This window comes from Oncorhynchus clarkii, chromosome 19, assembly GCF_045791955.1.
Source record: "Oncorhynchus clarkii lewisi isolate Uvic-CL-2024 chromosome 19, UVic_Ocla_1.0, whole genome shotgun sequence".
NCBI classification, from domain to species: Eukaryota; Metazoa; Chordata; class Actinopteri; order Salmoniformes; family Salmonidae; genus Oncorhynchus; species Oncorhynchus clarkii.
The window spans coordinates 44,598,758-44,841,481 of record NC_092165.1 but is presented as its reverse complement, the minus strand read 5'-3'; the positions used below and the strand labels follow the sequence as shown (position 1 = coordinate 44,841,481).

Here is a 242,724-nt window from a genome sequence, read left to right as displayed (position 1 = left end):
TATTAGAGATATTTATTATTCTTTACCTTCACAACCTTAATTTGCGGTATGCATTTCTGTCCACTACAGGGCAGAAGAGTACTATTTCAGAGAGCTTTATGGTAGCACAACACTACTTGGTGATTGATTGGCCCCATCAAAATAAAGGTAATGTATCATTGTGAGGCTTTGCTTAAGAATATTCCACTCTGTCAACTCTTAAACAGAGGAAGAGGTGGTGTACTGTGCTGCCCAATTATTGTCTTGTCTCTCCCAGAGCTCAACAGTCTTTCATTCATTCATATTCTGGAAATTAGCCTCTCTGACCATTAGAGATAAGGAGAATCCTGCTAATCAAAGTCCTGCTCTGCTTCACAATAACACATAGACAGTACACTAGGTGCATGGAGAATCAATTAGGCCTGTACATAGGTCTAGCCAGTTACATGTGGAGGAAGTAGATTGAAACGAGCACACCAAAATGGCATTGTCCTTGCACATCACTGTACTGATGATGTGCTGCTATTTGACTGTACCATTTACATACTGTAGGATCCTCTGACATCCTACTCTGTGGAGAGGAATGGATATACAAAAACAAAGATAAACGAGTCCAAGATAAACTGACTGAATTTTTACAGCGCCCATTCTAATGAAACTCAAAATAGCACAAAGAACTTCTCTTCCCTGTAAATATTTTCCATGACATGTTCGGTCTTGATTGCACTGTTATTACTGTAGTCAGGCTGATATCAATGATGAATCAAAGAACAAAATGAGTGTTTGTTCTTCTTCCCCTTTTTTACACAAGTCAGTCTCGGAATGCTCTGTTCTCTGAGATGAACAATATGACTGTTTAGTGAGCATCGAGACATTTTGTTTTGTTTAGTCCTTAAAGGTTAGAGCTAGAGCTGTGATATTGATTGAGCTTCTATTCCCCATTTCAATGTGAATGCTCCCTCCCCCTGAGATTCAAGATCTTCCCATAATCTGGAAGATGCAGATGCCTCCCAGTGTGTGTCTCTGTGTGTATGTGTGCATGTGCATGTGAAAGAGAGAGAAACGTAGATACTTTGCTGAATCAAGGGTGCAGTCACTTTACCGTCAAATAAAAAATTGTTACCTTGTACATTGCTGCATTATACAGTAATGCAAAACATTGATTATAGCATTGATTATACCGACTATTCCATTAGCCTCTTGTGCCATTAATTATGTATAGCTCAATTATTTATATGCCAATGATATCCCAAGCATTGATGTCAATTCCTCAACAGATAATGCACTGCAATCAATATTTACATTGCATTACCTCAAAACGTAACTTATGTGTGCATCTTTTTTTCCCAGGGCCTTGTATTTAAACCCTTTAAAATTCCCTAACATAGGCATGCACTCTAAAAGGGCATTAGTCAAATCAATATGGAGACCAGAGGAGCTTGTTCCTGCCTGTAGTAGTGGAAGAGGGAGCAGAGCACAGTGTGACAGGAAGCTTTTAATCGCCCTCTCGGTCCCGTGTGGGCCGGCGGGTTTTTGTTCATTCAAATCAAGTGACAAGATCTTTTAATAATAATAGATTTTTTTTTTTAAATTCACCCAGCTTTTAACCAAAATCTAATGACATGGTTAACATTTCTTGATTTCATGTTGAATTCATGTTAGTTGACAACTCAATCAAATCAAAATCAAAATCGTTGCACTGACGTCTGCGCCCTGTGAGGTGTGTAATACAATACTGCAAATTTCCTTAATATTTATATACATATTGTGTCACTCCCCCTCCCCCACTCTGGCGCTCAACGTTGCCAGTCTACTAACTACCTATCCTGGCAACCCATCATTATGCACACCTGGCAACCATCATTATGCACACCTGCGCCCCATTATTAGACACACCTGGACTTCACCACTACCCTGATTACTCCCCCTTTATTTAGCCTTCCGTTGTGATCAGTTCTTGGGTGTTATTGGTTTTCTTGCACATGGTCCATGTTTGTGTATCTATTCCATATTAAACACATCTTCTGCACCTGCTTTCTGACTCCCGGCGTATACATTACGTGTTGGATGCTGGTTCTGTGTTTCTTTTAGTGTCGTCTCAATACACTCCACCTTTGTGCTTCCAGCTCCCACACAGCCTATTTAATTAAGTGTATTTAGGCATTTGTCTTGTCTGCTGTTCACTTTAGATGAACATGCCAGAGCCTGGGAATAAAGTTATAATCTCAAACTGGTATCAGACTCTATAAATAGTTAATTTAATATCTACTGTAACAACTGGCAGAGATCATTGCTGAATATAATACTGAAACAGTGGAAACATTCTAGAGTACATTTTCTCACCATTAGGCTTCTCCTTTCAGATCAACAGCACAAATCCCTCTGATCCTCTAGTTCCCAAATCTGTTTGCGTGCCATCAATAGTGTAATTTGTTGGTTCTCTGTGACACGATTAAATCAGTCTGTCCTCAGGGCTGATCTTAAGGGCTAAAACTGTAACCCTAATGGGAAGGTCCATCCATCCATAGACACCATTATGTCTCACAGGGCTGAGCTGTGGTGAGATATCACTGTTTAGCCAACCTTAGGGAGACCAGACACTGTTCCCTTGGCATTGCTTGGTGAGAGCCACAAAAGCTCACCACCACTGGCACAGTCTGTCCAAAGCACAACAATTTGAGGTCAAGTTACGGCCTCTTTGTTGATACTCCGAGCAGGCATCCATCAATGTGCCATTTTCGAGAACGAAAATTATACTGCTCAGTGTAAAAGATGTGTAAAGTAAAGGAGATTATATTTCTCCACATCTAGTCTAAAGACTGCTTACTCGTCTGTTTCCATCTCTATTTTACTCTGACCATTGTTGGCCTTTATGTGCTGTTTTGGTTGAGTTTGGCTTTTGAGAAATCCATCCAGCTAAAGAGGCATGCCAGGTTATTACCAGACCTGCTGTTGAGAACACTGCTATTTTCCCATTCACTTGGCAAAGTCAGAAACAAATAATTGGTTTCAGGTTCCTTTGTATAAATTGATTAGTCATCTCCAACATGATCCATTGTGTGTAATTCTTCCAGGGACAGACTATATTAGTACTGCCGGGAGGATAATGTGAGAATGCATCCTAATAACTTACCTGAGCTGCTGCTGCAGTGATCTGAATTATCATGGGATATTTTTAGCACTCTTGCTCGCTACAGTAAGTTTGCTCTTTACTGGATATGGACTTTCTTTTGGGGATTCAACCAGGACTATTAAAACCAGTTGAGCTGATAGCCATCTTTTTTACATGTATTTTTATTTAGCCTTTATTTAACTAGGCAAGTCAGTTAAGAACAAATTCTTATTTACAATGACGGCCTACCAAAAGGCCTCCTGCGGGGACGACAACATAACAAGGCAGCAAAACATGACAATGCAGCATGGTAGCAGCACAAAAGCATGGTACAAACATTATTGGACAAAGGTCAAGAAGGTAGAGACAACAATACATAGTACAAAGCAGCCACAACTGTCAGTAAGAGTGTCCATGATTGAGTCTGAATGAAAAGATGGAGATAAAACTGTCCAGTTTGAGAGTTTTTTGCAGCACGTTCCAGTCGCTAGCTGCAGCGAACTGAAAAGAGGAGCGACCCAGGGATGTGTGTGCTTTGGGGACCTTTAACAGAATGTGACTGGCAGAACGGGTGTTGTATGCAGTAGATATCTCAGATAGCGGGAGTGAGGCCTAAGAGGGTTTTATAAATAAGCATCAACCAGTGGGTCTTGCGATGGGAATACAGAGATGACCAGTTTACAGAGGAGTACAGAGTGCAGTGATATGTCCTATAAGGAGCATTGGTGGCATATCTGATGGCTGTATGGTAAAGCACATGTAGCCTCTCGAGAGCACCCTTACCTGCCGATCTATAAATTATTTCTCCATAATCTAGCATGCGTAGGCTGGTCATCTTAATCAGGGTTCGTTTGGCAGCTGGGGTGAAAGAGGAGCGATTACGAGAGAGGAAACTAAATCTAGATTTAACTTTAGCCTGCAGCTTTGATATGTGCTGAGAGCAGTGTTGCCAACTAATTTTCGGGGGAAGTTGCTAGAGGCAGATCGATTTGTTGCTAAAAAGTATCTAAATTCCATTGTAATGTTATTGCGTGATGGCGTCATTACGTTATAATGTAAAACTGTGTCATTACGTAGAATACACAATAACGTTACTCAAATTGACTGGCCGTCTCTGCGAAAAATATGATTTGACATTTGTTAGTTTAGATTTGTTTGTTTATTATCACATTTGTATTTGTAAAAGTAATATAAACACAACACGTTTTATATGATCAGATATTTTAATTTTTAAACACAACACATTGAATTATTGAACATTTACACATTACACATTATCGAACAATTCCATTTTATTTATTTGCTTTTTAACTAATAAGCCTACACATTCTGAACAATTATAGTTTGAAGCAGTGTATTGGTAATTAGTTAACATGTTACCTAACTGATCAACAATTATAGGTACAAGTTAATAACAACATATGCTATCTTATTGAACAAGCAACTTAACTCAAAAAATGAGGCATCTCTCTCCAGCTTTCTCAAGGTTGTTGTGCTGCTTTCCTGGCTAGCTTCTCAATGGTATCCTCCAGATATTGCCACTGTTCTCACTGACACTGCAGTGCACACTGCCACCATCAGCTGTGTGTCTCCGCAAGTTCCAGAAAGTCCACTCCTTGCATACGTACTGTAAATATGATGAATCTTAGATTGGCAAGGAAATGCTCTTCATCTTCACTGTCCAACTGCATTGTCACGGAGCTGGAACCAGCAGAAGAGGATGGAGTGGCCTTAAAGCTGCTGTGGTGCCAAACTGCTGCAGAACATCATTTGGTAGATTATGCTGGTGACAAGCATCACCGGCGAGCTTCAGTCCATACCGCACCAGGAGTATGGAGTTGAAATTGTGCAGTGACATTCTATTTCTTAACTTTGACTTGACCACACTCATTTGGCTGAACAGCCGTTCAACCTCCGCATTTGAGTGTGGCAAGGAGAGGGCAGCGAGTGCAGCTTTGCACAGTTCTTCAAATGGATTTGACCCGGAAGTCCATGTAGTCATTCACTTCACTCCAAAACTCGACTGTATTTTCAGTTGAGTCCCACCTAAACAGATGGATGTTTCTCCATTGGGAAACAATTTTATCAATTGTTTGGGGCTGGTATCTCAGTAGCTCAGCTACTTTAATCATTTCAGTGGTGCCTTTATTGTGCTTTAGCGTTTCCTTAACACCTGAACAAGGCCATGTTTCACAAGGCTTCTAGGTTGTCTGGTAGCCTTGCTTGCAGCTCCTTGCTTAAAGCAACAATGTAGTTGATACACTGTCTATGAATGACCTTTTAGTCCTCTGGCGCAAGACTGAGTTGGTACACCGTGCTCTCTAAAAGATACCCAAGGTATGGTGATGGACTAAAATGTCCATCAATGGTATCCTTCAGGACATCAATTTTTGCCATAGGGTTGACTACTCTGCTGCAAATCGATGTTAAGAGGTGTACCAGATTGTCCAAAAGCTTGACAAGATCTGTTTGCTCTCCCTCAAATGACTTCACTGCAACTTGTACGTCGGACAGGGTTGATTTCAAGAATGTCAGGTAGACATAGTTGGTCTTGTCCATGTACGTGGCGTGGAGCACATCCGCCATGTATCAATGCTCACTGTCCTTTGTCAACTCAAAGTGGAGCTTCAGTTCTTCCCACTGGCTCAATATACGAGTTACTGAAGGCTCAATTGATAGCCAACGTGTGGCACACACTTTGGTGATCTGCCGGAGTTTCTGGCCACAATTAATGGTGGAATACACTGCTTTGTACGCCTCGTGCCATTTTGGGGAAATCGAAAACCAGTTGTAGGTTTCCTTGATTAAGTACTCAACACTCATAGGGATGTTTTTTTTGGATGCTGCACTGTCAGCCAATTGTAAAGAATGGCACACACAGCAAATGAGTACCAAATTGGGCAATGCACATTCTTGCTTTAAAATCTTGTGCACCCCATGCATTATCAGTGCCAATACCCTGAATATTATCTTTTTAAGGTTACACTTCTCAAGACACTCAACTACCGCCTTTGCTATTGATCTGGCATTGCCCCCCTCCAATTCAACCAGCCAGAGAAATGTGGACACAACAGTAATTGTTCTAGCACTGAAATACCGAATCAACACACCCAGGTATTTTGAGACACTGACATCAGTGGACTCATCCAAAAGGAGACTGAACTTCTCTTCCCCCACATCTGATGTTACCCTTTTGAGAAAAAAAGGAGCCAGTATTCCCCTAATAATTTCTGTGCACTTTGTGTGGTGCATTTGGAAGTTTGTTGCCACAGAATCTGAAAAGGCAGCTTTGCAAGCCATACTTTAAATGGTTGCATGCTAGCAGCGAACAATGGTCCGCAATGGCCGTTGCCATTAACCAACTGTGGTAATGTAGACTGTGTTGCAGGGTTGTACGGTTTTGATTTATTTATTTTCTTTGCTGTAGCACGTTTTTTGATGTCATTCATTTTTGCAAGCATATATGATTTGCAGTACACACAGTATTTTCGACAATCATCCCCAATTGCTGGCTTCAGCCACAATTTAAATTCAAGTACAGACTCCCACTCTCTTCTGTACTTCTGACTGTACAATTTTGATTGCGACATGTTAATTGATGTTGTAAGTTCTGTTCAAGATCAAACATTCGGGACCAACTATATTCATTGGGTTTGTCACGTCAAACGCATACTACTGCTGCTGCAGTCAGCCAACAATGATTTGCAATTTGCTGAAATTGCTGCTGGCCTGCTGATGCCTGCAGTGTTGCCAACTCCTCAGTAAGGAAAGTAGCTATTGGCTGTCCTAAAAGTCGCTAAATGACGTCATCGCCTAATTTGCATAATTGACCATGCCGCATGTAATTGTGATGGACGTAGTAGGAGAGAGGAATAACGTTGTGGGAGAGACAAAAAGTGAGTAAAAAACACTCTAAATATGTTTAGAACTACAAATGAGCAAGCTGCAGAGAGTGGCACACACAGCGAATAAGAACCAGATATTTTAGGCCATACTCCTCCTTCAGCACTTTATTGACCCCATTGTTAATCCCCGTCATAACAGAGGCATTGTCAATCCCTAACCCCAGGAGATTCTCTTTTTTAAGACAACACTTCTCGAGGAAAGCCACAAGAGCACGGGCTATAGATTTGACATCTCCTCCCTCCAACTCAACAAGCCCCAGAAATGCTGATAAAATTGTCTGCTTGATGTCACCACAGTACCTTATCACAACCCCCAGGTACTTAAAAACACTTACATCCGTGGACTCATCGGGGAGGAGGCTGAAATGCTGGTCAACCACATCTGCGACTAACTTTTTCAGAAAGTATGGTGCTAGAACAGCATTAATCATTTCTGTGCACTCTGTTCTGTGCATTTTGAAGTGGGTAGCAGCAGTGGAGTATGAGAAAGCAGCTCTGCATGCTTCTCCAATGTGATCACATGGCAGCATAGAACAGTGTTCAGCGATAGCTAATGCCATGGTGGCCTCAGCCTTTTTTGCAGAGTCAATTTTTTTTACCATAAATGGCAGCTTGTTTTGGGTGGAACTGTTATGAGGCTTTGCCTTTTGAGTATGTTTTTGAGTTGTCATGTGTTTTTTTACATCACTAAGTTTGGCGTAGAAATCAGCCTCACAATACAGGCAGCATGCCCGTGTATCATCTCCAATAAACGGCTTCAACCAGCCTTGGAATTCAGGGTTCGATTCCCACTCCTTTCTGTATTTTTAAGTGTACAGTTTAGACTGAGACATGATGAGCTAGCCAGCTAGATGTTTAGCTTATGTCACAGAGAGGCACACACACAGTGGGCTAGTTGTCTGAGGCTGTTAGAGTCAAATGCAGTGAATTATTTTGTATTTTTTTCTATTTAAAGTTTGATTAAGTTTTCTTGTTTTTCAATCAACCAACAAAACACATTCCACATTCACAGATGTGACAGGCTTAACAAAAAAAAGAAGAAAAAAAAGAAGTTAAAATATATAATAATAATGAGAAGAAAAAAATACAATTAAAATAAAAGATTAAGAAAAATAATTTAAAAAAAATTGTTTGTTGGTGTATATATATACATATATACACACACATACGTACATATATATATATACATACATACACACACACACACACACACACACACACACACACACATACAGACATACATACATACGTACACATACCTATACATATATGCACATACAGTGGGGTAAAAAAGTATTTAGTCAGCCACCAATTGTGCAAGTTCTCCCACTTAAAAAGACGAGAGAGGCTTGTAATTTTCATCATCCAAACATTCAGAAAATCACATTGTAGGATTTTTAATGAATTTATTTGCAAATTATGGTGGAAAATAAGTATTTGGTCACCTACAAACAAGCAATATTTCTGGCTCTGACAGACCTGTAACTTCTTCTTTAAGAGGCTCCTCTGTCCTCCACTCGTTACCTGTATTAATGGCACCTGTTTGAACTTGTTATCAGTATAAAAGACACCTGTCCACAACCTCAAACAGTCACACTCCAAACTCCACTATGGCCAAGACCAAAGAGCTGTCAAAGGACACCAGAAACAAAATTGTAAACCTGCACCAGGCTGGGAAGACTGAATCTGCAATAGGTAAGCAGCTTGGTTTGAAGAAATCAACTGTGGGAGCAATTATTAGGAAATGGAAGACATACAAGACCACTGATAATCTCCCTCGATCTGGGGCTCCACGCAAGATCTCACCCCGTGGGGTCAAAATGATCACAAGAACGGTGAGCAAAAATCCCAGAACCACACGGGGGGACCTAGTGAATGACATGCAGAGAGCTGGGACCAAAGTAACAAAGCCTACCATCAGTAACACACTACGCCACCAGGGACTCAAATCCTGCAGTGCCAGACGTGTCCCCCTGCTTAAGCCAGTACATGTCCAGGCCCGTCTGAAGTTTGCTAGAGAGCATTTGGATGATCCAGAAGAAGATTGGGAGAATGTCATATGGTCAGATGAAACCAAAATAGAGCTTTTTGGTAAAAACTCAACTCGTTGTGTTTGGAGGACAAAGAATGCTGAGTTGCATCCAAAGAACACCATACCTACTCTGAAGCATGGGGGTGGAAACATCATGCTTTGGGCCTGTTTTTCTGCAAAGGGACCAGGACGACTGATCCGTGTAAAGGAAAGAATGAATGGGGCCATGTATCGTGAGATTTTGAGTGAAAACCTCCTTCCATCAGCAAGGGCATTGAAGATGAAACGTGGCTGGGTCTTTCAGCATGACAATGATCCCAAACACACCGCCCGGGCAACGAAGGAGTGGCTTCGTAAGAAGCATTTCAAGGTTCTGTAGTGGCCTTGCCAGTCTCCAGATCTCAACCCCATAGAAAATCTTTGGAGGGAGTTGAAAGTCAGTGTTGCCCAGCAACAGCCCCAAAACATCACTGCTCTAGAGGAGATTGGGGCGGCAGGGTAGCCTAGTGGTTAGAGCGTTGGACTAGTAACCGGAAGGTTGCGAGTTCAAACCCCCGAGCTGACAAGGTACAAATCTGTCGTTCTGCCCCTGAACAGGCAGTTAACCCACTGTTCCCAGGCCGTCATTGAAAATAAGAATTTGTTCTTAACTGACTTGCCTGGCTAAATAAAGGTAAAAAAAAAAAAAAAAAAAAAAAAAAAAAAAAAATCTGCATGGAGGAATGGGCCAAAATACCAGCAACAGTGTGTGAAGACTTACAGAAAATGTTTGACCTCTGTCATTGCCAACAAAGGGTATATAACAAAGTATTGAGATAAACTTTTGTTATTGACCAAATACTTATTTTCCACCATAATTTGCAAATAAATTCATTAAAAATCCTACAATGTGATTTTCTGGATTTATGGATTTATCCCTCATCTTGTCTGTCATAGTTGAAGTGTACCTATGATGAAAATTACAGGCCTCTCTCATCTTTTTAAGTGGGAGAACTTGCACAATTGGTGGCTGACTAAATACTTTTTTGCCCCACTGTACATACATACATACACACACATACGTACACATATACATACATACATACATTCACACCCATACACACCCACATATCCTACATACCTACACGTACTCACAAAGATCTTTTTTAAAACACACAAAAAACATCTATAAAACTTGCAGCAGCACTATCAAGGTTCTTATCAGCTATTTCTAGCCTTCGCTGAGACGACGAGCCAATACATTTCCCAGATTGAATAGAACACAATTATTCCTTCACCCCCTGTTTTCCAGGTCCTCTGTTTTCTCTTCCAGATGCTCTATGTTCTTTTTTCGCATATGCTATTGTTTCCATGGCATCTGTCAATAAGTTTTCCATGGATAGGATTCGCCCCTCTGCCTCGTCCAGGCGTCCCGGGTTTATGGTTATCTTGTTGTTGATGTCAGGCAAAGCGTTTTCCAGGATTGTCACCTTGCCCCCTATCGCACTGAGCTGAGAATTAATGGCATCTAATTTAGTGTTTAGTTCTGTACGACAGAGTGCGAGGTTGGCATTCGTTGGGCCTCGGGGGGGAGCGGGTCCTCTTGCTCTTGGCTAATGGCGCTAGCTTTTTCTGAAGCTAGCTTCTTCATGGAGGCCTTTTCCGTCGCTAATGCTCGAGTCCGGGTAAAAATGTCACCTGTAGTGTCGCCTTTTGTAGCCGCCATGACTTTTTTTACTAAAGCTAAATGAGTTTGAACTTGGACTGGAGGTAAGATTAGGAATTGTAAACTACTTGTGCGGAGCTCTTAGTTCATGCGGCCATCTCGTTCAAGGGTCACGTGATCCCCCAGTGATTTATTTTTGTGCAGTGATTTATTTTAGACAAAGAACATTTTACATTTACTGCGGCTTCCCGCATGCTCGATTCATTTGCAGTCTGGACACGCGAAGGGGTGAACATCTCCTGATCTGACTGCAGCTGGGAGGGACTGCTGCGTGAGGACTGGGCCGCCTGTGAGTGCTTTGGGACGGGGATGGGGGCCCATGGCAGCACCCGCTGCTCGTTGAGAAGAGTAAGAACGATACCGTCAGAGACTCCGAAAGTCTCCAATAACACCAGAAAAAGTTGCTAGATTTGTCGCTAGTCGATTTGTTTGAAAATGTGTCGCTAAATGGGTATGAATACTCGCTAAATATAGCAACAAAGTCGCTAAGTTGGCAACACTGGCTGCCTGTGCACGAGCTGAGCGCCTGGTGCTGAAGTCACTCACAATGCACTTTTGCTGCCAGGCACGTGTGTTGTGACTGAGTGTGTGACAGAGAAAATATTTTTTTTGTGTCATTTAGAGGGAAAATGCGTGCATTTTAGCGTTTGAGTCACCTTTCAAAAGTTGCTAAAATCTCCAAATACATTTTGAAAAAGAAGTTGCCAGGGTAGTCTAAAAAGTTGCTAAATCTAGCAACAAAATTGCTGAGTTGGCATCACTGGCTGAGAGAAGGACAGTGCACAGTCTAGCCATACCCCCAAGTACTTGTATGAGGTGACTACCTCAAGCTCTAAACCCTCAGTCTTGCACTGTTTCGCTGTGGTTTTAGTCATCAATCTAGCAAGAGAGCAATATAGAAAAATGTGAATGAATAAGCCTTTTCATATTTTATAGTATGTCCATATATAGTTATAATCTGTTTTAGGCCATTTAAACAGCTTGCATCCTACCCATATACAAGGGGAGAAGGGCTATGTAAAGGGTTTTGATTTTGACATTCTGACCATATGCAATGTGTCTGCCTCCGAAATAAAACGAATGTTTGACTTCCACTCAAAATTGCTTATTTAATTATTTTAGATTGAGAGAAGAGAGCTCTCTCTCTTTATCTTAGAGCTATGAAAGTAGTGTATCTATTTCCGCCTGCTCAATATCTATTCAGCAAGTTGCTTTGACATGTCTTGTGCAGTGAAGAATTCGAGCTGGATAAATAAAAATAAATAAAAAAACTCCCGTAGACGTAACGTTGCAGTGACGCGATATAAAGGGAATTGATGATTCAGCCGACCACCAGAGGGAGGCAAATACCCGTTCATTCGACGGAGGACGCTGACAGAGTCATAGGAAAGTCTGGATGGTTGTCTTCTGAATTATAAAACGGTGGGAAATCTATAAAACAAGTAATGTAAACATATACATATATGTTTAAGTAATTCTAGTGCCTGATTTCGGGGACTGTCAGTTTGAGGTTAACTAACTAATATTCTGCCTAAGAAGATCTGTGATTTTTTTTTAAACTAACAAGGATGCACTTAGCCTTCTGCAAAGAGTTGTTCAGTTAGGTATCAGCTAATAAACCGTTTTTTTTTCCCTGTACAGGCCAACTACAAATTAGGGCACAAACAACAAAATAAGTAGCTTCTATTCTTGCTTTCTTGACATAAATCTTCGGCAACATTTTAACTTTGCCGACTCACTGGCCATCAACTCAAAAACACTGCCTCTTTAAATCCACTAGGCAGCCTCGTTTCCGATTTATAAAACATGTGACGTATTTTTTTTTTGTTGCACAAGAAGAACATCGTCTGTTCTACCAACCTCTTTTGTTCACAGCCCGCTCTCGGTTACCGCTAAAATACGGACAACGTGTATCTAGCTAGTTACCGGGGAATAACATAAAGCTAGTAAACGTCATACAGTGTGTTGTTTTGGGGTACTGCCGACTGATTTGAAACTAAGTGAATGAAAGCTTTGCAGAACGTGAGCGACATGAGTTCCGACGCTAAGCCCGAGCCTAAGAAAGGCAAAATGGAGAATGAAAGCAAATATCTCCCCGAGCTTCTGGCAGAAAAAGACAGCCTGGATTCGTCATTTACTCACGCAATGAAACTGATATCTGCAGGTAATATATCACAAATATTTTGGTTGAAATGCACATTCGCAGTGACTCCTGAATTTGTTTGTTAGTTATAGTAGGCTATCTCTGGGGTAACGTTAGTTGAAAGAATGACGATGGCTAGCTAACGTACTGTAGCTACGTTAGCTAGTAGTCAAACCGTTCTGGTTTGTAACGTTAACCCATTGATTACTGCACAAATTATTTGTTAAACGTTGACATCTCGTTCATATTTGTCTTAAATGAAACGGCTTTGGTTAAACATACACCGCTCTGTACTGTATAGTATATATTTTTTTTAAGTATTCCCTTGGACAATGGTTGATATGGAAAGAGGCATGTCGGCACGAGGTTCTAAGGTAGAGGCATGGCACCAAGTGGGGGGTGTAGTGATGTAACTAACGTTAACGGGATAATCCACCCAAAACCACTGATTCCTGTGATTTACTGTGTAAAGTAACAATTGAACGATATTGTTTTTATATAAGCTTGGTAGCGGCATGTGAACATCTCTATGGCAGGGCTGGGCCATAATTTTGTCTAGAGGACCACATGGGGATTAAATAATATCCAGAGGGCTGCACCGATGTTCTCATTCTTCCGGAACAATGTGCACTTCTTTTTTTTTTACTCAAATCTGCCGGCCAGATTGAATGTTGCTGAGGCAACATATAGTTGGCGCTAGATCTGCACATCTAGGATTGTGCATTCCCGGTAACACGCGTGTAGACCGGCTCAGACATAAAGCATCCTTCATTCAGACTGCAAGGCATACTTTCCCTCGGCCATCTAATGGGGAACCACAGGGGAAAAACGGGAAACGTGTATCACCGTCAATATCCTAAATTGTCTGAAAATAGTGGGGAAATTGTTTTAAGACAGTACACATCCCTGTCAGACCAGGTTATAAACGGTTTCATTCTGCGTTATAGCAGCTTGCCTCACCCCTGGCACCAATTTCTACCAGACAGTTCCCCATTACCTGTCTGTCTCAAACTAAACACAACTGTGCATTACAAGTTTGGATTCTACAGTCTGATCAGCCATTTTTTGTTAATTATGTCAAATTAATGGTGTTAATGGAGACTCACCTTAACAGCCCCACTGCACCCCATTGTAACAATTACAGCATCAGGGTTGAAGACTAAAGGCCAACTTGTCATTTTCAGTAGGATTTTGAGGCCTGTTTGTCAGTTCTGAGGCTTTCATAATTATACGGGTGTTTATCTAGTGAGCGGAACTGTTTCCCCATAATGTTTTGGGATGTTGGCGGTTGTGCAATGTCTAATGCCTGCAGCATTTCACTGTTGGGGCATCTGTGTTGTAGAGGATTAGAGACCAATTGTCACAACTTTCCTATGCCAGTTGTCTTTGAGGAAATGCAGGTGTTAAAATGTCTAGATCAGTTGGCTTTTGTCTTGACTCCAGGATGTTCTCTAGTAGGGCAATGCTCAGATGTCGCTACTTTCGTTATTTATACTTGGATTTGACCAAGCTCTGCTAATTGCTTGTGAATTATGAACATTTCATGAAGCACTTGCAATACGTTCAATCATTATCAATGGTACAGTAATGATTTACTCAAACTAAAAACCCATGTTTTCCTGTCTGTAGAGATTGAAAGGATTCAGAAAGGAGAGTCAAAGAAAGAGGCAGAAAGAGAAACATACTTGGACCTGTTTACCACAAAGAACATCAAGGTCAAAGAACGTGTGCTAATACCCGTCAAGCAGTACCCAAGGGTGAGTAAAGTTTTCTTGGTCTCCATCGAAAGTCGGTAATTTTATTTTTTTCCTCAATCTTTAGCCTAACATCTGAAAGATTTATGATAGAATCATGCAGTTTGGGACATTGTGTTTAAAATGTGATTACTTGGGGGGGGGCATAATTACACATTTGTAGACTACAGGAAGCCCAAATGGATATAATATTGTACTAGAACATAATCTCAAACCTTGTTTGTATATGGTTACATACACTCAGTGACCAGTTCACTAGGTACACCCATCTAGTACCGGGTCGGATCACACTTTGCCTCCTGAACAGCTGGAATTCTTCAGGGCATGGATACGTTACTCAGTTCTCAAGGGACCTAACGTGTGCCAGGAAAACATTTCTTACACCATTGCCACCAGCCTGTACTGTTGACACCAGGCAGGATGGGGCCATAGACTCATGCTCGATTGTCCACTGTTGGTGATTGCGTGCCCACTGGAGCCGCTTCTTGCTTTTAGCTGATAGAAGTGGAACCCAGTGTGGTCGTCTGCTGCAATAGCCCATCTGAGACAAGGACCGATGAGTTGTGCGTTCTGAGATGCCATTCTGCGCACCACTTTTGTACTGCGCTCTTTGTGGCCCTTCTGTTAGCTTGCGGATTCTTGCCATTCTCCTTCAACCTCCCATCAACAAGCTGTCTTTGCCCACAGGACTGTTTTTCAGTCAGCCGCATGGTGAGAAAGCGTGCTTTGCTTTGCTCAGAACTTGAAAAGCCAAATAAAATTGTCCGCCAGTGGGGCAACCCTGCTCTACTTCGTCTGGCTCTCCTTTACTGTCAAGGGACTCGTCACTGACATGGAATGAAAACAACTTCCACCCCTCCGGGTTTTCAGTGATCAACTTTAATGGATATGACTGCATGTAGTGGAATGATGCTTTTTAATTTCAGGGGAGTGAAGTTGAAATGGTATGTCACAGTGCTCATTCAGACATGCAGAATAAAGACATCCGCATCATTCCATTCTGGAACTTTGTGCATATATTATGACTATGACGTGTCTTTGTTGGTGATTGGTCAACAACGGGGATTGTTCAATGAAGTGTTGTCATTTGTGCAAATTTTCACTTTTAGAGAAATACCAAACATCTTAGTTGGATGTACAATTTGAAGATCTCTTCTAAGATCTCTTCTGCAAAAATGTCAATAAATGACAGATTTTGAGTTATGGTGAATTAATCTATTTCGAGGATGTTTACTGGCTATTGCGTTTCAAGATGGACAAGTGGTACTATTGTCGTTTTGCAAGCTCGCTTGTTCACCTAGCAGAATTTGGCTGACACGTGCAAGGCTTAAGGCGTCTAGATATGAATTAATACAAAATGGCCCACATAAATGGGCAATTGCAGAAAGAGCGGTGTTGGTTTGACCATCTGATAATTGAAATTCATTCATCTTAATTTCGATGTGCCGAAACAGCTCTCATATCTGCCGCCATTAAACATGGACCGATCTCAGTCTCCTGGGCAGGCTCTCGCCCTCTTTTTCATTTGAGTAAGGAAAAGGGGTTAGGAGAAACCAAATGGCCCTAGCTATCACGTTAGAGTGCCTGAGTGACAAATTAATCTATTAATGTTAATGACTGTCTCGGGCAGCAGACTGACTGTCCCTGATCTCCCTTAGCCAGGGTGGGAAAGGAGTGCATCACACTATAGGTTGGATAGGCTGTGCTACGATATCTTCCTCAGCCTAGCAACATGATATGTGACTGAATTAAACAATCTGCATCAAGAGGCTATTTGTGTCATCTCTTTTCAAATTCTTTTTTTCAGTTCAACTTTGTTGGTAAGATTCTGGGACCCCAGGGGAATACGATCAAGCGACTCCAGGAGGAAACAGGAGCAAAGATCTCTGTTTTGGGCAAAGGTTCCATGAGAGACAAGGCGAAGGTAAGAATGTCGGGAGGAGCTGACCAGGTACATGCGTGGAGTCCCTTTGAAACAAACATATGGCAATCAAATGTGTATTTGGGAAATTTACTGAGTAGCATTGGACTTAATTTAAGCAATAAGGCCCGATGGGTTGTGAATGAAATATGACCAATATGCTAAGGGCTGTTCTTAGGCATGACGCAACGCGGTGCACTTTGACACAGTCCTTAGCTGTGGTATATTGGCCATACATCACAAACCCCTGAGGTCTTATTGCTATTATAAACTGATTACCAATGTGATTAAAGCATTAAAAAGTTTTTGTCATACCCGTGGTATACGGCTTTCAGGGCTCGAACCACCTAGTTTATGTAATTTTGAACGTTAATTTCAGGAGGAAGAGCTGAGAAAGGGCGGTGAGCCCAAATATGCTCATCTGGGCATGGAACTGCATGTCTTCATAGAGGTGTTTGCCCCCATACCTGAGGCATACCTGCGCATGGCTCATGCAATGGACGAGGTCAAGAAGTTCCTCATCCCTGTAAGTATCCCAGAGAGCATCCTGCTTCAGCCACAGACATTTTAAAGTTGTGATCTGTGGGTTGATTTATGATGGCTTAGCAATGGCCCAAGATTTTTCATTCTGCTGCCATGTTCTAATTATGGACCTGCCATGTTAATGTAGCTACTACTTTCTTTACTTATAAGCAGGACACCATGGATGGTATCTGCCAGGATCAGTTCATGGAGATTGGCTACCTAAATGGAGGTCAGGACTCACAATCCAGGGGAAGAGGGGGCCCCCCAGGCAGGGGCAGGGGAGCACCCCCACCCAACTCTGCAGGAGCCAGGTAGGATTCAGTGCCTTTGGCAACCCCTTATTTTACAAGACCACAATCTTTCCAACTTTAAATGTACAAATATATTTTGTTTTTCTTCAGGGGGCGAGGAATGCCACCTCGTGGAGGAGCCCCTCGTGGTGGAGCTTCCCGAGGAGGGCCACCCAGGGGTGGGTCCACCAGAGGGGCTCCAGCTGGTCGGGGTGGACCCCCCTCCACACCCGCTAGAGGAGGCACAGCTCAACGTTCCAGACCCCCCGCACAAGGGACGCAAAGGATGCTCCCATCCCCAGCCCACTCCCACCAGCAGCACCATCAGCAGCACCAACATGCGCAACCACCCAAGGCTGAGGCCTATGATGAATATGTACGTCAAACCACTCAATTGTTAAGTCATTGTGTTGTGTACCAAGTCTCTTTCAGAACTAAAGAGGAGCTGTCAGTTTAAGGTCGTATTTATTATAGGTCTATTTATCACGGCGGACATGTCACCTCTTCATTCATGGTTATCTACCATTTGATTTTTTTTCTACACTAGATCACTGAATCAACTGTGCCTCCATCTTGGCATTCCTAACATTGTAAAATATTTTGGGAGCAATAAATTTAATTATTGATGTCTACATTTGTTTTTGCCACACTTGTTCTTTTGTACCACCTTGGTGCATATGTGAGCTTACATAAACAATTTTTCCTTACATTTTAATTTTCGATTAGTAATATTACAGACCCCACAAACTTAAATACAACTGCTTGTGTCCTTGAGAAATTATTGAACTACTGTAAAATCCCATTTATTAAGGAGGATTGCTCCTACTGGGGAGTGCCGCTGACCGTTTGCTTCAGTCTCAATGCCCAATGTATAGCATCAGCAATCCAGGGTTTATATAAATCATTGGTATCAGCCTAATGGAACCTTTCTAGTACACTTGAGGTGTTTGTTCTGACATTACTCTAGCGTTGTACATGTGCCGTGTCATTCTGTGGTTAATTGCTTATGTTGTCTTTTCCCCAGCCTGCCTATGAAGAAAGCTATGCTGAGCCTGCATATGAAGGTTATGACAGTTATTACAGTCAACAACCTCCACAAGCGTAAGTTTCTATTTCATAGTATAATGGTTCATTGTGAGTTTAAACAATGAAGTGGCCAATCCTCGGGACAGTGTAGGGGCGCAGACATGTCCTCTCACAATATTCAATGTAGTGTCAAAATGGTGGAAGACTGTTTGACCTTCTCTTCTCAGGGATACAGAGTACTATGACTATGGACATGGAGAGGCTCAGGAGGCCTTTGAACCCTATGGTAAGATGATAGTAAATTAATGGTGGTGAAAGTTGGTATAACCTATGTTCTTATTGTCACATACATTCTCAGATATTGAAATGACATAATTGGGCCAAACCGGTCATCTGTCAATGTTTTGTACTGAATGAATTGACCATCGCTCTTTATTGCCACACTGCGTGTATCCAAACATTGACCTTTGTTTGGGACTTTTGTGTGCATTTTCTCTCGTAGCCCAGGACGATTGGGAGGGTTCGTGGCCCACCACTGGAGGCAAAGCCCCTCCTGCAAGGCAGGATAAGCGGGGGTCCTACAGAGAGCATCCATACGGAAGATACTGAACGGCTCTGGTAGAGGGTTGCCCTGGCAACTGTCTCCCGTTGTAAATCACTTTTAACTCTGAAGTAATTTCCCTCTTTCTTTAATTTTTTTTAAATGGTTTGAGAGCAGGGTAATTGGATGTATCGCATCGAGTAGGCGTAGCAAGCAAATGCAAGGATTTTGATAAAACGTTTCATTCAATGTTTGTTTCCACTGCATCTTTGAGTTAAGATCTAATTTAATGGTTGCTTGAAGATTAAAAAAAAAAAAAAAAAAAAAAAACTTGATACCTTGTGTAGTTTAATGTTCAAAAATGTTATTTCAGTTTGTCTGTCATGAGAGGATTCAGTGGCAGTTGCAGACTCATTTAGGCTGCACTTCAAAAGTATTTTTAGCTAATAAACTTGATCAATGACATCAATGTAACATCGGCAACTTAGAATGAATGGGGAAGAACCTAAATACATTTCTGGACAATTTTTTTTGTATAATCTAAAATTCCATAGGTTCAATTTTTTTATTTTTCTTATTGAGTTTTGAAATCTATCCTTATTAGACACTTGAGATGGTCTGTCCTAAAATATCTTGAGTCATTTCAATTTGACTTGATTGTGTAGTACATTCTACTATAGATATCTTTTGCGATTGGCTTTAGTCTACATCTTATTGGGCTGACTGTAATTCTGGTGAATTACTCTATTTTGTGTCCTACCAAGATTTGGACATGGTCTTTATGTAAGAACTGCAGCCAACTCAATATTATGTACATAAACTAAGGACAATTGTATTGCTATCTAAAGTTGTGCAGTCTCCAAAATGCATAGTGCTATATGTGTACTCTTGCCTAAATAGGATACTAAATATATCCACAAATGTTTTGCTGCAGTGCGTTGTATCAATAAAGCCTAATTTGTTTTTGTTTTTTATCCAACTAAACCTGGTATTTTGCTTTTGTTGTATAGTAATGCCTTCCACTAATAAAACTGATCCTCATTTTGAGGTTCTTCACAAAACTCGAAAACAATCACCAGATTATTGCATGTACATAGAAGACAAAAGCAACCAAAAATAACATTGCTCTATTTTGATAAAGAGCACATCCTCTTCATCTCTCTCTTTAATAGAGGATCTAGAAGAGACCCATTATGTCACGTAAAATAACGATGGTTCCTTAAGGTAATGTATTTCCAAATACTTCGCCTGACAATGATAGTGCCTGGACTTGTATTATTTGAAGTCAATTGTTACGACAGACCACTTCCTCAAGCTTCCCAATGATCCATGTATTTTTAGTCATTTGAAATAACTGATTTTCAACAGTATTTCAAGTCAAGCTTGCAGGATTCTTACTTGACTTTAATAAAACCAGCCAGCATGACTTTGCATCAAAGAAAAATATCGCAGGGGAGAGGATGCTAAAAGCCTAAAGATCACGTCAAGAAGGTAAAACGAACCCCAACTGTCATTTGTTAGATATTTTTTTGTCTTATGCACAAAATGCTAGAACCTGCTAGTCATCCAAAACCAGTTGTCCAAAAATACATACCTGCATAATATGCTATGATGACCTGTTTCAAACAAAATAGCTGTACAAAATTATTAGAAATTATTGTAATGCAACTCTTGCTAAAATTGAAAACAGTTAATGGTCCAATCATTTCAACTGCCCTCCCTGGCTTTTTTGTTTGGTATTTTTTGAATAATGTTAAAATAATAAGTCTAAGTCATGGTTATAAAGACTTACAACCTCCGCTTGAGTTGCATGACATTTGCAGTGAAATATTTAGTCTTGCATGAATGATCGTTTTCAAGTACATGTTGTCAACAGCACTTGCACAGGGGTCTCATTGTATTTCTGTCCCCAGGTATTCCGAGTAAGTCCCTCTCTGGGTTTGAGAAAGGCATCGGACTTGAGCTGAATAAAGTCCTCTGGGTAAGTCGTCCATTACTCTTCAGCAATGTCATGGAATTTGACTGGCTAAAGCTGCTATAGTATTTTAGGTTTTACTATTACTTAAATTGAGGAAAACTGATGAAACGATGAGTGAACAAAGTCTGCCATCCACATGAGTATTCCTCATTTTGCGTGTGCTTGTTGAAGTTGGCCAGAAAGCTTCTAGTCCTATTCACAACTAACTGCAATGTTTTTGTAATGGACCCTCAAGCTGAATTTTGTCAGGGTCTTTACCAGCTGTAGTAGATCAAACCAGTGTTGTGACAAAGTACTTACTGCTAGACTGGATGAAGGCGGGTGGAAATGTTGGTGATCTCCAATTTTGTTCTCAATCAGGTTTTGGGAAGTTCTCCGTTTTTAGTTGCTCAACAGGGTGACTTGTGAATTTATCGTTTCAACAGGTATAATCCAGTGAAAGGCCTTGAAGACTGCACAGGTAACTTAAGCCTGGCAGCCCCATGTTTTGTTTGGGGTTTAACTGTCAGGATTGCCACAAGGCTTTTCTTACACAAGATATGCCCATCAGTTTGCTATAAATGAGGATGTGTTCGCTCCAGCACTTATGGATAATGGCACTCCCTGGAATATGGCTGCTTAATGTCTGCAAGTCTCCAGAGAAAGAACATGAGGCTTACAGTGCATTCAACTTGAGAGGATGAAGTAAATGCACTGGTTCCTGACAAAGCAGCTTGGAATAAGAGGAACTGAACTGAGTTGTATTCTGGGAAGTGATGCAGACAATTACATTGATAGAAGGCACAATCTGCAATATCAAAACGTATCTACCCCCTAAAATTATAATTGCTACATTTCCTTGACTTTATTTTTACCTCGTTTTACTTGTTTTTTGTGATTGTAAAATTGTAGTTGCCTCAGGAAGGTCTTGAATCATTTCTGTGCAGAATAACTTTCCTTTCTTAAATAAATCTCAATATTCTGATTAAGCTATCTTTTTGTCAAATTATGTTTTACATTTGAGTCATTTAGCAGATACTTATCCAGAGCAATTTACATGAGCAATTGGGGTTCAGTGCTCTGTTCAATGGCACATTGACAGACTTTTCAGTCTGCTCAGATTCAAACCAGGAAACTAGGTCACTGGCCCAATGGGCTCAACCTGCTGCTTTGAGGCTTGTATATAAGGTCAACCCTTCAACTGCCTCCCTTATTTATACTGATAGAAAATATAAACGCAACCCTTTTACTGACTTACAGGAAATCAGTCAATTGAAATATTCATTAGGCCCTAATCTATGGATTTCACATGACGGGGTAGAGGCGCAGCCATGGGAGTGCATTGTCCCACCCACTTGGGAGCCAGGGCTGGATGTGGAGGTCCTGGGCTGCCGTGGTTACATGTGTTCTGGGGTTGAGGCCGGTTGGACATACTGCCAAATTCTTTAAAAATAATTTGAGGCTTATGGTAGAGAAATTAACAGCTGGCAACAGCTCTGTTGGACATTCCTGCATTCATCATGCCAATTGCACACTCCCTCAACTTGAGACACGTGGCATTGTGTTGTGACAACTGCACATTTTAGTGGCCCGATGCCTTTTATTGTCCCCAGTGCAAGGTGTACCGGTGTAATGATCATGCTGTTAATCAGTTTCTTGATATTCCACACCTGTCAGGTGACTGGATTATTCTGTGATCTTGTATTTCAGCTCATGAAACCAACACTTTACACATTGTTTTATTTTTGTTCAGTATAAATATAAACTTGGTTACTCAACATTGACAACACATCTCTTGTATCATGCGCCCTTGTCCCATCTATTTTCTCACGCTAAATAAATAAACAGCATCTTTCTGTGGACCAGGTATCTAATGGCAGTATTGTGTGAGAGCAGCTGCTCTGGTCTGGTTTCTCTTTCAAGCTCTCACTTCCCTCCACTGTCTTATGCTGGGAGATGTCTGGTCCCATTCTGTCAGGAGGATGGGAAGGCTGAATATTGACAAAGGCAAAGCAGTTGGTGCTATATTTTTTCACAATTTGTGCACTGGGCATTTATTAGTATTATCGGAACAATATAAACGTCTAGAGCAGGCAATTTTTTTCCAGCACCTCCACTTTGGCAAGAAAGGTAGTTGTATAATTAAGAACAGTATCTTGCAGGATCCAATACTTTGAATTGTAAGAGTTGTTGCCCTCTGCGGTTGTCATTCAAATAGAGTCAAGAACGAACACAGTCCTGTGCCAAGTTATGGGCAAAGACGCAACTTCCATATAAAATGTAATATTTTTCTTGACGATATAACATGGAAAACAAGACTAATTTGTACAGTATTAATGTATCCTTACAAACCACTTAATGTACATTTATTACTGTATTGTACGTAGGCTGGTCATTAGGTTTGTACCTGTATAATTTATCACCAAAAAGAGGAAACGATGTACAATACAGTAATTGAGTTCTTTGAACAAGTGGTTTGTGATATCTGGCGCAGTTGGTAGCGCATGGCGCTTACAATGTTAGGGTGATGGGTTCGATTCCCACGGCAGACCAGTATGAAAATGTATACACTCCCTTTTAGTATGCGCAACACGGGAAAAAAATGAGCGTATTCCTTTATCTTTGGCTTTTCTAAAGTAATCGACTTGGAATGCATTGAAGATCGACCGGTTGGTGACCACTGAGGATATACGCTGTAGTTTACCGTAGGATTCAAAAATCGAGCGGGCACGAAATGGCGCTTGAGTCGAGAGAAGAAATGTGGTCGAGCGAGCAGATGACGGGTGCCGCGAGCGCTGGCCAGCGTTGTGCGCGAAAATTAAACTTGAGTTTGTGATCGAGCAGAGCTGCATTTCTGCACGCAGTAGCCTGACATTAATTCGAGAGTAGAAGTGTGTTTGCCTGAAGAAGTTCTTACTACATGTTAAGACTCAAATTATTGCACTCACAAATAAGGAGCATCCCCACACGAATGCATTTTCACCTCACCAATTTTTCAGTTTGCTCTCAAATCTATTTTGCGCTCTCAACTCCTTACTAGATAATTTTATATCAGGGAAAATGCTAGCCAATGAACGTAGCAGTCTACTGAAACGCGATTGGTCCGTTTTCTTGTTGTACCAATCACGACTTGAGTGCTCTCATCGGATTTTGGACAGTGGAGATGAAAGGGGACGGTGAAAGATGGCTGAGTTATTCCTACAAAGTGGTGCCTTTTATGTCCCCAGGAAATATAACTTATTTAGTGTAAAATGTGGATTCCAAAAGGCCTTAGTAATTACATATTTAAAATCTTTCATTGTTTTATAGTGTTATATAAATATTCATACACTCTTCCTTGTAGAAACACACATCTCATCTCCCTCTACTGGCCGGTCCCAAGAGCAAAGGACTTTTGCTGTGCACCAATGGGGCCCGCTCTGGCTAGAGCAAGGCCCGCCTCCAACCCTCCGACCAGTCAAGAAGAGCGAAACGACAAGACTCCACCTACTTTATTCTATGTATAAAAATGAATGTAACCGTAGTATAAGGCCTCTTTTTCACCTGGCTCCTTGCCGAGTTATGTGAACTAGGTCCGTGCACGTAAAACTGCGGGACAAGATATCTCTGACTCATTAAAACTGTCTTTTGTTACAACTGAAATCCACTCTGTCCAGCGTCCGTGATTTGGTCTCAACTCTCCAGTATTTAAACACTAACAATAGTCCTAGTTAAATTCTCTCTGCAAATATTGTATTTATTTAATTTAAGATTTTCAGTGTGTCCCTATTCACTTTCCACACTGTTAGTTTGCAGAGTCTGTGGATGAATAGTGCAGAATGCAAAGTCCATGGAGGAGAGGATGGTTGGTGAGGGCCATAGCACAAGAAACTGTTCAGGTGACGGTAGGTTTTGGTCGTGATTGACCTGAACCGTTTGCCAAGGAAGGGGAGGTGAACGGGGTCGGCGGTGATCTTTCCTGCATGCTTCCTTGCCCTGCAGTCGTGCAGAACCTTGATGGAGGGCAGGTGGCAGGCAATGACCCTCAGCAGACCGGACAATCCGTTGCAGTGATGGAAGAGATAAGGATGGACTTGATGGTAATTTAGAACTGAATCAGTACACTGCATTCAAGAGGGCTGAGGACAAAACAACACCATACATTCACCAAACATTGCACTGAGGAACAGATTTTTAATAGTAATTGTCTGACTGGGAACTACCGTTGTCTATAAATGACAGAATCCAGAATTATTTGTTTGGCATTGGACGTTTTATTTAATACAGTCAGTAATCACATAGGGATTATGTGATGACTTGGCGGGCTGTATATTCTTTAAATTAGGTTTTTGTGTTCACTCCAGTGTATTGGTAAGGTCACAGATGACAGACAGGTAAGATTCCAGTTGAGGTGGTTTGATAACATTGAAAATGCACAGGCACTGTGTATGTAGTCTGGATGGGCTAAGGCACTTAGTGGTCTGGCATCTTCCTTCAACCAAAGTAAGTGTGTGTGGTCTGCAAGTAAAGAGAGATATAAAGATACAATAGTGAATGACAGAATACAATCTCCAATTCACATCTCTTATAAACAATGTGCATGGCTTTAACATGAATATGATGACAATGCTATACTGGACCATACAGCGCAATAAAACGTGACTGACTGAGATCAAAGGGGTGCCGCAGCACGTGTACTACAAAGAATAGTACCATCTTCAGTAAAGGGCTACAATTGCACAATGAACTTAAACCTCTAAACAGTGAAATACGATGTAAAACAGTGGCGATTTTAGCATGCAAATCGTGGAGGGGCAAAAAAAAAATAAGTGGGATGCATGCCAGCAGAGCCACTAAACAATACATTAATTGCACTATAACAGTGACAAACAGTGCCCACAAACTGTTAGGGCCTACATAAAGCTGTCCCAACATCTTACCACTGCTGCACCTCGTTACCAGCGGAGCCTTGTCTGGCAGCGGAACAGTTCATTGTCTCATTTACTACCTTTAAAAAAAAGCTGATATGGCTGACTTGCTTAAACAAATGTGGTTTCTAATGACAATTGAGATGTACAAACTATAGCATGAGGGGACAACAAGCGAATAAGAGGCAATCCGTAATTTCGATTAAGACTAATGAGTGACCATTTGGTGTGCCCATCTGGTGTGCCCATCTCCATCCGGAGTGGCTCCTGGAATGACCTCCGCAGGTAGTTGTGGAGAACACATATGGCCTTCACGCAGGCATTGACATTTGAGGGGCTGAGACCAAGCACTCTCCGATACATTCTCCACCGGGCTGCCAGAATCCCAAAGGCACATTCAATAACTACCTTTGTCCTGGACAGTCATTTGTTAAAGATCCTTACAGGCTTTGGCAATGGCAGCTGGCATCCAGCGTAGAGCCTTATGAGGTTGGGTCTCAAAAGGGAAGGTCTGGTCGCCGACGAAGACGTGGGGAACGGGTCCCAGGTCTTCAACCCCAGGGAGTGATGCAGGCGGTGGAATCTCCAGGGTGCCATCCTGAAGTGCCCGGCCGAATGCAGATTCCCGGAGGGACCCGCCATCACTTCCCTTGCCGTAAGCACCAACATCGACAACACGGAAACAGTAGATGGCATTACTACAGCCAGGAGTACAACTGAATATGTACCCTTGTAGATTTAGAATTGCAAACTCGAGCATGGTGGAGCCTGGATTACTACATGTTTCCCGTCAATGGAGCCAAGACAGTTGGGAAAGTTCTACCTTTCCAGGAACTCGGCAGCAATGGCCCTCCAGTCTTCCTCCTTGGGACAGGCATGTATTCACCAACCAGACAGTCCCAAATGGTTTGTGCCACAGAGGGGACAGTGTGTCACGATTTCCGCTGAAGTCGGTCCCTCTCCTTGTTCGGACGGCGTTCTGCGGTTGACATCACCGGTCTTCTAGCCATCGCCGATCCACCTTTCATTTTCAATTTGTTTTGTCTTGTTTTCCCACACACCTGGTATTCATTCCCTCATTACATGTCGTGTATTTAACCCTCTGTTCCCCCCATGTCTGTGTGTGTAATTGTTTGTCAGGTTGGCACTCTTCCGGCTGGTTTGCGCGGGTTCTATTTTACACCCATGCTTTTTGACAGCCTGTACTTTGTACCTTGTTATTTTGTACTTCGTGCTGCCTCACCTGTTCTAAGGGCATTTGTTTTTGTGACGCGGTTGCGTTCTATTCATATATTGCCTCAGTAAAGTGCCTTGTCCACTCATCTCTGCTCTCCTGCGCCTGACTTCCAATGCACCAGCTACACCCACACCTTGACACAATGCCTGCCACCGTGGACCGTCCAACTCGGAAGCTGAATCTGATGGTCCTGTAGAAGTCCCCTGTTGCCAAGAATCTGAAATATAATTATCAATATTGTGTGTAACTTGAATTCCACCCACATATTATATATACTCATATAGCTACCTCATTACTGTTGATTATGCTCTACTAATTCTATTGTAACCATCATTAACAATGCCTTGAAACAGTACAATTCAGTCTATGACTATATCATTAAACTGTAGCACAGGTCAACTCTACTCTTAGAAAGAATGGTACTATCTACTTAAAGGTTCTCCGGTTGTCCCAGGTAGTACCCTTTTTGGTTTCAGGTAGAACCCTTTTGGTTCCAAGTAGAACCCTAATGGGTTCCATGTATAACCTTTTCCCCAAAGGGTTATACCTGGAACCAGAAAGGGTTATCCTATGGGGAAAGCAGAAGGACAATTTTGGAACCTTTTTCTCTAAGAGTGTATGTGAGTCCAATAAGAATGTAATGAATGACTGTAACTGTCTTGACCAACAATGGGTCCTGGAGAAGACTAGCCTACCTTCACCAGGGCAGAAGGCACCTTTCTTTTAATTTGGTAACATTGCATAATTAAAAAAGGATTATAAACCAACTTTGGGAAAAGTTATTGGCCTAATGAACATTCTGTAAAAGTACATCTGATCAAATAGAGACTATTAACTAGAGAGCCCTCTAGGTTGCACATAAAAACAATTTAAAATATTAATCAATTATGGTATCAAAGGCTTTAAAAATGTACTAGAACGTAGCTTACCGGAGACAAATCGCCAGGCGTTCAACTGGGCTGATGGACTCCCGGTAGTTGGTATCCATCCGGGCGATCCTGGCTCCAACCATCTGGAGCAGGTGATCAAACTGGCTTCGGTCCAGACGAAAGTAACTTCGGAATTCCTCTCTAAACATTCGAAGCTCTTGAATGAGACGGTGGAACTCCCCTGTCTGCTTTCGGGACTTTAACCATCTCTTGAACCACACAGACCTGCGCTTTCGGCCCGGCTGGTCCCGGCCCAACAGCGCGATCAAGACCTCCTTCCTCAACGTTGGTCTCATTGTTGAAAGAGCCTACTCTGCTATCTTGACTATTTATTTCATTTCGCACCAAAACTGCATTTTGGAGGGAAATTATATTATAGGCTCTCACAATGAATATGTGGATGTCATCGAATAAATAATATACTTGGCAAATAAATGAATAAAACATGTAAAGAAATTCTACAGTCAAACTTTTTTTATTATGTTATCCAACATTTTTTTACTGGATATGTGTGCAACACAAGTTCAACATTCACATTTTGCTACTTTCTGTCAAGTCTACGATACAATTTGATGCGTACATTCGATAAATTCACCATATGCACCACACAGAACGTCCAGCAACTGCCTCTGCAACGCAACGATGAAAGGCAAACGCAGCGTTCCATGGAAATGAATGTACTCCTTGTGTAACAAAACGCAGAACACAATCGGTGTGTTCGAAGCGTAAGACTTTGAAAGCTACAGCAGGACGCGGTAATGAAATAAAAAAAAAAAAAAAGAGATCACTGACGCCCAAACCATTTGCTATGAAAGTAGGTCTGTTTAAATTCTTTCACAAGATTAAACTTAAGCACACGTTTTCTCAAAACATTGTTTCAGGCCTAGAAACCCAACAAAGAACTGGTACCCATTTTAAGCCCAAAAGCTAATTCTGCTTTATAGTTAACAACTCTTCGATTAGGTTAGTCGAACAAGAAGCCATGTAGGAGAAAAACAAACCACATTCAGAAGAACCCCACTAGGACAGAAGAACAGCCACTTAATGAACTAATGAAAGAGTCAGCTTTGGTTATCAAACCTGCAGATAAGGGGGGTGCTGTGGTCGTTTTAGACTATGAAAAATACAAAGAAGAGATTGAGAGACAACTCAGTAATGAACGTTTCTATAGAAAATTGAGTTTTGATCCCACACAGGTGTTCCAAATGGATATATGCTCTAATCTGGAGCAAACCCTATTAAATAACCTTATCTCAAAACCTGAATATGAATACATTTGCTGCAAATGTCCCATAAATCCATGCCTGTACATTCTGACGAAATTACACAAACCTAAAAGACAAGGAAATTATCCAGACAGACCAGTGGTTGCAGGAATAGGCCCAGTGCTAGAGCCATTGTCGACCTTCGTAGACTCCTTTATTAAATCTCATGGGCAAGAATTATCATCATATGTGAGAGACTCTATAAACTTCATAAACAAGATCTCAAATATAACGGGATTAACAGGAGACTGCAATTTGGTCACATTAGATGTCGAGAGTCTATATACCAGCATTCCCCATACGGGGGTTGGCATCCCTAGCTCGCTATTTGAGAGACAGAGATACTAACGAATACCCACCAACAAATGTTATACTAGAGCTGGCTGAATATGATTTGACGTATAACTATTTAAGGTGTGATGATGATTCGCTCCGAGCTATGCTGACCTTTATGTGGGTCTTTTTTAACAACGTTTCGTTAACAATGAAAGCGAAAATCTATTTTTTAATAAAATCCTGAAGTGGTATCGATACATTGAGGACTTTGAAGGAGCCAGTTTTCAGTGAGTCGTATATGCCACTCCACAGAGGACTATCTAGAAAAGCAACGGAGATACGCAATAGAGACTATTCTCCACAATGTGTGGATGAAGCTCATAATTTGGCATTGGGGAAAACACGAGATGAACTGCTAAAAAAGACCCATTAGAGCTAAAGAACACTGTAATGTTCGCCACCACATATACTTCGAACTCGCGAAAAGTGATGCTGTCAAGAAACACTGGCATGTCTTAACATCGGACCCAGCTTTGCCAGCAGAATTTAAGAATCCACCACGTGTATATAGGAGAGGTCGCAATTTACGCGATAAATTGGTCGAAGCGAACTGCCAGGCACAAAAGAAAATCAGCCAGGCTCTTTTACGCCCTCTTCCGAATGGTAGATATAAATGCAGAGATTTCGCACAGTGCAATGTGATGAAGTGTGAATATTTCTGCCACCCATATACAGGAAAACGGTTCCAAATAAATTGCATTATTACGTGCTCCACCGCCCATGTTATCTACATGATTAAATGTCCACGTGGGCTGTGTTATGTAGATAAAACATCTAGTTCTCTCAAACAGAGAATGTGTTAACATAAAAGTTCAATCAGGAGAAACAACCGGGATTATCGTCGCAGTACATTTTAATGAGTTAAACATTACGTTTTTACCTTTAGATTTTGTGGCATAGAGAAAGTTAAGATATCAGACAGGAGAGGTGATATAAAAATACTCTGAGCAAAAGATAATGTTTTGGGATTTTCACACTCCAGACATTATTTCCTTAATGATGAAATGCCTATGTATGTTATGTTGTAAATGTGAACATGAATTATGCCCCCATTTCACGTTTTTCTTGCGCTGTACCCAATGTTTTATGAAAACCTATTTGGTAGGTCGATGTACTCATTGGGGTTTTACATGCGTTTTATGTACACACTTTATTCGAATATTTATGAAATGCACATTGTTATATTTGGTCGCACTTGTTTTCCCTCGACTCCAACCCCATTCGATGGGTGGAACGGATGTGGGTGGGGTTATGTCTCCATAAGGGTGCTCATTTTAAAAAAAAACTCACAAAGCTCTGACGAAGGCCTGTGGCCGATAGTATCATTGTTCTTGAATGATCTTTATTATTAAGAGCAGTGTGCGGTTTTCTTTTTTCTCATGTTATTCAACTGTTACCATGCACCTGCAAAAAAGATAGCTCAGATGTGCGAGTGGCTTTTGAATTTTGAAAGTATGATCTTGACATGATCAGTCCAATCAAAGCTACTGTAGATATAAAGTGATATGACATCATTTTATCTGTGGCCAATGACCTTGAGCCTTATTGGATAGGCACTTCTAATGTAACTCTATAGCAGCACCCAAGGGGCTTGAATTTTCGAGGTCTACCCTTAGACTTGGCAGTGACTTACTGTCGCCAGGAGTGACAGAACACTGAGCTAATCATGGCGCAACTAGAGAACATTACCAACACCTACGCTCTGTATTTTCCGCTGGCTGTCCCACCGCCACAGAAAGCACTGAGCTAGGCTGAAACACCTGCCTTTTGGAGCTGCTTTGCTCAAGAAATCAAAAAATAGACCACGTTTGTATGCGGCTTTATTACCTACATATTATTATTATTATTTTATTTTTATTTAACCTTTATTTAACCAGGTAAGCTAGTGGAGAACAAGTTCTCATTTACAACTGCGACCTGGCCAAGATAACACAAAGCAGTGCGACACAAACAACAACACAGTTACACATGGAATAAACAAACATACAGTCAATAATACAATTGAAAAAGTCTATATACAGTATGTGCAAATGAGGTAGGATGAGGGTGGTAAGGAAATAAATAGGCCATTAGTGGCGAAATAATTACAATATAGCAATTAAACACTGGAGTGATAGATGTGCAGACGATGAGTGTGCAAGTAGAGATACTGGGGTGCAAAGGAGCAAAATAAATAACAGTATGTGGGATGAGGTAGTTGGATGGGCTATTTACAGATGGGCTATGTACAGGAGCAGTGACAACTGGCAACTGGTGCTTAAAGTTAGTGAGGGAGATATGAGTCTCCAACTTCAGTGATTTTTGCAGATCGTTTCAATGATAAATGCCAACGTATTAATGCCAAAATAACATGTGAAACAGATAAACCCTGTTGTTGTTTTTTACCTAAAAATGTGGGTCTCAAAACAGGTGTGGCTCGGTCCCACCTGCCCTGAAGGACAGGTTGCCACTGATGTAATACTCATATAATGATGTACCATATACAGTGGGGCAAAAAAGTATTTAGTCAGCCACCAATTGTGCAATTTCTTCCACTTAAAAAGCTGAGAGAAGCCTGTAATTTTCATCATAGGTACACTTCAACTGTGACAGACAAAATGAGAAAAAAAATCCAGAAAATCACATTGTAGGATTTTTAATGAATTTATTTGCAAATTATGGTGGAAAATAAGTATTTGGTCACCTACAAACAAGTAAGATTTCTGGCTTTCACATACCTGTAACTTCTTCTTTAAGAGGCTCCTCTGTCCTCCACTCGTTACCTGTATTAATGGCACCTGTTTGAACTTGTTATCAGTATAAAAGACACCTGTCCACAACCTCAAACAGTCACACTCCAAACTCCACTATGGCCAAGACCAAAGAGCTGTCAAAGGACACCAGAAACAAAATTGTAGACCTGCACCAGGCTGGGAAGATTGAATCTGCAATAGGTAAGCAGCTTGGTTTGAAGAAATCAACTGTGGGAGCAATTATTAGGAAATGGAAGACATACAAGACCACTGATAATCTCCCTCGATCTGGGGCTCCACGCAAGATCTCACCCCGTGGGGTCAAAATGATCACAAGAACGGTGAGCAAAAATCCCAGAACCACACGGGGGGACCTAGTGAATGACCTGCAGAGAGCTGGGACCAAAGTAACAAAGCCTACCATCAGTAACACACTACGCCGCCAGGGACTCAAATCCTGCAGTGCCAGACGTGTCCCCCTGCTTAAGCCAGTACATGTCCAGGCCCGTCTGAAGATTTCTAGAGAGCATTTGGATGATCCAGAAGAAGATTGGGAGAATGTCATATGGTCAGATGAAACCAAAATATAACTTTTTGGTAAAAACTCAACTCGTTGTGTTTGGAGGACAAAGAATGCTGAGTTGCATCCAAAGAACCATACCTACTGTGAAGCATGGGGGTGGAAACATCATGCTTTGGGGCTGTTTTTCTGCAAAGGGACCAGGATGACTGATCCGTGTAAAGGAAAGAATGAATGGGGCCATGTATCGTGAGATTTTGAGTGAAAACCTCCTTCCATCAGCAAGGGCATTGAAGATGAAACGTGGCTGGGTCTTTCAGCGTGACAATGATCCCAAACACAACGCCCGGGCAATGAAGGAGTGGCTTCGTAACAAGCATTTCAAGGTCCTGGAGTGGCCTAGCCAGTCTCCAGATCTCAACCCCATAGAAAATCTTTGGAGGGAGTTGAAAGTCCGTGTTGCCCAGCAACAGCCCCAAAACATCACTGCTCAAGAGGAGATCTGCATGGAGGAATGGGCCAAAATACCGCCAACAGTGTGTGAAAACCTTGTGAAGACTTACAGAAAACGTTTGACCTCTGTCATTGCCAACAAAGGGTATATAACAAAGTATTGAGATAAACTTTTGTTATTGACCAAATACTTATTTTCCACCATAATTTACAAATAAATTCATTAAAAATCCTACAATGTGATTTTCTGGATTTTTTTTTCTCAATTTGTCTGAGAACTTGCACAATTGGTGGCTGACTAAATACTTTTTTGCCCCACTTTACTTTTACAATTACAGGGCATATAAACAAAGCACTGGGGGACATTATCCTATACAAATACAGGGTTAAATGTACGAAATTATATGACAACCAAAACAGAGCTGGCCAAGTTACAATAGCTAGCTCGCAGTAGAAACTACTAAGTAGTATTATCATAAATATGTAATTATTGTCGCAGAGTGCATCTTCAGACATAAACACCTGAAAGATATTAAATATGTATTTACATATCAACAAGGACGCACACTGGCCTTGGCTAACACAATGAACGCTAACTGATATAAAAACAAGGATGGCTGGAACTTTCTCTCACTTGACTCCTCTTGATCTTCTTCTCTTGAGTTTGAGATCGCCCAGCATGTTCTGCTCCACTTGACCGGTGGGTGGAGCTACAGCTCTGATATGATAAGCTAACATTACTGATATGATTAACTACAAATACTTCACAGCCTTTTGTACATAGTAGAAGTCGCATGTAAGTGAGACTCCCTATCAGAATACAAAGATCACTTTATGGTCTGATTGTGTTCAGATCTGGCTGACCACTTCAGGAGGTGGTCTGGGATGTATAATTTGTGTGCAGATTTCTCCTCAGTCTGAACAGTGTCACTCTACCGAAAGCGCATACAGTGAGCGACCTCATCAGTACTCCTCCCACAAGTCTCCAGAAAACATGTGTTTTGGAACCGAGAGGCACCTTTTCATTATAATGTTGGAGGAAATATGTTAGTTACCTCATACAAGTACTTGGGAGTATGGCTAGATGGTACACTGTCCTTCTCTCAGCACGTATCAAAGCTGCAGCCTAAGGTTAAATCTATGCTTGGTTTCCTCTATAGTAATCGCTCCTTTTTCCCCCCAGCTGCCAAACTAACCCTGATTCAGATCACCATCCTAGCCATGCTAGATTACGGAGACGTAATTTATAGATCGGCAAGTAACAGTGCTCTCGAGCGGCTAAATGTTCATTACCATTCAGCCATCAGATTTGTCACCAATACTTCATATAGGACATATCACTGCACTCTATACTCCTCTGTAAACTGGTCATCTCTATATACTCGTCGCAAGAACCACTGGTTGATGCTTATTTATAAAACCCTCTTAGGCCTCACTCCACCTTATCTGAGATACCTACTGCAGCCCTCATCCTCCACATACAACACCCAGTCACATAGGTCCCCAAAGCACACACATCCCTGGGTCGCTCCTCTTTTCAGTTTGCTGCAGCAGACTGGAACGAGCTGCAAAAAACACTCAAACTAGACAGTTTTATCTCCATCTTTTCATTCAAAGATTCAATCATGGACACTCTTACTGACAGTTGTGGCTGCTTCACGTGATGCATTGTTCTCTCTACCTTTTGTGCTGTTGTCTGTGCCCAATAATGTTTGTACCATGTTTTGTGTTTCTACCATGTTTTGCTGCTGCTATGTTGTGTTGTTACCATGTTGTTGTCATGTTGTGTTGCTACCATGCTGTGTCGTCAAGTGTTGCTGCCATGTTATATTGTTGTCTTAGGTCTCTCTTTATGTAGTGTTGTGGTGTCTCTCTTGTCATGATGTGTATTTTTAATCCCAGCCCCCGTCCCGCAGGAGGCCTTTTGCCTTTCGGTAGGCCGTCATTGTAAATAAGACTTTTTTTTAACTGACTTTCCTTGTTAAATAAAGGTTTAATAAAAAACGTTTTATAAAGCTCCTGTTGTCTGGGGCTAAGCAGTTCCTCAGATGCCTGAACAGTCGTCACTAGTTACCACAGCCACAAAATCATAAACCCCGTCTATTTCTACAATGCATCTTCTTAAAATGTGATTTTGAACCTAACCTTAACCACACTGCTAACCCTCACCTTAAATTAAGACCAAAAAGCACATTTTTCTTTGTGGCTGTGGTAACTAATGGAAAACTTCCTCAACTGGAGGGCACTTCAGCTGGATGGAAATAAATCAGAGAGGAAGTGAGAGGATTTACTCTGCCCAAATTCTGTCCCCGTGAGATGTATGGTTTGTGAGAGTCCCGAATTACTTAATGTTTTTTTTATCTAATACAAGTTTCGTAATGTGTAGTCTGTTACAAATGTACTGACATAAATGAATGCATGTGGTATTCTGGAAACTTTCAGAAAAACGACTCACGCGACTATCTTGTAAATATAATAGATCATTTTTGAATAAATATAGTGGGGAATCATCTGTGACCTTTGAAAGGAATGAAAATATGTACATATATTTTCCTCTGAGCCCAACCTGCCTCCAAATGCATATCAACAATAATGCTATATCTCTCAAAGGTTCTTATCATTTCTCACACCTTGTACCCTTTCCCCCTGTGACATGATCAGCCATCAAAAAAACTGCAAGCATGCACGATATCTGTCTCAGAATGGATGAAGGCATTATCAGCCATTTGATCTTCTGAGGCTCATTGTCAGAAACAATATGCTGCTTTTTCCACAGTGATGACACATACCTTTTTTCTCACCAATATGTGCCCTATTAGAAAACTGCAGGCAGTTAACTCATTACCATACTTATTACCTGCAAATAATTGCACATGCATGGTAAAATGCTGATTATTTAAGTTAATCAATTTGACAACCTAAAATGTGAGGTAGAAGTGGAAGGGTTCAGTAAAAGTACAAATGGCTCTAGGGACATGCTGCTGATTAGGTTAGATCTTTCAAGATTACATTTGAGGATTAGTTTATTATGCTTTGGATCAAAAGCATATGTATCTGGAGATTCATAAAATACATAATTCAAATTTTAAAAATGATGCCTTTCCCATTACCAAAGAAATTCCCGTTTTTCAGACATGTTCCTATATATAACTTTTTCCTAGAACACAGCTAACTAAATGCTGACATCTAGTGGTAAGAAAATAATTACAATAACATAGCTTTTCACATAGTGGGTTCTTGTCCAATCATATTGATAGATGTCAAAGAGTTTGACAGGCGAAAACAAATTTCAAGGAGCCATCCACCCCATTGCATTCACCTGTCCTGTCCTACCATAAATAAATGAAAGGGGATGCAGGAACGCAATGAAGAATTTTTAGATTGATGAGAATGGGATTTACAGTAAGGTCTTTGCAAAAGTACGAATTCATGCATTGAACAATATAGACTACATATTATGTTGATCTAATCATGAAAGCAAAGCAGTGTTCATACTGCACTGTAAAATGTATGGATTCAATTAATTTACTCTGGTACCACTTGCAAAAACACAATAAGTTCTATAGTTATATAAAACATATTTTGATTAAAATATAAAAGCTTTTATATCATAGCATTGTGGTAAAATTGTTAACTCCTGCATCTCCAGATGTAAATTATCAGGATGTATTACGTAAATGCAGAATTATCACCGATAGAACAATGAGCTATACAAATCTTTGGTATTACATGATCTCTTTAAAGTAAAGAAACACTCCCCTCCCTCGTGATGTCCTCAATCACGTCCGCGTCCCATCTCTATCACACAGCGGTAGTATCACGTCAACACAATGATCAACCTCGTTTATTATAATGGAAAACGCGCATTTTTTTCAACAAAGGCTCAGAAAATCTGTGTTGTGTAACTTGCTACTTCATATATTGCAACCGCATCTAAGATAAAATCGCTGTCCAAACTCCGGTAAGCCTAAATGTTGTATGATTTGGGTTGCTAGCTAGCTACCAGCTAGCCTGTTTATGTGGTTACGTTAGGCCGCAGTCTTTTGTATTTCGTCGAGCATGCATTTGCCGTCTTGGCGGAAAATACACGTTTTATCGGGTACACGCAACGATAAAATGCATTACATTTTTAAATATATTTATGACCTGTCACTTCATAATGATGCAACTATCTGTTTTGTATGTCAGCTTCCGCAAAAGGTGTTGGTCTTTCCTCAGTAAATTGTGTTTAGTTAGTTGATGCCAATACAATTCAGCAAACTTGTTTAACTAGTTAGTTAGCTGCATTGGGAAGGAGCACATGGAATCAACTAGCTGTTTACATACAAAACCCAAAACATGCATCGCAATAGCTACCAACTACAAAAATATTTGTTTAACTAGCTGTAGCTTGTCTTATAGGAGATGCATGGGTTAGCAGATATTTCAAGATTTGTGTAGTGTTTTGGTCACATTGTACTCAGGCCACGTTATTATCAGGTCAGGTTGGAATGAATAAATTGCTAATCTACATTTCAAATGGAGATATTGTTTCTGTCACTGACATTCATTCATGATCTGTCACTGTACATGTTTTGCTTAATAGTGTCATATATAAACATGATCTGTTATTTGAGCATTATAAATGCATAATAACCTTTTATGATTGAAATGTAAAGCCCCAATCTGGATTGACTACTGTTCATGTCATCACCAGTTTGCAGTATATCATACATTTAGCTGACTTAGCATAACTTTTGAGCAGTGGTGCCTATAGAACTAAGAAAATAAACCAACTTTTCAAATCATCAGGGTGGTTTCCTTCACTGTGATCAGAGAAAGAGGAGCGCTCAGACAAACTTAAACTCACAAGACAAAGAAACGTTGGGAGTCTCTGCGATGGCAGGCGGACGAAGAGGGGCGAACCGCACTGCTTACTGCAGGTCTCCACTGAGCAGTGAGCCAGGCTCGGTCGGCAATGGTAACCACTCTACCAGCTCCCCAGTCACAGGGGTGCGGTCTCGGACAAGGTGAGAGGACAAGGGCATAGTATGGGGTGTCTGGGTTCTGTGTAGAGCACTGTGATATGTGGTTGTAATGATATGTTGTTGTGAGAGTGATTTGTTTATGTTGCATAAGGAAAGGATAAGGGGGATACCTAGTTGTACAACTGATTGCATTTAACTAAAATGTGTTTTCCGCGTTTAACCCAACCCCACTGAATCAGATTGATGTGGAGGGCTGCCTTAATCGGCATCCACGTTTTCGGCACCTGGGGAACCGTGGGTTAACTGCCCTGCTCTGGGGCAGAACGACAGATTTTTACCTTGTCAGCTCAGGAATTCGATCCAGCAACCTTTCGGTTACTGGCCCAATGCTCCTACCTGCCAGGCTACCTACTGCCCCAGTGTGTAGGCCTATACCACAGTCATGTTGTTATGGAGGGTGATAATAGCTAAAGGCTATTAAGTCTTTAGATATGAACATGTAGTAACACAAAGTATTTCTGTAAGCCCCTGATCATGTGTGTGTTCTAGGAACGGCTCAGGAACGGGCATCTCTAGCCCCCCCTTGGCAGCCCATACGGTGGTTCCTCTGAAGCACTGTAAGATCCCAGAGTTATCCATGGACAGGAATGTGCTGTTTGAGCTGCACTTGTTCTTCTGCCACCTCATCGCCCTTTTTGTGCACTATGTCAACATCTACAAGACTGTCTGGTGGTACCCCCCCTCACACCCCCCCTCACACACCTCACTGGTGAGTCCCCCCACTCAGACTGTCACTGACTGATGATGTTATCTGACTGTGTTGCTGTCTGTCTGTTAGGGTTTGTTTGTGGCTCACTTCGGGAGGTTATTGGATTTTGTGTGAGTTTGTTTGTTTGGTTGTGTGGTGACTTCATTGCCATTGTGTGAGGGTTTGATTGTATTTGACCACATTGGTCTCCAGAGTGGCGCAGCGGTCTAAGGCACTACATCTCAGTGCTAGAGGCGTCACTACAGATCCTGGTTCGATTCCAGACTGTATCACAACCGGCTGTGATTGGGAGTCCTATAGGGTGGCGCACAATTGGCCCAGCGTCTTCCGGGTTAGGGTTTGGCCGAGTAAGACAGTCATTGTAAATAAGAATTTGTTCTTAACTGACGTGCCTAGTTAAATAAAAACATAATGGAGATAGTATCAGGTTTGATAATGTTCCTGCAGATTTTATAAATGTCCCGTTTAGGAGAAGGTCCAGGTGTGCATATTTGCCGTCTCCATTCTTTGTACTTCGACATCTTACAAATTACATCTGAAAAGGGATTCCTTTCCAAATGTTGTCACTATACTGTTATAAATGATTTCACTTCTCATGGCATGCTAACTTCATTTCCAGTAAGTAATACAACATCATTATAAAATATTTTGTTTTGTCTAATGCAGAACTTCCACCTCATCGACTATAACATGCTGGTGTTCACAGTCATCATACTGGCTCGCAGGCTGATTGCAGCGATTGTAAAAGAGGTAGGAATTCACACCGCTTGGCAAGTTTGATATTATAGATTTGTTGTAAACAATTCCACCAATGTGCATCTCTTTAATAATGCAAGTGTTATTGTGTGATATTTGTCAATGTAGGATTTTTTCCGGCACCTCTATCTCTTTCTGTTTTTCTCAAACCGCTCAGGTCTGTTTCTGTCTCTCGGGTGAATAGTACCTTATTGGCATAACAAACATCATGTCTGTCTGACTCTGCCTCTCTCTCTCTGCCTCTTCAGGCATCCCAGAGTGGGAAGCTCTCGTTCCCTCACTCCATCTTCCTAGTGATGGCACGGTTCGCTGTGCTCACACTGACAGGCTGGAGTCTGTGTCGCTCCCTCATATACCTATTCAGGACCTACTCTGTCCTCAGCCTGCTTTTTCTCTGTTACCCGTGAGTATGGTCAGCCGTCAGACCTCAGTATCACAACCATTCAAGCCAGACTTCACAATGACACAGAGAGAGTCATACATAGCGTACTACTTGCCAAACAACCACATCACTAGTATCAACCTTCACTAGAGCTCAGAGCATTTGTCAAGCTCCACAATGTTTCAGAGCCACAGTATGTCATGTTCCCTATACAGTTCAAAGTTAGTCATCACAGTACCGACTAACTCCAGATTAGATTCCTATGATCTGAATAGACTATTATATACCCCTGTCAGTTTGGAATAGATTGGGACCTGAAAATTCTGAAATCCCCTGTTTCCATAGGTTCGGTATGTACATTCCCTTTTTCCGGTTGAACTGCGACTTCCGCCGGGTGGGGCCGCTCTCACCCATCACCAGCATCGGGTCGAAGGAGGTGGGCAGTGTGGGGCGCGGGCGGGACTACCTGACGGTGCTGAAGGAGACGTGGAAGCAGCACACCAGCCAGCTGTACGGGGTCCAGGCCATGCCCACACACGCCTGCTGCCTCTCCCCAGACCTCATCCGCAAGGAGGTGGAGTACCTGAAGATGGACTTCAACTGGAGGATGAAGGAGGTGCTGGTCAGCTCCATGCTCAGTGCCTACTATGTGGCCTTCGTACCTGTATGGTTTGTTAAGGTGAGTACCTATAACTGACTTCCACTGTTATAACTGAGAAGCCTCATGTTATGTATGTTGCAGGATGTGCTAGTCCAATTCCCTATGAAGTTGTGTGTTGCGCTGACTGAGATTTGAGAAATTATGGTCTGTCGTCAGAGCTGTTTGTTTTGCACCATAGGGCAGCATTGTTATATATTGCCAACGAGTTATGTCAACATCATTAGATGGAATACTTGCATTTCTTAATGCCTGCCGTTGTAATGGGCGGCGCACAATTGGCTCAGCGTCGTCCGGGTTAGGGGAGGGTTTGGCTGGGGTGGGTCGTCATTGTAAATAAGAATTTGTTCTTAACTGACTTTCCTAGGTTAATAAAGGTTAAACAAATAATAATGTAATGTATGTCTGAGGTGCTGTGTTTTTCTGTCTTCGGATTCTGGTTGTGTGCTGGTCCTCTGAAGAGCACACAGTACGTGGACAAACGCTGGTCCTGTGAGCTCTTCATCCTGGTGTCTGTCAGTACCTCAGTCATCCTCATGAGACACCTGCTGCCCCCACGCTACTGTGACCTGCTCCACAAGGCCGCAGCCCACCTGGGCTGCTGGCACAAAGTAGACCCTTCTCTCTGCTCCAACGTCCTGCAGCACATGTAAGTACCACTAGTGAGGTGGCATCACGGCCCGAGGAGCACTAATGATAGGTGTTCCTCAGTGTTTTGGGAGGGATTATAACACTAATTACTCTAGTAATAACATGTTAGTAATTGTTGTATATTACTACAGTTATTACAATGCTATGACAACTGAATATAAATCATTAATCTGGTATTTGAACCCTTTCTCTTCTACAGATGGACGGAAGAGTACATGTGGCCCCAGGGTGTCCTGGTCAAACACAATAAGAATGTTTACAAGGCCATGGGGCACTACAATGTGGCTGTCCCCTCAGACGTCTCCCACTATCGCTTCTATGTAAGTAACACCAACTGCAAGACGGTTCTTGTTTGAGCCTCAGGCAGCTAAAGGACTGGTTGCACTTCCAGACATTGTTTGTTCAATAACAACATGCCTCCTTTTTTCTTCTATTTTTATCCTTTAGTTTTTCTTCAACAAGCCCTTACGAATATTGAACATCCTCATCATCTTGGAAGGTGCTATGATATTCTACCAGCTCTACTCGTTGATATGCTCAGAAAAGTGGCATCAGACGATATCCTTGGCTTTAATTCTCTTCAGCAACTACTACGCCTTCTTCAAGCTTCTCAGAGACAGAATAGTCTTAGGCAAGGCATACTCATACTCAAACAGCTCATCTGACCAGAAGATAAGTTAAAGATAAGCTATTGTTGATCATTTATTATGGAACAAGAAAAACACGCATGAAAGCTTTGTATTTTTTCTACAACTGCATTTTGTGTCACTGTTGTTTTTGTTCTGATCTGCCATAATAAAAATAAACATATTTTTGTATTCCTTTCAAGGTTGTGCCTGTGATTATTTTATAGTTGAACTCTTGAGTTAACTGTGCTCTCTGGTGTCTCCATGATCTGTTTCCCACTAGAGGGCTCTTTACAGTACCACTCCCTACAACTCTATACTTCTTTTCACAAACAGATGTCAATATAATTATTTTCTCAATTTAGATATGCAGCATTTCAATATATTCAAAGAGTGAACAATTGATAAAGAAAGTGTGGCCCCAGGGCCCCTATATATAGTATATATAGCTAGGCTGTGTTTCTTTTTTTTCTTTAAAATTAGTTTTTGCCTATTCACAGAAGACAGGGCTCCCTGAAGCTGCTAATAACTTAAGCGAACAATTCAAACATTTTACAATTTCTTCAGGGGCCTCAACTCTCTACTACAGGCTGGTGAAATGTTTCTCAAAAGAGTTTTGGTATTTTCCCAAGGGTATCTTGCAAAATAATCTTCAATTCACCCCTTTTTCTTGGCAAGCAGGTCTACCTGACTGAGCCACATTGAATGCACTTGAGCATCTTCCAACAACCATCCCATGGGACCTCAATTACCTGGCTTGCACTCCATCCAGGGCTTGACCACTCAGACTTGTGAGACCCTTAGAATAATATGACAATGGGTGGATTTGATTATGCTGAGCCGCAGGGCACCAGTCTATGGCCCACGACATGAATGGGCAAAAGTGGTGAGGGAGAAGCACCCTTTTCAAACCGAACAGTAATATTCGTTGCCGGCCATGTCAACAAGGCATTATGTTACATTGTCCAGAAACATTCAATATCTCTTTTCCATAAAATTAATGTTTTTACATTTTCAAATTAGTTTTAATTAGGAAGCCAGATAAAGCGTTTTTATCAAAAGCAATCAGTTTTGCATGTGAAAACACAGAATCCTACTCATTAGTCCATGTGCTTAATTACATCACTTTTGTTTTGAGACAACTTCACCATGGGCTTTGAAAGGGGCATCTGGCTCATGCCGGGAGGCAGCCTGGTTCCAAATGTAATCAACTTTCAACCGTTGCAAAACACGCCTACCTGGGCACCTGGATCAAAACAATCAGAATCCCCTCAATTATAGTGAATGTTCCCGCTCATTGGATCCCATTCCAATTGGGGAAAATGTAGTATCTGGCCCTTTAAAAGCTGCAATATGTACCTTTTTGGGTGACCCCCCCAAATTCACATAAAAATGTGTATTATAGATATATTATCATCAAGTCTAAGAAGTGGTAGATCTATTCTATGTGTACTATTTCTATGCTTCCCGTCTGTTACTTTCAGTTTTGTATGCCAGCTTCAAACAACTGAAAATACAAAATGTTTGGTTATTGAACATATATTTCACCATGGTTTAAATGGTACAATGATTCTCTACACTTGTTGCTTGTTTTGTCACATAACCTGATATTAGGCGAACTATGAGAATTTTAGCAACCAGGAAATGGTAGAGTGATTTCTGTATATTTCGCCTTTTAACGGTACCATCTAGACAGCTGTGAAATATATTTTTTAATAACCCAAAATATTGTATTATCAGCTGTTTGAAGCTGGTGTACAAAACGGAAAGTAAACTAAACTTATGAACGGGAAGCATAGAAATAGCACAAATAGAACAGTTCTACCGCTTCTTAGTCTTGCATTCAATGAGAATGGCAGATCTATAAATTAACTTTCTATGTGAATTGGTCGGGTCGCCCAAAAAGTTACATATTGCAACTTTAAATGCAAGATAAAGATGTCTCAGTGCGCTCCAAGTACCCCGCTTGGGATTCTATACTGAACAAAAATATAATCGCAACATGTAACGTGTTGGTCCGATGTTTCATGAGCTGAAATAAAAGATCCCAGAAATGTTCCATACATTGCTTGTTTTTCTCAAATTGTGTGCTCAAATTGGTTTACATCCCTGTTAGTGAGCTTTTCTCCTTTGCAAAGACAATCCTTCCACCTGACAGGTGTGGCATATCAAGAAGCTGATTAAACAGCATGATCATTACACAGGTGCACCTTGTGCTGGGGACAATAAAAATCAACTCTAAAATGTGCAGTTTTGTCACAACACAATGCAACAGTTGTCTCAGTTTTGAGGGAGTGTGCAATTGGCATGCTGACTGAAGAATTGTCCACCAGAGTTGTTGCCAGAAAATGTAATGTTAATTTCTCTACCATAAGCCATCTCCAATGTCATTTTAGAGAATTTGACAGTATGTCCAACCAGCCACACAACCGCAAACCTTGTGTAACCACGCCAGCCCAGGACCTCCACATTCGACCTCTTCACCTCTGTGACTGACCACCCGGACAGCAGAAATGTGTATGAACTGTAAGTCAGTAAAGTCGTTGAAATTGTTGAATGTTGCGTTTATATTTGTGTTCAGTATATTTAAGGTGTTCTATGGGGCTCTTGTACACTAGTCTACTGTCGTTTTTTCCCAATTAGACAACCTCAATGAGAAACATTTTATTGTGAAAACTGACTAGGCGTTCATTCAACCGATTATTTTGTGCGCTATACATTCGGTAAGTGATCCATTGTCTTCCGATAGACGCATTAATTTGTTCATGTCATTGACATGGTTTACTGCAAATGCGCCATTGAGATTTATATTTATTTATATTATGCACTTATTTTTCTTACTTCTAGTTTACAATATTGCGAGTGAGTTAATGTATTTTACAGCGTGGTGGTGAACAAGTTGACAGTGTGGTTAGTGGCCATCTTTGGAACATAGTAGTCCACTGATTCAAGTTCAGTTGGAGGATGGCTATATAGTCCATTCTGTATCCGTAATAACTAGTGTATGAAAGATAAAATGAATTAACCATTGTAATACAAAAAAACAAATATAATAGTGTCTAGTATCTGGGCTAGAGTAGACTATAATAAAACGAAGAACGGTGCGAATCAACATCCTAGAATAAACCCGTCAAGTAATTGGACATCCACTTTGATGTCTGATCCAATCCACTGTCATTATCTCTGACTCCGCTTACCCACGCAGCCATCTGTCAGAAAGTGTTAGCCCTTTTAATAAATGTAAAGCAATGTGTTCGTGGGATCGATCTATATCTATTTGATTTCTTGAAATTATAAAGAACCTAGGCCTTGTAGGCCTACAAGATGTCACACATCACTTACAGGTAATATAAACTATTCAGACCCCTTGATTTTTCCCACATCATGTTGTTACAGCCATATTCTAAAATGTATTAAATTCAATCAACACACAATACCCCATAATGACAAAGTGAAAACAGGTTTTTAGAAATGTTAGCCAATGTATTAAAAAAACAAAACAGAAATAGCTTGTTTACATAAGTATTCAGCATTGAAGGTCCCCAAGAACACAGTGGCCTCATTCATTTTAAAATGTAAGAAGGTTGGAACCACCAAGATTCTTCCTAGAGTTGGCTGCCCGGCCAAACTGAGCAATCGGGGTAGAAGGGAATTGGTCAGGGAGGTCACCAAGAACCTGATGGTCACTCTGACGATCTCTCCAGCACTCCACCAATCAGGTCTCTATGGTAGAGTGGCCAGCGGAAGCCACTTCTCAGTGAAAGGCACCAGACAGCCCGCTTGTAGTTTGCCATAGACACCTAAAGGACTCTCAGACCATGATAAACAATATTATCTGGTCTGATGAAACCAAGATTGAACTCTTTGGCCTGAATGCCAAGCATCACGTCTGGCTGAAATCTGACACCATCCATGTAAGAAGGTTGGAACCACCAAGATTCTTCCTAGAGTTGGCTGCCCGGCCAAACTGAGCAATCGGGGTAGAAGGGAATTGGTCAGGGAGGTCACCAAGAACCTGATGGTCACTCTGACGATCTCTCCAGCACTCCACCAATCAGGTCTCTATGGTAGAGTGGTTAGCGGAAGCCACTTCTCAGTGAAAGGCACCAGACAGCCCGCTTGGAGTTTGCCATAGACACCTAAAGGACTCTCAGACCATGATAAACAATATTATCTGGTCTGATGAAACCAAGATTGAACTCTTTGGCCTGAATGCCAAGCATCACGTCTGGCTGAAATCTGACACCATCCATACAGTGAAGCATGGCGATGGCAGCATCATGCTGTGGAGACTTTTCAGTGGCAGGGACTGGGAGACTAGTCAGTATCGAGGGAAAGATGAACGGAGCAAGTACAGAGATATCCTTGATGAAAATCTGCTCCAGAGCGCTCAGGACTTCAGACTGGGGTGAAGGTTCACTTTCCAACAGGACAACGACCCTAAGCACACAGCCAAGATAATCAAATCAAATCAAATTTATTTATATAGCCCTTCGTACATCAGCTGATATCTCAAAGTGCTGTACAGAAACCCAGGCTGAAACCCCAAACAGCAAGCAATGCAGGTGTAGAAGCACGGTGGCTAGGAAAAACTCCTAATGCAGGAGTGGCTTCGGGACAAGTCTCTAAATGTCCTTGAGTGGCCCAGTCAGAGCCCGGACTTGAAAAAAATCTCTGGAGAGACCTGAAAATAGCTGTGCAGCGACGCTCCCCATCCAACCTGACAGAGCTTGAGAGGATCTATAAAGAAGAATGGGATAAACTCCCCAAATACAGGTGTGCCAAGCTTGTAGTGTCATACCCAAGAATATTGTAATCACTGCTTCAACAAAGACTGGGTAAAGAAGCTGAATACTTATTTAAATGTGATATTTCATTTTATTTTTGTATTTTTATAAATGTGCAAAAATGTATAAAAACCTGTTTTTGCATTGTCATAATGTGTGTAGATTGATGAGGGGAAAAAATGGTTTAATCAAATTTAGAATAAGGCTGTAAAGTAACAAAATGTGGAAAAAGTCAAGGGGTCTGAATACTTTCTGAATGCACTGTATGTAAAAGCATTACACATGCCTGATTGTCCACAGGTTTTCAGCTACAGAAGTTGAAAGACTTGTTTGCAATGTGTTGTCAGACCAATTACAAGGAAATGATGCATTCTAAAAATACCTCTCAGTGGAACTGTTTGCACAAGCCTGTTGTACAGGGACAGGCATTCTAAAATGAATCCTCCCCATTGGACGTTTTCCACACAAGCATATATTATTACCTGGATGCGTGAGCTTGTTCACCTTGAAAATGTACAAAGCTAGTCAAAATGCTGAATATTTGAGAATATAGCTAAAGCTCAGGTGGGGGTATTAGGTCATGTACTTTCACCCTGGCAGCCATCCAGCCATGAACCTCCTGCAGTTAACCCCTGTGTTGTTTTCCAGAGGATTGTGTGTCAGTGATACAAGAGGCTACTTTAATGTAGCAGCCTACATTGAATGGCAGAATTCAAGATACAGCAAGTATTACCTTTTAAAATGAGATAATTACATCGAGTTGACATTCAGCAGGTCTACCAAGTCAAATGTCTGTTGGCTGGTGGTTCACTCATTACTTTTGGCCTCTTAGGTCTGATTTTCCGTTTTCCTAGCTTAAAATCCATAGAGAAACTGTTATGATTGTACTTTAAATGCATTTCCTTAGCTCACAGCATGTTCATCCTCCAATCCCTCTCCAGTTTTGTCAGGGATGGGAAGCGCTAGATCCTGACTTCCTACCTTTGTTGTTGTTACAGGACGTCCTGAAGCTTAGGCAGGGGCCACTCATCTTACCCAGAGGGCTTCACACTGATATGCCATGGAGGACAATCGCAATAAGTGGAGCCCCAAAGTGTTTCTCCTCCAGTCCCCTCCTCCCCCGGTAAACCCCCACAAGCTCTGTCCTCCCCTCCAGCCACATTTTCCCTTAGCCTCCCCCAACCCCCTCTCCCCAAAAAACAGAGGCAAGCTCAAGAGGTCCATCGGAGTAGCAGGACTGTCAAATATGTGGTCATAGCAGCTACATAGCAGCTACACCAAACACGTTTTGGAACAGTCACAATGTCTAATTTTACAGGTCAGTCAAATGGAGGTTGTATAAATGTTGTATTAGGGTACAGGTTTGACCAGCTTAATGTTTGCTATACTCCTGTTTTCTGTTGATTCCAGTTGTCTAGCTTATTTTCACCAGGCCCAATAAGGAGAAGGCCATGACTCCCCAGCCAGCAGGGCCCACCAGTAAGTTGGCCCAGTACTCTACACTGCAGCACTCCTTCCTTACGGACAACTCTGATGTGAGAGAGATGGAGGGAGGCCTCCTCAACCTGCTCAATGACTTCCACTCCATAAAATTGCAGGCTTTTGGTAAGATCACCATGGACATCCCTGTGAATACTGAGACCCAGTTATTCAGTGGAAATGTGGCCATTTGTTTTACATTATACCATAGTGCAATGGTTACATAGAAAGTTCTGTATTTTATACAGGTATGTAAAGGTGTGAATAACCTTTGCTGTGTCGTCTCAGGGAAGGTGTGCTCCTTTGAGCAACTGGAGCACATGCGTGAGATACAAGAGAAGCTTGCATGGCTACATTTCAGTCTGGACAGTCATGTGGAGGAGATGTTAGAGGACCAGCGGAAGTGTACCTCCGACCACAACCTGGAGCACCTGCTCTGCAACATAAGCACCACTGCAGTACACAGCTCACCACATTTCTGTCCTTACCCAGATCATAGTCATGTTGAACCACACTGTAGTTAAGGGGACTGCTAAAAGAGAGAGAGAGTGAATAGACACAGAGAGCATGGACTCCTGAGTTATTTTTCCAAAATATAGAATTAGAGTTGAACAAATGTAGATAAACTTGATTTTTTTTGCAAGGACTTATACAGGAAACTAACCTCAATATAAAAACCTTCATTCCAATGCACATTTCCGTATCTAAAACCTTGATTTGGGATAAAATTACCTGAATAGATTATTACTACCAAGAACTATCAAGAAAAAACACTTCTAACAAGCCAAAATTTGCAGAAACACAGCGGAACCTGGAAATACCATCCAACACAAAATTGAGTGAGTAATGCTCAGTCTGAACCTACTTACAGAAGCCCAAAAGAAAAAGACAATAATCTCTATAATTTTGTTATATAAAGCTTAATAAATAATACTACTAAACTATCAAGCTGCTCGGAAAGAATCTGACTGAAATTAGCACTGAAGTGTGAAGTGAGAGGTGTGAAAACTCTTGAGCCTAACAATGGCAGGAGAGTTTCACAGCCTCCTCCATCTGTGCAGAGAATATATCCTCCACAGAATCCCCAAAATACAACAGCCACAGGACAACTTTGTTTGGAGACTGAAAATATATAGCTAGCTAATGACCTCCCTTTCCACGTGGAAAAGGCAGACAGAGACTTACTAGCTACGTTAAATAGCTAACTGGGATTTTCTACAAGGAATCTGCCTCCTGAAAAAAGCTTCTCCCAAGTGGGTGTGACACCTATACCCGTTGCCTGCTGCACAGCTGCTTGGATGCCACCTGGCTATCTGTTCACCATCTACCCTGGCCTGTCTCCACTGTCTGGTATAGGTACCCCCGTCACTCTCCCCCATCTCTTCTGAGATTTTGCTCGCCTCCAGCACACACGCACTGTTGAAGCGAGTGACTCTGAACTTACAATGGCTAGCCCCAAGTTCTTATATTTTTCGCTTGTGCCTTATGCTATTTGCCTCATGACTCCTGCATGCTTTGTTGACTAACTTGCTTGTTTACCCAACCGTGGGACAGTCTATGTTTTGTTCCCACACTCGAGACTCTGACTCTCTATTGGTTACACAGACTCTTGGCCTCCCATCCTATTCTAACCACCTATCGCCGGCTTTGTATTCATATTACCTGATGAAATTGCTGTACAATATGATCTTGTTGCCATCTAATGCACATTCAAATGTTATAAATCAACACTGCAGAGCTCTCCCTGTCCTCTGTCGTGCCCTAATTGTATTACTGCTGATTATATCTGGAAATGTGCATATACACCCTGGCCCGTCTACTGTTGCTCACCCCAATTCTGATTTGTGCTCTGATATCTGCTTCACTGACTTCTGCTCTCGTAAAAGCCTGGGTTTTCTGCACGTTGACACTAGAAGCTTATTACCTAAAATGGATCAATGGACAGTGTGGGTTCACAGCTCCAATCCAGATGTGTTGGTCATTACTGAGATGTGGTTAAGAAAGAGTGTTTTGAACACTGATGTTAACCTTTCTAGTTATAACCTTTTTCGGCAAGACAGGTCTTCCAAAGGCGGTGGAGTGGCAATCTTTACCAAGGAACACCTTCAGTGCTTGGTTATCTCCACCAAGTCTGTCCCCAAACAATTTAATTTTCTGGTTTTACGCATTAAACTTTCAAATAACTCTTTGTTGACTGTTGCTGGGTGTTATCGGCCACCATCAGCACCGGCCAGTACCCTAAGCTCTCTCCTGGCCCCTTACACTAAGTCTGAATGTGTCCTGCTAGGTGACCTAAACTGGGACATGCTTAAAACACCTGACCAAGTCCTAAAGCAATGGGACTCCCTAAATATTTCTCAGATTATTACCAATCCCGAAAGTTATGACTCCAAACACCCAGAAAAGGTGTTCCCCTGGTTCGACCGTGATCGTTACTCCACCTCGAGAATTCCATTTGGCAAATCGCTCGGCACACGCATACTCAGGCTGACTGGCTCTCGTTCAGGCAAATTATAAATAAGTGCACTCAGGCTATCCGGAAGGCCAAAGTTACTTAAGGAGCAGTTCTCTCTGTGGGTCTAACCCCAAGAAGTTCTAGGAAACGGTTAAAGACCTGGAGAATAAACCCTCCTCCTCACAGCTGCCTATGTCCCTTAATGTTGATGATGTGGTTGTTACTGACAAGGAGCTCTTTAACCATCACTTCATTAAGTCAGGATTCCTATTTGACTCTGACATGCCTTTTTGTCCATCCAACATTTCCTCGTCTCCCACCCCTTCTAATGCGACTATCCCCGATGCTCCTCCCTCTTTTCCCCCTGCCCGCTACGAAGTTTGTCCCTGCAGGCAGTCACTGAGTCCAAGGTGCTAAAGGAGCTCCTTAAACTTGACCCCCAAATATTATTTGGTTCAGAAGGTTTAGACCCTTTCTTCTTTAAGATTGCGGCCCCTATCATCGCCAATGTCACGTTCTGACCTTAGTTCTTTTGTTTTGTCTTTGTTTATATGGTTACGGCGTGAGTTGGGGTGGGCAGTCTATGTTTGTTTTTCTTTGTTTGGTTTCTGTGTTCGGCCTAGTATGGTTCTCAATCAGAGGCAGGTGTCGTTAGTTCTCTCTGATTGAGAATCATACTTAGGTAGCCTTTTTCCACCTGTGTTTTCGTGGGTGTTTGTCTTCCTTGTCAGTGTTTGTCGCCACACAGAACTGTTTCGTTGATGCACGTTATTTTGTTTTTGTTCCAGTGTTCTGTTGTTTTTTTGTATTAAACATAATGGACACTTACCACGCTGCGTTTTGGTCCGATCCTTACTCCTCCTCAGAAGAAGAAGAGGACGCTATCCGTTACAGTCAAGCCTATCTCTAACCCTTTTAACCTGTCTCTCCTCTTTGGGGAGGTTCCCATTGCTTGGAAGGCAGCCACGGTGTGTCCTTTATTTAAATGGAGAGATCAAGCTGATCCTAACTGTTTATGGCCAATTTCTATTTTGCCCTGTTTATCAAAAGTGTTGAAAAAACTTGTCAATAATCATCTGACTAGCTTTCTTGATGTCTATAGTATTCTCCCAGGTATGCAATCTGGTTTCCGCTCAGGTTATGGATGTGTAACTGCAACCTTAAAGGTCCTAAATTATGTCACCATTGCCCTTGATTCTAAGCAATATTGTGCTGCTATTTTATCAAACCTTTTGATACGGTAGACCATTCCATTCCTGTAGGCCAGCTAAGGAGTATTGGTGTCTTGGAGGGGTCTTTGGCCTGGTTTGCTAACTACCTCTCTCAGTGTATAAAGTCAGAACATCTGCTGTCTTAGCCACTGCTTGTCATCAAGGGAGTACCCCAAGGTTCGATCTTAGGCCCCACTCTCTTCTCAATCAACATCATAGCTGAAAGCAGTAGGAAGCTCTCTCATACATTTGTATGCAGATGATACAGTCTTATACTCAGCTGGCCCCTCTCCAGATTTTGTGCTAAATGCTCTACAACAAAGCTTTCTTAGTGTCCAACAAGCTCTCTCTGCCCTTAACCTTGTTCTGTACAGCTTCGAAACATAGGTCATGTGGTTTGGTAAGAAGAATGCCCCTCTCCCCAACGGTGTGATTACTACCTCTGAGGGTTTAGAGATTGAGGTATTCCCCTCATACAAGTACTTGGGAGTATGGCTAGATGGTACACTGTCCTTCTTTCAGCACATATCAAAGCTACAGGCTAAAGTTAAAATCAAACCAAATGAAATCAAATGTATTTATGTATCCCTTCGTACATCAGCTGATATCTCAAAGTGCTGTACAGAAACCCAGCATAAAACCCCAAACAGCAATCAATGCAGGTGTAGAAGCACGGTGGCTAAGAAAAAGGCCAAAACCTAGGAAGAAACCTAGAGAGGAACCAGGCTATGTGGGGTGGCCAGTCTTCTTCTGGCTGTGCCGGGTGGAGATTATAACAGAACATGGCCAAGATGTTCAAATGTTGATAAATGACCAGCATGATCAAATAATAATAATCACAGGCAGAACAGTTGAAACTGGAGCAGCAGCACGGCCAGGTGGACTGGGGACAGCAAGGAGTCATCATGTCAGGTAGTCCTGAGGCATGGTCTTAGGGCTCAGGTCCTCCGAGAGAGAGAAAGAAAGAGAGAAAGAGAGAATTAGAGAGAGCATACTTAAATTCACACAGGACACTGGATAGGACAGGAGAAGTACTCCAGATATAACAAACTGACCATAGCCCCCCGACACATAAACTACTGCAGCATAAATACTGGAGGCTGAGACAGGAGGGGTCAGGAGACACTGTGGCCCCATCCGATGACACCCCCGGACAGGGCCAAACAGGAAGGATATAACCCCACCCACTTTGCCAAAGCACAGCCCCCACACCACTAGAGGGATATCTTCAACCACCAACTTACCATCCTGAGACAAGGCCGAGTATAGCCCACAAAGATCTCCGCCAAGGCACAACCCAAGGGGGTGGTTCCCAAACTTTTTAGAATCCTGTACCCCTTCAAACATTCAACCTCCAGCTGCATACCCCCTCTAGCACCAGGGTCAGCGTACTCTCAAATGTTGTTTTTTGTAAGCTTGCCATACACACACTATACAATACATTTATTCAACATAAGAATGAGTGGGAGTTTTTGTCACAACCCAGGTCGTGGGAAGTGACAAAGAGCTCTGATAGGACCAGGGCACAAATAATAATATTATAATAATCAATCATTTTGCTCTTTATTTAACCATCTTACATATAAAACCTTATTTGTTAATTGAAAATAATTGTGAATAACTCAATAATGAGAAGGGTGTGCTTGAAGGGATGCACATAACTCTGCAATGGTGTGTTGTATTGGAGAGAGTCTCAGTCTTAAATCATTTTCCACACATAGTCTGTGCCTCTATTTAATTTTCATGCTAGTGAGGGCCGAGAATCCACTCTCACATAGGTACCTGGTTGCAAAGGGCATCAGTGTCTTAACAGCATGATTTGCCAAGGCAGGATACTCCAGAAATCTGGCAGTGGCTTCTGATTAAATTACATTTTCACAGAACCGCTTGTTGCAATTTGATGAGGCTCTCTTGTTCAGATATTGGTAAGTAGACTGGAGGCAGGGCATGAAAGGGATAACGAATCCAGTTGTTTGTGTCATCCATTTCAGGAAAGTACCTGCGTAATTGCACACCCAACTCACTCAGGTGCTTCCTTATATCACATTTGACATTGTCCGTACGCTTGAGTTCATTTGCACACAAAAAAATCATACAATGATGGAAAGACCTGTGTGTTGTCCCTGTTAATGCAGACAGAGAAGAGCACCAAACTTCTTCTCCTTGATAACCAGCGCACTTCTGTATGTAGTAAAAGCGTTACATGTTCATTGCTCATATCATTGCATATTGCAGAAAATATATGAGAGTTCAGGGGCCTTGCTTTAACAAAGTTAACAATTTTCACTGTTGTGTCCAAAACGTCTTTCAAGCTGTCAAGCATTCCCTTGGAAGCAAAAGCCTGTTGGTGGATGCTGCAATGTACCCAAGTGAAGTCGGGAGCAACTGCTTGCATGCTTGTTACCACTCCACTATGTCTCCCTGTCATGGCTTTTGCGCCATCAGTACAGATACTAACATGAGCAGCAGCTACATTTTGCAACAGTGGAATTCCTGCCAGAAAGTAACGGTTAATGTGATTGGATGTTCATTATTTTGACTAGGCTACCTGTATTTGACATTGTGTTGTTATTTCACTGAACACTAGATAGTTTCATTTTATTTTTGGCTGTGAAACGAGCCTACTCAGGCAAGAAAAAAATCTCACCCAAATGTATAGCCCAGTTGGAAAATATAAATGGACTGTTTGAAAATGTGAAAAAATTAAATATATATACAGTGAGGGAAAAAAGCATTCGTTCCCCTGCTGATTTTGTACGTTTGCCCACTGACAAAGAAATGATCAGTCTATAATTGTAATGGTAGGTTTATTTGAACAGTGAGAGATAGAATAACAACAAAAAAATCCAGAGAAACACATGTCAAAAATGTTATCAATTGATTTGCATTTTAATGAGGGAAATAAGTATTTGACCCCTCTGCAAAACATGACTTAGTACTTGGTGGCAAAACCCTTGTTGGCAATCACTGAGGTCAGACGTTTCTTGTAGTTGGCCACCAGGTTTGCACACATCTCAGGAGGGATTTTGTCCCACTCCTCTTTGAAGATCTTCTCCAAGTCATTAAGGTTTCGAGGCTGACGTTTGGCAACTCGAACCTTCAGCTCCCTCCACAGATTTTCTATGGGATTAAGGTCTGGAGACTGGCTAAGGCCACTCCAGGACCTTAATGTGCTTCTTCTTGAGCCACACCTTTGTTGCCTTGGCCGTGTGTTTTGGGTCATTGTCATGCTGGAATACCCATCCACAATGCATTTTCAATGCCCTGGCTGAGGGAAGGAGATTCTCACCGAAGATTTGACGGTACATGGCCCCGTCCATCGTCCCTTTGATGCGGTGAAGTTGTCCTGTCCCCTTAGCAGAAAAACACCCCCAAAGCATAATGTTTTCACCTCCATGTTTGACGGTGGGGATGGTGTCCTTGGGGTCATAGGCAGCATTCCTCCTCCTCCAAACACAGCGAGTTGAGTTGATGCCAAAGAGCTCCACTTTGGTCTCTTCTGACCAAAACACTTTCACCCAGTTGTCCTCTGAATCATTCAGATGTTCATTGGCAAACTTCAGACTGGCATGTATATGTGCTTTCTTGAGCAGGGGGACCTTGCGGGCACTGCAGGATTTCAGTCCTTCACGGCATGGTGTGTTACCAATTGTTTTCTTGGTGACTATGGTCCCAGCTGCCTTGAGATCATTGACAAGATCCTCCCGTGTAGTTCTGGGCTGATTCCTCACCGTTCTCATGATCATTGCAACTCCACGAGGTGAGATCTTGCATGGAGCCCCAGGCCGAGGGAGTTTGACAGTTCTTTTGTGTTTCTTCCATTTGCGAATAATCGCACCAACTGTTATCACCTTCTCACCAAGCTGCTTGGCAATGGTCTTGTAGCCCATTCCAGCCTTGTGTAGGTCTCCAATCTTGTCCCTGACATCCTTGGAGAGCTCTTTGGTCTTGGCCATGGTGGAGAGTTTGGAATCTGATTGATTGATTGCTTCTGTGGACAGGTGTCTTTTATACAGGTAACAAACTGAGATTAGGAGCACTTTAAGAGTGTGCTCCTAATCTCAGCTCGTTACCTGTATAAAAGACACCTGGGAGCCAGAAATCTTTCTGATTGAGAGGGGGTCAAATACTTATTTCCCTCATTAAAATGCAAATCAATTTATAACATGTTTGACATGCGTTTTTCTGGATTGTTTTGTTGTTATTCTGTCTCTCACTGTTCAAATAAACCTACCATTAAAAGTATAGACTGATCATTTATTTGTCAGTGGGCAAACATACAAAATCAGCAGGGGATCAAATACTTTTTTCCCTCACTGTATATATAAAAAAAGAAATGTGAATCACATTTTTATTTGTCGTACCCCAGTTTGGGAATACCTGCTCTATCGTAATCGCTCCTCTTTCACCCCAGCTGCCAAACGAACCCTGATTCAGTTGACCATCTTACCCATGCTAGATTTCAGAGAAGTAATTTATAGATCGGCAGGTAAGGGTGCTCTCGAGAGGCTACATGTGCTTTACCATACGGCCATCAGATTTGCCACCAATGCTCCTTATAGGACACATCACTGTACGCTATACTCCTCTGTAAACTGGTCATCTCTGTATACATGTAATCCCACTGGTTGATGCTTATTTATAAAACCCTCTTAGGCCTCACTCAGCCCTCATCTTCCACATACAACACCTGTTCTGCCAATCACATTCTGTTAAAGGTTCCCAAAGCACACACATCCCTGTGTCGCTCCTCTTTTCAGTTCGCTGAAACTAGACAGTTTTATCTACATCTTTTCATTCAAAGATTTAATCATGGACACTCTTACTGACAGTTGTGGCTGCTTCGCGCCTTTTGCCTTCTGGTAGGTCATCATTGTAATTAAGAATTTGTTCTTAACTGACTTGCCTAGTTAAATAAAGGTTCCATAAAAACATATTTTAAAAAGGGCAATGGTTATTTACATGCTGTCTGTAAATAAGCAGAGTGTGGTTGTTCCCACACATTCATGTTTACATCCTTAGCAGATGCTCTTGAATAAAAAAAATATCTATCACACTGACATCTTTTGGACAACATCCAGTCCACAAATGTGATAATGCATGCTTTTCACATCCTATCCAGGCACGCAGTAGTTGGCTGTGGAGAGGCAGCATACACTGACAGACCAGACAGTTTGACCTCAGGCCCGAAATGTGTCCATTGTTAGTTTGATTTCTAGCATCCACTGCTGTGGTGTGGTATGTGTGAGTGTACAGTATGTGTGAGTGTGGTGCGAAAGCCCTTCAGCTCATTAGAGATATGGGTGCCAAGAATACTCTGTAGCCATAGCAGCAAGCAATAATGTAGCAGCAAAACAGATGGGCTGTGAAATGAATTTTCTACTGTTTATGTTAGCTAGTAGAATTTACTAATTTGGGCTGATCTAGGGTTTACGAACAGTGATACAGTGATTGATGTGGTGAGATGTCATGTATTGAGCTAGCATTCTGTAGGCTATTGCTCTGTTAGCCTATACTTCCATCTAATTGTTTTACTCTGATTACCCCAACATGGCACTATAAACATGAAAATGTTGCAACAAGTTCCTAATAACACCTGTATAATGTAAAAAAAAAAGCACTGCAACGTTATTTTCCTGTTTGTGGTCCGCCTGTTATTTTGCACGATTCTTGCCATTCTCCTTTGACCTCTATCATCAACTAGCTGTTTTCGCCCACAGGACTGCCGCTGATTGGATGTTTTTTGTTTGTCGCACCATTGACGGTAAACCCTAGACCAGTGGTTACCAACCTTTTCTGAGTCAAGATCACCTTCTGAGTCCAAAAGCAAGCCGAGATCTACCGCACAGATTTGTTTTCAAATGACTTCAAAAACCTATGCAAATAAGCCTATGCAGAATTAACCTATTAAAAACAGTTCTGTAGCAATGTTTGTGCAGTAGGCTTTAGGCCCAATACATTATCATTGCATATCGGCAACGCCTGAATTGCCCTGACAATGTTCTTTTCAGACCATTACTTACACTGGTAATATATATTTTGTTGTATTACTTGTGAGGCACAGCTGAGTGAGCATAATCATTACCTTTTCTTTTTTTACTGAACTGATGGCCTGCATCTGATGGTCAGATAGGGGATGGCGGGAGGGTGATAGCACTGGTGAGGCTGCCTCTCACCTGACTCACCTTCCCTCCTCTCTCCCTCCCTCCGCTGAGAAAAGAGGACACAGTCTTCCAGCTGATGGCGATTCATGTTATCACTCCGATGACCGATCAGAGACAGTGAAATATTCCTCGATATTAAAAAGGACAAGCCGCTAATAATAACAACGCAAGCTTTGGAAACACTTTGCTGTACTCATTCATTACAGCTGCAGTGCTGGTTGTAGTGTGAGTGGAAGTAGTGGGAATGCTAGCTTTGGGACACAAAATCAGGAACACGCTTATAGGCCTAAAAGTGTTGAACAAAATGTTGACCGTGTTGAATAACAATTTAACATGAACGTACTTAGAAGCTCTTTGCTGTATTATAAGCTCTTTGCTGTATTAGAAGCTCTTTGCTGTATTCATTGAGTCTCAAGTCATCAACTTTGCTGTGCGCTCAAGGCTTCTTTTTCCAGCCTATGGTTTGAGGAAACTGTGCAGACACAGTGATCTAAGCAATAAGCAGACACATTAAATAGTTCAAAATGCTGACACTTTGCCTTCCCGCTGCTATGGCTGCTGAATCAAGTGCACCTAACACCAACAGCACAAAACACAAGGCTTTATCGTAGTTTTTACAGAAATGTTTGGTGATCATCTACAAATGCCTTGGTGATCACCTCCGTGAAAAGCCCAGGAGGCTGGCTATTACTGGCGCATAATGGAACCTGCACACCTGACTCACTGTCTGTAGGAGCGAACCATTTTTGTGAATTGGGTAGTGTACCTAAAACTGGCCACTGGGTGTATACAGTACCAGTCAAAAGTTCGGACACACCTACTCATTCAAGGGTTTTTCTTTTGTGAAGACATGAAAACTATAAAATAACACATATGGAATCATGTAGTAAACAAAAGTGTTAAACAAAACAAATCAAAATACACTACCGGTCAAAGGTTTTAGAACACCTCATTCAAGGGGTTTTTCTTTATTTTACTATTTTCTACATTGTATAATAAAAGTGAAGACATCAAACCTATGAAAAAAAACACATATGGAATCATATAGTAACCAAAAAAGTGTTAAACAAATTGGGTTGATGTCGGGTAATTGTGGAGGCCAGATCATCTGATGCAGCACTCCATCACTCTACTTCCTGGTCAAATAGCCCTTACACAGCCTGGAGGTGTGTTGGGTCATTGTCCTGTTGAAAAACAAATGATAGTCCCACTAAGCGCAAACCAGATGGGTGGCATATCGCTGCAGAACGCTGTGGTAGCCATGCTGGTTAAGTGTGCCTTGAATTCGAAATAAATCACAGTGTTACCAGCAAAGCACCCCCACACCTCCTCCTCCATACTTCACGGTGGGAACTACACATGCAGAGATCATCCGTTCACCTACTATGCGTCTCACAAAGACACGGAGGTTGGAACCAAAAATCTTACATTTGGACTCATCAGACCAAAGGGTAGATGTCCAATGGTCAAATGTCCATTGCTAGAGTTTCTTGGCACAAGCAAGTCTCTTCTTGTTGTTGTTGTACTTTAGTACTGGTTTCTTTGCAGCAATTCGACCACGAAGGCCTGATTCACGCAGTCTCCTCTGAACAGTTGATGATGAGATGTGTCTGTTACTTTAACTCTGTGAAACAATTATTTGGGCTGCAATTTCTGATGCTGGTAACTCTAATGAACTTCTCCTCTGCAGCAGAGGTAACTCTGGGTCTTCCTTTCTTGTGGCGGTCCTCATGAGAGCCAGTTACATCAAAGCGCTTGATTGTTTTTGCGATTGCACTTGAAGAAACTTTCAAAGTTTTTGAAATTTTCCTCATTGACTGACGTTCTTGTCATAATATGGACTTTTACTAAATAGGGATATCTTCTGTATACCAGCTGGTTGAGAGAATGCAAGTGTGCAGAGCTGTCATCAAGGCAACGGGTGGCTACTTTGAAGAATCTCAAATATAACATTTATTTTGATTTGTTTAACACTTTTTTGGTTTCCAAATGATTCAATGTGTTATTTCTGTTTTGATGTCTTCACAAAATGGTAACATTTATGAAAAACTCTGGAATGAGTAGGTGTCCAAACATTTGACTGGAGCTGTATGTCAATGAGAACTAGCTTCTCAAGGAACTTGACATTTTCTACAATCTTTTGCTTTGCTATTATTTGTCATGTAACTAAACTAATTTTTGTATTTATTTACATGTAAATAAAAGCAAATCGTGTAAATCAGTGACAGTTGTCTTGTTTAATAACCGCTCAATCTTGCATGTCTAATCCAACTAATTGGAAATAGATCCTTACCTTACAGCCCCCTCTTCCTCAAGACATTAAAGACCAGGAGCACACATCTTTTCCCCCTTTAGGCGATACCAGGCAACAAGGCCAACCACACTGAGCTGAGGCATTACAATGATAGCATAGGAAAGTTATCTTTACAACAAAGATGTGAAGCAATAAAGTACATAAATAAAAAAACAAAGCATATAGTTTATAGAAATAAACACTTTAAATATCAGTCGGTCTTTCATCTCGTTAACAAACAATTTCAATATAATTTAAACATAGAATAGTGAAAGGTTACGTTAAGACTGGCACTATACTGAAACAGAATCACAGACCTGGGCTTCACCGTCTCTGTAATAGTCGTTAGTTTAAAGATAAATTGTTTCAATGTTACACTCAGACAGTATAATTGGTTTACACCCAAAGTTGAGCTAGGCATCAGTGTACACACATACATATACACACAGTGGGGCAAAAAAGTATTTAGTCAGTCACCAATTGTGCAAGTTCTCCCACTTAAAAAGATGAAAGAGGCCTGTAATTTTCATCATAGGTACACTTCAACCATGACAGACAAAATAAGAAAGAAAATCCAGAAAATCACATTGTAGGATTTTTTAATTAATTTATTTGCAAATTATGGTGGAAAATAAGTATTTGGTCACCTACAAACAAGCAAGATTTCTGGCTCTCACAGACCTGTAACTTCTTCTTTAAGAGGCTCCTCTGTCCTCCACTCGTTACCTGTATTAATGGCACCTGTTTGAACTTGTTATCAGTATAAAAGACACCTGTCCACAACCTCAAACAGTCACACTCCAAACTCCACTATGGCCAAGACCAAAGAGCTGTCAAAGGACACCAGAAACAAAATTGTAGACCTGCACCAGGCTGGGAAGATTGAATCTGCAATAGGTAAGCAGCTTTGTTTGAAGAAATCAACTGTTGGAGCAATTATTAGGAAATGGAAGACATACAAGACCACTGATAATCTCCCTCGATCTGGGGCTCCACGCAAGATCTCACCCCGTGGGGTCAAAATGATCACAACGGTGAGCAAAAATCACAGAACCACACGGGGGGACCTAGTGAATGACCTGCAGAGAGCTGAGACCAAAGTAACAAAGCCTACCATCAGTAACACACTACGCTGCCAGGGACTCAAATCCTGCAGTACCAGACATGTCCCCCTGCTTAAGCCAGTACATGTCCAGGCCCGTCTGAAGTTTGCTAGAGAGCATTTGGATGATCCAGAAGAAGATTGGGAGAATGTCATATGGTCAGATGAAACCAAAATATAACTTTTTGGTAAAAACTCAACTCGTTGTGTTTGGAGGACAAAGAATGCAGAGTTGCATCCAAAGAGCACCATACCTACTGTGAATCATGGGGGTGGAAACAACATGATTTGGGGCTGTTTTTCTGCAAAGGGACCAGGACGACTGATCCGTGTAAAGGAAAGAATGAATGGGGCCATGTATCGTGAGATTTTGAGTGAAAACCTCCTTCCATCAGCAAGGGCATTGAAGATGAAACGTGGCTGGGTCTTTCAGCATGACAATGATCCCAAACACACCGCCCGGGCAACGAAGGAGTGGCTTCGTAAGAAGCATTTCAAGGTCCTGGAGTGGCCTTGCCAGTCTCCAGAACTCAACCCCATAGAAAATCTTTGGAGGCAGTTGAAAGTCCGTGTTGCCCAGCAACAGCCCCAAAACGTCACTGCTCTAGAGGAGATCCGCATGGAGGAATGGGCCAAAATACCAGCAACAGTGTGTGAAAACCTTGTGAAGACTTACAGAAAACGTTTGACCTCTGTCATTGCCAACAAAGGGTATATAACAAAGTATTGAGATAAACTTTTGTTATTGACCAAATACTTATTTTCCACCATCATTTGCAAATAAATTCATTAAAAATTCTACAATGTGATTTTCTGGATTTTATTTTCTAATTTTGTCTGTCATAGTTGAAGTGTACCTATGATGAAAATTACAGGCCTCTCTCATATTTTTAAGTGGGAGAACTTGCACAATTGGTGGCTGACCAAATACTTTTTTGCGCCACTGTATATACATATATATACATATATATATATATATATATCCTTAACAATAATATAAATATATTTTTTGATCACGTCAGTACATTTTGGTCAAGCAAAAAGTAAAAAGCTAAGACATGCCAGAACACCACTTCATCAACAAATTGTTACAATAAGATTTACAAACCATATACAATAGATACATTATATACCGCAACATCGTACAGCATACAGATTAGGCTAATACTGTGCAATCACATATTTGAGCTATACAAAATATTTGAAATCATTAATCTTCACTCTGACAAATCTTTTAAACAACCGTATAAGACATCTTAGAAATTTCACATCAAAAGAAACAGCTAAAATATACATCTTCAGGTCCCGTTTCCTTTTTGTGCATTTCAAATGTACATTCTTCATAATGTTGTCTCCGAAATGCGTACAATAAGATTCATAAAAAACAACAACAGCAACAATCATATGACGATACATACCAAGCCATATTCATGACGACAACTATCATGATAGTGAGCGACATCTTCAAAGTGCAAAGAGAGCAGGTTGTTGAGAGTGTAAGACCTGATGCCAACAGCTGAAGTCTCTGTCTGCCTGTGCTCCTTTATTAAAAGACACCATAGCTTGCTGAGAAGAGGGTTGATTTAAGGGCTCTCATCTTAAGGACTTTCTATACTCTGTAACGTTAAAAAAGTGCAGGCACTATCAGAAATGTAGAACATCTCTGTCTTTAAGGAAGGTCAGTGTTTCTGTTGTTCTGTCTAGGGGGGGGGGGGGGGTGATTGTGTTTTGAAGGTTGTGTTTTCTGAAGGGCCCTCAGGGGTAGGAGAGGGTCCTCATGAGCTCGTTGAGGCTCTTGTGGACGTTGGCAGACTGGGAAGCGGCGAATTCTGCCAGCCCAGGCCCCATGTGGGTGTAGAGGGCTTGGCACAGGTTGGAGGTGGCTCCCCGCACGCTGCCACCCCGGCCGTGGACAGTGCCACTGTGGCTGGATGTGCCCAGGAGGTGCCACAGCAGGGGTAATGCCTTCTGTTCCACCACCTGGGGCTTACGGGGATATAATTCTATCACCAGATCTGAAAGACAGACCAGAGGAGGGAGGTTGGAGGATGAGGAGTCAGCTGGCAGAGTTCAAACATGTTGTAACAAGGAACTTATGAAATGCTGAGAGCATATGGGCCTGACATATGTTTATCCCTCCTTTTAAGAGGCTAAAGACTCTTTGGGTGACAGGAAAGAAAGACAGTTGCCAGTGCACTGTTGCTTAAGAGCTTTTGTCAACTCAGATCCTAATCAAAATGTTAAAAGCCAAATGAAGTTTACAAAGTGTCATCTATGTAACTTAGGTACTGAAGGGAATATCTCAAGCAAACTGTTTCAGTGAACATACCTGCAACCTTCTCTATGAGATCCACCTTAGCCTTACCACTCAGGAACTGGGCCTTGGTGCAGAAGGGCTGGAGGAGGAGAGCGTTATCTGTGAACAAAGTCAAGCAACAAAAAGTCAAGCTACGTTCAAGCCTCAAACCAGATGATGTGATGGGAAACATCATCAGACACCCACCCAGGTTTTGGATGAGTGTGTGGATGGCTCCAATAGCAGCAGTGTAGATAGCGTTGTTCTTGGAGTTGAGGTGATTGTCCACGATGGCTGGGACCAGGATGTAGATTACCTGGGCAAGGTTATCCTTCATCACAGTGACAATCTTCTGCAGAGACTCTAGAGCGTACAGGTTGACCTTACTGTTGGACTCCTGCAGTCTGGCCTTAAAGGCATCAAACACCTGTGAGAAGGACAGAGAGATGAGAGAAGCATTACTACAGATTCAACTATGACCTGCTTACACAGGCCATTTTATCTATGGTACTTTGCATGGTTGATTTCGTCAATAAAATGTATAGCTAGTATTTTTTGTGATAGTCAGAGGATTTCGGCCTTTAGGATGTTAGGGTATATGAGGCAAAAAAATATCCAGTTTTGTTCAGCTGACATCAGTTACCGGAAAGATACTGCTGATGACCATGTTGGGGTTGTGCTCACAGTCCACCATTAGCTGGTCGATGCCCTTGATGCGCTCTCTAAAGTCCTTTGAACCCAGCAGGGCTGTGAGCTGCTTGATGTACTCAATCTTGTCTGCAATGCTGTGAGCTTGAGGTCTTCCGTTGTACTGCCCATACTGCCTGCAGATACACAAACAGTAGGTAAGATATGGAGACGGAGTTCATACTGATGGATACACACATGAACAAACTCTGCATTCATTGACACAAACTGTGCTAATGCAAAAACAAACAGCAAGGCTAGCCATGGCTTCAATCATAACAGTTCAGTATATAAGAGATGTTGACTTGAAGAGAGACTAAATTCAGGGATAGTATGGAAAGTGCTACATGTTTCAGTTGGTGCTGCGTTTTCCCACCTGTTGACCACTTTGAGTGGTTCCCTGTTGAGAGATGAGGCCCTCACTGTCCCACTGCCAGGGTGGGAACGCCGGCCCCTGGCTGACGGGGTGTCCTGGGGCATCTCTCCCAGGCCCTGCAGAACACATTAACACACGTAACTCATAGATCACACAAATGTACAGTACCAGTCAAAAGTTTGGACACCTACTCATTCAATGTATAATTTTTTTTATTACTATTTTCTACATTGTAGAATAACAGTGAAGACATCAAAACTATGAAATAACACATATGTAATCATGTAGTAACCAAAAAGTGTTAAACAAATCAAAATATATTTTAGATGTTAGATTCTTCAAAGTAGCCACCCTTTGCTTTGATGACAGCTTTGCACACTCTTGGCATTCTCTCAACCAACTTCAACTGGAATGCTTTTCCAACAGTCTTGAAGGAGTTCCCACATATGCTGAGAACTCGTTGGCTTCTTTTCCTTCACTCTGCGGTCCAAATCATCCCAAACCATCTCAATTGGGTTGAGGTCGGGTGATTGTGGAGGCCAGGTCATTTGATGCAGCACTCCATCACTCTTCTTCTTGGTCAAATAGCCTTTACACAGCCTGGAGGTGTGTTGGGTCATTGTCCTGTTGAAAAACAAATTATGTGTGCAAACCAGATGGGATGGCGTATCGCTGCAGAATGCTGTGCTAGCCATGCTGGTTAAGTGTGCCTTGAATTCGAAATAAATCACAGACAGTGTCACCAGCAAAGCACCCCCACACCATCACACCTCCTCCTCCATGCTTCACGGTGGGAACCACACATGCGGAGATCATCCGTTCACCTACTCTGCGTCTCACAAAGACAAAGACATATTTCCACTGGTCTAATGTCCATTGCTAGTGTTTCTTGGCCCAAGCAAGTCTCTTCTTCTATTGGTGTCCTTTAGTAGTGGTTTCTATGCAGCAATTTGACAATGAAGGCCTGTTTCACACAGTCTCCTCTGAACAGTTGATGGTGAGATGTGTCTGTTACTGAACTCTGTAAAGCATTTATTTGGGCTGTAATCTGAAGCTCGTAACTCTAATGAACTTATCCTCTGCCACAGAGGTAACTCTGGGTCTTCCTTTCCTGTGGCAGTCCTCATGAGAGACAGTTTCATTATAGCGCTTGATGTTTTTTTGCGACTGCACTTGAAATGTTCCGCATTGACTGACCTTCATGTCTTAAAGTAATAATGGATTATCGATTCTCTTTGCTTATTTGAGCTGTTCTTGCCATAATATGGACTTGGTCTTTTACCAAATAGGGCTATCTTCTGTATACCATCTCTACCTTGTCACAACACAAATGATTGGCTCAAATGCATTAAGAAGCAATTCCACAAATTAACAAGGCACACCTGTTAACTGAAATGCATTCCAGCTCTTGAAGCAGGTCGATAAAATGCTAAGAGTGTGCAAAGCTGTCATTTAAGGCAGCTTTAACATTAGAAGCCTCCTCCCTAAGTTTGTTTTATTCACTGCTTTAGCACACTGCACCAACCCGGATGTCCTAGCCGTGTCTGAATCCTTGCTTAGCAAGGCCACCAAAAATCCAGAAATTTCCATCCCTAACTATAACATTTTCCGACAAGATAGAGCTGCCAAAGGGGGCGGAGTTGTAATCTACTGCAGAGTTCTGTCATACTATCCAGGTCTGTGCCCAAACAATTCAAGCTTCTACTTTTAAAAATCCACCGTTCCCAGAAACAAGTCTCTCACCATTGCTGCTTGTTATAGACCCCCTTCAGCCCCCAGCTGTGTCCTGGACACCATATGTGGATTGATTTCCTCCCATCTATCTTCAGAGTTCGTACTGTTAGGTGACCTAAACTGGGACATGCTTAACACCCCGTCGGTCCTACAATCTAAGCTAGATGTCCTCAAACTCAAACAAATTATCAAGGAACCAACCAGGTACAACCCTAAATCTGTAACCATTAGCACCCTCGTAGATATGGTCCTGACCAACTTGCCCTCTAAATACACCTCTGCTGTCTTCAACCTGATCTCACCGATCATTGCCTCATTGCCTGCGTGCGTAATAGGTGCGCGATCAAACGACCACCCCTCATCACTGTCAAGCACTCCCTAAAACACTTCAGCAAGCAGGTAATCAACCTGGCCTGGGTATCCTGGAAGGATATTGACCTCATCCTGTCAGTAGAGGATGCCTGGTTGCTCTTTAAAAGTGCTTTCCTCACTTAAATAAACATGTCCCATTAAAAAAAAATAGAACTAAGAACAGATATAGCCCTTGGTTCACCCCAGACTTGACTGGCTTTGACAAGCACAACAACATCCTGTGGCGTTCTGCATTAGCAATGAATAGCCTCCGTGATATGCAACTTTTCAGGGAAGTCAGAAACCAATATACTCAGTCAGTTTGGAAAGCTAAGCCTAGCTTTTTCAAACAGAAATTTGCCTCCTGTAGCGCTAATTCCAAAAAGTTTTGGGACACTGTAAAGTCCATGGAGAAAAAGAGCACCTCCTCCCAGCTGCCCACTGCACTGAGGATAGGAAACATTGTCACGACCGATAAATCTACGATAATCGTTCATTTCAATAAGCATTTTTCTACGGCTGTCCATGCTTTCCACCTGTTTACCACTACCCCGGCCAACATCTCAGCACCCCCTGCAGCAACTTTCCCAAGCCCCCCCACTCCACCTTCACCCAAATCCAGACAGCTGATGTTCTGAAAGAGCTGCAAAATCTGGATCCCTACAAATCAGCTGGGCTAGACAATCTGGACCATCTCTTTCTAAAAGTATCCGGCAAAATTGTTGCAACCCCTATTACTAGTCTATTCAACCTCTCTTTCGTATCATCCGAGATCACTAAAGATTGGAAAGCTGCCGCGGACATCCACCTCTTCAAAGGGGGAGACACTCTAGACCCAAACTGTTTAGACCTATATCCATCCTGCCCTGCCTTTCTAAAATCTTCGAAAGCCAAGTTAACAAACAGATCACAGACCATTTCGAATCCCACCATACCTTCTCCACTATGCAATCTGGTTTCCGAGCTGGTCATGGGTGCACCTCAGCCACGCTCAAGGTCCTAAACGATATCATAACTGCCATCGATAAAAGACAGTACTGTGCAGCCGTCTTCATCGACCTAGCCAAGGCTTTCGACTCTGTCAATCACCGCATTCTTATCGTCAGACTCAATAGCCTTTGCTTCTCAAATGACTGCCTCGCCTGGTTCACCAACTACTTCTCAGACAGAGTTCAGTGTGTCAAATCGGAGGGCCTGTTGTCCGGACCTCTGGCAGTCTCTATGGGGGTGCCACAGATATCAATTCTCAGGCTGACTCTTTTCTCTGTAAATATCAATGATGTTGCTCTTGCTGCTGGTGATTCTCTGATCCACCTCTACGCAGACGACACCATTCTGTATACATCTGGCACTTCTTTGGACACTGTGCTAACAAACCTCCAAACGTGCCTCAATGCCATACAACACTCCTTCCGTGACCTCCAACTGCTTTTAAATGCAAGTAAAACTAAGTGCATGCTCTTCAACCGATTACTGCCCCGCACCCTCCCGCCTGACTAGCATCACTACTCTACTCACAACTTAGAATATGCGGACAACTACAAATACCTAGGTGTCTGGTTAGACTGTAAACTCTCCTTCCAGACTCACATTATTAAGCATCTCCAACCCAAAATCAAATCTAGAATCGGCTTCCTATTTCGCAACAAAGCCTCCTTCACTCATGCTGCCAAAGATACCCTCATAAATGGACTATCCTACTGATCCTTGACTTCGGCAATGTCATTTACAAAATAGCCTCCAACACTCTACTCAGCAAACTGGATGTAGTCTATCACAATGCCATCCGTTTTGTCACCAAAGCTCCATATACTACTCACCCCTGCGACCTGTATGCTCTCGTTGGCTGGCCCTCACTACATATCTGTCGCCAAACCCACTGGCTCCAGGTCATCTATTAATCTATGCTAGGTAAAGCCCCGCCTTATCTCAGCTCACTGGTCACCATAGCAACATCCACCTGTAGCACGCGCTCCAGCAGGTATATTTCACTGATCATCCCCAAAGCCAACACTTATTTGGCCGCCTTTCCTTCCAGTTCTCTGCTGCCAATGACTGTAACTAATTGCAAAAATCACTGAAGCTGGAGACTTATATTTCCCTCTCTAACTATAAGCATCAGCTGTCAGAGCAGCTTATTGATCACTATACATGTACACAGCCAATCTGTAAATAGCACACCCAACTACCTCATCCCCATATTGTTACTTATCCTCTTGCTCTTTTGCACCCCAGTATCTCAACTTGCATATCTATCACTCCAGTGTTAATGCTAAATTGTAATTATTTCGCCCCCATGGAATCTATTGCCTTACCTCCCTACTCTTCTACATTTGCACACACTGTACATAGATTTTTTGATTGTGTTATTGACTGTACGTTTGTTTATGTGTAACTCTGTGGTGTTGTTTTTGTCGCACTGCTTTGCTTTATCTTGGCTAGGTCGCAGTTGTAAATGAAAACTTGCTCTCAACTGGCCTACCTGGTTAACTTTTTTAGGATAGGGGGCAGCATTCGGAATTTTGGATGAAAAGCATGCCCAAAGTAAACTGCCTGCTACTCAGGATCAGAAGCTATATATGCATATAATTGGTAAATTTGGATAGAAAACACTCTAAAGTTTCCAAAACTGTTAAAATAATGTCTGTGAGTATAACAGAACTGATATGGCAGGCGAAAACTTGAGGAAAATCCATCCAGGAAGTGCCATTATTTTGAAATGGCTGTTTTGCCAATGAAAGCCTATCCACCATTTAAAGGGATAGGACCCAGATTCCGTTCCCTATGGCTTCCACTAGTTGTGAACAGTCTTTAGTCATTGTTTCAGGCTTTTATTCTGAAACATAAGGGAGAATGACCACATTGAGTGAGTGGACCCTGGGGTGACCCCAGAGCTGGTTACTGCACACGACCGAGAGCGTGCCTTTCTTGTTTTTCTTTTATATTGACAACGTTATTGTCCGGCTGAAATATTATCGATTATTTAGGCTAAAAACAACCTGAGGATTGATTGGAAACATTGTTTGACATGTTTCTACGAACTTTACGGATACTATTTGAAATTTTCGTCTGTCAGTTGTGACCGCATTTGAGCCATTGGATTACTGAACAAAACGCGGCAACAAAATTGAGGTTTTTGGATATAAAGAGGGACTTTATTGAACAAAACAAACATTTATTGTGTAACTGGGAGTCTTGTGAGTGCAAGCATACGAAGATCATCAAAGGTAAGCGATTAATTGTATTGCCATTTCTGACTTTCGTGACTAATCTACTTGGCTGCTAACTGTTTGTAATGTTATGTGTGCTGAGCGCTGTCCTCAGATAATCGCATGGTTTGCTTTCGCGGTAAAGCCTTTTTGAAATCTGACACGGCGGCGGCGGCTGGATTAACAACAAGTTAAGCTTTATTTTTGATGTATTGCACTTGTGATTTCATGAAAGTTAAATATTTATAGTAATTTAATTTGAATTTCGCGCTCTGCAATTTCATCGGAAGTTGATCCATATGAAGTTAAATAAAGGTTAAAAAAAAGTATAAATAAAAAGGCATAAGGTGGCTTCTTTGAAGAATCTCAAATATTAAATATGTTTTGATATGTTTAACACTTTTTTGGTTACTACATGATTCCATATGTGTCATTTCATAGTTTTGATGTATTCTCTATTATTCTACAATGTAGAAAATAGTACAAATTAAGGAAAACCCTGGAATGAGTAGGTGTGTCCAAACTTTTGACCGGTACTGTAAATTAAGTGCAGCAGGTTCATACAGGAACCCCAACTGATAGCATCAGCTGATATTGCAGCAATTAGATTCATCACGCTACCTTAATATGGCGGTTTATTTAGTTGACCGGGTTCTGCACACACATTCTGATGGCTGCTGCCCAGTGCCATGTGCTGGTGTTCTTGGTGATATGCCATTGCTGTAACACGTTACTCGCCATTCATTTCTGTTTTCTGCTTTCCCACCACTCTCCCCAGCCTCCACTTGTTTGGGCTCTGCTTTTGTACAGTCAGAGGCATTGGTATAGTATTCCTTGGCATTGGTATAGCTGCCATGAAGGAGCAGAGCCTAACGCAAAGACTAATGTACTGCATTTATTGTCGTCTTTTCTAATAAATGGTTAAACGAATGTGGCGTTTCCTGTCTAAACTGCTGCTTTCTTACAGTAACAGTGTCTTGTCTCAAAACGCAAGTCCCCAGCAAGGGGAGACTAAAATAGACAGGAATGACTCATAACAGTCCCACACACCTTCTCAGTTAAACAGTGTTCTGAACCTTAGTGTTCAGTGTGGAGACAGTGTGCTGTACCTTAGTGTTCAGTGTGGAGACAGTGTTCTGTACCTTAGTCTTCAGTGTGAAGACAGTGTCTCTGATGGGAGCCAGGTCTTTGGCAGGGATATATTTCTCCAACATCTTATCGAAATCACTGTGCAGTGATAGAAATAAGAGCATCCGGCGCCCCTGGTACCTGAGGAGCAGAACAGCCTCAGAGTCAAACAATGTCACTCACTCTATTGATAACAGACACACCTGCTACTATTAAAACAAACACTCATTGGTATTGAACAGAATTCCCTCCCTACCTAGCTTCCTGGGAGGAGTCTTGTGCCAGCTTGGTGACGGCAGGTAGTATTCGGTCGGTGAGGTCTTTCACTCCAGACAGCAGGCGGGCAGCACCAATGTTCTCCATCAGGTTGGCCATGTGATGACCCGCGCACTTCCTCACCACAGAGTTCAGGTGACTGTTCACAAGAGACAATATCAGGGATGTGGTCAGCGCCACATAGAAAATAAAGCCTAATGACCTATTTTAATGATAAGATACAAGCATGATAAAAATGTAATGTCTACACGCAAAGCATGTAGCCCTAATTCAGGTAAAGAACTGCTAAAAGTGCTCTCTTGTGAGTGTGTCTGACCTGAGGCCGCTGGTGAGCAGAGCATTCAGGCTGCGTGTCGGGGTGCAATGTTGCACCATGCTGTCCAACGCTTCATCCACATCCTGTCTGATGAAGGCGTTGGACTCCCCAGCTTTCTGCAGCAGAGCCTTGGCTGTGCCCTCCAGCTCCTGGTCCATGCCCTTCTGCAGAGCAGTGTACAGCTCACCCATTACCCCAACCGCAACACGGGACACACCCGAACGAAGGTTCCTCACCTGAGGAGCAATACACTCAGATGATATCATTAAATCAGTTAGATAAAAAAAAATATAATCAGACATCTGAGGAAGGATGGTCAAATGAATGGTCAAATGTCCTAATCAGGACATAGGAAAATCAATCATTGAGGGCTAAAGTCTACAAGAACCACCCTGTATTGAATTGATTGAGGCAGAGATTATGATTAGAAGGGGATTGGATGAAGGTCCCCAGGACAATGGACTGCCGTTTCACGTGAACATTTATACAAGACTAAAAGAATGAGGAGTCGTGGTCGTACCTCTTGGATGAGTGCGAGACAGACGTCATGCAGCCTGTTAAGAAGTATGTCTGAATGGTACTGCGTCAGACCACGGAGAAAGGTCAGGCCCTCAATCTTCTTCTCCCTTCAATCAAAAATAGAGAAATATACATTTTGTAAATCCAATCCATTGCTTATATGCATAGAACAGTCATACATTGACTTTTGACATAGGGTCTTACTAGACAATGTTGAAGTATAGCATCTGGTTAAAGTAACTGTCCAGTTACAAATGAAAAGTCCAGTGAAAAGTAAATATTATGTTAACTCATACCCAAATAATGTTGTTGACTCGTCCTATACTCGTATTTCTGGCCAAAGCATAATTTGGAGAGAAAACACTTAAAAACTCAAACTGCAGCGATTTGAAAGAACATTTAAAAAATATATTATGAAGGCTACAACCTTCTGTCTGCTGTAACAGATATTACTGTAGCACAAGCAAGACGCAGTCTACACATTGCATTGGGGCAAATCTATCAGCGTTTCTGCCATATGGCCAGAGTTGCTGAATAAAGAACACTATGACATTGACTGCCTGTCTGCCTCCCAATAGCCAATGTTTGCACATTAAATCAATGTTGACTGCCTGTCTGTGTCTTGCTTGTTTGATATGCTGCATACATATAGCTTGCCTAAATAGCTGCATATAGGCTAACTCACCTGAAAAAATAACATGAAACCGCTACACTGCATGTTATGTGGTGCTTATGTTTGCAATAGATTACTGTTACAACAAAGAACTACGTGTGTTCAAACTGTCTTTCGTGTTTACGCAGCAGCGGAGCACTGAGCAGCAGCTAAAAGGAGGAGGAAGCGGTAGCGGATCCTGCAGGGTCCTCGGGATCCTTCCGAGTGGCGCAGAGGTCTGTATTTCTTTGCTAGAGGCGTTACTACATTCCCTGGTTCGAATCCAGGCTGTATCACATCCGGCCTTGATTGGGAGTCCCATAGGGCGGCGCCGGTTTTGGCCGTCATTGTAAATAAGAATTTGTTCTTAATCTGACTTGCCTAGTTAAATAAAGGTTACATAAAAAATGTAAATAAAAAAAATGTGCAGAAATCCCTATATACACTATATAGAAAAGTATGTGGACACCCCTTCAAATTAGTGGATCTGGCTATTTCAGCCACACCCGTTGCTGACAGGTGTATAAAATCTAGCACACAGCCATGCAATCTCCATAAACAAACATTTACACTATAATGGCCTTACTGAAGAGCACAGTGACTTTCAACATGGCACCGTCATAGGATGCCACCTTTCCAACAAGTCAGTGCGTCAAATTTCTGCCCTGCTAGAGCTACCCCGGTCAACTGTAAGTGCTGTTATTGTGATGTGGAAACGTCTAGGAGCAACAACGGCTCAGCAGCAAAGTGGTAGGCCACACAAGTTTACAGAATGGGACCGCCGAGTGCTGAGTAAAAATCGTATGACCTCGGTTCCAACAGTTATTAACGAGTTCCAAACGCCTCTAGAAGCAAAGTCAGCACAATAATTGTTTGTCGGGATCTTCATGAAATGGGTTTCCATGGCCGAGCAGATGCAAACAAGACTAAGATCACCAACGTGCAATTGGCAAGTGTTGGCAAAAGGGGTGTAAAGCCCGCCGCCATTGGACTGCAGTAGAGGAAACGCATTCTCTGGAGTGATGAATCACGCTTCACCATCTGGCAGTCTAACGGACAATTCTGGGTTTGGCGGATGCCAGGAGAATGCTACCTGCGGGCCTGTTTTTCATGGTTCGGGCTAGGCCCTTTAGTTCCAGTGAAGGGAAATGTTAACGCTACAGCATACAATGACATACTAGACGATTCTGTGCTTCCAACTTTGTGGCAACAGTTTGGGGGAGTCCCTTTCCTGTTTCAGCATGACAATGCCCCTGTGCACAAAGCGAGGTCCATACAGAAATGGTTTCTTGAGATCAGTGTTGAAGTACTTGACTGGTCTGCACAGAGCCCTGACCTCAACCCCATCGAACACCTTTGGGATGAATTGGACTGCCGACAACGAGCCAGGTCTAATCACCCAACATCATTGCCCAACCTCAGTAATGCTCTTGTGGCTGAATGGAAGCAAGTCCCCGCAGCAATGTTCCAACATCTAGTGGAAAGCCTTCCAGAATACTGGAGGCTGTTAGGAGGCCCATGATTTTGGAATGAGATGTTCAATGAGCAGGTGTCCATATACTTTTGGTCGCGTAGTGTATTTATTTACAAAAAATTGGGTTTCAGAAAATTCAGAATCGCAGCCATGCCGCTCTGTTGTTGGGGTATGCCTACACCATTCCAACACAGAAAAGCTGTTTTTTTAAACACCCTTAATTACAATTTTTGTGAAGAAAAATTATTTGACTCATTGTAATTAATTATTAGCCATATTTCATAGACATCCGGAAACACTGGACAGTTACTTTAAATGCGGGAGGTGGGGTTCAGTTGGACCCCAGGAAGATTTGCAGTTGATAAAGCGTCAGCCAATAGGGATCCAACTGAAGAATAAAGCTCACCAGTCGTCTGAGTTGAGGAGTTTGAAGCTCTGTGTCAGTGCTAGCTCAGGTTTGGAGAAGGGCCGTAGTTCAGGCTGCTCTGTCAGGTCTCTCTTCTGGCTGGGAATGCCTGGGGACATCTCATCTGGAGGACAACCATATCATTAAACACAACACTATAATAACATATCTCTATGGCCACAACAACACACAGCAGATTGTTACATTACACCTCTATTGGTACATTACAGTTGTATCAGTCATTGGCTAAATGAAGCAGCGTGCATGGGAGATGTATTAATAGAATGTGTGAAAACAAAGCATTGCACTCCATTATCTACATCTCATTTACCATTGCTAAGCTCTGCTACTGTTGGGGGGCTCTGAGGGGCTAATTAGTAGTGCATTAAAACACTTTCGAGTCAGGCTATACCTAAATGCCTGAGTGAGATATGATGTGTTGACTTATTAATCTAATCACCATGTTAAAAAAACATCATTAAGTTGCTCAAATTAATGAGAGAAATCACAGAACAAACAGTTCTGTATTGAACGATATAATGAAAAACAGTGTAGCGCTTTAGCTGCTATAACCCTATAACTGCAAAGATATTACATGATGACTGCCAGAATGTTACACTGACCTGAGCTGTGTGAGAGAGACAGCCGTGTCCTGCTGAGACTGGGAGCCCTCCTCAGGCGGGGCAGGGTGCTCCCGGGGTTGGCAGGGACCGTGGGGGGGCTGGGCTGGTGGGGGGGACTGAAACATTTAATAGGGCTCTGGGATCCCTGGGGGCTGGTGGGTGACTCGTCTTGGAGAGAGTCAGCCTTGGTGGACGTCACCATGCTACCATTCAAATGAAAGTCTGTTAGGGGAAGAAAAAACATTTTAGAGATGAGCCACAAGCCCACGCAGGAAGACATCCTACTGTCAGAGTAGAATTTCCCAAATTATTGCAACATAACAAAAGCCAGTTTATTTAGATTCTAGTGCATGAAGTGAAAGCTTGTACTAGGGTAAAGGATAGTCTTGGAGGGTTAAGGAAGAAATATTGCACCGTTGGAAATGGCTGCTGTATCCTCTGTAGCCACGTCATTTTGCACCTGTCTGAGGCGCAGACGCATCCTGTCAGCTCTCTGGCGATCCCCCAGGGCAACCTGGCCCTCCTGCTGCTCCAATCGGTGCTGCCGCATCTTGTCCCGAGCAAACCTTGTCATTCTCACCTTTTCCTTATCCTGCACACAAACACACAACCCCCATTTACACACATTCCACAGACTGATAGCAGTGGTAGAGGGCAATCTTTTTCAAGCTGCAAAGCCTGATGGGAAATGTAGTATCAAAGAGGTTGTTGGTGGTGTATGTACAGTATGGTGGACCTGCTCACCCTGGCCACCTCTGAGGCTGGGATGTCGTTGGGGTCCAGATGGTTGCCGGGGACTGCATGGCCATAGATGCCAGCTGGGGGGTCACTGGGCAGCCTGGTCATACAGTCACCCTGCTCCATCGACATGGCAACTTCTGGACGGCTGGACAGAACCACCGAGCCAAACACTCCTGCAGAGGGGGGAGGTGAGGAAAATTCAAGAGTGCTTAAGCTCATTTTCATTGACACCATTATTCAGCAAAGCTGAAACTTTAAGCAGCACAGTGTATTCACATAGCTAGAAAATACTGTAAGCAGTGATGACTTCCAAAATATGGCAAGCTCTGTCCTTTGCATGTCTTAGCATCTGTTTATCTGCCAACAGTAAGTATATTGCCAACCACAAGAGTTATTCCAAACAATTCTTTAATCTTGGCCCTGATACTGTGTGGCCCCAGGCAGGGCCTTGTGTACTGTGAGACTTGGCGATCTGTTGTTAAACACAGCCCTGAACCAGAACATCACGACCTCAGAACACAATATTGGATATCTGAACAATGGCACAGAGTCGTAAATAAGACGGATGTGGCCTGACCTCTGCCAACCACACCTTCAGGCATGTCAGTGGCTGGTGAGTTCCTGTTGCTGTAGCTCTGGGAACCTGAGGAACAGATAATGGAGAAACACATATACTGAACAAAAATATAAACTCAACATGCAACAATTTCAAATGTTTTACTGAGTTACAGTTCATATAAGGAAATTAGTCAGTTGAGATAAATTCAGTAGCCCCTAATTTATGGATTTCACATGACTGGGAATACAGATGTGCATTGGTTGGTCAGATAATTTTTAAAAATGTAGGGTTCGTGGATCAGAAAATAAGTCAGTATCTGATGGGACCACCATTTGCCTTATGCAGCACGACACATCTCCTTCGCATAGAGTTGATCAGGCTGTTGATTGTGGCCTGTGGAATGTTTGGGGTTGCACATGTTGGGGAATATTCAGAAATGGAAACTTTCCGTGGGAATTAACAGGAATATATGGGAATTAATGGAAATATTTGCAAATTGATATTACAGTTTTTCTCAATTGCTAAAACACTAAAACCCATTGGCTGAACAAAGTTATCAGTTGCCTGGACTCATTTAGCTAATTATGCAGTCTGTTGTCAATACCTTAAACCATTTCACATGATAAAACACAATTTGCAGATCTCACTTAGACTTTTCAGCAAAACTCTAAACACATTCTCATTCTCAAAACACATTCTGCACTCTAATGCACATGTCATCCATACTGGTAAACACAAGTGGCAACAATCAAATACAAATAGAGAACATATGTCATTGATTGAACACAACCACTCAAAATTGATTTAACCTGTTTCAAATGATGCGACACAACCAATATAAGCCTGTTCAGAGAGCAAACAGGTTGTTGAAGGTGGGAAGGAGAAAGTCTGAGAATGGATACTGTAGTACAGTGTATTGTAGGCTGTATACTGTACAATGGATTAATTGTATGGCCCTGAACATTGTGCTTTCCATTTATTAACAGTACTGACTGCTCAATAGATTTTGACTGGTTGTAGGTTCATATCAACAAAAAACAAGAATTACAGTATCACAGAGACAAAGGACAAGTTTGTGAGATGCAGGGTACAGTACTGTAAAAATAGGGGTACAAGGAGGAGGAACAAAAAACAAAATTGCAAAGAGCAAAGCCAGAGTAGTAATTTCTGATCAATTTTGAGCTACTATGATAGAACATGTTTCGTTCATCAAAGGACAATGACGGAAAAATATGAATATTTATTTTGATTAAAAATGTACTTCTCCCTGAGAATTGTATGTTTTGAACAATGTGTTTTCTATTTTTCGGTGTATTGTTTACTGACTGCTTGAGAGTGTATATCATTTTGATCACTTTGTTTATGATTTGAGAGCAGTGTTTGATTTTGAACACAGGTAAAACTGTTTTGAGGCGAATGTTTCATTTTGCAAGAGGAGTCAAAGGTTATGTAAATAGTGCTTGAAGATGAGGTTTTGTGTTTAATGTTTTCAAGAAATGGAGCAAGGTTTCAGTAATTGTGTTTTAGCAATTGAGAAAAACTGTAATACCATTTAAATGTAGATGTTTTTTGCATTGGATAGATTTACCATATCATATGGAAACAGAAACAAACATTTAACCTTATCATAAGTAGACATAATTGCAAATGACTAAATCCTTCCAATATAAATTAAAAAATATATTTAGTTACGAATTGAACTTTAATTAAATGAGTTGACACTTCACATGGGATGATTTCACTGAGCAACAAAATAAAGGGAATGTTGAATGATCCCCAATGATCCATCACATCTCCAAAAAACATTTTCAACATATACATAGTCTAGAAACTAAAGCTTTGGTTGTCTTCCTCTCAGGTTTCATGTCTTCTCCCTGGTCCTCCTCAATGTCCACCTCTTGAACATCAGACTCTGAGGCCTCATCTTCACTGTCACTTTCCAACCTTGTTGAGGATGGCTCGTTGTCAGGCTCAAAAAGCCTCAAATTTGCCCGGATGGCCACCAATTTTTCAACCCTTGTATTCGTCAGCCTGTTGCATGCTTTGGTGTGTGTTCCCAAACAAGGATCAGTTGCACTCTGAGGCGGCTGAAGTTGGTGGGATTTAGAGGATGATGGAGGCAACAGGGGAAAGAGCCTCAGATCCACAAAGTCCCTTCCACCAGGTGGCTGATGAGATACAGTGCCTTGCGAAAGTATTCGGCCCCCTTGAACTTTGCGACCTTTTGCCACATTTCAGGCTTCAAACATAAAGATATAAAACTGTATTTTTTTGTGAAGAATCAACAACAGGTGGGACACAATCATGAAGTGGAACGACATTTATTGGATATTTCAAACTGTTTTAACAAATCAAAAACAGAAAAATTGGGCGTGCAAAATTATTCAGCCCCTTTACTTTCAGTGCAGCAAACTCTCTCCAGAAGTTCAGTGAGGATCTCTGAATGATCCAATGTTGACCTAAATGACTAATGATGATAAATACAATCCAACTGTGTGTAATCAAGTCTCCGTATAAATGCACCTGCACTGTGATAGTCTCAGAGGTCCGTTAAAAGCGCAGAGAGCATCATGAAGAACAAGGAACACACCAGGCAGGTCCGAGATACTGTTGTGAAGAAGTTTAAAGCCGGATTTGGATACAAAAAGATTTCCCAAGCTTTAAACATCCCAAGGAGCACTGTGCAAGCGATAATATTGAAATGGAAGGAGTATCACACCACTGCAAATCTACCAAGACCTGGCCGTCCCTCTAAACTTTCAGCTCATACAAGGAGAAGACTGATCAGAGATGCAGCCAAGAGGCCCATGATCACTCTGGATGAACTGCAGAGATCTAAAGCTGAGGTGGGAGACTCTGTCCATAGGACAACAATCAGTCGTATATTGCACAAATCTGGCCTTTATGTAAGAGTGGCAAGAAGAAAGCCATTTCTTAAAGATATCCATAAAAAGTGTCGTTTAAAGTTTGCCACAAGCCACCTGGGAGACACACCAAACATGTGGAAGAAGGTGCTCTGGTCAGATGAAACCAAAATTGAACTTTTTGGCAACAATGCAAAACGTTATGTTTGGTGTAAAAGCAACACAGCTCATCACCCTGAACACACCATCCCCACTGTCAAACATGGTGGTGGCAGCATCATGGTTTGGGCCTGCTTTTCTTCAGCAGGGACAGGGAAGATGGTTAAAATTGATGGGAAGATGGATGGAGCCAAATACAGGACCATTCTGGAAGAAAACCTGATGGAGTCTGCAAAAGACCTGAGACTGGGATGGAGATTTGTCTTCCAACAAGACAATGATCCAAAACATAAAGCAAAATCTACAATGGAATGGTTCAAAAATAAACATATCCAGGTGTTAGAATGGCCAAGTCAAAGTCCAGACCTGAATCCAATCGAGAATCTGTGGAAAGAACTGAAAACTGCTGTTCACAAATGTTCTCCATCCAACCTCACTGAGCTCGAGCTATTTTGCAAGGAGGAATGGGAAAAAAATTCAGTCTCTCTGTGTGCAAAACTGATAGAGACATACCCCAAGCGACTTACAGCTGTAATCGCAGCAAAAGGTGGCGCTACAAAGTATTAACTTAAGGGGGCTGAATTTTTTTGCATGCCCAATTTTTCAGTTTTTGATTTGTTAAAAAAGTTTGAAATATCCAATAAATGTCGTTCCACTTCATGATTGTGTCCCACTTGTTGTTGATTCTTCACAAAAAAATACAGTTTTATATCTTTATGTTTGAAGCCTGAAATGTGGCAAAAGGTCGCAAAGTTCAAGGGGGCCGAATACTTTCGCAAGGCACTGTATGTTGGCATGACTGCCATATTGCATCTCCATCCCAAAGCCCTTGCTTGGAAGTGTACTTCGCCAGACTACCAAGAACCCTTCTCTCATCCAGGCCAAGGTGGCGAGACATGGTAGTGATGACACCATAGGCTGTGTTGATCTCTGCACCAGACAGGATGCTCTTTCCAGCATACTAGGGGTCCAATATGTACTCTGCGGCGTGCATGGGCTTCAGACAGAAGTCTTCAAGCTTTTTGATGTATTTCAGAACTGCAGTTTCCTCTTCTTGAAGCAACAGTGAAGTGGGTAGGGCAGTACGGATTTCTTCACTTGTATCTGCAAGCAGAGTCTGAACATCAGACAGGATGAAATTGTCTCCCTCAATCCGTGCAATGGCTACTGCTATAGGTTTCAGGAGTTTCAGGCTGCTTACCACTCTCTCCCAAAATACATCAGCCAAGAGGATCCTCTTGATGTGGCTGGCCTTATCGGTAGACTGTGTTATGGCCATTGCTTGGAGAGGCTCCTTCCCCTCCAGGAGACTGTCAAACATGATGACAACACCATCCAAAGGGGTGAAGCTTCAATGTGGTGCTCTTATTCTTCTCACTTTGCTTGGTGAGGTAGATTGCTGCTATAACTTGATGACCCTTCACATACCTAACCATTTCCTTGCCTCTCTTGTAGAGTGTATCCATTGTTTTCAGTGCCATGATGTCCTTGAGGAGCAGATTCAATGCCTGAGCAGCACAGACAATGGATGTGATGTGAGGATAGGACTCCTCCACTTTAGACCACTTTTTTGTACCTTATGCTTGCCTATACCATAACCCCTCCGCCACTATGGGGCACTCTGTTCACAACGTTGACATCAGCAAACCGCTCGCCCACACGACACCATACATGCTGTCTGCCATCTGACTGGTACAGATGAAATATGAAACTGGGATTAATCTCTGAAGAACACTTCTCCGGCGTTATTTTCCCACTGAAGTTGGGTACCTCCGGAAATTGCAGTCAGGTCAAGACCCTGGTGAGGACGGTAAGTACGCAGATGAGAGTCCCTGAGACAGTTACTGACAGTTTGTGCAGACATTCTTCAGTTGTGCAAACCCACAGTTTCATCAGCTGTCCGGGTGGCTGGTCTCAGACGATCCCGCAGGTGAAGAAGCCAGATGTGGAGGAACTGCGCTAGCGTGGTTACATGTGGTCTGCAGTTGGGAGAGCGGTTGGACGTACTGCAGAATTCTCTAAAACGACATTGGAGGTGGCTTGTGGTAGAGAAAATAACATTACTTTCTCTGGCAACAGCTCTGGTGGACATTCCTGCAGTCTGCATGTTAATTGCATACTCTCTCAAAACTTGAGACGTCTATGGCATTGTGTTGTGTGACAAAACTGCACATTTTAGAGTGGCCTTTTATTGTCCCCAGCACAAGGTGCACCTGTGTAATGATCGTGTTGTTTAATCAGCTTCTTGATATGCCACACCTGTCAGGTTGATGGATTATCTTGGCAAAGGAGAAATGCTTACTAACAGGGATGTAAACAAATGTATGCACAAAATGTTAGAGAAATAAGCTTTTCGTGCATATGGAAACTTTCTGGGATCTTTTATTTCAGGTCATGAAACATGGGACCAACACTTTACATGTTCTGTTTATATTTTTGTTCAGTGTAGTACTGGACAAACAACATATTGCAAACATAATGAAAATACACTGTTTTTAGACAGCGATATGCCTCAATGGAGCAGACCTCTTTGCAGTGACTGACCTTTGGCAGGCCTCAGGGCTCTGATTGGCTCACGGCAGGCTAGTCTACTTGGGGGTGGAGAGTATTCTGTAGTCCTGTCCTCTTCCTCAGGTTCCATTGGTCCGTTCGAGTAGGTGACTCTTTGACCAACCACACTCACTTCAGGTATGATTTTATCTCTGAGTGGAAAGCCTGGTAGAGAAAACACAGAAACACCATTAGAGCTAAATAGAAACAACAACTCAGCCAGTAATAAGAGAGATCCTTTTACATGTTAAATCCTCACTGTACCTTGAAGAGCACTGAAGTCCATGGAGACGGAAGATCTCAGCTTAGCAGAAGGCACTCTAACAATGTGAGGCTTTGTTGAAGAGGAGGCAGAATTCCCAGGGCTTTTGAAAGAGGTCAGAGGTGAGTAATCAGGAGGGATATCAGATCCATCATACCTTGGGTGTGTGTACTTGAAAGTGGGACCATCATAGCATGGCCCCTTTGCCCACCATAATTCTTGAAACAGGATCTCATTTGGTTCAACCTAGTTGAACCAAATGGTTCAACTTAGTCTACTGGTTGTCTACGTAGGTCTAAGAATCTTGTGGAATGTACCTGGTTTTGGTGCCATTGAGGGTGGTGTTTGGGGGTGAGTAGAGGCTGGAGAGGCCGCTCTCGCTAGCTGGGCTGGTGACGGTGGGGGAGTTGTGAGAGGGGGAGTCCAGAGCCAGCTCCAGTTTCATGGCTGAGTCTGGGCTATCTGGGTCAGGGTCTGAGCCACTCAGACTCACCTTGGCCTTCTTCTTAGCTGCGCTGCAGCGCAGAGAGCGCAGGGAGTTCAACATCTATAAACAACAACACATTAGCTCATCAGTAACCTGAGAGCAAGGCAAGAGGGTGCTGTGCATACAGATAATATTTTATGCATGGGTGTTATATCCATGACAATTTAGATGTCGAGTACTATTCCCCCAGCACTAACATTACATCAAGGATACTTAGTCCCAAATATGACCCATTTCACCACCACTGCAGTAATGAAGGGGAAACATTATTCACATTGCATATTCCTGCACTGAGTTATTCTGAGTACAGATATGAATAAAACCCTGATGGCAAGATGGTAGCTTTAAGACAGTGTCCTAGCTAAATCCATCTGGAGACTTCACTAAGCAGAGCCTTGTGTGTAAAACATTGATCCTGACCTCCTGCCGGTCCAAGGGGTCCTCTTCCTGGTCTTGGTCCTGCAGGCTGAGGTGATCCAGGTCTAGGTGAAGGTCCCTCTCAGACAGGTGGTCCTGCAGGCTGGATGGAGATGGAGCTAGAGGACTAGACCACTGGCCATTCTGAGACAAGCCCCGCTCTGGCAGGAGAAGGCCTGGCGATGGGGAGATAGGCAGCCCGGTCCGCGTCCTGCTCAGAGCCTGTCGGAAAGACGAGGCAGATGAGGAGCTCACCAGAGAAGCACGGTGAGGCCGTGGAGAACACCTGCTGGATGAGAAGTCACCTGTGGGGACAAAGAAAGCACTAAACAACATGCCTCAAATAAATTACATGACTATCAAGATCTACCCAATATGCAGAAGACACCAGACCCATACTTGATATGTCTTTCCAGGGGCTGGGGTCTCGTCTTTGAGGGCTGCTCTCTCTCTTGTTGGGCCAAGTGTTGGACATTGACAGTGAGGAGTCAGTGCGGCGGGTGGACAGTGTTGGGGTCAGCAGGCCCCCGGGGAGTGTAGCCAGAGGGTAGGAGGGCAGTAGGAAGGTGCCCTGGGTCGAGGGGTTGGATAAGGTGTGCTCAAAGCCGGAGGTCCCAGAGAGGAGACGGGCCTTGTGTACCACTGCAACACAAAGATCCTTCAGTTACCTTTCAATTAAACTGTTCTGTAGAAGGCACAGATTGAGCAGAGTAAAGACTTCCTCACCTCCCTCTGTGTCAGAGAAGTTGGTAGATTTAAAGATGTCAGGGTCTAAGTCAAGGCTCCCACTCCTTCTCAAGCGTCCAGGGGATTCCCTCCTAGAGGACAGGGTTTTATGGGGCTCTGCAGAACCTAGAGGACAACAAATCAGCTTTATTACTGTAGTGTACCTCAACCATCATATATTGTCTATCAATACAATACGATGACTGGTTGCTTCAGCAACTCATGTTAGGTTTCAAAGTGATATGGTCAATGGAGTCCTCTTCATTGAGGCCAAGCTAAAGCTGGGGTCAGGCTGGCTTGTGAGCCCAGTTCCTGGCATGGGGAATGTAATCGGATCCTAGTTTGTTTCACTTGATAAATTATTCTGTCTAGGTTTAATACCTTTAGCTAAGCCAAAGCTTAGTTAAAACATCCATTGATTCGTTCAGTAATGTTTGAAAACAGACTTTATGAGAGAGCAGCGAAGGGGGACATTTGTTCGGACACTGTTTGTTTATACTGTGCAGTAAAAGTTGTTGGCGTGTTCTGTAGCCTGCTTTAAAAATAGCCAAGTCCAGTCTTGCCTGCAAGCACAGGCTAATCTTGTAAACAGTGGCTACGTAGAGGGTCACAAACACTCCCGACCCCAAAACACATAACTAAGTCACACAAGTTTTACTTTTGTATTTCACTGCATGCTTTACTAGCAAAAAACATACAGCAGAAATATTGTATTATCATTTTACATTATTTGTAGGCTAATTTAGCAAAGTCTTGTACAATATTTTGGACTCATTTAAAATTCCCAATGCACCCGATTCAATAGTATTCACTAGTATACATTCAGCATTGTGTTAGATTACATACTGTAGGTATACAGTACAGATGGGCAATACAGAACCAGTCAAAAGTTTGGATACACCTACGCATTCCAGGGTTTTTCTTTATTTTTACTATTTTCAACATTGTAGAACAATAGTGAAGACATCAACACTAAACTCAGCAAAAAAAGAAACGTCCTCTCACTGTCAACTGCGTTTAACATGTGTAAATACAGTGCCTTGCGAAAGTATTCGGCCCCCTTGAACTTTGCGACCTTTTGCCACATTTCAGGCTTCAAACATAAAGATATAAAACTGTATTTTTTTGTGAAGAATCAACAACAAGTGGGACATAATCATGAAGTGGAACGACATTTATTGGATATTTCAAACTTTTTTAACAAATCAAAAACTGAAAAATTGGGCATGCAAAATTATTCAGCCCCCTTAAGTTAATACTTTGTAGCGCCACCTTTTGCTGCGATTACAGCTGTAAGTCGCTTGGGGTATGTCTCTATCAGTTTTGCACACCGAGAGACTGAATTTTTTTCCCATTCCTCCTTGCAAAACAGCTCGAGCTCAGTGAGGTTGGATGGAGAACATTTGTGAACAGCAGTTTTCAGTTCTTTCCACAGATTCTCGATTGGATTCAGGTCTGGACTTTGACTTGGCCATTCTAACACCTGGATATGTTTATTTTTGAACCATTCCATTGTAAATTTTGCTTTATGTTTTGGATCATTGTCTTGTTGGAAGACAAATCTCCGTCCCAGTCTCAGGTCTTTTGCAGACTCCATCAGGTTTTCTTCCAGAATGGTCCTGTATTTGGCTCCATCCATCTTCCCATCAATTTTAACCATCTTCCCTGTCCCTGCTGAAGAAAAGCAGGCCCAAACCATGATGCTGCCACCACCATGTTTGACAGTGGGGATGGTGTGTTCAGGGTGATGAGCTGTGTTGCTTTTACGCCAAACATAACGTTTTGCATTGTTGCCAAAAAGTTCAATTTTGGTTTCATCTGACCAGAGCACCTTCTTCCACATGTTTGGTGTGTCTCCCAGGTGGCTTGTGGCAAACTTTAAACAACACTTTTTATGGATATCTTTAAAAAATGGCTTTCTTCTTGCCACTCTTCCATAAAGGCCAGATTTGTGCAATATACGACTGATTGTTGTCCTATGGACAGAGTCTCCCACCTCAGCTGTAGATCTCTGCAGTTCATCCAGAGTGATCATGGGCCTCTTGGCTGCATCTCTGATCAGTCTTCTCCTTGTATGAGCTGAAAGTTTAGAGGGACGGCCAGGTCTTGGTAGATTTGCAGTGGTCTGATACTCCTTCCATTTCAATATTATCGCTTGCACAGTGCTCCTTGGGATGTTTAAAGCTTGGGAAATCTTTTTGTATCCAAATCCGGCTTTAAACTTCTTCACAACAGTATCTCGGACCTGCCTGGTGTGTTCCTTGTTCTTCATGATGCTCTCTGCGCTTTTAACGGACCTCTGAGACTATCACAGTGCAGGTGCATTTATACGGAGACTTGATTACACACAGGTGGATTGTATTTATCATCATTAGTCATTTAGGTCAACATTGGATCATTCAGAGATCCTCACTGAACTTCTGGAGAGAGTTTGCTGCACTGAAAGTAAAGGGGCTGAATAATTTTGCACGCCCAATTTTTCAGTTTTTGATTTGTTAAAAAAGTTTGAAATATCCAATAAATGTCGTTCCACTTCATGATTGTGTCCCACTTGTTGTTGATTCTTCACAAAAAAAATACAGTTTTATATCTTTATGTTTGAAGCCTGAAATGTGGCAAAAGGTCGCAAAGTTCAAGGGGGCCGAATACTTTCGCAAGGCACTGTATTTGTATGAACTTAACAAGATTCAACAACTGAGGCATAAACTGAACAAGTTCCACAGACATGTGACTAACAGAAATTGAATAATGTGTCCCTGAACAAAGTCAAAATCAAAAGTAACTGTCAGTATCTGGTGTGGCCACCAGCTGAATTAAGTACTGCAGCACACCTCCTCCTCATGGACTGCACCATATTTGCTAGTTCTTGCTGTGAGATGTTACCCCACTCTTCCACCAAGGCACCTGTAAGTTCCCGGACATTTTGGGGGGAATGGCCCTACCCTCCGATCCAACAGGTCCCAGACGTGCACAATGGGATTGAGATCCGGGCTCTTCGCTGGCCATGGCTGACATGGCCAACACTGACATTCATGTCTTGCAGGAAATCACACACAGAATGAGCAGTATGGCTGGTGGCATTGTCATGCTGGAGGGTCGTCAGAATGAGCCTGCAGGAAGGGTACCACATGAGGGAGGAGGATGTCTTCCCTGTAACGCACAGCGTTGAGATTGCCTGCAATGACAACAAGCTCAGTCCGATGATGCGGTGACACACCGCCCCAGACCATGACGGACCCTCCACCTCCAAATCGATCCCGTTCCAGAGTACAGGCCTCGGTGTAGCGCTCATTCCTTCGATGATAAACGCGAATCCATCACCCCTGGTGAGACAAAACCGCGAATCGTCCTGTCTGGTCCAGCAACGGTGGGTTTGTTCCCATAGGCGATGTCAGGTGAGGACATGCAACAGGCCTACAAGCCCTCAGTCCAGCCTCTCTCAGACTATTGTGGACAGTCTGAGCACTGATGGAGGGATTGTGCGTTCCTGGTGTAACTTGGGAAGTTGTTGTTGCCATCCTGTACCTGTCCTGCAGGTGTGATGTTCGGATGTACCGATCCTGTGCAGGTGTTGTTACACGTGGTCTGCCATTGCGAGGACAATCAGATGTCCGTCCTGTCTCCCTGTAGCGCTGTCTTAGGCGTCTCACAGTACAAACATTGCAATTTATTGCCCTGGCCACATCTGCAGTCCTCATGTCCCCTTACAGCATGCCTAAGGCATATTCACGCAGATGAGCAGGGACCCTGGGCATCTTTCTTTTGGGGTTTTTCAGTCAGTAGAAAGGCCTCTTTAGTGTCCTAAGCTTTCATAACTGTGACCTTAATTGCCTACTGTCTGTAAGCTGTTAGTGTCTTAACGACCGTTCCACAGGTGCATGTTCATTAATTGTTTATGGTTCATTGAACAAGCATGGGAAACAGTGTTTAAACCCTTTACAATGAAGATCTGTGAAGTTATTTAGATTTTTACGAATTATCTTTGAAAGACAGGGTCTTGAAAAAGGGACATTTCTTTTTTTGCTGAGTTTATGAAATAACACATATGGAATCATGTACTAACCAAACGTGAAAACAAATAAAAATATATGTTATATTTGAGATTCCTCAAAGTAGCCACCCTTTGCCTTGATGACAGCTTTGCACACTAATTGCATTTGAGGTTTGGTCCAACAGAATCGGTAATTTAGACACCAAAAGACATTGAGAGATTATTTTACTGTAATAGAAGAGTAGTTAACCTTTCCAACACTACCCCTTTTATGAATAAACTCCTCAAAGTGTGTGCAGAGTAGACACTACTAAAACAGGAGTATCAGTGAACATTGATTCTGGAAAATTAATGCTCAGTTTGTCACGCGCGGCATTAAGCCAGCATTTTAGCCAGACTGTTATACTGGCTGTCTAGTCCGTTTATAAATGTGCAATAAGCACAAAACAATTATACACGGAGTGTACAAAACATTAAGAACACCTTCCTAATATTGAGTTGCGCAGGGATGCTGGCCCATGTTGACTCCAATGCTTCCCACATTTGTGCCAAGTTGGCTTGATGTCCTTTGAGTGGTGGACCACTCTTGATACATACGGGAAACTGTTGACCATGAAAAACACAGCAGCATTGCTAAGGGTTAGGGTTAACATACACAATCTGTCTCAAAGCTTAAAAATGATTCTTTAACCTGTCCCCTCCACTTCATCTACACTAATTGGAGTGGATTTAACAAGTGACATCAATAAGGGATCCTAGCTTTCACCTGAATTCACCTGGTCAGTCTATGTCACTGAAAGAGCAGGAGTTCATAATGTTTTGTATACTCAGTGTATAAGGAATTGGCAATTCGTTCTCATTCTGAGAAATAAGTAAGTTCACGTGATTTCAACATCTGAACAAAGTGGACAAACTAGCATGCTGTTCAAATGGAGTGTGCAAAGCTGTCGTCAAGGTAAAGGGTGGCTACTTTAAAGAATCTCAAATATAAAATATATTTAGATTTGTTTAACACTTTTTAGGTTACTACTTGATTCCATATGTGTTATTTAATAGTTTTGATGTCTTCACTATTATTCTACAATGTAGAAAATAGTACAAATAAAGAAAAACCCTTGAATGAGTAGGTGTCCAAACTTTTGACTGGTACTGTATATATATCGTGATTCGCCCATAAGCAAAAATAATAATAATTGAGATGATTTTTAGGGCATATCGCCCAGCTCTAGTATACCAAAAGGTACTAAAAGTAGTGGAAGTACTAGTTTCTAAGTCCTATAACAGAACAATACTTATTATGTCCAAATCAACCAACCATACAAACCACATCAGGAGTGTAGCATGCATCTTATTCTCCTGTCACTATTCCGCTGCTTCACTGTAAGGTATCTTGACAAGAGGTCAAGTTGCACAAAAATACCCTGGCAATTGAATACCTAAGTACTATCGCTAGCATTCCCGCTTCAGATGATACCAAGTTTATGACACAGTATCTGCTGTATAATCTCTATTGGCTTCCCCACCTAGTCTGGTCCTTTCCATCCTTTGAGAGCTTTTCTCCTGACCACTGCCTCTGGTTGTCTGACTGGGTCTTTTCAGTGAGCCAAGTCAACAGTGGGCTAGTTGACTGCAATGGGAAGGAAGCCTCCGACAGGGTGGTGGCCGTGATCACAAACCAACTGTGACTGCAAAGTGGAGGAACTCTGATAAATCACTGAAGCTAACTATTGCTTTCATCAACTTTAGTAATTACTGGCCTTCCTACCTAAAAATCAATACCTCATATATTCTCCTTTGTCAACAGAGAACACAAAATGAATGTATTTGATCACACTGTTTTCATAGTGAGAACCAGATCAAGGTTTAGTACTAACTTACTGCATTCTCAACAGCTCATTCTCAATGCCAGCCTCCATGCCTCATATTAAGTGTCTATTTATTGAACGCCTACGAACGGCATTGGCGCTAAACAGCAGGAACACGAAGAGGAGTGACTGACTGACTCCCACTGACACATCAACCATGTTTAGAGAAAGCACCACCCCATCACTTCAAGGACACCTCCATATATTGTCACAATACATTACACAACTCTCCATCTACCTATGCATTCTTGTAGAGACATTTTTACACCAGTTCAAGATGGAAAGCACAACAGTGGTTAGGATTTCAAGGGTGAAGCATGCTAATGTCCATACTGGCCTTGCTTGGTACTTGTCTTGTGTACTCAATGTCTTCCCAACAATGGCAGCAAAATATAGGCAATTACGCCATGGAATTGTTAAATACTAGTTTCTGATTGGCTTAAAAGGCGTTCTACTGGGCATTATTTCCCTATAATGTACAGCAATAACCAACGGCTATGAATTTGTTTAATCTTTGTTGCGCGAGACCTGCATGGCACTCTTCTTTCTACTCAGTCATGTCAGTGCTCTGAATGGCATGCAATGGTGTGGATCCATTGACTCTGTGTGATAATCCTATTCAAAACTGGTTTAATCTATAACCTGGCTAACTTCAGCACTGACAGCAACTGAACTGCATCTTGTGCGGTAGCTCTTGATGCATGCAAGAGACAGAAGTGGGCACTTACCGAAACTGGGGACATATGTCTCCGGACTCAGCTTCCGGGTATGGGACAGGCAGTCTTCACTGATGACCTGAGGAGATAAAATCAAGGGGTAACAATGGTGACACTTATCCATCACTGAGAGCTACAATACTGGGTCAAGTTCACATGTCAAACATAAACGATTATTTGAAAACATAGAGAGCCTACCATGGATCAACTGTAATTTCATCCATTGGTGTCAACAAAGCAATATTTAGCTCAAAGTAATTGTGTGCTCTGGGACTGTCAGTGTATAGACACGAGCTCAAATTGGCGTCTGTCTACGTCAATGACATGTACCACTCTTATTAAACTTTTAAAGGTGTTGCCATGGCACATTTGTAAGCCTCACAGTAAAATAGATTTCTGAGGTAAGGAGAGTGATGTGCAGTTTTCACCTCAAACACCAAAGCTTCCCTCAGACAGGGTGTTGAGATCCATCTCACGGCTATCTGATTAAAAGCAACTCACATTGCCTTCAGACGAACCCACTGGGATCTTAATCAACATTAGGGACGTAAGTGGTTGATGTTCCACAGGTGCATCGGGCCCTATGATCTTCTTCTTCTGCATTGCGAATTAAGTTTCAAACCTTCTCTGAATACAAGTGTGTTGTGTGGCAAAGATGTTGCTGGGAGATGGGGACTACTGTAAACATAAGGTTTTACTGGAAGGCTCCAAAATGACTTTGGGGCACAGAGCAAACAAAACGCCTCTGAACAAGTAGCTCTAGTTTTCACCTATTGTGATCAATGAAGGTCATTCTTGCAAATTACAATGCTTTGCCTTTGATAGTACCTGAATGCTCACTGAAACTTGTTGCACAGTGTATTCCAGACATTTTGGTGGCAAACTGCTCCAAGGGAAGGAGATCATCTGTGAGAGGGGTTTCATTTTCAAAAACATAGAAATGAATAGGTTTAAAAACATCATTCAATCGAGTTGTTTTTTATCTTCCAAGTTCATGGTTCGTTACAACATCAAGACTGCTGAGACAGACATCAGCGATGGTTTCTGCAATCCACATGACATAGTCCCGTGAATGAAGAGATTAATAAAATATGCCAGCCAGCCCATCCCACCTAGTCTACAGTCAGCGTCGTGTGGGGGGTGAAACCAGACCTTTAGTCTGTTATCCCCACCAGTCTCTGTGACAGTGCTGGGATTTCTCCCCCGCAGATCTTCATCCGAGTGCATTGCCTATACTTTTGTTGCATCTTTGCGACTATTCAGTAGTCTAAGTAGGCTACTCTCTATTATGCGAAACAGGGAAGATGGCCAGTGTTTCCCACTACGAACCTATGCCACTGTCTGACACTGACAGCTGGGTGTTTCAGTATCTGAGAGAATGAAACGTGCAGGTTAGTAAATTGACTTCCCTGATGAGAGGATCTTGGAGTAAACCCATTGTAGCCTGGGGTTCCCCGCAGCTACATAGATAAAGCTCTTTGGATTATCACTCGTCGAGGAACAGGTGCCCTGTAATATTAGGTACTTATCTCCCCCAAGCAGTCAAATATGTAGTCTCACCTATTCTGTCTAATGTGGATCATGCAATAAATATGTATTCAAACCCTCTATCGATGTACAGTAGGCCTACATTATTATCCTACGTATTCTTCAGATATACTACATATTCTATCCATGTCTACACATCCCATCACTCACACACACATATTTTATACAACGGACTCCGACATTACTCGTCCTAATATTTCGGGCTCATGAGTGGCGCAGCGGTCCAAGGCGCGGCATCTCAGCGCTAGAGGCATCAATACAGACTCCCTGGTTCGAATCCAGGTTGTATCCCAACCGGTCGTGATTGGGAGTCCCATAGGGCGGTGCACAATTGGCCCAGCATCGTCGTGTTTTGGCCGGTATAGGTCGTCATTGTAAATGAGAATTTGTTACTGACTTACCTAGTTATAAAATATATATATATATTTCTTAATTCCATTCCAACTTTTTTTTAGATGTGTGTATTGTTAGATATTACTGCACTGTTGGAGCTAGCAACCCAAGCATTTAGTTTCCCCCACAATCAATGTTCCCTTTAAACTGCGCTGGTGTGCAGCTCCCCTCAGACTGCCATGCAAAAGAAATATCAGCCCGCGCAGAGAAGCACAAGGTTGAACTTCACTCAACTTTCCAGAGATTTCCACTTCAGTCAACACTATCAATGTTTCGCTCTACTGCGGGAAATGTGCTTGAATCAACGCAATATTAGCCACTTTCAATGTAACATACCGAAACAAAACAAACTATGCAAGACTTAGTATGCAAAACTATGCAAGAGATTTTACTGTAGGCAAAGCGCATTGGAGTAGGATTCTATTGCATTGACAGAAAAGACTCAGGCTCGTGGGCCTCCTGGGTGCAGCGCCAGCTGTGCCACCAGAGACTCTGGGTTCGCGCCCAGGCTCTGCCGTAACCGGCCGCGACCGGGAGGTCCATGGGGCGACGCACAATTGGCCTAGCGTCGTCCGGGTTAGGGAGGGTTTGGCCGGTAGGGATATCCTTGTCTCATCGCGCACCAGCAACCCCTGTGGCGGGCTGGGCGCAGTGCACGCTAACCAAGGTTACCAGGTGTACGGTGTTTCCTCCGACACATTGGTGCGGCTGGCTTCCGGGTTGGATGCGCGCTGTGTTAAGAAGCAGTGCGGCTTGGTTGGGTTGTGTATTGGAGGACGCACGACTTTCAACCTTCGTCTCTCCCGAGCCTGTACGGGAGTTGTAGCGATGAGACAAGATAGTCGCTACTAACAATTGGATACCACGAAATTGGGGAGAAAAATGGGGTAAAATTTTTAAAAAAGAAGAAAAAAAAGACCTGTGCACATTTGTTCATATTCTTTGCTAGTTATTAAGTTATTAGCCCAGTTATCGCTCATTTCTAGTCAACAATGGGTGAGTGGTTGCTTCCTATAAGAGCACAAAATGTGTGCATTTTAAAATAGTTTTTTTATGTCTTAAAGGAGCAGTGTTGTATTTTGAGACGGTTTTGAATAAGCAAAGTAGCCAATAGGCAGAGGGTAGCATAATTTGTCTGTTTCTCTAATAATGGTATGGGAATAATAATACATTTTATTTTGTAAAGTGGTTTCTTACATCAAACAACATTTTCAGTCACGTACTTGTATGAAGGACAAGTGGATAAACAGGTTAATGTCAAGCCCTGTATGTTTTTTCAAAAGTCTCATGGAATGTAGGGCTACATTGAACACCACACATTTGCTGCTACTGACAGAACAGCTATTTCCATTTTAAAATATTATGGGATGCATTTTTCTCCATTGTTTTTGATGGTAGGCCACTCTGGTAGCCCTACATTATGATCAAATAGCCACAGAAGCCTATTTGGCCACTGTTAAAACTGTAACTTAAAGTGGGTACAGCCTCAGTGTTCACAGTGAACGCGCCCCGGTAGTTGCACAGAATTTTCACAATGTTCTAGTTTGTGCTCAGCAGACCTGAAATTTGCTCAGTGCCGGATTTTTTTTTGAAGAAACATTGCTCGCAATAACATCTACTAAATACAGTGGGGAGAACAAGCATTTGATACACTGACGATTTTGCAGGTTTTCCTACTTACAAAGCATGTAGAGGTCTGTAATTTGTATCATAGGTACACTTCAACTGTGAGAGACGGAATCTAAAACAAAATACCAGACAATCACATTGTATGATTTTTAAGTAATTAATTTGCATTTTATTGCATGACATAAGTATTTGATCACCTACCAACCAGTAGGAATTCCAGCTCTCACAGACCTGTTAGTTTTTCTTTAAGGAGCCCTCCTGTTCTTCACTCATTACCTGTATTAACTGCACCTGTTTGAACTCGTTACCTGTATAAAAGACACCTGTCAATCACACTCAAACAAACAGACTCCAACCTCTCCACAATGGCCAAGACCAGAGAGCTGTGTAAGGACATCAGGGTTAAAATTGTAGACCTGCACAAGGCTGGGATGGGCTACAGGACAATAGGCAAGCAGCTTGGTGAGAAGGCAACAACTGTTGGCGCAATTATTATAAAATGGAAGAAGTTCAAGATGACGGTCAATCACCCTCAGTCTGGGGCTACATGCAAGATCTCACCTCGTAGGGCATCAATGATCATGAGGAAGGTGAGGGATCAGCCCAGAACTACACGGCAGGACCTGGTCAATGACCTGAAGAGAGCTGGAACCAGAGTCTCAAAGAAAACCATTAGTAACACACTATGCCGTCATGGATTAAAATCCTGCAGCGCACGCAAGGTCCCCCTGCTTAAGCCAGCGCATGTCCAGGCCCGTCTGAAGTTTGCCAATGACCATCTGGATGATCCAGAGGAGGAATGGGAGAAGGTCATGTGGTCTGATGAGACAAAAATAGAGCTTTTTGGTCAAAACTCCACTCGCCGTGTTTGGAGGAAGAAGAAGGATGAGTACAACCCCAATAACACCATCCCAACTGTGAAGCATGGAGGTGGAAACATCATTCTTTGGGGATGCTTTTCTGCAAAGGGGACAGGACGACTGCACCATATTGAGGGGAGGATGGATGGGGCCATGTATCATGAGATATTGGCCAACAACCTCCTTCCCTCAGTAAGAGCATTGAAGATGGGTCGTGGCTGGGTCTTCCAGCATGACAACGACCCGAAACACACAGCCAGGGCAACTAAGGAGTGGCTCCGTAAGAAGCATCTCAAGGTCCTGGAGTGGCCTAGCCAGTCTCCTGACCTGAACCCAATAGAAAACCTTTGGAGGGAGCTGAAAGTCCGTATTGCCCAGCGACAGCCCCGAAACCTGAAGGATCTGGAGAAGGTCTGTATGGAGGAGTGGGCCAAAATCCCTGCTGCAGTGTGTGTAAACCTGGTCAAGAACTACAGGAAACATATGATCTCTGTAATTGCAAACAAAAGTTTCTGTACCAAATATTAAGTTCTGCTTTTCTGATGTATCAAATACTTGTCATGCAATGAAATGCAAATGAATTACTTAAAAGTCATACAACATTTTTCTGGATTTTTGTTTTAGATTCCATCTCTCACAGTTGAAGTGTACCGATGATAAAAACATGCTTTGTAAGTAGGAAAATCTGCTAAATCGGCAGTGCATCAAATACTTGTTCTCCCCACTGTATGTGTATGCGATCAATAATATTATTTGATTTTCCCTGACTGACCACAACTTGAAATGCCTGAGAATGCATCTCTGAAATGACAAACAAATGAATGTTCAATGTCACATCAGGCATCAAACAAATAGTTTGCTTGCCTTCAGAATACGGTAGAGCACCCCCTTTTCTTATCTCAAATTTAGACTAAGGTGATTGATAAACACTCACATGGTAGCTGTCATCTCTCTCCTCCTAATTGGCCACAAGGCAACTGACTGCTCACCAAATGGTTGTCATGGCCACAAAACAAAATAAACTACCAGCCCTTGCAGACAGGTGACAGTCCTTTTCAGGCCCTTTGCAATCAGTGCACTAGGGCTTTGATTGTGGAGACAAACAAATCAACTAAACCACAGCCCCTGAGGTGGATGGTGAAGTCAATAGGAAAGATGCTACTCCAAGAGCACAGTAAATCAGTGACTGATTGAAAGGCAACTTATTCCATTGGATCTGCATTCATATTTTTTAGAAGCCCTTTACACCATTAAACATGAACTTTGATTGCTGAGTCAATAATGTCAACTAAAGGGAAACATTTGCATCATCACTACATACATAACTACACTGAACAAAAACATAAACACAACATGTTAAGTGCTGGTCCCATATTTCATGAGCTGAAATAAAAGATCCCAGAAATGTTCTTAAACACACAAATATTATTTCTCTCAAATTTTGGGCACAAATTTGTTTATATCCCTGTTCGTGAGAATTGTATCCTTTGTCAAGATAATCCATCCACCTGACAGGGGTGGCATATCAAGAAGCTGTTTAAATAGCATGAGCATTACACAGGTAAACCTTGTGCTGGGGACAATAAAAGGCCACTAAAATGTGCAGTTGTCACACAACACAATGCTACAGATGTCTCATGTTTTGAGGGAGCGTGCAATTGAAATGCTGACTGCAGGAATGTCCACCAGAGCTGTTGCCAGAGAATTGAACATTCATTGCTCTACCATAAGCCGCCTCCAATGTCATTTTAGAGAATTTGGCAGTATGCCTCACAACTGCAGACCACGTGTAATGGCATCATGTGGGTGAGCAGTTTGCTGATGTCAACATTGTGAACAGAGTGCCCCATGGTGGCGGTGCAGTTATGGAAATGGGCGTAAAACAGACAATGAAAACAATTACATTTTCAATGGCTATTTGAATGCACAGAACTACCGTGATGAGATCCCGAGACCCTTTGTGATGCCTATTTTTTTTTTTAAAGGTATCTGTGACTAACAGATGCATGTCTGTATTTCCAATCATGTGAAATGCATAGGTTAGGGCCTAATGAATTCATTTCAATTGACTGATTCTCAAATTAATTGTAACTGAGTAAAATCTTTGAAATTATTGCATGTTGCGTTTATATTTTTGTTCAGTATATTAGGCCTACCATTTTCACAGTATGCAGTGAGCCAATTAATATAAATTGTGTCCTGGATTTTTGCACGTACAACTCCATATAGTCCTAACACAAGTATTCGTAAGTATCTAGTATACTGCGTGTTGTATACTGATGTAGTATACAGCGTGTTATTGATTCAGTGTAGACATGTTTGGGGTCGTTTTCATCAGGTTCCTGCAAACTAATATTTGATAGATTTGTACTTTGGGTGGTTGCAAACCTCATTCTATTTGCACCTTATTCAATGGAATTATGGTGCCTCTATGGAAATAAGATTCTTATACCTATATAGCCTAGAGAGGATGTCTTGATATTTATTTCTCTAATGAGACTTTGCTAAATCAAAACAGCTAGATAGACCAGTGTCGTCTTCAGACTTTTGCTTGATGTAACCTTGCGGTCATCGATGACCAACCTGATCAGAGGATTTCCCCTTAGGGGCACTGCGTGGCTGGGTGTTCACTGTGGAAGGGAGGCTTGACCTCTCCCAGGGCAGCTTGTTCTTCCCTTTGCCTGCACTGACAATTCTCCTCTGCAGTGGAAGGTCATCAACAAGAGAGCCCAAGCTTCCATAACCATGATACAGCCTGTCAGAGTCTGGTTCTGTCCTGATGCTCCTGGCGCTGCTGATCCGCCCACCATTGAGCACCCACTCCAGGTCAGCTCCCGACCCAAACTGAGGTGAGCATCGTTGTCCTGGTTTAGGGATTACAAGGGCATACTCCACCATTCCATCCGAGGACAGTCTGGGAAGTATGTGTCTGGCTCTTCTTGCTTGCACAGCTGCCATAAGACCCTCCACATCCCCATTGAGCTCAACTCTGTTTACAGCCTTCATTAGGGGCTGTTTTTTCCCTGTGTCAAGGCAATGGTCAAAAACGGCAAATAGTTCTAGGGCTGCATGGCGGACCTTCTTCTTGCTGTCTGCCAGGTATGGTGCAACTTCAAAGCAGAGGCTGGGGATGTTGAAGTCCTTCCTGGGGTGGGTGAGCATAGCTGCTGTGATGATGTTGATGACATCCTCTCTGACCCGGGAGTTCTTGTGTCTCAGGTGTCCAATAACAAGGTCCAACACTTTCTGTGGCCCTACAATTCTAGTCAACTGCCTGAACACATTCATATACTCATTCCTGGTGACAGCGCGGGTGTCCCCAAGGGTTTTCAGAGCCACACACGCTAACTGTTTGAAATATGTGTCTACATTGTAATCCAATTTCTGAATGAGTAGGTTTATCACCTGTAAAGTGCCGTACAAAACTTTGAAGTTGCTGTCATCTAGAAGTCTGCGGAGAAAATTGATAAACTCCACAATACTGTCTGAGGGGACTGGCTTCAAGTCCAATCCAAAGAGGATATTTTTCAGCTGTTCCACACCATTTGTTCGATTTTGGTAGTTTTTGAGGTCTAGGAGCTTTTCGTGTAACTCTTGGGATATCAATCCAAAAATCATAATGGATGGTCCTTTGGATGTGGTCAAATGGGGAAATCTAATGAAGCATTCACATTTCTGTGAGGACAGCAATATTGTCCTTTACTTTGAATCGTCATCTTGGTGGGTAGATTTAGCCTCTTCGGTGCTGTATTTCACAGTGGCAATACTGTGGTTGCCGTACAGTACAATTGCACTCAGATATGTCTTTATATGGTAATAGTCAGTTCAACAATAAGTTTTACACCTGTAGGCAGCTGGTATTGGGAAAGACATTTGAACATGTCCAAGCATAATCAATGCATGACATTAAAATACTTCATATTTGCAGCTTCTTATGAATAAATGTTCTTTGTTTTGTTCTACGAGACAACTGGAACGTGAACAGTGAAAGCAACGTTGAGTGAAAATAAAACCACTTGTAAGGTTGCTGTGCTTTCCCTACATAGCCACGACGGGGGGAAAAGCAGAGTGGAATGTTATATTTGAAAGCTCCTGTTGTATTTCAGCTAACTGCATTGGTAACTAGGTAGCCCACAAAATGTTTCCATTGCTTCTAACATCATTCATTGTTCAAAAATGGAGTGTCAGGGCGACGTCGCTGCCAGTACCTCTTCTGATTGATGTTTTCCATATAATTCAATATCATAGATAGCTTTTAGCTACGTCTTCAAGGCTTGCGGCTGAGTAGCAACCTGGTGGTGGCTATCTTGGCTAACTACTTAACGTTAACTGGCGAAGTTAGAAAACAGACAAATTCGGACTTCGCATTCCGATTAGTCGTTCAAATTTGACGACCTGGGTACGAAAACGTTTTCCAAATCTTCATGACCTCCTCGGTTAAATGTCCGACTAATAATACGAATTGAAATCCCCTTGTAACTGTATGAGATTCTATGTTGAATGTTTGTAGCTAATCTAGCTAGCTGCGCTGAAGTAGAGACGTTCGTCGCCGTAGCCCACGCCAAGAAGCATCAAAATGGCGAATACAACATGACACAAACGGACCGCTTCCATGGTGACGCGAGTGGTAGGTTGAGTATCGGATGGAATTTGATGTATACCATTCCAAGGTTTCTTTATTTTTTACTATTTTCTACATTGTAGAATAATAGTGAAGACATCGAAACTAGTACCTCCACTACTTTTAGTACCTTCTGGTATACTAGAGCTGGGCGATATAACGTACAAATAATCTCAATTCAAATGTTTTGCTTATGGGCGAATCACGATATACAGTACCAGTCAAAAGTTTGGACACATACTCATTCAATGTTTTTTCTTTATTTGTACTATTTTCTACATTGTATAATAATAGTGAAGACATCAAAACTAACTATAACCATCCCAAACCATCTCAATTGGGTTGAGGTCGGGTGATTGTGGAGGCTAGGTCATCTGATGCAGCACTCCATCACTATCATTCTTGGTCAAATAGCCCTTACACCGCCTGGAGGTGTGCTGGGTCATTGTCCTGTTGAAAAACAAATTATAGTCCAAATAAGTGCAAACCAGATGGGATGGTGTATCGCTGCAGAATGCTGTGGTAGCCATGCTGGTTATGTATGCCTTGAATGGGGTGGTACCGCTGGGGTCATCCTATCCTACCTGATTTATTGAATTCTAATAAATCACTGACAGTGTCACCAACAGAGCACATCACACCTCCTCCTCCAAGCTTCATGGTGGGAACCGCGCATGCAGAGATCATCCATTCACCTACTCTGCGTCTCTCAAAGGCACGGCAGTTGGAACAAAAAATCTTACATTTGGACTCATCAGACCAAAGGACAGATTTCCACTGGTCAAATGTCCATTGCTCTTGTTTCTTGGCCCAAGCAAGTCTCTTCTTCTTATTGGTGTACTTTAGTAGTGGTTTATTTGCAGCAATTCGACCATGACAGCCTGATTCACGCAGTCTCCTCTGAACAGTTGATGTTGAGTTGTGTCTGTTACTTGAACTCTGTGAAGCATTTATTTGGGCTGCAATTTCTGAGGCTGGTAACTCTAATGAACTTATTCTCTGTAGCAGAGGTAACTCTGGGTCTTCTTTTCCTGTGGCTCTCCTCACGAGAGCCAGTTTCATCGTAGTGCTTGATGGTTTTTGCGACTGCACTTGAAGATAATTTCAAAGTTCTTGAAATGTTCCGCATTGACTGACCTTCATGTCTTAAAGTAATGATGGATTGTCGTTTCTCTTTGCTTATTTGAGCTGTTCTTGCCAAAATATGGACTTGGTATTTTACCAAATAGGGCTATCTTCTGTATACCATCATTGTAGAACGTCATTGTAAATAAGAATTTGTTCTTAAATGACTTGCCTAGTTAAATAAAGGTTAAATTAAAATAAAAATATACCACCCCTACCTCGTCACAACACTGATTGGCTCAAACGCATTAAGAAGGAAAGAAATTCCATAAATTAACTTTTAAGAAGGCACACCTGTTAATTTAAATTAATTCCAGGAAGTATAAAATATATTTTGATTTGTTTAACACTTTTTTGGTTACTACATGATTTAATATGTGTTATTTCATGTCTTCACTATTATTCTACGATATAGAAAATAGTACAAATAAAGAAACACCCTGGAATGAGTAGGTGTGTCCTAACTTTTGACTGGTGCTCTATTGCATATCCGTACACGGTATACCAGTAAAAACAGATTCAAAGATTGATATGGTGGGCACCTCTGCATGGCACCAGAGGACGAGTGCAACTTCTTGAGAAGCTGATGACGATGTCGCCTACCTGTATCTGCAAATGCATGTCAATTATATACATGAAACACGTAATATCAATGATAGGATTTTTTTTATGCTGACCATTTTATTTTCATTGGATATTGCCTTCTTTCACTTTAAGCTCTCCCCTAACTTGTATTTTGTATTATGGTTGTGCACAAAAAAAGACGATACATTTAAAATGTGTGCGAAATAGCTACAAAATTACCATTCCTCTGAAGTCGCCCGCGCGCTCCCGGAAGTTACGCCGCATAAAGTGTTTGGCGTTTGTTTCCTGACAGACGCTAGGGTTCCTGCCGCTATTGCGATAAAAACAGCTATTGTCGGGACATCTGACGCTCAACACAGGTTTCTTTCCGTTGCATATCCCTGTAAATGTTTGGACAAGTGAAGTTTGATAGCTACTACATAACTGATTACCGCTCAACTAGATGGAGAACAATGTATAGCTTGCTTAGTACTGTTTATTTTTAGCATCAAATTTGCACTGGCGTGCTCTGCAGTGCCAATGCATTGGACATAGCATGCCCTTGTTATTGTAATTTCTCACAAAAGGCCGCAGAACCTTCGTACATCCGATAGCCTGGCTATTCCAGCCTACGCCAATATTACAATGTTGTAAAATATAATATTCATCAGCGGATCTGAACAGTACTTGTGGCTTGCAAGGCTGATGCTAAAAAAGTGGACCGACGACTCGAAGGCAGCAAACGTTAGCTCGCTAACGAACGTTATTGGACAGATTATATGTCAAGATAGCTGGCTAAACTAGTAAACGGATGTTACCCTTAGCTTGAGAAATGTCATGTTTATTTTTTACGTTTCTAGTCTACAAGCCGTCGAGGGGTTTTGAAAGAATTTGATCACCGACATTTGGCAAATAGATTGTTGCGCTAGCTGGCTACTAGCAAGGTTAGCGTGTTTGCTCGCTCAGCTGAGCTATAGCTACGGTATCTAGCTAAGCAAATGTAGACTAGCTTGCTAACAACATTTGACAGCTAGTTGATTTGAGCGATTTTGAGGCGTCACTCAAGCTTTGTCCATTGCTGCGAATATGCTAAATACTAATGGCATAGCTAGTTACTATTATTTAGTAACCGGGGTTATTAGCTCACTAGATGAGCCAAACTGTAGAGTGAAATAAGTATTTTTATCGTGAGGATTATTATAAATGTAAACTGATTTCTTATAAAATTTTCACCGTGAAAAAAAAAAAACATCGGGGTTTTTCCATCTTCCGTCAGGACAGTTTTGCAATGCCATTCGCTATTAATCAGATCTATATAATTAGCCTGTCTGTTAACTTGGCCATGTTCAGGGTTACACATGTCATCACACATTCTGATAATATCTGGTATGCAGTGCACTGCCACTGCGTATAGTATGTTGTACTTGATTCAGTTAACGTATTGGCATGATGCATAGTCACTTCAGATTGTGTAAGTGATGGCTCACATTGCCCGGATTTCCTTACAAATTGCTTCTGTCATTCCCTTAGATTTCACCTGGAGAGGAAAATGTGGTCTTGAGTGTCTTCTTCAACTTGTCCATAGTTCTGTGTTTTTTTCTCCTGTGTCTTTGACAGGATGCTAATGATGTGCATTTCCCCCCCCCATAAGATGGACCAGCAGGCCCAGTCCTACATGCTTGCCAGTCTGACGCGGCCCCACTCTGAGCAGCTGCTGCAAGGCCTCCAGCTGTTGCGGCAGGACCATGAACTGTGCGACATTGTGCTGCGAGTTGGGGATGCTAAGATCCATGCTCACAAAGTGGTGCTGGCGAGCATCAGCCCTTACTTCAAGGCCATGTTCACGGGAAATCTGTCAGAGAAGGAGACCTCTGAGGTGGAGTTCCAGTGTGTTGATGAGGCTGCGCTACAAGTAAGGCTCAATTAAACAAATCAAATGTTATTTGTCATAAGCACAGAATACAACGGGTGTAGACCTTTCTGAAATTCTTACTTACAAGCCCTTAACCAACAATGCAGTTCAAGAAAATATTTACTAAATAAACTAAACTATTAACAATAACTAGGTTATATACAGCGAGTACCTGTACAGAATCAATGTGGGGGGGTACAGGTTAGAGGTAATTTATACATGTGGGTAGGGGTGAAGTGACTATGCATAAATAATAAACAGCAAGCAGCAGTGTAAATAGTCCGGGTGGCCATTTGATTAATTGTTAAGCAGTCTTATAGCTTGGGGGTAGAAGCTGTTAAGGAGCCTTTTTGTCCTAGACTTGGCACTCCGGTAGCAGAGAGAAGTCAATGACTTGGGTGATTGGAGGCTTTGAAAAAAATTGGGCCTTCCTTTGACACAGCCTAGTTTATAGGTCCTGGATGGCAGGAAGCCTGGCCCCTTTGATGTACTGGGCCGTACGCACTACCCTCTGTAGTGCCTTTCGGTCAGATGCAGTTGCCATACCAGGCGGTGATGCAACCGGTCAGGATGCGCTAGGTGGTGCAGCTGTATAATTATTTTTGAGGGTCTAGGGACCCATGCCAAATCTTTTCAGTCTCCTGAGGTGGAAAAGGTGTTGTGGTCTCTTCACAATTGTCTTGGTGTGCTTGGACCATGAGTTCGTTGTGGACACCAAGGAACTTGAAACTCTCGCCCGCGTCACTTCTGACCCGTCGAAGTCTACAATTGGCTCCTTTTTCTTGCTCAAATTGGGGGAGAGGTTGTTGTCCTGGCACCACACGGCCAGGTCTCTGACCTCCCTATAGGCTGTCTCATTGTTGTAGGTGATCAGGCTTACCACTGTTGTGTTGTCTGCAAACTTAATAATGGTGTTGGAGTCATGCTTGGCCACGCAGTTGTGGGTGAACAAGGAGTATTGGGGGGGACTAAGCATGCACCCCTGAAGGGCCCCAGTGTTGAGGATCAGCGTGGCAGATGTGTTGTTGTCTACCCTTACCACCTGGGAGCGGCCTGTCAGGAAGTCCAGGATCCAGTTGCAGAGGAAGGCTTTTAGTCCCAGGGTCCTTAGCTTGGTGATGAGCTTTGTGGCTACTATGGTTGTTGAATACTGAGCTGTAGCCCATGAACAGCATTCTCACATGGGTGTTCCTTTTGTCCATGTGGGAAAGGGCAGTGTGGAGTGCGATTGAGATTGTCATCTGTGTATCGGTTGGGGCGCTATGCGAATTGGAGTGGGTCTAGGGTTTCCGGTCTGATGGTGTTGCTGTGAGCCATGACTAGCATTTCAAGGCACTTCATGGCTACCAACGTGAGTGCTACGGGCCAGTAATCATTTAGGCAGGTTACCTTCGCTTTCTTGGGTACAGGGACTATGGTGGTCTGCTTGGAACATGCAGGTATTTCAGACTTGGTCAGGGAGAGGTTGAAATGTCAGTGAAGACACTTGCCAGTTGGATTGCGCATGGTTTGAGTACACATCCTGGTAATCCGTCTGGCCCTGCGGCTTTGTGAATGTTGCCCTGTTTAAAGGGCTTGCTCACATCGGCTACGGAGAGCGTGATCACACAGTCGTCCGGAACAGCTGGTGCTCTCATGCATGCGTCAGTGTTGCTTGCCTTGAAGCGTGCATAAAAGGCATTTAGCTTGTCTGGTAGGCTCATGTCACTGGGCAGCTCACGACTGGGTTTCCCTTTGTAGTCTGTAATAGATTGCAAGCCCTGCCACATCTGACCAGCACCAGAGCCGGTGTAGTAGGATTCTATCTTACTCTGTTTTGACGCTTTGCCTGTTTGATGGTTCGTCTGAGGGCATAGCGGGATTTTTTAGTGTCCCTTTTCTTGAAAGCAGCAGCTCTAGCCTTTCGCTTGGTGCGGATGCTGTCTGTAATCCATGGCTTCAGGTTACGGTCACTGTGGGGACGACGTTGTTGATGCACTTATTGATGAAGCTGGTGACTGAGGTGGTATACTCCTCAATGCCATTGGATGCATCCTGGAACATATTCCAGTCTGTGCTAGCAGAAGTCATGTAGCGTAGCATCCGTGTCATCTGACCACTTCCGTATTGAGCGAGTTACTGGTACTACCTGCATTAGTATTTTGAAGATTTCACTGTTTACTAAAACAAGCCTTTTCTGGCTTTTTCGCATCATGATTGTTTTATTTTCCCTCCTGTATAGGCCATCGTTGAGTATGCCTACACTGGCACAGTATTCATCTCACAGGAAACGGTGGAGTCCCTACTGCCAGCTGCTAACCTACTCCAGGTCAAGCTGGTGCTGAAGGAGTGTTGCTCTTTCCTAGAGAGCCAGCTAGATGCTGGAAATTGTATAGGCATCTCTCGCTTCGCTGAGACTTATGGCTGCCATGATCTCTGCCTGGCTGCCACTAAATTCATCTGCCAGAATTTTGAAGAGGTGTGCCAGACAGAGGAGTTTTTTGAGCTGACACGGGCAGAGCTGGATGAAATAGTGTCAAATGATTGTCTGAAGGTGGTAACAGAAGAGACTGTGTTCTATGCCCTGGAGTCGTGGATCAAATATGATGTCACTGAGCGGCAGCAGCACCTGGCTCAGCTACTGCACTGCATCCGCCTGCCTCTCCTCAGTGTTAAGTTCCTTACCCGCCTCTACGAGGCAAACCACCTTATCCGGGATGACCACGCCTGCAAGCACCTGCTCAACGAGGCTCTCAAATACCATTTCATGCCTGAGCACCGGCTCTCCTACCAGACGGTGTTGTCTACACGGCCACGCTGTGCTCCCAAGGTGCTCCTTGCTGTTGGAGGCAAGGCTGGACTCTTCGCCACCCTCGAGAGGTAATGCTGAACCCCAAACAGTAGTTCAAAATGTTTTTTTAGCAGTTTCGTATGAATTGGAAATGCATTTAACAAATGTAACTAATGTTTTCATTTCTTTCTCTTGTAGCATGGAGATGTATTTCCCTCAGACGGACTCATGGATTGGGCTTGCCCCTCTCAGTGTGCCCCGCTATGAGTTTGGAGTGGCATTGTTGGACCAGAAGGTGTATGTGGTGGGTGGCATTGCCACACACATGCGACAGGGCATTAGCTACCGGAGACATGAGAGTACAGTGGAGAGATGGGACCCTGACAGCAACACCTGGTCCACAGTGGAGCGCATGGCAGAGTGTCGCAGCACCCTGGGGGTAGTGGTCTTGGCTGGGGAGCTCTATGCCCTGGGGGGCTACGACGGCCAGTACTATCTACAGTCTGTGGAAAAATATGTCCCCAAGGTGAAGGAGTGGCAGCCTGTGGCACCCATGACCAAGTCACGCAGCTGTTTTGCCACCGCTGTGCTGGATGGCATGGTCTATGCCATCGGAGGCTATGGCCCAGCCCACATGAACAGGTACGTTTTAATATAGTCAATCTGCAGTGGAATGAATTTAATTTAACAGGTAGTTTTGCTCACGTGGTTCTAGTAGGTTTTTGAAATACTATGCCTACTTCAACCTGCCGTCAACCTCCATTTGTTCCTACACATGGTAATGCTTACATCAGGAAGGTTATTTATGGTAGACCCCATAAGACCTTTTGAGGTCTTTGATCCATCCATGGAAAGGGTTTCAGCCACCCTTTCAATCATGCTCTGTTACTAGCCTGCAATGCAACCCATATTCTGTAGGATCAAAATTCGTCTTGTATTCAGACAGACATAGTTGCTTTAGTAGAACAAGAGCTCTCTTGCTGGTTAGACCCCTGTTGCTGTCTTTGCTCACTAGATAGAGAGATGTTGTAGTTACCAGTCTCCTTGACTCCCCAAACCCCTCAGGAGAATGTGTTTGGACAGGGAAGCTGTTGAGGGTTTCAGTACTTGATATTTCCAGCAAAATATAGACCTGGAATAGATGGCCTCATTAAATTGAGCTGTGACAATGGTACAGCTATATAGTATCTACAAGCAAAAAGGACCAATGGTGAATTGTATTGGCTTAGATTCAGAAAACGTTAGTCAGCCATTTTCTTTTATATGATGGACTATTAGTATTAGTCTTGCTACTGTACTAACCTGTTAAAAAAACTAACATCTGCAGTGACTGTCAAAATGCACAGTGTAACTGTACCCTTTTATTGACCGAGTATTATTTCTTGAACTCTTAAAAAAAATTATATCTATATCTATATATTTTTTTTAATATTTTTTTTTTTACTGTGCAGTGTGGAGCGGTATGACCCCAGCAAGGATGCCTGGGAAATGGTAGCCCCCATGGCAGACAAACGGATCAACTTTGGTGTTGGGGTCATGCTAGGGTTTATATTTGTGGTTGGGGGACACAACGGGGTATCACACCTGTCCAGCATTGAGAGGTATGACCCACACCAGAACCAGTGGACAGCCTGTCGGCCCATGAATGAGCCACGTACAGGTGAGTTGGGAAATGACTCAAACAAGGTTTGTTATTTTGATGCAGAGAAGTTGACCATTCAGATTGCATGGCCAGAAATAACCATTTTATGATATCCATATTTTCCCAGGGGTTGGCTCAGCGATCGTGGACAACTACCTCTATGTGGTGGGGGGTCACTCGGGGTCATCCTACCTGAACACTGTCCAGCGGTACAACCCCATCACAGACAGCTGGCTGGACTCTAGTGGCATGATGTACTGCCGCTGTAACTTTGGGCTGACTGCTCTTTGACCCATGATACCCCTGGGTAGGACTCCTTAAGAGAAGAGTTGGACGAAAGGCTTTTCTTTTCTTTTTTTCCCCCCCGTTCATCACCAGCAGGCTGAGGGCGGTGCCACACTGCCGTGAATCCCGGCGAGCAAGCTTGCTGCTGGATGAATGTGCCCAGCTGGCGACAGGGGACCACCGAGATGGCCAGAGTGAGAAGGGTCTGGTTTGGGTGGAGGAAGGCGCGGGGCAGATCACCATGGATCTTGTCACAGAGATGACCACTACTGCTGCTGGACCACAACGAGGACTCTGCCATTTTACAGAGGACTGTGGGAGAAAACTAAGTGGAGGGGGGAGAAAAAAAAAGAGAAAATAAAAAGTGTAGACTTATGTTTATGCCATTATTTCTGTTAAACACTCCAGACTTTTTTTTCTTCTTCCTGCTATGAGCAGAACATGTGTTCCAATTTTCTGGATCCTTAAAGTTTGTGTGTGCGTGTGGCGCAGAATGTCTGTATGCTTGTGAGTAGATGCATGTCAGATTAAATGATTGTTATTTTGTTTCTGTGTGCTGGACTAAAGCTCAGGCAAGGTGATTGGCTCACACACTGAGTTTGAAATGTCTGCATCTAAATCAGTGCTTCACAAAGAGAAATTGGAATCTTTATATATTCACTTACAAGGGCTGCCTTTTTTCTCTGTAAATGAAAAGAAATAGATATGAATATATCCTATAGTACATTGCCTGTAAATGTTTTTTGCATTGGTTACTAGTGTGTATTTGAATCAAGGGTTGAAGGAGAGGTTAGGAAGGATAAGCAAACCCCAATGAATTCTCCTGAGAGTACTTGCCACCTGTCTGTTTCCTCCTTGGAGAAATTCTGAGATCCCCCCCCCCCCCATGTTACAGCTTCTATTACATCATCCTGTGGTAGGGTCACACTTCATCCCTCTTTATAAGCATTCAAAAGTGACCCTGTCCCTCTTCACTGTTGGGTTTGTATGCTGCTAACTGGTGCTATATTCAGGATTCTCTTATTTTTTATTATTTTATTTGTTCCTCTGTTACTGTTGTAGATGTATATGCCCCAACTTGACAAGCTCCCATGCAATAAAGCAGTGTCTTTGCTTTGAGCCCCATGTTAAATTAAACTCTTGAGGCAGTTTATCAAGACATTACTGATCTGATGATTTCATTCTTTAGCCCCAGGGATGCCATCTGTTAAGCTATGGTTTGCCTGAAACATTGTCCCTGCAATTAAATAGTAGTGCATCTGGTTGCCCACTATCACTGCCAGTTTCCTTACAAAGAAAGTCTGTGAGATTGTGCTCTAATGGGTTAGGAACGAGCCTCTTGTTTAGCATGTGAATGATCCCTACACCCTTCTGCTTGCTTGCCACCTCTCTGCTGAAGCATGTGTGAGGAGCTGCATGTGGCCAAGGGCTTCCTGACGAGCTCAGGGAAGAGTGCATATACACAGCCTCATGAGACATGCCAAAATATGCGTTCACAAGTCTGGTGTAACTTTCCCACCTACAGACAGAGCTACAAATAGCTTTCCTCTGTGTGCCAGAATCAAAGGGTAATTTTCACTGCTAATGTATGGTACGTGTGACATACTGCCCTGCTGTCATATGGAGGGGTGAATGTGGTGTCTCTGTCAAGGGAAATTGTCACTGTCACAAAGTCTTTGACAGACCAACAAGGGCATGGGGACAGAGCTCAAAGTACACCCCCCCCCCCCCCCCCAGAAGGCTGCAGGCTGAGTCTGGGTGTTGTAGCTTTGGGTCACTCTAAAGGACAGGTAACATGAGGCAATAGAGATAACTAATGTGATGTGTAAACCTCAAGAGTCCCTGTTGTTGGTCCAGAATGAAATAGTTTTTTTCCTTGTATTGTACATTATAGATGTTTGCACATGTGGAAAACTTAAATGGAGCTCTGCATTGCACTTACCAAACTATTTGGTATGAAGTGTAATTTCAATTTGTACATAGGTCTCGATTTAGGTTTATGGCATTTAAACAATGCAATATTGTTTTCAGTGGATACAATTTTTGCTTTGAATTTGACTTCCTCAAAGTCAGGGTGTCTCATATTGCTGTGATGTTATCACACGTGGCATGTCTGTCTGTTCACATGTTTATATTGTCTGATGAAAGACCACTGTTATTCAAACCTCTGTTTTCCTCATCCCACTTTGCATTGCGTGCTCTTGTCTTTGGGAACATTTCCAATGTTGTGCCTGTCAGTTCACATGTACTAGGAAAAGTTTGCAGACAGATGCATTGTGTACTCCAGTAAAAATACCAGTTATTGTTTTGCATTTTTCACAAGTAATGTAAGATTGGCACAAGACTTTGACTGTGTATGGGTCTTGCTCTAAGCCATCTTATCGGTCTCACCAGAGAGCAGCCTTGCAGTTACAGTACTGCAGTTTTGTGTGTTCTTCCATTTAACACACTTGTCAGTTGTGGTTACAAATGACAGTACACTTACCCTCTAACTTTACCTTGGACTATTTAGTCTTGCTCTAGCAATAAGAGGCCGAGTACGAGCTTGTCCAAACAAGTATGTGAGTTCTTCACTTGATGAGGACTCTTTTTCAAAATACTTCATTTATTTTTGGTTTAGTCTTAGGGGTAATTCAATTGGATTTCAAGGTGTCAGGGTTAGATGGCTGCTGCTGTGTTTTTTTTCTCATCCTGGAATAGTGGGCTTTATCATTTCACACTGTAAACATCTCCAGCAATCCTGTCATTTTCTTCATGTTTTCTTTTTAAAGACGCCATTGTTAAGTTGTCACGGGATGCAAGTAAATGGTGAGCCATTTTAACCTGCATGACTACAGCTCCTCTTCTAAATGCATACTATTTAGCTGCATAACTATGAAATTATTCTGTAATTTCTTTGGATTTTATTCATTTGGAATAATGTTAATGCAAATCTAACATTGCAAACAACTAATTGGGGAAACTTTACATTCTTGGGAGATCCTAAGATAGACAAACAGTGCATTTTTGGGGGGTGAATAAACGGCCATTTCATATAGTTCAAAAGGATCTAATACTTTCTTTTAAACATTTGCCATTTATTGAATATTTCTTCCATTTAGATTGTGTGTACTTTTTAACACTTGATGTTAGGTAAATGAGGCATTCGTCTATCCACAACAGGCTGGTAGGATGAGCCTGAACATCAGAACAGTGAAAATCACGCAGGCGTGATTGTCTGCAGCTACCATCTATTGTCAAGCATTTGTTTCACTAGCATGTAGGTTATCCTTGTGGGGATATTGAAAACCACAATGTTAGGGATGTATTTATACTGACTTATTCACTGCGTTGGCTCTTGGTCATAACTCTTGGTCATACGTGGAATCTGAAAACATCAAACTGCAAAATGAAGGGATGTATAGATGTGTGTGTGAAGTTAATTTACTTATTTATCATGGCCTAACCATGTCTTGTTTTGACAACTCACCAAAGTGCTTGTTTTAAAGAATGCAGAGGGAGTACTAATATCAAGTCTGGAAAAGACTCACTGCTGTCTTGTCTAAAAAAATAAAAGAATTGAAACCGATGTCAATGTTAGCCAAATGAACACTGCTTCATTTCCATTTCCCATGAGTGTGTCTGAAGGGGATATTTTTGAATTGTATATCATGTGGATTATTACTGGAACTACAAGGACCTTGCTGTAGAAGCTGCATTTCCCCCACATGTTATCATGCTTTGAACATCCATTTTAGCCAGTTTATTTATTTGGTGCAGTTGTACCCTGTTAAAATGAATAAATGCCTGCCTTAAAGGTACGCTTTGTTCTTGTCTCTAGTTTTATGTGCAACAAACCAACATACAAATGCTAGAATATAAAAATATTTGTATTGCTTAAAACTTCAATGACTGCATAGAAAGAAAAAAAAACCCACCATTCAATGCATGAACAAGGATTGTTGCTCAAAGAGTTTCATTATTTAGTTCTGACAAAGATGAAACTGGCAGAGGTCAATGCTTAACAGTACATATGTGCATATGAAGCCTGTGATGAGCAGTAGTGTTATTTCCAAATGATCAAATGCATTACAAAATCACATTTATTTACTAATGCTTTGACATCTTGTTTAGATTGGGATGTAACAATGTACCATATTGAATTGTGCAGAATAATTTGAATTCAGGGTATTATATGCTACTGTGAAAGGTAAGCACTCAAGAAGCACTTATGTAACATCACTATGCTGGGGTACTTGTAAGTACAAGTAATTACTTACATTTAAGACAGAACTGAAATTTTATCCAATGATACATTTTCACACAATATACAAATATTTGAGCAGGTATTCATTTTAATACAAGTTAACGCTGTGTGACTCACTTCCAAGTTGAAGCCCAATGGACAGCTTAAAACAAGCAAGTAAATTAAGGATAATGATTGAATTTCCACAAAATGCAAATACTGTTTCAAATGTTTTTAAACAGGGGAAATAGTACAAAAAAGCACCAGTTTGATCTGAGGTCAGGGCTAGTATGCAGAAAAGGATTGTAGTAGATGAGTCCTGTACAATCTCAGATGCTTCACTAGTCTAGCCTATATATACCCTGTTGACAATTCTACATCAAAGTTTGATTAGCTGAATTTGCTTCTCTGAAAGTGCAACCATTTCACCCAAGACAACTAAACACACTGCAAGCAAACTTTTGTTTTTGTTGCAGTGGAGCTATTTAAGGTTGAGTTGATTTTTTAATATGCATACCTCCCCAGAACTATTATAGTCCATGCATATATTCTTGGATTCCAAGCATGCCCAAAGAGAAGATGAACTTATCATTTTGCACAGTGAGTGTTTGAGGCAACAGTCAGGCAAAATGGAGCACATAATTCCAAAAAGTAATCTCAAAGTATAAAAACAAGGAAGTTGTTGACATGATCTCCTAAAAAGTTTGGAAATGTGGTATAAGCCTTTTCAAACTAGATAAAAATGTCAATAAATATGATTAGGTGATAAAAGTATCTGGTAAGAGCTCACTGAGGAATGGAAGACAAAACCCATCATGAGCCAAATGTAAAGTAACTTGGATACTATTTCTGTGAATGAAGGGCAATAAACAGGAAGGTGTTAGTGTGCATTTTTCAAAAGATGCTTCCCTATCAGTGTTATCTAGTATCTACCTCCTTCCTTCTGGACCATGGTGACACAATTGGGGTCAATTCCTTTTCAATTCAAGTAAATTCAGGAGAATTTATTTTCATCCTGAAATGATGGAATGAAAAATGGAACCGACCCCATCCCTGCTTGGTTACATTAGTGCATCTCATTTGTCTGAGGCGCGGATGTAGACAAGGGAAGAGAGAAGGAGGAGTTCAGGGGGCTTGTTTAACAGAATCAGGTTGTCGCTCCTCAGCCCGTCATAGTGCATCCAGTAGCCGTCTATCTGGAAGGCTGCAGAGTAGTGATGCTCCTCCTTGTTGAAGAGTGTGGCGCCCTCCAGTGAGTACCTGTGGAAAAGCAGAGAGTTGCAATTGGATTTTTCTGCATGTTGAAGACCATTCTCGGTTACCAGAAAAAGCTTAAAGAAATCGGGGCAAATAGCAAAGTACATGCAAGTGGGTGCTGTTTAAACAAAATAAAAACAGATAGCCAATCAATTACATTTAACATCCAGGGAGAAAAATAAACAGCACCTAAGACAATGAGGCTGGGATACGAGTCCTGCTCTACAAGATTTATTTACCTGTGTTGGGATAGGGCTAGATGGTAGGGAACATAGGACAGCTCCTCAGACTTCCAAAGCTGCATGTTGAGAATGACAAAAGGAGGTGGTCCATGGCAGAAGACCCTCTGAGAGAACTCCCTCAACCCATTACACCTGAAGAACAGACAGCAAATCAGTCAGAATCAGAAAGAACATAAAAAAAAGATAGTGATTCAACATTATGTCTCTGGTGATTTGGAAAGCCACAGACAATCAACAATATAATAATACTATTGGATTAAAAGTGAAACATCTGTAATAGGAACAAAAACACCATATATACAGTGCATTCGGAAATTATTCAGACCCCTTCCCTTTTTCCACATTGTTACATTACAGACGTATTCTAAAATTGATTTTTTTTTTTAAATTCCCCCCCCTCAATCTAAACACAATAGCCCATAATGACAAAGCGCAAACAGGTTTTTAGAATTTTTTGCAAAAAAAACAACAGAAATACCTTATTTACACAAGTATTCAGACCCTTTGCTATGATACTCAAAATTGAGCTCAGGTTTCATCCTGTTTCCATTGATCATCCTTGAGATGCTTCTACAACTTGATTGGAGTCCACCTGTGGTAAATTCAATTGATTGGACAGGATTTGGAAAAGCACACACCTATCTATATAAGGTCCCACACAGCTGACATTGCATGTCAGAGTAAAACCAAGCCGAAGGAACTGTCCGTAGAGAACCAAGAACCGATGGTCACTGACAGAGCTCCAGGGTTCCTCTGTGATGATGGGAGAACCTTCCAGAAGGACAACCATCTCTGTAGCACTCCACCAATCAGGCCTTTATGGTAGAGTGGTCAGACGGAAGCCACTCCTCAGTAAAAGGCACATGACAGCCCACTTGGAGTTTGCCAAAAATGCACCTAAAGGACTCAGACGAAACCGAGATTGAACTCTTTGGCCTGAATCCCAAGCGTCACGTCTGGAGGAAACCTGGCACCATCCCTACAGTGAAGCATTGTGGTGGTAGCATCATGCTGTGGGGATGTTTTTCAGTGGTAGGGACTGGGAGACTAGTCAGGATCGAGGGAAAGATGAACAGAGCAAAGTACAGAGATCCTTAATGAAAACCTGCTCCAGAGCGCTCAGGACCTCAGACTGGGGTGAAGGTTCACCTTCTAACAGGACAACGACCCTAATCACACAATGCAGGCGTGAGTTCAGGACAAGTCTCTGAATGTCCTTGATTGGCCCAGCCAGAGCCTGGACATGAACCCGATCGAACATCTCTGGAGAGACCTGAAAATAGCTGTGCAAAAACACTCCCCATCCAACCTGACAGAGCTTGAGAGGATCTACAAAGAAGAATGGGAGAAACTCCCCAAATACAGATGTGCCAAGCTTGTAGCATTATACCCAAGAAGACGCAAGGCTGTAATTGCTGCCAAAGGTGCTTCAACAAAGTACAGAGTAAAGTGTCTGAATACTTATGTAAATGTGATATTTCAGTTTAAAATTTGTATAAATTAAGAAACATTTCTAAAAACCTGATTTTGCTTTGTCATTACGGGGTATTGTGTGTAAATGAGGGGAAAAAGATGTAATACATTTGAATAAGGCTATTTACGTAACAAAATGTGGAAAAAGTGAAGGGGTCTGAATATTTACGAATGCACTGCACTAATATATACCATATATGTCGGAGTATCTTTTAATGTGTATATGAAACTGTATTTTTGTCATGTAAAACTGTGTGTAAAAGTACCATGTATGTAAAAAAAATGTATGAATAATGTATATGTAACAAAATAGCGATTAAAAACTCAAATGTAAAACTAATTTACTTTTGTTCTCCGGAGAGGGGGTGTGGTGGATGGGCCAATATACAGTATATAAATATATATTTTTAAACATTGTCTCTCACCCCAGTTCTTTGCAGAGAATGATCTTGGGACAGAAGAACTCATCCACAGCTGACTGAATGGGATCTCTAGGGGGCAGCTCGTGAGGAGGACTGGGATGGAAGAAAAAGGGTAAGAAGGCTAACTGAACACCATGTAGTGAAACCAGGTAAAAGCTATGATCCTTTATTGATGTCCCTTGTTAAATCCACTTCAAATCAGTGTAGATGAAGGGAAGGAGACATGTTAAATAAATATTTTTAAGCCGCGAGACAATTGAGACAGATTGTGTTTGTGAGCCATTCAGAGGGTGAATGGGCAAGACAAAATATGTAAGTGCCTTTGAACGGGATATATATATTTAACTAGTAGGCGTAAGCACCAGTTTGTCAAGAACTGCAACGCTGCTGGGTTTTTCAAGCTCAACAGTTTCCCATGTGTATCAAGAATAATCCACCACCCAAAGGACATCTAGACAATTTGACAACTGTGGGAAGCATTGGAGTCAACATGGGTCAGCATTTCTGTGGATGCTTTTGACACCTTGTAGAGTCCATGCCTCAACAAATTGAGGCTGTTCTGAGGACAAAGGCAGGGGAGGTTCATGCAATTCAATATTAGGATGGTGTTCTTAATGTTTTGTACACTGCGTATTTATAACTCTCTCAAGATAGTTCATCTGTGTTGTTTTCAATGGGAGCAAAAAAAGCATAGTGGGTAGCACAAGCAAGGAGCTCCTATTGTCGCGTTCTAGCATGCATTTCAATATTTCTGTTAGAAAAATGTATTCTCTGTGAAGTGCGTTTGCAATAACTAAATTCGCCCTTGCACTCCTTGTAAATCTACCTCATCCCCATATATTACTTACACTCTTGCTCTTCTGCACCCTAGTATCTCTACTTGCACATCATCATCTGCACATCTATCACTCCAGTATTAATGCTAAATCGTAATTATTTCACCTCTATGGCCCATTTATTGCCTACCTCCCTAGATTTGCACATAGATTTTTCTATTGTGTTACTGACTGTACGTTTGTTTATATGTAACTCTGTGTTGTTGTTTTTGGCGCACTGCTTTGCTTTACCTTGGCCAGGTCGCAGTTGTAAATGAGAACTTGTTCTCTTGTTAAATAAAATAAAAAGGTGAAAAAAATTCAAATAAACAACGCAATGTTTTTAACTTTGGCAGAGTGTACTAAGTTACGTAGAAGTGCCTATGTTCTTAACAGACTGGAGTTTTGGGAACAGAAAACTGGACTGAGCTTGGGCGTTTCTTCGATGAGAAAAATCGGCAGAATGTCGGCCCAATTCCATAGATGGGTTAGCTGATAACGTTACCAGAACGAAGCCCACGCTACAAATGGGGCAGAAGTCCATGTGTTGTGATTCTGGACGGCCTGATAGTTAGTTTCGTGTTATGGTTGCTGTCACGTGGGGAATAATAAATTGCTCGTTTGTTGGTTTCATCATGTTCTTGATACCATGTCTTGTTTTGAGGTATTTGACCGATTTCATGACAATGCTAATACGGCAAAAAAATTGCTAGCTATCTAACCAACAACTGACACGATGTATTTGAGAGACAAGTGCTCATTGTGCAAATGTTTTTGTTTTCAATAAACATTGAAGACAAAATATATTGTTTACATCATGTCAACAATCTAAGCCAATCCTGTCTGTTTTGCCAAATAGTTGCTCAAGTGGCGGTTTTGTTGCTAAAAAAAACAACAACAACAACCTGTCTGTACTCTCCCACTGCTGGCCACACTGGGCTTCCTATCCTCACCATATTTGGTGGGGAGTGGAAATTCCAACCAGAGGCTTCAGATTTATGAATCCAGTGAAACTCTATCCACCACCACTATCAGGCAGCATACATGTACTGTATTTACACTAACCTAATCCACGTAATCTCCAACCTGAAAGAAAAGTACCAATAACAAAAACTTAAAATAGTGGTTGGGATTTGATAATGGGCACAGTATAATCCACTGTCGACATGCAACCCACCGTGGGTAAACATTACTTTATTAGGCTCTGGCAGAGACTAGACCAGAGCTGTTAAGAAACCAACCACACTTCATCATTTCATACTATGATCATTAGAAAGCTGAACCTTATTTTAGTCAAGCAGCGTGTCAAGGGGGCAAAATAAAAGCCTCTTGAAGACAGAAGTGTAGACCAGCTGTCCAGAAGAATTAGCATTGCAAGCAATAGAGACATGGAAGGTCCTCCCATTTGAACTCATAGCTTTTTGGCTACCTTATTTATAGTGAATCGCTATTGGTTTTCATTCATTTTTACAAATTAAGGATTACTGGTCTCTGATCAGAAGCTGAACAAGCTCTGGATCCTCCCACACTGACCAGAATACAGATTTTGGTTTACAGCTTTTGCCTCTCTTACTTGATGTTGATGGTTTTCTGTATGAACTCTTGGAAACGAGCAGGACAGCTCCAGTTGGTGCACAGACTCTCCTGCATGGTAGACATCATTGTCTCCAAGTTCTTGGTGAAGTTCTCATGTTCATTACCAAACAGGTCGATCTCCAACGCTGCATGGTGGATCACTGAGCGGTACTGCCTCTTGGACATCCTGTCCCAGATCCACAGCATCTTAACGGTGGTGTAGTCATACGAGTCCATCAGGTAGAGGAAATGCTCCACAAACTGCCTGCCCAGGAATATGCCCACCTCCCGGGGAAAGCTCTGGTTGTCTCTCAAAATTACATAAAGAATCATGAGGAACCCATCGATGGTGCAGGTGTTCTTTAGGCTTATCTTAACATACAGAGGGGTGCATGAGATGGCCTTCCTCCCTGCCCTGATGGTGTAAACACCCCCCCATGGGAGCACAGGCCTCCAAAAGGAACGGTCCTCTTCATCATTGTTGTTGATGGATGCACGGATCTCCTCAAACAATGTCTTGGTCCTAGGGAAACAACATGAAGGTACGTTATCATTCACTCTGGGTTGAAGTTTTGCCCTTAAAAAATAACTTATCCTTTACAACCAAATAAAAAATTGTAAATGGAATGTTATAGAAGGGTCCACACACTTTTTCCCCACATTTTACAGAAACTTACCCCTAACAGCATTCCTTCATTCTTGTTGTATGGGGGCCCTGAAAAAATATGAACAAAATCTCCCAAAACATCCTTTTATAGACGGCAAAGCTGTCAGTATTGTGATGCATGTCTTTAGATGTCGTTCCATTTTTCGTGTATCCTGCTGCGACAGGTAACTAGCAAAATAAAGGAAACACCAACATAGTGTATTAATAGGGCAATGGGCCACCACAAGCTGCCAGAACAGCTTTGCTGTGCCTCGGCAGAGATTCTACAAGTGTCTGGAACTTCCTGTGTGGAAGCACCCCATGCTTTCAATATACACTACATGTCCACCTACTTTTGGCCACCTCCTCATCAAACATCTCATTCCAAAATCAGGGGCATTAATATAGAGTTGGTCCCCCCTTTGCTGCTATAACAGCCTCCACTCTTCTGGAAAGGTTTTCCACCAGAATGTCATTGTATGCTGTAGTGTTAAGATTTCCCTTCACCGGAACTAAGGGGCCGAGTCCGAACCATGAAAAATAGACCCAGACCATCATTCCTCCTCCACTTCACAATAACAGCACTTACAGATGACCGGGGCAGCTGTAGCAGGGCAGACATTTTATGAACTGACTTATTGGCATCCTATGACAGTGCCATGTTGAAAGTCACTGAGCTCTTCAGTATGGGCCATTCTCCTGCCAATGTCTGTTTATGGCGATTGCATGGTTGTATGCTCGGTTTTATACACCAGTCAGCAACGGGTGTGGCTGAAATAGCCGAATCCACAAATCTGAAGGGGTGTCCTCATACTTTCGGCCATGTAGTGTACTTTGTATCCCTCAAGTGTTTCTTTTTTTTGAGGAGTGACCTGCAAAATGGACCGAGTGGTAGCGCTCGAGTCGCAACAAAATGGAATATAATGTTGCGGATAAAGTTTGGAATTACATAATTTTGTGTACAATAGCTAAAGAAATGCATCACTACACTGACAGCTTTGCCGTTTCTAAAAGGATGTATTTGGGTGTTTTTGGAGCCTTCGTTCATACTTTTCAGGGCACCCATACTACACAAGGATGAGGAAGTGATTTGCTGTTTGGGGTAAGTTAAAACATGTCAAATCACTAAAAAGCTGTCTGTGCCCTTCTATAGCATACCATTTACATAAAAAAAAAATGAAATGTGGTTAAAAAAAACTCCCAAAAAACACTTATCCTTTTAGCACAGTTCGATGATCTCAAATCCGTACCTTCATCTTCCTTATGATTAATAAGGGTTTACCTGCATGGGATTGGTTAAGGAAGGTATTCATAATTTACTAAATAATTAAGCTACATATGAGTGTGCATGGCAATACATCCCTCATGCCAGGGGTCATCCCATCTTGTAGCAAGCCAACTGTCAGATCTGAGGATGACATGCATAATTGCAATGCAAACCCCGGTAGCTAGTTACATAATGCATTTAAAAATATATATGATAAACGTTTAGTCAGCATTATTTAATAAATCGAATTGAAGACTAACATGGCAGCTAGATATAATTAATGCTCTACTGCATGTAACTTCGATACTTTTGACATCCAAGTTGCAACAAACACTGGGGTGTAATCAGTCCAAACAGTTAAACCCAACGAAAACGAGAGTTTATATTGGACAAATGCAGGTAGGTCCCTCCCCGTTTCGTTCGCATCCGTGTAGGTAACGTTTTGCAACAGAATCAGGGTTTGACTAGCCTGCTGCATAAATTCTACTGACCTGCAGCTTTTTTTCAGATTTGACATTTACGCATCAGGTTAGGATAATTATGTTTAAGATTAGGAAAATGTTTAGGGCTAGCTAAAATACAAAAAAACAATCAACTTTTGGACGTTAATTTGATAAAAGCAGTATCCCTTCTAGCCATTACCACATAACCAGCGTAATGAATACGCCCCTGGTATACACCAGCTGCTAGTACACGTTAGCTTAGCAGACCATCTAACGTTACTAGCTAGTTAGCTAACTCCCCTCCCCCACGTTTTAGTGCCTTTACGTGTGGATGCAATATTACCAAATGTTGATGTCGGATTATCTACCAATGTTTTCAAATATATGTGTTGGTTGGTTAGTTAGTCTAGCTAGCTAGATCACATGCAAGTTAGCTTAGCAGCTGGCTACCAAACGTTAGTAACGTTACCTTTCAATTTGCAGACTCTCTTCGGTGCTCGAAATCAGGGTTTTGAGGTCTTCTGTTTCGGTCAAAATGCAGAATTTGCTCTCCATCGTTCTCTGTATTTCTTCATGTCTTAATTCAGGCCAACAGCCAGAAATCCTTCTATGTAACCCTCGAGAAAGCTTGGCACTCAGCAAGCTTCAAAATATCCAGAGCAATGTCAAGTTACGCCCATTGCTTCGCGTGACCACGCCTATAAACAGTGGTTGGTTTACGCCCTTCATCTCTTTCTTTCAGCAATTCAATGCTGCCACCTGCTGTCTGAGACATTTTTGCTTTTCATGACATTTTCCTTCCAACATTGTCCTTCCTGCCTCCTTCTCTTGAGGGGGCGCGCAGGGGTGGAAAGCATATTACGTCTTCTTATTGGTTGTATTGGATTGGCATGATTTTGAGACTCGTGATTGGTCAATAATTCCTGCCCTCAACTCAGACTGTTCTCTGACGGGTTGACAGCATTTGATAGCCATACAGATTACTCCACCCAGTACTAGCTACGTCTTTAGTTACGTGTGCTAATATTCTCAGAAGTTTTTATGGCCATATTGAGGCTTTTTTACAAGCATTATTGATTTGAGCTACTCTGGCACGGTATATAACTTACAATACTATCTCTACCGCCATAAGTAATCAGAATCAACACTCAGAGGGAAGAAGATAACTAGCTAACTGTGTTTAGGGGACGAGCTGGTTTAGCCTAACGATGTCAGCACAAATCATTAGTGGAAAAGAAGTTTCAGCGTAAGTGTACATTTTTTAACTAATCTGTTGGACGTTTTTGTAAATTTGCTCGCTAGCACACATTTATGGTACAGATATAACAAAGCACCATGTTGATTTTGTGTAAGTTAACGTTATCTATAGGAACATTGCAGGCATGTTTCGAAGCAGGCAGGTTTCGTCACATACCTAACGTTCTGTTGCAGTCCATAGAAATAGATTATGTATTTGATATTGGGTCGGTGTTTGGATTGTTAACAGCCACGTGCATCAAGCATGGTTTGGCAACCTCACATTCTATTCTCAGGATGTTCTGTAGAATCTCATCCCAATATATTGCAAACATCAAACGAGGTTGGATCAGATTCTAAAAAAAAACATAAGATTTCTATATCTCATTCTCATGAAGTTCTAAATGCAACAGTGTCCATTTTGGTGATGTCGACGTGAACGACCCTCCAACTGGTAATTACTAGTTGGAAAGTCGTCCTATAATGCTGCGTTCATAACCAAGTGGAATGACCAGTGCTGATGTTGTAAATGCCAGTTGGATGCATTCACGTGCTTTGAACTAGTTGAGGAACGTTGATTGGCTAATGGCCAACAAGCTGTCAACCATAAACTCGAAGTACAGCCATCATTCTTGTAAACCCCATTATATTAGATCTTTTTTAATATAAATAATGTTTTGTTCCATTTAACTGTTGGAAATTATGTTATCCATTTTTGATAGATTAGTTTCCCACAAGTAATTACCAGTTGGAGGTGTGTTCAAGTGGAATTTTCCAGTTCTATGTGGTAAATACCACTTTCTCACTTGGTTATGAATGCAGGGTAAGTCTCAGGTAAAGTAGATGGAAACAATATTGCAATAATTTTTGCAGCTTCACTGGAATATTGTGAAAAAATTCTGGGCAAAGTTGGTACCATGAACTAGAATGTTTCATTCTATTTTTATTAGGGGTGGGTGATATGGCCAAAATATCATGTCACTGTATACAAATAAAAAAGATGGATGGTATTTGACGGTATTTTATGTTTTTGATAATACAAGTTCTACATTTGCTTTAAGAGTAGTGTGTGACCTTAGGATGGCAACACACACATTCTGATGGATTTCAATGGGTGTTTCTCCATTCGGATAGTCTTTTACTGATCAGTTCAAATTAAAAATATCTTTCAGCATTTTCATTGATTTCTACATTTCCTGCACTCATTTGAGATCATTTTCACACTGCCACGTAGGGCTGCACAATATGAGCAAACAATCTAGGATTTATTTTTAACCAAATGATGCAATTGCAATTTGACTTGTGATTTAGAGCAAAACACTTGGGTGAACTGTTGGAATCATGGAAATTGAATGATTTTTCTAAAGTAAGAATATAATACTGGGCACCTTGGATATGGCATTTGACATCACAATGAATGAAAATGCTAGGGAGGAGTTATTGTGACAGAGTAGGAACCAAAGGGTTGATAAGTGATTCCTAGGGGACCCTATAATCTTTGGCTACATTGAATGTTTTCTGTTAGCGACTTCATTTATATTGAGAAGCAAAGTGAAAACAGTGTTGTTGTCATCAACACAGTTGTATGTGATGCATTAACCATACAAACTGAAATAGTCTCTTGTGGTCGAGGAACAACTAATGCGCTCCTTGAGTGACAGGGTGCGGGACTAGGTCTGTGGAAAGCAACAGGGAGAAAGAATGAGAACGAAGAACGACGACTAAAGTAGCGATTTTAAACTATAAAAATGGATGTTGCGCACAACGTGTCACATTTAACAAACCAAACATTCAAATACTTTTATAGAAGTAAAAACCCAAACCATTCCGTGCATCAATACAGGTATATCGTAAAATATGGTATACCTTCCGCCTAGCCCTACATTTTATGGTTGCTACATTATTCCCAACCTTGATACATTATTATGTAATGGAAGGTGGCCTTTGACCAATTATTTTATTCATGTGAATATTGACCTCCAGTGGATGGATAGATTGAACAACACTGATATGCTTTATTAAATTGTATGTAATCCAAGATTTACCTACATTTAATTTCAATTGATTTGTCTGGTAGATTAATTTGTAATGTCAAAAAACATAGAACAAGTAACAGCAAAGTTTCTCATCCGTGCCATATTTGTTTCCCAGCAGTGTTTTCAACAGGGCCTGGTTTCCCAAAGGTATCGTAAGGCTATTTTCATCATAAGATCCTATGGTTCAAACAAATTTAGCCTTAAGATGCTTTTGGGAAACCGGACCCAGTTCATTTTTGAACAGTTCTAAGTCCAGTTCCACTTGATACTCACCTGACTGACTATGTCGTTTTATCAAGAGTATTTTAGGTGACAACCTGACTTTTGATATCTGAAGGGACTTTTATTCAGCAACTCATGCTTGTCACAAGACTCGACTGCCAGTACCCTCCTAACTGTGTAACTCATACTACCCATTAGTCAATTAGGCCTATTTCAAGCTGAGTGACCGAAAACCACATATTCTTCAACTTACATCCTTTTCTTTAAGCAGTTCAGTTGTGCTGTTCATTACCTAAATAATTTCAGAGGTAACATTAAAGCAGTACTGTTGTAATCTGTGGACTAGGCTGTTGCAGAGTAGCTGCAAAGGAACTACTACACTGTGGCCTTGATCAGAGTACAACACTTGTTTGATGGCCTTCTATGGCCAGTGTTGACCAATAAAGGATTAGATAACTCCCTTGTACTGATACAATATAGACTAGTGTTGACACCACTGTTATCTGCAACATTTATAGAGAACCCGTAGTATTGTCAGGGTCAGAGATCTGAGGGTTGGTGACTGACTGGTTCAGCAAATTGTTAGTTGCCTTTTGCCTTTGTCTGCCTTTTGTATCAATGAGTGAGAGAGAAAGCATAGGGTCCTATATAGTTAGCCTGTGCTTTGTAACAGTTTGGTTATAAAACAAGTTGAGCCTAGCACAGTATAAGTTATTTTATAGTAATGTTTCACACTAATAAACATACTATTAGGCTATAAACAAATGCTGATTAAAATGGTGGATACAAACTGGTGTTAACTGTACTGGCTCCATGGTGGAAAAATACTTGTAAAAAGTATTAGTCCCAGACATACATCAGTTTCTCTCTGAAGGCAATATTATTCACATGATGCATTGACATGTGACACTCATTATTTTATATTGAACGATGTTGTTTTCAGGGTCAAAGGTCTAGAGAAACTTTCTTTAAAAATGCCAATATGGTAAAAACACTGTTCTGAGCAGTAGCTGATGTTGAAATGTGTCTGTAGGGCCTACCTTGATTATTGGGTAGTCTCAATTGTGTGCAGAATGTGCAAACAAAATCATTGATTTCTCAATAGTAGTTGAAGAAACCAACTTTCAACCTGTCTGCAAGCAAGTAAATCTTGCAGTCATGAGTGAGTTTAAGCACTTGTTAGTCTTTTTGTATATTTTGTATTGCTTAGTCCCTGTCAATTAAATTACCTTCCAAGACATCATTATTTGATCTTGTTGAAGACCAGAGGGTGTTTTAAACACAGAAAAACATATGTATTACCTCACACCAATCTGTTGGGGACTATGATAGATTGATAAAGCTTTGTCCTTATCTCACACATTTTGCTTTGGTATCTGTTCATCCAACTCTGTGCACTGTGGTTTTCAGTTGCATCTATGACTGAATCAAGAGGTCTTTCTGTGGCGGTCTGCATCCAGACCATGAGAAGTTGCTGAGGACCCTAAAATCCCTCTTAATTCACTCATGTAACTGTTTTAGTTGCAATAAAATGCTTAAGCTGCTGAGATGCCCCTTCCAGATGGCCTCATTTGGGTGGACCGAAGGATTTCCATTGACATCATTTAGTGTAGGGCAATTCCATGGTAACGGAATTACGCGGAGACTCAGATTTTTCACTTTAAATGTATACCAAACAAAAACCATTGATTTCAAAGTTTAGCAAACCATAGAACTCTATGCACAAGGACTACTTTGAACATTGTACAAAACACATTTACAGGAAGAACTGTGCAGATGCATAGTAATTAGTTCTAAAGTTGTTGTGTAGGACATTGCGGTCTCTCTTACGCCAAAATGGCCAACTACATCCAAGATTGCCTGTGGTACCTACGTGCCATTAGGGCTCCTTCCCAGCATTGCATTCCTGGGGGTGCTCTCCTCCATACCCCTGTAGTTGTCTCTCAGCTGGTAGTCATGCTGTACCTCACCTATTGGATGCTCCAAGGTGCCATGTGGATGGTTGAAGGGTGGAGGTCCATGGCTTCAGAGGTCTCTGGGCACACCACATCCCTGTAGGACATACCAGGTTCTAACCCTGAATAACTGTCCCCCTGCTTTCTTCCTGAGAGATCTTTTGTGTCCACAGGCAGGTAAGGGAGAGGCTGAAGAAGGATGTGGCGCAGATGCAGACGCAGGACCCTAATTTTCGACCAGGTCTGGTTGTGTTACAGGTAAGTGCAAGAGTATGTTGTAAGGGCTCTAGTTCAAATCTTGATTCTGATTCTTCCCATGGCCCCTTTCCTTAAATGGGAAATGGGTAGGGTTTTGTATCATTTTGAGAGTCACAAATTTGTGCTCCATGCTAAAATGATTACAGAATATAGCCTTGGGTCATATCTTGCCTCAGTCAGATTCAGAACCACTAGCTCCGAGTGGAGGGGCTAATTCCATTCGTATACTTTGTCTGTTATATGGCGCTAGCTAAAATATGAAACATAATGTATTAATGGTCTAACATTGGTTATTGACTAGTTTGTAAAAGCATTATTGGAACAAACAAAGACTACAGATTTCTCAATTTTGCTGTGCACTTTTCAGGTGGGGGACAGAGATGATTCAAACCTCTACATCAGCATGAAGCTGAAGGCAGCAGCTGAGGTAAATAACAGAATGCCTGATGTGATCGTTCCTGTTTCATACATATTCCAAATTGTTCTCTGTTCAGTTCTTAAAGGGATACTTCAGGATTTTGGCAATGGCCCTTTATCTACTTTCCCAGATGCCATAGACTTCGAGTCATTGAGCTTACGATAGTTAGCATTGGCTGGCGAAACTACCTCTAAATTCCTTCGTACTGGATGCAGAGACATAAAAATGGTATCGACAAATTCATCTGACGCTGGGGAAGTAGATAAAATCCCGACGTATCCCTTCAAACTCTGTTTTTCTTGTGCCTACTGTAGATTGGAATTAATGCCACACACCTGAGGCTCCCCAAGACTGCCACAGAGGATGAGGTGAGGAGGGATCCTGAGGGATCCTGAGGGGGTTAACTTCACAGCTTGCATAGTGTTTCTGCTTGGTGGTCTCTGCAGGCCTCTTTCTGGCACTCTGTTTGTCTGTCATTCTCTCTCTATAGCTTTCTTTCCCTCCCACTCTATTTCACACACCCCATCACTCTGTAGGTGCTGCACAGCATTATGGAGGTGAATGAGAACTCTGCTATCCATGGCCTCATCGTTCAGCTGCCTCTGGACTCCATCCACAAAATAGATACTGAGAAGGTGACCAACGTTGTGGCCCCAGAGAAGGATGTGGATGGGTGAGCCCTGAGATGTGTTTTGTGTGACCAGTTTACAGATTTACTTGTGAATATTCTAAAATCTGCATGAAGACAATATGCACGTTTTCCCACCGGTGGTGTTTCCACCAAGCTGACTTGTTGCAGATACAAATCAGTGCAACTTAGTGCACCCAAAATGTACTTTTTCACTTCTGTTTTGTACTGAATATAAATCTAAAGTTCATTGTGTTTCCATTGCATTTTCAACTCTACCGATATAGTTTTGTCTCAAACTGTTGCGTTAAATAGCAAACGTACATACTCTGGTCTTGGAACATGTGCTCTAGCCAACAATTCTCAGATGCAGTGCAGGTCGGCTAGTCTACATAATGAGATTATTATGGATAAGAGCAGGAATATTTGTATTTGTCAAACGACAGTCAAGCATCGATCATCATTTACCCACAATCAGAACCTCGCTATTTATTGGAAAGGAGCATCAAGATCACTGCACTTTCACCACTCTGTGAAGTTCATCAGAACTTATTTAATCTGTAGCCTAATGAACTGCATGGTTTCCCTAGTCGTAGTGGGAGGACCACACACCATACCGTCCATTGACTCCAAGTTTACTGCGATATGATGGTTTTTATATCAATAGTTGCGCATAATGGAATTTCCACTGCCATTTCTCACTTAATTAATTTTACAGACACAAAAAGATCCCACCATGTCGAACGAACAAATGAACTGTCTGCATTTATAAAATTGTAACGAAACTTCCTGTTTCCATCACAGCTGTTGTAATTCATTTTTTAAATCTGGTATGACTTTACTCGCATAAACTGTATGTTAATTTGGTTAGTGAAACCATTTTTTGCCACTCTGGAAGTGTTCTAGTTCCATTTGTGTAGTGTAAGCCATGATTATATTGTGTTTATTGGACAGTGATGCTGATACAGGCTGTGTGTTTAGATGATGCAGGCCTTTTGTATTGGTGTTTAGGAAGCTCCATTAATCTCTTGCTCCTCTAATTGACTCTATTGATTCAGATTGTTCTCTGGACTTACTGAGAGACCAGTAAAGGAGCTTCTGTACTGCACTTTTCTGGGCCTGTTAAAAAGACAGGGCCTGAATTATAACCAGTGTACTAACGATGAGGACATTGATTTATGTCGTCATCTCAAAAGAGTACAGATTTTTTTTTCTTCCTGAGGGTTTTAATCATGCGTAGCTTGTTAGGGAGACAATGTTGAAAAGGGGAAACGAAAGAAGGCTTTCTAGGAAATACAATGTACCATCAGAAAGAGTTTGTGTGTATATAGTACGTGAAAGTATGACTAACTCTTATTGGTTAGAAACTGGATGGCGGATGCTCATAATGAGTGTACTCTGTGTGTGTGTGTGTGTTCCTAGTCTGACCTGTATAAATGCTGGGAAGCTGTCCCGGGGGGACTTGGGTGACTGTTTCATCCCCTGTACTCCTAACGGCTGCATGGAGCTCATCAGACAGACTGGTGGGTACAGCAGAGAAACTAGTTATGAGCCAATGCTAATGAGCTGAATTACTTCATATGTAGAAGTGCTTAATTTAATGATTGACACTGCAGTGCATCTGTGCAGGTGTTTCTGTGGCCGGGAAGAGAGCTGTGGTGATTGGCCGCAGTAAGATTGTGGGCGCGCCCATGCATGACCTACTGCTGTGGAACCACGCTACCGTGACAACCTGCCACTCAAAGACTGCTGACCTCGCTGCTGAGGTAACCCAAGCCCAGGATATGTCACATGCTCACTCAGAACATGAAAACACTTAACCATATATACAGGCCATTCCTATCCATATAAACATGTACTACAGGCAACTCATCATGATGATGTATACAGGTAGATGACATGTCACATACAGATCCCACATACCGGAGCACTACTGTTTATTAGATTGACAGACTTGTGCCACAAAACAAACTAGTATAGTGAGGAGATCCATCCAGTCCCCTCTCTTTCCAGGTGGGCAGAGCAGACATCTTGGTGGTTGGGATTGGGAAAGCAGAGATGGTGAAGGGGGATTGGGTGAAGAAGGGAGCGGTGGTCATCGACTGCGGCATTAATCACATCCCAGGTTAGTATGGTCCCCTCCATTGGGTTCCATTTTGACAAGTACTCTTTTCTTTTTTAAATATTTTTTTAGAATAAATGTGAGATAAACATGGAGTGAATCATCGGTTCTCCATGGAGCTGGTACTTCTCTTCATGGGTAACATTTAGGGGCATTGTAGGTAACATTTAGGGGTGCTTGTGTTGACGGCATGGTTCCTTTCTGTGCTCCTCAGATGAGACGCGGCCCAGTGGGAAGCGTGTGGTGGGGGATGTGCACTACTCCTCTGTTAAGGAGCAGGCTGGCTTCATCACTCCAGTACCAGGAGGAGTGGGGCCCATGACTGTGGCCATGCTCATGCAGGTAGTTGGGAACAACTGGGTATTGAACACGGCGGTTGTCTGTATACCTTATAAGTTAGCCCAGCAAGCTAAGGCTTAGGAAAATGAGTCCTCAGATCTTAGGCAAGGTTACTCATCACGTGAGTGTAGCTTACCGATCCACCTCCACCACAAAGGCAATGGCATCCCTACTAGTAATCACACAAACCACACCGCCTCCAAAATTCATCCTGTGAGAAATTCACATTTCAGGGGAAAAGTGGTATTTATTTGTGATGGAGCAGCTCCCTGTCCTGTGATTTCATCAATGCCATTCGCTCAACTGTTTACGCAGCATGACATCATGGCAAAGACAGACTCTGTTAAACTGAATGTGGAGAATTTTGTAGTAGATGAGGTGTTATTTCAGACACTCATTTGTTTCTGTCTGGTAATCCTCTGCGGTAATGGAATTCTAACAACATAAATTAATGTAAAGCAATGTTTTATTCACTTTTATGGCACTGTGCAATCCACAGTTGCACAGAGCACATTCAGTGTGAATGAATGGCTTTTGTCTATAAGGCATAACCATAGAAGCGAATTGTGTTTTGAGTTTGGTACAAATTCCAATCTATACACACATGCGCACTATACTCACATGTGTACATGGATTTGGTGTTGTAGAGTAGTGGCCTGAGGGCGCACACTTAATGTGTTGTAAAGTCTTCTGTGTAATGTATATAGCTGCCTTATTTTTTGCTGGACCCCAGGAGGGAGGCAGCAGCTAATTGGGATCCATAATAAATACAATCTAAATGTGTAAACTGAGCTTTTCATTGGCTGTGTGCTTTGTTGTTTCTCTTCATCTCCAGAACACAGTGCTAAGTGCCAAGCGCTTCCTGGAGTCTCACCAGCCAGGCAAGTGGAGCATCACCTACACCAAGCTCATCCTGCAGAAGCCTGTGCCAAGGTTTGTCCCCTCATCCTCTGCATAACTTTCCCTCTGATGTGGAATCACTTTATTTTCTAGTCGTTTAGTAATTTTTCATACTTTTCGTACTTTTTTCAATCTTCCACTAAAGTATGTGCTCTAGTCTAATTTTGGTTCTCTACTTCATGTTTGAAAGCCCTAAATTTGGTCCTCAGGGACTTGCATGACATTTCCTGTCTGCTGTTGCTGCTGAATAAATGTGTGACCTGACTGTGGCCCTCAGTGACATTGTGATCTCGCGTTCCTGCGTGCCCAAGCCCATCGACCGACTGGCCATGGAGGTGGGGCTGCTGTCGGACGAGGTGGAGCTCTATGGGAAGACCAAGGCCAAGGTGCAGCTGGACATCATCAGCCGCCTGCGGGCACAGCCTGATGGGAAATACGTGGTGGTCACTGGGTATGCTCTGTACAATAAACTTGTGTTCTTGTTGTGTTGTAGATGTAACATGGAAAATGTGCTCCTTTTCGACTACAGTGGCCTGGTACAGAACTCTTCATTTATCAAGATTGATTATCTATTATGCTCTCGGAAATGTTTCACACCAGTGTTAATGTTGTCTGTACCTCTAGAATCACCCCCACCCCACTGGGAGAGGGAAAGAGCACCACCACCATAGGACTGGTCCAGGCTCTGGGGGCTCACATGAAGCTCAATGTCTTCGCCTGTGTCCGCCAGCCCTCCCAAGGCCCCACCTTCGGAATCAAAGGTGAGCACTGAGTGATGCTGCCCTTTACTGACTGGTTGGATGCCTTTTGTGGGAAAATGTAAGGCTTTATCAATTCTCAGTTGTTATCAATGCTAAATGCCTGGAATGTTCTATCTACAGGAGGTGCTGCTGGAGGTGGATATTCTCAAGTAATTCCCATGGAGGAGGTACAGCACTGAATGATTTCCATTCTGTTCCAGACATTGATCATTCAGGAAGGGGTTTCGGTATAAAGCTATATTTGACCATATGGTTTAATTATGATTTCAGTTCAACCTCCACCTTACGGGAGATATCCACGCCATCACAGCTGCCAACAACCTGGTGGCGGCCGCCATAGACGCCCGTCTGTTCCATGAAGCCACCCAAACAGACAAGGTGAACCCTCTCGGTTGCTGACATCTGTTCTTGAGAAAGATTGCACTGCACAAGGTGGTATTCCATGTTTGATTAATGTGTGTGTTGGTCCATTTCTTATCTTTCTCACTCATTCCCTCTCCCACAGGCTTTATATAACCGTCTGGTCCCTCTTAGTGGAGGTCAGAGGACATTCTCCCCCATCCAGATAAACAGACTAAAGGTACAAACTCAATTGTATCCGTGGATGACAATGCCATTATTATCTTGACTGTCTTAGGGAGGGAATTTCTCTACTATTGTCTCTGTATGTGATCCCTGTAGAGACTGGGCATTGAGAAGACTGACCCCACCACTCTGACCGAGGAGGAGATAACCCGCTTTGCCCGACTAGACATGGACCCTGACTCCATCACCTGGCACAGAGGTACTGAAGACTACTGGATATGTACCCTGAGTGGCCTGACTGTTGTGTATAATGTATACTATACTACAGGGCTCTCGAACCCTGGTCCTGGAGAGCTACAGTCCTGTATGTTTTCACTCCTACCCTAATCTAGCACACCTGATTGTAATAATTAGCTGGTTGATAAGCTGAACCAGGTTAGTTACAACTGGGGTTGGAGTGAAAACGTACAGGAGGGTAGCTCTCCAGAAACTGGGTTGGAGATCCCTGCTATACTATGACATGTCAGTGTTGAGATGTAGAACAGTGTTTTAATAGGTCTTTGTGTCATTTCAGTGTTAGACACCAATGATCGTTTCCTGAGGAAGATCACCATTGGCCAATCGCCAACTGAGAAGGGACACACTAGGGAGGTATGTAAAAGTTCATAGTACACATGCTTTTCTTTCAATAGTTAGTCGCCCACTGATACTGCTGTTGACTCTAGTTCTGTCCTCCTCCCCCAGGCTCAGTTCAGCATCACGGTGGCCAGTGAGATCATGGCCGTGCTGGCTCTCACCAGCAGCCTGAAGGACATGCGCCAGCGCCTGGCCAAGATGGTGGTGGCAACCAGCCGCAGTGGGCAGCCCATCACCACAGAGGACCTGGTAATTGGCCCTAGTCTCCCCCTCACACTGTCAACCAACACATAGACAGTTGAGGTTTGTGATGAGTGCTTGTTCCTTAAAAGATTCTCACCATTTCATTGTTCCCTCCTGTGTGCAGGGTGTGAGTGGAGCCCTGACTGTGCTGATGAGGGATGCCATCAAGCCCAACTTGATGCAGACTCTGGAGGTGGGCGGGATAGAGAGGGGAGGGAGGGAGCTCCTCAGGGTGGAACTGTACTGGCCTGGCAACTGGAGGAGAGGAGAGGGAAGCAAAGCCATGTGGGAAAATGTGTTTCAGATTATTTAATTGGTTAGGGTAGTGTGGATGTGAAGCTTCCTATGTTCTCACAGAGCAGTGATGACACAGTCTGGAGAAGACAGATAGCGTGTGCTTGTGACTGTTTTTAGTTTAGTTACTAATCCCCTGTTTCTCTTTGAGAAGTTCTGAGGGCAGGATTGGGTACAAAGTAGCTAATCTATTTGTATCATATCAACAGATATTCCAAAGCCTAGAACTTGCTTAGCTAAGTTTGTTGACTGCAGATATGTGATTCTGTGTTTGATGTGGTAGACTTGACTTCTGTGAGTCAGAGTGGGGACATTGCCACTGGCTGAGTGTGTGTTCTGCTGCTGGATGATTGAGAGGAGTTTCTCTACAGGGAACCCCCGTGTTCGTCCACGCCGGACCTTTCGCCAACATCGCCCACGGCAACTCCTCCGTCCTGGCTGATAAGATAGCCCTGAAGCTGGTCGGCCCGGAGGGATTTGTGGGTAAGTGGAGCTGAAACACACAGCCTCTCCCTTGGCAAGAAACAAAATGATGAACACCTCTTGTAATGTGCGTGTTGGTTGTTTCTCTCATGGGACAGTGACTGAGGCTGGGTTCGGCGCTGACATCGGCATGGAGAAATTCTTCAACATCAAATGCCGCTACTCCGGCCTGCGGCCTCACGTGGTGGTGCTGGTGGCCACCGTCCGAGCCCTGAAGATGCATGGAGGTGGGCCAACGGTGAGTGACTGCACAGTTTACTGGGGGTCTTTGAAATCTTTCTATCCTTGTTCTAATGGTGGTGCCAATGGGCAGCTTTCAGAAAGACTGCTTCAGAAAAAAACTATTAAAGGGCAGGTTTGCCCCCTCAAAAGAAGAGTAGCGGTTGCTCAGTGTAGTCAATTATAATCATCAGAACAACCTAGAGAATGTTCACATATTAATGTCATATATACCGTTCAAAAGTTTGGGGTCACTTAAATGTCCTTGTTTTTTTTAAAGAAAAGCACTTTTTAAATGTTTTATTTAAAATAACATCAAATTGATCAGAAATACAGTGTAAATGTTGTAAATGACTATTGTAGCTGGAAATATTCCATTTTGCATAGAAGGCCAGCATCCCGGAGTCGCCTCTTCACTGTTGACGTTGAGTCTGGTGTTTTGTGTGTACTATTCAATGAAGCTGCCAGTTGAGGACTTGTGAGGTGTCCGTTTCTCAAACTAGACACTCTAATGTACTTGTCCTCTTGCTCAGTTGTGCACCGGGCCTCCCACTCCTCTTTCTATTCTTGTTAGAGCCAGTTTGCGCTGTTCTGTGAAGGGAGTAGTACACCGTTGTACGAGATCTTCAGTTTCTTGGCAATTTCTCTCATGGCATAGCCTTCATTTCTTAGAACAAAAATTTACTTTTGAGTTTCAGAAGAAAGGTCCTTGTTTCTGGCCATTTTGAGCCTGTAATCGAACCCACAAATACTGATGCTCCAGATACTCAACTAGTCTAAAGAAGGCCAGTTTTATTGCTTCTTTAATCAGAACAACAGTTTTCAGCTGTGCTAACATCATTGCAAAAGGGTTTTCTAATGATCGATTAGCCCTCTAAAATGATAAACTTGGATTAGCTAACACAACGTGCCATTGGAACACAGGAGTGATAGTTGCTGATAATGGGCCTCTGTACGCCTATGTAGATATTTATAAAAAAAATCTGCCGTTTCCAGCTACAATAGTCATTTGCAACATTAACAATGTCTACACTGTATTTCTGATCAATTTGATGTTGTTTGCTTTTATTTCAAAAACAAGGACATTTCTAAGTGACCCTAAACTTTTGAACGGTAGTGTATATATTCTCTCCTATAGAATGTCCTATCCCGCTTCAATCAATGCAGGTGCACTGTTGAGAATGTAATTCCATTTCCTGCTTGGCGGTCACACAGGAAGACCTGTCATTCTGCTGCTTTAGCTCCCCACAAACACTAGTATGTTTCATGTCCTTGGACAGGGAATAGGGATACGGTCCCTTATTGTTTGTTCTAGGTTAGTAATTTGATAGCTTTTTGACTGATCTTTCTCCTTTGATGCAGGTTACTGCTGGGATGGCCCTGCCCAAAGAATATGTGGAAGAGGTAAGACACTTCTGCGCCTCACCCCCACTCTCTCACTTCAGCCCCAACCTTTTAACACCGCATCACATCAGGGAAAGAGCAGCCATCCTAAATGTACCACTTACCTTTTATGATAATGTTCTGTTAATGGCATATTGCTCATCCTCTGCACAAGTTGGTTTTAAGTAGAGCTGTGGCGGTCATGAAATTGTCAGCCGGTCATAGTAATTGACCGTTAATTAACATAAACACGTTTAGCATCTGCTGGCTTCCATGCATAACCTACAAGCCACTGATGCAGATCTTTTGGAACATCTAAATTTTAAAAAGTATAATAAATCCATGTAATATAGCCTACACCAGAGGAACAGTACAGCATAGGTTGACCTTATGTTAGGCTGTGATCTGGCTATGCCATAATTCTGAGGGCTACGCTAGTTCATTTAGCAGACAAGATTTGCTTAGAATTCAATGGCATTATTTATAGTAATCGGAATACAATTGAACATAGCTGAATAAAATAGGAAGGATATTTTCTCTGCACAATTTGAGGGAGTGCGCACATGCGGCAATTCTGTGTTGAGTGGTTAATAAAGGAACATGCTTAATTTAGAGTTATTTATGTAACTTCAGTTATGGGCTAGATTTTTAATTAATTCTTAGGCTGCATGATGCGACTAATGATTTGAAAAAAGTTGCATGAAAGGCATGAGCTCTGCTTTGTTTTTTTTGCGCAGGCTGTTCACACTTCATCAGTCTCTCATTCACAATTTGACAAGCACTTGATAATGCCTCGAATTTCCCGGCTGCATCCCCTTTGTGTGGCCATAATGCCCCCTAAAAAAAATCCATTCCTTTTGTGGCCATTGTGCGTTTGAGCTGAATATAATAATTCCATTCTCCCAGCTGTATGCCGAAGCACCTTTCACTCACATAGCTCTCATTCACATGATCAGGCCTTTCTCACAGGCTACAAGTGAAGACAGACACATCCGGGATGCAACTGCGCACGTCCTTATTCAATTCCGAGGAGCATTTTGGAAGAACTGTCCACATTTACTTTTCGTCAGCCAACAAGATGAGTAGGCCTAACGAACAGCAAAAGCCCTAGCCTACTATGTCAATCTACTATCCTCCATAGTACAAAAGTTGACTTATTCTGTGCGATTTAAATAAATATTCCAAACATATTTTAGGGCAGTTGTGGGATGTGATAGATCCCAAACAACCACTAGCATCAAAAAACCTGTTTTAAGCAATGAGCCTGACTCAATAGATGAGCAGGTTTAGCCTAAAATGTTGAACTATTTGGTTATTTATTCACATAAGTGCAGCAATGCACACACTGCAGTCGGTTGTGGGAATGTTCCATTAGCAGGAAAACACCATTCTCAAATGTGACCACAAATGCAATTATGCATGTAATGCTTTTATTATTAAGGTGCTTTTTTTATAGTGAAAATGAACTTCCCCAAACTTGAAACTCACGCATGTATGTCAGTTAGGCTCTACACCCGTTGTAAAGCGGATTAATGTGCTTCATTTTAAGACGTTTTTTGATTACTTTAGTTGTGATATCAACCTTACCGAAACATAGGCCTATGGGCTAGGCTATATGAGGTGTGCGACTATGATTTGAAAAAGTAGGAGGAGAAAAAAAGCATGTGCTGTTTTCCTTATGATGGGCATCATTCACAAGTGATGGGTGAAAATATTAGCCTATCACACTATTCTTGATTTAAGCTTGTCTTTACATATGTTATTTAGTTTGTGAAATTTGTTTTGATTTAGAATGGACCATTATCATGTGGCTGTAATACAGTCACCGTAAGCACCCTAGTCGTAAGACTTCATTAGAAGGCATCAAGAGCATGTGTGTGGTATTTGCTTTGTGTCTTGTGACACAATTCTCATCTGATGCAATTAGTTCATCCATTATGCAGTGCAATTAGGTCCAGTTCACATGCTACCTTGATTTTACATGGACCATTGCCCAATACCTACTGGCTACATGTGATCATTGATGTGAGTAGAAAATAGCTCCACTTAACTCCCACTCGGGTGTCTCTACAAAGCCTGACTGTACATTATATAATAGCTGTATATAAAAAATACAAAAACTTGTGTGTTTCTGTGTAGAACCTTGAGCTGCTGGAGAAGGGCTGCAGTAACATGAGGAAACAAGTGGAGAATGCCAGGCACTTTGGAGTGCCAGTGGTGGTGGCCGTCAACGCTTTCAAGTAAGTCCTAGTCATGGTGAGCATCTGAAACTATTTTACCCCTCTTGTCCAGTGTTTTGACCTCTGACCTGTGTCTCCCTGACTGTAGGACGGACACTGAATCAGAGCTGGACCTGATCTGCACCCTGGCCAAGGAGGTAGGGGCCTTTGATGCGGTGCGCTGCTCTCACTGGGCTGAAGGGGGTGCTGGTGCCGTGGCCCTGGGACAGGCTGTGCAGAGGGCTTCTGAGGCCCCCAGTGACTTCAAGTTCCTCTATGATGTCGAGGTAAAGCGAGCGTCGGCCTCAGTCAAAGACCTTGTTTTTCACTATATGACATGGATACATTGATTTCATCCTGCTCAGGGAATCCATAATTTTTCTTCCATTCATCTCATCAGTCATGTCTGTAGATGAAATAAATCACTGATTTACTTCTGAGACCTAGATGACTGTTTTGATCATAATATTTATACATCAAGTGATTTCCCAGAATAGTATAACTTAATCTTTCTCCTCATGTACTGTTGGTACTGTTGCAAATGCGTGCATTACATTTAAACATGTTGGAGAACCAGTGTAGATGACCTGAACCAGTTCTATGGTACTCCTATGTTGTACGAATGTGTATTTTTGTCTGTCTGAATCGCTTGTAGCTGCCCATTGCGGATAAGATCCGGATCATTGCTCAGAAGATCTATGGGGCTGATGACATAGAGCTGCTGCCAGATGCCCAGCACAAGGTGGAGCTCTACACCAAACAGGTACAATAGCTGTGAGACCAAGGCGTTTAATGGAGACGGTTCTTTGTTTACATGTTTTGTATAAAACCTATTTGTTTGTAGCACACTACTCATTGATTTCTGGAGCACATTTTCAACCTTTACCTTGAAGGTTCAAGAAAACAGTCTGGAGGGTTCACATTTCTATTTAAGGTTTTACTCTCCTTTCAATGAACGCCATATTTGGTTTGTTCAGGGCTTTGGGAATCTGCCCATCTGCATGGCAAAGACCCACCTGTCCCTGTCCCACGAGGCGGATAAGAAGGGCGTGCCCACAGGTTTCGTCCTGCCCATCAGAGACATCCGTGCCAGTGTGGGTGCTGGGTTCCTCTACCCTCTTGTTGGCACGGTAAGAAAGCACTGGCCTGGAGAATAACTATATTTAAAATATCCATGAGCTCAACAGAAAATCAACTGAATCAATGAAGAGTCAAATCAATCTCTTGATCAGAGGACACACAGTACTAGTACAGTTTATTAATTTTTTGGCCCCATCCTAGATGCCCACAATTCCAGGGCTGCCCACAAGGCCCTGTTTCTATGACATTGACCTAGACCCTGAGACTGAGCAGGTCAACGGACTCTTCTAAGAGGGGCTCCACCCTTTTTAACGGTAAGGAATCCGCTACATTACAGCTATACAAATTATGCAAATTATACAAGCATACAGATATGGTTGATGTCTGTAATGATTCTTGTTATTTTTCTCTCTGTTGTGCTATCTTTATCTTTCCATTAACAGAGGTGATCTGTGGTCTGCAGCCCCCAAAACAAGCCCTAATGAAATGTGATGGAGTAGTAACTGGAAGCTCTTCTCTCCCTTGTCAATAATGTCCTGTATTTTTCATTGTCGCTGACGCCTGTCAATAGTAAATTTTCTCTGCCCATGGTCACTGAAGGGTAAAATAAAGAAACTTAATTAAGAAACTGTTTGTCCTCCTGATATTATTCTGTATTAAATTCTAGATGGGGGGGAAATTGCCTGTTTACATTCATTTAAAAAGATTATCCGGTACCTTTTTTGTATACTTTTTTGCCAGTAGCTCTGAAAGTAGCACTCATGAGACAAAAGCTGTCCCTGAAAAATGTGTACTGTCACATATGTACACCACGTCATTGCCCTCTCGTGTCCACTGAGCCATTGGGCCCACCCTGCAAACTCATCTGATAACGCTGGGCAGGCCTCTTGCTAGCTGTTGCTCAAATGTGAGGGGCTGAAGCTAATTGGCTAGAACTCGAATTGCTAGGTTGCTGGCCCACGTGCCACGTGCAGGGAAATGTAGGGAAAATGGCGTGGCACAGCTTCCAGAAAAGTTGCTTTCAAACTAGGGATTTCATGGCTAATTGAGTTAAAAGATTAATTTAGCTCTTAGATCATTCATCTATGAACTACAGCCCAAAGTGGGAGGTTTAAAAAAATACTTTCTTAATCACCGAAGTACCAGAGCATGTTTTTTAATAATCACCTCTGAACATAAACAAATCTTCCCAGGAGCTACTGTATCAGACCCTTCAGATGTTCAGTGTTGTCTGATAATACTGTACATTGTAAGGAGACACTGGGGAGAGGGAGACCTCAGCTCATGAATCAGGTGGTTATCAGTGTGATTTGTGTGTAAATTAGACTGTCTATTGCCATGGGCTGGTAAAGGACAGTTTTTTACCTAGCAGATACTTGTAGATGACCTGGAGCCAGTGGGTTCGGCGACGAGTATGAAGCGGGCCTGCCAACGAGTGCATACAGGTCGCAGTGGTGGGTAGTATATGGGGCTTTGGTGACAAAACGGATGGCACTGTGATAGACTGCATCCAGTTTGTTGAGTAGAGTGTTGGAGGCTATTTTGTAAATGACATCGTCGAGTTTCGGTAGGATGGTCAGTTTTACGAGGGTATGTTTGGCAGCATGAGTGAAGGAGGCTTTGTTGCGAAATAGGAAGCCAATTCTAGATTTAATTTTGGATTGGAAATGTTTTAATGTCAGTCTGGAAGGAGAGTTTACAGTCTAACCAGACACATAGGTATTTGTAGTTGTCAGAACCGTCCAGAGTAGTGATGCTGGACGGGCGGGCAGGTGCGGGCAGTGATTGGTTGAAGAGCATGCATTTAGTTTTACTTGCATTTAAGAGCAGTTGGAGGCCACCGAAGGAGAGTTGTATGGCATTGAAGCTCGTCTGGAGGTTAGTTAACACAGTGTCCAGAGAAGGGCCAGAGGTATACAGAATGGTGTCTGCATAGAGGTGGATCAGAGAATCACCAGCAGCAAGAGCGACATCCATTGATGTATACAGAGAAGAGTCGGCCCAAGAATTGAACCCTGTGACACCCCCATAGAGACTGCCAGAGGTCCGGACAACAGGCCCTCCGATTTGATACACTGAACTCTATCTGAGAAGTAGTTGGTGAACCAGGCGAGGCAATCATTTGAGAAATCAAGGCTGTTGAGTCTGCCAATAAGAATGTTGTGATTGACAGAGTCGAAAGCCTTAGCCAGGTCAATGAATACGGCTGCACAGTAATGTCTCTTATCGATGGCGGTTATGATATCGTTTAGGACCTTGAGCATGGCTGAGGTGCACCCATGACCAGCTCTGAAACCAGATTGCATAGCGGAGAAGGTACGGTGTGGTTCGAAATGGTCGGTAATCTGTTTGTTAACTTGGCTTTCGAAGACCTTAGAAAGGCAGGGTACAATACATATAGGTCTGTAGCAGTTTGGGTCTAGAGTGTCTCCCCCTTTGAAGAGGAGGATGACCGCGGCAGCTTTCCAATCTATGGGAATCTCAGACAATATGAAAGAGAGGTTGAACAGGCAAGTAATAGGGGTTGCAACAATTTCAGCAGATAATTTTAGAAAGAGAGGGTCCAGATTGTCTAGCCTGGCTGATTTGTAGGGGTCCAGATTTTGCAGCTCTTTCAGAATATCAGCTATCTGAATTTGGGTGAAGGAGAAGTGGGGGAGGCTTGGGCGAGTTGCTGTGGGGGGTGGAGGTAAGCCAGGTGGAAAGCATGGCCAGCCATAGAAAAATGCTTATTGAAATTCTCAATTATAGTGGATTTATCGGTGTTGACAGTGTTTTCTAGCCTCAGTGCAGTGGGCAGCTGGGAGGAGGTGCTCTTATTCTCCATGGACTTTACAGTGTCCCAGAACTTTTTTGAGTTTGTGCTAGAGGATGCAAATTTCTGCTTGAAAAAAGCTAGCCTTAGCTTTCCTAGCTTCCCTGAAAAGTTGCATATCACTGGGATGTTCGATGCTAATGCAGAACGCTACAGGATGTTTTTGTGCTGGTCAAGGCAGTCAGGTCTGGAGAGAACCAAGAGCTATATCTGTTCCTGGTTCAATTTTTTTTTGAATGGGGCATGCTTATTTAAGATGGTGAGGAAGGCACTTTTAAAGAATAACCAGGCATCCTTTACTGACGGGATGAGGTCAATATCCTTCCAAGATACCCGGGCCAGGTCGATTTAGAAAGACCTTCCTCGTGTTTTAGGGAGCGTTTGACAGTGATGAGGGGTGGTCATTTGACCACAGACCCATTACGGATGCAGGCAATTAGGCAGTGATCGCTGAGATCTTGGTTGAAAACAGCAGAGGTGTATTTGGAGGGCATGTTGGTTAGGATAACATCTATGAGGATGCCCGTGTTTACGGATTTGGGGTTGTACCTGGTGGGTTCATTGATCATTTGTGTGAGATTGAGGGCATCGAGCTTAGATTGTAGGATGGCCGGGGTGTTAAGCATGTTACAGTTTAGGTCACCTATCGGAAAGGTGTGCCAAGCTTGCGTCATACCCAAGAAGAAGTGAACTAAGTTACCACAGTGAACCAAGAAAACGAGTGCTGAATATTCAGGTGCAAATTCCAAGATCCAACAACTCTCATTCAGAAGTACCATGACCTTTGCAAATAGTCTGGGTAGCCATTAGATTAGAAGTTCAGGAGTCTTATGGCTTGGGGGTAGAAGCTGTTTAGAAGCCTCTTGGACCTAGAATTGGTGCTCCAGTACCACTTGTCGTGTGTTAGCAGAGAGAACAGTCTATGACTAAGGTGGCTGGAGTCTTTGACAATTTTTAGGGCCTTCCTCTGTCCTGGATGGCAGGAAGCTTGGCCCCAGTGATGGACTGGGCCATACGCACTACCCTTTGTAGTGCTATGTGGTCGGAGGCGAGCAGTTGCCATACCAGGCAGTGACGAAACCTGTCAGGATGCTCTTGATGGTGCAGTTGTAAAGCCCTTTGAGGATATGAGGACCCATGCCTAATCTTTTCAGTCTCCTGAGGGGGAATAGGTTTTGTCATACCCTCTTCACAACTGTCTTGGGTGTGCTTGGACCATGTTAGTTTGTTGCTGATGTGGACACCAAGGAAGTTGAAGCTCTCACCCTGCTCCCCTACAGCCCCGTCGATGAGAATGGGGGCGTGATCGGTCCTCCTTTTCCTGTAGTCCACAATCATCTCCTTTGTCTTAATCACGTTGAGGGAGAGGTTGTTGTCCTGGCACTACACGGCCAGGTCTCTGACCACCTTCCTATAGGCTGTCTCGTAGGCCTGATCACCGTCAATGACAACTGTTGTCATCTGCAAACTTACTGATGGTGTTGAGTCGTGCCTGGCAATGCAGTCATGAGTGAACAGGGAGTACAGGAGTGGCCCCTGTGTTGAGGATCAGCGTGACAGATGTGTTGTTACCTTACCACCTGGGGGCAGCCTGTCAGGAAGTCCAGGATCCAGTTGCAGAGGGAGGTGTTTTGTCCAGGATCCTTAGCTTAGTGATAAGCTTTGATATTTGTGAATGTTTTATAAATATTATGATATCATGGATGGATAATATTTGATCAGCTTTTTTTCTGTCATATTGCTTGTGTGAATGTAACAGTATAACTTTAGACCATCCCCTCGCCCATACCCGGGCACGAACCAGGGACCCTCTGCACACATCAACAACAGTCACCCACGAAACGTCGTTACCCATCGCTCCACAAATGCCGCGGCCCTTGCAGAGCAAGTGACGTCACCGATTGAAACGCTATTTAGCGCGAACCACCGCTAACTAAGCTAGCGTTTCACATCCGTTACATGAAGCAACATCCCAGATTGTGGAAGACATGTTTCCATAGCAATGAGACACAAATGTGATTTAGGTTATTATACTGTACTTTTTCATAGACATGTGCAAGACACTTTTGTCATGTTTTGTTCAACTGAACTAAAATATATACATGTTATCTGTGTACAAACATTGGAGGAAATTGGCCCTTTTACTGTGGCTGCGTTCCTACGCTTAGACGTTGCTTATGCCTGACAAATCTTACAACGCGTGGATAGGTATTTTAAGTATCGGCTAACCACATACGTTATAGCAATTTGTCAATCGATGACAAAGTCGAAGACGGAGCACGCAATTATTATTGCCTTGCCTTATGGTGGTTTCATGACAAATGGGAACTCGGAAATCATCGACTTCAGTGCTTTTAACTGGGAACTCCACAACAACAAAAACAAGCGCTGACTGGGAAAAAATCGGTTTGAACGGTAATCCAACTCGGGAACTCTGGCCTTTTTCTAGAGATCTGACTTTCCGACTTGAAGCTCACCGACGTCATGACACTAAGGTTGGAAGTGAGATTTCTAAGTTCCCAGTCGCTTTGAACGCGGCATTAGCCGACCATCATTTATCGATTCAGGCTGGAATAGTAGCCTATTTTGTGGGCTTTGTTGAAAACTAGTTATTTTTCTATCCAATTGGCGACAGATTTTTATGCGAATATTTTTTAAAGCCGTTTACATAAACATTTACGTTTTCCATCAAATTGATTTGCTGCTGATAAAAGTCTGTGCGTGATGACGTAGTGCACAAAAATATATATTTTGCAGTCAAATACAAGTAAATTGTTTCCATCGCATTTTCAACTCAGATTTTTTTGTGCGTTATATAGCGAATGTGCTCACTCTGGTATTGGCACGTGCTGTCTAGCCAACAGTTTGCAGATATATATACTACGTATTTGAAATGATTATGAACAAAAGAGCGAGATCATTTTAATTTGTTAAACGGCAGCCAAGAATCGATCATCATGTCACCAGAATAATACCCTCGATATTTATTGGAAAGCAGCATCAAGCTCATCACCTTTCACCACCCTGTGAAGTTCATATATTTAATTTGTGGTTGCCTAATAAAATGTCTGTTTTCTTGAGTCGTAGTGGGAGGACCACGCAACATGTCATGTCGTGACTTTACTTGATATGATGGTTATTATATCAATATTTGGGCATAAAAGCGTTTCCACCGTAATTTTACCTAAACCTAAAGATCACACCTTGTCCTATTTTGTTTTGACGACATTTGGAAAGTTTACCGACATTTTCTTTCCATCAGGCCTATTGTGACATGTTTTTATCCGTCAAGTAGGCCTACTTTACCGCTTAAAAAATGTTGGATGGTTAATAAAACATTTGGGATTTTCTTCCTGAATGTTGTCCACATGGAAATTATTGATAACAACGGTTAAACAGAGTGGTGCAAGGGGAGACAAATATCCACAAGAAAGGATTATATTTCCAAGACTGAGGGACATACATGGTCATTGTTCCGGGTTTATTACTACCCCGTTGGTTAATGTTCTGTATGTGAGTAAAATGATAAAAATGGCGTTGAGCTGTCCTTCACTGAATGTTTGATGTGTTGGTCTGGTATGGGCTACACAGGAATGGTGTAGTATGATAGTATCTCGACGCCTCTGACATATAGTGACTTGTTTAGATGGCAAAAAATGACACATTTTGCAATAATTTTTGTGTTTCTATTTTGTAAAATGTTCATTGTATTGCATGATTATTATGCATTAAGAAGTTATACAAACATATGACTCTGTTTTATAAGTAGGTTTTATTAGAGGTTTGTCAACTTTAATAAATCGCTCAACATGTTTTTTCCGTAATAGCTACCGTGATGAAACAGATGCAAATGGTGCATGATTAAATCTTTAATGTCCTCCACGACCTGCTTTTCCTCCGTGGTCACCTCCTTTTCCTTTATGGTCGCCTCCATGATCTCCTCCATGCTCGCCTCCTTTTCCTTTATGCTCGCCTCCTTTTCCTTTATGGTCGCCTCCATGATCTCCTCCATGCTCGCCGGCTTTTCCATGCCCATGGCCGTGTCCCCCTTTTCCACCTTTTCCCTTCTTCCCCTGGAAATTACAAAAATAACATTACTAGACTCACCTATTGGTATCGGAAAACCTTTCCTTTATGAATGGAAATGTTTTCCCTTCAATTGTCTCAACGATTACACCCATTACCCTGACATGTGAAAATCTAACTTCCATTTTTTGGTAAGGTTTCCGAAACAATATTAATGTTATTACGTTAATGTGTATGAACTATTATTTTGTAAGCCTCCTAACACTCCCTTGCCCTCTCCTCCGGAGCCCTGTGAAACAGACAGTATTCTGTTTACATCCACCAGGACAACACTGGGATCTAAGATATAGCAAGCTAGAAAATAGTTTTGTTCTTTACTTCGCTTGATTTGAAAAGTTTTTTAAGACTGAGTTGACTGAAGTAAAGAAGCAGAGATAGACAAATAATGCAGATATCTTACATCATCAGTCCCAGGTGTGGACTCCGCCTGGAACAACAACACATTATGTCAAACACATAGCACACATGTCTGAAGGTATTTTCTGTATTTAAAAAGTAAGTTAACTAACTTACCGGTTTCTTTGCTGTGGATAAAAAGTAAGGAATATTTTGAAGTTATTAAAATAATAGAGGAATGCATTGTCATTGTTTCCCATTAAGCATCGAGAAAGCATGAATGGCCATACTAGTCTACTCCTTGAAATCGTAAATGCAATGTCAATGCAATATATTCTCAACTTCAGGGTTGAGTTGTGAAACTACATAACTACATAGTCATTTAAAACCTCAGTGCACATAATACAGTAAATGAAGTGAACAACTTCAACACTTACCTGGATCACTCATTTTCTCAGACAAGAATTGGCACTGAAATCACACTGTTGGACAAATGAATAGTATATTTACAAAATAATCAGTATATCAAATTAAAATCCGGTATTTTCTTATCCTTGGAAATATCAAAGTTACTTTCATCATATAAACAAGAATTGCATAAGAACCCCTACATTTACACATTAAAGCAAGCCTCACCTGGTACTGGAGGTTGAAGGACTGTACATAAACTGTATTTTCAGTCTGTATTTATAAGAGAGTGTCGAGTATGTAAAAACCACACCCAGTCCTTTTAATTACAGGTGGAAAGGTGTTTGTAGTCGGACAGAAAAAGCAGGGCGGAGAAATGAGATGATAGGTGACCCAAAATATTGGCATGGTAATGATACTGACAGTTAAAAACGAGGTGGTTAAAAACAAAGACAAAACAGGGACATCATAATTATGTCAAACCTGAAGATTGATGATGAAAGCAGCAATCTACCCAGCTTTGTTTCATAGAGCTTGGTGAGAGTGTGGTTTTCCTATTATTATTTTCCATACAACCATCCCACAATCTTCTGGGAATGGTGCAGGATAACTGTTTGTTTTTATGTAATTCTTAGTACATTTAAGGAACTTGACAAAAAAAAACATTTTCTTGATACACTACATGGCCAAAAGTATGTGGACACGCCTTCAAATGAGTGGATTCTGCTATTTCAGCCACACCCGTTGCTGACAGGTGTATAAAATCGAGCACACAGCAATGCAATCTCCATAGACATTGACAGTAGAATGGCCTGTACTGAAGAGCTCAGTGACTTTCAACATGGAACCGTCACCTTTCCAACTAGTCAGTTCGTCAAATATCTGCCCTGATAGAGCTGCCCAGGTCAACTTTAAGTGCTGTTATTGTGAAGTGGAAAAGTCTTGGAGCAACAACCGCTCAGCCACAAAGTGGTATGCCACACAAGTTTACAGAACGGGACCTCAGAGTGCTGAAGCGTGAAGCCTGTAAAAATCGTCTGTCCTTGATTGCAACACTCACTACTGCCTTTGGATATAAGAACTTTTTGTTAGGAGCTTCATGACATTTGTTTTCTATGGCCGAGCAGCCACACACAAGCCTAAGATCACAGTGCGCAATGCGTGTGTGAAACTCGCCACCATTGGACTCTGGAGCAGTGGAAATGTGTTCTCTGGCAGTCTGACGGACGAATCTGGGTTTGGCGGATGCCAGGAGAACGCTACCTGCCCCATGCATAGTACCAACTGTAAAGTTTGGTGGAGGAGGAATAATGGTCTAGGGCTGTTTTTCATGGTTCAGGCTCCTTAGTTCCAGTGAAGGGAAATCTTAATTCTAAGCGTACAAAGACGATTCTGTGCTTCCAACTTTGTGGCAACATGACAATGCCCCTATGCACAAAGCGAGGTCCATACAGAAATGGTTTGTTGAGATCGATGTGCAAGAACTTGACTGGCCTGCACAGAGCCCTGACCTCAACCCCACCGAACACCTTTGGGATGAATAGGAACGCTGGCTACGAGCCAGGCCTAACCGCCCAACATCATGCCCGACTTCAGTAATGCTCTTCTGGCTGAATGGAAGCAAGTTCCCGCAGCAATGTTCCAACATCTTGTGGAAAGCCTTCCCAGAAGAGTGGGGGCTGTTATAGGAGCAAAGGTGGGACTGACTCCATATTAATACCCATGATTTTGGAATGAGATGTTCGACGAACAGGTGTCCATATACTTTTGGTCATGTGTATTTTCAAGCAATTTGAAGTCAAAACAGTAACTAGGCCACTCAGGAACATTCACTGCCTTCTTGGTAAGCAACTGCAGTGTATATTTGGCCTTGTGTTTTTGGTTATTGTCCTGCTGAAAGGTTAATTTGTCTCACAGTGTCTGGTTGAAAGCAGACTGCTCCAGGTTTTCCTCTAGGATTTTGTCTGTGGTTAACTCCATTCTGTTTTTTTTTTGTATCCTGAAAACTCCATAGTCTTTGCCGATGCCAAGTATACCCATAACATGAGGCAGCCACGACCATGCTTAAAAATATGGAGAGTAGTACTCAGTGATGTGTTGCGTTGGATTTGCCCCGAACAAAACACTTTCTATTCAGGACAAAAAGTGAATTCCTTTGGCACATTTCTGCAGCATTACATGTTTAGTGCCTTGTTGCAAACAGGATGCATGTTTTTGGTATATTTTTTATTCTGTACAGGCTTCCTTTTCATTTAGGTTAGTATTGTGGAGTAACAAATGTTTTTGATCCGTCCTCAGTTTTCTCCAATCACAGCCGTTAAACTCTGTTACTGTTTTAAAATCACCTTTTGCCTCAAATCCCCGAGTGGTTTCCTTCCTAATCAGTTAGGAAGGACGACTGTATCTTTGCAGTGACTGGGTATATTGATACACAATCTAAAGTCTAATGAATAACTTTGAATATCCCTTTGAGCATGGTAGTGTCTTCCTATTTTTTTTACCCATCTACCAATAGGTGCCCTTCTTTGCAAATCATTGGAAAAGGCCCTTGGTCTTTATGGTTGAATCTGTGCTTGAAATACATTACTCAACTGAGGGACCTTGCAGATAATTGTGTGGGGTACAGATATGGGGTGGTCATTAAAAAACAAGGGTGAGTCCATGCAACTTATATGATTCCTTAAGCACTATTTAAATCCTGAACTTATTTAGGCTAGCCACAACAAAGCTAGTAACCAATACATTTTAGTAGTTTCTTTTGTATTCATTTGTTTAAAAAAAAAATATATATATTTTCACTTTGACATGAGCTATTTTGTGTGGATCAGTGACAACATTTTTCAATTGTACCCATTTAAATCTCACTTTGACTCAAAATGTGAAAAGTTCAAGTGGGGTGAATACTTATGATATGCACTGTATATGCAGAAACTAACTTTAATATTCACAAGGATAAGAAGGTACCAATGACCCAAGCCCCTCTCAGTTAATCCCTACCATTGTGTCACTGAGTCATCATAATGCTTTAGCAAATGTACATTATACCAGGGGCATTGTTAGACACAATGTAAGTAACCAATTTTATGTCTCTCTAATTGCCTTGAATGCCTCTGCTGATCCTACAGCTATTGTATGCAGCAATCATGTGTCTATGAAACAGGTTTATGCTGTTAGCACTGAGGCGGTGTGCCCCAGTAGGAAGTCCAACTAACATAAATAACATATATACTAGAATATATACTTCTGCTAAGCTTCCCAGTAAAGCAATGAAAACAAGCAAGCATCCCAGAAAAGTGCTCAAAATAGCCCACGTTAACATATGTTGCTTAAGAAACAAGGTCCATGAAATTAATAACTTGCTCGTAACAGATGACACTCAATAGAATTGCCCTGATAAGCTTCTTACTTTTTTCAATCTTTATTAACAACATGCTACAGGCTTTGAGTAAAACCAGTGTGTCTATGTATGCGGATGACTCAACATTATACACATCAGCTACTACAGCAACTGAAATGACTGCAATACTTAACAAGGAGCTGCAGTTCGTTTCAGAATGGGTGGCAAGGAATAAGTTAGTCCTAAATATTTCTAAAACTAAAAGCATTGTATTTGGGACAAATCCTTCACTGAACACTAAATCTTGTAATAAATAATGTGGAAATTGAGCAAGGTGAGGTGACTAAACTGCTTGGAGTAACCATGGATTGTAAACTGTCATGTTCAAAACATATTGCTATAACAGTAGCTAAGATGGGGAGAAGTCTGTCAATAATAAATTGCTTCTCTACCTTCTTAACAGCACTATCAACAAAGCAGGTCCTACAGGCCCTAGTTTTGTTGCACCTGGACTACTGTTCAGTCGTGTGGTCAGGTGCCACAAAAATGGATTTAAGAAAATTGCAATTGGCTCAGAACAGGGCAGCACGGCTGGCCCTTGGATGTACACAGAGAGCAAACATTAATAATATGCACATCAATCTCTCCTGGCTCAAAGTAGAGGAGATATTGACTTCATCACTACTTGTATTTGTGAGAGCAAATTGACATGTTGAAAGCACATGTTGAAAGCACCGAGCACAGCTCATCTGTTTAAATGACTAGCACACAGCTCAGACACCCATGCATACCCCACAAGACATGCCACCAGAGGTCTCTTCAAAGTCCCCAAGGCCAGAACAGACTATGGGAGGTGAACAGTACTACATAGAGCCATGACTACACTACTACTCTATTCCACATCAGATAAATGGTGCAAGCAGTAGAATCATATATATAGTGTGTGCCCTCAGGCCCATACTCCACCACCACATATCTGCAACACAAAATCCATGTGTACATGTCATCATGTGTGTGTATGCATGTGGCTGTGCCTATGTTTGTGTTACTTCACAGTCCCTGTTTTTCCAGAGGTGTATTTCTATACCTGTATATATATATATAAATACACCTCTGGAAAAGCAGGGACTGTGAAGTAACACAAACATAGGCACAGCCACATGCATACACATGTATACACATGCATCCATGTACACATGGATTTTGTGTTGTATCTATGTGGTAGTTGAGCAGGGGCCTGAGGGCATACACTGAGTGTTGTGAATTCTGTTATGAATGTATTGTAATGTTTTTAAAATTGTATAACTGCCTTAATTTTGTCGGACCCCAGGAAGAGTAGCTGCTGCCATATAAATACCAGATTTTGATTTGATATACAGAATATTTGGAGTATAGGCCTATACTATCAATTTAAGGAAGACTTGGAGTTTGGTATCAGCCAGGCAATGTTCTCTTGAGACGAGAAGGGCGTGATTACTCGCCAAAGAAGCAGTGAAGGAAAGAGAGAAATTATTTACATTTCTCAGTGGTGAGGTGGATAGAGTTATGGGTGAGACGCCCTGGCCTTAGGCAATTTGCAACCTGAGAGAACATCAAACCTCGTTCCAACAGAAATACCTTTAAAACTTAAAAAAATGAAAGGTTGATTTAATAGAAATGGAAAGAGCAGCTGATGTTTCAGCAATTTTGTGAATCCATGATCTACAACTTCCTCATAAAAAAAAATCTGTATTTTTATATTTAAATTTTTTAACCTTTATTTAACTAGGGTATGAATTGACAACTGCCAATCATGTTGTCAAAGAGTAAAGAGTTTACCCAGCTAGCACATAACCTTCTGAGAATCATGTTGTCAAAGAGTAAAGAGTTTACCCAGCTAGCACATAACCTTCTGAGAATCATGTTGTCAAAGAGTAAAGAGTTTACCCAGCTAGCACATAACCTTCTGAGAATCATGTTGTCAAAGAGTAAAGAGTTTACCCAGCTAGCACATAACCTTCCGTCCAATCATGTCTTAGAACGTGGTGAGAGAGTATGTATGTGAAACATCACAGCACAGCTGAAAAATATATGGAACATGAACATCTTAAGAGGGCGGTTTACAGAGATACTGTAGGTGGGATGGACTGAGAGTAGCTGAGGGGTGGGTTTAAATGCTAATGTTCTATAATAGTTATGATTGAAAACAATGTATAATGTATAAGTACTATATATCTAGATGTGGCTGGATGGATATCAAATTCATTAATAGTTGTTATGTAATCAATTTTTTTTTTTTTTACATGCAACAACAAAAGAAAAAGCTGTAAAAACAAAGTTAATTTTGGTCCTCCGAAGAGGTAGGGGTGGTGGATGGGCCCCCAAAGAATAAATAAATACAGTGGGGCAAAAAAGTATTTAGTCAGCCACCAATTGTGCAAGTTCTCCCACTTAAAAAGATGAGAGGGGCCTGTAATTTTCATCATAGGTACACTTCAACTATGACAGACAAATTGAGAAAAAAAATCCAGAAAATCACATTGTAGGATTTTTAATGAATTTATTTGCAAATTATGGTGGAAAACAAGTATTTGGTCAATAACAAAAGTTTATCTCAATACTTTGTTATATACCCTTTGTTGGCAATGACAGAGGTCAAATGTTTTCTGTAAGTCTTCACAAGGGTTTCACACACTGTTGTTGGTATTTTGGCCCATTCCTCCATGCAGATCTCCTCTAGAGCAGGGATGTTTTGGGGCTGTTGCTGGGCAACACAGACTTTCAACTGCCTCCAAAGATTGTCTATGGGGTTGAGATCTGGAGACTGGCTAGGCCACTTCAGGACCTTGAAATGCTTCTTACGAAGCCACTCCTTCGTTGCCCGGGCGGTGTGTTTGGGATCATTGTCATGCTGAAAGACCCAGCCACGTTTCATCTTCAATGCCCTTGCTGATGGAAGGAGGTTTTCACTCAACATCTCACGATTCATTCTTTCCTTTACACGGATCAGTCGTCCTGGTCCCTTTGCAGAAAAACAGCCCCAAAGCATGATGTTTCCACCCCCATGCTTCACAGTAGGTATGGTGTTCTTTGGATGCAACTCAGCATTCTTTGTCCTCCAAACACGACAAATTGAGTTTTTACCAAAAAGTTATATTTTGGTTTCATCTGACCATATGACATTCTCCCAATCTTCTTCTGGATCATCCAAATGCTCTCTAGCAAACTTCAGACGGGCCTGGACATGTACTGGCTTAAGCAGGGGGACACGTCTGGCACTGCAGGATTTGAGTCCCTGGCGGCGTAGTGTGTTACTGATGGTAGGCTTTGTTACTTTGGTCCCAGCTCTCTGCAGGTCATTCACTAGGTCCCCCCGTGTGGTTCTAGGATTTTTGCTCACCATTGTTGTGATCATTTTGACCCCACAGGGTGAGATCTTGCGTGGAGCCCCAGATCGAGGGAGATTATCAGTGGTCTTGTGTCTTCCATTTCCTAATAATTGCTCCCACAGTTGATTTCTTCAAACCAAGCTGCTTACCTATTGCAAATTCAGTCTTCCCAGCCTGGTGCAGGTCTACAATTTTGTTTCTGGTGTCCTTTGACAGCTCTTTGGTCTTGGCCATAGTGGAGTTTGGAGTGTGACTGTTTGAGGTTGTGGACAGGTGTCTTTTATACTGATAACAAGTTCAAACAGGTGCCATTAATACAGGTAACGAGTGGAGGACAGAGGAGCCTCTTAAATACGAAGTTACAGGTCTGTGAGAGCCAGAAATCTTGCTTGTTTGTAGGTGACCAAATACTTATTTTCCACCATAATTAGCAAATAAATTCATTGTGATTTTCTGGATTTTTTTTTCTCATTTTGTCTGTCATAGTTGAAGTGTACCTATGATGAAAATTACAGGCCTCTCATCTTTTTAAGTGGGAGAACTTGCACAATTGGTGGCTGACTAAATACTTTTTTGCCCCACTGTAAATGTTCTTCTCTGGGAATTTCAGTACTTCAGCATAACGTTTTCTGCAGGTTTCCTCATGGTTCTGTGAAAAGTAATGTTCTCAGAACAATAAGAAATAAAAACCATAAAAACCACAAGAAAAATATTAGTAACGTTCTATGGAAAGATGAGACTCTCACGATGGTGTTCTCCGTTTTGCTCTACGACCCCCACAAGCCCCATGGGACTTGTCTGAAGTTGGTACCATCGATGTGTGAACCGTTTGGGCTACAAACTAATATGACCCCACTATGGAAAGGGGACACTCCCATAATGGTGTTCTCCATTTTGCTCTACGACCCCCATGAGTGTCACTGTATCTGTATCTGAAGGTAACCTGGTATCGTCTTTAAAAAATTACGGAAGTAAGGAAGTAAAATTGTGCCGCCCGCCCAAAAAAGGGGTTAAATACCTGTCCCAAAAAATACATATATAGTTCTTGAGCTTTTTTATATCATATAGTTATAGGACAGACACTTCAAAACCTTGTTCTTTATGATACATTTTTTTTACTGTTTGTTTTGCCATTTATGAATGTGTTATTCAATGCATGTCTATGGGTTATAGTAGTAAAGGACAAATTCTATATTTGATAAAATAATTGTTAAATCTTTTTGTTGTATACCTACAGAGGTCCAAAATCTCAAAATCAAATAGCTAAATGATCTATGGTATGACCAAGAAGACAATGAATGTTCCTTAGAGGCCTCGGTACAGTTTGGACTTGAATCTGCTTGAAAATATATGTCAAGACTTGAAAATGTCTGTCTAGCAGTGATTAACAACCAACATGACAGAGCTGGAAGAATATTGCACAATACAGGTTTGCAAAGCCCTAGAGACCCAGCTAGCACATAACGTTCTGAGAACCATATGTTTATTGGAGCTTAATGAGAGAGTGGTTGTCCTAAGGTTATTTTGCATACAATCTGCCCACAATGTTCTGGGAATGGAGCAGGATACCCAGCTAGCACATAACATTCTGAGAGCCATATGTTTCTTAGGTTGAAATTTCAGTACTTCAGCATAACGTTTCCTACAAGTTTCCTCATGGTTTTATTTAAAGTAATGTTATCAAATTGTTCAGAGAACATTAAGAAACAACATTCTTCCTTTGAAATTTCAGTACTTCAGCATAATGTTTTCTACAGGTTTCCTCATGGTTGTATACTGAACAAAAATATAAACGCAACATGTAAGATGTTAGTCCCATGTTCCATTTGCTGAAATAAAGATCCCAGGAATTTGACATCCTCACAAAAAGCTTATTTCTCTCAAAACTTGTGCACAAATTTGTTTACATCCCTGTTAGTGAGCATTTCTCCTTTGCCAAGATAATCAAACCACCTCACATGTGTGGCATATCAAGATGCTGATTAAACAGCATGATCATTACACAGGTGCACCTTGTGCCGGAGACAATGAAAGGCCACTCTAAGGTGTGCAGTTTTGTCACACAATACAATGATATAGACTTCTCAAGTTTTTAGCGAGCGTGCAATTAGCATGCAGACTGCAGGAATGTCCACCAGAGCTGTTGCCAGAGAAAGTAATGCTCCTTTCTCTACCACAAGCCATCTCCAATGTTGTTTTAGAGAATTTAGCAATACGTCCAACCAGCCTCACAACCACAGACCATGTGTAACCACGCCAGCCCAGGACCTCAACATCTGGCTTCTTCACCTGCGGGATCGTCTGATACCAGCAACCCAGACAGCTGATGAAACTGAGTATTTCTGTCTGTCATAAAGCCCTTTCGTGGGGCCTGGCTCCTCAGTCGGTGGGCCTGGCTCTCAAGTGGGTGGGCCTATGCCCTCCCAGGCCAACCCATGGCTGCGTCCTGCCTAGTCATGTGAAATCCATAGATTAGGGCCTAATTCATTTATTTCAATTGACTGATTTCCTTATGTGAACTGTAACTCAGGAAAATCTTTGAAATTCAGCATAACGTTTTCTACAGGTTTCATCATGGTGCTATTTAAGGTCATGTTCTCATTTTTAGGAGAACATTAAGAAAACATTAGTAATGTTCCATGGACAGATGGTGTCCTCCGTTTTGCTCTACGTCCCATATGGGAATCACCGGACTCGTCTGAAGGTAACCTGGTACTGGTTTTAAAAATGATGAAGTATGGAAGTAGTTTTGTGCCAACAAAAAAAGGGGTGAAGTACAGTACGTGTCCCATAAAATATATATATTTATTGAGCTTTCTTATATCTCTAAGATAAAGGACAGACACTTTAAAACCTTATTCCTTATGTTTTGCCATTTATGAATGTGTTATTCAAATAATTTCTATGAGCTATTGTAATAAAGGCCAAATTCAATATTTTATCAAATATTTTTTTTAATATATTTCTTTATTCCTACAGGGATCCTAAAGTTCAAAATCAAATAGCTAAAGGATCCATGATATGACCAAGAAGACAGTGAATGTTCCTGAGTGACCTAGTTACAGTTTTGACTTGAATCTGCTTGAAAATATATGTCAAGACTTGAAAATGTCTAGCAATGATCAACAACCAACTTCACAAAGCTTGAAGAATTTTGAAAATAATAAATGCATTGCAAACATCTCAACCAGCTGGTGGAGTTACACAATTAGAGTAAACTAATTTTGGATTGGAATTTCCATCATCTAAAACAGTATACATTAATTTACATTATTTCTGCTTAATTTACTTTTAATGTAAGACAAGCCTAGTTAAATGAGGACTGATGTCAAATTTTAATAACATATGATACATTTTTCTGTCAAAATATGAATATTAGAATGCATGTAAATTCATGTTTTTACAGTTTATATGCTTAGAATACCAATAACATGGCATATGTAGAATGATATTGTGAAACATATTGAAGATAATAGGCTGTCACGCCCTGGCCATAGAGAGGCTTTTATTCTCTATTTTGGTTACTGATGGCAGCCCATTCTTGCATAATCAATGCTTGGAGTTTGTCAGAATTTGTGGTGTTTTGTTTGTCTACCCTCCTCTTGAGGATTGACCACAAGTTCTCAACGAGATTAAGGTCTGGGGAGTTCATCACCAAACTGTTCCTGGATGGTTGGGAGAAGTTGCTCTCAGAGGATGTGTTGGTACCATTCTTTATTCATGGCTGTGTTCTTAGGCAAAATTGTGAGTGAGCCCACTCCCTTGGCTGAGAAGCAACACCACACATGAATGGTCTCAGGATGCTTTACTGTTGGCATGACACAGGACTAATGGTAGTGCTCACATTGTCTTCTCCAGACAAGCTTTTTTCCGGATGCCCCAAACAATCGGAAAGGGGATTCATCAGAGAAAATGACTTTACCCCAGTCCTTAGCAGTCCAATCCCTGTAGCTTTTTCAGAATATCAGTCTGTCCCTGATGTTTTTTCTGGAGAGAATTGGCTTCTTTGCTGCCCTTCTTGACACCAGGCCATCCTCCAAAAGTCTTTGCCTCACTGTGCGTGCAGATGCACTCACACCTGCCTGCTGCCATTCCCGAGCAAGCTCTGTACTGGTGGTGCCCTGATTCCGCAGCTGAATCAACTTTAGGAGACGGTCCTGGCGCTTGCTGGACTTTCTTGGGCGCCCTGAAGCCTTCTTCACAACAATTGAACCGCTCTCCTTGAAGTTCTTGATGATCCGATAAATGGTTGATTTAGGTGCAATCTTACTGGCAGCAATATCCTTGCCTGTGAAGCCCTTTTTGTGCAAAGCAATGATGACGGCACGTGTTTCCTTGCAGTTAACCATGATTGACAGAGGAAGAACAGTGACTCCAAGCACCACCCTCATTTTGAAGCTTCCAGTCTGTTATTTAAACTCAATCAGCATGACAGAGTGATCTCCAGCCTTGTCCTCATCAACACTCACAGCTGTGTTAACAAGAGAATCACTGACATGATGTCAGCTGGTCCTTTTGTGGCAGGGCTGATATGCAGTGGAAATGTTTCTTTGGGATTCAAATCATTTGCATCGCAAAGAGGGACTTTGCAATTAATTGCAATTCATCTGATCACTGTTCATAACATTCTGGAGTATATGCAAATTGCCATCACAAACTGAGACAGCAGACTTTGTGAAAACTAATATTTGTGTCATTCTCAAAACTTTTTGCCACGACTATATATATATATATACAGTGCCTTGCGAAAGTATTCGGCCCCCTTGAACTTTGCGACCTTTTGCCACATTTCAGGCTTCAAACATAAAGATATAAAACTGTATTTTTTTGTGAAGAATCAACAACAAGTGGGACACAATCATGAAGTGGAACGACATTTATTGGATATTTCAAACTTTTTTAACAAATCAAAAACGGAAAAATTGGGCGTGCAAAATTATTCAGCCCCTTTACTTTCAGTGCAGCAAACTCTCTCCAGAAGTTCAGTGAGGATCTCTGAATGATCCAATGTTGACCTAAATGACTAATGATGATAAATACAATCCACCTGTGTGTAATCAAGTCTCCGTATAAATGCACCTGCACTGTGATAGTCTCAGAGGTCCGTTAAAAGCGCAGAGAGCATCATGAAGAATAAGGAACACACCAGGCAGGTCCGAGATACTGTTGTGAAGAAGTTTAAAGCCGGATTTGGATACAAAAATATTTCCCAAGCTTTAAACATCCCAAGGAGCACTGTGCAAGCGATAATATTGAAATGGAAGGAGTATCAGACCACTGCAAATCTACCAAGACCTGGCCGTCCCTCTAAACTTTCAGCTCATACAAGGAGAAGACTGATCAGAGATGCAGCCAAGAGGCCCATGATCACTCTGGATGAACTGCAGAGATCTACAGCTGAGGTGGGAGACTCTGTCCATAGGACAACAATCAGTCGTATATTGCGCACATCTGGCCTTTATAGAAGAGTGGCAAGAAGAAAGCAATTTATTAAAGATATCCATAAAAAGTGTAGTTTAAAGTTTGCCACAAGCCACCTGGGAGACACACCAAACATGTGGAAGAAGGTGCTCTGGTCAGATGAAACCAAAATTGAACTTTTTGGCAACAATGCAAAACGTTATGCTTGGCGTAAAAGCAACACAGCTGAACACACCATCCCCACTGTCAAACATGGTGGTGGCAGCATCATGGTTTGGGCCTGCTTTTCTTCAGCAGGGACAGGGAAGATGGTTAAAATTGATGGGAAGATGGATGGAGCCAAATACAGGACCATTCTGGAAGAAAACCTGATGGAGTCTGCAAAAGACCTGAGACTGGGACGGAGATTTGTCTTCCAACAAGACAATGATCCAAAACATAAAGCAAAATCTACAATGGAATGGTTCAAAAATAAACATATCCAGGTGTTAGAATGGCCAAGTCAAAGTCCAGACCTGAATCCAATCGAGAATCTGTGGAAAGAACTGAAAACTGCTGTTCACAAATGCTCTCCATCCAACCTCACTGAGCTCGAGCTGTTTTGCAAGGAGGAATGGGAAAAATGTTCAGTCTCTCGATGTGCAAAACTGATAGAGACATACCCCAAGCGACTTACAGCTGTAATCGCAGCAAAAGGTGGCGCTACAAAGTATTAACTTAAGGGGGCTGAATAATTTTGCACGTCCAATTTTTCAGTTTTTGATTTGTTAAAAAAGTTTGAAATATCCAATAAATGCCGTTCCACTTCATGATTGTGTCCCACTTGTTGTTGATTCTTCACAAAAAAATACAGTTTTATATCTTTATGTTTGAAGCCTGAAATGTGGCAAAAGTTCGCAAAGTTCAAGGGGGCCGAATACTTTCGCAAGGCACTCTATATATATTATACATACATATATAAACTCATCAACATGTGTAAATATTTGTATGAACATAACAAGATTCAACAACTGAGACATAAACTGAACAAATTCCACAGACATGTGACTAACAGAAATTAAATAATGTGTCCCTGAACAAAGGGGGGATCAAAATCAAAAGTAACAGTCAGTATCTGGTGTGACCACCAGTTGCATTAAGTACTGCATTGCATCTCCTCCTCATGGACCGCACCAGATTTGCCAGTTCTTGCTGTGAGATGTTACCCCACTCTTCCACCAAGGTACCTGCAAGTTCCCAGACATTTCTGGGGGGAATGGCCCTAGCCCTCACCCTCCGATCCACAGGTCCCAGACATGCTGAATGGGATTGAGATCCGGGCTGTTCGCTGGCCATGGCAGAACACTGACATTCCTGTCTTGCAGGAATTCACGCACAGAATGAGCAGTATGGCTGGTGGCATTGTCATGCGGGAGGGTCATGTCAGGATGAGCCTGCAGGAAGGGTACCACATGAGGGAGGAGAATGTCTTCCCTGTAACGCACAGTGTTGAGATTGCCTGCAATGACAATAAACTCAGTCCGATGATTCTGTGACACACCGCCCCAGACCATGACGGATCCTCCACCTCCAAATCAATCCCACTCCAGAGTACAGGCCTTGGTATAGCGCTCATTCCTTCGATGATAAACATGAATCCGACCATCACCCCGGGTGAGACACAATCAAATCAAATCAAATGTATTTATATAGCCCTTCATACATCAGCTGATATCTCAAAGTGCTGTACAGAAACCCAGCCTAAACCCAGCCTAAAACACCAAACAGAAAGCAATGCAGGTGTTGAAGCACGTTGGCTAGGAAAAACGCCATATAAAGGACAAAACCTAGGAAGAAATCTTCTGGCTGTGCCGGGTGGAGATTATAACAGAACATGGCTGAGATGTTCAAATGTTCATAAATGACCAGCATGGTCAAATAATAGGTCTGGGACAGATAGCATGTCCGGTGAACAGGTCAGGATTCCATAGCCGCAGGCAGAACAGTTGAAACTGGAGCAGCAGCACGGCCAGGTGGACTGGGGACAGCAAGGAGTCATCATGCCAGGTAGTCCCGCGACTTGTCAGTGAAGAGCACTTTTTGCCAGTCCTGTCTGGCCCAGCGACGGTGGGTTTGAGCCCATAGGCGACGTTGTTGCCGGTGATGTCTGGTGAGGACCTGCCTTACAACAGGCCTACAAGCCCTCAGTCCAGCCTCTCTCAGCCTATTGTGGACAGTCTGAGCACTAAAGGAGGGATTGTGCGTTCCTGGTGTAAATCGGGCAGTTGTTATTGCCATCCTGTACCTATCCCCGCAGGTGTGATGTTTGGATGTACCGATCCTGTGGAGGTGTTGTTACACGTGGTCTGCAACTGCGAGGACGATCAGCTGTCCATCCTGCCTCCCTGTAGCGCTGTCTTAGGCGTCTCACAGTACGGACATTGCAATTTATTTCCCTGGCCACATCTGCAGTCCTCATGCCTCCTTGCAGCATGCCTAAGGCACGTTCATGCAGATGAGCAGGGACCCTGGGCATGTTTCTTTTGGTGTTTTTCAGAGTCAGTAGAAAGGCCTCTTTAGTGTCCTAAGTTTTCATAACTGTGACCTTAATTGCCTACCGTCTGAAAGCTGTTCGTGTCTTAACGACCGTTCCACAGGTGTATGTTCATTAATTGTTTATGGGTCATTGAACAAGCATGGGAAACAGTGTTGAAACCCTTTACAATGAAGATCTGTGAAGTTATTTGGATTTTTGAAAGACAGGGTCCTGAAAAAGGGACGTTTCTTTGTTTGCTGAGTCTCGCGGCTAAGTTTTCACCTCCAAAGAGATTTCTCTTTTCGAAAGAGAGTTTGAAATGTATTTCTGTTTGAATGAGGTTTGACATTTGCTCTCAGGTTGCAAATTGCCTAAGGCCAGGGAGTCTCAGCCATAACTCTGCCCAGCTAGCATATTTGGTTCCTTGGAAGTTGTGGGAACGTATGTTTTTTGTTTTACATTCGTTGTACATTTCCTGACCAGTAAAGCTAAATGTTTTTTTTTACGTTCTGAGGACAGAAGTGAGAATTTAGCCTGTCCTGGGAATGTTTATTTTTTGATTGCAGGGAGGTTCTGTGAACATTTTACTCTGCTTCTTTGAGGTTTTAGAGAGAGGTTTTATTAATGGTCTCAGAACAGAAATGCTGTAATGGCCGTCTTTTTAATAAGGTAAACTGAACACTGAATAACAAAACAACAAAGAAACAACCGGAACAGTTCTGTCTGGTGTAGACACACAAAGACTGAAAACAACCACCCACAAAACACAATGGCAAATAGGCTACCTAAATATGGTTCTCAATCAGGGACATCGATTGACAGCTGCCTCTGATTGAGAACCATACCAGGCCAAACACAGAAATAGAAAATCATAGACAAACTAACATAGACAACACACCCAACTCACACCCTGACCATACTAAACCAAAAGACAAAACAAAGGAACTAAGGTCAGAACGTGTTAAATCTAGGTTATTTGGAGGTTTTTCCTTACAACTTTCACTGAATGTTTTAATCAGGTTTTTAATAACACTGCTAGCTTATTTGGGGTTAACTTGTTTTTTACTCCAAGCACAGATGGGACACATGGAGATTAATTTCCTTAGGCATTAGTCAAGGAAAAACATGTATTTTTTATTGGGACATGGCCTCAGTGAGATTCAAACTCTATCTATCCATGGAATTAGTCCCTGCAACACCAGGATGGAGCAACTGTAGCATACCATGTTTTTTACGAATACAAAGCTGTTCATATTAGTCTATTCAATAGATCCCATTCCAAAGGAAACAAGTACTCATTAAGATCAGGTGTGGCCAATTAGTTGGTGCGGCCAACACACCTGAACACACTTAACAACATCGAGGATAGATTTTTGTTGATGCTGAGAAGTGAATGCATATATTTTTAAATAACATTCTTATAATGTTATTTAAGTTTGCTTGAGGTTTGTATGGAACGTTTTCTTAACGCTCTCGGAAAAATTTGAGAACCATGAGGAAACTTGTCGGAAACGTTATGCTAAAGGGCAGAAATGCCACAGAAGAACGTTGTTCCTTAACGTTCTTTGAACTATTTGAGAACGCTTTCAATGTCAAACCATTTGGAGAACGTTCCTAGAACATTACCAAAATTGAAATGAAATGTAACCATGTTTGAACTTTTAGGAAACGTTCTGTTAAAGTCAGTAGTGTAATGTACTTAAGTAAAACTACTTTAAAGTACTACTTAAGTAGTTTTATGGGGTATCTGCGCTTTACCTTACTATTTATATTTTGAGCAACTTTTACTTTTACTACCACACACTGGCGCTACAAAGTATTAACTTAAGGGGGCTGAATAATTTTGCACGCCCAATTTTTCAGTTTTTGATTTGTTAAAAAAGTTTGAAATATCCAATAAATGTCGTTCCACTTCATGATTGTGTCCCACTTGTTGTTGATTCTTCACAAAAAAAATACAGTTTTATATCTTTATGTTTGAAGCCTGAAATGTGGCAAAAGGTCGCAAAGTTCAAGGGGGCCGAATACTTTCGCAAGGCACTGTATATTTAAAACCAAATACTTTTAGACTTTTACTCAAGTAGTATTTTACTGGGTGACTTTCACTTTTATTTTAGTCATTTTCTATTAAGGTATCTTTACTTTTACTCAAGCATGACAATTGAGTACTTTTTCCACCACTGGTTAAAGTAATGCAATACCAAGAAAACAACGTTTTCTGTCAAGGTTTTTGTCAAGTTCCTTAGATGTGCTGAGAATGTTCCAAATAAAATGCAACTATCCTGCACCATTCTCAGAAAGTTGTGGGAAGGTTTTATCCAAAATAACCATAGGACAACCATGCTCTTGCCAAGCTCTAAGAAACATATGGTTCTCAGAACGTTATGTGCTAGCTGGGTATCCACCTCACCACATAGAAATGTACAGAAAATGTATCTCCCTGTCACATCATGCCACTGCTTCTATGGGAAGTAATTATTCCCTTCTCATCTCAAGAAAACATTGCCTGGCTGATACCAAACTCCTAGTCCTCCTTACTTCAGCTTGGCTACACCAATCATTGATGCAAACAAATGAGACACAGAGTTTTACTAATAAATCCTTGTCTTATTTGGTCTATTCTATAAAATATTTTTGTATGTGACAGAGAGCTGACTTATTTAGCACTTTACCAGACTGACCCACAAATCCATGGCCCTATGTAACACAAGTGACAATGGTCTCATTGGGGCTATCTAACCCTATAGTCTAGTTATGCCTTAAATTATTAGTATATACTGAAAATAATCTGTATATCAAATCAAAATCTGGTATCTTCTTGTCCTTGTAAATATCAAAGTAATTTTCTGCATATAAACAACAATTGAATAAGAACACCGCCATTCTCACATTAAAGTGAAAGCCTTACCTGGTGCAGAATGTTGACAGACTGTACATAAGATGTATATTCAGTTTGTATTTATAAGATCGAGCGTTTTGATACATCGGTAGAGTATAAAATAACCACACCCAGTCCTAATTTGATTACAGGTGGATGGGTGTTTGTTGTTGGCCAGGTAAAGTAGGGCGGAGAGATGAGACAATGAGTGATAATTGAATGACTGAGAGTACCACCCTAAATGTTGTCATGATGATGATGATACTGACTGTTGAAAATGAGGTAGTTGAAAACAAAGACAAAATTAGGACATCATAACTATGTCAAACCTAAAGATCCAGGAGATGCACATTTCAAAAATAAGATAAGATGAAAGAAGTCATCTGAGGACAGGTTGACTTGGCCCGCCCATCTTAATACTGTACATTTAAAAGGAAGAGCATAAGCTAATTGTAGCTAAAGATGATCGACAACTCCCTTAACTCAAGAGAGAACACTAAAACCAACCATAATCTCTTTAGTCTTTGACAACATGATTGACAGTTAACAATTCATGCAAATTGCTGAAACATCAGTGTCCCTTTCCATTTATGTGAAATCTACTATTAGTTTAGTAAATATTTTAGTATGTGACAGAGAGCTGGTTTATTTAGCACTTTATCAGACCTACCTCCGCTAACCCATGGCCCCATATGAGACCGGTGACAATGGTCTCATTGGGGCTCTCTAACCCCATAACCTAGTTGTGTCTTTCAGTTGAATCTCTAAAGGTTTATCATAGGCAATAAATATGATATATAATATATAAAATGGTCTTTCCTTCATCAACAATGATATGACAACATAGACTTATGCATGAAAACATGCAAACAAAGGCTGATTGATGCAAGCCTGTGAATACCTGCAGTATGGCAAGTGAGGTGTTTACACTACCAACCAGAAGGATAAAGCAAGTACTCCACCTAGAGGGTAAAATGCATTCTCACTTGCCATATTTCCACTCAAATTACATCTGCAATTTGCACAGATGCTGAACAATTTTTATTTGAATGAAGGGTGCACACTTCGCCATGATGATATGTTAAAGTTTTGATAGCCATATATGTCAAAGAGTTGAGATAAGCTTACAATAATACACACTGCAGTCACCATCTATCCTATAGCAGATACAGTTATCAAAGTGTTTTACCCTGACGAATGTGACAAATCATCCACCGTGGCTTGCAACATCTCAGGTATAGATAGCTAGCAATATTTTGCTCTCTTGTCATTAAAATAATTTTACTTGCTAAATTGCAATCCGTCGAGGACAGTTCAATTGATTTGTATATTTAGCTAGTTCAATTCATCATGCATGCAGGTTATGCATAACAATTTATAATTGAGTGTCACTGCAAATCTTTTAATGTGCTGTTTAATGCAGTTATTATTGTAAGTATGCAACCATCTTTTTAGCAAGCCAACTTTCAACAGTTGGGCAAGTGGGTATGGAATACCTGCACGATGAGATTGGCTATGTGGAAGAGGTCCTAGCCCTGTAGTGACCATGCTGTGAACCAGGGCGTGAGTGTTTTTTCATCTTCACTTCACCTGCTGGAACTCAGTGAGCCTATGCAGCCTGTGACAAGGCCGGCAACATTCCCAAGGTCTTTTTAAACAAGTGAACTATGTTTTAAGAGGTCATAGTTTATATAACAAGACTAGCCAACTTGTTCTCATCTGTCCTGACATTTGAAAGGTTTCCACTAGTTACCACAGAAACAAAGTAAAAATGGTCTAAATCGTAAAAATGTATGAAAACAAAAATGCCCTCTTTGGTCTTAATTTAGGGTTAGGCATAAGATTTGCAGTTGGTTAGGGTTAGGTTTAAAGTTACATTTTAAGAAGATAAATTGTAGAAATAGGTGACCAATTTCAAACTTGCATGTTCTGATCTAGGCCAATGTTTGATTACAATTAATCGGCTATTCCCAAACAGGGGTACGTGCAATGCCGTCGGGGGTACGCCAAAAAAAAATCTGATTCACATTTTCAAACAGTCCATTTAGATTTTCCAACAGGGCTATACATTTTGGTGATGTTTTTTTTCTCGCCTGAGTATTTTTAACATTTTACCTTTATTTAACTCTCTTGCGCGGACATTTTGAAATGAAACATGGAAATTTGAAAAATAAGCTATGGGAGTCTATTGAGCGTGAATTAAGACTACTTCATGTAGTAAGACATGTATAAAAGCAACAGATACCATTAATAAGAAGGGGCTAGAAGAGTCTTACATGTATATGGTGAACTACCGAGTGGCTAGGACAAGCAAGCCCCATATTATTGTGGAAGACTTCATTCTTCCTGCTGCCGTGAATATGGCTGGGACAATGCTGGGGGAAAAGGGCCAAAAAACTATACAGACAATACCTTCATCAAACACTGTTTCACAACGCATCAGTGACATGACAGGAGATGTTTTGAAACAATTACTTCTTTGCATACAAGCCAGTGAATTATATGTGTTACAGCTGGATGAGTCCAACAGACGTGGCGGGCCTGGCACAGCTGTCCGTTACGTTTATGGGGGGTCAATTAAGGAAGACATCTTCTTCTGCAAACCACTGGAAACCAGGACAACATGAGAGAATATTTTTAAAGTACTGGACAGCTTTGTGATCAAATGGACTTTGGTGGTCAAGATGTGTTGGTGTCTGTACTGATGGCACAAATGCCATGACAGGGAGACATAGGGAGTGATACTGAGTGAGCTGGGTGCGCAATTATGCAGGTACTTTCCTGAAACGGACGACACAAACAACTGGATTCGTTAGACCCTTTCATGTCCTGCCTCCAGTCCACTTACCGATATCTGAACAAGAGAGTCTCATCGAAATTGCAATAGCAGTTCTGTGATAATTTAATTTAATCAGAAGCCACTGACAGATTTCTGGCTAGGGCTGTGATCAGAGTATCCTGCCTTGGAAAACCGAGCTGTTAGGACACTGATGCCCTTTGCAACCAGGTACCTATGTGAGAGTGGATTCTCGTCCCTCGCTAGCATGAAAACTAAATATAGTCACAGACTGTGTGTGGAAAATGATTTAAGACTGAGACTCTCTCCAATATTTACCCAACATTGCAGAGTTACAGGTATGTGCATCCCTTCAAGCACACCCTTCTCATTAACCTGTGGTGAGTTATTCACAATTTTCAATAAACAAATATGTTTTTATTTGTAAGATGGCTAAATAAAGAGCAAAATTATTGATTATTATTATTTGTGTCCTGGTCCTATAAGAGCTCTTTGTCACTTCCCACGAGCAGGGTTGCGACAAAAACTCACACTCATTCTTATGTTTAATAAATGTATCATATAGTGTGTGTGTGGCAGGCTTATAATGATGGCAAAAAACAACATTTGAAAGTGCACTGACCCTGGTGCTAGAGGGGGTACACAGCTGGAGGTTGAATGTTTGAAGGGACTATAAAAAGTTTGGCAACCACTGCAGGAAATTACATATTGTTGTTTTTCTAAAATAATAATCTTAAAGTATTTGTAAAATACCACTGTTGAGAGCATTTGATATGTGTAATCCTCTAACAATGTTTGCTATGTGGGCCTAAGTGTTATTTAACCCAGAATAGTGTGCTGGGATGGTAACGTAATACTCTATCAAAGAAGCTGTCTGTCTGAAGCACTCTGGGAAAACTGAGCAACTGAGTGCAAGTCGTAGTGTTTTGATTTCCCTGCCGCTTCCTTGAGCAGTCTGGCATTTGTCTGCCTGGAGCATGCCCTTCAGGAGGAGTCGTGGGAAATCCTGCAGTCAACCCCCCACCCCAACTGATACCCTGCCTGGGCACTCACGCTCACAGGCAAAACAGCTGTTAAAGAGATGGTAGGGGGATTGTTCTAACGACCAAATACATCCATCTCATTATGGGCTGGTACATGTTTGGAATAACATTATGACAGGCTGAAAATAGAACTCTGAGTGGTACTTACTGGACTGCTGTTATTAGTATTGAGGGACTGTATCACTCTTAGAAAGACCAAAGATTTGCTTACTAAAAATAATCTCCCGTTTCCCTTTAAATTCAGAGGTGGGTAGGAGTGAGTGTATTGGTAGGGGAACAGTATTTAACCAGTGTGTTCTGAGCAGAGGACAGAAGGAGGAGGGGACAGGCAGGGACAGGCAGGGAAAGGGGTGTGAGAGGTAATTTTAACTGAGAGCAAGTGCTCCAGAGAGAGGGAGAGAGCAAGAGCATGTGTGTGGGAGGGACAGAGAGTGAGAGAGTGGGAGAGCAAGCCAGCGGACGGGGGCTGTAAATCCGTTAACAGGGGCGCTCTGTGCATTTGTTAGACATCTTGGCTGTCAGCCCAACTTGGCTCATTGTAATCAAGGCATGATCGTGGACTCCAAGCAGCCCTCTCCGCCACCTCGGCTGTTGCCTCGCGCTTGGACCCAGCCCAGGTTTCAGCGCTGACATGGAGAGACCTGTGAGTGCCTTCTCGCTCTCTCTCGCAATCTTTCTCTTGCACTCTCTCTAGCTCTTTCTCTCCCTGCCTCTCTCGTTGTCTCCTGCTACAGGCTAGTTTCTCTGCTCCCCCCTTCCTCCTGTCTCCAGATGGAGGTTATAGCTGTAACTAACTGCAGTGCTTCAGTCAGACATCCTGTCTCTATTCTCCTTCCTGGCCTACCAGTAGGTGCTGGGGATGCTGGGTGGGAAGGGACTAGAGAGAGAGAGGCTCTGCCGACCTCGGTTCTGCAGGCCCCCCTGCCTGGGCATGGGTGCCATAAACTGGCAGTCTCACAGCCTATGTGGGTGTTTACGTGTGTGGGGCTCAGCCAGCTACCGTGTGCTAAGGACCTGCCTCCTTCACAGGCGATCACAGTGACAGGGGCTCAGAGAGAGAAAGGAGGTACCCCAAACCCAGACGGGTACATCCACATCCCCCTCACAGCATTTTCCATGTGTGGTGTCTCTCCCTCGCTGTGATACTGTAGCTGGCTGTTCTTGTGAGCCGCCATTTGCCTGCATGAGTGCTGGTGGTGTTCCTTTCCCTCTCTGTCCTATTCCTGGTGTCATCATGGCCTGTTTTGTTTGGATACCCTGACAACCAGAAACTCTAAAGCAGCTCGGCACTTCCCGCCCTGCCTCTCTGTGAGTCCCAACTTCTATCTCACTGTTTTCACAGGCTTTAGATTTAATTTGATGCTATCTCGTCTTGTTAAAGCTATTTGCTAATGTTCAGTTTGGGCAGTCTGGGAATCATTGCCATTGGCTACACTGCACTGGAAACATACTTAAATATTTTCAGTCTGTCCATTTAAAAAAAATAGCATGGCTGATGAATGTGCCATTTTCCAACTGCATGTTAAGGTTTTTGAGGAATGTGAATGTTGGTCTTAACATGGAGCTTCAAATAATATATTCCTTTCTTCAGTCAATTGTAAAACAAGATATTTGACCAACACCTCTCTTCCAAAATCTCCTACCATCTGCGCCAGGAGTGTGGCAGCCACTCTTTGTGGCCAATGCAGTGGCATTGGAACGGCTTGGAAGGATCCCGTGCAGAGTCAGAGTGCTGTGTGGTGTAGGCTACGCTGGGAGTCATTGTTCTGCAAAGTGGAATTCCACATGGAGCAGCCAGGATCATCTTTTGTCGTCACTTTGGTGGCGGTGGGTGACTGGCAGGCAGGCAGTTTTGCAGTGAGTGCCACCTCCTGGCTCTCTGTCTGTGGCAGTCGAGCTGTTTGCTAGGTCTGTGCTGCAGACCTCACCGTAGTCCCTTTATATGGGGGAATTGTACAACATGGGGTTGAAAGGGATATGTTTGTTATGGTTTCCTCCCTGGTTAAGATTGTTGTCACATTGCCTCTCTGATGTCAAGTCATTGTATGACTAGATTTGAGGAGGCCTGGGTCTAGCTTTGTTATGGCCACTTGTTGGTTTTGTTGTTTGTTTAGACTGTCACCATTAGCATTATTTGCTGTATATTTTGACCTTTCATACTCTTCATGATAAACCCATTACAAGGATGACAGGGGGAGAACAATGACAGAATTGTCTTTGAAAATCCACTTTATTGCCCTCCTGGCTCTTGTTGGTGTGTGTGCATATGCATTTGAGTGTGTATTGTAGGAGCTCAAGGTTTACTCGCCTCGTGTATGAAGCCTTATATGAAGGATCTAGTGAACTTTGGGAATTGTATCCCAGAGTGGTGTTTCTGCTGTGCCAATACAATCTGGTCACTTTCCTCTGAGCACTGTGTGTGGCTGTTATTTGTTCAGAACTGACACTACAGTATGTGTGGTGTGGGCGTTCACTTAGCCTGGAGAGGAAACAAGTGTTATTCAGCGCTACGTCATTAGCTCTGCTCAGGGCATCCATGTGCCTTTTTAAAATGTTCTCCGTTTGAGTTTTACTCGTCATACACAAGTGTCAGCACAGACACTGCTGGAGTTACATCTAAAAGGACCCACAAGGGATCGCAATAATGCAATTTCATACCAACGCCAGCATTTAATTAGCAGATCAAATAATCATAAGTTGAGCTCAAAACCTGCTGCTTGTACAGTTATCTGTAAGCACTTGTTTGCAGCTCCCAAATAATATTTTTGATTGAACGTAGTGATGGTAGGCTACTTCTTTTTCCATAGTATCCCATACAGTACAAGTCAAAAGTTTGGATACAAATACTCATTCCTAGGTTTTTCTTTATTTTGTACTATTTTCTACATTGTAGAATAATAGTGAAGACATCAAAACTATGAACTAACACATATGGAATCATGTAGTAACCAAAAAAGTGTCAAACAAATCAAAATATATTTTAGATTATTCAAAGTAGCCCCCCTTGGCCTTGAACACTCTTGGCATTCTCTCAACCAGCTTCATGAGGTAGTCACCTGGAATGCATTTAACTTTTATTTAACTAGGCAAGTCAGTTAAGAACAAATTCTATTTACAATGACGGCCTACCCAGGCCAAACCCGGACGACACTGGGCCAATTGTGCACCGCCCTATGGGACACCCAATCACAGTCAGATTGTAACGGCTCTCGTCAAAAGGAGTGGACCAAAGCGCAGCGTGGAAAGTGTTCATGATTTTTATTTTCAAAAAACAAAAACCAAAGTGAAAATGAAAGCACACAGTTCTGTTAGATAGAGACACAAAACAGAAAACAAGATCCCACAAAACTAAAAAGGAAAATGACAACTTATACGTGATCCCCAATCAGAGACAACGATAGACAGCTGCCTCTGATTGGGAACCACACTCGGCCAAAACAAAGAAATAGAAAACATAGACTTTCCAACCCGAGTCACACCCTGACCTAAACAAACATAGAGAATAATAAGGATCTCTAAGGTCAGGGCGTGACACAGATGTGATGCACCCTGGCTTCAAACCAGGGATTGCAGTGACACCTCTTGCAGTGCCTTAGACCACTGTGCTACTCGGGAGCCTCAATTAACAGGTGTGCCGTGTTAAAAGTTAATTTGTGGAATTTCTTTCCTTAATGCATTTGAGATAATCAGTTGTTGTGACAAGGTAGAGGTGGTATACAGAATATAGCCCTATTTGCTAAAGGACCATATTATGTCAAGAACAGCTCAAATAAGAACTGTGAAATGACAGTCCATCATTACTTTAAGACATGAAGGTCAGTCAATGTGGAAAATGGCAAGAACTTTTAAAGTTTCTTCAAGTGCAGTCACAAAAACCATCAAGCACTATGATGAAACTGGCTCTCATGAGGAGAGCCACAGGAAAAGAAGACCCAGAGTTACCTCTGCTGCAGAGGATAAGTTCATTAGAGTTACCAGCCTCAGAAATTTCAGCCCAAATAAATGCTTCACAGAGTTCAAGTAACAGACACAACTCAACATCAACGGTTCAGAGGAGACTGCGTGAATCAGGCCGTCATATTTGATTTGCTGCAAAGAAACCACTACTAAAGTACACCAATAATAAGAAGAGACTTGCTTGGGCCAAGAAACACAAGCAATGGACATTAGACCGGTGGAGATCTGTCCTTTGGTCTGATGAGTCCAAATGTAAGATTTTTGGTTCCAACCGCCATGCCTTTGTGAGACGCAGAGTAGGTGAACGAATGATCTCTGGATGTGTGGTTCCCACTGTGAAGCATGGAGGAGGAGGTGTGATGTGCTCTGCTGGTCAAATCAAATTTTATTGGTCACATACACATGGTCAGCAGATGTTAATGTAAGTGTAGTGAAATGCTTGTGCTATCAAATTCACAACTACCTTATACACACAAATGTAAAGGGATGAATAAGAATATGTACATATAAATATATGGATGAGCGATGGCCGTGCGGCATAGGCAAGATGCAGTAGATAGTTTAGAATACAGTATATACATACATATGAGATGAGTAATGTAGTATTAAGTAAACATTATTAAAGTGACGTTATTTAAAGTGACTAGTGATACCTTTATTTCCATTTATTTAAGTGTCCAGAGATTTGAGTCTATGTAGGCAGCAGACTCTCTATGTTAGGGATGGCTATTTAACAGTCTGACGGCCTTGAGATAGAAGCTTTTTTCAGTCTCTCGGTCCCAGCTTTGATGCACCTGTACTGATCTCGCCTTCTGGATGATAGCGGGATGAACAGGCAGTGGCTCGGGTGGTTGTTGTCCTTGATGATCTTTTTGACCTTCCTGTGACATCGGGTGCTGTTGGTCTCCTGGAGGGCATGTAGTTTGCCCTTGGTGATACGTTGTGCAGATGGCACTACCTTCTGGAGAGCCTTGCGGTTGAGGGAGGTGCAGTTGCCGTACCAGGCAGTGACACAGCCCGACAGGATGCTCTCGATTGTGCATCTGTTCAAGTTTGAATGTTTTAGTTGACAAGCCACATTTCTTCAGCCTCTTGAGGTTGAAGAGGTGCTGTTGCGCCTTCACCACGCTGTCTGTGTCGGTGGACCATTTCAGTTTGTCCGTGATGTGTACACCGAGGAACTTAAAACTTTCCACCTTCTCCACTGCTGTCCCGTACATCTGGATTGGGGGGTGCTCCCTCTGCTGTTTCCTGTCCATCATCATCTCCTTTGTTTTGTTGACGTTGAGTGAGAGGTTATTTTCCTGACACCACACTCCGAGGGCCCTCACCTCCTCCCTATAGGCCGTCTTGTCGTTGTTGGTAATCAGGCCTACCACTGTAGTGTCATCTGCAAACTTGATGATTGAGTTGGAAGCGTGCATGGCCATGCAGTCATGGGTGAACAGGGAGTAGAGGAAAGGGCTGAGAGCGCACCCTTGTGGGTGGTGTTGAGGATCAGCGGGAGTGGAGATGTTGTTTCCTTCCTTCAACACCTGGGGGCGGTCCGTTAGAAAGTCCAGGACCCAGTTGCACAAGGCGGGGTCGAGACCCTGGGGCTCGAGCTTAAGGACGAGTTTGGAGGGTACTATGGTGTTAAATGCTGAGCTGTAGTCAATGAACTGCATTCTTACATAGATATTCCTTATGTCCAGATGGGATTGGGCAGTGTGCAGTGTGATGGCGACTGCATCGTCAGTGGACCTATTGGGGTGGTAAGCAAAATGGAGTGGGTCTAGGGTATCAGGTAGGGTGGAGGTGATATGATCCTTGACTCTCAAAGCACTTCATGATAACAGAAGTGAGTGCTATGGGGCGATAGTCATTTAGTTCAGTTACCTTAGCTATCATGGGACAGGATTGATGGTGGCCATCTTGAAGAATGTGGGGACAACAGACTGGGATAGGGATTGATTGAATATGTCAATAAACACACCAGCCAGCTGGTCTGCGCATGTTCTGAGGACGCGGCTAGGGATGCCGTCTTGGTCGGCAGCCTTGCGAGGGTTAACACGTTGAAATATTTTACTCACGTCGGCCACGGAGAAGGAGAGGCCACAGGCTTTGGTAGCGGGCCGCGTTGGTGGCACTGGATTGTCCTCAATGCGAGCAAAGAAGTTGTTTAATTTGTTTGGGAGCAAGACGTCATTGTCTGCAACGGGGCAGGTTTTCTTTTGTAATCCGTGATTGACTGTAGACCCTGCCACATACGTCTCGTGTTTGAGCCGTTGATTTGCGTCTCTACTTTTTCTCTATACTGAAGCTTAGCTTGTTTGTTTGCCTTGTGGAGGGAATAGCTCCACTGTTTGTATTCGGTCATGTTCCCAGTGGTGGTTCGCGCTTTCAGTTTTGAGCAAATGCTGCCATCATTCCACAGATTCTGGTTAGGAAAGGTTTTAATAGTCACAGTGGGTACGACATCTCCGATGTACTTGCTAATAAACTTGGTCACCGAGTCAGCATATACATCAATGTTATTGTCAGAGGCTATCCGGAACATATCCCAGTCCACTGTCAGTGATAATAAATAGAATTCAAGGCATACTTAACCAGCATGGCTACCACAGCATTCTGCAGCAATACGCCATCCCAACTGGTTTGCGCTTAGTGGGACTATCATTCGTTTTTCAACAGGACAATGACCCAACACACCTCCAGGCTGTGTAAGGGCTATTTGACCAAGAAGGATAGTGATGGAGTGCTGCATCAGATGACCTGGCCTCCACAATCACCCGACCTCAACCCAATTGAGATGGTTTGGGATGAGTTGGACCGCAGAGTGAAGGAAAAGAAGCCAACAAGTTCTCAGCATATGTGGGAACTTCTTCAAGACTATTGAAAAAGCATTCCAGGTGAAGTTGGTTTATTTAGAGAATGCCAAGAGTGTGCAAAGCTGTCATTAAAGCAAATGGTGGCTACTTTGAAGAATCTAAAATATATTTTGATTTGTTTAACACTTTTTTGGTTACTATGTGATTCCATGTGTTATTTCATAGTTTTGATGTCTTCACTATTATTCTACAATGTAGAAATAGAAAAAAAAGAAAAACCCTTGAATGAGTAGGTGTCCAAACTTTTCACTGGTACTGTATATATTTTTTGCTATTTAATGTTTCAACTAGTTAATGTGGTTGTTGTATTATACCAGTTTTTATTCAAAGCCAATCTGATGTTTTATTAAGTTATTGTAACGTGCGTTGTTTGAAGGAGACCAAGGCGCAGCGTAATTGGTGGTCATCATATTTATTTAAATGAGAACCAGCAACAAAATAACAAAGTGAAACCAAAACGATCGTACCATTCCGTAGGCTACAAGAGCTGTACAAAAACAAGATCCCACAACATAGGTGGGGAAAAAGGCTACCTAAGTATGATTCCCAATCAGAGACAACGATAGACAGCTGCCTCTGATTGGGAACCACACTCGGCCAAACACAAAGAAATACAAGACATAAAATGCCCCCCCCCCCACATCACACCCTGACCTCACCAAATAGAGAAATAAAACGTCTCTCTAAGGTCAGGGCGTGACAGTTATTGACAGTTATGTGTAAATTCCTACTAGTGGCCAATTTCAAAGCTGCAAACAAACTTGTGTGGAGGCGACACTCGGCTAAACATATTTTTCTGATATTTTTCTGATATTTTTCAGATAAGATAACGGAAAATATCTTGCCAGTTGAAAATATGGGATTTTCATGCACGCAGTCGTGCCACGTCACAGTCAATACAGAAGCAACATAACTTAGTGAACCACAACAATATAATAGATTTTAAGCACTGACAGCTAACATTTCTTTTTATACATTTAGGCTTATTTTACTGTGAAATTAACTTTGAATTGTTAAACTTTGTTGCCTTTGGTAAATTTGACATTTATCTCAGGTGGGCTTGAAGGGTAAAGTAGCACAAAAAGAACCCTCTATACAGAATATAAATGGAAATAAATAAATATTGTTCAACATGATCAATACTGACTTTGCATAATATTGCCATATATAGTGTATATTAATACCCCAAACCATAGGTTTCCAAATATATTCTAAGTAAACTTTGCTATAGTGTCTTTTTTACCATAAATCATTGTTGTTCCAGTATGCTCCAATTATGCAACACATGTGTCAATGGTGTATTGGAGGCAAAGTCAGGTGCAGGAGAGTAGAGTATAATGAACAGGCACACTTTTATTATAGTTCCAAAAACGAGAGCACTACATAAATCAAACGTGCTCAAAAAATAATGGGAAACAGGATGGGAAACAGAGGGTAAAATACAAGTAGATTGATTGGGGAAATGAAAACCAGGTGTGTATGGAAACAAGACAAGACAAATGGATATATGAAAAATGGCCGGGGCGTTGTCATATTGTTGTCCCTCATTCATCCAGGTGTTTCTATTGTTTGGATCACCCTTTGCAATACAACAGCAGAGCGGAAGATTTGAAACAGTCTTCAGATAGGCAAGTTAAACTAATTAACAAGTATAGGAATATAGCAAATGTTAAACAGCTTTCAGATAATTCATTAAACGTTGATTGTGTTATGGTCTTTGTGGATGGTGTCTTATCCACAGAGGGCCGGTGCAGGTTTTTGTTCTAAACAAGCAGTAAGACACCTGATTCAACTAATCAAGTTTTGATTGAAGTCTATGATTAGTTTAATCTGGTGTACACTGGATGTCAAGAACAAAAGACTGAGCCCAAATTGATCTCTGCGGATACAATTGGACACCACTTTTTATTAATGCTACTTCAATGATAAATAGTAATGATCATTTGATTTTAATAATTTTAGGGGAGATTATTGTAATTGTAAGTTTACATAAGAAATGTCATTTTGTAAGTGTTTAACAATTGGAAATGAATTACAGTTGATTATTAAAGAGTGGGCTTATCTGGAACAACCATGGGCTTAAAGGGTACATTCAGTACCCATTAAGTTTAGTATGGACTTTTAACATATTTTATCAAATATTTTGATGTCACATTAAAAATATTGTGAAATTAAAACTTCACGAGAGATTCATCTTTCATCTTATCTCCACTTTCCTTATGAAAATTAGGGCTGTGTACGTTAGAAATGTCTAAACTTTTGGTGGGCTAAATAGGTACACTTACCCTAATATCACCCTAATATCACCAGAGAGTGCTACGAGAATGCTCAGGATCAGAAGCCCAAAGTTGCCCCAGATTGTTTTTTTGGATTAGATTCTCCATCCCTGTGATTTGTGTCCTGAATACATTTCAAAATGGTGTGTCTGTCAATTTACCAGCTGTAGTTTTTATAGTTAATTGGATTTGTGTTAAAAGGCCTAGCGGCCATCATGGTTACTGTAATGACTATTGTTCAGTAAAAACCACAGAGTGCAACAGTGGTATGACATATGAAATGCCTTCGATTTTAAAAGTGGCGTAACACACACCCTGTTTCAGCCCCATAAGAATTCAACGAGGCTTTAGTCAGGGCCTTTTGTCGTATGAGGAGACATGCTGCTCTGTTCTGTAGTGCTGACGGCATCAGGATGTTTAGGATGCTATGCTTTGCTCTGGTATTCCTACTGGGTAACTGAGCCCAATTATGAACAGTCCATGAGGACACGTATGTTTGTGGGTTTGTGTGTGTTTACTACTATTACTGTGCGTGACTGCAACAGACACCATTGGTGTAGAAAGATGGAGATAATATTTCATACTCATGGATGGATCCTTCTGTAAATCACGTCAAGCCGAGAATTGTAAGAAGATCATTTCATCAGTGCTTGCTACATATTGTTGGCCGGATTTTGCTGAGAGTTAATCATTCTGAATGCCCATCATGCACTGGATTGTTTATTGTAGATACTGTAGCCACTCACAGGTAGGCTTGGTTTCTGTACAGCACTTTGTGACATCAGCTGATGTAAGAAGGGCTTTATAAATAAATTGGATTGATTGAGGTACCAATAAGATTCTACATTAAAGCTCTGATGAGCTGAGTATTCTCTCTCTCGTCTCCAGACCCCCAGTGACGTCATGTTGAAGAAAGAGAAGGATGTGGAGCTGGATAAGAAGATTGAGGCGCTCCGCAGGAAGAATGAAGCACTCATGAAGAGGTACCAGGTGAGTTAGTGTTCAACTGTTCTTACTCTGAAACAGAGACACCGTTTTAAACCTGCACTGAGGACATGGAGAAGTTAGAGAATTGGGGTTGACAGACCTGACATTTTTTATTTAATTAATACAAATTATTATACAAAATTCTTGCAACCAATATAATGTTATATATATGGGGGATACAACCATCCCAGTTCTACAGATTTTGCTGCGAAGAGACAGAATAAATATATAATTTGTTCTGGTACTGTCCAAATTATGTAGCTTGTTTTTGGTCGCAGGTTCAGGAATGGCTGAAGTATCGCAAAATCTACCTGAAACTAACTCTGCAAATTGCACTGCTGGGTGATTTTGAAAAGTCATAGTCAATCGATAAATAATGTAATACTACTTTTAGCAAAAATGTTTATCTTTAATTTACAGCCTGTGGAAAACATCACAGCACAGTTGAAAAATATATGGCAAATAGAAATCAGAACTGGATGGTCTTCAGAGATAGATGGGAGGGGTTGAGCATAGCTGAAGGATGGGATTAAAAACAAACAAAATATAACTATTTTAAAATACATTGTGTCTGTAAAATGTATATAGTATGTGTAAGATGGAAGTAGAAGCCAAAGTGGTGTTGCCCATTAGTTTGCTCCAATTAGGGGAGGGGTGGTAGGGTTAGGGGAAAATAATGAAGAAACATGTATTTTAAAGCATATTCAGTACCAGTCAAAAGTTTGGACACACCTACTCATTCAAGGGTTTTTCTTTATTTTTACTATTTTCTACATGTCTTAAAGTAATGATGGACTGCTATTTATCTTTGCTCATTTGAGCTGTTCTTGCCATAATATGTACTATGTACCAAATATGGCTATCTTCTGTATACCACCCCTACCTTGTCACAACACAACTGATTGGCTCAAACACAATAAGAAGGAAATACATTCCACAAATTAACTTTTAACAAGGTACACCTGTTTAATGAAATGCCTTCCATGTGACTTCCTCATGAAGCTGGTTGAGAGAATGCTAAAGAGTGTGCAAAGCTGTCATCAAGGCAAATGGTGGCTACTTTGAAGAATCTCAAAAATATTTTGATTTGTTTAACACTTTTTTGGTTACTACATGATTCCATAGGTCTTATTTCATAGTTTTGATATCTTCACTATTTTTGTACAATGTATAAAATAGTAAAAAGAAAAACACACACACACACACACACATTACATTACATACATATTACATTGATTCAAGCTACAATCTAATATTAAAGCTGATCTACCCCCTAAACAAATAAAAAAATAGACCTGCCGTCTTTCTGGATTTGTTTAATCCTCATATCCCCAAACCAAGTGACATTGGAAACCTTAGTATCTAAGGATAATTATCTAACAACTAGCCTTGTATGGAGTGAAGATCTAAGACAAATACTACATTTTAACTCACATTTTTTACAGGGTTTGTTGACGACTAATAATAATATCAGGTTCCTGATGTTGTCAAGTGTTTCATGTTCTGTTTCATTCCTTGCAGGAGGTAGAGGAAGACAAGAAGAGAGCGGAGAAGGAAGGAATGATACTGCAAAGCCCTAAGGGTAAAGCAGGGGACTTAACCATCACCATCAACAAGTCAACCAGCGTGAGTTGCCCCGTCTGCCTACAGAGATGTACACAGAGATGCTTTTACATACCGAATAGTTCTGAAATATCAATATTCATACCAACACAATTACAATGTCCATATTGATGAACGAAACCATATGCATACACATATTATCAGCAATAGAGATGTATTACTGAGACACTGTGATTCACACTGTCATGTTCACTTTGCTATTGAGTAGGATCCTCGTGTTGTGATGACCAAACCAGGGACGACGGGTGGTTCTCCCACCCCAAAGTGGGTCCAGGAGCTTGGGGAGAGGGAGACGGAGGGGAACCTGCTGGGCTCTGGGCGGGGCAGGAGGAAGCAGCTACTGGTCACCATGGCTGGCAACACAAAGGTAAACAACATGACGAGCCTATGAGGTACAGCAGAATTCTAAAGTTCTGTGGCCAACTGTAGTCAAATGATGCCATTGAATGATACAAATTATGTTTAGGGCCAGGACTTTTTTCTGATAAGGTCACTTGGTCAGGGGAAAGTCCTAACCTCATTGAAATTATTGATGTTGATGATCCATGGTTGTTTGATCCCAGGGTAAGAGGGTGGTGAGTGAGAGGCTGGAGAGAAGACCAGGTCCAGGTCCCCTCAGTCCACTGGATGTGAAGAGCCCTACAGAGGACAACCAGCACCGTGTGGAATCAACAGCAAGAGGAAAACACCAGCACACTCACACAGCAAAGAGGGACACAGGACCACAGGTCATCAGTGCATACTTTGGGCTGAATCCTAGCTTGAGACATGAGACTCTAAACTGAGAGTCCTTGGGGAAACCGATAGGCCTATGTCATAATAGCCTGCTTTTTATAGATTGAGAATATGGCAGTTGGCTATGCACTTTTTTACACTGTCAAGACTTTGGCTAGTTTATATTGCTTCCACATCATTCCCTGCTCTGTACCTTGTTGTCTAGCCACCTTCCCCTTCCCCCCCCTCCCCTCCCTTGTGTCTGTCCTCTCATACGCTGCTGTCTTGTTTTACATAGTTGTCAGACATGCCGGCTGGCTCCTCCCCTCCTGTAAAGAAGCACAAAGACTGTTGGACAGAGGGCGGGCTGCAGGGGTGGTGATTGACTGGGGGGGGGGGGGGGGGGCAGGACTGTGAACTCTTCTGTCACACTGGTCTGGCCTGGAGCTATTTGGGCCTGCTGTTTTTTTTTTATTGTTATTTTATTTAACTAGTCAGTTAAGAACAGTCTTATTTACAATGACGGCCTACCCCGGCCAAATCTGGACGACGCTGGGCCAATTGTGTGCCGCCCTATGGGACTCCCAATCATGGCTGGATGTGATACAGCCTGGATTTGAATCAGGGACTGTAGTGATGCCTCTTGCACTGAGATGCAGTGCCTTAGACCACTGTGCCACTCGGGAGCTCCAAGTGTAGCTAGTAGCTTCTGTAGTCAAAGCTGAGAGTGCTCAGTTGACATAGTTTGTTGAAAAATAAAAATATCACATTTGATGGTATATGGTGTATTGTTTTCCACAGTTTTCTGATCTGGAGGGCCATTATACTGTAGCAGAGCCCCTCAAGCAGTCCTGCTGGGGTGTAGCTGCTGTATTCAGACAGAGCCGAGAGCCCTCAGCAGACAGCAGACATACAGCTTGTTAGTCCCTCTGTCTCTACAGTGGCATGGCTGTTATCCTCATGAGACTGTAGGGAGAAGTATTTATCTAGCTGATCCAGGGCTTTCGTTATATCCCCTGACACTGGGCCGGCCATTGAGAATGGCTGCAGCAAATAACTTGGAAAATAGATAATAAATGGCTTGTGTGTGTTTTCCTCCAAGGATTTTTCTTTCTTTAATTTTGGTTTTCAGAGCCATTGTTTAAGCTTACCATTTAAGGACAATTAAGATGGTCCTTATTGAGTTACTGTATTTCAAGTCCCTAACATCCTGCCTGTTAGGGCTGCTCTTAGCTCTCTATTACTTCATGAGTTATGATTCGGCGATGTGATATGGTCGTTTATAAATACGTACAGATGGAAACGTTTTAAAAGAACTGCCTGATGCAGGTGGTTTCATAGAAGCTGTGCAGGCACACATACGCATGCATGCACGCGCACACACACACACACACACACACACACACACACACACACACACACACACACACACACACACACACACACACACACACACACACACACACACACACACACACACACACACACACACACACACATATACACACACAGTACTCCCAGCTGCTCTGTGAAATGCCACACGGTTTCTGATTTAGAGCCCTTGGGCACACAGAGTCTTTGGGACAGCTGCTAGTGTTCTGACTGTCGTCGGGAACACACAAGAACACACACTCTTACACGCACATGGCCCAATCAACACACTGACGCACACTACCGGCAGTTGATCCTCCAGCACTAAAAAGTGAAACCCAGCCAGTCCGTCAGGCTCTGTGAACAGAGAGTGGATCTGTGCTGCAGGAAGAGTGGAGAGCTGCACAAAGCTGTAGTGTGGGACAGGACAGACAGACCATGGCTCCAGAATGATCTAGAACACAACCCTGCGTTTACAGGCTGCTGCTGCTACTGCCAGGTCCAGTGAAGTTAACGTGACAAATGTACAGGGTGAACAGGATGTTCCCTGGCTGTGTTTCTGGCCTATATCTATCTGGACAGACGCTCATAGTCATGCCATGTACACTGAATCAGCGTTTGAGCCATGGCCAGTGTTTGATACAGCCGTGAAAAACGAGGCCTGTTTGCCAGGTCCACTTCTATTTGGACCCCGCTTACATAATGTTGTTCAGCCTCTATATGGGGGCGATTGCTCTGCAGAACACTCTCTTCAGACAGCCAGCCCTGTTAGTGCAGCAGCATGGGATGAGAGTGACAAGGAGAGCCTCAGGGTGGTACTATCACTACAGGCCCTGGGATAGAGCGAGAGGAAGAGACGGAGAGAGAGAGAGAGAGAACCAGGCTTGCAGACAGGTTTTTCCAGTCTCTGTTACTCTCCTAAACCACAGAGAGCCTGCTCTCCTCCGCCACATTGTTTCCCCATTCCTGCCGTCATGAAAATCATGATTTCATCTAATTAACATTTGGCTGCCTTTTGTTCAGAATGGGCTCATTATGCCGCCAACGACAGGACAGAGTGGGCAGCATGCCAATGAAGGGGGAAAGAGGGATGGAGATAGGAGAAGAAATCGAGTGGAATAAAGCGTGTGAGAGAGGGGGAGGAAAAGTGATTTACAAGAGTTGTAAGAGAGGGAGAGGGATCCTTTTTGAGTGTGTGCGCACAGGGGAACAAAACCCCAGGCTCAATGGTATGACTCCGAAGGTGTTCTATCATTCCTCGGACAAGCTTCCTGACTGTTTACAAAACTCCCTGTACCTCTCTCACTCTGTCTCACACTGTTCTGGAGATGGCTGTTAGTAGCACCAGCAGTCTAGGGTTTATTCAGTAGTGGAACGTTTAGAAGGTTGGCAGTAGAGACGTTGAATTTAATGGATACTGGGAAGAATATTGCCTTAAGAATATAAATAATCCCAAATCATATATGAAAAAGGTAATTAAAAAAAGATTGGGTAAGGGTCAAAGTAACACTTTTTTTTTAAGTCTCTTGCTCCCACCCACCCCTCCCCAGGGCTTCGCACCGGGATGTATATAATGGATATATCGGCAAGAAATTGGTACAATTGGGACTGTTTGAAAGGGGATCAATTAAACATTGCCTGTTTTATTTTTTTCCCCCCCAGTTGATATTCCGTGAATTCTGTGTAAAATCGATATTTCATAGTGTCTTTGAAAAATACCATGATACCATGTGTCCACTTGGGGGCAGTGTAGCTCTTTGAAAGGCTGAATTGTGCTGCTGAGGACAGGAACAGTTCATTTTTGTGACAGCAATATCAGTGGCAGCAGTGGGACCTGCTGTAGTATGATCCTTCTGTATAAGGACTTAGTTGATAGACATCATCATTGTTTTTGTCGTGCTGATAACGTCTTTCTCTCTCCTCCATTCTCTCTTCTCTCTCTTTCAGGATGAAGTGGGGCAGGGGAAGTGTTTGACAGAGGAGCGTCACTGGCTGTCAGAGTGTGAGCCTTACCACCAGGTAAGAGACCAGACCCCTTCTTATTGGCACTTAATTGCTTACTGTCCTAAGCCAATCAATTACCATGAATATAAATGTAACCTAAGTACCATATTACCAACATTTCATTATGCATTCTTTCACATTTTGTTTAATTGTCCAATTGTGCATACTGAATCTTCTTTTGAAGAGTGTGTGCATTGTCCATCATAGGATAATCCATGTCAAATCAGTGTGCACATGTCAGCGTAGGTGTTGAGCAACTCAGGAGTTCCGTGTTGAAACCCAGAGGCGGCAGCTCAGAGGCACGTTCACTTCAAACGGTGTTACATGCAGTCTGACTGACATCGTCATCAGGTTATTACTGCCTTATTACTACTCCATTACTGCAAACCGAGCTTGCTGATGAGCCTCTTCAGCTCATTGGTCTTGGTCTTTAAAACACACACTGCGTACCAGACCTCTGGAGTTTGCCATCGTGTCAATGATTCGCCCCATGAGTTACGTGGAGCTGTAGCATCCACAATGAGAACAAAGTCTCTGAAGGTGAAACTCAGGTTTGTGCTGTTCCACTTCGGACGATCCTGCATCATTGACAGATACTCACATGTCCATCTTCTCCAGAAGAGTTCTGCAAGGTACTGGGCTTGTTTCCATCTCCTTCGAGCATACAAGTCGTCCTTCTTGACCAGACCTGGTGGCAACAATGGTTATCCTTTGAGTTGAATGACGTGATTTGGCGTTAGGGAATCCAAGACACTTGGGTCATTCGAGACTGAAGTTATTAGGCAGTCATTAAGAATTGCCTCCATCTTACATGGAGCTGTTTACAGGGCTTCGTCATCAAACCTGCATCATGACGGGTTGAAGAACACTCTTTACTTGCTGGATGAGCTGTTCCACACACACCGGCATGGTGAGCACCATTAGGAGTGTTGAATCTCCACTTTATGCAATCCTGCAACAGGGCCTTTTGAATTTTGTCTTGGTTTAGATCCTTCAGAGCTTCTCTTAGCTCACGGTTAAAGCTGACACATTTTATTCCATTGTCCTCTCCTAAATTCAGCAAAAAAAGGAACGTCCTCTCACTGTCAACTGCGTTAATTTTCAGCAAAATGAACATCTGTAAATATTTGTATGAATATAACAAGATTCAACAACTGAGACATAAACTGAACAAGTTCCACAGACATGTGACTAACAGAAATGGAATAATGTGTCCCTGAACAAGGGGGGGGTCCAAATCAAAAGTAACAGTCAGTATCTGGTGTGGCCACCAGCTGCATTAAGTACTGCAGTGCATCTCCTCCTCATGGACTGCACCAGAGTTGCCAGTTCTTGCTGTCAGATGTTACTCCACTCTTCCACCAAGACACCTGCAAGTTCCCAGACATTTCTGGGCGGAATGGCCCTAACCCTCACCCTCTGATCCAGCAAGTCCCAGACGTGCTCAATGGGATTGAGATCCGGGCTGTTCGCTGGCCATGGCAGAACACTGACATTCCTGTCTTGCAGGAAATCATTCACAGAATGAGCAGTATGGCTGGTGGCATTGTCATGCTTGAGGGTCATGTCAGGATGAGCCTGCAGGAAGGGTTCCACATGAGGCAGGAGGATGTCTTCCCTGTAACGACCAGCATTGAGAGTGCCTTCAATGACAACAAGCTGAGTCCGATGATGCTGTGACACACCGCCCCAGACCATGACGGACCCTCCATCTCCAAATCGATCCCGCTCCAGAGTTCAGGCCTCGGTGTAACGCTCATTCCTTCGCTGATAAACACGAATCCAACCATCACCCCTGGTGAGACAAAACCGTGACTTGTCAGTGAAGAGCACTTTTTACCAGTCCTGTCTGGCCCAGCGACGGTGGGTTTGTGCCCATAGGCGACGTTGTTGCCGGTGATGTCTGGTGAGGACCTGCCTTACAACAGTCCAGCCTCTCTCAGCCTATTGCGGACAGTCTGAGCACTGATGGAGGGATTGTGTGTTCCTGATGTAACTCGGGCAGTTGTTGTTGCCATCCTGTACCTGTCCCGCAGGTGTGATGTTCGGATGTACCAATCCTGTGCAGGTGTTGTTACACGTGGTCTGCCACTGCGAGGATGATCAGCTGTCTCTCCTGTCTCCCTATAGAGCTGTCTTAGGCGTCTCACAGTAAAGACATTGCAATTTATTGCCCTGGCCACATCTGCATTCCTCATGCCTACTTGCAGCATGCCTAAGGCACGTTCACGCAGATGAGCATGGACTCTGGGCATCTTTCTTTTTGTGTTTTTCAGAGTCAGTAGAAAGGCCTCTTTAGTGTCCTAAGTTTTCATAACTGTGACCTTAATTGCCTACCGTCTATAAGCTGTTAATGTCTTAACGACTGTTCCACAGGTCCATGTTCATTAATTGTTTATGGATCATTGAACAAGCATGGAAAACAGTGTTTAAACCGTTTGCAATTAAGATCTGTGAAGTTATTTGGGTTTTTACTAATTATCTTTGAAAGACCTGAAAAAGGGACATTTCTTTTTTTTGCTGAGTTTACAAATGAACCGTTGAAGGGGACTGAAGCATAAGTCTGTGTCAAAGGAATGAGCCATTTTGAGAAGGATGGCTCAGCAGGTCAGATGTGAATATTACTCCATGCCTCTTTACATGACTTTGTCCTCTCTTAACTTCAGTAGGTCCGCAGTAGTCGATGCCTACATGAGTGAAAAGTGATAGATCTGTAGAGATCCTGTCTATAGGAAGAGAAGCCATTTTCTGCTGTCCTACATTTCCATGTTTGCGTTGACAAGCCAGACATTCCTGTATGATGGAGCTTGCTGCAGAGTTGCTACGCAGAACCCAGTATATGCGCTGCAGCCTGGAGAGCATGTCATTTCTCCTGCTGTGGCCAACCAGGTCATGACAAAGGATCAGTTTTGAGATGTCTCTGTCTTTGGGAAGAATGGCTGGGTGTTTTTAATCTTCAGGCATGGCAGAGCTGCTAGCCTTCCACCTACCCTCAGGACACTGTTCAACAAGACTGGATCCATTCTGTACAGCACCAGTCAAAAGTTTGGACACACCTACTCATTCAAGAGTTTTTCCTTTATTTGTACTATTTTATACATTGTAGAATAAGAGTGAAGACATTAAAACTATGAAATAACACATATGGAATCATGTAGTTACCAAAAAAGTGTCAAACAAATCAAAATATATTTTATATTCTTCAAAGTAGCCACCCTTTGCCTTGATGACAGCTTTGCATACTCTTAGCATTCTCTCAACCAGCTTCACGAGGAATGCTTTTCCAACAGTTTTAAAAGAGTTCCCACAAATGCTGAGCAGTTGTTGGCTGCTTTTCCTTCACTCTGCGGTCCAACTCATTCCAAACCTTCTCAATTGGGTTGAGGTCGGGTGGTTGTGGAGGCCAGGTCATCTGATGCAGCACTCCATCACTCTCCTTCTTGGTCAAATAGTCATTACACAGCCTGGAGGTGTGTTGGGTCATTGTCCTGTTGAAAAACAAATGATAGTCCTACTAATCGCAGACCAGATGGGATGGCGTATTGCTGCAGAATGGACAGATTTCCACCTGTCTAATGTCCATTGATCGTGTTTTTTGACCCAAGCAAGTCTCTTCTTCTTATTGGTGTCCTTTAGTAGTGGTTTCTTTGCAGCATTTCAACCATGAAGACCTGATTCATGCAGTCTCCTCTGAACAGTTGCTGTTGAGATATGTCTGTTACTTGAACTCTGTGAAGAACTTATTTGGGCTGAAATTTCTGAGGCTGGTAACTCTAATGAACTAATCCTCTGCAGCAGAGGAAACTCTGGGTCTTCCTTTCCTGTGGCGGTCCTCATGAGAGCCATGTTAATCATAGCGCTTGATGCTTTTTGCGACTGCACTTTAAGAAACTTTAAAAGTTCTTGCCATTTTCCACATTGACTGACCTTCATGTTTTAAAGTAATGATGGACTGTCATTTGTCTTTGTTTATTTGAGCTGTTCTTGCCATAATATAGATTTGGCCTTTTACCAAATAGGGCTATCTTCTGTTTACCACCCCTACCTTGTCACAACACAACTGATTGGCTCAAACGCATTAAGAAGGAAAGAAATTCCACAAATTAACTTTTAACAAGGCACACCTGTTAATTGAAATGTTTTATAAGTGACTACCTCATGAAGCTGGTTGAGAGAATGCCAAGAGTGTGCAAAGCTGTCATCAAGGCAAAGGTGTCCAAACGTATTTGGTACTGTATATGTTGCCGATCTGTTAACTGTGCCTTTGCTGAATGCAGCAATTCTATTCTTGGACAAAGCATACAACAGCTTCCTCTGCCTGGGCAATGTCGTCCACTGAGAGTCTGAGTGTACAGCTTTGCTTTGAACTGACATTTGTGATCCTCCAACATTCTCCAGCTCCTCCGTGTGCTTAATGTCCTGTAATGTGTGAGAACAGCCTTTCAAGAACAATGCATACGAATACAATGCCTTCCCATCTACTGGCTTAATGGCCAGCTCAGAGCTTTTTCCATATGTGCAGTTTTTTTTCTTCATTTCATTGACCAAGTTGAACTCAAGTGGTTTCTTTGCTTCATTGTATAGCCTTGCTGGATTCATGTGCAAACAGCTACGAACAAGTTCTCTTGGTTGATCACTTTTATACTCCGCTAAATAATAAAGCCTGTCTTGCATGGTGTCAGTTTTGCATTCAATACCATGTTGGAAAGCTTTAATGAATGACCTGTAATGAAGTGGGTCACCATCGAACACTGGTAGGCCTCTTGTTGGCAATAGAGTTTTTGCTATTTAGCAGAAATTCAGTGATGCCATTCAGTCTTTGGATAGCATGAAATTGTGGAGAAAAAGGGGCAAAAATACAAAAAAACATTAAAAAAAGAGCATCTTGGTTGGTAGTAGCATTAGCATGGTAGCTAGTAGAATTATCTTGGTGGTTAAAGGAACGAGGAAATAGTAGCATCAGCTTGGTTGCTAGTAGCATTAACCTGGTTGGAACCTGCACTTTGAGTTGCTTGCCCATTAGCACAATTTGTGGGTGTTGGTGGCTGCTGCTGTGGCTGCTGCTGTGCTTGTATGATGTTGGTTGCAGAATGTAGACTTGGTGCACCATGGTTTGTTCTCCCTGTTGGGATCCTGTAGGAGTAGGTTTCAAGTTTTATTAGTCGTATGTACAGGATACGCATGGTTTACATCGTCCAACAAAATTCTTACTTGCAGGTTCCTTCTCGACAAGGCAACAACAATAAGAAATCAAATATAAGAACATAAAACATAAAGTAAATGGCTCAGTAGAATAGAATAAACATTTCAAATCAAACTTTGTCACATGCGCCGAATACAACAATTGTAGACCTTACCGTGAAATGCTTACTTACAAGCCCTTATCCAACAGTGCAGTTCAAGAAGAGTTAGGAAAATATTTACCAAATAGACTAAAGTAAAAAGTAACACAGTAAGAATAACAATAACGAGGCTATATACAGGGATTTTTGTTTTAGATTCTGTCTCTCACAGTTGAAGTGTACCTATGATACAAATTACAGACCTACATGCTTTGTAAGTAGTGAAAACCTGCAAAATCGGCAGTGTATCAAATACTTGTTCTCCCCACTGTAAGTGTTCCTTTTGTCCAGGTGGGAAAGGGCAGTGTGGAGTACGATTGAGATTGCATCATCTGCGGATCTGGGCGGTATGCAAGTTGGAGTGGGTCTAGGGTGTCGGGAGGATGCTGTTGATGTGAGCCATGACCAGCCTTTCAAAGCACTTTATGGCTACCAACGTGAGTGCTACAGGGCGGTAATCATTTAGGCAGGTTACCTTTTCTTCCTTGGGCACAGGGACTGTGGTGATTTGCTTGAAACATGTAGGTATTACAGACTCGGTCAGGGAGAGGTTGAAAATGCCAGTGAAGACACTTGATAGTAGGTTCGCGCATGCTTTGAGTACACCTCCTGGTAATCCGTCTGGCCAGCGGCTTTGTTGACCTTTTTAAAGGTTTTTTTCACATCGGCTACCGAGAGCGTTATCACACAGTTGAGCATAAGTAATAATACAGGAAGGCACAATTTATAGTACAATATTGATATTTGTATTGGGGAAGAGGTGGGGGCAGTGTGTAAAATGAGCAGTATAATAAGAGTCTGGTAGCAGCAGTTGTGGTGTGTGAGTGCATGTGTGCTAAAGTGCGGAGAATCAGAGCAGGTGGTCAGTCCAGTTCAAGTGTTCATCAGTCTGATGGCTTGTAGATAGACACAGTCTCTCAGCCTGTTGCTATCAAGCTCTGATACCGTCTACCCAACGGTAAGGGAGAGAACAGCTCATGGCGGGGGGGGGGGGGGGGGGGGTCCTTGATAGTACTGCATGCCTTCCTCAGGCACCGTTTTGAGTAGATGGGAGCATGGTCCCAGTGATGTACTAGGCCGTCTTCACCACTCGCTGTAAGGCCTTGAGGTCGTGGATGAAGCAATTCCCATACCAGGCTGCGATACAACCGGTCAGGATGCTCTCCTTCGTGCAGCGGTAGTATTTGGAGAGGACCCGGGGAAGCATGTCAAATTTCTTCCGCCACCATAGGAAGTAGAGACACCGATGCACTCTCAAGAGTGGTGGTGTTGTTGGTCCATGACAAGTCCTCAGTGATGTGGACCCAGAGGAACTTAAAACTTGTGAGTCCCTCTACTGCAGTCCCGTTGATGTGTATCGGGGCATGCTTTCTCTCTGCTTTCTGAAGTCAACAATCAACTCCTTTGTTTTGCTGACGTTGAGGGGGAGGTTGTTGTCATGATACCACAATGCCAGTTCACTTACCTCCTCCCTATAGGCTGACTCGTCATTGGTGGTTATCACCCCCCTATAACTGTGGTGTCATCAGCAAACTTGATGATGGTGTTGGTGTCGTGCAAAGCCACGCAGTTGTTGAGTACAGCAGAGGACTGAGGACACACCCCTGGGGGGCCCTTGTGTTAAGAGTCAGTGTGGAGGTGTTGTTGCCAATCCTTACAGCATGTGGTCTACCGTCAGGAGGTCCAGGATTCAGTTGCAGAGGTGGTGTCCAGACCCAGGGCACTGAGCTTGGTGTCGAGCTTGGCTGGAACAATAGTGTTGAATGCTGAACTGTAGTCAATGAACAGCACTCTCACATAGGTGTTCCTCTTGTCCAGATGTGTTACGACCATGTGAATAGCAATGGAAATAGAATCTTCCGTGGAACTGTTGGAGCGGTAGGAAAATTGGCATGGTTCCAGTGTGCCTGGCATGCTGGCCTTGATGTGGGCCATGATCAGCCTCTCAAAGCCATTCATGATGACCAAGGTGAGTGCGACAGGGCAATAGTCACTTTGGCATGTCACCTTGTTTTTCTTGGGCACTGGGACAATGGTGGTCTCCTTAGAGCAGGTGGGGACTACAGCCTGGGACAAGGACAGGTTGAAGATGTCTGAAAAGACGTCCACCAGCTGGTTAGGACACACTCTGAGGAGCGGCCAGGGATGCCATCTGGGCAAGCAGCATCAGAGAGTAAAAACACTTGGTCGGGTCGGAGTTGTCTTGGATGGCTCCGTATTTTCTGCCTTGAAGCGAGCATAGAATGTGTCAAGCTTGACTGTGAGGGAGGCTTGGTGTCACGGCACAGCTGGATTTGCATTTGTAGTCTGTGATAGTCTGTAATCCTTGCCACATGCGACACGAGTTGGAGTTGTGGAACATCAGCACTTAGCCAAGTTTGAGTCTGTATTGTCTTTTTGCATCCCTAATGGATTTGCGGAGCTCGTTCCTGCTTACCTTGTGTGCAACGTGTGCCACAGAGTCATTTCACAGAAACATGGCTAGCTTGGGACATGCTGTTGGAGTCAATACAGCCAACGGGATTTTCAGTTTATCACACCGACAGGAATAAACATCTTTCCGGTAAGAAAAAGGGCAGGAGTGGATGTTTCATGATTAATGTAATTGGTGTAAATGTAACAACATACAGGAACTCAAGCCCTTTTGTTCACCTCAACTAGAATTCCTCACAATCAAATGCCGACCGTATTATCTCCCAAGAGAACTCTCCTCCGTTATTGTCACAGCCGTGTATATCCCTCCGCAAGATGATACCAAGACTGCCATCAAGGAACTTCACTGAACTTTATGCAAACTGGAAACCATATATCCTGAGATTGCATTTATTGTAGCTGGGGATTTTAATACAGCTAATTCGAGAACAAGGCTACCTAAATTCTATCAGCATATCGATTGCAGTACACGAGCGAGTAACAATCTCGACCATTGCTACTCTAACTTCCACGATGCATACAAGGCCCTCCCCCGCCCTCCTTTTGGCAAATCTGACCATGACTCCTTCTTGTCGCCCGTGCTTAGGTCTATCCAACGCTGGTCTGACCAATAGGATTCCACGCTTCAATCACGTGGACTGGGATATGTTCCGGGTAGCCTCAGATAACGTATATGCTGACTCGGTGATTGAGTTTATAAGGAAGTGTATAGGAGATGTTGTACCCACTATGACTATTAAAACCTTCCTTAACCAGAAACCGTGCATTGATGGCAGCATTTGCGCAAAACTGAAAGCCCGTACCGCCAAAATTAATCATGGCAAGGCAATTGGGAATATGACCAAAAACAAACAGTGTAGTTATTCCCTCCATAAGGCAATCAAACAAGTGTCAGTGTAGAGACAAGGTGGAGTTGCAATTCAATGGCTCAAACACGAGACGTATGTGACCGTGTCTACAGACAGACAATCACGGATTACAAAAAGAAAACCAGCCCCGTCGCGGATATTGACGTCTTGCTTCCAGAAAAAATAAACAATTTCTTTGCGCGCTTTGAGGACAATACAGTGCCACCAACTACCAAAGACTGTGGGCTCTTTCTCCATGGCTGGCGTGAGTAAAACTTTTAAACGTGTTAACCCTCACAAGGCTGCTGACCCAGATGGCATCCCTTGCTGCATCCTCAGAGCACGCGCAGACCAGCTGGCTGGTGTGTTTATGGATATTTTTAATCAATCCCTATCCCAATCTGTTGCCCCCACATGCTTCAATATGTCCACCCTTGTTCATGTTCCCAAGATAGCTAAGGTAACTGAACTAAATGACTGTTGGCCCGTAGCACTCACTTCTGTTATCATGAAGTGCTTTGAGAAACTAGTCAAGGATCTCTCTGTACTTTGCTCCATTCATTTTTTCCTCAATCCTGACTAGTCTCTGCCCCTGCCGCTGGAAAACATCCCCACAGCATGATGCTGCAACCACTGTGCTTCACTGTAGGGATGGTGCCAGGTTTCCTCCATACATGATACTTGTCATTAATGCCAAATAGTTCAATCTTGGTTTCATCAGGCCAGAGAATCTTGTTTCTCATGGTCTGAGAGTCCTTTAGGTGTCTTTTGGCAAACTCCAAGCGGGCTGTCATGTGCATTTTACTCATGTGCGTCTGTCTGGCCAATACCAAAAAGGCCTGATTGGTGGAGTGCTGCAGAGATGGTTGTCCTTCTGGAAGGTTCTCCCATCGCAACAGAGGAACTCTGGAGCTCTGTCAAAGTGACCATCGGGTTCTTGGTCACCTCCCTGACCAAGGCCCTTCTCCTCTGATTGCTCAGTTTGCCTGGGCGGCCAGCTCTAAGAAAAGTCTTGGTAGTTCCAAGCTTCTTCCATTTAAGAATGATGGAAGCCACTATGTTCTTTGGGACCTTCAATGCTGCAGAAATGTTTTGGTACCCTTCCCCAGATCTGTGTCTCAAAACAATCAAATTTCAAATCAATCACATGTATTTATACAGCAGCAGATGTCATAACGTGTTATACAGAAACCCAGCCGAAAATCCCAAACAGCAAGCAATGCAGATGTAGAAGCACTGTGTAGAAACAATCTTGTATCGGAGCTCTACTGACAATTCCTTCGACTTCACTGCTTGGTTTTTGCTCTGGCATGCACTGTCAACTGTGGGACCTTATATACAGTTGAAGTCGGAAGTTTACATACACTTACTTAGGAGTCATTAAAATTTGTTTTTCAACCACTCCACAAATGTCTTGTTAACAAACTATAGTTTTGGCAAGTCAGTTAGGACATCTACTTTGTGCATGACACAAGTAATTTTTCCAACAATTGTTTACAGACAGATTATTTCACTTATAATTCACTGTATCACAATTCCAGTGGGTCAGAAGTTTACATACACTAAGTTGACTGTGCCTTTAAACAGCTTGGAAAATTCCAGAAAATGATATAATGGCTTTAGAAGCTTCTGATAGGCTAATTGACATCATGTGAGTCAATTGGAGGTGTACCTGTGGATTTATTTCAAGGCCTACCTTCAAACTCAGTTTCCAAATGCCTGAAGGTACCAAGTTCATCTGTACAAACAATAGTATGCAAGTATAAACACCATGGGACCTCTCAGCCGTCATACCGCTCAGGAAGGAGACACGTTCTGTGCAAATCAATCCCAGAATAACAGCAAAGGACCTATTTAAGATGCTTGAGGAAACAGGTACAAAAGTATCTATATCCACAGTAAAACGAGTCCTATATCAACATAACCTGAAAGGCTGTTCAGCAAGGAAGAAGCCACTGCTCCAAAACCGCCATAAAAAAAGCCAGACTACGGTTTGCAACTGCACATCGGGACAAAGATGGTACTTTTTAGAGAAATGTCCTCTGGTCCGATGAAACACAAATAGAACTGTTTGGCCATAATGACCATCGTTATGTTTGGAGGAAAAGGGGGAGGCTTGCAAGCCGAAGAACACCATCCCAAACGTGAAGCACGGGGTGGCAGCATCATGTTGTGGGGGTGCTTTGCTGCAGGAGGGACTGGTGCACTTCACAAAATAGATGGCATCATGAGGTAGGAAAATTCTGTGGATATATTGAAGCAACATCTCAAGACCTCAGTCAGGACGTTAAGCTTGGTCGCAAATGGATCTTCCAAATGGATAATGACCCCAAGCATACTTCCAAAGTTGTGGCAAAATGGCTTAAGGACCACAAAGTCAAGGTATTGGAGTGGCCATCACAAAGCCCTCAATCCTATAGAAAATTTGTTGACAGAACTGAAAAAGCGTGTGCGAGAAAGGAGGCCTACAAACCTGACTGTTACACCAGCTCTGTCAGGAGGAATGGGCAAAAATTCACCCAACTTATTGTGGGAAGCTTGTGGAAGGCTACCTGAAACGTCTGACCCAAGTTAAACAATTTAAAGGCAATGCTACCAAATACTAATTGAGTGTATGTAAACTTCTGACCCACTGACCCAATGTGATGAAAGAAATAAAAGCTGAAATAAATCATTCTCTCTACTATTATTCTGACATTTCACATTCTTAAAATAAAGTGGAGATACTAACTGGCCTAAGACAGAATTTTTATTAGGATTAAATGTCAGGAATTGTGAAAAACTAAGTTTAAATGTATTTGGCTAAGGTGTGTGTAAACTTCCGACTTCAACTGTACATGTAGACAGGTGTGTGCGCCTTTCCAAATCATGTCCAATCAATTGAATGTGGACTCCAGTCAAGTTGTGAAAACATCTCAAGGATGATCAATGGAAAGGGACTCACATGAGCTCTATTTCGAGTCTGAATACTTATTTACATAAGGTATCTGTTTTTTATTTTAATGCATTTTCAAACATGTCTAAAAACCTGTTTTGTATTTATTATGGATCCCCAACTACTCTTCCTGGGGTCCAGCAAAATTAAGGCAGTTTATTCACTTTTAAATACATTATAATTCATTCGCAGATTTCATAACAGGCCCCTACTCCACCACTACCACAAATCTACAGTACAGAAATCCATGTGTGTGTATAGTGCATATGTTATCGTGTGTGGGTGTGTATGTCTGTGTGGCTTCACAGGCCCCGCTGTTCCATAAGGGGTATTTTTTTTATCTGTTTTTTAAATAAAATTTTAGTACTGGCATCCGTTACTTGATGTGGTATAGAGTTCAATGTAACCATGGCTCTATGTAGTACTGTGAGCCTTCCATAGTCTGTTCTGGACTTGTGAAGAGACCTCCTGTGGTATGTATTGTGGGGTATGTATCGGTGTCTGAGCTGTGCGCCAGTAGTTCAAATGCATGTTCGGTGCATTCAACATGTCAATACCTCTCATAAATTCAAGTAGTGATGAAGTCAATCTCTCCTCCATTTTGAGCCTGGAGAGATTGACATGCATATTATTAATATTAGCCCTCTGTATACATCCAAGGGCCAGCCGTCCTGCCCTGTTCTGAGACAAAAGCAAAGTCCCTTTTTGTGGCACCTGACCATGACTGAACAGATCCTGTAGGACCTGCCTTGTTGATAGTGCTGTTAAGAAGGCAGAGAAGCGCTTTATTATGGACAAACTTCTCCCCATCTTAGCTACTGTTGTATTATGTTTTGACCATGATAGTTTACAATCCAGCTTTTCTCCAAGCAGTTTAGTCACCTCAACTTTCTCAATTTCCACAATTTAGTTTAGTCAATGATTTGTCCCAAATACAGTGCTTTTAGTTTTAGAAATATTTAGGACAAATTTATTCCTTGCCATCCATTCTGAAACTAACTGCAACTCTTTGTTAACCTCTCTTGGGTATGGGGCAGTATTTTCACGTCCGGATGAAAAGCATGCCCAAAGTAAACAGCCTGTTACTCAGGCCCAGAAGCTAGGATAGGCGAAACCCCAAGGACAAACCACCCCCCCCCCCAAAAAAAAATTATTGTAATTATTTATTCAAAATAGGAACAAATTCTTATTTTCAATGACAGCCTAGGAACAGTGGGTTACCTGCCTACTACTGTTTTCAATGGCTGTCACTTTTATTACATGGCGAAATCCTTCCAGATTGCAGTTCCTAGGGCTTCCACTAGATGTCAACAGTCTTTAGAAATAGTCTCATTCTGGTTTATGGAAAAATGAGCCAGAAATTGTAGTTTTTCTAGGTGGCTCCCATCTTGGCTGTAGTGTTTCCAAGCGCTTGGAAGAGAGCGCGTTCTTTGGTATTTTTCTCCGGAAAAGACAATAACGATTCTCCGTCTTAAATTGTATAGTTTATTTACGTATTAGGGTACCTAAGGTTTGATTATAAACGTTGTTTGACTTGTTTGGAAAAGTTTATTTGTAATGTTTGGGATTAATTTTGTATGCATTTTGATGGAGGGAAACTGGATGGATTATTGACTGAAGCACGCCAGCTAAACTGAGTTTTTATGGATATAAAGAAGGACATTATCGAACAAAAGGACCATTTGTGATGTATATGGGACCTTTTGGAGTGCCAAAAGAAGAAGATCATCAAAGGTAAGGCATTTATTATATCGCTATTTCTGACTTTCGTGGCGCACCTGCCTGGTTGAAATATGTTTTTCATGCTTTTTTATGCGGGGCGCTGTCCTCAGATAATCGCATGGTGTGCTTTAGTCATAAAGCCTTTTTGAAATCTGACACAGCGGCTGGATTAACAAGAAGATAAGCTTTATTTTGATGTATTACACTTGTGATTTTATGAAAGTTAAATATTTATAATTCTATAGTTTGAATTTCGCGCTCTGCAATTTCACCGGATGTTGTCGAGGTGGGATGCTACCGTCCCACCTGCCCATAAGAAGTTAAGTGTTGCAGTCATTTCAGTCACTGTAGTAGCTGACATGTGTAGTGTTGAGTCATCTGCATACATAGACAGACTGTCTTTACTCAAAGCCTGTGGCATGTCATTAGTAAAGATTGAAACAAGTAATGGGTCTAGACAGCTGCCCTGGGGAATTCCTGATTCTACCTGGATTATGTTGGAGAGGCTTCCGTTGAAGAACACCCTCTGTGTCTGTTAGACAGGTAACTCTTTATCCACAATATAGCAGTGGGTGTAGTCAACACATACATTTTTCCAGCAGCAGACTATGATTGTCAAAAGTCGCACTGAAGCATAACAGCCCCCACAATATTTTTATCATCAATTTCTCTCAACCAATCATCAGTCATTTGTGTAAGTGACCTGTGCTTGTAGAATGTCCTTCCCAATCAGCGTGCTGAAAGTCTGTTGTCAATTTGTTTTCTGTAAAATAGCATTGTATCTGATCAAACATTTTTTTCCAACTTTAAGGGTTGGTAACAGGCTGATTGGTCAGCTCTTTAAGCCAGTAAAGGGGGCTTTACTATTCTTAGGTAGCGGAATGACTTTTGCTTCCCTCCAAGTCTGGGGGTTCACACTTTCTAGAAGACTTAAATTGAAAATATGGCAAATGGGAGTGGCAATATCGTCCACTATTATCCTCAATTTTCCATCCAACTTGTCAAACCCCGTTGGTTGATAGTGTCATGACCTTCCCTCCTGTGTGAGGATCAGAGAGAGCCCCTCTCTCTCCCACCAGAGAGGAGGGGGGTGGAAGTTGGCCATTTTATGATGGTCTTAAATACCTTGCAGGAACTTTCTCGCCCACTCTGCAGAAATGGAAGTAAAAAAATCCCTTTTACAACAGAGATAATTATTTTAGAGTACTGTAACATCCAATATTGGATAATGAAACAGTATTTCTGTAATCCAAACATTTGGAATTGTCCGTGGGTATTTAAATAACAAATCTTAATTTCGATTTTGTGATGTCATTAAAGACGATAGAACAACATAACTATCTCTGAAAGTGTACATTTCCAATTTGTCAGGTTTACATCTAAATGTTGTGGAACTTATATGATTAAATATGAAACTATTTGTGATAAGATGAAATGTGATTTTAGCCTTCTAAATGAGAATAGTTTTTCATAAATGTTCTACCCAGTCAGTGACCACACCCACATGAGCACAGACATTATGTCGGCGTCATGGAACGCCCCCTTTTACCAGCGTGCATAAAACCCCTTTCACATTAGACCAAGCAGAATACGGTGTAAGCCGGATGTTGCAAATGGTTAGACTCTACCAGACCAGTTAAGTGCAGCACGAGCTGAATACGTCACAAATCCTCTTCTGAGGAGGAGTAGTAGGAAGGATCGGAGGACCAATGCGCAGCGTGGTAAGAGTCCATATTGTTTAATAAGAATAATGAACACTGAACAAAACAATAAACGACAACGTGAAATAACAAAACCGAAACAGTTCCGTGTGGATCAAACACTGACGCGGAAAAAATAATCACCCACAACTCAAAAGTGAAACCAGGCTACCTAAGCATGGTTCTCAATCAGGGACAACGATTGACAGCTGCCTCTGATTGAGAACCATACCAGACCAAACACAGAAATCCCAAAACATAGAAAAAGGAACATAGACAACCCACCCAACTCACGCCCTGACCATACTAAAACAAAGACATAACAAAAGAACTAAGGTCAGAACGTGACACACACTCACTTTAAGGAATTCAAAATTACAATATATACTTGGCTGTGTAGTGTCAGCGTTTATTGCTGGCAAATATTCTTTACATCAATAACATAGGAATCACTATAAAACTTATCGTATTACCTCATATACTCTATATTAGGCCCAGCCTTTGGAAATCTGTTTTTTCCTAGATATGGCTATTGTATTGTGCTCACTACATCCGATGGATCTGGATTCTGCTCTCAAGCTCATTTCTGCAGCCTTAGTAAAGATGTGATCAATACATGTTGATGATTTCATCCCTGTGCTGTTTGTAACTACCCTGGTAGGTTGACTGATAACCTGAACTAGGTTGCAGGCACTGGTTACAGTTTGAAGCTTTTTCTTGAGTGGGCAGCTTGATAAAAGCCAGTCAATATTTAAAATAATCCAGAAAAGATACCTCTGATATCACATACATTATCAAGCATTTCACACGTTATCCAGATACTGAGTGTGAACACTTGGTGGTCTATAGCAGCTTCCCACCAGAATGGGCTTTAGGAGAGGCAGTATTTAACATGAGATCCTATCTAATCTTTACAGGAATGTGGTTCTGATTATAAACAGCAACCTTGTATTGCTACCACTGTATCATCAAAGGTATTATCTAAGTGAGTTTCAGAGTCAGAATATGAATGTCATCTTTTACTAGCAAATGATTGATTTCATAAACCTTGTTTCTTAAGCTACACATGTTAACTTGGGCTATTTTGATCACTTTTCCTCTAAGGATGCTTACTTATTTTTATTGCTTTACTGGGAAGCTTAGCAGAAGTAGATACGTTCGTGTTATTTATGTTAGTGCAGGGTGAACTGCAAACAGTGAACTTCCTCCTAGGGCACACCGGCTCAGTGCCAGAAGTATAAATCTGGTTCATAGGCACATGATTACTGCATACAATAGCTGTAGGATCAGCAGAGGCATTCAGGACAGTTAAGAGAGACATTAATTAGGTTACTTACATTCTGTCTACCAACGCCCCTGGTAATGTACATTTGCTGAAGCATTATGACAACTCTGCGTCACAATGGTAGGGATTAGCTGAGCTGGGCTTGGGTCATTGATAAGTAATTGTCTCAACACAGTCTTATAATGCTGTGAAACGGTCCAGGAACCCAAATTATTTAGATCCTTATAAAAAATGTGTTTTGTTTCCAAAAGTTATCGAAATTGTCAACAAAAGTTACACCCATTGAGTTGCAATAATCACGTAGCCATTTGTGAAGAGAGAGAATCCTGCTAAAGTGTTCAATGCCATGATTCAGAGGCGGCACAGGGCCAGATATGATGGGTATTTTGTTAGTGTCTAGCAGACTGTTACGAATCCCTTTTTGGCCCGACAGTCTAGGGGGGATGGTAATGAGACGCGTAACATAACTCATGTAAATTATAATTGTGACAAAGTAAAAGTGTGAACGTAATAACCAGGACAACTGAAATAATACCGTCAAACTCAGGGTTTATTGTAAAACACACGGTAATGGGGGGGGGGGGCAGGAAAAGGGGCTGAGCTGGACCCAAGGAAAGAAACAATAAGTATTCAAAACACCCCTAAGCTAGACTAGCCTATTTCAACAACAGCTAACTAACTAACCAAAATACAGTGGGTGGTCCGCCCAGTTCTAACTAGTGTTTTTAACAAAGTTTACCTACGGGTAATGTATGCCCATGGGCGACTTGTCTTGGTTTCCCCTTTTCCCACCAGCAAACACCATAAGCAAAAACAATACTCACAGGAGATGACAAAGTGATATGGAGGTGCTCAAACAAAAGAAGAGGTTAAGACACAAAGAGAGAGATCTACATACATGGCATTTACAAAGAGATTGAGCTTGAAATCTATATAGAACAGAGATCTACCAACATGGCATTACAAAGAGATTGAGCTACTCCTGAAATCTACAAAGAACAGCGGTCTACCACCATGGCATTACAAAGAGTCAGCTCTAGAGCAAACAAATGATAGGGTTTTTAAACCAAGGGAAAGGAACTGTGATAGGGTAGGAAACAGGAGGAGGTGTGTCTTCTGATTGATGGGTTGATTGTTGACTGATTGGGGAGTAATGATTTTCACCTGTGAGGGGAGAAGGAGAGAAAAGAAACACACAGGATACACACAGACACAGGATACCTGTATCCGTAACACAGACTCTTCAAAATCCAGTTTAAACTGTTCAGAGCTGCCCTTCATAATGTAATTTAAACCCACATGAACTACGATAGGATCGATTTCAATGTCCTGACGTAGTACAGTCGGGAGCAGCTTAGTAATGTATTTTACCTTAGCTCCGGGGTAGGACGTTGTTTTTGCACCAGGAATGGTCACATTTCTTACCAGGGAACTACCCAAAATCATATCTGGCGAGAATGACGAGGAAATCCACCCACTCCCACGCTTCACAGGATTTGGAGAACCCTTTATGGATTGGCGAGAGGCAGGATAACTTGAGCCCGTTGCTCCCGGCTCCTGGTGCAGTCCTCCAACAGATGGAGAAGCCCTGCTTGATCCAGAGCAGGGACGGAAGGTTGCAGACGTCGACTTTGAAATCGTAGTAGTATGCACTGCGGCCACAGACACTGGCAACCCCAGCGACGAAGGTGCAAGAAGATCAGGCTCCAGGACGTCTAAACTATTCATTGTTTGTATCCGCCCCGGGCCACAAAGCAGTTTAGGCCGCTGTCTTTGGCTTCCACGGCTCGTGACATGCGACCATCATTGATTGCCTTGCTCCTCTTGCTGTGCTCCTTCGACTCCGCTATCAGATGGGGGAGCTCCGGGCAACATCGACCAGTCGGATAGCAAGGCAGAGATGCATCCAACAAGCGTGAATGTTGTCCAGACACCAGCGTATAAAATGTAAACATTCCACTCTGTGTTTCTTACATAGGCTGGCGACCTGCGTGATCAAGAAAGCCACCTCAAGCCTATAATCCCTGGCAAGTAAATAATTGCATTGGAACTCTGAGTGATCCGGTTTGTCCCGAAACAAAGCGTAGTAGATACAGCTCCTACAGCACTGGAATTGTTTGTTTATTTCTCCAGACAAAGAGGGCTCCATTGCAAAACTAATCTGGTACCAAATTAATTAGCTTGATGGCTAACAGCTTAGCATCTCTGTCAAGCAGGCTTCAACCTGTCTTTTAAGCGGGATTCCGGGTCAAGAAATAGCGGTCCTAGCTGTTAAAAGGTAACCGAGATGAGGAATCCACACAAAAATAAGTTTGGTTTTCACTTTATCATTATGGGGTATTGTGTGTAGATTGACGAGGAAAACAATTAATTTAATGCATTTTTAGAATCAGGCTGTAATGTAAAAAAATGAAAAGGGGAAAGGGTCTGACTACTTTCTGAATGCACTGTATTTGACCCGTTTCAATAAGCTCGGCGTATGTCGTATTTCACAGGAGTAGCATTTGAAGTTTTTTTTTTCTTTCAAAATGTTTTTTTTTTTGTTGCAGAAATACCTTCTGGAACATGTGAACTTTCATGTGCCTTAATAACAAACTTGTATGCCATCTGTAAATACGAATACAATTGTTACATTTTGAGCCTAGTTGGTTTAGCCACTAGCCATGATTGGCTGAGATTATGGGTGGGCTGGACATCCCGAGAGATGAACTCAGATTGGTCTGCCATTTAGCATGCTTCTGTCTATAACATGAGATGCTCAGTTTGTATAGATAATCCTTTCTACTGCAGCTTTTAATATATATATTTTTTAAGATGCCATGAATAACTGCACGTTTTGCTACTGCTCTCAACAATGCTGCCCTGAAGTTAGTTGCGCTATCAACATAGCTCAGTGAGAAAAAGTTGGATGATGATCGTGCCATGCTGACACTCTCGGACTCTGAAAATGAATCAGAGGAATAAGGAAATCCCTGATTTAGGTAAAAAACATTATCATTGAATCAGACATTGTAGAGTCTTTTGATGACAATGGTGGCGAAGAAACGGTGTCATTGTCACGGAAGAAGTTGACAGTTTTGAAATCAGTGGAAGCAGCAAGATTGCCAAAATCCGGAGAGAGTCCAAAAAGAGAACACAACAAAGGCTGTTGTGTAAAATACCTCACTCCGGATTACATCTTCAAACTAAGGGCAACCATGGCATCCATGACAGAGGGAGAGAAGCGTTCATCCATGCATACGGGTAAGAGTCTCACTACATTTTCAGATATTAAACGTTTCTAATTTGTATGAAAGTTGCCTTCATTGCAAGTTAAAGGATACTGTTAGCTAGCTTGCTAACATTAGCTGGCTGGCTCGCTAGCTAACATTACTTGTTTGATCTGTGTAGTAATACTATTAGTTTCTCAGAAATCCATTTGTATTGCTAGATATAGCCTAATGTTAGCTAGCTAGCTAACATTGAACCTAGTTGTTAGCTTTAGCTTCCTCCATGGTAGTATTGATGCATTGAAAACAACTGGGAACTCTGAAAAAATACGAGGTCAAAGCATGACGTCAGTGATCTTCAGGTCGGAAAAGTCGGAGCTCTAGAAAGAAGCCCGGTTTCTCGAGTTTGAATTCTGAGTTGGATGACAGTTCAAATCTATTTTTCCCCAGTCGGAGCTTGTTTTTTTAGGATATAGGCAGTTCTCAGTTTTGGACTGTTTCGTTCCGGAACCTATTTGCGAGATTCCGGTACCTGACGTGGTATGACAAATTAATGTTCACTGTTTGCAAAGTAAAAATTAAAATAAAAGCAACCAGCATTAATTTGAGTTTCCACCTCTGTAATTATCCTGCCCCCTAAAAAACGTTGCCTAATGTGAAATGTGAAAAATTGAGACTGCCTCTGTCCAGGGCCTCACTACTGTCTGAGTTGGTGGCTCCTTCTTGAGTTGCTGCTTGTTGGTGGAGAATAGGAACAGAGAGACATGATCTGATTGGCTGAAGTGGGGCGGGGGGGTGGATTAGTATGTGTCACAAATGTTTGTGTATACATGGTCAAGCACGCCGGATCCTCTTGTGGGGCAGGATACATGTCTTAGACTGCTTCTGGTTGAGAGGATTCTTCTAATATTCTTGTACAATTCACTGAGTGCCACCATTGGTGTTTGCTTGTGGCGGTATGTACACAGCTGTGATAATAACATCAGCATTTTATCGTCAGAAACTCCAGGTCAGGTGAACAGGAGCTCGCAATGTTTTCAACTTCGGTACACCAGGAATTGTTTGAGAAAACATCCCCCAACCCCCCGAGTCTTACCAGAAGCCGCTGTTCGATTCATTCGGAATATGGTGAAGCTGTCTGGCAGACGAGTGTATTATCCGTAAGGCACGTCTCAGTAAAAACAGACACAGCATTCTCTGATATCCTGCTGCGATTGAAGCCTTGCTCAGTTCAAAGTAATACAATTCCAGCAATTGGACATTAGCCATCAGGATACTAGGAAGAGTAGGTCATGTAGCCCGTCTTTTCAGCCTCGCTTTCCTTCCTCCTCTTCTTTGCATGCTTTGCCTTAGGTCATCTCAGCCAGGGGGAACAGGTAAGCCCGCTGTGCGTGGAACAAAGTAGCGAATCTACTATTCCAGATCTGGGAGACTAAGCTATAAGTGTGTAGCTTCCGATTCATGATCCAGAAGTGTTTGTCGGTATTAGGAAATTATTACAAACATTCTGAGCAAACAAAGTAATAATTAACTCAAATAGCCATAAAGTTGAGCAGGAATCGGCAAAACGCGTGCCCTCCTCAGCGCCACCAACCCTGTGTTTTAGGTGTTGGTGCAGGGTTTTGTGCCATAATTTGCATTAATGCTTCAGATGAGGTGGTCAAGTTCATTCCAGTTTCTTTTGTCATCAATTGAACTTTTCCTTGCCTGTGCAAGAGGATTTTTCACATTCCTCTTAGACTTGCATTTTGGCACAAATTCCCTATTTGCCTTTATTTTTGTTTCTTCCATATCAAGGACATTATTTCCCACAACTGCCTATTTAGCTTTCAAAGCAGCATTCTCAGACTGTGCTTTCATTCTAGCACCGGATCACTTGACCTTGTGCTGGATGCATGTGACTTTTTTGATAAAGCAGATGCACTGTCATGTGGACCAATAACTTTTCGACTTGGATGCACTTTCTGATACAACAGAGACACTTTCATCTGAACCAATGACACTTTGCAGGTGTGAATCCTTTTTCCCTTTACCATGCAACCAAAACACCACTTGATCTAGAAACTCCTTTGAAAAGCAATCATTTTTTGTTCCTACCAATCAGCATGATCAGACTCTTTCCTCTTCAGACAATATATTATGCACAGCCACATACAGTTCCATAAACTCAGCCAATTAACCATTGAACACATTAACGTTACTACTGACAACGTCATCATTTTCGCTACCATCCATCAATGCTTGAATTGCATTATTTTTCTTTGTTAGTCGAGCTTCCATCCACCTTTCCAACTTTTTTTCCACCAGAGCTTCAGAATGGGTGCCTGCCATTTCCATTCAAAATGTTCAGTTCCACACTTCAATATCAACAGTGCATTTCCAATAGCGCTTAACAGCTTCCCATCGCACGGATGGTTCATTTACAGTTGAATAGCTTGTGACAATGTTTCCAAACCAACATCACAAAGAAGTGGCTTATCTTGAAAATTATACCCGTACTGTACTCACGGTTTCTTTGGTTTGCAGTGCTGATTTGCTCCAGGTGACTTGATAAATCTATAAAGTGTGGAACTCCACTAAATCCATGACATTTTAACTTAAATGTGGTGGCTTTTGAATAGCCGTGGGAAAACTAGTTCCACGTTTGAGACGTACATCCAAAATCCGTTTTTAGAAAACCCAAGAATCCAAATGAAATCGATGGCATGATGAATCAAACTTGACGCTTTATTTGTAGAATCCAAAATGTTAAATGCAAGGCAAACAAAGGTTTCAATATTCCAGGTAAACAAGAAAGATCAGGGTAAAAATGTATATGGTTCAGAAAATGTATGCCATCCCAGTATCACAAACATTTTCCATAACTAGTAGGCACTTACTTCCCCTCCTTATACCCAATATGCACCTATCTGGGAATGCCACCCGTACTTCCAACTGATTGAGCCCTGTACTTCCAACTGATTGAGCCTAGATGGCGTAATTGCCATATTTTAATTCAAATTATAGGACCATAATAAGAGGCCACATAACCAAATAAATGTAAACACCATATATGTATATAGAAATGCAATATTATATTAATTAGCAATATCATCTAATAAACACATATTTGCATAACCAAGGAAATATAGAAACAGACTCCAACACTCCCGGTCTTTGGAGTTGAAGAAGACTGCATCTTTCCCAAAACAAAAGTATCGCCCCCTCCCTTACACCCCCCTCTGGTAAGTTGTCCCCATGTGCCACCTGTGCTCTTGGTCTGTTAGTGTTGCCAGTCAAATATAGGGTAGGAGCAGGGCAGGTAGGGTAACAGATCAGGAGTGTGATAAACACCCAGAAGCAGGCAGGGAGGGAACAGAGCCTTCAGAGGAAAGGGAGATACGTAGTCAGTTGTACAACTGAATGCATTCAGCTGAAATGTGTCTTCCGCATTTAACCCAACCCCTCTGAATCGGAGAGGGGGCCTTAATCGACATCATTGGTGCCCGGGGAGTAATTGTTCTTAGGGGTTAACTGCCTTGCTCAGGGGCAGAATGACAAATATTTACCTTGTCGGCTCAGGGGGATTCGACATAAGCAACCTTTCGGTTACTGGCTCAACGCTCCTACCCGCAAGGAAGGAGCCACATGACAAGTGATGTTGTTCATGTCCCACTCTGGTATACTACGTTGGTGTGTTCTCAGCCCGGCTGTGGAGAATGCTATGAGTTACGCAACCTCTTCCATTGTGGCTGGTTTTTGGATGCCAGAGTTGCATAAGAAGAACATGATCAGAGCTATGTTAGCAGTTATGATCTGATATAGCCTAGATATGAAGTTGTTCTGTTTTGGGAGGTATCCAACACCGCTTCGGAATAAGTATGGTCATACAGTTCAAGACAAGACGGAGCCCAGGGTATTCAATGGACACCAAATAGAATAATAAATATAAAGCCTATTGAACTTAAGTCCAATTAGTCTTGTTTTCATTTTCTGTTGAAAAATGTTTTGCTACAATGCCCTAATGAAAATGACCCAGGTTTTTTCTGTTGGCCAGTGTGCTGCTCCTCCCTGAACCCCTGTAATCCTGGGAGGGTGCCCCAGCAGAGGCAGGAAATTGAAAGTGCTAACTAGTGGTGTGCTTGACGGAGCCAGCGGGAGCAGGCCTGTTAGAACATGTGAGACTTGCCGTCCCCTGTGGCCCATACATCCCCCAGGACCGGGGAAGAATAGACAAAGAAGAGCGAGGAGAAGCAAACCGAGAGATGATCACGGATGCCACGTTCCCGATACTGCCTGCAGGAGAGTCACATGTTTACCTGTCTCTGATTGGTCCACACCGTGGAGGAAAACATATTTCTGCCTGTCCCTAGTTTATCCCTCTGTGCCCAATCAGTGGTTTTCGTCTGTCTGTCGGTCTCCATTATTCTTGTCTCCTGACTGCTCCTGTCCAGTCGTAAAAACCCTTCACAGAAAGAACATGAATGGAACCACACATCGATTCTCCTGGTTTGTAGAGTAGTATCTACACTACATGGCCAAACATTTGTGGACACCCCTTCAAATGAGTGGATTTGGATATTTTAGCCACACCTGATGCTGACAGGTGTATAAAATGAGCACACAGCCATGCAATCTCCACAAACAAACATTAGCAGTAGAATGGCCCGTACTGAAGAGCTCAGTGACTTTCAACGTTACACCGTCATAGGATGCCACCTTTCCAACAAGTCAGTATTTCTGCCCTGCTAGAGCTGGCCTGGTCAACTATAAGTGCTGTTATCTTGAAGTGGAAACGTCTAGGAGCAACAGCCGCTAAGTGGTAGGCCACACAAGCTCACAGATCTGGACCGCCGAGTGCTGAAGCGCACAGCGCGTAAAAATCGTCTGACCTCGGTTGCAACACTGATTATCTTGTTCCAAACTGCCCCTGGAAGCAATGTCAGCACTATAACTGTTCGTCAGGAGCCTCATGAAATGGGTTTCCATGGTCGAGCAGCCACACACAAGCCTAAGATCACCATGCGCAATGCCAAGCATCGGCTGGAGTGGTGTAAAGCATTGGATTCTGGAGCAGTGTGTAAGTTATTTTGTCTGTAGCTACACACTCTCAGGAGACACACCCCTCACCTGCACAGGGCACACACTCTCCGCAATGTCAAGCTCCAGCCTTTTTCCTTACCCTGCTGTTGCCAAGCATCTAGTCTCCCTAAAGACAGGAGTTCATTGATATTTGAGATGCATCTTTGGGGCCATGTGACAAGCACATCCATCAACATCCCTGTGTCCCTGAGAATGTTGTGAAGGGCATTTCTTAGAGCTCATATTAGTAGCAGTTTAGTTTGGCCAGCCATGGAAGCCTTACCACTAGTATCTTCACGCTACATTACCACTAGTATCATCACGCTACGTTACCACTAGTATCATCACGCTACATTACCACTAGTATCATCACGCTACATTACCACTAGTATCATCACGCTACGCTACCACTAGTATCATCACGCTACGCTACCACTAGTATCATCACGCTACGTTACCGCTAGTATCATCACGCTACGTTACCGCTAGTATCATCACGCTACGTTACCGCTAGTATCATCACGCTACGTTACCGCTAGTATCATCACGCTACGTTATCGCTAGTATCATCACGCTACGTTACCGCTAGTATCATCACGCTACCTTACCGCTAGTATCATCACGCTACCTTACCGCTAGTATCATCACGCTACGTTACCGCTAGTATCATCACGCTACGTTACCACTAGTATCATCACGCTACGTTACCACTAGTATCATCACACTACGAAACCACTAGTATCATCACGCTACGATACCACCAGTATCATCACGCTATGAAACCACTAGTATCATCACGCTACGTTACCACTAGTATCATCACGCTACGCTACCACTAGTATCATCACGCTACGATACCACTAGTATCATCACGCTACGATACCACTAGTATCATCACGCTACGAAACCACTAGTATCATCACGCTACGTTACCACTAGTATCATCACGCTGCGTTACCACTAGTATCATCACGCTACATTACCACTAGTATCATCACACAAGAAGTCTTCATGGATCCACCTGTACCAGAATACCCAAGACCTGATCCGAGACCAGAACGGGTCCAGATCCAGAATTCTAAATAATTTCACGAGTCTGGGTCGGATCTGATATGATTGTCAGTGGTCTTGGGTATGTGTAATTTTAACTGACTTGTCCGGAAGGGCCTGTACAGATCCGAATGCGACAACAGGCTAAAGTCAAAGAGCCTCCATGGTGGCAAAAGTTAGGAGATATCTAATCAATGGAAATGGAATTCAAATGATGGAATTCAAAGCTGAGAGCACACAGGTAGGCAGGCTGCTACTTTATATTCTGAACGGAAGCGTTGTTATTTGTAACTTTAGGATGAGAAAGCGCATGCACTGCAGCCTCAATTAACCTAGCTAGCTGACATAAGCTAGTTTAACTAGCTTCTCTTGGTTTTGATGCAGTCAAGACAGGTACTGTGTAATCATATTTGATAATAGCCTAGCTATGGCAGCTGTTAGTCAACTATAACACGAGTCGGCTTGGTTGGTTTCTGTCCCTCGTCTCTACCTCTCAGTGTCACTTGCTCACAGTACAGCTCCTCCCTCGCCTGCTAGAGCATCACCTCTCTCCCTCTCACGCTCTATCAGTTCCGGTTAATAAAGTGTGTGTAAAACATTTTTATGCATATTGGGTCCGGGTGGGAAAGCCCCAGGTCAATTTTGGAACAGGTCCAACATTTTGGACCCATGAAGACCTCATCACACTGTATGTCCACTACCAACACTGGTCAGGCAGGGTGATTCTCAATTTGAAGTATATTAATGAGTGAAACAAGAGGATAACTTGGATGAAAGCCTTCAGACAGTGTAGCACTCTAGGACCCCGGGTGACTAGTCACAATGATGTGATGAAAGCCCATCCAATCTACAGATATGACCTCAGTTCATACATAAAAAAGAGCACTTGTTCAGTTCTCCCTCAGACCCCTGCTGTTCCTCTGATCTTCTGGACTGCCCAGAGGCTTCACCAACCAAAGGCCAATTATTATATAAGGCTGTTATTTTGACCTGTATTGCCACTGTCTGACACAAAGTGTTTGAAGAAAGCTTAATCTCACAGCCGAAGTACAGATTGGATATCTGACCATGGTAGGCCTTTTGCAGTTTTCACCACTGGCACTAAGCTATGACTGGTACTTGTGTTCTCCTTGCAGGAGTCTGAGAGGCTAGACCCAGCGGGTGACACAGACCTCACCATCCCCACGTCTAAAGTGGAGCAGCAGGAGTACTTGTGCTGGAAGATGGAGCGTGAGCAGATCGACCGTGAACGCTTGGCGCGCCACAAAAATGCCAAGGGCCAGTGGAGGCGGGCATGGGACATGGACAAAACAGAGAATATGTAAGCCCACTCCCATCCCTGGCTGCTTTGCACTTCTTCACTTTAGTTTCCTCTGTCAATCATTTCTGTTTGGCTATTCTGTTTGCTTGATGCATGTCTGAGTGCTCAAATTCCATTTTGAATATAAATTAATGTTACAATTAAAAAATGAGTACTCTTCTGTATGTGCTCGTCTTCTGGTCTTGTTCTCACAACAACTACAGCTAACTACCACACATCTCATCTCTTACCATGCAAAATAGGCCATTCTCTTGTCATTGTAACTAAACTAAAACGTTAACTCATTCACTCATCAAGCAGATTACCTTCTCTATTACTTCCTCTATTGAACAATGATGTATCTCAGTCTTTCTATCTTCTGTACTTCTAAACTTAGAAATGGTTGCATTGAATTTTCTAAAGAAGCGCAGAATGGTGTCTGCAGAGAGAAGAGAGTGGTACAAACTAGGTACTTTCAGAATGCTAATTTACTCTGGTGGAAGATTTCCGTTGTTGGAGGTATTCACGCGATCCACATTTTGGACCATGCCCTATCCCATGATACTGATTTCACACGGTCACAAGACTTAATCCAATAAAGTCACAAGACCATAAATAACAAGTCACAGCAAATGTAATGATGTTGGATGGAGACTGGCAAATAACGCTATTAGAGAGGGAGACGGAATGACCTGGCAAAAATGTGTTTGTTCTCTTCTGAGGTACCGTCCTTATTGGATCACCTCTGTTTATGAGCCGTTCTCAGAAAATGGCTTTGATAAATCTTGAAATGGTATTTATCCTATAATCTAACTACCCTCTCCCTAGTACTCTTACCACCCTCTCCTTTTGTCAGCTATGCTAGACATTGGACACTTTCACTAGAAGAAGTATGTAACAAGCTGACATGCAATGTTTTGGAACCATGGAGAAAGGACAAAAGTAGGCCAGTTTTAGGCCTTGAGCGCCATGGAATGAAAACATCTGCTTATATATAGGTTACATGATTTGAATTTGGAACCCAGTATTTTACTATGTATGGAGCCGCTGTCCTTTCACACAGTGGCGTCCTTACTGCTTACGAGCAAAATATATGAACACCCCTCTTTCTGTTCCTTGTTCAAACACAACAGATGTGCTGTGAGCAGTACAGTGGCTGGATAAATAAATGTTCTGTTTAGAAGAAAGAAGCATCAAACTTTAAAGAGACAAAATAATAGGATACTTTTAGCTGGGGCTGGGATGCCTTTCCTTTTGTGGCATGGTTTAAAAAAGCCTCAGAGACTAACTGGAGTAGGAAAAATATTTTTGATTCAGCAGTTTAGATGTTGTCAATGAACGAGGAGTGTAGGATCATGACCTCTAGCTACAGATTTGTAACGTGATTCTCCATTAGCCGTTACAGGAAAGTTACTGTTTGGCGTAGAGCAGAGAATTTTCAACCAACCTTGACGTGGCGATACTATCTTCATTCTCGACTCGGCCAAACATGAATCTTCTAAAATGTTTTTGTCCAGTTGCAGGTGGTTTGTTTGAAGTTATAAAATGCACCGTTATTAAAATAAATACAGTTTTTGCTCCATTAAGTAATCCAACAATGTGTAAGCAGCCATCTTGTCCATTTCAAATTTTCTCTCATTGATTGAGAGCGTTTCGAATCTGTAGCTACATGACCTCAAGATACCACAGTCATCTCTGTACAATGTCTCATTCTAGTTCTGAGCTCAGCATGTAATGATTACTTGGAAATGAAAATGGCTGTTGAATGAAAGTAATGGAATGTAAATTGTTAGGTTAGTGGAACAACACAGATACTTGAGAAATGTCCAACCAAATGCATTGGACCCTTCATTAACCCTGGTAGGTAAGATTTTGTCTGTTTACTTTAACACCAAAACCATGGCCTCGTTATCTGGTAGTTCATCTGTTAATGGAACATCCCAGCTGTGTATTAGGTTTTAATTATTTCACTGTAAACTAAATGTCTCTCTTTAGGTTTTCAGATAAATCTCCTAGGGAGAGAGAAAGGGGGCCTACAGCCAGAGGTGAGAAATTCACTCTGTAGTAAATTATTTTCAACTCAAACACTGAAGAATAGTCAGACCATAATCAAGTATGTCTTATTTCCAGTGATACCCAATAATTGTTGAACTTGTTTGATTTCCAGGAGGAAGAAATGCAAAGAGAGGTCACCCCAAATCAAATGCTGATCCACTGGGTGAGTGTGAATGCTTTATACTGTGAAACCAGCAGCTGAATCATTTAAATCCTCAGTACAAGCAACCAATCAGCCAATTATGGAGAACTATTCTGCTGTTTCTCTTAGCTTTGCTTGTTTTCATCTCCAGGTCAGCAGCTGTGGGGCAAAGACAAGCGGGGTAAAAATGTTCCAGTGGTCAGCAGTAAAGCCAAGGGCAAGGACCGGCTGACTGGGAGGGCCAGAAGGTGAGTGGCAGTAACAGCAGATTTAATCATAACAGCCTGTGTTGATGTAAGGAAACCACACAACTAGTCTTGCTGTATGCAAAACACACTGGGACTTACTCTAAAGAGCACAACGTGTCAAATGACCAAAAACGGCTAATTCACTTGTGCATTCTTCTGTTTTATTTCAAAAAGCCCACTGTTCCAACTTTTTGCTCTGAAGCCATTGGTGAGGCTAGACTACTTTTAGGTTCTGTTAGCGGAGCTTGAGAGGCAGGTATTGGTAGCTGTGCGGTCCTCTGTGAGATTGAGCTGACCAGGGGGAAGAGTAGTCAAGTATGTCCAGGCAGAGTGGTCTCTTGCCTCAGTTGCCTGTTATTAGGTTTTGCTGCTGGTGCTAATTGGAAAAGACCAGAGCGTGAAGAGAACTGCTCAGACCAGCCTTACCTCTTAGAAAAAAAAGTTATATCTAGAACCTTAAAGGTTCTTCGGCTGTCCCCACAGAATAACATTTTGAAGAACCCTTGTTGGTTCCAGGTAAAACCCCTTTTGGTTCCATGTAGAACCGTTTTGGGTTCAATGTAAAACCCTTTCCACAAAGGGTTCTACATGAAAACCAAAATGGTTTTACCTGGAACCAAAAAGGGCTATACCTGGAATCAAAAGGGTTTTTACCTAGATCCATTTTTTATTTAACTAGGCAAGTCAGTTAAAGAATACATTCTTATTTACAATGACGGTCTATACAGGCCAAACTCTAACCCGGACGACGCTGGGCCAATTGTGCAACCCCTATGATACTCCCAATCACGGCTGGTTGTAATACAGCCTGGAATCTAACCAGGGTCTGTAGTGACGCCTCTAGCACTGAGATACAGTGCCTTAGACTGCTGCGCCACTCTGGAGCCACAAAAGGTTTCTCCAATGGGGATAGCCTAAAAACCCTTTTGGAACCCTTTTTCTAAGTGTAGACTGTAGAGCATTTCTCAGGATGTACAGAGGGCAGCCATGATTAAACACACAGGTGTGTAAGTGTACCTACAATCATCCTTTTCTATTTTGTCTCACTCACACTCTCTACATATCTCTCTATATCTTTGACCCCACACAGAACAGATGTCATAACAAAAGTATTTTCTGTGTTCATAGCACTCACTTTGTTATCAGGATACTTTGAAGAATATAGACCACTCATTCTGTATGTTTCTTATAATTATTTTAATATTTCAGATGGGATGCCAGCGAGGATGGGGAGGATTTGCAGGTGAGAGGTTTAAACTGAATGCTTTGCATTGATGTTATAGCTGTGCTTGGGTGAAAAACAAAGACATCTTTGTCTTCTTTATCATATAACTAATGGAATTTTATTTTTGCTCCTTCAGGCCTCTAAGACTAGTTTGGAGGAATTCTTAGAAGAGCTTGATGCTTTGGCTGACCCTGACATAGATGACTCCACTGCAGAAACTCCAGAGGTCAAAGAGGGTGACCTCAAAATGGAGTCTTCGCTAACCCTGGATGTGGTGAAGACCGAGAAAGTGAGTGGAAGGATCAGTCCTGGCCTGGACAAGGCCGAGACAGCTCAGGCCCCAGCCGACCCCCTGGAGGACGGGACATCCAGACAGGGGAAGGCTGAGGCCTCGCCCCCTCAAGCTACAGAGAAGAAGGTCCGCTTCTCAGAGGAGCTCATCAAGGGGCCCGGGGCCTACGAGAAGCCCAGTACTGGAGCCCAGAACTCTGCCCGCTCAGAAACCAAGGGCACCAGCGTGTTAAAAGTTGCCTCCCCCATCAAAAACGGACAGAAGTTCGAGGAGCAGAAGCAGTCCCCCAAGGGCGACCAGAAGGATGCTGGTAATGCCCTGGACTGGGGGGATCGGCAGGCTGCAGCTGTCCAGGCACAGAGCTCATCTGATGGGCATAGACAGGGTCAGGAGGGCCCTCCGTTTCTTGATGCCTCCAAAACAGAATGTGCTGAAAGCGGCCATGACGGTGTGCTCAGCCCTGTTCTTCTCATTTCACACAGCGATGCCCCTCCACAGGATAATTCTGTCCAGCCTTTAGAGCATGCCAAGAGCAATACAGGTAGGCAATGGTTTTGTTCGTGGTTAGTCCCTGTCAAATATCCATATCTACATATACATACTACCTCAATCAGCCTGACTAACCGGTGTCTGCATGTAGCCTCGCTATTTTTATAGGCTCACTCCTGTATTTAGCCTGTCTTTTTACTGTCGTTTTATTTCTTTACTTACCTATTGTTCACCTAACACCTTTTTTGCACTATTGGTTAGAACCTGTAAGTAAGCATTTCACTGTTGTGTTCGGCGCACGTGACAAATACATTTTGATTTGATTTGAAATAGGTACAGTGTATAGTTATCACTATGATGCAATGTAAGTAATGCTTGGTTCCCTTCACAGAAGAGCTGATTGACTCCAGTCTGTCTGTTCTCAGCCTGGAGTCAGGAGAGACTCACCCAACCCACACCACCAGTACCGATAAGGTCAGTATGGACTGAGAGAATATGAACAACTGGATGGATGGATGGAAAGAAATGAGTGCATGACTCATCTGCATTGTAGTCTGGACTATGAGAGGGAGTGAATGAAAGAAGGAAACTGGATGGATTGAAAAGGTGATGAGTGTATGATTCATCATCACTGCAAATTTGGGATTTTTGATTGCTGCATGAGTGCATTCCCTATGGTCTTCTGTAGTGTTTAAGTAGATTTGGAATAGACAAGAGAGACAATGCATGTTCAGAACTACTGTAGCAGGGTGATAATGCATTACCAACCACTGTAGCAGGGTGATAATGCATTACCAACCACTGTAGCAGGGTGATAATGCATTACCAACCACTGTAGCAGGGTGATAATGCATTACCAACTGTAAATATAAGTACTGTATATGCCTTCCTTTTGAGTAAAAACAATAATGTACTTTTACACCTATTTTTAAAAACCACATTGTTTAACCCCTTTTTATTGTTTTGTTTCATAGGCAAGAGAAAATGGGAAGATTGTTTGAAGGACTTTTGATGTTGCTATAACATTTTCTAGAACTGAACAACAACATGCTTAATTAATTCAAGCGTTTACCATGAGCCTTTTAGTTTAATACAGCACTTGCTTCCAATAACTCTTTGTAGATGTCCTGTGTCTAGTTGGTCAGGTTAAGACTAACATGCGCAATGTTGTTTCTTTTGAAAGGATGCTAGCTGCTCAAGGTGGGAAAAGGAAACAACACATGTTCAAGTGAAGTCATTTTGAGCCTTTTGTCTGCTTGAAAATACTTTGCTTACAAGCACTTTATTCTTTATGAGGTATGAGTACTGACATGTCATACATTACTTAAAGTTGGAATCCTTAATGGTGAAACAGCTGCGTCCGTTTGCGATATTACAATAACAAAGAAGTTACTGCAAACAACGAATACAGTTTTTTCCCCTCTGACATCATTACACGCGTGATAGAAGAGCACAATATGTATTGCAATTTTTTTTTACCATGCTGCACGGTGCTCCTCAGCTCAGCAACAGTAACAATGGTGGTGGTGGGGCGGCCAGCAGCGCTGTTTCTCCTTATTGCGGATTCCATCTTTAAGTGTGTTATTTAAATGGCTGTTTTTGTTTACATTTGAAGTATTATTTCAAGGTACCAGTCCCAATGCTTGTATTAGTTCAGTTCCTATGGATGACTAACCTACATAACCTGAACAGGCCCTGCCATTAACCTTTGCCAGCCTTAGCAGTTGAATGACAAAATATAATTAGCATTATATGCTAATAGTTGTACACTGACTTTATTTACAGTACTAGTCAAAAGTTTGGACACACCTACTCATTCCATGGTTTTTCATTTTTTTACTATTTTCTACATTGTACAAAAATAATGAAGACATCAAAACTATGAAATAACACATATGGAGTCATGTCGTAACCAAAAACGTGTTAAATAAATCTAAATATATTTTATATTTGAGATTATTCAAAGTAGCCACACCTTGCCTTGATGACAGCTTTGCACACTCTTGGCATTCTCTCAACCAGATTCATCAGGTTGCACCTGGAATGCATTTCAATTAACAGGTGTGCCTTGTTAAAAGTTAATTTGTGGAATTTCTTTCCTTCTTAATGTGTTTGAGCCATTCAGTTAGGTTGTGACAAGGTAGGGGTGGTATACAGACGATAGCCCTATTTGGTAAAAGACCAAGTCCATATTATGTCAAGAACAGCTCAAATAAGCAAAGAGAAATAACAGTCCATCATTACTTTAAGACATGAAGGTCAGTCAATCTGAAAAATATCAAGAACTTTGAAAGTTTCTTAAAATGCAGCCGCAAAAACCATCAAGCGGTATGATGAAACTGGCTCTCATGAGGACCACCACAGGAAATTAAGACCCAGAGTTACCTCTGCTGCAGGGGATAAGTTCATTAGAGTTACCATCCTCAGAAATCAGCTATTAACTGCACCTCAGATTGCAGCCCAAATAAATGTAACAGACACATCTCAACATCAACTGTTCAGAAGAGACTACGTGAATCAGGCATTCATGGTCAAATTTCTGCAAAGAAACCACTACTAAAGGACACCAATAAGAAGAAGTGACTTCCGTGGGCCAAGAACTTGAGCAATGGACATTAGACCGGTGGAAATCTGTCATTTGGTCTGATGTGTCCTAATTTGAGATTTGTGTTCCAACCAGTGTGTTTCTCTGAGACAGAGTAGGTGAATGGATGATCTCTGCATGTGTGGTTCCCACTGTGAAGCATGGAGGAGGTGGTGTGATGGTGTGGGTGTACTTTGCTGGTGACACTGTCTGTGATTTTATTTAGAATTCAAGGCACACAACCAGCATGGCTTCCACAGCATTCTGCAGTAATATGCCATCCCATCTGGTTTGCGCTTAGTGGGACGATCATTTGTTTTTCAACAGCAAAATGGCCAAAACACATCTCTAGGCTGTGCAAGGGCTATTTGACCAAGAAGGAGACTGATGGAGTGCTGCATCAGATGACCTCACCTCCACACTCACCCGACCTCAACCCAGTTGAGATGGTTTGGGATGAGTTGGACCGCAGAGTGAAGGAAAAGCAGCCAACAAGTGCTCAGCATATGTGGGAACTCCTTCAACACGGTTGGAAAATCATTCCTTATGAAGCTGGTTGAGAGAATGCCAAGAGTATGCAATGCTGTCATAAAGGAAAAGGGTGGCTACTTTCAAGAATCTAAAATCTAAAATAGATTTTGATTTGTTAAACACTTTTGGTTACTACATGATTCCATATGTGTTATTTCATAGTTTTGATGTAATCACTATTATTCTGCAATGTAGAAAATAGTCCAAATAAAGAAAAACCCTTGAATGAGTAGGTGTTCTAAATCCTTTGACTGGTACTGTATGTAACTTTTCTAATTAGAAAGCTCTGACCATTGCACTTAACTACTGAGATATGATAGCTCATTCATTCATATGGTAGTTTACAGCTTGGTTTGGTGAAACCAGTTACATGGAGTAAAAGTAAACTCAAGTGCATTATTTTAGTGTGGGAATGATTACTTTGTAATATAAAATTCAATAGTTATGGTTTTCAAATGCTAAAAAGATAAAATATAGTTCAAATTGTTTCATATTTATTAAAATGTTTTTGGGGAACCCTTTGACTTATAATTTTGAAATGTTGTGGTATTAACTAACTGTCATGATTGATTTTATTTATTTATTCTCTCATTTGGACTACTGATTGTCAAATATAATTGGCTGGAGAATAAACCCTTGTTGACATGCATTAGCGGCTGGATTGTTTTATTTTAAGTAGGGAAAGGCAATTTATTTGTACCCCTTTGTTGTTTTATTATACTTTAATAGTCTGACAACATCATTTGACAAAGAGCCTTAGCATATAATAAATAGTGTGTTAATGAAGCATATACTTTGTTCTTTTTAGAGCACTTATTTAGGCAATTCAGTGTACAGCACATGTTGGAGAGGGAACGGTGGCAGTTAACATCTTTAGCTATCTTCAGACCTGCCAAAGCAATTTTACTTTCAGTAGGACTGGCTTTCCTCAAGCATTATAACACTGGCGTTAAATGTGCATTGCCATAACCAGGTGACAAGTCACAGTAACAGGTTGAGGTCATTTCATTTGTAATTGAAATGACTTTTGGAGCTGTGAAGGTGAAAAAGAAAAGAATAGCTGGAATTGAGAGCTAACAGAACTGAAGTTATTTGTTGGGAGAAAGGAGAATTTCCTCAATGCATTGTAGTTGAACGGATCAAATGTATCCTGGGAGAGGGAGAAATGGAAAGAGTTGAACATAGGGATATTTTTTATGAGAAGTAGTGGAATTGACTTCAACCATGTGACTAGTGCAGAACATACTTCCCTGTTCCGTGACTGTTTGCTTATACATAATGGTTGCAGTTTGTTTGGTAAATGTATTTATTCAAGGTTCGCTTGATATTTATGTTATCACCAAGCCTTGTCTAAGGCCTCTTGAAAATTGAGAAGTGATTTTGTCTGACATTACTGCTCCTTTCGACATCCGTGTGCATCACCCAACCATGTGCTTCATGGACTCACACAGGGTGTGTGTGTGTGTGTGTGCATAGAGCTTAATTCACAGCTTTTTTACTGTCAAGTTCTTTGTTTGTTTAACTTGAAAGTTAGCATACAGCACATTAATAAAGTACCCGCTGCTACAGATTCTGTCTTGCTCTTTTTGTCGTGCTTTACTAGTGTTGCAAAATTCTGAGAACTTTCAATAAATTCCCTGGTTTTCCAGAAATCCTGGTTGGAGGGTTCTGGATTTCCTGTTAATTCCCCCCTGATTCTGAGAAGACCAGGGAATTTATTGAAAGTTCCAGGAATTTTGCAACCCTATCTTTAGACAGAGTATGTCTTGTACCCTGTCCCTGCCCTATAACAGCATGAAAACAGAGTTAATGTGAAAAATATTTTTCCTATGTTATATACACTACAGTACAGTGCTTCCGGAAAGTATTCAGACCCCTTGACTTTTTCCACATTTTGTTACTTTACAGCCTTATGCTAAAATTGATTTAATAGACCCCCCCCCCCCCCCCCAATCAATCTACACACAATATGATGACAAAGCAAAAACAGGTTTTTGAAATTTTTGCAAATGTATAAAAATAAGAAACTGAAATATCACATTTACATAAGTATTCAGACCCTTTACTCAGGACTTTGTTGAAGCAGCTATTACAGCCTTGAGTCTTCTTGGGTATGATGCTACAAGTTTGGCACACCAGTATTTGGGGAGTTTCTCCCATTCTTCTCTGCAGATCCTCTCAAGCTCTGTCAGGTTGGATGGGAGCATCGCTGCACAGCTATTTTCAGGTCTCCCCAGAGATGTTTGATCGGGTTCAAGTCCGGGCTCTGGCCGGGCCACTCAAGGAAATTCAGAGACTTGTCCCAAAGCCACTCCTGCGTTGTTTTGGCTGTGTGCTTAGGGTCGTTGTCTTGTTGGAAGATGAACTTTCGCCCCACTCTGAGGTCCTGAGCGCTCTAGAGCAGGTTTTCATCAAGGATCTCTCTGTACTTTGCTTTGTTCATCTTTCCCATGATCCTGACTAGTCTCCCAGTGAAAAGCATCCCCACAGCATGATGCTGCCACCACCATGTTTCATCGTAGGGATGGTACCAGGTTTCCTCCAGACGTGACACTTGGCATTCAGGCCAAAGATTTCAATCTTGGTTTCATCAAACCAAAGAATCTTGTTTCTCATAGTCTGAGAGTCATTTAGGTATCTTTTGGCAAACTCCAAGCGGGCTGTCATGTTCCTTTTACTGAGACTTTTGCTTCTGTCTGGCCAATCTACAATAAAGGCCTGATTGGTGGAGTGCTGCAGAGATGGTTCTCCCATCTCCACAGAGGAACTCTGAAGCTCTGTCAGGGTGACCATCAGGTTCTTGGTCACCTCCCGGACCAAGCCCCTTCTCCCCCGATTGTGGAGTTTGGCCGGGAGGCCAGCTCTAGGAAGAGTCTTGGTGGTTCCAAACTTATTCCATTGAAGATTGATGGAGGCCACTGTGTTCTTGGGGACCTTCGATGCTGCAGAAATATTTGGTACCCTTCCCCACATCTCGACACAATGTGCCTCGACACAATCCTGTGTCAGAGCTCTATGGACAATTCCTCTGACCTCATGGCTTGGTTTTGCTCTGACATGCATTGTCAACGGAGGAACCTTATTTAGACAGGTGTGTGCCTTTCCAAATCATGTCCAATCAATTACATTTACCACAGATGGACTCCAAGTTGTAGAAACATTTTAAGGATGATCAATGGGAACAGGACGCACCAGGGCTCAATTTCAAGTCTCATAAGCAAAGAACCTGAATACTATTTTTAAAATGTATTTTTTATAAATTCGTTTTTCGCTTTGTCAAAAAATGTAACAAAAGGTGGAAAAGGGGAAGGGGTCTGAATACTTTCTGAATGCGCTGTATGTCACGTTTTAAATACAATTGACTTCCCATACTCAATTTGGGGACTGATAAGCAGCACCAGTGAATTTCCCAAGAGAAGTTTCTGATGATTCGCATGCATATCAGCTGCCAACTTCCCCATATTGGATAGCTTATGCAAAGTACTTAACCACCACTGATAACAGGCCAACTTTAGAAAAGTATGATACTGTGTGATCTGTGTTCCATAAGAGTTGGATTGAATAATGTAATATGACACGATAGCAGCACACGATAACCCTTGATTTGACTGAACTTGAAGGCAAAAACTAATTGTGTTTCAGAATGGGGGACTGTGACAGTGTGGTGTTAAGCTGTCTCCATTTGGGAGTCATTTCTGATTAATTTCAAATGAGCTCTCCATGGGCCTGCTCTAACAGCCTGTTGTGTTGGAGACAGTTCCCTCCATCTTCTCTGGTGAGAATCCTCCAAGGTGTTAATCTTTTAATGAACTTTTCCTCTGGCGTTCACTAGGGCCACCTGTCATTAATAAGGCCCTGGGTCCTGTGACTTCAGCATGGTGCTTTGTGGCTCCTTGTTTTTTAGTTGCATCTGCATCAGCCCTTACTTTCATGTTTCATAGCCTTTTACCTGGTAGAAAACAATAGGCAATTTATCCTTTGTTCCTTTAAAATACCGGATTCTCATTTCATGGACATGGGGCCACCGTCTCTAGGTATTCATTCCAATAATGAAAATTAATTAACTCACTGAGCCACCAGATATAGTTTACAGTTTGAACACAGTGGCGACTAATAGTTTTTTAGGGGTGTGATGCACCTCTATGCTTGAACAGTGTGAGTATGAGTAGCTTTGGAAATAAGTGGTACAAACTGATGAGGGATTAAAGAGGAGTATGGGACTATGCCACCTGTCTTCACACACAGCAAGATAAGAATTGAAACGCAGAGCGTTTTCTGTCGTAAAGGATGTGACAGTAGCTCGGCTGTCAGTCCAAAGCACCCTAACATTTGGTAGCAGAGAGTCTCTGAGAGGGAAGCCAATCCTGTCACCATGGGTGATGCTGTCACTGCAGGAAACAGGGCCTTTCAAGGGCATTAACACGTTTCAGTCCTGACTGCTGCATTCTCCCCCGGGGCTTGAAGAGAGGCCTCACCAGGAGTAAGCTGTCTCCTTCAGACAATCATGTTCTGTCAAAGCAAAAGCCTTATCTGAACCAGGTTCAGAAATTATTGTAGCCCTAAATGCCTTGGTGAGGATAGTAAGCTCCTAAAGCTACGCTCTGGATATGCAACCAACTTTCTCTCGCATGTGTTAGGGTGATAGTGAATCTGAGGCACCATGACATTTTTATATCTCTATATCTGTAGTTGTAATAACCTCTTTCCGATCATGGTCTGGTTAATAATCATTGCATTGATTGGCGTGGGTTATCCAGCCCTGTGGCCCTGACACTCTGTACAGACAGGTGATTTTTGGCAGGCCTCTTCCCCTACTGAGCGTGTGCGTCATCCCTCTGCCCTTATATGGCGGCCCAGGCTGTACCAACCAAAGACGCCTCAGCAGCTGGCCTGGTCCATCACAGGCACACGGGAGGTATCTGAACGTGCTCTGCTCTTCCTTTTCTCCCGCCCCCCAGAGAGGGGGCTAACAAGGCCGTCAATGTACAGCTTGCCTTATTGATCTGAGCCATGGCGTCATGGTACCTCCGCTGGTACTGTGTCGTCAAACAGCTCCAGCAGACAGCCTGTCAGACTACCATATTGATTGTTACTGCGATGTTTTGTATGAAATAAATGTATTGCTTTTCCCTGAAGTTGTATTTTGTCACCCTCTGATATTTCAGCAGGAAACCCTCCATTGGCGAGAGGTCAGTCCTCAATCTAAAGGTATAAGCAGCAACCAGTAGCCTTCTATATAACAGAAAATGGTGGGTGTCAGTAACAAGCATTTTACCTATTAATTTTTTATTAATCTATCCTATAGGGAACCGCAGCTAAACTGACTGAAGACCAGCACTTCCGTTGTTCCTTATAGAATAAATGCATTGTTATGAAATATCAGCATAGGGTCTTGGCAGGTGTCGTTGAGATGTTCAATAGACAGCCTGGTTCTAAAACAAATAGGCGGATGAAACGTCTACCTCACCATGTGCTTATTGCATTGCGTCATGGTTCTACACCTGTGCCCCATGTTGTAATGGTGAAATCATACACACTTTCATAGTCCAGCAATCATCTGAGATGTCCTGGTTAAAAGGTCCCTGAAAACAAAGGGCTCAACTCAACTGAACTCGTATTGAGGTATTTACACAGTAGCTCTATTTCCCATGGTCAAATAAATCCCAGAATGGTTTGAGGCACTGTATAAACCTCAATACTTTACCATATGGTATCTTGTGGGAAAGAGTGACTATGACACCATGGGCTTGTCTTTAGTTTGATTAATAAAATCTGGGCCTATAATTCTTCCCGGACTTTAATAATTGAAGAGCCTATTATGAGCTTGCTTCATATTGTTCTCCTGTGTTGCAAGAGCTCATTAATTATTCACAATTCCTGTGATAGTATCTTGTTCAGACAATGGGGTTCTAAACTTTGATTATTTTCCTTTGTTTTAAAAGTCTCTCCCGGGTGGCATTTTGGCACATTAAAATAATGCTTGGTGTCACTGCAGTGCATGCAGAGACTGATAAACATAAGAAGTTCTGGGATATCCAAAGGCAAGTAGAGGAGAGCTGCTGTGCAAGAGTAATGCCCTGATGACTAACACTGTCAACAGTATCAACAGTCACTCATCCTCCATAGCTGGCATTGAGCTAATCCCCACTGGTAGTGTAACTCTCAACTCCCTGGGACCCAAGATGTTGTCCGCTCAGCTTTGCATTGTCCAAGTAGTGGTAGCTGTGCTTGAGCTTCAAATACTGTAACATAATCCAGCTGGAGCTGTGAGATTGAGCAAACTGTTGTTTTTTAAACGGATGCCTTAGAAAAGAGGATAACAGGACATCTTTCATCTTTTCTAGAATCTCTGACTCAGGTGTGATGTTTTGAGAGTGACTTGGGCCAGGCCACATGGTCAGGAACAACTCCTGGCCCCAGTGATGACAGAGCAGCAACCCCCATCTCCTACAGAGTACTCCATCATGTAAACATTCTCCGGGGCGACTGGGTTTAGAGGTCAAAAGGTCACTTGCCCCTCCCCCTCTTCTTCATGGGCAGATATAGAAGAATAAGAACATCAGATGAGACCATCAGATCCACTCCTTCATCAATATCCTGCTCCATTATTATTTTCATCCATAAGCATAGGGTTTTGTATTATTCGGCACAATCATTTTTTGTTGTTGATTTGATTTTACCAACTGAAATATTCAAAACATGTCACTGCCGTGTTGTAGCGCCTAAGGGGAAACAACTGTAGCGATATCCACTGTGTGCTGTGCACAAATCTGTTCAAAGTATCCTGCTTCTTGTGCCTGCTGTTTTACAATAGTCCCAAGTGTTTACATGATGTCTGTTTACGTCTCAGTGTAACAGATACCCACCATGACAGGTTTTCAGTGCAGCACTACTCAACTGAGGCTTACATTTCACTGTGATACAGTGTGATGGTCCAACCAGCAACGGAACCTCCCCACCACTCAGTGAAAAATAAGCCTTTCAAAGAGGGTTTGCTGGAAATAGTACCGACCCAGTATTATGTAATGCGCTCCTCTTTCCTTTGTGGACTGTAACTACAGAGCGTTCAATCAATACACCTCCCTCACATGCCGTTCAGTTCAAGTAGAAAGCATACATACATACAGGCTTGTTTTTCCCCTCTCCAGAGTTCACCAGAAGTGAGTCAGAAGCAGGAATATGAAAGAAAGAGAGAGAACGAGATATATCTGACTATGTGCTGTGGCAGACTGATAAACAATGGGCCTTGCCTCTGTTGAACACATCTTAGCCTGTTCATACTGTACAAATCATAGATTTGAGGCTCACTTGAAGACATCGACAGTAAACTGACTGTCCTTTGAGCTGTAGGACAAAAAAATTGGACGGATTATCACTGGTTCTTAATTCAACTTGGTAGCTGATTAAGAGTTGACTAGGTCTACAACAAGCCCTTTGACTGGAAAGTGATATAACATTGCTTATCTAATATATCTAATATATCAGACTACGCGATTTGAAAACAGCTTCTATTAAATTTGATCAGAGACCTGTATCAAAACTCCAAAACACCAACACAATTTCTTTACATAGTTTTTCATAAACGATTTCAGATCTCTCAAAATAAAATGTTTAATATGAAAGGTGTTATTATTAAGTTGCTTTGCGTGAACCTTCTTTAAACAAAATCTAAATGATGAAGCATTTTACAAGGAAGTTTATTTGCCTCGTAATATATGCCTAGACCTAACATAGTCTTAATAAAAAGTGTTGAATTAGACTAAAAGTTTGATCAAGGCCAAAGGATGTTCAATATCTCAATATACATGACCAAATACTCAATACATGTCCATGGTTATATGCACATACCTGAGCTTAACTCAATAATACAGGTTCCTCTATGCCAGCAATCCAGATGTATCTATAGAGGACGAAATGCTATATAAATGCTTCCTGTTATTCAACAGTTCGGCCCATCAAAGGCAGTGATAAATGGTTGTGTTATAGAATAACATTGGAGGCCTATAAGTAATGCGTAGTTTACATATCCTGCAAAGGCATATATCCTACCAGTTAAATACAGGTGTGTCATCATGTCCTTGTCCATAATATGGTTATGAATAAATTACTTGGTGGAGCTGTCCAAAGGAAAGATGACTTACATCAATTAAGGCATACAGTAACAGAAAACGCATAGTATTTTAGGAGAAACAATATTTCTTTTAAGCAGTTTAAGTCTATAATTGTCAGTCATACACATTCAGATTATTGGTATATAAGATATCAATAAAATACGTGCATGTGCAATTCTCGCAGCATCATCTGTTCTTTGATATATCTTCCACGAAGACCACTATCTGTAGGCTATCCGAACCCCTGCATAAGTCTGTCAAACACTCCTGGTTCGATTCCTGTTTAATGGCCTGGTTACTCTCCTTTACGCAAACCTTGTTGTCTCGTAGCGGAGGTGCGCTGCGGAACCTTTGTGGATGAAGGAGCAGCATCCGCCGCTGCTTGATCCGCATTGCCAGTAGTTTGTCGGTCCGCATCCTTCTCCCCTTTTTCATTATGCATGGTGTTGTGGGCTCCAGTGCGCAACGGGCTCCGATTGTCCTCAGCAGGCTGAGACGCCTGGTTATCTCTCCCCGCAGTGTTTGGTCTCTCCGCAGTTTGTGCGGCTATGTGGCTTTGGGCAGACGTGTAGAGTCCTTTCGGTTGCGAATGCGCACTTTCTGATAAAACGCCGTCGGAGATGACAGCGGCGCTCTTGCTTCTGCCCTCCCAGTGAAATGCCTTGGTCTGAGTCTTTACACCAAACCTGGTTTCATTGACAGATAAAATGTCTGTCTCTGTAGAGTTAGTGTCTGAGACGTTAGTGCTTGTGGATATGTTTGTTGAGATGTTAGCAGAGGCTGTGACCTCATCGGGCATCCCTAGCTTCCCCGCTGGAGAGGATGCGCTCGTTGGCTTCCATATCAAGCTGTAGTAAATGGCTAGAATGATGGCTGCTAAGGACACAGACAATACATATGCGAAGACAGTGGCTAGTCTCACCCACTTTTTGTTCGTCTTCGCAGCCATTTTAGCCTTTTTGTCCCCTGTATAAGTGGCAGGTTTGCCCCTCTCCATGTTGGGCATAAAGTCCCGCTCTCTCATATTGCCCCGATGTTTCCCTCGATGCTCCACTACCCCGTCCGTCTTGAAGATTTCTTGTTATCCACAATCCAAGAGAACACGGGAACCTATCCGGTCGAGAGAAGACGTCAGGCTTACTGTGGACCATATGCGTTATTGAACAGTTTACTGCTAAATATATTTTTGGTTAATTCATTTCATCTTAGAAGGCACTGCGGTTTGTCTCAGAAACCAAGTTTAACATTGTGTTTCATAATGTACATCATGGATGAGGCAGGCAGCTCAGGGTCTCTTGAGAATTTCAGCATCCACCAGCAGAATCCCGGTCCCGTACGACCAATGTTTATTCCGACGGCATTTCCCAAGGAATCATCTATACAGCGAATCCGCAGTAAAGGATTCGATGTCATTTAAAAAATCGATTAAGTGAAATCATACGGTACACAGCTGTCTTTACCGTAGCCTACAACAAATGAAGTGGTTGTCTCAGCTAAAAATATAGGAGAGGGGGCGGGTGAAGGTTCTTAAAGAGCCAGCAGCTATATGCAGCGGGCTGCATTAACTAATGAAACCGCACCAAACGCACCCCAACACTAGAGTTAAAAATTAAATGCATGTATGCGGATGGTGTAAATTGTCCAGACCAAGTAGCCTATGATTGCGTCATGACATAAACGTGGAACTGGTACTAGGAATGAAGCAGTGTGTGTTGCGGTGTAGAGTCTAGACTGTATTTATGAGAATGAGGGATGGAAAGCTTGAAGGGCAGGTACTGAAGGCTCAAATTAAACGTCACCAATGGCAGTGCCAACGCTTGGTGCCGTGGCGCGCATGATTTCAGCCCCTTGTGATTTCAGCACCTTGGACAGTGGCCGATAACCTATATTTACGCGATAGGCCTACTGGTGCACATGGCAACAACGGATCCTAAATTGTCGGAACTAGAAGCACAAGCATTTCGCTACACTCGCATTAACATCTGCTAACCATGTGTATGTGACAACTAAAATTTGATTTGATTTGATTTGATAAATTGGCAGAGCAGAGGACATTGGGTCCAAATGAAAAACATGTAATATAGTATATGTGGGTCATATACAAACCTTTTAATAAAACATAATTGGTTTTACGGATTGATTCAACAGCTTGAAAGGTCAGACGTTTAAACAAAGCCTGGCAGCTCAGCAGGATCATCTGGGGGTATTTGTCTCATATGTGTTTGTTTTCGTGCGCGTGTTCGTGTGGGATGGAATCTATATAGATGACGCAGCCAGGCTAGCTCAAGTGTCTCTAGTCCAGCGGTGCCCAGCGCATGGTCAGGTGACATCACACAACACACCATCTCAGGTGACTGGAGGGGGGGGGGGGGGGGGGGGGGGGGGGCTTGACTGACTTATTTGCCTGCTATATGGTGCCTGCTATATGGTAACGGGGAGTTTTGTTTTTTACTTTTGACTTAGGATCTCTACAGTGTAAATGCTTGATATTGTATGTTGTAGGTCTACCATACTGTATGCTTTTATTGCTGCATTGGAAATCATTTCCACTGGCCTATCAAGTTTCCCCTTGAAAAGTGTGAATCATGTTCTTTTTGATATAATTGGTAGATGGGCAACTTTGATGGGGTGTGGGGCTGGGGGCCACAAACACATCTGAATTCATCATGAGGGGCCACAGTAAAACATTTTAGTGACTCCCCCTCTTGACATCAGATATATATATATATATTTGCCATGGGCATGGAGAAGATTTAGCAATTTCATAACAAATTTCATGTAATTCTACATGACATTTGCCCATCCCTGATCTAATCTAATGGAAGTAAGATACATTATTATTACCCCAAACACTTTTATCCTTATGTAACTTGGGTCCTCCGATCCCTTTACAATTTGCCTAAGGTATTACTTGCTGTTAAAATTAATATTACCCAAATGACAGGGAGGGAGGAGTCAGGAGCAGAGGCCATGAATCAACATTAATCAGTGCCCTCCCTGCCACATCTGGACATCTAACATGATGCAGTACATTTCATTTCTCATCTCCACAATACTGAATGCAAATTAAAATCAATATACCGGTAGATCAGCAATCACAGATTGAACAAGCATCCTGGCTATTGTCTCTCAATATTGTACAGTATGGCAGTCTACATTTGGGTACTGATTGTTATGTGAGGTATGCAGTGGAGAAAAACAAGACAAAACAAATGGAAAATGAAAAGTGGATTGACGATGGCTAGAAGACCGGTGACGCCGAGCGCAAAGCGCCGCCCGAACAAGGAGAGGAACCGACTTTGGTGGAATTCGTGACACCTGTCACCATGAAGATGGACCCTAAGGGCTAGTACAACCAGAAATTACTTGGAAATAATTGATTTACAGTGAGTAAATATTGTCACATTATATTATCTGCCTGGTTGTTTAGTTCAACAGTTTAGATCCTTATGTATTGAATCCAGACCAATAGAAACGTGTCCTGGCAGCTGTGCTGGCTGCTTCAGACTCCACAGCTCTGGAATGGGGTCCGTCAGGATTTGGGATGACTCAGCGCCGCAACCACTGTTACCACAATATATGTTAACAGATGTGAATTGGATCTAGTTGTGAGATGGTTCAAAACTCTGCATTACGCGTTTACAGTCCCAGCAGCCTCGTGAATTGTATTGATCACAGCTGATGTGGGTTTTACCAGCCTGTTGTTGCACTGCACAACGTTCACTGGGCTGACAGCTGCTTCCTTCTCTCTCTCTCCTTCTACTGTAGTGCTCTCTCTTTTGCTCTCTTGCTTTCTACCTCTCTCCGTCTTGCTCCTCTCACAGCACCTTCTGTTCTGCAGTACATCAGTCTGTTATCCACTTGTTCCGTACAGAGGATTCAGGCAAGTAGTAGAACGCATAATTCAATTTACTATGGGTGCTGCAGATGCCTATCTGTTCATGCAATCATAAAATAATAATTGTTCTATCATAGTCATTGGCTTGTGGATTTATAATTCCCCATTTCTAGTAGACAGAGCTCCTGGATGTTGAGAACATATCAGGAAAATATGCAAAACTTTCTAAAGTGAGTACCATTGTCTAAGATGTGCACAGCTTCCACTGCTGTGTGATCCACTCAATAAAGCCAGTCTTTATCTGCTTTCCTGTCAAAGCCTCTAAAGTGTGTATTGTGTAACTGAGAGGGAATTTGTATTGCAAAAGCAGCAATAAACACAATGCAAATGCACACATACTGGCCACACAGTGTTAGTGATGTGATTGCAGCTAAAGCGAGAGAGCCCAGATTTGTGATTTCTGTGCAGCAGATCAAGCTGTAGTGAGATGATTGAGTTTGACAGTTTGAACCTCTCCCACTGCTTGCCCCCACCCTGAGCTGTCTCCATAGAGAGTTTCAGTGTGCAGCCATTTACTCCCTACTACTGAGGGAGGTCACAGCTATTCCCTGGGGAATAAACAACATCATCCCTATAACTGGTGTGCCATCGGATGACACTCTATCCTCTGTTCTGCTTTCAAGGGGATCAGTTGCTCCTTTGTAAGCCACGGATACTGTATCAAAACAAACACTTGATCTGTTGAATATATAGTAGATCCCCAGTTCCTCTGCTGAGCTGCTGCTCTTATCTTTCTCTGCTCTTGTCTGGAGTTTTCTTGCAGTGATTTGCCTGTCTCGTCAGGCTTGAGCTCCCAGGCGTCCTGTGTATGGAAGACAGACACCAGGATGTAGCAGGCTTCATTTCCCCCTTTCCAAATATACATGGAGACCTAGAGGATAGTAGAGGATGACAGGGAATACAAGAGAAAGTGTCAAATGATGTACTTTTTTTACTGTGTGAAAGAAAGAGATCATAAAAACACAAATGAAATGCTTTGCCTACACAATAATCATCAATGTGATAACATAGGAACATAGGAATTACTTTTGGTCCCTCATCTTTGTTTTATTCATGTCTGTCCGTCCTCATCAACGGCACCCTAAAGTCAGGAATGTGTTCAACCTGCATTTTCCAAACAGCGACCATCTAGTAAAAACCCTGACTGTTGTCACAGGCCCTGACATGGTGAAATTTGACTTACCACAGCTTCTTTGCTTACAAGGAGAATGTGATACAGGTAATACACATCACAATCCTTACGTCATGACATCTTTCCCCACAGCAACATGAAATAACCAGAGCTCATTCTACACATACTGTATGTAGCATAACTTAAAATCATTAAGTGTCATAAACATGCATCAATAGGTATGTAAATGTCTAGAGTACATTTGCTTAACAGCATCACCTAACCGCCAACATTTGTTTATATTAGTTGCCAGATTCCAAACTGGCTCTGCAGCACTAACCTTGCCTCAGGTCAACCACTAATATGAGCCTTCATTTCCTCCACAAAGCATCCTCTGTCCTTGCACTCTTTATGAGTTTACGACTACAATATCCAGTTTTAATGAACTCTAATGAAAATAACAATTGGTTCTCTTCCTGAGGCACTGTGACTGATCATTTCTACGCCCTCTAGTGGTCAAAAACGAAACAGTTATTATCGTGACAAGTAGTAAATCCAGACAGCAATTTCATGCGGTTGTGGTCTGATGTTATAGAACTGGGCTGCTGATATCCTGTCCATTGCTTACAACCCATCGAGGACCAACACATTCAGACATGTCTTCATGGAGAAAATGTTAGTGGACAAGGACCGGTCTCTCTTTATGTTGAATGTAAAAAATAAATGTAAAAAAATGATGAACCTCTCCATCCTAGGTATGTCCGTATCTCCCTTCAGACCAATATGGATGTTAAGATCCCTGTCAAAAAGTGAGCCACAGACAATTTTGTTGAATTTGTTGAACAGCTCCCACAACAGTTCAACATATTCAATCAATTTAAACCAGATTCATGTGTTGTCTTTATTTTCATCTTCAGTGTTTACAAGATGTTTCTAGCCGATAAGAAGAGGGTGGAGAGTGCCCTGGCTTCAGCACACCTCCCCACAATTCAAGTACTTATAGTCCTTTCTGAATGTGTGTCATGAATGATTTCCAGTGGAATGTAATAATGTGAGAGGTAAATTGTGTGTTCTCTCAGGGTGACACTATGAACTGGACATCTTCCATGAAGCTGCTTTCAAGCTCTTCCTGATGAGTCTTTGTCCCTGGCCTGAGATATATGAGATATTTACATCCTAGTAAGTGAAATTTGAAATTGACCGAGCAGTGTGATTCTTACTAATTGGAGAATACAGGCATGAGGCGATGCCAGGTGTAATTGTCATTATGTTCCCATCAACAGTTGCTCGGTTGGAGGGTCCTGCTCATGCAGTGGTTCCCTGGCTTAGGGTTTGGCTTGGTCAACAAGAAGCAGCGTTACCCCCGCCTCACTGAAGAGCTCTTCTCCCGTATCGGACCTGACCAGGTGAAGGCCCTCATCGAAAAGTATGAGCCCTTCTCCTCCAACGCCAACAGAGGAGAGATACACATAGATGCAGTCTGATTACTACAGACAGGACAGGAGAACTAACCAATCATCATTGACTGCACTTTATTCCCAATCATTACTGTATTTTCAATCCAGTGTTTTATAGAAGAGAGATGTGTAACACTGCTATAATGTGCATGTGTCTTATTCTACAGGTCAGCTGTTCTATCTGACATCTGTGGTAATACTGGACAAACTGGCCAAGTGTCAGGACATGAGCCAACTGCTGCCACATTGCCTAATCAAGTCCAACACATACCAGACAGGTCAGACGAGAACTGCCTTTAGACCTGATATCACACATTTGAACACGGCTATGGTAAACAAGGTTTATGAAAGTCAACTCAGAGCTATAAAAAGGGAAAGGCATTTTCTTGTCTGTAAATGTGAGCACAGAGCTAGTAATAGAAGCAATAGAAAGTCTATGGATGAATGATAATTTATACAATCCTTTTTGGGTTATTTCATTAATTAAAATGACTGGAAATCGTACAGACTGTTGCTTATGCCTTTGAGTGTCTCTAGAGTGTAATGGAACATATTTCCCTGTGATCCCTCCACAGTGGGTCAGTTTTCCGGCGTGTCGGCGCCGCCAGTGTCTGCTGGCCGGCTGCCGTTGCCTGGAGCTGGACTGCTGGAAGGGAAAACCACAGGATGAAGAACCCATCATCATCCACGGATTCACCATGACAACCGAGATCCTGTTCAAAGTCAGGTGTCAGTCAGTCCTCATCTCTCAGTGCCAGGCAGTGCAGTAGTGCTGTAGTAAACAAATTATTCACCCATTTTCAATGGAATATGCCACCTATGTTGGGGGATTCTAGCCCCAGTCCTAACACTTACCCTAATGCTATATTGGACCTTAATGCTAGAGAATAGTCCTATTGATCCGATATGGTGTGTGCCAACAAAAACAAAGCATCTAACTAATGTAGACCATTGACCAATTGTCGACCCATCTTGTAGTCCCCAGAAACACATACCTCATTCATTAAGACTCAGACAGACAACAGAGTTAAGAGTGTTACTAATGATAGAGAGTGTTACAACCGTAGTCCAGACCCCAGTGCCTACAGAAACAGTGTACCAGGAAGTGGCCCCTGCTTTACATCTCGCAGTGACAGCTTTCTTTGTGGCTCTGCCAGCAGGTGTCCATTGAGACACAATACAGTGTCATATTGGGCCTGGGCACTGGAGCATGTGTGCAGCACAGCAGCCTCTCCACTCCACTCCACTCCACTCCACACCACACCACACCACACATCTCATGGCCCCTTCACTCAACACTGCCATTTAAGGGCACCCAGAGCTCCGCTATAACTGGTACACAGACCAAACCAAATGCCTCAGCATAGTTTACTGTCACACACTGATTTCTTCCAGGCTTGATGATGTTTGGCCTGCCTCCAGCTCATTCAGGGAGTGGACGTTATTTATAATAAGGATTACATGGAGAAAATCGGACCTCTTTGAATTGAAAATGGATGGCCCTCTCTTCAGCAAAATATATTTGTAAAAAACAGGTGATCCTCCCTTATACCCCAAATAATAATGAAAAGATAAAGTGGATACAGAGAACATGTCTACCGTTTACCTTCACTTCGTGGACAGACCAGAGCCTGGATATACAGTACTAAAAACTTTTCTTCATTCTGTAAGCATTACATGGCAACACAGGAATTTTGATAGCGGGCCATAAACATATTATGCAAATCCACGTTATTTGACACATATTAGCAGAATATTTTTTAATACCACACAAATCACTGAAATGTCAGGCTAAGAATGAACAGAGAGATAGGCCTATGTGTTCATCTTATCATATTTCTCCAGTGCCACTGTGTCTTGTTTGCATTGAATCTGTCACGCCTGCTCCCGCTCTTCCCCCTGGCGCTCGAAGGGCGCCAGGGTGATTTGCTGATGTTAAGTTGGGGCAGGAGTTAGATGAGGGTAACTTTTGCCTCTACAGAAATAGGAATGAGAGATGCAGTTTTTGTCAAAATAATAACCTCATATGATTAAAAACAAACTTTACACAAAGTACATGTTATATATAGAACCTGTTAATCTAGTTGTTGTTGCTGACGGAAAATAATATTCTGCATGATCCCTCTGTCACGACTTCCGCCGAAGTCGGTCCCTCTCCTTGTTTGGGCAGCGTTCGGCGGTCGACGTCACCGACCTTCTAGCCATCGCCGATCCACTTTTAATTTTCCATTAGTTTTGTCTTTGTCTTACACACCTGGTTTCAATTCCCCAATTACTTGTTCATTATTTAACCCTCTGTTCCCCCATGTCTGTTTGTGAGTAATTGTTTGTATGTAGTATGGTCCATTAATGTGGGCTCTCTTTTTTGTATTGCATTTGTATATGTTGAATAAAGTAAGTTTATTGACTCATATCTGCTGTCCTGCGCCTGACTCCTCTTCACCAGCTACACACAGACCTCATTACACCCTCTCATTATCCTGTGGACAGAGAAAAACAAGAGCTACCTCATCTCATCTTTTGTGGAGACCAAAGGGGAGAATATGATATTCAAGACTGCAGTGGAGTTTGTTGGGTATCCTTTTCTCAACTGCTACTTTAGCCCTGATTGAATTACCCTCAAATACTAAGAAATCATAATTATTTTCTGCCACACATTGTGAATGCAAACTCCCTTAACATGTCAATCCGGGTATAACAGGCAGATGAGAATAATCTACCCTAAAGGAACCAGACTAGTCCAACTACAGCCCACAGCCCTTCTGGAATGCTGGCTGCCAGATGGTGGCGCTCAACTATCAAACTATGGGTAAAGCTACTGTATAACATCTATCTGGGATTAGGATTGTTTTATGGCTGATAAACTGGTGTAATAACTTATGATAGTTCCCATTATTATTATTAGTCATTGTAAGGCACATTTGTAGAGTTTCTTTATTGATGTTAAGTGTTTCTTATATTCACCACTGCAGGTCAGTGTTGACCTGTTTTGAGTTGCACGTTGCACACTGCTCTACTGCACATGCCACAAAAATGCAGATCCATCTCACATGAAAATGTTGTGCTGTATGCAGTAGTGAAGAAACATGAATGTGATTTTGAAATGTTCTGAAAATATGTCGTTTTTTCTCCAGATTTCCTAATGCAGCACACCATGTCTTTATTTGAATTCAACAGAAGGACAGACTACCTCCTCAATCATGACCTCTTCTGCGTTAGTAACAAGAAGTTTGACCCCTACTGTGACAGGATCGACACCATCGTTGACAACACACTGACCATCAAGGCATGTAATTATTATTATTATGTTAACTCCAATCTCAGAGAGAGCAGCAGACATCGGCACTATTCAGTATTCTTGCTTCAGGCTTTTGTGCCAGGCATTTAAAATATCTCATAAAATATCTAATGTAGTTATTGGACTGTTTAGTCATTATCAAACCACTCTGGATTATTATCCACGGTTCCACTTTGGAAGAGCTGATGCAGCTGGCTGTTTGTAACTGGGGGCTATTTTCCTCCCACTTGTTTTTCAGAGTAGCATACCCTCAGGCTTTCTCTCGCTCTCATCTCTCTCTTTCTGTGTGTGTGTTCATCTTGGTTGAATATGTCTGTCTGTTTTGTGATAGTCTACTGTAAGTGGACAGTCAATATGTATACAGGTCTGCTGTGTCTGCAGCTCTATTTCTTCTTGGGTCTTTCTATAAATAATGTGGAAATGTGTGACATTGGGATCAAATTTCTAAATGGTTTGAAACGACAACAAAAATATTTTTATGCAGTTCCACATGTGTACTTAGAGGAATAAAAGTGAATATATTAAAATTGGCCCATAACTCTACCTATACAACATCATAGGCCTAGGACTATACATAATTTAAGCAGGCTTTATACAGACATTTGGCAAGTCAATTCAAGGTTTTTCAGGGACTTTTTCAAGCACTTAATTGTAATCTTATACACTTTATTATACACTCAATTATATCTTATACACTTGTATCATTTATATAATTGTACATATAGGGCCTAATATAGAACCCTCCCCCCCAAAAAGCAAGCAAAAAGTGTAAAAAAAGTAGGCCAATGCCAATGCATTGATATTCAAATTATTATTACATTCTAAAATATGTGAGAATAACATGGACATTGCCTGACTAAATAGATTGGATGCATGCTGATTGTTTTGTAGCCTATGTGGCCGACACAGAGACACATAATAAACCCATGAATAGCGATGAATTCATCTCACCATTTGAATCTCACCATCGCAGTTTTTATGATGAGAAAGTGACCAAAAACCAGGTTTTTTTTTTTAGAGGAATGATTTTTTATGGAAAGCCAAGTTGAAGCCAACATTAGATGTTGTCGTCCTCATAATAACCGAATGTGGTTTTACCGCAACAGAGTAGCACAATACCCTTCAATTGAAGCGATGGGAAACAAACATAAATTCCCACATCTCTCACAAAAATGGATCAAAAATGAAATCACAGATAATTATATGGGAGCATGAGAACTTATAAATTGAGTACAATGATTACAAGAACATTTCAAGCACCAAATTGAGGAAATTTTCATATTTTCAAGGTAGGCCTATTCCAGTAGGCCGCTTACATTTCTGAGCTCCAAGTTCAAGTAGTCGATATAGGTTTTAAGTATCAAGGTCTTTAAGAATTTGATTTTGCAATGCATACATTATTTTAGATTTTTGTGCCCACGAAAACTGTTTTCACCCCATTACATAAAAAGACACAAAATGTTACCTAGTTACACTGCATTTCTGAGATCTCTATACATAAAACTATCCGACAGCTAGATCCAGGATTCTTACAGGGTTCAAGTTCAATGACAAATTTAACTGATTCATACTTAACAACTTGCAAGGACAGAAAATATATGTTTTATGCCACACGGTTGTGGACAAATCAATCAATACAGCAACCATGATAAAGGGTTAAACATAGGTTGTAAATCAACTTGTACATTTGATTGAATCTAGCTATGATCCTCCCTTATATATTAAGGTAATGACATGAAAAAAATGGGGAGATTATTGTCAATTATCAGTTGTAACAAGATGTCCAGTGTAGGAAATCCTCAATGTTAACCTAGTTAATAGAAAGACCCTTACCATAGGCCTACATGTGTTTCTAAAGGCGTTACAGTCATTTAACTGACTTGCCTAGTTAAATAAAGGTTACATTTTTTTAACCAAATCATCAGTGCAGGCTGCTGAGAGGAGAACGGCTCATAATAATGGCTGGAACGGAGCAAATGGAATGGCATACAAAAAAATGCTAACCATGTGTTTTATTCCGCTCCAGGCATTACCACAAGCCCGTCTTCCCCAATTAAGGCACCACCAACCTCCTGTGTATCATATATATCGGTTGAATGCATGTCAGAAGGGTCAAGCTTGTTGTGTGGACAGATCCTGCTACCTGACATGGCCTCCCTCAGGATCGTGGTTCACGAGGAGGGCGGGAAGTTTCTGGGCCACAGGATCATTCCCACTGAGGCCTTTCAGTCAGGTCCACAGGATCATTCCCACTGAGGCCTTTCAGTCAGGTCCACAGGATCATTCCCACTGAGGCCTTTCAGTCAGATCCACAGGATCATTCCCACGGAGGCCTTTCAGTCAGGTCCACAGGATCATTCCCACTGAGGCCTTTCAGTCAGGTCTGTATGATAACATGTTGCATTACCTTTCTCTTATACCTGTGAAGTAACACTGCTATTAATCTAGTAAAACCACAGTATTAACATGGTGTTGTTAGTGTTGAGTGATTACAGCTTTGCTACACAGATATAAGAGCAACTTCATGTAGCGTTACCTACAGTATTTCTACATGGGCTTAAACTGCACTTCTGCCCAGTCTTCCCGACAATGAGGCTGATTGAAGTAGACCTTGAGTCAGAAGGCTTCTGACTGTGTCTGATTGATTCATGGGGGTTTGAGCCCTGCAGGCTTCCAGCACATCTGTCTGCGCAGCGAGAGCAACATGCCGCTCACTCTGACAGCTCTCTTTGTGTACATCAAGGTCAAGGACTACATCCCTGCTGCTTTTGCAGGTACAGTACACTTACTTTCAGCTTCTATTTTTAGAAAAGGTACAGAATAATTTTTATTCACATTTCAATTTTCACATTGGATGATTGTGTAGGTAGGATAGGTAGAACACCTATAGATGGTGTTTTAACAGTCATTGATTTGAAATAAAATTTTCACTAGGGGACTGATTTCTTCTGTACTGTCTTGTTCTGCCTCAGATTTCAAAGATGCCTTATTCAACCCAACAAAGAATTCTGAGAAGGCAACAAAGACAACAGAGGTAAATCAATTCCCAGACAGAGCTCATTGAAACACTGAAAATGTTTCACTCCTAAGGTTCTCCTTTCACAACAAAACATTTCCATAGTAAGATGTGAACAGGGCTTGATTGGTTTTATGGTGTCTTTGTTAGGGATTTGATGGACTTGTGCTCTGTCCCCACATTCATCAGCAGACTACGTCTCCCCCTATGAGGCGCCCCTTGTCAACATAACACAGACTGTGGGGGAGGAGACTGCATTTGCAGAAACAGGTAAGAAGGCTGTTTCCTGTTGGATAGGGCCAATATTTCAATTCACTATACTAAAGATACTAAAGCTTCCTCTCCAGTGAAGTAAGCTGATACTTCTACTAGTACCCAGGATACTCCACCTACTCCTGAAGAGGCCCCTTCAGAGCCTGAACCCAACATGGATTAAATGTCACCCCCAAACACTGTCAGTGTGGAGGATGAACCTGCCCCAATCATTCAGCCATCTGTTGTTAACCCCAACCAGAGTGTTAAGAAGTTTCCAGAGCCTGAAGGCCTCCCTAAGGTTGACCCAGAGGCTGATCCAGCCACAGAGTTGACTCCTGGCCCCAAGGTCGTCCCTACCCCTGATCCAGATGTTGAATCCACCACAGGAGGTTGGTGGCACCTTAATTGGGGAGAACGGGCTTGTGGTAATGACTGGAGCGGAATCAGTTGAATGGTGTTTGATGCCATTCCAATATTTCCGTTCCAGCCATTATTATGAGCCGTTCTCCCCTCAGCAGCCTCCACTGGAATCCACTCCTGTTGCTGACCCTGCTGTGGCTCCTGACCGTCCATCTGAGCCCAGCTCATCTGACCCTGCACCTGAGGACTCCACTCCTGTAGATGCCAATGAAGGTAACACCAGTGACTCTTCTGTGTTGTAAAAAGGAAACACATCAGTGGCGGTTGGTGCATTTAAGATGAGGGAGGATGGTTTTTTCCATGAGCATTGCTGATTCAGAGGGGTTGGGTTAAATGCAGAAGGTACATTCAGTTGTCCAACTGACTAGGTATCCCCTTTCCCTTATTTATATTACAGCATATTGGATGACTGTCATTCATATTCCATTCACCCAGCTCAATGTAACATCGATAAGTTTAGACAACTACATGATACTCTAATTATCCCTATACCCATCATGAGGTTGCTACAACCTAGCCTATAAATGAAAGTTTACAACATAGGTGTATAGGTTGATAGAAATTAGAGCAATCAAGTTGATTGACCTTGACACGTTCAATAATGCCTTGCACACTCTTGCCTGCATCTAGCTGATCTAGGGTGTAATCATTAGTCCAACAGTTGCAAACAAGAGTTCAGGTATGTTTATTCTCTTTTCGTTCAGCTTGCTTCCAGTTAATAAATGTTTTTCAACAGAATCGGCAGAATGAATACACCCCTGCTCACACACAAGCACAGTTCACTTTCATACCAACCACATACAAACAGCATAATCCCTTTGATTGTATAATTCCTCTTATCTGTTCCCTTCGCTTGTGGACTTCAGTTCACAACACATCAGCTGTCTGTGACCAAGCAAAAAAAACTTTCCAAGCCTAACCTTCAAATCCTAACCGCTACATACAGCCTACATCATTGTCACCATGTTAGCTAACGCCATAATCAACATAGCAACTAAAACTAAAACGTTAGAAAATCCACTACAATCATGCAGTACAGAGTACAGTCAGCAAGTAGTTTAGCAGTTACACCGGTGGGTCCCAGTGGCAATAAATTAATAAAACCTGTCACGTGTGCTCCCTCTCCAGCCTCTAGGCTGCTCGTTATGGAACACACCTGTCACCATCATTACGCACACCTGCACGTCATCAGACTCACCTGGACTCCATCACTTCCCTGATTACCTTCCCTTTTTATGTCACTCCTTTTGGTTCCTTCCCCAGGTGTTATTATTTCTATGTCATGTCTGTGCTTCTTATTTTGTAGTGTTTATTTATACACTCACTCCCTGAACTTGCTCCCCAACTCTCAGTGCTCATCATTACAGAATAACACCTCACCTAAGGGAAGCATCAGGGAGTGTTTTTAGTTTTTTTGGTGGGAATGACATCGGGTCCAGGAGCCACTACAGGCTCTCATGCCCTGCCTCCGCTGGTTCGTCAGGCTCTCATGCCTCAGCCAGATCTCCAGGCTCCAGTGCCTGTCAGGTTCTCACGCCCCAGCCGGCAACAGGTTGGGGTGACTGGGCCTCTCCTCATCCCTGGGATTGTCCCTTTGATTGGTGTCCTGCGGCTGGAGCCGAACACAGAGGGGGGTACTGTCACGTGTGCTCCCTCTCCGGCCTCTAGGTCACCAGGCTGCTCAATATGGCACACACCTTTCACCATCATTACCCGCACATGTGCATCATCAGACTCACCTGGACTCCATCACTACCCTGATTACCTTCCCTATATATATGTTTTGTACCTTTATTTAACTAGGCAAGTCAAGTGAGTACAAATTCTTATTTTCAATGACAGCCTAGGAACAGTGGGTTAACTGACTTGTTCAGGGGCTGAACGACAGATTTTTACCTTGTCAGCTCGGGGATTCGATCTTGCAACCTTTCAGTTACCCAGTCCAACACTCTAACCACTAACCTGCTACTCCCTTTGGTTCCTTCCCCAGGCATTATTGTTTCTGTTGCTGTGTCATGTCTGTGCATTGTTTGTGTTTCTTATTTTGTATTATGTTGTGTTTATTTATTAAAACACTCACTTCCTCAACTTGCTTCCTGACTCTCAGCATGCATCGTTACAAAACCAAAAGCTTACCTTGACTTAGAAGAGTTCCAATGTTGGATAGCCAGCTAGCTACCTTAGCATCCCTCTCTATTTGAGCCGGGTTTTTGAGTAGGCTAAACTAGCTAGCTGCATTCGCTAGCTAAGTAAGTGAAAGTAAAAAATACTATGAAATATAGCTCTCTCTCTGTCTCTCTTTCTTCTCCTTTAAATTATTCTGTTCAAAACTGTTAAACTATCTTTTTCTCTCTTTGAGTCAACTACTCACCAACGGTTTATGCACTGCAGTGCTAGCTAGCTGTAGCTTATGCTTTTAGTACTATATGAATTATCTGATCCTTTAATTGGGTGAACAACATGTCAGTTCATACTGCAAGAGCTGATAGGTTGGAGGACGTCCTAATTACTATGTAAGCCTATGGAATGGAGTGAGAACCACAAGCCTCCTAGATTTTGTATTGAAGTCAATGTACCTAGATGAGGCCGGACACTAGCTGTCCTCCAGCTACACCATGGTGCTACCCTACACAGTGCTGTTGATGCTACTGTAGACCTTCATTGTGAAACAGTGTGTTTTATCAATTATTTGGTGATGTGAACATATTTAGTATAGTTTAATCTAAAAAGGATAACTTTTTTAATGTTTCGCTATTTTTATTTTCAGGAAATTCACCAAGGAGGATGCTCTAAGGAGCCTCTGAAATTAATATATCATATGTGTCCTCTTTCAGAGCTGTCCACAGTTGCCTGTGAGGACATAAAGGAACTGGAGAAGAAGTTCCAGAAGAAAGTAGAGCAGCTCATCCAGAAATACAGCGACACATTCAAAGCGCTCAATACAACTCACTCCTAGATGTTTTTAAGCCCTCTGTAGTTAAAGTTTTATGACTCAACAAATTCATGTTTTATTTTAATCTCATCCACTAGGGGTGATGGCAGACACACAGAATGTATTCATGTTTTTTTTTTATCTTGGCCAGTTTAATTAACAAGAATTATATTTAGACCTATAATAATTAGCTTCAGGCAGATTTGGAATATTCCTCAGCTAATGTGTTTTTCTTGGTAGAGCACTTAATGAAGGGATAAAAATATCCTCTAAATGTGCTTGCTAAATGACTAAAATGTAATGTGTAAGATATGTTTTTAACTAGAAACATTTATTGCTTGTGGA

The 242,724-nt window shown here is 42.2% G+C and overlaps 9 protein-coding genes, 1 long non-coding RNA gene and 1 pseudogene across 18 annotated transcripts; 7 read left to right on the top strand and 4 right to left on the bottom strand.

The window, feature by feature from the left end:
• Window positions 1-12,536: 12,536 nt before the first annotated feature.
• On the top strand, window positions 12,537-21,879 carry LOC139375282 (KH domain-containing, RNA-binding, signal transduction-associated protein 1-like). Of its 4 annotated transcripts, none has more exons than XR_011627771.1 (11): window positions 12,563-12,897; window positions 14,506-14,633; window positions 16,438-16,554; window positions 16,931-17,077; window positions 17,248-17,387; window positions 17,478-17,742; window positions 18,391-18,467; window positions 18,620-18,678; window positions 18,895-19,064; window positions 20,847-20,914; window positions 21,337-21,879. XR_011627771.1 is itself a non-coding variant. In XM_071116902.1 (9 exons), exons 1-9 carry the CDS (start codon window positions 12,738-12,740, stop codon window positions 18,999-19,001), a joined length of 1,203 nt encoding a protein of 400 aa, XP_070973003.1. In that variant the 5' UTR covers window positions 12,537-12,737; the 3' UTR covers window positions 19,002-19,263. The 4 variants fall into 4 exon arrangements, 2 of the variants coding, with proteins under 2 accessions (XP_070973003.1, XP_070973004.1); XR_011627770.1 differs by having other exon boundaries at window positions 17,245-17,387; XM_071116902.1 differs by lacking the exons at window positions 20,847-20,914; window positions 21,337-21,879 and having other exon boundaries at window positions 12,537-12,897; window positions 17,245-17,387; window positions 18,895-19,263.
• A 15,167-nt stretch (window positions 21,880-37,046) lies between these two features.
• On the top strand, window positions 37,047-42,280 carry LOC139374290 (transmembrane protein 39B). Its single transcript, XM_071115324.1, has 9 exons — window positions 37,047-37,230; window positions 38,061-38,278; window positions 38,786-39,005; window positions 39,672-39,755; window positions 40,010-40,164; window positions 40,489-40,822; window positions 41,263-41,450; window positions 41,652-41,772; window positions 41,900-42,280. Exons 2-9 carry the CDS (start codon window positions 38,148-38,150, stop codon window positions 42,131-42,133), a joined length of 1,467 nt encoding a protein of 488 aa, XP_070971425.1. The 5' UTR covers window positions 37,047-37,230; window positions 38,061-38,147; the 3' UTR covers window positions 42,134-42,280.
• Window positions 42,281-46,592: 4,312 nt separating this feature from the next.
• On the top strand, window positions 46,593-51,627 carry LOC139374288 (coiled-coil domain-containing protein 28B-like). 2 transcript variants are annotated; one of them, XM_071115323.1, is made up of 5 exons: window positions 46,593-46,854; window positions 47,514-47,587; window positions 47,864-48,183; window positions 48,298-48,470; window positions 48,633-51,627. In XM_071115323.1, exons 4-5 carry the CDS (start codon window positions 48,317-48,319, stop codon window positions 48,866-48,868), a joined length of 390 nt encoding a protein of 129 aa, XP_070971424.1. In that variant the 5' UTR covers window positions 46,593-46,854; window positions 47,514-47,587; window positions 47,864-48,183; window positions 48,298-48,316; the 3' UTR covers window positions 48,869-51,627. The 2 variants fall into 2 exon arrangements, with proteins under 2 accessions (XP_070971424.1, XP_070971423.1); XM_071115322.1 differs by having other exon boundaries at window positions 46,774-46,854; window positions 48,276-48,470.
• Window positions 51,628-60,653: 9,026 nt separating this feature from the next.
• On the bottom strand, window positions 60,654-62,341 carry LOC139374287 (uncharacterized). Its single transcript, XR_011627657.1, has 2 exons — window positions 62,105-62,341; window positions 60,654-61,951 (listed from the first exon to the last, which is right to left on the bottom strand). It is a non-coding gene; the product is annotated as an uncharacterized lncRNA (long non-coding RNA).
• A 244-nt stretch (window positions 62,342-62,585) lies between these two features.
• LOC139375280 (TOG array regulator of axonemal microtubules protein 1-like) lies at window positions 62,586-99,928 on the bottom strand. 2 transcript variants are annotated; one of them, XM_071116900.1, is made up of 23 exons: window positions 97,967-99,928; window positions 91,782-91,859; window positions 90,966-91,032; window positions 84,382-84,507; window positions 84,055-84,297; window positions 83,659-83,960; window positions 83,069-83,298; window positions 82,754-82,854; window positions 82,484-82,654; window positions 76,935-77,000; window positions 76,361-76,530; window positions 76,031-76,208; window positions 75,617-75,838; window positions 74,994-75,117; window positions 72,463-72,568; window positions 71,943-72,178; window positions 71,607-71,765; window positions 71,365-71,491; window positions 64,929-65,044; window positions 64,509-64,689; window positions 64,073-64,292; window positions 63,899-63,985; window positions 62,586-63,584 (listed from the first exon to the last, which is right to left on the bottom strand). In XM_071116900.1, the coding sequence occupies exons 1-23, from the start codon at window positions 98,999-99,001 to the stop codon at window positions 63,325-63,327; spliced, it is 4,605 nt and encodes a 1,534-aa protein (XP_070973001.1). In that variant the 5' UTR covers window positions 99,002-99,928; the 3' UTR covers window positions 62,586-63,324. The 2 variants fall into 2 exon arrangements, with proteins under 2 accessions (XP_070973001.1, XP_070973002.1); XM_071116901.1 differs by lacking the exon at window positions 91,782-91,859.
• A 2,041-nt stretch (window positions 99,929-101,969) lies between these two features.
• On the top strand, window positions 101,970-112,102 carry LOC139375278 (kelch-like protein 28). Its single transcript, XM_071116898.1, has 6 exons — window positions 101,970-102,073; window positions 103,345-103,605; window positions 105,827-106,464; window positions 106,574-107,017; window positions 107,827-108,035; window positions 108,145-112,102. The coding sequence occupies exons 2-6, from the start codon at window positions 103,345-103,347 to the stop codon at window positions 108,306-108,308; spliced, it is 1,716 nt and encodes a 571-aa protein (XP_070972999.1). The 5' UTR covers window positions 101,970-102,073; the 3' UTR covers window positions 108,309-112,102.
• Window positions 112,103-112,153: 51 nt separating this feature from the next.
• LOC139375279 (uncharacterized protein C14orf28 homolog) lies at window positions 112,154-121,345 on the bottom strand. Its single transcript, XM_071116899.1, has 5 exons — window positions 121,137-121,345; window positions 118,310-118,834; window positions 115,925-116,014; window positions 114,024-114,158; window positions 112,154-113,787 (listed from the first exon to the last, which is right to left on the bottom strand). Exons 1-5 carry the CDS (start codon window positions 121,220-121,222, stop codon window positions 113,604-113,606), a joined length of 1,020 nt encoding a protein of 339 aa, XP_070973000.1. The 5' UTR covers window positions 121,223-121,345; the 3' UTR covers window positions 112,154-113,603.
• A 253-nt stretch (window positions 121,346-121,598) lies between these two features.
• Window positions 121,599-139,252, top strand: LOC139375277 (methylenetetrahydrofolate dehydrogenase (NADP+ dependent) 1b). The gene is made up of 28 exons (XM_071116897.1): window positions 121,599-121,913; window positions 126,290-126,374; window positions 126,742-126,801; window positions 127,107-127,160; window positions 127,329-127,465; window positions 128,843-128,943; window positions 129,050-129,186; window positions 129,434-129,545; window positions 129,757-129,884; window positions 130,717-130,814; window positions 131,059-131,232; window positions 131,406-131,542; window positions 131,663-131,709; window positions 131,813-131,920; window positions 132,048-132,122; window positions 132,224-132,326; window positions 132,642-132,718; window positions 132,812-132,952; window positions 133,071-133,139; window positions 133,612-133,723; window positions 133,822-133,961; window positions 135,305-135,346; window positions 137,465-137,565; window positions 137,654-137,831; window positions 138,200-138,307; window positions 138,522-138,674; window positions 138,826-138,938; window positions 139,068-139,252. Exons 1-27 carry the CDS (start codon window positions 121,876-121,878, stop codon window positions 138,913-138,915), a joined length of 2,805 nt encoding a protein of 934 aa, XP_070972998.1. The 5' UTR covers window positions 121,599-121,875; the 3' UTR covers window positions 138,916-138,938; window positions 139,068-139,252.
• Window positions 139,253-145,192: 5,940 nt separating this feature from the next.
• Window positions 145,193-146,516, bottom strand: LOC139374286 (uncharacterized). The gene is made up of 5 exons (XM_071115321.1): window positions 146,498-146,516; window positions 146,299-146,343; window positions 146,039-146,049; window positions 145,926-145,952; window positions 145,193-145,512 (listed from the first exon to the last, which is right to left on the bottom strand). Exons 2-5 carry the CDS (start codon window positions 146,309-146,311, stop codon window positions 145,309-145,311), a joined length of 255 nt encoding a protein of 84 aa, XP_070971422.1. The 5' UTR covers window positions 146,312-146,343; window positions 146,498-146,516; the 3' UTR covers window positions 145,193-145,308.
• Window positions 146,517-167,891: 21,375 nt separating this feature from the next.
• Window positions 167,892-219,451, top strand: LOC139375276 (coiled-coil domain-containing protein 9B-like). 4 transcript variants are annotated; one of them, XM_071116895.1, is made up of 14 exons: window positions 167,892-168,271; window positions 177,620-177,721; window positions 179,240-179,344; window positions 179,550-179,708; window positions 179,905-180,069; window positions 183,374-183,445; window positions 210,152-210,336; window positions 212,311-212,360; window positions 212,483-212,533; window positions 212,664-212,760; window positions 213,970-214,003; window positions 214,122-214,818; window positions 215,158-215,240; window positions 215,741-219,451. In XM_071116895.1, exons 1-14 carry the CDS (start codon window positions 168,260-168,262, stop codon window positions 215,765-215,767), a joined length of 1,839 nt encoding a protein of 612 aa, XP_070972996.1. In that variant the 5' UTR covers window positions 167,892-168,259; the 3' UTR covers window positions 215,768-219,451. The 4 variants fall into 4 exon arrangements, with proteins under 4 accessions (XP_070972996.1, XP_070972994.1, XP_070972997.1 ...); XM_071116893.1 differs by having other exon boundaries at window positions 167,918-168,271; window positions 215,950-219,445; XM_071116896.1 differs by lacking the exon at window positions 167,892-168,271 and adding an exon at window positions 168,664-168,936.
• A 7,799-nt stretch (window positions 219,452-227,250) lies between these two features.
• On the top strand, window positions 227,251-242,403 carry LOC139374499 (1-phosphatidylinositol 4,5-bisphosphate phosphodiesterase beta-2-like; annotated as a pseudogene).
• The last annotated feature ends 321 nt before the right edge of the window (window positions 242,404-242,724 follow it).

Bases quoted from the DNA above. Each gene is read 5' to 3' on its own strand.
- LOC139375279 (XM_071116899.1), bottom strand. From the start codon at position 121,222: ATGGAGAGCAAATTCTGCATTTTGACCGAAACAGAAGACCTCAAAACC. The intron at 114,159-115,924 runs GTGAGAGACAAT...TCTGTTCTTCAG, and splicing joins ATTCTCTGCAAAGAACTGGG to GTGTAATGGGTTGAGGGAGT. The intron at 113,788-114,023 runs GTAAATAAATCT...GCTTTTCCACAG, and splicing joins CTAGCCCTATCCCAACACAG to GTACTCACTGGAGGGCGCCA.
- LOC139374290 (XM_071115324.1), top strand. From the start codon at position 38,148: ATGGCAGGCGGACGAAGAGGGGCGAACCGCACTGCTTACTGCAGGTCT. The intron at 39,756-40,009 runs GTAGGAATTCAC...CTGCCTCTTCAG, and splicing joins TTGCAGCGATTGTAAAAGAG to GCATCCCAGAGTGGGAAGCT. The intron at 40,165-40,488 runs GTGAGTATGGTC...CTGTTTCCATAG, and splicing joins CTGCTTTTTCTCTGTTACCC to GTTCGGTATGTACATTCCCT.
- LOC139375282 (XM_071116902.1), top strand. From the start codon at position 12,738: ATGAAAGCTTTGCAGAACGTGAGCGACATGAGTTCCGACGCTAAGCCC. The intron at 17,743-18,390 runs GTACGTCAAACC...TCTTTTCCCCAG, and splicing joins CTGAGGCCTATGATGAATAT to CCTGCCTATGAAGAAAGCTA. The intron at 18,679-18,894 runs GTAAGATGATAG...TTTCTCTCGTAG, and splicing joins GGAGGCCTTTGAACCCTATG to CCCAGGACGATTGGGAGGGT.
- LOC139375277 (XM_071116897.1), top strand. From the start codon at position 121,876: ATGTCAGCACAAATCATTAGTGGAAAAGAAGTTTCAGC. The intron at 131,233-131,405 runs GTATGCTCTGTA...CTGTACCTCTAG, and splicing joins AAATACGTGGTGGTCACTGG to AATCACCCCCACCCCACTGG. The intron at 135,347-137,464 runs GTAAGACACTTC...GTTTCTGTGTAG, and splicing joins CCAAAGAATATGTGGAAGAG to AACCTTGAGCTGCTGGAGAA.
- LOC139374286 (XM_071115321.1), bottom strand. The intron at 145,513-145,925 runs GTAAGATATCTG...TGTAATTTCCAG, and splicing joins CCACACCTGGGACTGATGAT to GGGAAGAAGGGAAAAGGTGG.
- LOC139375280 (XM_071116900.1), bottom strand. From the start codon at position 99,001: ATGATTTTTGGATTGATATCCCAAGAGTTACACGAAAAGCTCCTAGAC. The intron at 76,531-76,934 runs GTCAGGCCACAT...CCCCCTCTGCAG, and splicing joins TGAAGGTGTGGTTGGCAGAG to GAGTGTTTGGCTCGGTGGTT. The intron at 63,986-64,072 runs GTGGGTGTCTGA...CTTTGTTCACAG, and splicing joins CACACTCATCCAAAACCTGG to ATAACGCTCTCCTCCTCCAG.
- LOC139375278 (XM_071116898.1), top strand. From the start codon at position 103,345: ATGGACCAGCAGGCCCAGTCCTACATGCTTGCCAGTCTGACGCGGCCC. The intron at 106,465-106,573 runs GTAATGCTGAAC...TTTCTCTTGTAG, and splicing joins CTCTTCGCCACCCTCGAGAG to CATGGAGATGTATTTCCCTC. The intron at 108,036-108,144 runs GTGAGTTGGGAA...ATATTTTCCCAG, and splicing joins CATGAATGAGCCACGTACAG to GGGTTGGCTCAGCGATCGTG.
- LOC139374288 (XM_071115323.1), top strand. From the start codon at position 48,317: ATGACTCCCCAGCCAGCAGGGCCCACCAGTAAGTTGGCCCAGTACTCT. The intron at 48,471-48,632 runs GTAAGATCACCA...GTGTCGTCTCAG, and splicing joins CATAAAATTGCAGGCTTTTG to GGAAGGTGTGCTCCTTTGAG.
- LOC139375276 (XM_071116893.1), top strand. The intron at 212,361-212,482 runs GTGAGAAATTCA...TTTGATTTCCAG, and splicing joins AAGGGGGCCTACAGCCAGAG to GAGGAAGAAATGCAAAGAGA. The intron at 214,004-214,121 runs GTGAGAGGTTTA...TTGCTCCTTCAG, and splicing joins AGGATGGGGAGGATTTGCAG to GCCTCTAAGACTAGTTTGGA.